General features: G+C 41.0%; 13 protein-coding genes and 2 long non-coding RNA genes across 16 annotated transcripts; 9 read left to right on the top strand and 6 right to left on the bottom strand.

Moving 5' to 3' along the window:
* The first annotated feature begins 59,105 nt into the window (after nucleotides 1–59,105).
* On the top strand, nucleotides 59,106–65,352 carry LOC119727271 (gamma-butyrobetaine dioxygenase-like). Its single transcript, XM_038199128.1, has 5 exons — nucleotides 59,106–59,988; nucleotides 61,130–61,235; nucleotides 63,191–63,393; nucleotides 63,817–63,983; nucleotides 64,308–65,352. The coding sequence occupies exons 1-5, from the start codon at nucleotides 59,252–59,254 to the stop codon at nucleotides 64,475–64,477; spliced, it is 1,383 nt and encodes a 460-aa protein (XP_038055056.1). The 5' UTR covers nucleotides 59,106–59,251; the 3' UTR covers nucleotides 64,478–65,352.
* A 9,522-nt stretch (nucleotides 65,353–74,874) lies between these two features.
* On the top strand, nucleotides 74,875–75,906 carry LOC119727931 (neuromedin-U receptor 2-like). The gene has a single exon (XM_038200010.1). The coding sequence runs from the start codon at nucleotides 74,875–74,877 to the stop codon at nucleotides 75,904–75,906; it is 1,032 nt and encodes a 343-aa protein (XP_038055938.1).
* Nucleotides 75,907–81,013: 5,107 nt separating this feature from the next.
* LOC119729339 lies at nucleotides 81,014–84,193 on the top strand. The gene is made up of 2 exons (XR_005271229.1): nucleotides 81,014–81,197; nucleotides 83,980–84,193. It is a non-coding gene; the product is annotated as an uncharacterized LOC119729339 (long non-coding RNA).
* Nucleotides 84,194–91,675: 7,482 nt separating this feature from the next.
* Nucleotides 91,676–92,362, top strand: LOC119727930. Its single transcript, XM_038200009.1, has one exon. It carries the CDS (start codon nucleotides 91,676–91,678, stop codon nucleotides 92,360–92,362), a length of 687 nt encoding a protein of 228 aa, XP_038055937.1.
* A 15,941-nt stretch (nucleotides 92,363–108,303) lies between these two features.
* LOC119727928 (F-box/WD repeat-containing protein 7-like) lies at nucleotides 108,304–109,806 on the top strand. Its single transcript, XM_038200008.1, has one exon. It carries the CDS (start codon nucleotides 108,304–108,306, stop codon nucleotides 109,804–109,806), a length of 1,503 nt encoding a protein of 500 aa, XP_038055936.1.
* A 20,176-nt stretch (nucleotides 109,807–129,982) lies between these two features.
* LOC119727927 (trace amine-associated receptor 7d-like) lies at nucleotides 129,983–131,014 on the top strand. The gene has a single exon (XM_038200007.1). It carries the CDS (start codon nucleotides 129,983–129,985, stop codon nucleotides 131,012–131,014), a length of 1,032 nt encoding a protein of 343 aa, XP_038055935.1.
* Nucleotides 131,015–132,420: 1,406 nt separating this feature from the next.
* Nucleotides 132,421–151,471, bottom strand: LOC119727926 (receptor-type tyrosine-protein phosphatase F-like). Its single transcript, XM_038200006.1, has 25 exons — nucleotides 151,381–151,471; nucleotides 150,710–150,778; nucleotides 149,507–149,821; nucleotides 148,390–148,686; nucleotides 147,694–148,008; nucleotides 147,001–147,291; nucleotides 146,088–146,408; nucleotides 145,525–145,640; nucleotides 144,947–145,154; nucleotides 144,458–144,557; nucleotides 143,260–143,491; nucleotides 142,835–142,874; nucleotides 142,124–142,220; nucleotides 141,846–141,898; nucleotides 141,516–141,751; nucleotides 140,906–140,984; nucleotides 139,113–139,360; nucleotides 138,928–139,015; nucleotides 138,510–138,586; nucleotides 137,453–137,489; nucleotides 136,504–136,601; nucleotides 135,881–136,006; nucleotides 135,396–135,541; nucleotides 134,916–135,051; nucleotides 132,421–134,147 (listed from the first exon to the last, which is right to left on the bottom strand). The coding sequence occupies exons 1-25, from the start codon at nucleotides 151,469–151,471 to the stop codon at nucleotides 134,082–134,084; spliced, it is 3,882 nt and encodes a 1,293-aa protein (XP_038055934.1). The 3' UTR covers nucleotides 132,421–134,081.
* A 2,069-nt stretch (nucleotides 151,472–153,540) lies between these two features.
* LOC119727925 (F-box/WD repeat-containing protein 7-like) lies at nucleotides 153,541–155,074 on the top strand. Its single transcript, XM_038200005.1, has 2 exons — nucleotides 153,541–153,593; nucleotides 154,456–155,074. Exons 1-2 carry the CDS (start codon nucleotides 153,541–153,543, stop codon nucleotides 155,072–155,074), a joined length of 672 nt encoding a protein of 223 aa, XP_038055933.1.
* Nucleotides 155,075–164,660: 9,586 nt separating this feature from the next.
* Nucleotides 164,661–168,191, top strand: LOC119728330 (F-box/WD repeat-containing protein 7-like). The gene is made up of 2 exons (XM_038200530.1): nucleotides 164,661–164,768; nucleotides 165,985–168,191. The coding sequence occupies exon 2, from the start codon at nucleotides 165,987–165,989 to the stop codon at nucleotides 167,508–167,510; it is 1,524 nt and encodes a 507-aa protein (XP_038056458.1). The 5' UTR covers nucleotides 164,661–164,768; nucleotides 165,985–165,986; the 3' UTR covers nucleotides 167,511–168,191.
* Nucleotides 168,192–175,808: 7,617 nt separating this feature from the next.
* On the bottom strand, nucleotides 175,809–176,982 carry LOC119727160. Its single transcript, XR_005270908.1, has 2 exons — nucleotides 176,883–176,982; nucleotides 175,809–176,634 (listed from the first exon to the last, which is right to left on the bottom strand). It is a non-coding gene; the product is annotated as an uncharacterized LOC119727160 (long non-coding RNA).
* A 428-nt stretch (nucleotides 176,983–177,410) lies between these two features.
* On the bottom strand, nucleotides 177,411–182,154 carry LOC119727924 (tyrosine-protein kinase receptor Tie-1-like). The gene is made up of 9 exons (XM_038200004.1): nucleotides 182,142–182,154; nucleotides 181,535–181,692; nucleotides 181,030–181,267; nucleotides 180,772–180,879; nucleotides 180,298–180,482; nucleotides 179,869–179,982; nucleotides 179,441–179,511; nucleotides 179,268–179,308; nucleotides 177,411–177,511 (listed from the first exon to the last, which is right to left on the bottom strand). The coding sequence occupies exons 1-9, from the start codon at nucleotides 182,152–182,154 to the stop codon at nucleotides 177,411–177,413; spliced, it is 1,029 nt and encodes a 342-aa protein (XP_038055932.1).
* Nucleotides 182,155–183,102: 948 nt separating this feature from the next.
* LOC119727923 lies at nucleotides 183,103–183,591 on the bottom strand. Its single transcript, XM_038200002.1, has 2 exons — nucleotides 183,520–183,591; nucleotides 183,103–183,377 (listed from the first exon to the last, which is right to left on the bottom strand). The coding sequence occupies exons 1-2, from the start codon at nucleotides 183,560–183,562 to the stop codon at nucleotides 183,103–183,105; spliced, it is 318 nt and encodes a 105-aa protein (XP_038055930.1). The 5' UTR covers nucleotides 183,563–183,591.
* A 16,213-nt stretch (nucleotides 183,592–199,804) lies between these two features.
* Nucleotides 199,805–235,514, bottom strand: LOC119728292 (receptor-type tyrosine-protein phosphatase T-like). The gene is made up of 36 exons (XM_038200477.1): nucleotides 235,407–235,514; nucleotides 235,134–235,272; nucleotides 233,387–233,689; nucleotides 232,861–233,115; nucleotides 232,248–232,379; nucleotides 231,786–231,932; nucleotides 231,133–231,270; nucleotides 230,845–230,895; nucleotides 229,748–230,083; nucleotides 228,220–228,507; nucleotides 227,152–227,463; nucleotides 225,077–225,364; nucleotides 224,217–224,528; nucleotides 223,535–223,650; nucleotides 222,952–223,168; nucleotides 221,961–222,060; nucleotides 221,385–221,640; nucleotides 220,871–220,910; nucleotides 220,128–220,245; nucleotides 219,585–219,643; nucleotides 219,049–219,290; nucleotides 218,770–218,857; nucleotides 218,384–218,460; nucleotides 217,891–217,927; nucleotides 217,579–217,676; nucleotides 216,935–217,054; nucleotides 215,923–216,071; nucleotides 215,191–215,326; nucleotides 214,330–214,476; nucleotides 213,622–213,721; nucleotides 205,120–205,196; nucleotides 203,593–203,727; nucleotides 202,967–203,098; nucleotides 202,564–202,709; nucleotides 201,204–201,339; nucleotides 199,805–200,847 (listed from the first exon to the last, which is right to left on the bottom strand). Exons 2-36 carry the CDS (start codon nucleotides 235,240–235,242, stop codon nucleotides 200,737–200,739), a joined length of 5,508 nt encoding a protein of 1,835 aa, XP_038056405.1. The 5' UTR covers nucleotides 235,243–235,272; nucleotides 235,407–235,514; the 3' UTR covers nucleotides 199,805–200,736.
* A 3,167-nt stretch (nucleotides 235,515–238,681) lies between these two features.
* Nucleotides 238,682–257,984, bottom strand: LOC119728291 (muscle, skeletal receptor tyrosine protein kinase-like). The gene is made up of 12 exons (XM_038200476.1): nucleotides 257,491–257,984; nucleotides 253,158–253,250; nucleotides 252,900–252,959; nucleotides 251,414–251,686; nucleotides 250,310–250,434; nucleotides 249,021–249,199; nucleotides 247,980–248,213; nucleotides 246,109–246,290; nucleotides 245,483–245,506; nucleotides 244,561–244,655; nucleotides 243,942–244,095; nucleotides 238,682–243,609 (listed from the first exon to the last, which is right to left on the bottom strand). Exons 1-12 carry the CDS (start codon nucleotides 257,714–257,716, stop codon nucleotides 242,411–242,413), a joined length of 2,844 nt encoding a protein of 947 aa, XP_038056404.1. The 5' UTR covers nucleotides 257,717–257,984; the 3' UTR covers nucleotides 238,682–242,410.
* An 8,552-nt stretch (nucleotides 257,985–266,536) lies between these two features.
* On the top strand, nucleotides 266,537–280,417 carry LOC119728822 (palmitoyltransferase ZDHHC21-like). 2 transcript variants are annotated; one of them, XM_038201218.1, is made up of 8 exons: nucleotides 266,537–266,644; nucleotides 268,943–269,241; nucleotides 271,380–271,478; nucleotides 272,402–272,513; nucleotides 274,122–274,260; nucleotides 276,059–276,175; nucleotides 277,555–277,607; nucleotides 280,187–280,417. In XM_038201218.1, exons 2-8 carry the CDS (start codon nucleotides 268,977–268,979, stop codon nucleotides 280,320–280,322), a joined length of 921 nt encoding a protein of 306 aa, XP_038057146.1. In that variant the 5' UTR covers nucleotides 266,537–266,644; nucleotides 268,943–268,976; the 3' UTR covers nucleotides 280,323–280,417. The 2 variants fall into 2 exon arrangements, with proteins under 2 accessions (XP_038057146.1, XP_038057147.1); XM_038201219.1 differs by lacking the exon at nucleotides 266,537–266,644 and adding an exon at nucleotides 266,683–266,762.
* The last annotated feature ends 7,941 nt before the right edge of the window (nucleotides 280,418–288,358 follow it).

Genomic DNA, 288,358 nt, shown 5'->3' with positions numbered 1-288,358 from the left:
TCTCTTAATAACGTAATCTATCATGTGTTCCTTTACTACATGAAACCTGGTTGTTGAGCCGCATTTTCACCGACAACCGAACGAGGTGTTTGCAAGTCGTATCGGGAATCCCCATAGATTGTGATAATATGTATTTGGCGGAAAGGTACAGCCTTTTCCTGTACAAATGTAAACAGTCTAGTTTAAAGTAGCATGGTGATTATTGACATAACTGTCAGTTCACTGGTGACTCGAAATATGGCAAATAAACTAGACCATCGGGATGAAAGGCTTATTAAAGATGCTATCACATCTTGTTTATTTATGCTACACAAGTACTACAAATAAATTATAAAGAACTTGTGATTACATTATAATTTCAATAGATAACAGTTCGGGTCCGGAATTTTGCTCAAGGAGTGGCTGGGATGTTGCAGTGATTGCATGGGGGGGGGGGGGGGGAGGGGGGGCTCAGTGGAAGAGCCGTTACAGTTATCACATAGAAAGGTCAAAGGCCTAAAATGAAGCAATGAATCAAGTTTTACAATGTTGAGTGGTGACGCTTAGTCGGGGAAAATAAGAAAAAATGGGGTTCTAAATTCTTTCCATATTGCCGTGAATATTGCTCAATCAACTTGCTCTATGATGTATTGCACCACCGCCCCCCCCCCCGATCTGCCTTTGGGTTGCTATTTCGAAGTGGTTCAACAGAAAAGTGTGCCACACCCTCACGCAACGTTTGCTCTGTAGTGGAGTAAGGGAAGGGAATTAGGCCACGCCCTTCTTATGGCCTCCCCATATGTGGAAGCGCCAAGAATTTGGGGAAGGACAAAAATGAACTTTGATTGTCTAAAACAGTTGAGTTACCAGGCATTGGGAAAATGAATTCCCCCTCCAACCCTCCACACCCCCTCCCACGTGCGGCCCTTCCTTGCGAATTGGAACCTTGTTGCGCAACTACAGCTGACAGACAAACAAACATCACAACAGACCAACCGATAATAAAATCAAGACCTGTTAAAAAAAGAAGGTAAAGAAACCAATGACAACACCCCAAACGTTCAATCGGGGGGGGGGGGGGTATCCAGTATCTTTTTCAGGAGGTTTTTAATTCCATTAGGCCTATGATGAGTCCATGTTCTGCTTGAAGGAGCATCAAATCCCCACAATTGGGGCCGACGTCCATTTTCGTTTAGGTTGGGGCATTAATATATAAAGCTTCTTAAAGATTCTTAAGTTAGAGATGATGACGAGCTGGAGACGCACCTGAAGTTTGAACAAGAAACAACCTCTTAAATAATCTATTAATCAAAGGCTAGAACCCCTGCGTCCAAAATAAATCGATCCATTGTGCCTTTAATCAAGAATTGTCAATATTATTTTGTCTGGCCACTTATGAACATTTCTGTTGCTGGGCATAGTGCAAGTGTCAACATTGTTTTGGGCTTGGCATTACTTTCTTTAAGCCATTTACCAATCAGCAATCTTTCGATTCTGTCGTTTTTATTTAGCCAGCCCATAGCGCTAGTGATTAATTGAACGCGGAATGTGATCAGTGCTAGTCGGCTCAACTCATTGCTTGAACGTTCTCGTCACTGCTCACAAAGACGATCGTAAGCGACCTCTTTCAGAAGGACGTTGTGCCAACTTTTCCACTTCGCATCGGTAAACACAACTTCAGTTTTTTTTCAATTTTACCTTTTTATATTTACCACAACGTGCTGGTTGGTGGATGCACTATTTGATGTCGTAAATGATTTCAAATAAACGAAAGGCTTTTAAACGGGACAAAATACATAATACACTTTTATAAGCAGGAAACTAAAAGGCATTGAAAAAAGCTCAGGCCTACTTTATCCCTGGAAAAAATATCCAGATGAATTTTAATAAAGCACCGAAATGATATCCTGTTCATACAACCTAATTCATGGCAAGAATTTCAAAGCCTTTATATCTTTGTTGCTAATTAGAAATTCGTATGAGGTTCAGAGAAAGATGAAAATTAATGCACCAATATATACAATAAAACAAGTAAGGAAGAACCCTTGAAGGTATTTTGTCATAAATAAAATATTTGCATTTTTGCTTCCATTATAGAGGTGGCAACACTGGTGAGGCGAGTCGGAATGCAATGGGTATCAATATCATTGCTGTTATGCTGTAAGCAGTCACTAATTTATATCGTTTTGCGGACTTATGATAAGGTCTGGATGTAATTGTAGAAATTTCAATCTTATCATCAAATGATAAGTAAAGTGGTTGGTAAAGTTTCAAATGTTTAGGGTGGGGCGGGAAATTATTACAGTGGTTAAATATTTACACCCCATTATCTTCACGAAATGCATTTTTTTTTGTTTTAACGATCTACGTTTCCTCCAATTTTTGGGCGTCCTCCGTACCCTCCACTCTGTAGAAGGGCGCTCCTTTTGGGAAAAATAACCCACAATGCGAGAGCCGAATTAATTCCTGGCAGTCAATAATTTAATTCGGCGAGGAAATAATTCAATAGCTAAACGTCTGTGAATTGTTTGTTTAATGTCTCACCCAAAAATTAATAACTTTTGTAACTTTATATTTCACAGCAGTCTATTTTTGAGGTAAAACTCGAGAAAAGCTCAGGAAATGCATCTTCAAATAAAATTGGCTACGGGATTACGGCAAGTACCGATCGGGAGATCCTAACTACATCTGGGGGAGAAATTGTTGAACCACGTTTTGTGAAATGCTGCAATGGTTTTCATCTAAAAATAATTTGTAACTGCATTCATACACAACCATGAGGGCAAATGGGGCGGTATCTTGGCTCACACTGAGAAACATTATGATTGGACTTTTGATTACATTATAAATTCAGTAAATACAACGATGTCAAAATGCATTTCCCTTTAACTCTAGGACTCTTTTTGTAGAGTTATACATTTTTAGACGATGAACAAAAAAAAATAGATATCACTCTTGATTAATATTTTGTTTCTAGGGGGATTCGTCCAAGCGAACACTGATGGAACTGTGTTCTTGGAACGAGGCCACAGTGGGATCGTTCCCTGTCCTATCGTCAAATCTCGCCAAATTCCGCCAGGCGACACTTTCCCTGATATCGTATCTCGGAAAGACGTCTTTTCCTGATATCGCATCTCGGGAAAAAAGACATCTTTCCCTGATATAACATCTCGGAAAGACGTCTTTCTCTTATATCATCTCGGAAAGACGTCTTTCCTTGATATCGTATCTCGGAAAGACGTCTTTCCCTGATATAACATCTCGGAAAGACGTCTTTCTCTCATATCATCTCGGAAAGACGTCTTTCCTTGATATTGCATCCTGGAAAGACGTTTTCCCCTGATATTGAATCTCGGAAAGACGTCTTTCATCTCGCCACAGGCCACAGTGGGATCGTTCCCTGTCCTATCGTCAAATCTCGCCAAATTCCGCCAGGCGACACTTTCCCTGACATCGTATCTCGGAAAGACGTCTTTTCCTGATATCGCATCTCGGGAAAAAAGACATCTTTCCTTGATATCGTATCTCGGAAAGACGTCTTTCCCTGATATAACATCTCGGAAAGACGTCTTTCATCTCGCCACAGGCCACAGTGGGATCGTTCCCTGTCCTATCCTCAAAAAACGTCTTTCCTTGATATCGTATCTCGGAAAGACGTTTTTTCCTGATATAACATCTTAAGACGTCTTTCTCTCATATATCATCTCGGAAAGACGTCTTTTCTTGATATCGTATCTCGGAAAGACGTCTTTCACTGATCATATCTCGGAAAGAAGTCTTTCTTTGATACGTGGCCTATTGGAAAGACGTACAGGCGGTTTTGACGTACGTGCGTATATAATGTGCACGTTTGTCTCGGTTTTTCTCCCGGTTTTCTCATAGTTTTCGTTCCCTGTTCTGTAGTTCAAGATGGAATCGGAAGATGACGTTGACACCCAATCCGTTAAAAAAGTGAAAATTCTGGTAGAAAATACGGCCGGTGAAAAAGAGGCTCTACTTGTCAATCCCACTGATGACTTGAGAAAGGTAAGCCGACATATACTGCGGCGTCATGGCATCTAGGCAAGTCTATGCGTGCACTAGTAATTGCCAATTTAAAACAGGCCAGGATCTTCCTGGATCCTTCATAATCTGCGCAGGCCAGTAGGCCTAGGTAACGCTTTGCAACGCAAATTTAAGGTGAGGGCGTACAAATAGGATCGCGTGGTCTGACGATTTATATGACGAGGTCCCATACATGGATTTGTCGGTAAAATGTCAAGGTGAGTATCTACTATTTTGTGTGATCATTTAAAAAAACTTCAAATTTGATTTGGGAATTAATTAAATGGATTTGCACATACCCTGTCAACATTCCAAAATCCATATTTTTTTAAAAATACATTATGTCATGTGTCCTTGACCCTCCATAATCTGCGCACATACCGCTTTGCACGCGCTCGTTGCCGGCCAAACGTAAATTAAAGGCGACGGTGCGTCATGTGCGTAGAAATAGGACGGCGATACTGTATCAGGGGAAAATGTCTCTCCGAGATACGATATCAGGGAAAGACGTCTTTCTGAGATACGCTATCGGGGAAAGACGTCTTTCCGAGATACGATATCAGGAAAAGATGTCTTTCCGAGATACCTTATGGGAAAGACGTCTTTCTGAGAAACAATATCAGGAAAAAACGTCTTTCTGAGATATGATATCAAGGAAAGACATTTTTCTGTGATACGATATCAGGGAAAGACGTCTTTCTGAGATACGATATCAAGGAAAGACGTCTTTCTGAGAAACGATATCAGGGAAAGACGTCTTTTCGAGATACTGCATCAGGAAAAGACGTCTTTCCGAGATACGACATCAGAGAAAGACGTCTTTCCAAAATACTATATCAGGGAAAGATGTCTTTCCAAGATACCATTATGAGAGAAAGATATCTTTCCCAGATACGACATCAGAGAAAGACGTCCCTTGGAGAAACACTATCAGGGAAAGATGTCTTTCCAAGATACCAATATGAGAGAAAGATATCTTTCCGAGATACGACATCAGAGAAAGACGTCTTTCGGAGATACACTATCAGGGAAAGACGTCTTTCGGAGATACCACAATGAGAGAAAGATGTCTTTCCAAGATACTACATCAGAGAAAGACGTCTTTTTGAGAAACACTATCAGGGAAAGACGTCTTTCTGAGATACAATATCAGGGAAAGACGTCTTTCTGAGATACCAATATGAGAGAAAGATATCTTTCCGAGATACGACATCGGAGAAAGACGTCTTTCCAAGAAACTACATCAGGGAAAGACGTCTTTCCGAGATACAATGTCAGAGAAAGATGTCTTTCCGAGATACAATATTAGAGAAAGACGTCTTTCTGAGATACGATATCAGGGAAAGACGTCTTTCAGAGAAACGACATCAGACAAAGACGTCCTTCTGAGATACGATATCAGGGAAAGACGTCTTTCCGAGATACCATAATGAGAGAAAGACGTCTTTCCGAGATACGATATCAGGGAAACACGTCACAAATATCTCAGTAGTCCATCGTTCCTAGATAAATTATCAAAACCACAGACATTTCCAATGTCCGTGTATCACTAGACAAACGGAGCAGGGCGTCTGGAGGGATCCGACGGCTCATTTCACGGCGGGGGGGGGGGGGGGGGTCTCAATTACGCCTCCTCCGGTATCCCGTAGTTAAAAAAATTATGGACATTCGCTCTATTACAAGACAAACTTAGCAGTGCGTCTTGTGGGAGTCGTCGACGCGATTTACAGCAGCCGGGGGGGGGGGGGGGGGCGGGGATCAGAATCATGCCTTTTTATGGACTTTAAATATGTGGACATTCGCTATACAAACCTATTGGGCTGTTTAATGTCCAATATCCATGTAAAACATGGACATTCGCCATACAAAGCCATAGGCATTAAAAAATATGCACATTTGCTGTTCATACATATGGGCATTTCAAATGTCCGTGTATTACCAGACAAACTTAGCAGTGCATCTTGTGGGAGTCGTCGACGCGATTTACAGTAGCAAGGGGGGAATCAGAATAACGCCTTTTTATGGACTTTAAAAATGTGGACATTCGCTATTCAAACCTATTGGGCTGTCCAATGTCAAATATCCATGTCAAAGATGGGCATTCGCCAAAGGCATTTCCAATATCCGTGTATCACCAGAAAAACGGAGCAGGGCGTCTGGTGGGATCCGACGGCATCTCAATTACGCCTCCTCCCGGAGTTTATAAAATATGGACATTCGTTGTACAATTAACCCTAAGTGAATGTCCAATGTCCAATTATCCAAATAAAATATGGACATTCACTATACAAACCAATGTGCATATCCAATGTCCAATATCCAAACAGCAACATGGACATTGCCTGTACAAACGAATGTGAATGTTTAATGTCCAATATCCAAATAAATTATGGACATTCACTGTACAAACTAATGTGCATATCCAATGTCCAATATCCAAACGGCAACATGGACATTCATTGTACAAACAAATGTGAATGTCCAACGTCCAATATCAAACTAACTTTGTCATAGACAATCAGGGACGATAAAAGAGCAAAGGAGCTAGTAGATAGGATGAGGAGACACGGAGTGGCCGTGTGTGAGATCCAGGAGCACGTACATGCTGATGGCATGAGAGATATCATGGTTACCAACTTGATTGAAGATTACTACCTTGTCATCACGGCATCGGCTTGGAGAAATGAAGCTCAGGCGGCAACTGGTTGGGTCGGGCTCATGCTGAGCAGAGCGGCACGGAGGTCGTTAATCAGTGTTAACCGGTCTTCTGATAGAGTCATCACGGCCTCTTTCCAAAGCAATTCAGTCCTCACCACCATAGTGGCCTACGCACCAACTCTCCTAGCACCCGATGAGGAGAAGAGTAAGTTCTATAATGGATCTAAGACGAGCGGTAGAGGCTACTCCACAGCATCACTTCCTTGCCATCATCAGGTAACAAATGACAATGGGGTGCGTCTGCTTGATCTAATTGAGGACTATTCTCTTCTAGTCAACAACACGCTGTTTCTGAGAAGCAAAAGGGAAGGCTGTGGACGTGGCTGTCACCAGCAGGGACGAAATCCCAGATCGACTTCATCCTGACCAGGAGGAAATGGCGTAACAGCCTTATTATTTCTTGCGCCAACAGTACCTTTTCTACAGTGGGATCAGATCATAGAGTGACGGATGAAGGTGCGTCTCAGCCTCCGAGCACCGGAAAGGCAGTCACAAGAAGGGTGAAGTACGAGTGGAAGAAGCTCAAGGGAAACCGCAATCTGCAGGAGAGGTCTGCCATAGAAGTTCACAATCGGTTCCAGGTACTGACTGAGGAGGGGGAATCTGCAACTGACCGATATGACAAGTTTGTGAAAGCAAACGAGGAGGCCGCGGAGGTCTGCATGGACAAGGTCCCCAAGGTGAAGAGGAGGGCGAAAACCTCATCGGATCCTCGTGTCGTCAGAGCCAGGGAGGAGATGGAAGTGGCCTACAGATCTCTTGTACCAGACTTCAGCCTCACCAATCGAGTTATTGCACTCCAACAAGAAGAAGGCCCTCGATGAAACCTATGATCTTATCGAAGAGGAGGTGCTTACCCAGAAAATCAGTGAGGTGGAAGTAGCTCAGGTCAACCAAATGCATGCGATGAGCTGGAAGCTGATCAACGAGATTACTGGGAGAAAGTCTTCCAAGCCCTCTCAGATGAAGAGAGATACCAATGAGCAACGGGTTGAGGCATGGCTCAACCACTTCAGAAACCTTCTTGGTGATGAACCACAGATGATTGATGAGCAGGCGGAGGTAGAACAAGTGTTCGAGGACCTGGACATCGAAGATGGTCCTTTCAGAAAAGAGGAGTATGTGAAAGCAAAGGGGGCGCTCAAGGCTGGAAAATGTTGTGAGGAGGACGGTGTCGTTCCAGAGGTCCTGCAGTATGTCCCCTTAGACGACCTTGTACTCGACTTTGTCAACAAGGCATATGAGAAGGGAGAAATACCAGTTCAGTGAAGCAGTATTAATATCATCCCGGTTCCAAAGTCTGGTAACCTCACATGTACGGACAACTACCAAGGGTTAAGTCTTACCTCTTTTGTCGCAAAAACCGTTAACCGGATGGTGCTCAACCGGATTCGGCCAGTGATGGACCCATTTCTTAGAACAGCACAGAATGGGTTCAGGCAAGAGAGGTCCTCAGTGGGGCACATGCATACGAGATCCCCAGTAAATTAGTGCAAATCATGGGGGCGACCTACGCTAACGCCTGGGCCCGGGTCACTTCAATGGGTAGTGTCACAGAGAGCTTTGACATCCTGACAGGGGTGCTTCAGGGTGACACGTACCTTGGCCCTTTTTCTCTTCATCGTTTACTCGACTGCGCACTGAGGAAGGCCATCAACGGTAGAGAAGAGGAGCTGGGTTTCACTATAGTGCCCCGCAAGAGCCGGAGATTGTCTCCTGTGATGATGACCGACATGGACTTTGCGGATGACACTGCACTGGTCTCAAATACAATGGAGCAGACTCGAGCTCTTTTGTTATCAGTTGAGGAGGAGTGTTTGAAGGTTGGCCCTACAGCTGAACACAAAGAAGACCAAGGTGCTCGATGCTCGCCTATAACATCAGTGGCACAGCTGTCTTCACGAGAGATGGTACAACTCTCAAGGTTGAATCTGACTACAAATACCTTGGAGCTTGAATCAGCTCCAGTGAGAAATACCTCAAGACTAGAAGAGGACAGGCGTGGTCAGTGCTTCACAGAATGAAAAAGGTGTGGTCATCACTGATCACCCTCACTACTAAGATGGAGAAGTCTCTGGATGGGTGTTACACCAGGATGATGCGCATGGCCCTGAACATCCCGTGGCAGGATCACATGAGGAATGTAGACCTCTACGCTGGCTTGCCGAAGGTAACGAGAAAGATCCGGAAACGCCGTCTCAAGATTGCAGGGCATTGCGTCCGTCACCTGGAGCTGGCCGCTAGCCCGATTATTCTCTGGGAGCCCACATGGGGCACTGCCTCTGGTGGGAGAAAAAAAAATCTCTCCTTCTTGGACATGCTGAAACGGGAAACCGGCTTGACCACTGCTGAGGAGCTGCGCTCCTGCATGCTGGACCGGGACACTGTGGACCAAGATCATTGGGAGGGCTCGAGCTGCCAAAGGGCCTCGACTTGATTGACACAAACGTGTATATGTTGATTTACATAGTTCAGCAGAAAGCATTGAAATAATGGATAGCTTTAACCCTAAAAGGGCAAGGCTTTTTGAGCAGCTCTCAGCCGGGGGGGAGGGGAGATCTCGGCCATCGAGTGACGGAAAATTATGAAACTTATGAAATTATTTTTATGACTATAGGTAAAGGGTATTGGAATTATGGCTAATTACTTATTCATATGCACAAATCTTAATTCTGCTCTGTGTACACTACGTACGTGGGGAAATTACGTTTCGAAAAAATTTTCGATGCGCGGCTACCTTTAGTCCGTTTTTTATGTTTTTGGTATCAAAAGATGCGAAAGGCTCGAGGCTAAAAAGTCATAACAGCTCGGGTCGCGAAAAATATTTTTAAGGCTATCGCGGAAAAAGTCGAGGGGCGGATTAAGGGTTAAGCCAGAGTACTGAAACATACCCCCCCCCCCGAAACAAAATGTATAGTAACAACCAACATGCACTACTGGCATAGGTTTCATTGTTCACCAACTGCCTGTCTGTATTTTATTGTCATATTCACTTGCGATAACAGCGTAATTATTATTATGCCAACCCATATGCTAAGGGATGTACATTACAATGCAATTATAATGTAACTTAATGGAAAAAAACACAAAACTAAGAAAAACTAGAGGTTCGCGTTTGTTGTTACAAATGCAGAGTGGTCGGGTAGACTTTTTTTCTTCAAAAAACACTGCCGTGTTAAGTTATGAATATTTTTATGCAAGAACAAAGGATCAAGAAATTGTTCCTGTCAGGTACAATCAATTATTTTGTGGTCAAGTTCAGTAAACATTCTATGTACATAAGTTATTTCTGGCTTGATGACGTCATTATTCAAAAACGGGAAGTGAATACTGATTTAGTTCGGAGTGGATAAATGTTCATTTGAAGTTTAATGACGTATGAAAGTATGGAAAATATACGTGTATTTCTTCATAACAACTAAATTCCGGTTTGATGACGTCACAGTATTTGGCAGCAAAAAGTGAACATTGTAATGGACATCGTAACTTGGGCTACGAAGATATACGACATGAATCGAATTTTAGAATAGGGTCGTTTTCAAATTCACACAGAAGTAACTTCCGGTCTGATGACGTCATGAATTTGAAACCTTGCCAAGTTATTTTTGGTTAATCAAAGAATATCAAGGAGCGATTTGGTAAAATTTGAATGGATGGTTTTCAAATTAAAAAGAGCAAACACTGTGTTATGTGGCGCTAGGGGGCGCCCTTTTGAAAGATGACGTCATCACACATTTTTTTGTCTGGCATTCCTCACTAAACACTATCATAATTTATATGTGTGTAGTAAAATGCTTCCGCTTTTGAATTACATTCGGTTTTCATTGCACTTCCGGTAATACCGGAAGTGAAGGTCAAGCAGTTTTTAGTCCGGGAACAAGAAATGTTTCTCACGGCATAGTCTACAACCTCACGAAAAAACGAACACGATACTCTATTTAGTTCAAAAGATATAGCGCAAACTATTGTGTCAAAATTTGCTCTGAAATCGCTTGTAATTTGATTCCTGATGACGTCATGATGACGTAACAAAATTTATAACATCTTCGTAGCATGGTACAAGTTCACATTAGGTTTCTGGGTCATACCGAAAAACCGTTTGGAAGAAATTCTGCTTTGTTTTGATTTCAGGCTAAAATCTTCATTTTAAATTCACCTAACTTTGACCTTCCGGTAGACCCGGAAGTAAAGGTCAAGCGAATTCACGTACACGACAAAAAATGTTTATCAATTCATGGTCTATCCGATAACGGAATACAAACATCATTGATTATTTTGTTCAAGAGTTATAGGTGAAAGTAATTGATCACTTTTTCAGCTGAAATCGCTTGTAATTTGATACCCGATGACGTCATCATGACGTCAGAGCAATATGCGCCGCTAGGGATGAGGGTCGATATATATTGAAAGTTACAAGTTCATAACATTTACCGTTTAGGAGCAAACCCGCGGAGAAGTATTGTCTGGAAAAAAAAAAAAGATTTATGAGAACGAATCCAGACCAAGACAGTGGTCGGGTTGTGCCCGACCACTCAATGACACAGAATTTAACAACTGTCAACAACTGTTGATAAAATGCTTCTTTTTTTAAAGACAGGCCTTCAAAAGGACTTTGTAGAATATTTTAACTTTTAAACTGATGTTTTATCGCTGGTGATGTTTGAAGACACTGTGACGACGATTCTAGAAATCGCATTTTTGGACGAGACAGGTTGTAGCGTCATTGTGTTTAAATGCTGATATTCTTTGAACGGATTGAGCAATTTCCGTAATTTTTCATCTAAAAGTAGCTAATGATTTTGGCTTTCCGGTCATTATTATTTTTGGTGCTACATATTTTTTAAATATGAAATATAATTTGGGGGGTTTGGGTTCCGCTTTTTGGTCTCACCCTGTATAATGAGTCCGTATAATCTTATGGGTAGTCACTAGTCAGTGGTATGGTCAAAATGTATCATCTATATGCAATTTTGGGTACATTCTTTGAAAATGTCAGGGATTATTAACGAAAAAAATAAAGTACCAAAATTTAGTTGAGGCATTTTTTTCCCAACCCGGCCCAGAAGATTGTTTTAGGGGCATTGTTTTTTATTCGAAATACAGGCGTGCAACGGAATTGTTCCGGGCCTTTTTGTGGGCGATGAGTCTGTTTTAAAAATAAAATGTTGAAAAAAGTACCTGTTGCAACCACATTACACTAGGGGGCGCTCTTCAGGATATAGATGTATATCAACATGTATACTCGCGCCTACATCAAAACAGCGCATTTTAAAAGCTTTTGTACTCAGTTGTTTCTCCACTTTTCAGTGTTTTTGAATACATTTGGGTTGTTGGGATGTTCGAAAAATACCTCAAAATCCGCATTTTGTTTTTCTCATCACGAACAAGTGGGGGATGATTCAATAGCCCCTCCCGGTCGAAAAGTGTGTGTGTGTGTGTGTGTGGGGGGGGGGGGGGGGGGTATATACCCCCTCCCCCCCGGATTTACGCCCCTGAGTCTATGTAATGGACCGTGGCGAAAGCCATGGTCTATAACATTTGAGCAGATTCGATGATTAATTATGCAAGACAACCGCATATTGACCTCTCGATTTTGACCAATCAGCAGGCGCTTTCTATATCGGGTCTTCGGTCATTCACCGTTGTCGCTCACATGGATCTAAAAAAAATTCCCGAGACACAGCAACAAAGGCTGTGGTCATGCGCTCTGTATCATGTTACGCGACATGCGGCCCGGCTGTTGTATTACAAAACACTGCATTCGAATTGACCAATCAAACATTTAGTCCTGATTTCGGAATGAAATGACGTCACGATTTAGTAAAGTCGATTCTGATTGGCTGAGGCACGATATCGCATAAATCTGCATGCTTTGAAATAGAGAGAGACTTTGCTCCGTGGATCATAACGGGTGATACCCAGACTATTGTTTCAGCATACTCACGTTTAATACTTCGACTTTGTTTTAAAACCTTAACTTCCATATTCAAAGTGACCCACATGAGGGATCGCTATTGCGGCATAGTAATCAAGTTATTGTTGCCAGGTTACGCGAGCTTGCGTGTGGTTTTGCGATGTAAATATGACATTTTCTTATCACACGAGCAGGATCATGAACTCCATGTCACTGGGGAGTTTTTTTTTCTATTTTCTTGCCAACATTTTGTATTTTTCCCCAAGTTGATAATAAACGTTTTCTTCACGAAGCAAACTGCTATGTACTACGAAATCATTGCCCCAGCCAAAGCGTACTTGTATATATTGTGTAGGATTGATTGTCACGTGCTGGTTAGATACGGATACAGTTTCCGGCTATTTATAAGTACACGGAATCCACCCCTATATTGGCCGTAAGCCATCCGAAAAGTGTACCACCCAATTCTTTTCCCAATGCAGTAAAAAGAGCATTCGTGGGGTATGGAACTGGACTGGAATGGACCTGTTGATTTATAACCTTGAGCTTTTAACCAAAACGTGCCCCATTATGTGATAATAATATTATGTGAAAATACAATTCAAACAAAAGAGTTTCCTCTGCCCCTATATGGTGCGAGTACACAATATTGAGCTTCGATATTGCGACGCCGATGGCATATATGGAACACCATACTTTTGGTAAATTTTTCGGGGACAGAAAAAGAGACGGGCAGACAGACGGAAACCGACCACCAAGTGACATGGCTGCCAAGATGGCTGTCTGAACATGTGCTCTTTTCAACCCCATGCATGCTCACATGTACATTTTAGTGGTCAGTGGATACACTTTTACTATTTCCCGCTCATGTTTTCACTTCACTCTCTGGTTTAAGCAAAATGAACTTTATCTTTAAGCAATGAACTATACTTCGAGGTGAAAACTTTCGGTAAATTCAGAGCTGCACGGCGGGCCGTGTAGGGTTCAATCCACGAGAAGCACAAGAGGGCGTCATTTATTGTGACCGTTTGGAGCAGTATTGTACACAACCAGAGGAGCAAAAAAACCTCCCGCGTGAGACATACAAAATATCGTCGCGTCAAAAAAACCAACTGGCATGACCGAATGTAATTACGATTAAGCGTCGCAAATTGAAAGCATACATCAAATACATCCGTGAGATATCGAGTGAAGTCATTGACGTCGTTGCTCTTAGACAGATTTATTTTACGCTTATTTCAACGGAGGATTACATGTGCAATATTCTGGGGAAAGTATGGCTTTTAAAGACCTTAAATTAAAACAACAACGAACAGCCCCTGAGATAACCCAAACGCAGAAGGTCTATTTCGGAGTTGCCATTACACATCTAACGGACAAAAACATGCGCCTGAATTATTGTCGGCACGCAAATAATTCCAAATTTGTAAAGTATTCCATAATTCCTTTCGTACTACGACGTACATCAAAGTAGCAAATGAAAAGAAAAGAAAAACACCGGAGTGATACAAAAAAAACCCCACAGTCAGTACATCTTTGATCAAATGTCTTTTCGTGAATATAGGTAACGTACGTGAATCTTGTTTAATATGACTTATATGAGATTATTAGTATTTAAGCATTTTTACGAAAACCCTTATAATTAAGAATATTTTGATATCAACGCCACTCTCATGATCCATCAAAAATGAGTTGCTCACATTTTGGCACAATATTATATACATTCGATGATGTCCTTGTCGGCCGTGCAGTAAATCTACCGGTTCTGCGTACCATCATTTTTGCATGGTCTAGCTACATCTTGCGGCAAGAGATCGGAGGATGGACAGGTCCAGACAGCCGAGTTGGCAAATCCAATCTTGATCTTGCCTTGGGTGCTTGAACAGGAAACCGAAACAAGATTTGTAATGTGCGCTAGATTGTTGAGAAGCTGTCAACATTAGCCTATTTGAGATATAGCAGACACAAGAGGATATTTGGGTAAAGTCTTTTGTATTAAATTTTATACAAACCAAATAGCGCCCTCCCGCGTGTCTGCCATATTTCAAATGGGCTAACTGAGGTACGCCTACATAGAATAAATAATTACGTACATGCAAATATAGTCCTCCGGACATCTTTGTGAAAGAGATTAGCGTGCCCAGCGCCGCCCGGCCTCGGGTGGGCACGAGTGTGCTCTTTCCGTATTCGAATGAACGCTATGCACCGAGTCTATCGCTGTAATTTTCAGAAATGGATGCATTAACACGAAAAAAAAACACTACTTGAAAAACAATTCCCAACGCTGGTCGGCCGACCAGCGTTGGAAATTGATACAAAAATATCACTTTTCTTGAAAATGTCAGCACATCATGCAGGTGCCGTGATTTTACACGATGCTTCAGACTGTCATTCACTAACAACATTCCAGTAAGATTTTCATAATTATTTGGTAGACTAAAGTTTTGTTTTCTGATGTTTGCAAATGCTGTAAAATGTAATAGCAATGTGGTACGCATTAGTTGAACGTATGCCCATAGAGTACGCCGCACCATAGTGCCTGCGCGATGTCCATGCAGTTGGATATGTTGCATGTCAAGATGAGCAAACTTTGCTAACTAAACTTCAGACAATTTCTTGACTTCTGACAATGTGACGGACTGTCTCAATATAACTCAGTTATCGCGTTGTAGGTGATCATCTTTAGCGATCTCCCAATTCGATTTTTATAGGGATGACAGCCGCACTCGACGTATATGGCTAACATTCATCCAGAAATAATGAATGCACACTATTGTGTCCCAAATCTCCAAGCCTCTCAAATCCGCCGTCCGTGTATTGTGTTTTCCACGCATCAACACTCGCGTGTGAAAATTATAAAAGGCGATGGTGAGCTCATTCATTATTGATAGAATTATTGACAAAATTAGATCAATTACCGCACGTGAAAAGCTGACTTATCCCTAGAAATAACAACGTCTGCTACACTAGGAGTGCTATTCATAACAACCATAAGCCGTGTAAATACGACTGTTCATGCGCTACACATATTCGGAATTTCTTTTCAACAATGTGGGGGTAGGTCTACGTGTATACATGAAATTGACGTAAAACTAATATGCATACACAGTGGTAAGTGTAATATAACTAAACCCTAGTGACAACTTCAAGAATGTGAGATGGCAAACTCAATAAATTTGAGGCGCTGAAAAAAATGAGGCGATGAAGTTAGGACCTGCATAGAGAAAAAGCGCAAATGATCGTTTCCTGCGATGTGATGTGGTGTCACAAATCTAACTTCCAAACAAATTTAACCTTTTTAAAGCTAAGTTGTACAAACAACCACATCATAAGCCTTTTTCAATGCTTCATATTCCCATTCATAAAAAGTCACCAAACACTGTTCTATTTGATGAACAACTCATAAGACCTCAGTAAGTGCTGTGTGCACGGACTGCAGCCCGGAAGAATGTCTAGTATTTTCCTCTCGATATATTTTATCACGTTGCAAGTGTAAGATCGCGCCAGTATTAATTCGATCAGTGTTTTGCTAGAGATTTCTCTTGTAACACCATAATTTGTGCTGGCATTCTTGACAGTCCTGTAAATGCCATGGAGTCCAAAGGGCGACCGATTGCCGTGTATTAGGCTTGGTGATGATACGCACTGACTCATAACAGTTAGGGCCTACTTGTAACAGCTTGGTTTTGAAGTCCCCACAACGTGACGGATTATGGTAATTGTTGGTGTTGTTTAATGCTGACAGAAATTGTCAATTGGATTTTTTCAGGTATTAAAAAAAGTCAAGAAAAATAGTAATTGGAGAAATTTGACAAATACACATAACTGTTGATCAGGCGAAACATCGGTTGATTACAAAATGCACCAACCGGTATCTATTCTCTCTTTTGATCCCGATGGGAAAAACTGACAGGACATTCAACACGCATATCAGCAAAACATCCATATGTTGTATATAACTTTCAGAATGTCTGCAATGAACAGCCACACTATATCGTGCTATAAGTGTCCCGCGCATTTGGACATATTTACACTTTGAGTTTTTGTGTGTGTAACAAGTTTTTCGAGAAGTTTTTTTTTTTGGGGGGGGGTTGGATATCCTTTTCACAATTGTCAGAAAGGGTAGCCTTATCGATTACATTAAAGTTAATCTAAAAATCCGTTACATCTTCAGTATTTCTCACGTGCAAACCTGACCGATATGGAATTGAATTAGCATTTTGATCGTGGCCATTGAAGGAAGCTACGCCACGCACGATGCTGGGTAATAGTCTCTCTGCGGGGGGAATCTGCAAGAGTCTTATACTGGCAGATAGAATGCGACATGACATTGTGTTGGCACATTTCATGATTCCATTCAGAGTTATATGTAGCTTTGACTTTAATAGCCAGCATGGCTGACAGTATAATATGGTAATCGGGAACAGGCCTCATTTCACGGCCATGATACGGTCTGGTTTTTTTTTTCTTAGATTATATTTCAGACGGGTAAAGTCGGAGTTGACTGTTCATAATGCACAGTCTTAATCGGTCATCAGGATTCAAGTCAGGATAACTCTTCGAATTCAGTTCATCGTAAATTGAAACGTGTCTGTTGCTGGTGATGCATAAGTTTGTCTCTTATTAGTTTGCGATTCTTTCGAATGACCCCTGTGACTTTGCGGTCTTCAAGGCCTTGAAATGTTATTACTACAATAGGTTGCTCGTGACATCATCCCATAGTGTCGTTAATAACACTCGCAGTTCTCTCGCATCAGCGGATCGATTTCAGTTGATTTGTCTGGGCAGCCCTTTCAATTGCCGTGCTTTATCCTTGTCAGCGATTCTTTCGGGTGAATCCTTCAACAAAAAGTCACTCACGGAGAAAGGATTTGAAATGTCCAGTTATAATGAGACCAGTAGGCAACCAATGACCCTTTAGTTTAAATGAATGTGCGCATGCTTATGATTCTGACATCATGAGTTTCTTGATGCCCGGGAGTGTTGTGTCTTCCGAGGAATACAGGATGATCATATGGATGATAAACACAAGACACGGACGCATAAACAAACCTGAAAAATCGCTGGAATTATTCAACAACAGATGTGAGTACCGTCATATTTACGAACAGTTCCATATACAAGCTTATAGTTAAAAAAAACTTATAGCCATAGAAGTTTGTGTGTTTGAAGATATTAAGCTAATATTGGATGGAACCCGACAGTGTTTTAGCGAAAGTGTACTCATTCAAGTCAACCACTGAGGTAATCAAGTGGCAACATGGTCCTTGACGGGCACCCAACGCCAAACTTAACAATCGGAGCTAATAATCGAATGGACAGATCCTGATAAAGACTGCTTTGCCTGGCTGTAGTCAGCAGGGGTGACCAGGGTATAGAATGACAGTTTTAGACTCCCATCGCTGAGAGGAGAAAGAGTGGCAATCCCTAAAGAATCTTCTTGCTTCGTGAGTGTCATAAGACATAAACAAAAGCAATTGTGTACACATCAGAGGAGATGGCTCAATCCGAATGGTCAATCGCGGAGATGGGTATTAAGAAAGATTTGGATTACATCATAGACGATCTCAAGAGTAGTTCTCAGGGGGAGGTGAAGGGTGACCAGCACCCCGGTGATAAGACACAATGTTTCTGCTAAAAGCCAGTCCGCAGCAACAAAGAGGAGAAATCAGCCCAGTCTTAGTGCCAAACAACTCAGCTCATTGGAAAGCAAAGCTACTACAGCTTTACATGTCATCAGACAAGCTTCAGTCGCTGCAAATCAGCTCCAGAAATCCTACATAGCACATTGCCCATCAAGATCATCGTCTTCCCATTTACAACGTCACATCTCCGGTGACATGTCCCAGTCCGCTATGAACACAGCATCGTCATCAACGACATCTCGAAAGAAGCACCGTGGGAAATTGACAAGTAAGAAGAAAAGAAATATCAGCAAAATCACGGAGATAGGCGTATTGTCAATGAAGATGAAGACTGGATACAAGGGATCAAAGTCCGACGACCAAGTCCGCAGCGTACCCTTATGTCCACTATTAGCGGGGCTGTCAGCCCAGACTGTGGACGACGAAGAAGCAGGCAACTTGATGACTTGAAGACCACTAACTCATCGCTGGAAATTCAGAAGATAGCCCAATCCAAAAATGAGAGATCTCAAGGATCCGGACCGGACAAATCAGAAACTCAATCAGAAAGGGACAGCTCGAACAAATTAAGCAGCAGTACCCCCTGAAAAATCCGCAAAAGATCTCCACCAACTCATTGCCATCAGACCAGGCGCCGTCACAGGCGTAGCCAGGAATTGGGAGCAGGGGGGGGGGGCCAAGTCCCCCATCTACAAGATGTATTCGGGGATGGAAAAAGTGGGTGGGACAAACGATACAATACTCCAACTTTTAGCAGAGGCGTGAATCGCTTCTCAAAAGTGGGGGGACATACCTGGATCAGAACTAATGCGAGCGCGAAATTGGTTTTTAGATGCTCTGTGGTGTGATCTGAAGCCATTTCTGACCAATTTAACCAATATTTTCTTAGCAAAAGAAAATAATTTAAACATCGTTTTCGATGTTGGAGTCATTGAATCAGCTATTCTGAGCTAGGCTTTGGGTCGCGTCCCCCCCAAAAGTTTGATTCTGTAGATGCTCTGTGCTGCGATCTGCGCCAATTTACTTTAACCAGTATTTTCTTAGCGAAAGATAATAATATTAATTAAACATTATTTTCGAGGTTGAAGTCATTGAATAAGCTAGGCCTATTATATTCTCAGCTAAAGGCATTGGGTTCGGGGCCCGCTGAAGGGCCCCGAACAAAAAAAAGATTCTAGATGCTCTGTGGTGCGATCTGAGGCAATTTCTGCCTACTTTAACCAATATTTTCTCTGCAAAAGATAATAATTTAAACACCATTTTCGAGGTTGAAGTCATTGAATAAGCTATTCTTAGCTAAATGTGTGGGGTTCGGGGCCCGCTTATTAAGGGCCCCCCAAAAATTTGGATTCTAAATGCTCTGTGGTGCCATCTTATGCATTTTCTGACCACTTTAACCATTATTTTCTTAGCAAAAGATACACTGCATATAATAATAGGGCCTTGTAAATGAGACACAAGTTCAAAAATCTGGGGGGGGGGGACATTTGATATTGTGTCCCCCACACTTCTTAAAGTGGGGGGGGGGGGACATGTCCCCCCCCCCCCCCGATTGACACCCATTCCAAAGGCTTGTCCGCCGTGCGTCCTGCATGCTATAGAGAGGTCTGGGTGCATTTTCCTGTGTAATGTACAACATATTAGCATAGGTTTCGTCGCCACGCGATGTCTTGTTGCAGTTCTTGATCCCGTCGCTTTTTTATTTTCTTAAAGATAAAAGTATGACAGACCCCTATAATAATGTCGTCTTGTGTGCAACTAACATGACTAATCCTAGCAGGCTACGGTTTGACGTGAACTGCCGTATTAATTGTGTCTCTACCTTCCCTTTCTTCTCTGTTTGGGTCTCTCTCCCTCTCTACATCTTGCTTTTATTTTTTGAAGGGAAAGAAAAGGTGCCCCACGCCCCACACCCCCCAGATCACCAGCGAACATCTTGCTGCCTGCTTTGGAAATGTGTAGTGGACTTTGTTAATTGGGAAAATACATATTTCTTTTGCCTTCGGCAAAGTAAAAAAACAAAAACATGTTTCTCGTCCCCACCCGCTTCCTTTTTGGTGGCCGTCTGGATTTTTTTTATTAATTTTTTACTTTTAAAAAAATTCAGTAAACAAACACCAAACACTAGTCCACCTACTCATCGGAAAATAAATACCAATACCAATACAACTCTAAATGACACTATAAATATGTTCAGTTCTCTTGTCCGACTTGTCTTTCTTTTTAAAAGTGTCGTTGAACATTGGAAACACCAACGGTTGCAGGAAATTTTAAAATGGCAGCCATCTTGAAAAAAATAAAAAATAAAAAATAAAAAGCCCCTTTTCCTCCTTTTTTTCAAAAACCCGGACGAGAAACATATTTTTTTTCTTATTCTACCTTATATGTTTTTGGTATTCCTTTGTTTTGCCTGAGTTTACATCGTATACAGTATTAAGAATTTTTCATAAATTGTATTCAACTTGGTCAAGAACGTGTTTAATACGGCATGGGGTCCGGGGCCCCGCTTAAGGGCCCCTGGAAATTTTTGATCCTACATGCTCTGTGGTGCAATCTGAGGCCATTTCTGGCCCCTTTTCCCCTGAATTATTTTGGTAAAATGTCATTTTTTTTTACAGCAGGGGGGGCCATGGCCCCCCTTGGCCCCCCCCCTTGGCTACGCCTATGGGCGCCGTCCAAGCAGCAGCAGAGTCGGTAAGGTACAACTCACGAGGCGTACAGACAACCATGGAGAATGATAACGATGACGGGGAAAGCAAGATCACTGCCCAGGAAATGAGAAACAGAATTGGAAAAGTTGAGGAAGGAAAATGAATGATCCCTGAGGAGACAGTTGGAAGAAGCTGCTGATTGAGCAGGTGATGAGAGCATACAAAACACTTGCTATGAAGCATCATTATAGCTGCAGACGTGAAGAGACATCAAAGAGTGACATCATAACAGGTAAGTTATCCAGACGCTTTGAGCTCTTTGCATCGTATTGAAACAAAAGCGAAAGCTGCACTTGAAAAAAATTATTTCGCATGACTGCTTGGCGTTGAGACTAGGTAGGTTGCTAGGCGCAATAAAGCTTGGCAGTGCATCACAGAACACTCTTTCATTCCAACTGTGCAAAGGGCCCATGGCACATAACCTTACTGACCCATTTATAATCGCTTTGCCTTAAAGTCGTCAAATGTTATAAAACAACATGAGTGTATTATTCAGATATGATCATTCAGTTAAACTCAACTCACTTTTTTATGTCTAGGCTTCAATATTCAGTGTATAAGCGCCGAGCCATTTAAATGTCTTGTTATCTCACTCAAGATCTTCGAAAAATATCAAATTAGTACTTGTATATTTTTGCATATCGCACGTGTAAAAAATAGTTTCTGTTCGTCGCCAAATTTGTAATTCATCACTTGAATAAGTGTTAACGACAGTAGGGAACTACTGGCGCATCCCATAATGTCTAACGGGGGCCATGCTCCCATTTTATTTTCGTGAATATTTAAAGAAAGCCAACAAATGGGGGAAAGAGCGCCCTAGGTCAAATGAGGTTCAGCCCCTCCCACTTTTGAATTTGGAATAAAAATCCATGGATCCGCCGGTGAGTATATCCGACAGTCAACAGGTTCAAAAACAAGTGATATATAGAGCTGTCTCTGGCTATAGATCAAGTGAAACATAGCCTTCAAAACAGAGGTTAATTCAGGTCATTGCTCGGTGAACCCCAGGATACTGTTTTTCCTCTTCTTTATGACAAAACACTGCATATAGGCCTACTAAGGCACTCAAAACCATGGTATTTCATGCACATAAATGAAGCTTTTATTTTAAGCAGAAATTATATAACTTTTCTAGGAGTAAAGATGTTCATATATAGCACAGCATAAGGCATGACATAAAACGTCAAACTATTACACCCATCTGAAGAAGTTACTCTTAAGTTGATTTTCCCTGCGTATTATATATTCGGCCTGCCCAAAATGCGAGGTTTTTACTGCATACCACCAAAAGGCACCGTGTTTTCCGAGTCTTCAAAGTCAGGCGTCTAAAAATAATGATAGGTTTTGATAGACTCGGGTTATCTTGATAATAATAAAAAGTGTATGTTAGATCATTATGAGGAACGTATCTTTATAACTAATACTGTATTTTCCGGTCCATTTCAATTTAATTTGAAAACAAATGTCCCCTCATAAATCAGCATTCAATCTTCATACAGCATCATTTCATCAGCTGAGAATTTAACAAACAAATCATTTCATTCAAGTTAAAGAAAAGATCGGTATTGTTCATTCAATTTCACCGATCGCAGTAAAAGGTTTGATGAAGTGTCACATAATATTGACACCCCTTTTTACATCTTTACATTCACATTGGTTTCGTATTTGACATTTTCGAAATCAAGGAGAAAAATGAAAAAGTCCTTTGTTCTGTGTAATCAATCACATGGCCAAACACCAAAGTGTTTTATTAATTTCATAGTTATGAGTATACTTAGATTGTTTAAGTATATATACGTCATCGTCTGCCAGTCAAGTAAGGCTTGAAACCGGCGGAACACGTTTGTAATGAGAAGAAAATACAAAGAAGGAAAATATTATAAGATGAAGATGACTTCAGTGTAAAACGTATAACGCACACAACAATTAAAAGGAAATTGACAAGGAACCCTGTTCATGCAATAAGCTGCTCCAAGAGCTCATATTGGTTTGAATTTCATAAGATAGGACTGGCAAAGAGAGAGGACTGCCAAAATTGCGACCACCAGAAAAAAATAAATTAAGGACCGCGTGCAATCAAGAGGGTGCGGTCAATCTAAATAATGATTTTGAATAGAAATGAGAGATGGGAGAACGGAAGAGGATTAGTATTATTCCACAAGTGAACAGACTAAAAGATAAATAAGACGATTTCTTGGCTTAAACAAAGCAACAAAAGGAAACTGGAATTATAAGCGATTATAAGTTATTTTAAAATTATTACGTTTTAACGATATGGCTGCTCTATCTGTAACTTATTACCGGTAGTTTTTTTTTAGCTAATTCTTTTTTTTTTTAAACTGTACTTTTATCATCGATGTTGGCGTTTTCATTGATCAGGCGTGTTGCAGTTCTTTAAGTTTCGATTTTCTTTCCGGATTGTTGATATAAGGGCTGTCTGTTGGTGAATCACTTTTGGTTGACGGAACCCTGTCTTTTGGCAAATCTCTTTGCATAGGGGTTGCCCTGTTGGTTGACGGAACCCTGTCTTTTGGCAAATCTCTTTGCGAAGTAGCCCCGTCGCCTTGCGTCAGGGGCGTCTTGGCTGGCATCTCTCTCATAGACTATAAATGAAAACAAACAATAGTGTAAGAATGGTCTTCCAACGGTACAATATTCCCCTGTGATTAAACAGAATGACTCTGTAGGATAAAAGGCAACTTTCGGAAAATACAAGCCTAATTTGGATAAAGCCTTGCAGAGAATGAGGCAGGATAATAATTATTTAATAAAAAAAACAACAGTTATTTAACTTATATAACATTTCTAATTGAAGGTGAGCTGTATGATGTCATGGTCAGGATGGGGGGGGGGGACCCATAATGAGGTCATTTTGCCCTGGATTAGGGTGAAATCACAATCGTTGAGTGGATATGTAGTTTTCTGCGGGGCGTAAATCCGGTGGGGGTATGGGGGTATATATCCCTTTTTATACAACACCTGAATAAATCCCCGTCATCTGATTGGTGAATTGTAAATCACGTGACATATTATTATTCGGTATAATGCACGGTGCGACCATGCGTTATACCCATGCGTTATACCGTTTCACTTTGCGCTTGTTCCATGACGCGGTATTTGCGTGCAAAATGCATGCTGGTGTGCGCGTTCAGCGTAGCGCGTATTGTTCCAAAGAGCCAGCGCTACAGCGTTGGGTTCAAACATTTTCGTGAAGGGGTAGTTCAACATCTTTAAAATAAATTGTAGTTTATAATTTACCAATCAAATGACGAGAATTTATTCAGATGTTGTATAAAACAAATAACGAATGTTTTACGTTCGTGCGATGGAAAGAATAATTTCATTCGGTGACAGATTGAATGTTCTATTCCACAAGGCGAAGCCGAGTGGAATAGAACATTCAATCTGTCACCGAATGAAATTATTCTTACCATTGCACTCACAAACATTCGTTATTTGTATAATAACACCTCACCCACTGATTCTGTGTCTTGATTGGCCGAGAGCGAGTCACATGTTACTTTCTAATTTTGCTATCTTTCTGTGCACGGCCAAAAGTACTATGCGCATAGCAACCAAAGTACTATACCATTAGCAACCAAAGTACTATTTCCACGGCGCGGTATTTGTGTGCAAATGCATGCTGGTGTGCACGTTGCGCGTTAATGTGCGTAGCGCGTATTATTCCAAAGAGAGCGCGCCGCAGACTTGGGTTCAAACATTTCGTGAAAGGTTAGTTTTTAAGAGAGAAATACATTTTCCACCAATTTTGTAGTGAAATTGAAGTTTATTTCAACTGTGTTCAGATTTAATTAATGTAAAATATCAAAAACAAGCAGAATCTGTGGGTGAAGTGTTATAAAACAAATATTTAATACTTTATCTCGTGGTGAAGTAAAACTAGGCTAGTTTTACTACACCACTCGAAGCATTCAATATTTGTAAACTATTTTTGAGATATTTTTCTGACTTCCTCATAACCAAATTTATTAAATAACAATGAAAACTGGAGAAAAAGTACAAAAGCTTAAAATGTGCCGTTTTGATATAAGCCCGAGTATACATAATGATGTACATCTGTATACTGAACGGGTGGAGACGCTGTCGATTTTGCGTACTGGTTATGGTAAGCCTAGTTTATGCAACTGTCATCCATGGGCAAAGCTGCAAACATTATGTTATAAACAAGTGGGCATGTAGAATCATGCCATGGAGGTTTGACAAATCAGGAATCGTGAAGCGCGTTCCTTTTATGAAACTCGTATATTAAAGATATTTGGTGAATATTTAAATTGCAGTTGATATAGTTACCACAATCGGTCTCGTCCTCCCCGTCCGTGCAATCGACAATTACATCGCAGTGCCACTCAGGAGGAATTGTCATACCGTCGTTACAAATGAAGAAATCGTCAGCTATGAATGATGGATATATTGCTGACTCCCCAGGAAAGGGGGTAGTCCCTGAAAAGAGTGATATACGACATTATTAAAACCCTACCTGGACCTTACACAGTGGTTTCCAAACACTAAGGGTATCTGTATTTAATTCATTCTTTTAACAACATGTTCAACTCCACTGGTTTATATTTTATATTTAGGCAGTTGGGTGTTTTCTTCTTCTATTTCTTCTTTTTCTTTTCTTTTTCTAGTTCAGAAATGCATTTTAAAAATTGGATGTAAGAAAGGGGGCACCATGATGAAGAGTGGGAGACGGACTCTCAATGTTTTCGTGTATCGGATTTTTTTTATTTCCAATTTTCCATGCATTCATTATTTGGGTATCCTGATAAGAACATTATTTAAATCAGTCATAGGCCCATATGATTTACCGGAAAATCTACCGTTTGTTGTCACTCTTTAACCATTCAATTGGACATTCCAATCATTCAATCGTGCACAATAATATATTATACAACGCCTGAATAAATCCCCGTCATCTGATTGGTGGATCGTTGATCACATGTCATTGAATTATTCGTACCAACGCACGGCGCGCGTGGCGTGCAGCGGACAGTGCAATGGAAGTTCTATTGCACGGTGAATAGAACTTCCATTGCACGGACTGGTGTCACTGCTGCCGGTGGTGGCGCTGGTTTAAATCGAGATAAATTGAATACGAATGTTCTCAACCTGTTGAACAGTTTGCAATATTAATATAGATATGATGAACTTGTCGAACTTTTAAACAGCATTAACCTGAATGAATTGGCTATTAAAAGTCAACCAATCAGATGACAAGGATTTATTCAGGTGTTATAATTATAAAACAAATAATGAATGTTTCACGTTCGTGCAATGGACAGAATAAATGTTCCATTCCACTCGGCTTCGCCTCGTGGAATGGAACATTTCATTTGTCACCTCATGAAATTATTCTTACCATTGCACTCACAAACATTCATTATTTGTATAATATCCGATTCAAATTTGCCTGTCGTGCAGGAAGACTGGTCCTGTATTTGGACTTTGAATGTAGGGACAGGTAGCGGGTAAAGAATCTTGAAACATTACAATGTAGGAGGCTTTCCTGCTAATGTATGCAAATTATATGCCGAAATAGGCTACATCTGATTCCCGCCCCTAAATACAAAATCACATCGATAGTGTTAGTGCCGGGCCAGCCTATTGCAAAATGGCAACAAGGCTACCACGAATGTGCAATTTTTCGTGATGATGAGCTTCGAATTTCGCTGAATTCGAAAGTGTCTCGGGCAACTATCAACAAAAAGAAAGGCACTGCTTTTCAGTATTGGAAACCTGTATTTGAAAGGCTGGACAGTTGCCTTCGTGGAGACGCTGTCGATTTTGCGTATTGGTTATGGTAAGCCTAGTTTATGCAACTGTCATCCATGGGCAAAGCTGCAAACATTATGTTATAAACAAGTGGGCATGTAGAATCATGCCATGGAGGTTTGACAAATCAGGAATCGTGAAGCGCGTTCCTTATATGAAACTCGTATAACAAAGATATTTGGTGAATATTTAAATTGCAGTTGATATAGTTACCACAATCGGTCTCGTCCTCCCCGTCCGTGCAATCGGGTACCGTATCGCAATGCCACTCAGGAGGAATTGTCACACCGTCGTTACAAATGAAGAAATCGTCAGCTATGAATGACTCCTCAGGGAAGGGGGGAAAGGTCCCTGAAGAGAGTGATATACGACATTATTAAAACCCTACCTGGACCTTACACAGTGGTTTCCAAACACTAAGGGTATCTGTATTTAATTCATTCTTTTAACAACATGTTCAACTCCACTGGTTTATATTTTATATTTAGGCAGTTGGGTGTTTTCTTCTTCTATTTCTTCTTTTTCTTTTCTATTTTTTAGTTCAGAAATGCATTTTAAAAATTGGATGTAAGAAAGGGGGCACCATGATGAAGAGTGGGAGACGGACTCTCAATGTTTTCGTGTATCGGATTTTTTTTATTTCCAATTTTCCATGCATTCATTATTTGGGTATCCTGATAAGAACATTATTTAAATCAGTCATAGGCCCATATGATTTACCGGAAAATCTACCGTTTGTTGTCACTCTTTAACCATTCAATTGGACATTCCAATCATTCAATCGTGCACAATAATATATTATACAACGCCTGAATAAATCCCCGTCATCTGATTGGTGGATCGTTGATCACATGTCATTGAATTATTCGTACCAACGCACGGCGCGCGTGGCGTGCAGCGGACAGTGCAATGGAAGTTCTATTGCACGGTGAATAGAACTTCCATTGCACGGACTGGTGTCACTGCTGCCGGTGGTGGCGCTGGTTTAAATCGAGATAAATTGAATACGAATGTTCTCAACCTGTTGTACAGTTTGCAATATTAATATAGATATGATGAACTTGTCGAACTTTTAAACAGCATTAACCTGAATGAATTGGCTATTAAAAGTCAACCAATCAGATGACAAGGATTTATTCAGGTGTTATAATTATAAAACAAATAATGAATGTTTCACGTTCGTGCAATGGACAGAATAAATGTTCCATTCCACTCGGCTTCGCCTCGTGGAATGGAACATTTCATTTGTCACCTCATGAAATTATTCTTACCATTGCACTCACAAACATTCATTATTTGTAAATATCCGATTCAAATTTGCCTGTCGTTCAGGAAGACTGGTCCTGTATTTGGACTTTGAATGTAGAGACAGGTAGCGGGTAAAGAATCTTGAAACATTACAATGTAGGAGGCTTTCCTGCTAATGTATGCAAATTATATGCCGAAATAGGCTAGATCTGATTCCCGCCCCTTAATACAAAATCACAACGATAGTGTTAGTGCCGGGCCAGCCTATTGCAAAATGGCAACAAGGCTACCACGAATGTGCAATTTTTCGTGGTGATGAGCTTCGATTTTCGCTGAATTCGAAAGTGTCTCGGGCAACTATCAACAAAAAGAAAGGCACTGCTTTTCAGTATTGGAAACCTGTATTTGAAAGGCTGGACAGTTGCCTTCGTGGAGACGCTGTCGATTTTGCGTATTGGTTATGGTAAGCCTAGTTTATGCAACTGTCATCCATGGGCAAAGCTGCAAACATTATGTTATAAACAAGTGGGCATGTAGAATCATGCCATGGAGGTTTGACAAATCAGGAATCGTGAAGCGCGTTCCTTATATGAAACTCGTATAACAAAGATATTTGGTGAATATTTAAATTTCAGTTGATATAGTTACCACAATCGGTCTCGTCCTCCCCGTCCGTGCAATCGGGTACCGTATCGCAATGCCACTCAGGAGGAATTGTCACACCGTCGTTACAAATGAAGAAATCGTCAGCTATGAATGACTCCTCAGGGAAGGGGGGGAAAGGTCCCTGAAGAGAGTGATATACGACATTATTAAAACCCTACCTGGACCTTACACAGTGGTTTCCAAACACTAAGGGTATCTGTATTTAATTCATAAGAGATGAAATTGAGGGCGCATGGCAAATACTGCTCTGTTAATATTTCCAAGCAAATGTTGCTATCTTTCAAATCGTGTTGACTGAAAAGGTAGGCAGCTTTTTCCCACCGGTCACCCGGACGCGAATTTTCTTTTCCGCAACATCCGCAAAACATGGTTGTTGAGCGCCCTCTACGATACTTTTATGATACGTACGCATGTATTATTATAACCATGAATTTCCAGGATTTGTCGCGCAGTTCGACAGCTCAATTGGATGGGATTGTGATTTTGTACCGCGAGGTACCCTCGCGGTACCCTCGCGGTATGGGTTCGAATCACCATTTTTTACCCGAATTACTTTCTGTTCTAATCTAAGGCTTTGTGAAGGATTTTTCTTAATGGCAAATAAAGACCTTCTAACTTTATATTTTTTCTCATGTTTTTAAGAGAAGTAAAGTCCAAAACGTCGTAGCGTACGCCCCATGCGGATGTCGTTTGGGGGGGGGGGGGGGACGCCACCCGGACACCATCTTCCTATGAGGGCGCTGTTCAAAGCAGACAACTATTGGCACCATTGGACAATAGGTGGCGCTTTTCATGGCGGCACAATAAGGGTGCAGACCCATGACTCCTATAGACTTAAGTGATAATTACGCGTATTTCCAAAACTTATTTGACAGTACTGACAGTAACAGTACTGTTTTGTGTAAATTTAAAAATAAAAATTGTTATAATTTACCCAGTCAGTTTTCCTTTGTAGTTCATTTCAAAAATTTGCAAAAAAAAAAAATGAAAAATTCAAATACCGTATCCTGTCTCTATTTCCCCAGGTCTGCATCGTGACTTTGGGCGTAATCCCTGGCTGCATGGCATACTGGTTTATGGCTTCTAACTAGCGCCCCTTGAACAATTATATTGACAAATCGGGGAACTGCTTACATAGGGCTGGATGGCTCAGTTGGTAGAGCACCGCACCGTTCAAACCCGCTCTCAATTTCTTTGCTCAACGTTTTACAAAAATTGTTTTTATTTTGCTGAATTGAAAGATGCGTATATACCCGTTCAACTTATATGAACCAAAAATAGCAATCGTAATGAACCTAGACACCAGCTATATTAAGTGCGTCTATTATGCTCACCTTCTAGGGCTTTCTTCTCTCTCGCCTCTGGTAGTGCAAAGCAACTTTCTGCAGGAGAAATCCAGTTCAAATGGATACTTGACAATCAATTGATGTGTTGTGGGCTCTGCCACATGTGAAAACACAATGTGTGAAAAAGACCGAGGAAAGGATTGCCTTTACGGGCTGGGCGCACTTGACTCCAAGAATTTGTCATTCAAACGGTTAAGAATTTCTTTAAAACTCAATGTCAAATTATGATCAACCGTTATTATCTTTACTAACATATCCAAGTCAGAAATAGACTTTTTCCTGTCCAGTTTCACAACTTGGTCTTCGGTTATGCAAAACTTCCGCTTAAATTCGCTTGAAACTGGGTAAGCGTTAACACACCCGTTTCAATTTCGCAACAGTTCAAGCATATATATAGGTATACTTCATTCACACGTAAAATGTAAGAAGCAGATAACGTGGGTCTTCTGTCTCCCAATGGGCATTTACGCTTTGGCCGATTTTAGCCAAATTTGGACAGGATCGTCCATGACCGGAGTCCTGTATTCAATTCAATTCAATTCAATTCAACATGGTTTATTTATAAATCACGAATAGCAGCCACAGCTGAATTGCACGTGATTTAAATTAAAAAAAAATACATTTAAAAAAAGTTAAAGGCCTACCGAGTTAAAAAACAAAATATGACATTAAATACTAATATTAGAAAGGGTTTAAACATTGTGCATACAGATCTGACTAAAGAAAATTGTCTATATAGAGAAATACATATTATTGTTACAGATTGTGTTGCAATCAATTTATCTTACTTTAAAAAGGGGGCATTCAAATTGCGCTAAAACTTATAAAAGACATTCAAAAAGGTTGCAGGTAAAAATTTTTAAAGTTTCATTTAGGATTAGAATTATAACAATGAGCCAGATGAGAAATGAGTTTAAAAATTGTGCAAGATGTGTGGCAGTCAAATTATCTTATTTAAATCAAAGGTAGTATTAAAATAACGTTAAAACTTGTAAAATACAATAAAAGCTTGCAGGTAAAAATCAATTCATTTCATTTGGGATTAGAGTTATACAGATGTACCAGATGAGGAATGGCACTATTCTGCATTCTATGTGTTGAATGGTCGGGCACAACCCGACCACTCTTTGGATCTGTTAACGATTAATCTTCTTTCTTTCTTTCTTTGAGTGGTCGGGTACAACCCGACCACTCTCTGTTATTGTTCTGGTAAATCTTTCTTTCTTTTTCCGGACGATAATTCTCCGCGGGTTTTCTCCTAAACGGTTCATGATATGAACTTGTAACTTTCAATATATATTGACCCTCATCCGAAGTGGTGCATATTACTCTGACGTCATGATGACGTCATCGGGTGTCAAATTACAAGCGATTTTAGCTGAAAAAGGGGTCCAATTACTTTCACTCATAACTCTTGAACAAAATAATCAGTGATGTTTATATTCTGTAATCAGATAGACCATGAATTGATTAACATTTCTTTTTGCGTACGTGTACTCAATTGACCCTTTCTTCCGGGTCAACCGGAAGGTTAAAGTTAGGTGAATTCAAAATGAGGACTTTAGCCTGAAATCAAAACAAAGCAAAACTTCTTCCATACGGTTTACGGTATGATCATAAAACAATGTTCACCTTTGGATCTTTAATGCTGTGACGTCATCAAACCGGAAGTAGGTGTTACCAATACGTCTCAAACCGGAAGTTAGGTGTTATTGATACAAACTATTATATTTCCCATATTTTCATACGTTATTTTAACTTTACAATGAAAAGTTATCGTCTCTGAACTCTATCAGTATTCACTAACCGTTTTTGACTGATGACGTCATCAAACCAGAAATAACTTTTTGGTGCACATAGAATGTTTACTGAAATTTATCACACCGTTTAAGATATCTTTTTGAAATATATGATTGTACTTGAAGGGATTTAATTTCGTGATCCTTTTTTTGTACATATATTCCTAACTTAACTGGGCACTGTATAATGAAAAGGCTCTCCGCCCGACCACTCTGCTTTTGTAACTCAACAAACGCGAAACTCTAGTTGAGTGGTCGGGCACAACCCGACCACTCTTTGGATCTGTTACGATTAATCTTTGAGTGGTCGGGCACAACCCGACCACTCTTTGGATCTGTTACAATTAATCTTTCTTTCTTTCTTTCTTTCTTTCTTTTTTTTTCCGGACAATACTTCTCCATGGGTTTTCTCTTAAACGGTATATGGTATGAACTTGTAACTTTCAATATATTTCGACCCTCATCCGAAGTGGTGCATATTACTCTGACGTCACGATTACGTCATCAGGTGTCAAATTACAAGTCATTTTATCTGAAAAAGTGACCAAATACTTTCGCCTATAACTCTTGAACTAAACAATCAATGATGTTTGTATTCTGTAATCAGATAGACCATTAATCGCTTAACAGTTTTTGTCGTGTACGTGAACTCGCTTGACCTTTACTTCCGGGTCTACCGGAAGGTCAAAGTTAGGTGAATTCAAAATGAAGACGTTAGCCTGACATCAAAACAAAGCAGCATTTCTTCCGAACGGTTCACGGCATGATCACAAAACCTTGTGTGAACTTGTACCATGTTACGAAGATGTTATAAATTTTGTTTCGTCATCATGACGTCATCAGGTATCAAATTACAAGCGATTTAAGGGCAAATTTTGACAAAATAGTTTGCGTTATATCTTTTTAACTAAATAGAGTATCGTGTTCGTTTTTTTTGTGAGGTTGTAGACTATGCCGTGGGAAACATTTCGTGTTCCCGGACGCAAAACCGCTTGACCTTTACTTCCGGTGTTACCGGAAGTGCAATAAAAACTGAATATAACTCAAAAGCGGAAGCATTTCACTACAGACATATATATTATGAAAGTGTATAGTGAGGAATGTAAGACGCAAAAAACAGTGTGATGACGTCATCATCCGAAAGGGCGCCCCCTATCGGCACATAAAATATAGTTTTCATTCTGTAATTGTAAAACTATCCGTCCAAATTTTACCAAATCGCCCCTTGACATTCTCTGATTAACCACAGATAACTTGGCAAGGTTTCAAATTCATGACGTCATCAGACCGGAAGTTACTTTAAGGAGAATTTGAAAAAGATCATAGTTTTAATTTATTTCTATCATTTGATCCCTGTCATATCTTCGAAGTCCAAATAATGATATCCATTACAATGTTCACCTTTGGATCTCTAATGCTGTGACGTCATCAAACCGGAAGTTAGGTGTTATCAATACATCATCAAACCGGAAGTTAGATGATATTAATACAAACAATTATATTTCCCATAGTTTCATACGTTATTTAATTTTAAAATGACAAATTATCCTCTCCGAACTTTATCAGTATTCACTAACCATTTTTGACTGATGACGTCATCAAACTAGAAATAACTTTTTGTGCACATAGAATGTTTACTGAAGTTTATCACACCGTTAAAGATACCTTTTTGAAACATTGATTGTACTTGAAGGGATTTAATTTTGTGATCCTTTTTTCTACATATATTCCTAACTAAACTGGGCAGTGTATAATGAGAAGGCTGTCTGCCCGACCACTCTGCGTTTGTAACTCAACAAACGCGAAACTCTAGTTCTTTTTTTTTTCCGGACAATACTTCTCCGCAGGTTTTCTCCTAAACCGTATATGGTATGAACTTGTAACTTTCAATATATATCGACCCTCATCCGATGTGGTGCATATTACTCTGACGTCATGATGACGTCATCTGGTGTCAAATTACAAGCGATTTTAGCTGAAAAAGGGTCCAATTACTTTCACTTATAACTTTTGAACAGCATAATCAGTGATGTTTATATTTTGTAATCAAATAGACCATGAATTGATTAACATTTCTTTTTGTGTACGTGAACTCACTTGACCCTTTCTTCCGGGTCAACCGGAAGGTTAAACTTAGGTGAATTCAAAATGAAGACTTTAGCCTAAAATCTAAACAAAGCAAAACTTCTTCCATACGGTTTACGGTATGATCATAAAACCCAGTGTAAACTTGTACCACGTTACGAAGATACTATATCTTTTGTTACGTCATCATTACGTCACCCGTGTGCTATTTTTTTGAACACGCGTAAAAACATGTTTTTAGAACTTGCAAAATTGTAATTTTTACCCTATTTTTGTCCCTCAAAAAGTAAACTTGCCAGGATTCTCAGAATATTTTCCTTCTGGATTTGATCAGAGCCAACATTGGTCTTTCAATATCTGGTGAGAGAAGTTTTTGGGAATCGTCCCTCGCTAGTTTTCCTCTCATATCTTAAATGCAGACAATTACTCTTTCGTGCCATTCTTTCGTTAGCTTGGAGCAGAATTTTATTAGCCCATGCAAAGACAAAGAAAAACATTAAAAATACATTTATTTTTAGATGTTAAGCGTATGTTGCATAAAACTCCAAACTCCATACTGAAGTCTTCCTATACGGTTTCTATTTTTGAGCTGCCATATTTTTTTAAGTGCAGCTCCAGACATGCGCTTCAAAATCTAGACCATGTCTTCCGTGTTTTATGTAGGCCTATGTCTGCCGAGTCAGCAACAAAGTTCATATAGTCTAAGAGTAAACAGCGATCAAACTCTTTTTTCATTGCTTTAAAAAAATTCCTTTAAGGCATTTTCAGCAAAGATGTGTTAAAGTTTCAGTCTGTCGTCCTGTGTAGAGAATATATAAATATATATATATATATATAAATGTATATTATTTAGTTGTATTCAATAGAAAGAGCCAACGAACTGAACCTTTTGTGATATGTGCTCAACAACTCATTCCTCAGATTTCAATTTTTGTTGCTGTTGAGTGATCGGGCCGATCTCGATCATCCTTTGTTTCTGTAAGATATATTTTTTGTTCAAGGTGTAATTGGGTGATCAAGCACAACCCGATCACCGTTTAGTAAACTAAATCACAGCGCTTACATTATTATTACCCCTGATAATTTGGCCTGTTAGGCGCAAGGAAGCTAATTCAAACACAATAACCACCCCTGCTCCGACAGGTAGCCATTTACTCCTCGGTGGACGGAAGCAATGAGTGACAAAGTGCCTTGCCCAAGGGCACACGCACCATAACCCCAGGCGGGACTCGAACCCACAACCTGCCGAATTACCCGCAGACCACGAATTCAATACTCCAAGCCACGAGGACGGCCACAGCATTCAACAGATATCAAACTAACCACCGGTTATGTGTTATTTTGCAGCGTGTTTTTATTACTATAATGCAGTTCTATTTGCCCTAAATAAATGTTCTTTCGTTCAGCCTTCGGCCGACATTGCATCTTTTGGACAAAAAAACCCAAAGAAAACAGCCCCCAAAACGGCATGCCACTCACAAATTGAACTATGAAGAAATTCAGACATGACGGTTTTTGCTCGCACGATACCACGATCAGTGGTGTATGGCTCCGCAAAGGAGTTGTCAATCCCCCTCCCCCCGTGTGCTTATCGCGGACAGATCAACTACAAGACAAGCTTCCATAGTGTTCTCAAACTTGACCTTGTGTCTTAACTGAGCTGTCTAGGAACAATAAAAAAGCATTAACTGGTAAACGCTTGCTGAACTCCTAACATTCCGTTAACGACGTAAATGGAAAGTTTACAATTTGTTTTCCTGAAAATCGAATCGTAGCGAGGATTGTACAACAATTTGTGATATCAACAATATTTGATGATCAAACAAAATATTACAAATTTTCATTCTAGTTCATTTTTTTTTCTTTTTGGGAATCGTCCCTCGCTAGTTTTCCTCTCATACCATAAATGCAGACAATTAATCTTTCGTGCCATTCTTTCGTTAGCTCGGAGCAGAATTTTATTAGCCCATGCAAAGACAAAGAAAAAACATTAAAAAATCCATTTATTTTTAGATGTTAAGCGTATGTTGCATAAAACTCCAAACTCCATACTGAAGTCTACCTATACGGTTTCTATTTTTGAGCTGCCATATTTTTTTTATGTGCAGCTCCAGTCATGCGCTTCAAAATCTAGACCATGTCTTCCGTGTTTTATGTAGGCCTATGTCTGCCGAGTCAGCAACAAAGTTCATATAGTCTAAGAGTAAACAGCGATCAAACTCTTTTTATATTGCTTTAAAAAAATTCCTTTAAGGCATTTTCAGCAGGCGGGACTCGAACCCACAACCTGCCGAATTACCCGCAGACCACGAATTCAATACTCCAAGCCACGAGAACGGCCACAGCATTCAACAGATATCAAACTAACCACCGGTTATGTGTTATTTTGCAGCGTGTTTTTATTACTATATTGTAGTTCTATTTGCCCTAAATAAATGTTCTTTTGTTCAGCCTTCGGCCGACATTGCATCTTTTGGACAAAAAACCCCAAAGAAAACAGCCCCCAAAACGGCATGCCATTCACATATTGAACTATGAAGAAATTCAGACATGACGGCTTTTGCTCGCACGATACCACGATCAGTGGTGTATGGCCCCGCAAAGGAGTTGTCAATCCACCTCCCCCTGTGTGCTTATCGCGGACAGATCAACTACAAGACAAGCTTCCATAGTGTTCTCAAACTTGACCTTGTGTCTTAACTGAGCTGTCTAGGAACAATAAAAAAAATTAACTGGTAAACGCTTGCTGAACTCCTAACATTCCGTTAACGACGTAAATGGAAAGTTTACAATTTGTTTTCCTGAAAATCGAATCGTAGCGAGGATTGTACAACAATTTGTGATATCAACAACATTTGTTGATCAAGCAAAATATTACAAATTTTCATTCTAGTTCATTTTTTTTCTTTTTGGGAATCGTCCCTCGCTAGTTTTCCTCTCATACCTTAAATGCAGACAATTACTCTTTCGTGCCATTCTTTCGTTAGCTCGGAGCAGAATTTTATTAGCCCATGCAAAGACAAAGAAAAACATTAAAAATCCATTTATTTTTAGATGTTAAGCGTATGTTGCATAAAACTCCAAACTCCACACTGAAGTCTACCTATACGGTTTCTATTTTTGAGCTGCCATATTTTTTTATGTGCAGCTCCAGACATGCGCTTCAAAAACTAGACCATGTCTTCCGTGTTTTATGTAGGCCTATATATCTGCCGAGTCAGGAACACACTTCATGTAGTTTAAGAGTAAACAGCGATCACTGTCCACTTTTTCATTGCTTTTCATAACTTGGTTGACTGTCTGGCTGTTGAAACCAATAATTGATCAAAGCAAATTATTATTCAAGAATACAAAGCAGGAAGACAATTCCATTTACGCATTTTCAGCAAAGATGTATTAAAATTTCAGTCTGTTTCAGTTTATGCAGTTGTGTTCAATAGCAAGAGCCAGCGAACGGAACCATTTGTGATATGTGCTTAACATCTCATTCCTCAGACTTCCATTTTTGTTTTCGTTGGGTGATAAAATGGTTAGCTTTGGGTGATCGGGCCGATCTCGATCACCCTTTATTTCCGTAAGATATATTTTGTGTTCATGTTGCATTGGGTGATCAAGCACAACCCGATCACCGTTTTGAGATTAATGTTCGACTTTTTGGCTGATGGGGTGGATTCTCCATCACATTTTCGTTTTGTGCAGGATCTTCTTTCTGTGTTTATGTTTCTGGACAATATTTTTCCGCAGCTTTCCTTTCAAACGGAACAACGCATAAAGTTCAAACTTGGTTTTAACATTAACCTTGATCCCAAGATGTACATACATGTGAGACGTCATGATGACATCCTCTTGTATCAAATTATTAGTGGTTTTAGTTAAAACAAAAGTGAGAGCCGATTGTTGAGTGGTCGGGCACAACCCGACCACTGTCTGGATTTGTTCTCATAAATCTTCTTTCTTTCCTTTTTTTTTCTGGACAATACTTCTCCGCGGGTTTTCTCTTAAACGGTATATGGTATGAACTTGTAACTTTCAATATATATCGACCCTCATCTGAAGTGGTGCATATTACTCTGACGTCATGATTACGTCATCAGGTGTAAAATTACAAGTGATTTTATCTGAAAAAGTTACCAATTACCTTCACCTATAACTTTTGAACTCAATAATCAATGATGGTGGTATTCTGTAATCAGATTAACTGCTAAACATTTTTTTGTCGTGTACGTGAACTCGCTTGACCTTTACTTCCGGGTCTACCGGAAGGTCAACGTTAGGTGAATTCAAAATGAAGACGTTAGCCTGAAATCAAAACAAAGCACAATTTCTTCCGAACGGTTTACGGTATGATCACAAAACCTTGTGTGAACCTGTACCATGTTTCGAAGATGTTGTACATTTTGTTACGTCATCATGACGTCATCAGATATAAAATTACAAGCGATTTAAAGGCAAATTTTGACAAAATAGTTTGCGTTATATCTTTTGAACTAAATAGAGTATCGTGTTCGTTTTTTCGTGAGGTTGTAGACTATGCCGTAACTAACAGTTCTTGTCCCCGGACACAAACCCGCTTGACCTTTACTTCCAGTGTTACCGGAAGTGCAATAAAAACCGAATATAACTCACATGTGGAAGCATTTTACTACAAACAAATATATTTTGCAAGTGTTTAGTGAGAAATGCTAGACACAAAAACAGTGTGATGACGTCATCATCCAAAAGGGCGCCCCCTAGTGGCACATAAAATAGTGTTTGTTTTCTTTATTTTGAAAACCATCCGTTCAAATTTTACCAAATCGCCCCTTGATATTTGTTGATTAACCACAGATAACTTGGCAAGATTTCAAATTCATGACGTCATCAGACAGTAAGTTACTTCTGTGAGAATTTGAAAACGATCATATTTTAAATTTAATTCTATCATTTGATCCATGTCGTATATCTTCGAAGCCCAAATAACGATATACATTACAATGTTCACCCTTTGCATCCAAATACTGTGACGTTATTTAACTTCACAATGAACATTTATCCACTCCGAACTAAATGAGTAGTCACTTCCCGTGAACATATACCATGGTACAAAAATGTTATTAATTTTGTTACGTCATCATGACGTCATCAAGTATCAAATAACCAGCAATTAACCAGGGTAAATTTTGACAAAATAGTTTGTGCTATATCTTTTGAACCAAATAGAGTATCGTGTTCGTTTTTCTGTGAGGTTGTAGACTATGCCGTGAGAAACAATTCTTGTTCCCGGATAAAAAAACCGCTTGACCTTCACTTCCGGTGTGACCGGAAGTGCAGTAAAAACGGCATATAACTCAAAAGCGGGAGCATTTTACTAAACACATATAAACTATGAAAGTGTTAAGTGAAGAATGTCAGACACAAAAAAACAGCAGTGTGATGACGTCATCATTCGAAAGGGCGCCCTCTAGCGGCACATAAAATAGTGGGTTTTTTTTTTAAATTTGAAAACGATCGGTTCAAATATTTCCAAATCGCCCGTTGATATTCTTTGATTAGCCGCAGATAATTTGGCAAGGTTCCAAATTCTTGACGTCATCGGACCGCAAGTTACTTATACGAGAATTTGAAAATATTAATATAATATTTTAGATTTAATTCTATCATTTGATTCATGTCGTATATCTTCGTAGCCCATATAACGATATCCCTTACAATGTTCACGTTTTGCTTCCAAATACTGTGACGTCATCAAACGGCAGTTAGTTGTTATGAATACATACAGTTATATTTTCCATATTTTCATTTGTTATTTAACTTCACAACGAACATTTATCCACTGCGAACTAAATCGGTATCCACTTCCCGTTTTTGAATTATGACGTCATCAAGCCGGAAATAACTTGTATGAGTACAGAAAATGTTTACTAAAATTTATCACATCGTTAAATATGCATTTTTTGAAAAAAAATAATTGATTGTGCTGGAAAGGATTTACTTCGTGATCCTTTGTTCTTACATAAACATATTCATACTCAATTCGGCAGTGTTTAATGAACAAATTGCCTGCCCGACCACTCTGCGTTTGTAACAACAAACGCGAACCTCTAGTTTTACACTTAAGTTGTGGGACTTTATTCGAATTTCTTAGTGTACGTTTCATTTTTGGAGGAGAAGGGATAAAATCCTTAAATTGTTCAGTTTTTTTTTCAATGTTCTTTCGATGAATGATGTACATAGAGATTCTCTTCTTTGTTCCAAGGAGGGAATCCCGAGCTCCCATAGCATCTCGGAATAACTGTTATAACCACCGCGTCCGGTGATTTATTGTATCGGATGATCAAAGGTCAATTTGTGGTCAAAATTAATCGTTTCTATTGAAAAGTACAAATTCGTTTCCCTAATTCTTCATCCGACTAAAGCCAAACTTGGTCAGTTGCATCATGGGAATTTTCATAATTATATGGTGGACACAAAATTGGGTCAAAAGTTTAATACCTTATGGTCAGTAAGGGTCATTTGCATGTAAACTGCCTCGAATAGGAAATATGAAAAATGCATAGACGAACCACACAGAAAAAATAGAGAGAAAAGCGTCAGCGTAATAGCAAGAAAGAAATGCTTGATAGTTGTCGACAAAACCCTGTATGCAAAAGACTGATTCATATACAGATCAAAGTGACTGGTTCATTAATTGTCGTTATCTCTTCGTTTAAAATGGAAAGACATATACATTTCCTGAATTCAATTGATTCTCTTATCGCCATATAGGGATTGGCGTTGATAGAAACGCATTTAATGACACATTAAGTTGTCCTGAACATTGGCGTAGCGAGGGGGAGGGGGCAAGGGGGGCACTTGCCTCCCCCAGGAAAAGCAAAAAACTTTAAAAAAAAAGGAGAAAAGGGAGGGAGGGGAAGGGAAGAAGAAAATGGGAAAAAAGGCGGAGGACGAATCATATTCTGTTATTTTAATGTACGACAACATGGACGGTTTTTAACAAAGCGTGGAGTGATGTCTATATAGCACCCCTTTCTTGATTTGTCCACGGCCGGTAATTTCTGCCTTCGCTTCTGATGTGTGCTTTGCCATGCCCCCTTCGAGAACAAAATTCTGGCGATGCTCATGGTCCTAAATACTCCCTTCGTCAAACTTGTTTACTTGGTACGAATCGAAAGCCAACAAACAAATTTTGATTTCCAAAACTGTTTGTCTGTATATACGCTTATTTGAGACCGTTGAAACGCAATCAAATGCGCTGGGGCTTATAAACTGTCAATAAGAAACCATATCAGTACATGTACTGCAACCTCTTTAAATAAAATGCACAATATTATTTGTCTAATTGAATGAACAGGTTGTGAAACTTAACTGCACGGGGAAAGCTGTATTTTCTTACTTGGGTGCATTTTAGGGATTCATCGAGAAATCGCATCTAAATAGCATAATTAAAATGTCTTTGAACGGGCACGAGGTTGGAACACATGAAAAGCGATAGAAGAGAAAAAATCGAAAAGAGCGCTCAGTAATATGTCCGAGACGAGAAAGTAAATATGAATTGTAAAAAAAAGGTGAGAATTCCTGGACTTCACATTTTGTTCAGAAAGTACACGTTTGAGGTGTTTAACTCAGGCCTATACCTTCGCCTGCAGTGTGCTTAGTCAAATCGAAGGGGAAAGTGCACACGGTTCAATAGAAAAACTAATGCCCCCTCTACAAACATTTGCTCTAACAGTGACGAATACCACAGTTTTGCTGTACGGGCCACGAAGTCACTTGGTGGTGCGCCTTTGTTACTGCTTTGTTACTTACTACGTTACTGCTTTGTGCAACCGTCAAATTATTGCATTATACAATTCAACGATTTGCTTTGTTAATGAGCCTTTGCTGTTCACAGTCAATACAGAAACTGACATTTTATTGCTGCCTGCATCAAAACTTTGAACCGGATAACGGAAATGGGTGTCTGAAAAAAACTAATTAACTAGCCACAAAAACAAGACACGACTTGCCTAGTCTAGCTTGACCTGAAAGTTTTAGATCTGATCATAATATCCTCAACCACTTAGTAATTGATGCAGTCACCTGAAGACAAAAGGCTTACCAATTCGGGTCCAGCAAAAAACAAAACCAAAACCAAGCGGTTATATCTGAGAAAATGTAATGGAGTGGATCGCCCCGTCGGCCCGTATCCGTTGGGTGAGGTGGTGATAGTACTGTGGACAAGCGTGACAAAGCCCTAAAATTATTTTTCATTATTTTTCAAATTAAGTTTTTTTTAACAATCTGCACAATCGTTGTTTAAAACTTTCAAAATAAATTTGTTTTTGTCGTTTTGTTTTGTTTTAACTGAACACGTACTCACACACTCAGATCACTGAACGTTAACTTTGACTTACCCAGTCCTACAAGGAAAACTGCCGAAAATGCGATGAAAATCATTGCTTTCATGATGCGTTGTGTATGGCTGTGTAAGATCAGGTGACTCGCAAACTATAGGCCTAGGTGGCTGCTCTACAAAATGAATTGAAAGGGTCCCTTTTATACATTTCAGGGATTCGCAAAAATATGGAGCAAAAACTGAATTGATAAAAAGAATACGCTATGACATTTTGAAGAAAAAAATGCAAAGAACCATATATCATTTCACCGGAACTACACTTTTGAACTATAAAAAAGCTTAAGCTCCGTGAAATTACTGATATGTATGCCATTACATGTACTTCTTAACAGCTGCAGGGTTAGGAATGAATAAGTGTATTAAACAAAATATGTATTTTAAATTTCAGGCTGTTTACAAGTGATCCGTAAAATTAAAATAATGCCTTTTTTCAAATCCATATCACCTGTTACATTGTCACGAATCATCTGCAACATTTACCACAATGACCTATTCAATCTCGCATGTCATTTCAAAAGAAGCATTGTGCTGACATTCAGGCCGTCTCTGTTGACTTGGTGCAAAACGTGCTTTTTTTCGGACGCTAAATGTTGCAATATCGTCAACTTTTTTCTATGACAGATTTTGGGTTCGCTTACCAGGCTTTACACTTGTAAATGTGGTGATTTTTCCATTGTGAGGTGGTATCTAAGGTTCCAAAAAAATATGAGTTTCAATCGTTCACGCGTCACTTTTTCGCTTAAGATTTCTAGACATTTGAAGTTTGCACAGGGCAATAAAATACTTAACATAACACCCCACGAGGCGATATTTTACATACAATAGATTTCTTTTCGCTAGATTTTGTTGTTTTGATAAAAATGAGCAATTTAAAAGCCGACTAAATAGTATTGTTTTTTATCGCTCGCGATACATGGTACCAGACCTCAAAAAAGTGACTAATTTTCTGAAATCGTAGTTACGTACTCATTATATTTTGAGAGCAGTTTTTGGACGATATTCAAACGCGGTCAATCAAGGGATAACAACAAATCTAGCGAAAATTTGTTCACAAATATGATTAGGCCCACTTGATGTGGGCCCCCACAAGCAATACTGGTTACAAGGTAAAAGACGAAATTCGTCCAATACCCACATCAACAGCTTTATCTCTATAAATGGCCAGAAATCACATGAAATGTTAATAATCCCAAGCGCAGCACTTAAAACTTCCTACTTCAAAAGCCAAATTCGACTCGCATGCTTTTGTTTTTCTATTACATGCATGAAGTCAGCGCACGGAAATTACGCACATTGATACCGGCGGTGAACTGTATACCGGTAACTGTATACCGGCGGTGAACTGTAAAGCGATTACATAAGCCGTCATCAGCACCCTTTGATATATTGCCTGGGTACGATCATAAATTTTCCGGGAAAATACATGGGCTACGTCATGTACCCTAGTTTGGCGCTAAGTTCGTTGTACATTAAAATAAAACCTTCCAAATTTTAGGACGACGTACGTAGGCGTTATTTTCTGCAATAGCGCCAACAAGTGTTGATACTTCCGCATTTTCAGAAACGTTCTCAAGCAAACTGACCGTCGTGCTTTAAAATGTCACCCATGATACGGTAGATGAGTGGATGTTGTTAATTCTACTGTGAAAACTCGTGCTGAAACCTCCAGAAATTTAGATGATACAGAAATAAGTAGGGATCGTTCAATGTAGTAACATTGATATAGCGTATTGTGAAATGTCTTCTTTCAAAAAAGTAGTTTAGAAAAACTGACTCACAGATAAAACACTGTGTCCAACCCCACAGAAGGCGCAGATGACTCATTGACGTCTAGACGTCTTGCTCCCAAGTTAATGATTTAGTGATCCCTTTGGTTATGTTTTGATATCTTTACACGAATATTCTGTATATTAAAATCCTTAATCGTTGGCTGGCTGGCTGGCTGGCCGGCTCCCCAACTCACATGTTGATTGATCCCTAACTACCAGGCTGGTTCCCAGACCACAATTTTCTGACTATTTTATTTCTGACGAATCTTAGGTCACGTAACCACAACCTCGGCTTCGTCTCCATTTCAGCTTTGCCTGATATTAAATTTTGGGTCCCTAACTTTGGAGATTCATGCTCAATAACAGTCAATGTTGTTTTCTTACAGAAATATCGAACTTTATGATATGAAGCAAGCGTTGTTTTTATTTGTTCGGTACATTAAAGGGTCTTAGCCTCTTAATGATAAAGCCGGAAACGAGGCCGTGCTTTGAAAAAGGGCCATCATGCCGTGGCGACTACCTGACGTAAGATTTTGTCAGAATAGTCAGAAACGTTGGTTTGGAAGCAAGACTACCTAACTACTGGTATAATTTGTGACTAAGGGAATAACAGTGTGAGGAGCCGGTCTTCACTGCGTGATAATGACCGGGTGTGGGGGTGACCGCTGTTAATGGACCGAGACGAAGTCGAGGTCCATTAACAGCGGTCACCCCTAGCCCAGGTGGACTCCCTTCCTCCCTACGTAACGGAGGGAATCCAGGGTAAAAAGTGCTCAAAACCGAACGAAATTATTTCTGACCAATAATTTCAATATTTTTACCTTGTTGGAGAAGCTAATTTTTACGTCGTAGTATTCTATGTGTCCTTATCTGTTGGGCAGATGGGTTCAGGAATTCCATATGCGATGCTGACTGACGTCAATCAGGAAAATAAACTCTAAAGCAACGTTAAACTTGTACGTGTTTGTAGACTCTTTTCATCAGTTTCTCACCGCCGAGTCTATTCTAGTCGGCGTACATGTACATGACGTACGTCTGTGCAGCGTGTAGTCTGGTTCCCTAGACCGGACAATTATTCTCGACGCTCATCACGTCTGGTCCGGGGGCCAGACTATGCAGCATGAATATGCAGTGCGCACGCGCGATTTACTTAGTAACCACTCTCATACGCACGCGCACTTACTTGAAGGCGCGGTCGCTAATCCAATTACCGAGCGTGTTTTCGCGCCAGTTACCAGAAACACGTTTCGGCTTTGGTCATTGGTTGAGCGTTTTCGTGACATCGGTTGGCTGGAGTGACGTCACGGTTCCAACCAAAACTAAACAAATGAGGGCGCCTAGCGTGCGTGCGCTTTCGTACGCACGTACATTGTAGTTTGTACATGACGTACGACTCTGGGAATAAACTGATGAAAAGAGACTACAAACACGTACAAGTTTAACGCTGCTTTAGAGTTTATTTTCCTGATTAATGTCAGTCAGCATCACATATGGAATTCCTGATCCCAGCAGCCCAATAGGTAAGGATACATAGGACATGTAGGCGTGAAATAAGCTTCTGTAACGAGGTAAAACATAACAAAACTCTGGTAAAAATGTTGGGTGGTTTCATGTAGAGAATTACTTGCCCTGGACGTTAGTCGTATTGCAATGAAGACTTCGTCCAACCTGGGCTACGGTCACCCCCACACCCGGTCATTATCACGCAGTGAAGACCGGATCCTCACACAGTTATCACCATTAATAAATACCTTTTTAACGAAATAAACAGTTCAAATGCTCCAATTTTGTGACTTTCTTTCGGCGATATTTCCAGACTTTTTTGTGTTCATGTTCATGGGCCATATTTTAGCTTAACAGCTATAACGACGTAAACTCAACAGAAACTGCTGCCGTAGCGAAACAAATTACAACAATGTTTTCATATCTTTACCTGATGGAGGAAGCTGAAATCTCGTTTACACATTCCTTGTGTCCGGAATTACAAAGATGTTTGGCTTAGGAAAGGTAAATATGTCGGTGGGTGAAGTGTTCAAAGAAAATAAATCGTAGATCGACGCTTTCGTCGTATACATCCTCAGTATATACTGCACTGCCGTACGATGTCGTTTCAAAACTTCCTTACGCGCGCGCACGCACGCATCCCTAGCAACTGTGTTGCGTACGCGCGCGTCAGTCTCACGCGATGGGGGTTGAGCGCATTTGCAATGCTCAATTGTTAAAAGCTACCGCAGGACTGTTACTACATTTTGACCAATCATTGGCTTGCATGGGGCTGAACGGGGCTGGATCAATGCTGGTTCAGGGGCCATTTATTCGCTTGATCTTTGAAGCCGGTCCATTATCACCGTTAATGCCCGGCCACGTGATCGAGTCTCGACCAATCAGAAACCATCAACTCTCCAAGGTATTTATTAATGACGTATGAAAGTATGGAAAATATACGTGTATTTATTCGTAACCACTAACTTCCGGTTTGATGACGTCACAGTATTTGGCAGCAAAAAGTGAACATTGTAATGAATATCGTAACTTGGGCTACGAAGATATACGACATGAATCGAATTTTAGAATATGGTCGTTTTCAAATTCTCACAGAAGTAACTTCCGGTCTGATGACGTCTTGAATTTGAAACCTTGCCAAGTTATTTTTGGTTAATCAAAGAATATCAAGGAGCGATTTGGTAAAATTTGAACGGATGGTTTTCAAATTAAAAGGAGCAAACACTGTGTTATGTGCCGCTAGGGGGCGCCCTTTCGAAAGATGACGTCATCACACTTTGTTTTTGTCTGGCATTCCTCACTAAACACTATCATAATTTATATATGTGTAGTAAAATGCTTCCGCTTTTGAATAACATTCGGTTTTATTGCACTTCCGGTAATACCGGAAGTGAAGGTCAAGAAATGTTTCTCACGGCATAGTCTACAACCTCACGAAAAAACGAACACGATACTCTATTTAGTTCAAAAGATATAGCGCAAACTATTGTCAAAATTTGCCCTGAAATCGCTTGTAATTTGATCCCTGATGACGTCATGATGACGTAACAAAATTTATAACATCTTCGTAGCATGGTACAAGTTCACATTAGGTTTCTGGGTCATACCGAAAAACCGTTTGGAAGAAATTCTGCTTTGTTTTGATTTCAGGCTAAAGTCTTCATTTTAAATTCACCTAACTTTGTCCTTCCGGTAGACCCGGAAGTAAAGGTCAAGCGAGTTCACGTACACGACAAAAATGTTTATCAATTCACGGTCTATCCGATTACGAAATACAAACATCATTGATTATTTTGTTCAAGAGTTATAGGTGAAAGTAATTGATCACTTTTTCAGCTGAAATCGCTTGTAATTTGATACCCGATGACGTCATCATGACGTCAGAGTAATATGCACCACTAGGGATGAGGGTCGATATATATTGAAAGTTACAAGTTCATAACATTTACCGTTTAGGAGAAAACCCACGGAGAAGTATTGTCCGGAAAAAAGAAAGAAGGAAAGAAAGATTTACTAGAGTTTGTTGAGATACAAACGCAGATTGGTCGGGCGGACAGCATTTTCATTATACACTGCCTAGTTAAGTTAGGAATATATGTTTATGTAGAAAAAAGGATCACGAAATTCAATCCCTTCAAGTACAATCAATGTTTCAAAAAGGTATCTTTAACGGTGTGATAAACTTCAGTAAATGTGCACAAAAAAGTTATTTCTGGTTTGATGACGTCATCAGTCAAAAACGGTTAGTGAATACTGATAGAGTTCGGAGAGGATAATTTTTCATTGTTAAGTTAAAATAACGTATGAAATTATGGGAAATATAATTGTTTGTATTAATAACACCTAACTTCCGGTTTGATGACGTATTAATAACGCATAACTTCCGGTTTGATGACGTCACAGCATTAGAGATCCAAAGGTGAACATTGTATTGGATATCATTATTTGGACTTCGAAGACATGGCAGGGATCAAATGATAGAATGAAATTGAAACTATGATCCTTTTCAAATTCTCCTTAAAGTAACTCCCGGTCTGATGACGTCATGAATTTGAAACCTTGCCTAGTTATCTGTGGTTAATCAGAGAATATCAAGGGGCGATTTGGTAAAATTTGGACTGATGGTTTGAAAATTAAAGAAAGCAAACAATATTGTATTTGCCGATAGGGGGCGCCCTTTCGGATGTTGACGTCATCACACTGTTTTTTTCGTCTTGCATTTCTCACTAAACACTTTCATAATATATATGTCTGTAGTAAAATGCTTCCGCTTTTGAGTTATACTCAGTTTTTATTGCACTTCCGGTAACACCGGAAGTAAAGGTCAAGCGGTTTTGCGTCCGGGAACACGAAATGTTTCTCACGGCATAGTCTACAACCTCACGAAAAAACGAACACGATACTCTATTTAGTTCAAAAGATATAACGCAAACTATTTTGTCAAAATTTGCCCTTAAATCGTTTGTAATTTGATACCTGATGACGTCATGATGACGTAACAAAATTTATAACATCTTCGTAACATGGTACAAGTTCACACTAGGTTTTATGATCATACCGTGAACCGTTCGGAAGAAATGTTGCTTTGTTTTGATGTCAGGCTAACGTCTTCATTTGGAATTCACCTAACTTTGACCTTCCGGTAGACCCGGAAGTAAAGGTCAAGCGAGTTCACGTACAAGACAAAAAATGTTTAACGATTAATGGTCTATCCGATTACGAAATACAAACATCATTGATTATTTTGTTCAAGAGTTATAGGTGAAAGTAATTGATCACTTTTTCAGCTGAAATCGCTTGTAATTTGATACCCGATGACGTCATCATGACGTCAGAGTAATATGCACCACTAGGGATGAGGGTCGATATATATTGAAAGTTACAAGTTCATAACATTTACCGTTTAGGAGAAAACCCACGGAGAAGTATTGTCCGGAAAAAAGAAAGAAGGAAAGAAAGATTTACTAGAGTTTGTTGAGATACAAACGCAGATTGGTCGGGCGGACAGCATTTTCATTATACACTGCCTAGTTAAGTTAGGAATATATGTTTATGTAGAAAAAAGGATCACGAAATTCAATCCCTTCAAGTACAATCAATGTTTCAAAAAGGTATCTTTAACGGTGTGATAAACTTCAGTAAATGTGCACAAAAAAGTTATTTCTGGTTTGATGACGTCATCAGTCAAAAACGGTTAGTGAATACTGATAGAGTTCGGAGAGGATAATTTTTCATTGTTAAGTTAAAATAACGTATGAAATTATGGGAAATATAATTGTTTGTATTAATAACACCTAACTTCCGGTTTGATGACGTATTAATAACGCATAACTTCCGGTTTGATGACGTCACAGCATTAGAGATCCAAAGGTGAACATTGTATTGGATATCATTATTTGGACTTCGAAGACATGGCAGGGATCAAATGATAGAATGAAATTGAAACTATGATCCTTTTCAAATTCTCCTTAAAGTAACTCCCGGTCTGATGACGTCATGAATTTGAAACCTTGCCTAGTTATCTGTGGTTAATCAGAGAATATCAAGGGGCGATTTGGTAAAATTTGGACTGATGGTTTGAAAATTAAAGAAAGCAAACAATATTGTATTTGCCGATAGGGGGCGCCCTTTCGGATGTTGACGTCATCACACTGTTTTTTTCGTCTTGCATTTCTCACTAAACACTTTCATAATATATATGTCTGTAGTAAAATGCTTCCGCTTTTGAGTTATACTCAGTTTTTATTGCACTTCCGGTAACACCGGAAGTAAAGGTCAAGCGGTTTTGCGTCCGGGAACACGAAATGTTTCTCACGGCATAGTCTACAACCTCACGAAAAAACGAACACGATACTCTATTTAGTTCAAAAGATATAACGCAAACTATTTTGTCAAAATTTGCCCTTAAATCGTTTGTAATTTGATACCTGATGACGTCATGATGACGTAACAAAATTTATAACATCTTCGTAACATGGTACAAGTTCACACTAGGTTTTATGATCATACCGTGAACCGTTCGGAAGAAATGTTGCTTTGTTTTGATGTCAGGCTAACGTCTTCATTTGGAATTCACCTAACTTTGACCTTCCGGTAGACCCGGAAGTAAAGGTCAAGCGAGTTCACGTACAAGACAAAAAATGTTTAACGATTAATGGTCTATCCGATTACGAAATACAAACATCATTGAAAGTTTAGTTCAAGAGTTATAGGTGAAAGTAATTGGTCACTTTTTCAGATAAAATCACTTGTAATTTGACACCCGATGACGTAATCATGACGTCAGAGTAATATGCACCACTTCGGATGAGGGTCGATATATATTGAAAGTTCCAAGTTCATACCATATACCGTTTAAGAGAAAACCCGCGGAAACGTGCCGTACGGAAAAAGAAAGAAAGAAAGAAAGAAAGAAAGATTAATCGGAACAATTCTAGACAGTGGTCGGGTTGTGCCCGACCACTCAATGAGAACGAATCCAGACAGTGGTCGGGTTGTGCCCGACCACTCAACAAAAACAGAGACTAAGCTACTCATTTTGAGATGCTATCACATGTTTCTGTACTTAGGTCCATCCTACAAAGCATTTGGCACCCTTAATGTTTTGCCACCTCGGGTGGAACCAATATCTGGTCTGGCCCATAGACTATTGGCGTGGGTCTCAGTATCGACCAATGGGGCCGGCAAAAACGGCGATATTTATCAATTAATAACTCGTGAAAGAGGCTTTTATGCAAATTTTTTACTGTACACCATAATGGGTGGGAACCTTATTATTATTTGTGAGGGTTGAAAAGATTAAAAGACATTGCTAACACCAGTGTTACAGCTTTCAAATATGCACGTAGCCAGGCCTATTTTTCCAATTTCAACGAAAAATAAAGAACATATCACAACGATTTTTAGCACATACTTGGACCATTATAAGGGAAATAAACCCTGAAAGTTGCATGCAGATCTAGATACGGTCTTCCAAACGGGAGAAATTGATTTTCAAATATTTCGCCCGCGAACGTCAACATGTCTGTGTGCATGTAGTTTCATTCAAAATAAAGTGTTACGCAACCTTTAGAAATCGCCATTCGCAACCACACGGCTGGTAAGTGGATACACACCCTCTCCGTGTTAAAAAGAATTGGCTGCGGTTTGGCATAATTACGTTTCGTCTTGGAGTGTATCATAGTGCGTCTACCTCCTCATCTGATGAAGCCTGTGAAGGTAAGTCAAGTTGTAGTTCAGGAGCATATCTAGGTTCGTTTGCATTTCATGCATTTTGTTCGTTTCCTATAAATAATACCACTCTAAAATCCAAACAATATTTAACTAGAAAGGCGAAGCCGCCATGGCTCGCTGTTGAAGGCAGGAAGGAGGCTGAAGGTAGGGTGGGATGGGCACGATGGGGATCAGTATTCTCGTTGATGTGCCAGGGTGAAGGGATCAGTTTTTAAATGTCAACATGAAAAGTCAACAGATGACCTAATAAATACATGTTAAAGGTTAGTTACGGGGAAGTTTTCCATCGTTAGGGTAATTAGGACCCAATTGTTGAGCCTTTTTGCAGCCCCCACAGTGTCTTCTGGTCCCCATACTTGTATTGCCATGGGAAACTCTTAATGTGTAGTCGCCAAAAATGCGGAACAAGAATGGGTATACATGTACATGTAGACACAGCACCATCACCACATGCCCCAAACCTTACCCCATCCCCGACCCACCCCCTCCCCCTACCCACACCCATCCCATCCTCCCCCACCCATCCCCACCCCATCACCTACACAACCCAACCCCATTCAAACTCCAATCCCTATCTCCTTTCCTTCCCCTGACCCCTACCCTCCCCTACACCCACCTACCCTATCTTCCCCCTATCCGTTCTTACCCACCACTACACATCCCCACCCTAACCCCTACTCGAATCCCAATATCCCACCCTATTACACTCTTCAAGATAACATGAACAATATTCATGCACAACCTTTTCACAACCAACGATTTCGTTAATGGCACTCTGTATTTCCAAAACTCAGTCATTTGACTGATTGTTGGGATTCAGCTATTAATTTCCTGATTTCTCCCGAATGACGAAAAGCTAGGCGGAACAATTTCACGTGGTGTTTAGAAGCAGTACGATCTTTATGATAATAATTTTATAGATACTTTTGGGATAACTATAGAGTTAAGCTACGGTAGGGGGCACCTGTGCAAATCAAGATTTCCGATCGATGTTAACTAGTTACATAATATTGAATAAACTTTTCTTAATGGTACATGGGATGCTTTTCTTATCGTTCTACGGGGGGGGGGGGGGGGGGCTGGGGGGGGGGGAGGGCTGTAGCCCCCCCAAAATTTTGTCTAGCCCCCCAAAATAAATTCCGTAAAAAAAAAAATTGCATTAGCAAAAAAAAAAAGTATTGTGATGTACATGCGAACGGTCTCCCCCCAAGAAGAAAATAGCCGTGACAAGGGTGCATTAATTAATATAGTGTGAATGATTTTAGGATTTTATTGGCGCTCCCCATTGAAAATATGGCATAAGCCCCCCCCCCCCCCACCTATTGATAAGTGTCTGGAAAAAATAACCGCTCTACATTTCAGCACGCCTCCCTGAAAAAATTCTGGATCCACCGTACTAGCCCCCCCCCCCCCCAAATATTGGTTCTAGAACCGCTCCTGGCATAGTGTAAAGTGACGTATCCAATTTGCATTATATCTGGGTGATTTACAAAATCCTATGTAAAACATAACTTTGTTGATGACCTTTGTGCTTCCCGCGAGAGGATCGACGGCTTACTTTCATCTTCGTCAACAGGAGAAGGTAGTCCTTAGGTCAATCCATCTCAATTTATTCGGGATAATTATTGTATAAGTTAATTCTTGTCCATGTTAATATTGTTTACATGTCACTGCGAGCTTATTACTTCAAAGTTCTTTGGCTGGATGAACATTTATATACATGTAGAGGTGTTAGCCATAGCGTATACATATTGAGACGAGTGATTCGTTTCTCTATGTAATACTTGTGTATTTTTATCGATGTACACTAACTTCTGTCAGCATTTTATCAATTTGTCTGGAATACCAACCACAACGGACAAACGTTGTGCATTATGTAGCGGGCACGCCGTTTAAATGATTAGATTTAATGACGCCAAGGGCAATCAAGACAAACAGAAAGAATCAGGAGTCAAATTATCTCATGAGCTTGCTACAGAACTTGTTTACAAAATGAATTCTGGATTACACAATCGTTCTGGATTTTAACATCTGAATCTCAATTTTAACACACAAAACAAGTGTTACAAAAACATAATAAGATTCCATTTCCAGGAGCTCTATAATTGTACCAAAGTTGTCAATAATAAATTATATTCACAAAGTTGGTTTTCCTAAAGTACCGTATATATACTTAGAAGTTGAAAGTGCCTTATATGAAAGTTGCAGTCATAGAGGTCATAGAGGTTATCAAGAATTCTATTTGTTATTCTGACCATGGGAAACTCATGGATTTCCACCAATTGAACACAATGGGTTAAACACCATGGGACACCATGAAAACACCATGGGAACACCATGGGACATTTTTGTGTAACGAGTGTTGTAATTGCAAATGTTTGAATTTTTCTGCTGATAAGTGAAGTCAAATGATGCATATACAGTATTTTTTATGTGGAAAATGTGTCATTCAAAGAACTTTGGATAATATTGATTCATTTGTTATTATGGTTGGAAACATGCATGCATTTATGAGAAAATAAATTGGCTACACTGTGATTATATGGTACCACTTGTCAAGTGGTATGGGAGCAATAATGTGAATATTGGTCATAAACTACATAAGCCATGACATCGGTGCTGGTGCCTAGGGCGGATTTTCGCCTACGGAACACTGGTGCTATAGAGCGCCCTACGGAACACTCAATCCGGTGTCACGGTCTCACTTCTCCGGCGTGCTTGATTCTACGGGTGAATGCGGCGGATAATTGAGCACGTTACATGAGCACGATACATGCTCATGTGTCCGCTGTGCTTACTTTTCCTCGGGCTGTGTTATAGCAAACTCACACCCCAAAGGCGGGAGGTGAGATTGTCGCACCGACGGTGGAAGGTACCCCGCCTGTGGCTGTGGGTCTACAAATTATTGGGATAACTTCTTCGGCTTCTGATGAAGACATGTTATATCCTCTACACTGTATTTAGAACTGTACCAAGAAAAACTATCAGGTGGTAGGGCTAGCAACTTTTCTCTACTCTGGTTCTAATTATCAAGAGAAAAACCTGTGCTCTAACCGTCGGCCAAGGAGTGGAAGACTATGATGCTGATAATCACAGCCAACGATGGCGAGTCCCGAATCCTGACAATCTGGTGTACAAAATGTACGGTGACTTTTACAAAATCTTGCCGGAATACAACATCATTTTTTTGTCCTTCTGCCATTTTCTACATGTGTCTGTTGCGTTCCCCGTTGATAGGGTGTCACATTGTGATTTTATCAATTATAGCCCATTTGGAGTCAAATGACTCCTACAACAGAGTAAATGGCCCCTTACTATTATAAAGAGTAAACTTGTAGACTATACTGTAGAGTCAATTTGACTCCCTTCCTCAGAGTCGTTGGTGGCAGGTTTCGCGATTTTTAAATTTCATTTTATTGATGGCGCGTAAAGCTCGTTTCTACCGTAGTCTAGGCACTGACTCTCATACAACCAGATCGATACGGCTGGTCTCCAGCCTACGTAGCTATGCTAGCTGCAATCTTGTTGCTAATGTTAAGCCTACTTGCTATGCTCGCTCAGTGGAGTCAAGTTCGTTAAAGTTTATAAGTTCAGTTTCACAATAACCATTACAAATCAGGAGTAATCAGAGAAAGTTTTTGGCATGCACGGCGCCTCCATTTTTCACAAAGTGATGTTTTGCTAGTGTACATAAGCCTATGTTTAGAAAAGAATTTTTTGCTGAAGAAACAAAAGTTTGGTTAGAAAATACGTTATAGGCCTTGGACAACTATTATAATAGCCTGTTGTTACTTTGAAACTGTTCATGACTTGATTCCCATAGACTTTGTACACAACCACATCAGGGGAGGCGCCAATATAATTCTTTGCTAATCAGAGTATGTCATTGTTTACGTCATGTCTACTACATGACGTTGTCAACATTTTTATTACAAATAATAATGTTTTGCAATAGTCCCCATAACTACACTAACATGAATATAATTAGGTCATTTTAAACATTGCCTTGGCTCCACTGAAAAAACACTATGACTCTTTGAACGAATTACCTTAGCCCCATGGGAGAGTCACCGTAGGCCCATGGGAGAGTCACCTTAGCCCCATGGGAGAGTCACCCTAGCCGCATGGGAGTTCACCTTCGCCCCGTAGCAGAGTCACCTTAGCCCCATAAGAGTCACATTAGCCCCATAGGACAGTCACAGCGACTGTTAAAAAAGGTTAAGAGAGGCATTGTGACTCTGGAAAGGAGGTAAATGTACTATAAACTCTTAAACAGAGCCTTGGTTAACTCCTAAAATGGAATAATTTCGACATAGATGCTGCATGGCTCCATTTTAAAAGTAAGCCTGGATCTGATTTGGCTAGGATTGTTCTCTTGAAAAACGTCTAAATGGAAAGATTTGAAAAACAAACCCATAAATAACAGGTGCTTTGCCAATAGGAAATGCGCCTGGATTTATGTTTTTTCCCCAAAATCTTTCCATTTAGATACTAAGCGCTCTTTCACGAATACATACATCTCAAAATACGCCTAATAGCAACTTAATTATTAACTTTCCCTGGTATAATTACACTTCAACTCGGAAACCTGTTGTTTATTAAGAAGAACACGCTCATTTCTAAAAGGGGAACGGAGGAAACCAACCATTCCAGCGAAAACCAATACATTTAGGTATGAATAGAAAACCTCTGGCAGGCTTTTGGCAGCCATGGATTTTGTTTTCACGAACAACGGTTCACAGAGTGAAGGGCGGGCTAGGAGAGTATCACTGCACCAACCCGACTCGCCTATAGATCGTTTGCACTGCACCTATGTTCGAGGTATGTATTTTTCTTCAGGTGTGCTTTTGTTGAGGTATGTGTGTTTGATGTTTCGTTGCAATATGTATTTCATGTTTCGGTCAAATTCGACATTTTGTTGCAATATGCATTTGATGTTTCACTGTACATTTTGATGTTTCACGATGCATTTGATGTTTCGTTCAGAGTCGTGGTCTTTTTATAATTTACTAGACCTAGGAAGTCTGGCTATTCTGCTTGAAGTCTTTTATGAAACGACATGGGATCGCGTCAGGTCAAAGAACCAGATATGGGGCTTTATTCATGAGTCGGCCATATTGAATTGAAAGTGAGGTAAAATCTTATTTTTTGGAACTTGCGAAGAGAAAGGAAAGCAAGTTAATTCCTAATTAATTCCAGTCTGCTTCAATGAATAATTTTAAATTTGTAATTACAAATTCCCTAATGTTTAAAGCCAGATTAAAAAAACCCAGTAAAAAAGGCTGCATTGTGCCTGCATAAATAGTGTGGTGCCATCCAATTGAACAATTAATGACATACGTTCTGGAAACTCGACAAAAATGGCCAACTCGTGAATAAGGCCCATACTGCAAAAGCGGCAAAGTGGGCAATTCTGTATTCGTAATACATGTACATGTACATGTAAATGCTGGTACGTCCATGGAGCTTCCTTAGCCAAGTTCCCACCTGTCCCGTCTAATGATATGGTTACCGTAACTATTCCAAAACCCGTGGATAATTTGTCTACGTATAAGCTAAACGGCGACAGTGTTGGGTACATGCATTTTCATACACCTTTTTCATACATACACATTTCCACACTGTCTACCGGGAGTGTCTACCGAGAGTAGTTAAAGGTATAGTCCATCATTTGTAATTTGTGCATTTTGTTCGTTTGAAGCAACAAAAGTGCTCAGGATCTAAAGAAGGGTACTAAACAACTAACCTGATGAAGTTTCAGCTCAGCTTTAGCTGTATATTTTGAGAAAAACAACATTCTAGGTTCTCGATTTCAAATCAAAAGTTGCTGAATTATGTTTTGAATTGGGCCTGAATCCAGCGTCCGAGACACGTTCTCACTGAGCCGATTGCAGCTATGCGATGTCACGCACTGATCCGACGAATTGTAGCAACCGAAGGCGCGTGTGCGTCGTGCCAATGCTTGCGCGCGCTTCGCCGAATAACAAAACGAACTACTAATTTGAATTTCATACGGTGCTTCTTAAGAAGCACCGTTGGAAAGGCCTTGTTTTGTTGATTTCTTCAAAATGACAGCTTGCCAGATAGAATAATTTCACAGGGAGTTCATTCCCCTTACTATCTTTCAACCAAGTATGTTTTTCAACAATAATTACGCCAGTTACTTTTTGGATAGCTGCAAATGATGGACTCTGGCTCTAAGATCATGATGTAATACCCTCGACAAAAGAAAAGCATTATTTCTGCAAAATAGTACCATAATGATTGCTTACATCGGCAAATTGGGTACGTTTTGGGCGATCACTTCGTTCCGGGTACAAGCCCGTACCGTTTGCTTTATTTTTACAATATTTTCCCATCCGAACCATAGAGCAATATGTGTTCCTTGCTTTTAAAAACAACAACATTATTTCTGCAAAATTCTACCATTGTGATTGCTTATACAAATTGAGAACGATTTGGACGAGCACTGCGTTAAAGGTACCCAAAAATACCGTTTGCATTCTTACATTATACTCAAACTTGAAGCTTGCGGACAGACAACAAGGTCGTGTGCGTGTTTATGCTGTAAATCGAGGACATACATTTCACAACATCATCGATGAATAGAGGACAGGAACCGAATAGAGGACGACTTCGATTAAAGACGAGTACAAAGCCAATGAGAGCTGTTGCAAAAAGGTTGACTATGAACAAAGGAAGAGGAAAGACGAACAACAGAAAATCCTTGATTTACACCATAAACAAACGTGGGTGTCTGTGAGTAGGCATTATATTCACTGTATGGACTTCCAAACAAAAGAGGTCCACATAAACCAGGTAGAGGCGACGTCGTGTGGACTTGGGCAAGTCCACACAGTGTTTCCCCATTTCTGGAAAACAGGCTTAGAGGCATTTTTAGGTTAGGCTTATCTGTGGCAAAATGAAGAGAAACACTAAAGGAAATCATAGAAAAAAAATTGGGTTGAAAGTGTTTTCACAGTGAGAGTAAAATGAGTTTATTTCAGAGCTTTTTCTTAACTACACGAAAGCAAGGGAATGTCCACACTAGGTATGTAACGTAAACATGCGTGTATGTGCTCGATCGGACCTCGGAAGCTGCGGGCTAACGAATTCGTGTTCACACTGATATTGTTGGTGAGGTGACTGTTACATTTCTCTTAAGAATTACCAAATTTTATATATATGATATACTTATTTAGACCTTGTGGGCATGGAAATTTTTAATGTATGACTAAGGCCATTATGTTGACAACGCTACTTTTATTTTGAGCTTATTTGAAATTGGACCTATTTTGACCATTGACCCCTTAACTGTAGGTCAGACAAGGAGATCAACATGGACATGTTTTATTGTATGACCAAAGCCCACATGTTGACAGCACTACGTTTGTCTTTTGAGCCTGCTTTGAAATTTGAGGTTATTTTTACCTCGACCATATGATGACCTTTGACCCCAGTTTGGTCATGTGACACTTAGGGTTGGGCTACTGATACCTTTGATAAATTTGGTTGAAATCGGTCAAAATATGTAGGAGCAATAGACAATGTCACCGTTTGTTAGTAACGGAGAGAAATGATGATTTTTTTGAGCTGCTATCCTGCAGCTAAAAACATCACACACATATTGAACATATTGTAAAACACTTAATTTTGCAACGTTTGACACGCCATAGTCGCATAGCCTACTCTGCCCCTATGCAAGTACTACTAGCTAGCTTTACACTGGCACTGGCAAGTGGCAAGCCTCTATGAAACTATACGTATTGTACATGCAAATATGACAACTGGCACGTATCGTGCAACTGATAAGATCATAATTACGCCACAACCTTTGTACTAAAGGAACCAAGACATGCAAGATGGCCTCTAGATTTGTCGGGTGCGCTGTGGCTCAGGTTTTCTGGCCAGGGCTGGTCCGTAGATGTTCCCAACACGCGACTGGTCTGGCCAAGTCAACGAGCAGGCTACGCCACTACGCACAGCCATTGTGGCGCTGGGTCAGTACACACCAGCAGCTTTAGGGAAGCCATTGTTAAGATCATACTGTAGCACACAGTTACCCAATGCAGTGTACACTGCCCCACCGCAACCACTGGCTAGGGAAGCACCATCCCTTGGCCATGGCTTCAACACTCTAGCCAATGTAAAGGTCGACTTGGAGAGAAAAGTACTCAATGTTTCCTGGGAAGGTAGCGGTGCCAAGAGTCAAGCTTATCCTTTCGTCTGGCTGCGAGATAACTGTCACTGTCCGCAGTGCTTGCACCCTACGGCACTTGGACGTCAACCAAGCGCGCAGAAGCATCTAAAAGTCGACATTTTGGCGGACGTCGTCGAAATCTCCAACGAAGGGATGAGTGTTATCGTCCAATGGGACGACGGCCACAAGAGTGAATTCCTATCTCATTGGCTGAACTACTTCCGCTTTGACCAATCACCGAATGACAAGTTGCTGAATCCGAAGCCGACTCTTTGGGGCTCTGACGTCAACATCGAATGCTTTGAGTTTGATGACTTGCTAGCGGAAGACCACGCCCTCTACGGCTGGCTGGCTGAGCTGGTTACTCAAGGTTTCGCTGTCGTAAAAAACGCCCCACTAGAAGCTGGTCAGCTGTACAAGCTGGGAGAACGGGTGTCCTACCTTCGACCAACATTATACGGGTTCGTTTCAAACAAACCAATCTAATATTACAATGTATGCAAACACACGAGGCTAACTTAAAAAAATAACGATACATTCGACCGGTTTATTTGATAAGTGTAAAAGTCAACTCATGAAACCGACAGTGTTTCAAATTAAATGTGCCCTAACCCAATATTCCTTTGTCCTTTTCCCACGAATTTCGGTATGTTTACAAATTAGACCACGAGCAACGAATATTATCTAATTGCGTCGGTACAATTTTGCCTCTAAAGGGGGGGGGGGCGGCTGTGACCGATGTCTCCCATCGTGCGAAGATATTACGATAACGTGTCTCCTTAATGGTACCATTACACAAAATAATAATAATAATATACTCTTTTCGCCCCAATAGGGTGACTTTCCCATAGACTTGTGCACAAACCTAAACTGTCACCTAACCCAAGTTTACCTTATGTTTTTTCCACGAAATTTAGTATTTATACTAATTGGACCATGAGGAATCGATCTAGATGGTTAGCGACAGCAAAATTCCTTGTCCTAAGGGTCGTTTTCATAAAAGGGCGACAGTTATTTTGTCGCCTCAATAAGGTGTATCGCCCTATTGTGGACGGAGTTCGCAAAACCTGTCGCCCTATTACAGTAATAGTAGTAATACTTATAATAATGATAATAATAATAATGGTACCTTATATAGGGAGACATAAAACTCCCCGATAACCCCAATTGAAAATTCTCCCCTTCCCAGAAAGTTTAAATTATATTGTCGACGGACGGATTCGTTAAGCATTTGTCGACACTAAAATTTGTTATAGAAATTGAAGATATATAGGAAGACATTAAAATGTCTCCTGAATGACCAGTGTCATCGTAATGTGAAATAATCCACTACAAAGCAAGTCTCCAAGGCAAAATACCATGATGGTATGCACAAATCTATATCACTTTATCTATATATTCAACCATCTATGGGACCACTAATACAAATTCTTGCTAAAATAGGATAGTATCAAAGCACATAAATGTACACTTTTAAATACCCGAACGAAAAAAACACTGCAATATGAGACTAAGGGTGACGTCTTTTCTTTCACGAGTGTCATATGAAACTTGAGAGGGTTAAGACGGACAATGGCGTTTTTTTTACATATTTTTCTGCAGGGTAACTTGGCACGTGAAGAGCAAGCACGATCCGGGCAGTATTGCCAACACGTCTGGTGCCTTAGTAAGGCACACTGACTATACGTACATATCGCGAATGCCAGGGGTAAGATAATAAATCTTTATCATGCTGCCACCATTTTAGTTATGTTCCCTGTATCCAATATCAGTACTCAATGATAAAGTTGTTTGTGCAAAAAGGAACCAGACTGTTTTTTTTTTCAGTCTTGCTCTGGTTATGTTGATTTGAATGGAAAGAAATACGATGGCCGCAACATGATGATGGTCTATTGTTTGGTCATCCACACCATTTCACACAATTCTCACGTATACCATTTGAGCAAATGTCCCAGCCCAGTATCCTCTTATTTGTATCTGACTGACTACTGACTGCCGTGTGAGTTGGGCAGTGCTACCGTTTTGGACTCCCCCTTAACGCCAATGAATGAGCTAAATCCGGCTCACGGTGCATTAGATGCATGTAGGCCTAATCTCTTCCAGTAAATAACAATTCTAAAGAACTGGATCAGAATGTTTACGATCTGGGACACATTTTAATTGCCTGGTCTTGTTTGTATTTTCTTTCCTTTTTGTTTTGTTTTTAATTTGTATGTTCTTTTACTCAAGACGGGAACTAAGGAAGTACAAGGTACTTTGAGTTTTCCAATTTTCAGATGGTAAACATTTTTATCAACTATATTGGTGAGCGAGCCATTTTCTCACTGATGGCAAAAGTACCCTGTTAATTGAAATAAAAATGGTGGGCAGCCTTGTTAGTCAGGCAAATCAAATATAAAGTAAGGCTTTACTTTAAATGACTAACTGGAAGGAAAGTTTGCATAATCTTTGATAGCAACAACTACTTAGTCAGACGCAATGAAGAGGGGCATATCATACAGGGGCAGCATCATCGAGGTTTATTTAGGGGTACATGTAGAGTAAAAACAGAAGGTAGTGATCAATCAATTATCAATGGCGTAGTGTGACAAAAACCACGATCTCTATTACGGCATAGTTGAATACAGTCTAGTCTATGAATAATCGTTTGTTCTGCGCTTTTCTTGTCCACCCTTGATTTGAATCTCATCTGTTGCAGTTCGCTACTCTTAACTGGCTTAATGTGTGCCCTGGTGTTCATTGCAGCGATTCAGTAATTTTTTCCACAATATGGAATTTTAATATTGTAATAATGTAAATGTTGAAGTAAGGCAACAAAATAACTTTCAAGGACCTCGGGTTCCCGTTTGTTCGTGCCCCCAGAATGGCGACAAAACAGCGCACTCATAAGGACGCTACTATTGCTTTTGCGAAAGCGTCCCCTTAAAGGTTTACCAATCGATGGTTGACAGAAACTATAACCTTCATGAAGCTTAAACAAAAAGGTCATGCCATTCATATGGTACTGTTTGTCTCATATAGGGCGCCCTCAGGCGGCCCAAAATATATAACCCAATACAAAATTCGGCGTTGCTTTGCTTTCTCGCTTCATTTCACCGTTTTGGTTGAGCCTGCACAGATTGTTCACTCTGGTTTGCAAACGTTATTGTCTTAAGATAATTTTGATTACAAAAGAACAGCAATTATTTACAATTTTATGTAAGTACATACACCAATGAAGTAAAGCACAACGATGGAGAATACACAATTTTACACGCTGAGCAATGGGAACACATCAACCCCCACTCACTGCGCGTTATGAAGCAGTACTCTAAGCCCATGGCGCGCCACGCATATAAGTTGCACTGTAAGTTTGTTCACCCTGTTTACGATAGTTCATCTCATGAATATTCAAAATAGGTAATACCAAATATGGACAAAGAGTTTTTTATGTAAGTACATGACCGCTCGAAAAAAAATCAGTCACTGCGACCACTCGCGCCACTGAATAGTTAGATTTGAACTATTATTATTATTAATAATAATAGTTAAAATCTAACTATTCAGTTTTCAGGTAGCGACCACCAAAATGCTGCTTTTGAAATTGTAGCTGCACACATCTTGTCAACCGCCGATTTAAAAAATATACAACCGAAATGATCTGTATACCATTATGTTTTCTAGGTGCTCCTCCTCCATTGCATAGAGCAGGCAGCTGGGGAAGGCGGTGAGAGTCTCTTAGTTGATGGCTTCAAAGTCGCCCTGGATTTGAAGGAAATTGACCCGGAAGCATTTCGGCTCTTGACGACCTACCAGTTTGAGTATACGCACAGGGACACCGACTGCTTTGGTCGCTTTTATATGCATAGTAGGCACCCTGTTATCAAGTAAGTTAGCGCATTTGGAAATACCGCTTTATTGACACTACACCAAATCTGGTATGCAGTAGATGGTACACGCTTTTATGGCATTTCCCTGGCAAGCGACGGAGTCACTCGAACTTTAAAGAGAGTCATAGTTACTAGTTAATGGAACCCAGCGACTCTGTCCAAAAGGACTCCATTTTCAGTGTTCACCTACACCCACGTACGGTCTTCAGCTACTCCTATTCCAGAGTCTTATGATTCCCCTTTTTGGTGCAATTTCAGCTCAGAAAACGTCGTTGATAGAAATGTACGACCGTTCCCGACAGGAACTCAAGTCTACAAGTGAACAGTTGGGGTTTGTGGAAGCTAGCACTAGAAATCTAGCTGTCTCGTTTGAGAATCATGGTGTCTCTGATAACACCCGGTTGTATACCCTTTTTACAGATTGAATGAACTTGGTGACGTTGAGCAAATTGCCATCAGCAACCATAGCCGGGACCCTATGCTGAGAGCCCCCGTTGACCAGATCCAGCCGATTTACCGCGCCTTTGACAAATACTTCAATATGCTTCAGCTGCCAGAAAATCTGCTACAGTACAAACTACAGAGAGGTACAATGATATGCCTGAATTTCACTCATGATTATTTTGAAGACTTGGAGGGGTTGGCTTGGAACTCGGGCCTCTTAAAGATATGTCTTGTTTAAAGGGAAGGCACGGCAACAAATAGCAGCACGTCGCCATAACCGTCTAAGCATTTTTCTTTTGTTTAAATATTACTTAACAAAGGTTTTATTCCCTCCCCCTAAGTATAAATTGTGGGAAATGAAATCGAGACAGCGTCCTTATGCTGCCTTCGGTCGCTAGAGCGGGGTTCAGAGCATTTCAATGTTTACAGGTTACTTACGATTACTTGTTGTTCATCCTTGTTTGCAGGAGACATACTTACAAACGACAACCGTAGAGTCTTGCATGGCCGTAATTCCTTCCAGGTGACGGAGACGAACGCCCGGCATCTTGAGGGAGGCTACGTGGAGTGGGATGAAGTCAACTCGCGACTGCGTGCATTGGCAGAGCAGTTACAGAAGAATTATACTGACGAGTGAAACACACATCCTAGAAATATGCCATTTTGTTTTAGCTGTGTAATTACACCATTTAGCTGTGAATCTATATAATAAATAACAATAAAATTATAATGATTAACACAATTTTTAATATAACCGATAATCATACCCTTTGAGAGATATTCCCATAGGCTTGTGCACAAATAATAATCCAACTTTTGGAAATGTTGGTATTTTTAGTAATTGGACCACGAGCAATTGATCTAGTCTATTTGCGACTGTAACATTTTTCCTCTAAATAAGAACTGAGGTAATAGGAGACATTGAAATGTCCCCTTAAAGTTCCACACGTCTCCCAAACGTATAACCTCTGAGCAAAAGTGTCTCCCTAATGGTTCTTTTTAAGGTAGTAAAGCTACATAAACAAATCGCTCATGACGCAGTACAATATCAAGTTAGAAACTATCCAAGATTCAAACACTTAAAGCTACACAGAAATTGAAAAGAGTCAGGGAGTTCAATTGCGCAAGTCCCTTGGTAACTGCAGAAAGCTCTTTCTCCAGCTGATTTCAGTTTGACTGCTGGGATATTGTGAAGAGTTGTGTCAGGTGATGACCTTTGGTGTATGGTATCAGCAGATCAATTAGGTATGAGGGGGGGGCAATGTTCTGGCATTGGGCCTTTTAGGTGATCATAATTAGGTTGTACTGAATCCTGCGAGTAACAGGCAGCCAGTGTAAAGATTTGAGAACCGGACTGATCGTATAACCTGGCAAGAGAGAAAAAAATAGGGTGGTCCAAAATGTAGGCCGAGTGATAAGTTTCGTGCAAAATGACATAATTGTACTTGAAATATCAACTTTAAAAAAAAGTATGCCGTCAGTACACTGAACAATTATCAGACAAAATTACAAGGTCCATTTAATAAGGGAATAAATGTGTGCTCCGGAGGTTTTTATCACTCGTTTAATACCGCTTAGAGTCTGGGTGCTGATAATTACCCGAGCCGGAGGCGAGGGTAATTATCAGCACCCAGACTCTAAGCGGTATTAAACAGAGTGATAAATACCGACCGAGCACATATTTATTCCCATTCATAAATACCTTATCCGTAAAAAAATATCAAATAATTCGTTCAAAAAATCCCGATTTTGTTCAACAAGTTCACTTCATGCTTTTTGAAACATCCCCTCTAGCAAAATAATGGAGTGTTCAGCTGGCGAGTAAGATGTAAACAACCCTTTTATGGAGATTGACGCGCGCGTAACATGTTCTGCGCGATGTCACGCAGAACGCACCTGGGGCGTTGCGTTTTGAATTTAGAACTATAAAATTCTGACTCGCTTGTAGTGTTCGGCGCATGCCTACGTGAGGATTATGAACGTTCAACCAATGAAACGGTAAGAGGCACTGGATTTTTAGGAGTCCACATTTTATTGTGACACTGGAAAAGTGTTTAAGACCAGCTAGCCATGTCTTTATCATCCGTTTAAGACCGGCCACGTGACGGGCTCTCGACCAATAGGAATAGCTAAACTGTCTGAGGTATTTATGAATATGAGATAAAGTCAAAGGTAAAGAAATTATTTTAAAAAAAATCAGTTTACAACCTGTTATAGAGGGTCGGTTGTGGAATGTGAAACATCTTAACAATTTCACTCATGGATGTAAGATTTGTTTGGAGATATTTTGGGATTTGTTCTTCTTGTCTCAACTTTGATCGTCTTTTTCCTGGTACCACCTCAGCCGAAATGGGCCTGGAGGGGTGGGGGGGGGGGGGTGGACCAAACTGAGGCATATCACCCAACTTGCTCCCCAACTCTGAAACCCAAATGATTGTGAGCAATGAACCTAAAGGAACAAACATGCCACATGCACTTGTTATCGGTTCGCGATAACCAGGATTAATTCCATTCCAATGCATTAATACAATATTAACCCCTGATTATTATTTTATTGATCCGCAGCTTGCGGGGGCTATTATTTCACAGTCAAAATGTATTCCAAGAATAAAACTGAAGATGAATAAACAGTAAAAACTGAACATTTGCCTCTCGTTTATATTTTTTTGTCATCTTGTTGGTTGCGATATTAATGAAGACACGAGCCCTATTTACAATGTACTCCGCAGAGGGGTACGCATTTCCACAAAGTTTTTTAGGGTAAAATCTGAAGCTTTTGGTGGGCGTCGAGTGCGCGATGATTTGATGGCATCCGTGCATGAACATAATACCTTGACAATCACCTTGAAGGCCACCTCCATCTTAACGTCCTGTAGAAGAGCAGTTAAGGAGGCTTCATGTGCCCATTAAAAACCCAAGTTACTTAAATTCGGCTTGAAGCAGAGAAGTGTGGGCACTTGGATGCCACTCTCGGACAATTGGTTCTAGCTATCCACTGCCCTCCAGCTGTAGAAGTGCTTATTGAGTCTGGATTGATCCTGTCGAAACAGTTTCCTCTCGAACTCTGCCGCCAGATCATGACTGTGATTTGATAGAGTCCGAGTACTTGGACTATATAGTTTCAATCTACCCTTTCCAGGATAATGATTCTTAAAAGGCCTGCAATTAGCCTAAATGACTTTCAAATTGTACGGAGCTCCGGATGACCGGGCGGATAAATGGCGAAAGTTTTATTGTTTTCTCTCGAGTTGAAAAGAGGGTAGCATGTATACCCCGTGCTCTTCATAAAAAATGATATTATTTCTCCGAACGATTTTTTTATTTGTATGTTTTCAGCGGCGTCAATCTGTGTCGGCGAAGTGGGGTGGGGGGGGGGGGGCTAGAGGCCAACACTGAAGTGCCTGGATTAATTTTACCCAAGAAAGGATGAAAACTGCAACACAATTTGTGGCCTTTCAAGACCAAATTTAATTTGGTCTTATATGACCAAATTCTTTGGTTGAATTTAACAGAAATTATAGACCAAACAATTAGGTAAAGAATAACCCAATTTTGGGTAGTTGCAGTTTTCATCCTTTCTTGGGTAAAATTAACCCAGGCAATTTTTCAGTGTATTGCAAGGTCAACTGTTAATGTACAGTCCATGTGTGTATAATATTACTATTAGGTAAGTATCAAAAGATCAATTCTAGAAAAGAATCTGTATTCGTGTTGGTCTATCATGCAGTGAATCCTGCACGACCACGTGCTCGAATGTACTCACTGTGTAGTAGCACCGTCAAAGACGCTCCTACAATTACGACACAAAAACGATCTATTTTGTGAAAACCTTTTTTTTTTTACATTTCATTTGTATTTTTTAAAAAGATCATTGAAGGTATAGTTGTTTAAAGGAAATCCCTCAGTTGAACATGGCGTTTTCTGGCCAAATTTTTGAACATGACGAAAGTGATGAAATTGATAAAGGTTCACCTCAAACGGCATTTTTGCTGTGTCACAGTCGGGTGCGTGGGTCAACGAGTAGCCCATCCAGTTCGTTAGTTTGACGTCATCTCAATTCAACCAATGGGCGCTGGTAATCAGTGGTGCGCGCGCGTGTATGACGTTTTTTTCTAACGAACCGGATAGCGTTGCTCGTAACTATAGGAACTTGACTGGCTCAGGTTTGGCGTGATGACCAACCTCGTACCCAGGATGTAGAGCTGTACGCGCCCACCACAACCCTGGTATTGGATCTTTTGCATGTGCAAGACTTTTGAATATGCATGTGCAATACATTAGCATTTGTTTTGCGTGCGGTGTCGTCGTCAACTCGCGCGCCGTGAGTTATACAAAGCAAGAATTTGTTTCGAAGTAAAAATGTTACAGTGTTATCCCACCAAAATGCAGTATCACGCTCAAGTACACGACGTTTGAAATTCAAGCACAAAACGTTTGTAAGCTGAAGCACACGACGTTTGAAAGCTGAAGCACACGACGTTTGTCTGTCCCTTTTAGAACACCATAACATAGTGATCCAGATGCCCCTACCAGCATGGGCGTCGCAAGGGGGGGGGGGGGGGGCCAAGGGGGCGCTTGCCGCCCCCCCCCCCGAAAAGCAAAAAAAAAAAGAGAAAAAAGAAAAGAAAAACAGGCGCGAAGTCATAGTGGTGTAAATTTAATGAGTTGGGAGGGGGGCAAACTGAGAAATCGATAATTTGTTCAGAAATACAAGAATTTTGTGGGAAAAATATCCCCCTCTAGAACAAATCCTGGCGACGCCCATGACTCATATAGACACCTAATGAGAGGCGTCCTCTCTGGGAATCCACTGGTTGTTATACAGTATACTTCGCGTAAATCGATATTAATTTTCAATCACTTCCAATATCACAGAGCCTGATTTCCTGAATTTATTTTCCCCATTTGTTACATTACGGTGAATAGTGTTCTAGAGGTTCTAGGGGTGATATCTTGTAGGGTCTGTTAGAAATGAGAATCAAAGAAATGCAGCGGTTCCTATTTTTAATCCTAACATGATACACAGGCTTTTAACAAGAGCTGTTTTGGCGATCTCCGTTACCAAAACAGCAAATTACGCGAGAACTACTTTTCGTACCTTTAACTACCGAAACAAAGTGCGCGTAGGCTGGACCGTTAAACTTGAATAGCGCCCTCAATCAACTATAAATAACCACCCAACTACTGATCGTCATTGACACTGTACAAATTATGCAATCTATACAATTCTTTCGAATCACAACAGCAACGAACCCTCTTTTTCTATAATCATCCAAATATGAACACACGTAATAAACAGGAGCTCTTTCGGCGAACTACGTTGCCGAAACGGCTAATTATGGGCGAACTACTTTTTGTACGTTTAGCCCACAAACCAAACCTGCGCAGACTCGACCGTTAAACTTAATTAGTACCATCAATTGAGAGTACGTATCATCACAAATAATATTCATTGAACAATGCACTTGGGGTAATAGAATTTGTTTCCAATCACTAGGGGCCTACAGTAGCAAGGAATTCGAACATGCCTCATTGGGCGATACACTTTTGACAGCGAACATTGTTCATGCATTTGGGGTTTGATCCTTCGGAAACAACGCTTCGCGTCGCTCGCGTGAAACCGAAACCTCTCCGTGCAGACTTACACCAAACCAAAGATTGGGGACGACCGCCGCCCACCGCCCGCCGCCCGCCGTCCGCCGCCCGCCGCCCGCCGCCCGCCGCCCGCCGCCCGCCGTCCGCCGCCCGCCGCCCACCGCCCGCCGCCCGCCGTCCGCCGCCCGCCGCCCGCCGTCCGCCGCCCGCCGCCCGCCGCCCGCCGCCCGCCGCCAGCCGCCAGCCGCCAGCCGCCAGCCGCCCGCCGCCAGCCGCCCGCCGGTGCGGTTTCGAAATTTCTTTGGACAGACACTTTGAAGACCTTTTCGTAAAGATGTCACCCCGTGCTGTTTACATACTTTTTTTCTAGGCTTACTAGTTTTTGATTTGCATCTTTTGTTTTAAAGAGAAAATGTACTTTTATTCCAATTTACGGCGTCTGTAACCCTCTGAAAAGGCGTTTCATTTTGCACATGTTTTTAAATCTGGGCAAATTTTTATCATGATTTTACCACCATGAGTTTATAGTTTAGTGGCATCCATGACACACATTAAATGTATAACATGCCGGCCAAATCACAATTTGTATGCCTAAATTCTTTGCTATTTGAGCGTTTTTACTGTACCTTATAAATTCTCGACAATAAGGGACAAAATAAGGGGCAAAAGAAAAACAAAAAGTTATGTGGTGTTGACCAAGCATTCAGGGGTCGCGATTGGTTACCGACTCCCATATAGTACTCTTCCTGGGTCTCGGATTCCCCGGCCCACCACACCTCCTTCCCTGTCCATCCATGTAACCCCGGAGGGCCAAGCACCGTTAAGGGAGGAAACGAAGCGACACCCTATGCCTTGCTGCCGAGACAGCAAAAGAGCCCCGTACCTATGAGTAGATGCATAACCTGGACTTTGCAGACAGTCCCAGCCGGTGACTTAACTGATTGAGCTAAGGCCGGTTGGTATTTGACGACGGGAAATTAAGACTCTTAAAGTAAATGACTGAGCGCGTGTATTGAAAACCAAAAATTACACCAACAGGACTCGAACCCCGGACCCCTGGGTCTGTGGACGACGAGCCTAACCACAAGGCAATTTGCTTGATTGTCATTGGTGTCGGAACATTATCGTTTTAAATAAAGAGCCCATGCCTATAACACAAGCTGTGTTTTCTTATGGATTCCTCGACCGTGTTCACCTGTCTGTTGTACAATGCACACGTGTATACGTAATCGTATATACATCATACAATTTTATCATGAGTTTGGTTTAGTGGCAAATTTGCATGAAATTGGGCCCTAATATTGCTCTTTGCAATAAAGCGCAGGCATCATTTTTCAAAATGGCGATGGGCCATTGGACTGCTTATCGGGCTGACATTCTTTGATGGAATTTTCTCCCATTAGTCATTGGATAATTGAACAAAAATTTAACAGAAAATAAAAGATAATAAAATAAGCTTTGATTTAAATGGTGTCTCAAACACCTCTGAGAGTTGTGAGTACTTTATTTAAAAAGAATTTACGGACAAACTCGTAATTATCATCGAGGTCTACGGGAGTCGATTTGTAGGTCTTCACTCATATAGACACATAATGAGAGGCGTCCTCTCTGGAATTCCACTGGTTGTTATACCGTATACTTCGCGTAAATCGATATATTAATTTTCAATCACTTCCAATATCACAGAGCCATTAATGCTTGATTCTAATATTTATATTACACAATCCCCATTTGTTACCATTTGGTTATTGAGGTTCTGGGTTTTTAACTGTCCTATATGAAACACACGTATTTTTAACACGAGCTGTTTTGGCGAACTACGTTACCAAAACAGCAAATTATGCGCGAACTACTTTTGGCACGTTTAACTCCCAAAATAAACTGCGCGTAGGCTTAACCGATAAACTTGGATAGCGCCCTAAAAGTAATCACACAACCTTTTTCTGTAATAGTATTATGAACACACGTAATTAACAGCAGCTACGTCGCCGAAACGATAATTAAGCTCGAACTACTTTTCGTACGTTTAACCCCCAAACTAAACCTGCGTAGGCTTGACCGTTAAACTTAAATAGTGCCCTCAATGGTCCTGAGACGTAATGACGTCACGCTTTGTTTACCAGTGCGCTTTCCTATGAGAGCCAGCTCTCATAGGAAAGCGCACTTTAAAAACAAAGCGTTACGTCATTACGTCTTAGGTCTATTGACTGAGAGTATCACCACAAATGATCGTCATTGAACAATGTACTCGGTAACAGAATTCTTTCCATTCAATACGGTTCCAAGAAACACGCCTTACTTTCTCTTTCAACGTCGGGCGTTACACCATTGACAGTGCACTCTGTTACGTAATTATTAACGCATTCATTGTTACGCCGAATTGCAGTACTCAGCTTCACTCTCGATGGAGGAAGACCCCTAACTATTCCTCTTTTGTTTCCCTACTTGCAATCAACGATTCGTTTTAGGTCGCGCGACCCTTCAGTCCGGTACTAGTCTCGCGCCCACGTATACAAGGCTAAATAAAGAATATAATGGGTTTTTTAAGAGTGGTCCGTGTTTTATTACAGTGTGTCAAACTTTTTTGTTCCCCGAAAAAGTGAGTCAAAAATATTACGCCCCAAATTTGATATAAAAAGCAAGAGGGGAGGCTCTTTATGGCATTGGTGCATGGAAGCGCAATTTTAATGATGTACGCATTGGCTGCGTAAAGGGTTTGGAGTTTGAAGCAATGGCCCCTATTGCCCCCCCCCCCCCCCTCCCCAATGCGTCGTTGCGTATATGTGTCCCAATTAACCTGTGGCATCTTGACAGAGCCAAGGTTTTAACCGATCTTTTTTCTTAGTGAGTAAAATTTCAGCAACATCCAAAATTAATGCATGTATTCTTGAGTTCATCAGCTCGCTATATGCGGTCCAAGTCATTGATTTGTGTTTTACACAAAGCTGCGATAAACGGGGAAAAATTATTGCAGGAAAAAAAAAGAGGTCATGATATCCGTTTTGGGTTTTTTTAAAGTCAGTAATAGTAAGCATGGCGAAGATATGAACCTATAACATACCTGCCCAGTTTATGAACATGACAGTAGATTTTAGAAGGGGCTTGGAAAAAGTGTTCTTGCTGGGGCGTTTCTATTTTGTTTCAATACCGTGCCTCGCTTCCAATGCAACAGACCCGAATACCGTCCAAATAATGTACAGGTTGATCGGGTAAAGCGGTTTGTGCCCGGCCATGGGCGTTGCAAGGGGGGAGGGGCAAGAGGGGCGCTTGCCCCCCACCTGGAAAGGGGGGGGGGAAGGAACAAAAAGAAAAGAGAAAAAAGAAAAGAAAAAGAGGCGCGAAGTCATAGTGGTGTAAATTTAATGAGTTGCTCATGCATCGTTATGCGAAGTAACATGGACGTCAATGATCCGGTAAGTATACGTATCAGCCCAATCAGTACAGTTTATCAATTACTTTGATGTGTTGTAACTAATATAGGGTGTTTTCTGACGATAGTTTTAACTATATCATTTTTTTTAAATTTAGCATTCTCTTGTATTGTTTTTCTCTTACATTTTATCACTACCTTTTCCTCGTAGACCTTCGGCAAGTATTGGACCGACGCGGGTTCCTTGGCATGCCCTCCGCTATCAGCCACCGATCAATGGACAAAATGCAGAGCGATACTACGGTGCGCTGCCTGACTCTTACCAATGCTAAAACATAGTCAGACGGAAAGTCCTGGTTGTTTGGGGTTAGTGTGAAATGTATCTTTTTGAAGAAAACAATGCCTTTCGCAAAGAATTGTGTGCTATTTTATCTGTTCCTTATTACCTTCAAAAAGCCATTTCTTTTTTCAGTAAGAATCAGACTTAAATTAAGAAATACGTTTTCGTATTAAACTATGATACATTTTAGTCGAATTGGTATGTATTTATCACAGGTATCTCGCGTGATATGCCACCATTACCTGCCTGAGCGGCCTAATAGCTGCAGTTACCAGCGTCTCCAGCGACCGTCTTGCAGTTGATTGTAGCGGTACGGGAATGGCAGTGTGACCACACAGAAGAAAGAGTTGTCATCCACTGCATGCAAGCAGGGAGTATTCTTGTTTGTAGCAACAATGTAAGCAGATGTCTATTCTGCCTGAATAAAATGAAAACATTAGTTTAGGCCTACACAATAGACCAACAGTGTCAAAGTTAAGTCTCTTCGGTACTGTACTATCCTCTGTGTCAATTCAATTTATTCTTGAGCTATAGGCCTTATGGTATGAGGGCCTGTCTACATATTATTCCTAGCTCGCTATTACTGTACATTCAGAGAGACCCCTTTAATGGCGAGCATTGCGTCAGCTATTGTATATAAACAACATGCACTATGTTATCGCCACTGATCCGTGCACAAAATTATGAGCGTACACGCCATGGCCCATTTTGTTTCCATTTTACATTCAACAACGATGTAGCAGCACAATGCGTGCGTCTTAGACACATTTCCGAATTAATATCAATTAGGTCTCTGTCTTGCAGTTCCTAAAATTAAATTAAAATTATCAATGCATGTAGTTCAATACACTTGGACAGATGGAGTCACAGGGCACAAACAAATTCCATCCATTTCCTCTTCCCCTCTGCATTAAAAGCAAGGTATCAGACAAAGAAATAGGTGAAGTTTACTCTTCCATATTAATAATTCGAGCATCTTTAAAAGCTTCGTTTTATCATCGTGCCGCCTCCATTAGGCAAGGGGTAATTATTAACTACTGCATCTTCCAATTAAGATATGGAATAGTGCGTATGGTACTTGTGGTTGCACTTAGGTGAAACGGCTGGACAACATGCTTAAACACGGCTGGACAACGGCTTAAACACCGCGAAAAAACCTGCTTATATAACTGTTATAAGAAAAAACCTCGGGAGACAAAATTATTCAACGAAATATCTTCTCAAAACGTACATTGATAAACTGGAAAGTGATTTCTTCGACAGCAGCTGGCAACGTGTGACTGATGTAACATGACGGATATAATTATCTGCCATCTGTTGAGGACTGCGGACACCATTTTCTAACATTTCTTTGAGACGCCATATTTGGATTTGAGGTACGAATTAACGCATCTGCTAACCACCGGTGTCAGTCCAAGGGGCAAGGGGCCCGGTAATAACCGGAGCGCGAACCGGTCGTGGCATGATCCTTCTATCGCGCATACAACCATCGCAACGACAAACGGCGAGAAATGACAGAGAGTGAGTGAACGTTGTGATTCTATAAGCCGATGGTCAGGCTTTTGTCATATTGAAACAACATGTCTAACCAGATTTCTTGCAAAGGAGGACTTCGGCATCTAACTGTTGATTGACTGGATCACAAGACCATTGCGTTAGTTCTTTACCTGCTGACAACTGCTTTTGAGCTGATGTTATATATCACACGCATAGAAAACAACAACACACAATGTCAATGAAAAATGCGACTTCATTGATTAGTCTCGGAGAAGCGCAAACAGATGTTTGGGTTTGCCAGATCATCGCAGCAGAAGGTGTCTTGGGTTTCCTAGGAAACCTCTTGGTTTGCTTCGTCGTTCTGCGCGTCAGGTTTCTCCACACCATGACGAACTATCTCCTGGTGAATTTAGCTGTGGCCGATATGCTGCTATGTCTCTGCACCTTTTTCCATTACCTTTTTGCGTCTAGCAGGTGTACTCTCATCAACATGGTTCCATCAAGCTCTCTTGGGAGGGAACTGTACTGCCGGCTTGTGGCGTCCCAGTCACTGATCTGGGTGTTTTTCAACGCGTCCGCTTACAACCTGTGCGTGGTGACGCTGGAAAGATACATAGCTATTGTACATCCACTCAAATATGCCAGGAAAGTCACAGCTACAAGGATGAAGACACTCGTGACTCTGCTCTGGATGCTTTCTGTCCTGTTGGCTCTGCCTTTTCTATTCACAATCGAAGCCAGCGATGATCTCGACAAAGCCTGTTCTGACATCGAGTACCCCAATCAAGCATTCCCCATTTTGCTTAGTGTGGTATTGGTTTCATTCACCTACATTCTGCCCGTCATAATGATGAGTTGGGCGTACTACAAAATGCAGGTTACTCTCAAAAGACAAGCACAAGCTCTGAACCTACAATGCGCGAGGGCAGCAGCGGTTGATCTCGTGATTGCTAGACAGCATGTCATCAGCATGCTTACGATAGTCCTGGGTGCTCTCATTATTCTCTGGACACCGGATAATGTCTGCGTTATTTTATGCTTGTATCCAACAAGCGACAGCACACTTAATTTCTGTGGTTCAGAGAGTTTCAAGTACATCAGTGGCATAACCAGTTTTCTGATATACCTTAACTCGGTGGTTAACCCCATCATCTACGAGCTGAAGTACAAGAAATTCCGGAAGGGTTTGAGGGCGGTTTTCTGCACTTGTTTGGACGAGCACGGATGCAGTAACAGCGTGGATGCCGAGATTGCTCGACGCTGAAGAGTTGTCACTGAGTGGTGTTTTCATTTAGGACCTGCTATAGAGTGGAAGTCACGATATTTGCAATTTATACACCCCTAGTGTATTCAGACCTCTGCTTCAGAAACAACTCGTTGACGTTTCTCACGGTATGCTCCGTCGCTGTTCAGGTGACTGTCGGACTATGGGGAAGAAGGGTTTACGGAGAAGGCATGTGTGATGCTTACTGATTTTCAACAAAGAACATCAAGAAACATTAAGACACAATTTGGGCAACAGTTCGGACAAAATGTCGTCGCATTGAAATGTTAAAAATTGCTTTCGTCCTGGGTTCACGAGAGCGAAGAAAATCAGCAGAGCTACTTTCCGCACGAGTGGAAAAAAATACCGTGTGATTCGAGGTACCCGTCCACCAAAGTTTTTATTCTGTACCAAAAAGCCCACTTAGGCCGGCAAGTAATGCCAACGATGATTTTAAGGCCTTTTTTTTAATTAAAGAGCGATTAATCCTGGAGAAAAATTGAGAGAAAATGACCCGAATATTTGGACCCCTGTACATTTTAATGGACCACTTTTGCTTCTTCATTGATGGGAATGCGTGCAAAATTATGAATTTATTAGCAAGAAGGTCGATGGCGTGGTCGCATAATGATATTGTCAGTTTGAACTCCACCTAGCTCCCAAACTATTTATAGGCTATCAGCTTCGGTCCAAACATTGGGCCACCGGTATCAGATGTTCAAAATGAGCAACGCTCATAGCAATTTTTCGTAAGGTATGCCCATCTAGAGTTGGAAAGTATGTGATAGCTTTGCAGTGTGAGCGGTGTCAGTTTTTTGGGTGCTATCACTTTCAAAATGTTTTTTTTTTCAAAATGGCCGTCAATATGCTAGTCTGATATCACCCGTTATCACCCGTTATCCGCGGAGCCAAGTCTCCTGTATAGGCCTAACATCTGGGGCCAATTTCATAGAGCTGCTTAAGCATAAAATTTGCTTAAGCACAAAAAACCTTTGCTTAATATAATCAGGTTACTGGCCAAAACTCCATGCGATGTACAGTGCTTGTGACTGGTATTTGGCTGTTGTTTACTTAACATAATAATCGCATGGAGTTTTGGTGGGTAACCTGATTATAATTATTAAGCAAAGGTTTTTTGTGCTTAAGCAAATTTTATGCTTAAGCAACTCTATGAAATTGGCCCCTGATATAATGTAAAACATGCAAATTTATGCCATCTCGCGCCTCAGCTAATAGGAGTCGACTTTACTGAATCCCGATGTCATTCATTCCCAAATCAGGACTAAAACTGTGATTAGTCAATTCTAATCAAGTGTTACAACAGCCGCGCGCATACATGTTGCGTAACACAATAGCGCGTGACCAACGCTTTTTTGCTGTGTTTAGCGGGTTTTTTTTCATTAGGAATTGTAGTCTAGTATGTCTAGACGCGAAAAAGGTGAATAACCGAAGGCCCGACATTAACATGCGTCTGCTAATTGGTCAAAATCTAGAGTTCAAGATCTTGCGTTATTAATCAGCAAATCTGTTCCAAGTATAGACCGTGGCTTTTGCCACTGTTTATTACATAAACTATACTAATATGCGCGTCACCGAGTTATTATATATGATAACAAGCATGTTTCCCCGTTTAAAAAAAAATATAGCACACAAAATTAAAAAAGCTGCCACCGCTACAATGCTATTTTCTAACTACAAACCTTGCAAAAAAATCACAATGAGCATTATTCTCCTCATTTGATACCCACCAAACCCCCAGGCTAATTGCCTGTATTTAATCCAGTTATACAGAGAGCCCATGAAAAGGTGTATTCCTGTTAAGAAATAAACAACAGAAGGGGTATAAGAAGCAGCACCGTTTTCACTCATTGTGTTTTCAAAACCAATTCATTCATGTTGCATAATTTGGCCCTGAATCGTGTAATTGAGGATATTTTCGGAAACCCAGCCTAAACCAGCGCCTTAAATTAGCATTTGCACCGCTAGCTGTTTTTGCAAAGTTAGCCTACACATTGACTCAGAAGTGTCAACGTTATTTGGATATAACTCTTGTTTATCCATTATATTCCTACTCAGACACAAACAATGTTTTCAACTGAACATTAACGGTTTGTTTGATCCCTCTGGCTGTAAGCCGGAGGGGGATATTGCGAAAGCGTATTCCTAGGTGTGTCTGCGCGTGTTTATGGTGTAAATCGAGGACACACACGTGCAACATAATCGATGAATTGATGGGGATGTGAAGGAAGTGATTGAGTACGACAATTTGTACTAGTTTTTTGCAATGTTGAAACTTGACAAAAATAAAAAGTTAAAGAAGGATGTTTCATCTGTAATAGGAACTCGGACCCTAAACTCCACAACCACCCCTTGGTTTCAGCAATGACTACTAACGGATATTTCAATGCAACTTTAATTTTACACTGGACCTCCTTGTAAACCTGATTCCAAAAAAAATGGGAGCAAGAAAATATTGATTTATTTTTTAAAATTTCAGTCATGGAATATAGATTTGTACATGTAGACCAAAAATTGAGAGATGGTAGCCAGATATGGATTGGTCTCCTCCCCCCCCCCTTCCCTCTTTGTGATTCTCCTTCCAACCCTGCATGTTTGTGTGTCCCCTACATGTTTGTTTCTTGTTCCTCTGTCTTTACCTCTAAAGAAGGCCAGGCAAAGGCTGAAATGTAATGCCACTTTATTTTTGTTTAAGGTCAATACCATTACATATACTATAGAAGATCGATGAACCATATTTGCCTGATCTATCTTCTGTTAATCTGCCCGCCGTCATCATCGTCATTAGCCTATTTGAGAATATGGCCGACACAATAGAAGGGCGCTGTCACAAACTGAATGTGGTGGGTGAGATGCACTTTTAGGATTCATGGCTCAGTGCGCACGCCTCTCTGTGTTTTGTACCGTGCCAGCATCGGCTGTGTTTTGTATCGCCCGCATCGGCTACTTTGCCGGGTGATTTACTTGAATATTTTAGTGATCTACAAGTACGACATATTGCCAATATTTTAATCGTTTATTGTGATGGCCGTAAACAGCATATAGCGATTAATGGAACAAAAGTCTTCTCGACTCATGCAAACGCAATTGACATTTAGGAAGGAGACGAGGCAGGCAATTAGACTCTATTTTTGTGTGACTATGGCAGTAGCTCAATTTGTGTTTATCACAGATGAAAAGGTGAATACATGGCGAGTCAAAAAGAAAGTGACCGAATGATAAAAACAAGAAACGGCACGCTCCATTTTGTAAAAAAAATATAATAGGGATAAAGAAAGTTATTGAGTAGTAACTGTGAACATTTCCCGTAATTTGCATACTCTATTCCCAAGTCGTGTCTATTTTAATAAAGAGATCACAAAATTCAGCTGTCCACCACTAAACCAATTTAACGGTCTACGAATTGATAAATACCATTAACAAAATTAATGAAGAGAAAAAAAAGTTTTCCCGCCTCCACGAATAAGGAAAAAATTGAAAAGGAAAATAGAAAAAAACTCACCAATACTTCTGGGGAAAAAAGAGTTGAATTGTTCCCCACATTCAAAACAGAAAATCTGAGAGTAAAAATAATGTTTCAGTCTTGATTCGTAAGATTTAAATCTCAGTTGTATTTGGAATCAATGAGGATGGCTATAAAGTGCTTGTTTCAACAGACCATCGCTCAATAAAAACGAGAAATAAGAAGACGAACAATGGTTGTTGGATCATGCCTCACTCACTAGAAAGTGAAGAGAGACATGTCTATTAGCATCACACTGTAGTCACATTTGCCCTCAACTGATTCTTTACTTAATCCTAAAAGGGCCGGGGGCGGAACCCGCCCCCTCACTTTTTGGCTGGTCTTAACTCCAGCCGCCATCTTGGATATTTCCTTGGCATCGGATTTTTTTTTACTGTTAACATCTAAACAAAAAATGGTGTATGTTAGTTTGGGGGGGGGGGGTGCACGGGGGTCCCCCATACACCCTGACAGTGATGATGAAAGCGACATCGTCACCCCTTTCCAAGATACACCATCCCAGCTATTAAAACCAGCCAAACCAGCCCCAACGTCGCAATCCTGCAATCGTCAGTCACCCCCACACCTGAGTGACTTTGTGTCATGAATCAAGACAAAACTTTTTTTCTTTGGTCAAGTTATAGTCAAACTGTATTGTCACCTACTACCTATACATTTTGGCTTTATTGGTTTCATTTTATTTTCAAAAATGTTAAATTTATGCAAACGTAGCAGTTCAGTTCACAATTTTCTCGAAAACAGTGTTTTTCTTTCGTTAAATTGCTTGTTTATACTCATTAAGTTGATTTCAGTGCTAAATTTAAAATAGTTGATCTACATTGAGAAGAAAACAATTTCCCTCAATATGTTATTAATAGGTTTGTTTCGAACAGTTGTCTTAAAAACAAGAAAGAAGAAATGCGCTGACCTAGGTTTAAGTATTGCATGTGACAAAACCCATAGTTTCTCATTAATTTTTAATGCTTCTATATAAACACACATGTTTAAATATGCCCCAAATACACCCTTGTACAACTTTAATCGCATTTTGGACTTTTAACAAGTAATGTGGAAAGGGTTCTAATATTGTATTATATGTACACTATACATATGTACCTGATGACATGTTACAGATTGTCCTCTATTCAGTTGTTCAACACACTTAACAGTCACCCGCTGCCGAACCGTGCGTGTCTCCCATTGATTCCAAGCATTCGATACTACACCCAACCCATTCCTTGTAGGCCCGGCCACATTGTCCATCCCTTATTCTAGTCCGACGTCCCATTGGTCTGACGCCCCATATAGGCATGATTATAGAGTTAAGGTTAGGGTTTATAACCTATTTAATTCGGAGGGAAACCGCGTGCAATTTTGTAAATTTATGTTAATATTTAATATGTTTGCAAAGCAACGTCATGCAGGTTAAGAATGTTTTGAATCACATTGGTACATCGCTCTACCGCAAGGTGTAGTACCCTTGCAGTCTCAACTGTCCCATTGCCATTAGCAAATTTCGTACATGCCCGATCGATAACAACTTACTTATTTTCTCTGTGGAATGTTCTAAACATTATATAACCATGCATTCCTCCATGATAATACACAGCCGTAACCATATTATACGAAAACGTTCTGCAGAGGCCTCCGTATAGTAGAATCTGACCTTCAAACAACGCCACATTGCCTTGAACCTGTATTGCAGCATAGCGTTGGCTGTTTTACAGGTGGAAGTCTGTACTCAAGGAATAACTGTATGCAAGGTGTGACGGTAAGTGGCATACAATATGGGATGACGGGAACTTTGCCTGTTGTACTAGATGCACATTGACATGTATCTGTAGATGTACATGTACGTAGACATACATTATTTTGCGTATAACTTTAGGCTAGAGGGCAATGGTAATAGCATAGCCTGGATAACAAAGACCGAACAATAATAACAAAGAACAACCTGCAACGCATAAGTCTATTGCACTGCAGTCAGACTTTGTTGACATTTACATGTGTATAGCCCCACATACAGTGCATAACGACAATGCACGTCCTTCGTGTATACAGGCAGTGTACGTGCCTTTGCGAATGATCATACAAAATATATGGGCGTATCAAGGTAGTGTCAAGGAGTCAGCGATACTTTAAGGCATAGAAAAATCCTTATTTTTCTCGTTTAGGGCCCGAAGAATGTTAGCTTAACAAATCATACCAATAAGGTAGTGAACAATTATTGACACTTAAATTTATATGAATTTCTTGTGTTCACTTAAAGCATAAACCTCTAGCTGTGCGGGCCCGTTTTCGGGCGAGAATCCCCGTAAAATGGTCTTTTTTTCCCGATCGACGTACGTTTCGATCGAGTCATAGTTTGATAACCATGCGGTCTTTTTCAATGGGGTTAAACGGTTCTATACAATTTAACTCTTTCTCTTCCTCATGATATATGGTTTTTTTTATCTTCAACATGATCTACGTCATGTCGGCTTTGAAAATGTGAAGTTTTCATCATTTTCCCCGTGTAAACGCACCGATTGAGCGCCCTCGCGTCGGCTCTTTTGACTGTTACTCCTGACTGGAGTATCAAACTGTACGGGGTTAAACGGAATCGAATAACTTAGCAACTCTTCTTTCCTAACATGTAAAACTTGTTTTGATTGGTTGAAAAAAAAACCCGGCGTCCTTTCCACAAAGAATTAACAAAGTGGCCGATGACAACTTTCGATCGATAAGGCACTGTACGAGACGACCGTAACATGAAAAATGGTCAAATGTGACCACTGTCCGCACTTGCACTTTCGAAACGGGAAATTTTACCAAGACTGCGTGGTAGAAGCATGGAAGAATAAAAACACCATGGTAGAAGTGACCGAGATGTCACAGTCACGCGCACACTGAGGAAATAAAATGCCGATCGCATTTTTTTCAGCCCCCGAGACGCACAGTATCACACGCTAATAAAATGCACAATAGAATAGTTACATACGATATTATTTCATCTTGACACTATAAATCTGGACGAAAATGCTTAAATTTCTGACGCATTTGTAATGAACTACATCGAAGCCATGCCGCTGTACGATGTTCCGTGCGGCAGCAGTTCCATTGGTAATCGCTGGTTCCCACCGCATGCTAACAGAATTGAAGCTATGATGTAGGACCGGAACCAGTGACTACGGCCTACGTACGGTGCCATGTGCAGACTACACGGCGTAACAGGACAAATTTGGATCGTATAAAACAACAACCAAACATCGGTGGAGAAAAAGAATAACTGCAAAGTAATTCCCAGAACGTGATGTTGATCTTTTCTGTGTTTTTTGGCCGTTAAAATATATTTATAACGAGATTTTACCGCTCGGACTTGACACACGTAGCGTACGTGTTTCCACAAAATGTTCGGCCACATCACGTGTGGGATCGTGCGGTCTCTGTATGCATTCCTCCATGATGATACTCGCATTTGTGCTGGATGTATGCTTTCCCAAGCCGCTTTTACCGACTCGCACTGTCAGCACTGGATTATCGTCTCGGCAAAAGTGACCTGGTCATACAGTTTTCCTGGGCGCCTGGTCAGTTTTCCTGGGCAGCAGTTGGCCGGTAAAAATAACCGCTGGACTCAGGAAGAGTAACTGAGAGGATAAAACGTCCCAGGCTGTCCGCACTGGACTTAAAATGGGAAAAGTATATAGTCTCGGTAAGTTTTACCCAAAAAGTCCAGTGCGGACAGGGCTTAAAGTGCTGATCACGCGTTTCATGATCTTGGACTCTGCTCATCACCTGTTTACAGGACATGTTTTCTCCAATTCTACTTTAATTAAGACATTTAAAAACTATCCATTTGTAAATTTGGATTATAACTGTGGTCTTTATAGGAGTTAATTTCATTTCTAAATAATGTAAATTTGGATCTGAATACTGTTCACTTCAAGGAAGTTATAGAAATTTGTGATGGAAAGAACGTGCATTTGTTAATTGGGCAGTACCATTGTGTTTGTAAGGAGGATATCCATGCATGTACATGGAAGTGTACGTCGGATTTCTTGAAGGAAACAAAAATGTGAAAGGATGTTTATGTCAAGCTTGACAAAATCGGACAAGATTGTACTATTAGACATACCTTTGCATTGATATGTGCACAAATCCTATATGTACATTATCATGTATAGGTTTGTTTAATCCATTTTATGAATGGAGGAGCCGGGCCACATTTTAGGGTCGAACGCACAGCCACACAGTTCCAGCTTTAATCCGATTATGTAGCCCTGGACCTCTGTTTAATACTATGCGCGCCAGATTTAAACTGTGAAATTTAGTGAACAAAATTGGGGGTAACGAATGAAAAATACGGAGCGTATATTCGCACTATGGCCCGTTCAATTCATGTGCATGTACTATGAATAAGTCATGTACGTTGAATAAAAAAAACTGGGTGCACAAAGAATGTGTTTGCATATCCCCCCAAAACTTTTATTCTATCTGGCTTTAAAATTGTAATTTTCTAGTTTGTCGTGTAGGCCTAAACCAGATAACATTGTTTTTTCCTTTGTATTTCACAGCAAAATGGCGTTGTCAGTTCCGACAAGAGATCCTTTTTCTAACCTGCCTTATGAGTTGAAGGTTCTCATACTTCAACATCTTTCAGCTGAGGACCTGTGTCACGTGGCATTATGTAATCGATCCTGGAGAGAAGCCACCAATGACGATGCTCTATGGCGCCCTCTTTGCCGAGAGAAGCGATGGGAGAAGTTTGATGCAGTCGTTGATCTTTGTGTTGAACCCCCGTTCATACCTTCGTCACCTCAACCTGGCGGGGATGGAAGCGTTGGTGACAGTGTCACCTTTGCCTCTGATTCGGTTGTCACTGGTTCAAACTGGCCAGGGTTGGTAAATACATGTAGATGGAAGGAGATATACATGAAGGCACGACATCTTGAAGGAAATTGGAAGAACAATCGGTATCATGTTGTGTCGTTCGAGTTTGGTTCGGGTGGCTACAAGGATCACATACATGGCAGCTCTGAACCTGAGTTGATAGTATGCAGCCTAGCTGGTGAAGGGAATAGTCTTGCCGGTGCTCTATCAAATGATACTCTGCATATCTGGGATATCTCCAACGGTACACGTCGACATTTCATCAAAGTGGGCATCAGTAAAGGAAAAAAAGCACTGCAAATGAAAAATGGGATCATAGCTGCAGGATGCATTGATGGTAAGATTCGTACCTACTCCGCCCAGACCGGAGAGCAGCTGCAGGTCATGTCGGGGCATCGTCTGGATGTGTTTCGTCTCTTCTTGGATGGTGACACTATCGTAAGTATTGCCGGGAAGTCAGACAGGGATATGGAGGTATGTGGTGACAGTGATATGCGGGTCTGGAATGCTATAGACGGTACATCTATAGACGGTTTCGTCTTTGAGAGCACCTCCGATGACGTCCGACTGGTTTACGTGGACTATCTTGACAAGACAGTTGCAGGTGCTTACAGCGACCGTAAGATTCGATTATGGGACGCACAGAGTGGTGTCTGTAAGCAGACAATTTTCAGTGATGCAAATAACATGATTTCCTGTCACCTTGGGGACGGCATCGTGATTAGTGCCAATTCTGGAAACGCAATAAAGATATGGAACGTTGAATCGGGGGAATGCATTAGACACTTTGACGTACCTGGTGTGGACTTTGAGTATTGGGACTCACACGATGAATCAACGCACTTTGAGTTCAACGGCGAATTCCTCCTCGCCACATCGGATTACTCGAACATTAGATTGTTCAATCTCGACGGCAGATTCATTGGAGACACCAAGTCGCACGAGGAGCGCATGCTTGAAATCCGTTGTATCCTTGGCAATAAGGTCATTGCGTCTGAAGAGTGTAGCTATGGTGCAGGCTCGATGTACCTGTGGAGCATTGACCACCCTGAGCATGGTTTCGAGTTGATCAAACCGTTGAGAGGTTTGATGAATGACGATGAGGTCAGTGCACTCTATTCAGCAGCGTGGATGAGCGAGACCAAACTTACATTCGTTCGGTACGTTGAGTACGAAAAGGAGGGGTTTGAGAACAAAATCCAAATACCAGAGATCGTTGTTCACCATTATTGGTGAAGAAGTGCATGGCAAGGATCGTCAACTTAAGGACTATGGAGCCACGAGACGTACACAGTATGATTTTGTTCACTGACGTTATTCTTTTAAACATCCCAGGGAAAAAAAGACGCTGACCGGTCGTCCTTTTTCTTAATCACCTTCCTGTAAGACAGGAATGTCATCAATATATGATGAATTTCATTAGAGCTGCGAATCGAGTTAAAAACATCATTAAGCCATATCTCACAAACACAAAATGCAAAATTCAAAACTATTTTGTAAAATGTATTTGGTTTGTAAGGCACAACATTTTGAACAGTGTGTGACGTCATCTGACGTCATCAAAAATGCGATTTACGTTTGTAACAAGACTTTGGATTTTTTTTAATATTCCTCTACCATTTCAGTTTTGTAAATGTCTAAACGTTTATTTCATGTATTTGAGAACGAAATTCATTTAAAAATAATTTGTGCACTCAGTCTCTTTTTTTTATTGAATTTGTATACTTTGCTTTCAGCCTGAGATGAACAGTTTCTACATCCATGTGCATATATAACGAAAGATGGTTCTTAGTATCCAAAAATTCCCTCTCCCCTTTTTCAAGGGAATCGTAAAATATTATTCAGACCGTCGATTAAGCTTCTTTCTTCGCTTGGATTGAGAATTTGCTGCAGATATGAAATAGTTTCAGGAATTCTGAATGTGTAATTAGGGATTAAGAATGTTTAATCCTGTCGACTGTTGCAGGAGGATACAAAATGTGATACATACCTAGTAGGTAGATAATGCCAGATATAATTCTTCAGCTATGAGTTGTCATGGTTACAGTGGAAACCGATTCTAAAACACAATAACAATATACAGTAACAATATAATTTTGTCATTTTTGTAGAATAGAAGTAAAAATATGCAATAATGAGTAAAAACGTTTCATGTTTTCTTTGCCCGACCCCATCATGTATAAACTTCAGACTACAATTTATGGTCACGTGACCAATAACACTGCATGCTGAAAATACATAGTGGCTGCCTTTGGCCGAACTATCTGTTTGCTTTGTTTCGGGGTTCTTTTGTGACATTCGAATGAAAAATATTTCTTCACCATGTGTAGTCCTTTGATGCAGATTTGGGTTGAGAAAAAAAGGACAAAACTCAATTTTTTTAAATTGGTCCTCAAATTTAGTATAGCGCCCTCTGATGGTGATATTGGATGCCAAAGTTTGTTCAGTTGGACAAACGTTTTTAATGAAAAACGTTTTAATGAAAAAGTTAAAAATTATGCCTTACTTCGATTTGTGTCGGCGCGGTTTTCAAAATTTTGCACAGTGACTACATGAGGGCACCTGACCGTTTTGTTGAATCTGGCCTGTTGAATCTGAAATTCGTTGTGTTAGGTCAGATAGATTCTGTGCCATATACCATTGGCACGCTGTTATAGCAACATTACAAACTTGTATCAAGTATGATCCTCAAGGGATTTTGACGGATTTTACATTTTTGATATTTGTCTGTCCATCCGTGATAGGCTTGAGGATATTTTGTTGAGCCAGGGTTTGCATCGTCCAGAACTTACAAGGCCATTAGGTATGCATACATCCACATCCAGCAGAATGCAGTATCGAAATGCTTCCCAGCATTCATCAATTCCCGTAATAGCAAAAAAGAACCGCCGAGTCTTCAGCAAGGAAATTACGCAGGGAATCAGAGTTGGTTATCACAGTACCTCCAGACACGCCTGCTTGGCAGAGATCTGTATTTCTCTGGATACGTTAGAAATGATGAAATCACAGTAGTCAGATTTGCCACGTGGGCTGTTTATACTAGAGATTTTTAAGTAATAAAAGACTTGCTCGAGTCTGCCGGACTTACCAAATTAATAGAAGACTTGCTGGCAACTGCCAAGGCTTACCAAATTGATAGAAGAATTGATCTTACCTACCGAGGCTTACCAAAATGATAAAAGACTTGCTCGCCACTACCAAGGCTTTACACCAAAATGATAAAAGATTTGCTCAAACCTGCCGAGGCTTACCAAAGTAATAAAAGACTTGCTCGCACCTGCTGAGGCTTACCAAATTAATAGAAGACTTGCTCGCAACTGCCGACGCTTACCGAATTAATCAAAGACTTGATCGCCACTACCGAGGCTTACCAAATTAATAGAAGACTTGATCGGTACTTCCGAGGCTTACCAAATTAATAAAAGAGATCGCTACTTCGGAGGCTTACCAAATTAATAAATTACTCGCTCGAACCTGCCCAGGCTTACCAAATTAATAGAAGACTTGATTGCCACAACCGAGGCTTACCAAAGTAATAAAAGACTTGCTCGAGTCTACGGAGGCTATACCCTATTAATAGAAGACTTGCTGGCAACTGCCGAGGCTTAATTACCAAATTAATAAAAGTTTCGCTCGCTACTGCCGAGGTACCAAATTAATAGAAGGCTTGCTTGCACTTGCCGAGGCTTACCAAATTAATAGAAGACTTGATCGCAACTGCCAAGGCTTATTCAATTAATAGAAGACTTGATCGCGACTACCGAGGTTTACCAAAGTAAAAGAAGACTTGCTTGCAACTGCCGACGCTTACCGAATCAATAGTACACTTGATCGCACTTACTGAGGCTTACCAAATTAATAGAAGGATTGATCGCAACTGCCGACGCCTACTGAATTAATAGGAGACTTGATCGCACCTGCCCAGGCTTACCAAATTAATAAAAGACTTGATCGCACCTGCCAAGGCTTACCAAATAAATAGCAGACTTGCTCGCACCTGCTGAGGCTTACCAAATCAATAAAAGACTTGCTCGCAAATACCGAGGCTTACCAAATTAATAGAAGTCTTGATCGCTACTTCGGAGGCTAACCAAATAAATCAAATATTTCGCTACTTCGGAGGCTTACCAAATTAATAAATTACTTGCTTGCACCCGCTGAGGCTTACCAAATTTATATAAGACTTGCTCGCACCTGCCGAGGTTTATCATAAAACACTTGATCGCCACTACCAAGGCTTACCAAATTAATAGAAGTCTTGATCGCTACTTCGGAGGCTAACCAAATAAATCAAATATTTCGCTACTTCGGAGGCTTACCAAATTAATAAATTACTTGCTGGAACCTGCCCAGGCTTACCAAATTAATAGAAGACTTGATCGCACCTGCCGAGGCCTAACAAATTAAAAGAAGACTTGGTCGCATCTGTCGCGGCTTACGTAATTCATAGAAGACTTGATCGCCACTACCGAGCCTTACCAAAGTAACAAAAGACTTCCTCAAGTCTACGGAGGATATACCTTATTAATAGAAGACTTGCAGGCAACTGCCGAGGCTTACCAAATTAATAAAATTTCAGTCTCTTGACCTTCACTAACCACATCAATTCCTTCCACAGAACCATCAAATTCACATCGGAGTTCTCGGCTCACTAAACCCACTTTCTGGATGTCACCGTCCGCAAGCAAGGCAACTCACTAACCACTGACCTGTATTCCAAACCCTTAGACACCCACCAGTACCTCCACTCCTCCAGCTGTCATCCCAGGCACTGCAAAACTGGCATAGCGTTTAGCCAGGCACTCAGACTCAGAAGAATTTGTTCTAATGATTCCGATTTCTCCCGCCATACACAGATACTGAGGAACAACTTGGTGGCCAGGGGTCAAAGCTCTCGCCAAGTTCATCGTGCCATTGCCAGAGCTAAAGCTATCCCCAGAAATCTAGCTCTCACGGGAAAGGCCCCTGATGCCATGGCCAAACCCATGATTCCCTTGGTTACCACAGTTCACCCCAATCTCCCTCCCCTTCGCAAAATCACTAATGACAATCATCATATCCTCCATACTTCAGATCGCTTTGCCAGCGCCATCCCCAACGGCCCCACATTGGCTTACAGGCGTCCTCGAAATCTACGGGACTTGATTGTTCGAGCTGAAGTCCCTTCCTTAGATGCATCCCCTCCCACCCAGCATGGTACTTTCAAGTGCAGTTCCAGATGTGTTGTCTGCCAGATTCATATCCAGGAGTCTGACTCCTTTTCTGGCCACTCTTCTGTCACTACCCACAGAACCATTGGTAACATCACTTGTAACACCTCTAATGTCATATATCTCATTTCTTGCAGGGTCTGTGGAGTGCAGTATGTAGGTGAGACTAAGAATACGCTCAAGAAGCGTTTCTATGCCCACCGGTCAACGGTCAACACCAAGAAACTAGACACCCCTGTTGGTCATCACTTTAACCTGCCTAACCACTCCATTTCTGATATGATTTTGCAGGGCATTGTATCTCTTGGCCATCGCAAGGACTCAGTTCGCCTCAGCAGAGAGAAAGTGTGGATGAATCGTCTTCGAACTATTCAACCACATGGTCTCAACATCCAACTTGGAAATGACTAATCCTTTTCTTCCTCCATTGTCTTCTGTTACAGATAATCCATCTGGTCTTCCTTGTTTGTGTTTACCCATCTTCCCCCATCTTTCATCCCTTTCCACCTCAATACTGTTCCCCCCACATCATCCCTTCACTCTCACACTCTTTTGTCCGTTCCCACTCCCTGTGACCTTTGATCCTTCCCCTTTCTGGTCCCTCCCCTGTTTACACAAGACCCCTTGTGGTTTGCCATCTCCCTTTGTTTCTTTGTTCTCTCATCCACCCTCCCCTGTATCTTTCCACACCTTTCACACCTAATCCTCCTTTTGTGTTTCTTCTTTCAGCCCCATGCACCCCCATGTTAATGTATGTACCTCTGTCATTTCTGTTTTAGCCTCTAAAGAAGAACCTGCTAAGTTCGCAACGTCAGGCCACATTAATTTTAAGATTCAAATTAATAAAAGACTCGCTCGCTACTGCAGAGGTTTACCGAATTAATAGAAGGCTTGCTTGCACCTGCCGAGGCTTACCAAATTAATAAAGGACTTGATCGCAACTGCCAAGGCTTATTGAATTAATAGAAGACTTGATCGCCACTATACCGAGGTTTACCAAAGTAATAGAAGACTTGCTTGCAACTGCCGACGCTTACCGAATCAATAGTAGACTTGATCGCACTTGCTGAGGCTTACCAAATTAATAGAAGACTTGATCGCCACTACCGAGGTTTAACAAGTAAATGGTTTTGACCGCACCCCCCTCCGGAAGAAGCGTAATAACATTCTGCGCCTCATATCCAAAAGACAGAAGGAAGTTGCAGTGGAAGAGGCAGATGCCCTGGCAGACCAAATCACTTCAACCGATGACTGTCGCAAAATGTTTCGTGCCGTGAAGCAGCTTCACTCAACGAAACCCACCCCGCCTATCATTGTCCAAGACACCGAAAGCAACCTCATGGGAACGGACTAAGGCAAAGCAAGAGCCATTAAAGACTGGTTCCAGCAGCAGTTTACCGACCAACAGGACGAACCGCTGCAACCATTTGAGGGCACCCCACCGCCACTCCAGACTCCCATTACAGAGGAGGAAGTCAAGACCGCCATCACCGGTCCAGACGGCATCAACAGCGAGCTCTTCAAGCACTCCAAAAACCTTGTCTCCCGCCCACTGGCCAAAACCATCAACTCATCGTGTGAGCATCACGTGATCATAGAGACACTAGGAGAAGGCACACTAATCACTCTTCCCAAGCCAAAGAAGCCCCCTGGCCCACCAGCCAACCTCCGGCCGATAGCCCTGCTGAACAGCATAAGAAAGATTTTGTCCATCATCACTCTACGCCGCATCAGAGACAAAATCGACTGCTTCACCGGACCATATCAAAGTGGTTTCAAAAGAGGCAGGAGCTGCGCAGACATTGTATGGCACAACGTACGCTGATCTCAGTTGTTATGACAAGGAAATGAGACTTCCACAAGATGGGCATTGACATGTCGCGAGCTTTCGATACTATCAAGCGGAAACGCATCCTAGATGTCCTACTACAAGCAGGCTGCAACGAAGATGAAGTAAGACTAGCAAGATCACTGTTAGCAGGGACGAAGCTCAGGGTCCGTGTAAAAAACGAGCTGTCAGACTTATTTGAGACCTCAATAGGACCCCCCAGGGTGATAGCCTATCACCAGTCCTTTTCACCTGCTACCTTGCTGCTGCACTCTCATCCGTCTGAGAAAGCTCCAACAGGCCCAACCCACCGGTCTCCACTGCCTAGGTCTGCCACTAGAAATGGAGTACGCAGACGATGTTGACTTCCTGGACAAAGCAAAGAAACCCCTGGACCATCTCCAGCCAGTAGCAGCGGAGAAACTAAAAGTCGACAACTTGTTCATGAACGAGACGAAGACAGAGTTTACTCACGTATACCTTGCAGAAGCCACGGAGACAGACTTGCACGGTAAGGATGTCCGCGGCAATGAGAGTTGGCGCAAGAACAAGACCCTAGGCTCCTTACTGTGCAGCACTTCAGACATCACAGCTCACTGCATTCAAGGCAATGTAACATTCCACACGTTACGGAAACTCTGGAGCCGGCGAACCAAGATCCCGCTGAAGGCAAGACTCCGTCTCTACAACGCATACTGCGTATCAATCATGCTCTACAACTGCAACAGCTGGACAGCACCCAAAGTCATGTTTGACAAGCTGGATGCGTGCCACCGCAGACACCTCCGTGTCATCACAGGTCACTGCTGGCCAAAGAGCCTTATCAGCAACCAGGCACTATACGAACTGTGCAATGAAGAACCCTTCTCATCAAAGGTCACAAAGCAAAGATGGTCAATGTTAGGCCATGTCCTACGTATGAACCCTGACACACCCGCTCAGAGGGCCTTAGACTTTGCCGTTACTGGCTCTCAAGCCTACAAACCCAGACGAGGACGGCATTGGCCGAAGACCAATGTGCAGGACTGATTGCGGCTGCGGGATATCAAACCGTCTACCGCAGCTGCAGTACACAGTATATATATGTACATTGCCAGTGTAAACTGTCATATTGTCATCATTACATTCAAATTATTCATCCACACAAATGGAGTACCCTTTACCACGGTATGAATTTTTAAAGCACCATGTACAGCCGTGTGGTTGCGAACACGCAGGCGTGCAGGTTGTTAAGCAAAGCTAATCCGATTAAGTAATTAGACGCTGTAACAGAGCATTGAAATTCGTGAACTACACGAAAAACGTGGCGCTTTTAATGTTGTGTTTCTCAGAAAATATGCTCACTCTGATTGAAATGTTAGATTATAACGGAAGGCGTAATACTAAACTTCATGTCAGTGAAAAAATAAATCGCCGTCATCGATGAAAAAAGTCAATACTGGTAAAGCTGACCTTAGAGTCGGGAACAATTCGTTCGAAAACATCCCCAAATCTATATATCTATATTGATTTGCAGGAATTCCCCAAGTTGATATTTCACGCGTAGTTGGACATATCATGTAAGTGTACTCCGAATTTGAGTTTAATCTGTTGTTGCAAACGCAAGTGTTACACCTTGAACTATCTTCAAGGAAAATTTTGACGAGGAATTTGTGCCAACCAAACCCACGGGCATGCTTTTACAGCCATGTGGTTGCGAAGGGCGGTTTCTTTAAAGGTTACGTAACACTTTATTTTGAATGAAACAACATGTACACAGACACGTTCACGTAGGCGGGCGAAACCTCTGAAACTTAATTTCTCCTGTTTAAGAGACCGTATCTTCATGCAACTTTCAAGGATTATTTCCCTTATAATGGTCCAATTATGAGCTAAAAATCGTTGTGATGTGTCTATTATACTTTTCGTTGAAATTGGAAAAATAGGCCTGGGCTACGTGCATTTTTGAAAGTTGTAACACTGGCGTCTGCAATATCTTTAAATCTTTTCAAGACACGCGAATATTAGTAAGGATCCTATCCATTATGGTGTGTAGTAAAAATGTGTTTAAAAGCCTCCTTCGCAAGTTATTAATTAAAAAGTATCACCCTTTTTGCCGACTTCCAATTGGTCAATGCCAAGAATTGGACCCACGCCAAGTCACGCCAGGTGACCCTAATGAATATGTTAATATGCCCGTTGTTATTGTGCTGCCGGTGAAGCATGAATTTAGGTTTTATGAAATACGGACTCATTGGTGGTATTGCGCATGCTCATGCATAGATAATTAGGAGACGGACCGGTCACGTGAGAGGGTTTAACCATTTAAAGGGGAAAAGAGTCCGATTTTCATACGAGTCCGATTTTCATATGACACCAGGCGAAATTGGCCAACGGCGCTATGAAAACCATGCACGTGGGTTGGGTAGTCAAAAAACTACTCGTCGAGATTTTCCTTGCAGATAGTTCAAGGTGTAACACTAGCGTTTGCAACAACAGATTAAACTGAAATTCAAAATGGTTTGAGTGTTCAACTACTCGTGAAATAACAGCTTGATTAGATTCCTAGAAATTGTGATAAATATATTATTTGGGGAAGTTTTCGAAATATTTCTTCCCGACTTGAAGGTCATCTTTACCAGTAACCAGTATTGACGTTTCGGCATCAATGGCGGCGATTTTTTTTCACTGGCATGAAGTTTAGAATTTCTTCTTCCGTTATAATTTAACATTTTATTCATACTGAGCATACTTTTTGAGAAACACAGCGTTCAAAATGCCATGTTTGGGGGGGGGGTTACGAATTTCGCTGCTCTGTTACAGCGCTTATAAGTACGTCATCGGATTAGCTTTTCCTGACAACCACAGACGCTTCGCCTTCTTAAGCAAAACTCATTTAGCGACGTAGGCGCTTTGGGTGACCTATTTTGGCCCGGCAATACTTACATTGTAATATTTATTAGCGCCATCGGAGTGACTTGGTGTGGGTCTCGGTATTGACGAATTGGAATCAATAACTCGTGAAGGAGACTTTTTACTTCACATCTTAATTTATAGGAACCTAATTTATATATTATTAGGGAGGCTTAAAAAGATTGACAGATATTGTAAACGCCACATATTATAACTTTCAAAAATGCACGTAGCCAGTCCTACATTTCCAATTTCAACGAAACTGAAGTAATGAACCTATCACAACGATTTTTAATACACAGTTGGATCATCATAATGTAAATGAACCCTGGAAGTTGAATGAAGATACGATCTTCTAAACGGTAGAAATCAGTTTTCAAAGATTTCGCCCGCGAACGTCAACATATCTGTGTGCATGTAGTTTTCATTTAAAATACAGTGTTACTTTACCTTTAGAAATCGCCCTTCGCAACCACACGGCTGGGTATTATCGTTCCACACAGGCCTCCGTATAGTAGAATTCGACCTTTGAACAAGGTGCAGCATTGGCCATGTTCATATCATACACACACACTGGTTGAACTTGTATTGCATGGCGTTGGCTGTTACAGACAAACGGAACTATCTGTACGTATCGTACGCATAAAACTGCAAGGCAAGACGGTAAGTGGCGTTATAGGTTAATGGAACAGTCCTGTTGTACGACTGTTCAGACACCAATCCAAGCTGACTTGAATACCATTCTTATCAACGTTCATTTGTTTGTACATGAGAACTCGTTTTTTTGTTTTCAAGTATTTTGAACAAAAAGTGCATTTGTCAAAAGTGATTGTATTCTCATGTTTAAGTTTCAGTTTTTATCAATTACCGCCACAAAATTATTTCATAAATGTTCATCTCTGTACGAGTACACCGAGTTCCACTAGTCCACATGTTTATTTGAGATTTTAGAAGTGAGAGGTCAGTTTCTAGCACGATATTTCTCATTCACGTCATGCTATTTTTCAGTTTCCGTAAATCAAGATGTTAGTATATAGCATTATAAAGGCCTTTCCGAGGGTGATTTTCTGAAGAAAGCAATGAACTAAATGTAATAAAAAAAAAATCCGATTATTAGACGCTATTTTTCATATTCAAGGGGTCAGGACGCTCCAGGCGCGGTTCTACGGGGGGGCTGGGGGGGGGGGCTGTAGCCCCCCCCCCAAATTTTGTCTAGCCCCAAACAAATTCCGTAAAAAAAAAGAAATGCATTAGCAAAAAAAAAGGATTGTGATGTACATGCGAACGGTCTCCCCCTAAAGAAGAAATAGCCGTGACAAGGGTACATTAGTTAACATATTGCAAGGGCGGATCCAGGAGGGGGGGGGGGACCAAAGGGGGCCATGCCCCCCTCCCCCCAAAAAAAACGAAACCATTTTTTTTTATGTGACATCGCAATAAAGGCAGGCAATGAGTACACCACCATCTTTTCCTCAAAAACAATGGGTTAAAGTGGTCAGAAATTGCCTCAGATCGTACCACAGAGCATCTAGAATCCAAAAATTATTAAGCGGGCCCCGAACCACACGCCGTAATTTTTTGGACCCACTTTCTTGGAGGACCAAATTTCTTTTTGGCCCCCCCCCAAAAAAAATTGTGTTCTGGATCCGCCCTTGCTATAGTGTGAATGATTTTAGGATTTTATTGGCGCTGCCCATTGAAAATATGGCACGAGCCCCCCCCCCCCACCCCACCCCCCACCCACCACCCCACCCCACCTATTGATTTTCGGAGGCCTAAGTGTCTGGAAAAAATAACTTGTCAACATTTCAGCACGCCTCCCTGAAAAAAATTCTGGATCCACCGTGCTAGCCCCCCCCCCCCAAAAAAAAAATATTGGTTCTAGAACCGCGCCTGGGACGCTCTAAATATCGCTTGGTATTTCACACAATGCACTGATCCTTTTTAATACTAAACGTGTCCAAAGCTATACAAAAAGCACATCTGATTCGTGAAATGAAATGAAACGAAATGAAAGCCTCCTTATAATATTTACCACCACGGTCACCATAATTTCAAAACAGAATGAGTATTTACATTTCAGCTGTTTTGTGAAAGGCATTTTCTTATGCGTACCTTAAAGGGAGGGGGTATATTATACAAATATTGAGTGGCTGAGAGTAGAATGGGAGAAACATTATCGCAAGGTGAAATCTGGACTTCTCCATTTCATGAGGAGAAGCCAAGTGAACTGGAAATGTCCAGATTTTACAGAGCGATAATATCCCTCCCATTTCACAATTTGAAGCCACTAAATATTTGTTATATATAACTGACATTTAGATCATTGTCATTCCATTTTTGAACCTTATTTCAAATTTTCAATACGAAATTGGGGGAAAATTAATTTATTTCTTCCAAACCATACACCCCTTCACGAAAATGCAGTGGCTCTTTGGAACAATACGCTCTACGCGCAACGCTGAACGCGCACACCAGCAGCATTTTGCACACCAAATATTGCATCATGGAACAGAATGATCCTAGACTAGGCCAAGTCTGGGTTGCGCTCGGTCTGTGCCTATAAAGTAAATCTACTCACAGCGCATCGCATACGTCCTTACAATACGTAACGCGCGCCCTCAAAATAACCCGGCCCCTTTAGGGTTAAAATGTTGAAAGTTGTGTTTTTGAAAAATCAATGCTTTCAAACAAATATTCCTACGTGACGAGACGTGCAAAGCACGCAAGCGCATTACTTGCGCGCCCGGCGTGCAATCTACGAAATGCCCACGCAGTACGCTCTGAATAGCCAGTCAGCGTCACTTACGTCATCATCACGGCCAGGGGTTAGTGTAAGGAACGAAGGAACGCGCACGCGCCCCTGGAGTCGAGGCTGACCATTGATTTCCATATACACAAAGACAGCAACCCAGACTTGGTCAACCTCGTGCCCCGTGAGTACGATCTTGCTGCGCCATGTTGTTTCCCATCATGCCTTGCGCGATCGTAACCCCTGGAATTGTGTGATTTAAATGTGCCAAAATACGGTACATTATAATTAGGGCTGCAGTTTATCCGATTTACGCGCCGATGCCATCTTTAAAATGTTGAAAGTTGTGTTATTGAAGAATCAATGCTTTCAAACATAAGGTTTGGACATTGTGCATTTTAGCAAAAGTTTGTATTACAGATGCGTACCGCTTTCGTCCCAGTACAACCGCAGATACAGGTGTTTTTTTTAGCAAAAAAAAACAGGCTGCCATAATCCATAACGTACAGGCATCGCGCAGTTTTGAATATTTGTACGTGACGTTACGTGCAAAGCACGCGAGCGCATTACTTGCGCGCCCGGCGTGCAATCTTCGAAATGCGCGCGCAGTACGCTGTGAATAGCCATTCAGCGTCATTTACGTCATCATCACAGCCAGGGGTTAGTGTAAGGAACGAGCACGCGCCCCCGGAGTCGAGGCTGAGACTTGGTCAATCTGCCAAGCGTACGCGCTGGTTTGTTCCACGTTTGTACACAGTCTATAGAAATTAATTCTCGATGTGATTGGCTTCTACCGATTTCGGTAGAAGCCAATCATATCACAATATTTCAGGTAATGAGCGTTTTTATTCTTAAAACCGCGCGCAGGTTGTTTTGATATTATTCCTAACACGCAATTAGCCTTGTCTGTGTGTATTCGCGCAGCCAAAGTTTCGCGGAGAACGCACACGCATCCCATGGTGAGGAGTAGAAACAGATACACGCACGCGTACGTTCGAATGCTTTGAAACGGCTCTGGGTACGCACAATACGAAGCGGTATCAATGGATCTCAATATTTTTACAGGTTAAACCCACTGATCTCTATATAAAGACTGGATAGCGGATATGCATACAACATTCACACAGTAGACTTTGCATATTGACCAATTCGCCCCCGGTCTCACGAAGATGGCCGCGTATATACGAACGTTCTACGCGTAAATACGCGCGCGTTGTATCAACAGTTGACGCGCATTTTGGTCACGTACACATATTATGATGTTCTAAAAAGGACACATTTCCGTAGTGATTATTATTTCAAAAACGCCGAAATAAGTGATTTGCGGCATTATAAAAGTAACCACGACGTTAGAAAAATTGTAGTAAACCTTAGTCAGTTGGTCAGTGGTGGTGGCCAAAATATAAGTGAAGTGAACCGCGACATTACAAAAGAAATCACGCTGTCTATAAAGACGGCAACTTGTCCTTTGTAGATCACCAGCCGGTCTCACCAATATGGCGTCAAATTCGTACATTGTGCGGCTCTTTATTAGCTATCCAGTCTTTATATAGAGATCAGTGGTTAAACCCAATAAAAATTCCCTTTTGTTTCGAATAACATTTGAATGTCGTGTTCTTTATAAATTCAATCCAAGAGCAGCTGATCTTAGCATTATCATCCAAATATAATGTGTTTGAAATCTACAGATTAAGTTTACGTTTTTAAAACGTTTGCAGTTGTTATCCAGCCTTCCATACCTACTGAAAATAATAAACGAGTCTTCAAAAATTGGTTACTTTGATTGGTCAAGCGAGGTTGCTGCATATGCATAGAGATGGTGTTGCATATGCATCGATGAATACAGGCGCGTGCACGCGAGGGGGGGGGGGGTGCTGATGGCAGATTGATTAAGTCGGAATTGCAAACTTTTGCACCACATGTATGCACATGCTCTGCAATACATGCACACACATGTACGTTTAATACGCGTGCTGTACAATGTATAAGTATGATAAAGCAGATCAACACTTAGTCAAGAAGAAACTGGCAGATGCATCAAGGGAATACTTCTCTGGAGTCCCAGACGACTCACCAATAGAGGACAACTGGAAATTCTTCATTCAAGCCATCACCGATGCCATGACGCTTATTCCCCATTTTACGGACAAAGGGAAACCTAGCCACCCCTACATCACCCAGAAAATCATCAAAAAGATGAATAAACGAGACAGGTTGTACAAGAAAACAAGAAAAAACATGAACCCAGAAACATGGGTCAGGTACAAATCCAAGCGAAATGAAGTTCAGAGGATGCAGAAAAATGCACATAACATCTATATGAACAGCGTCATAGGAAGCAGCCTCAAAACAGATGGAAAGAAGTTCTGGTCTTTCATAAGGTCACAGAAGAGGGAATCACTTGGAATCCCCACTCTCAGGGTGGCTGATAAAACCTATGCTACAGATATGGAGAAGGCTACAGGCCTTAACGATCAGTTCTCCTCTGTCTTCACCCATGAGAGTGACTCTGATGATCTCCCAGACAAAGGTCCGTCATCCTATATCCCAATAGAGGATCTAACAGTTAGGCAAAGTGGAGTGCTGAAACAGCTGAAACAGCTAAAAACCAACAAGGCTAGTGGTCCTGATAAGATCCCGGCTCGTATGCTCCATGAATACGCAGATGAAATTGCACCCATTCTAACTCACATCTTCCAGCAGTCTTACTCTACTGGTGAGCTACCATCTGATTGGCGTAATGCTCGTGTTGTAGGTATCTACAAGAAGGGCAGCAAGAGTGATCCAGCAAATTATCGCCCTGTTTCCTTGACATGCATATGTTGTAAAATCATGGAGCACATAGTCCTGAGCCACATGGCTAAGTACCTTGCTGCAAATGACATCATCATCGACAACCAACATGGTTTCCGTGAGAAATTGTCGTGCGAAACACAACTCATACAAGCCGTTGATGACTGGGCCTTTAATATCAACAACAAACATCAGACGGACGTCTTGTTTCTAGACTTTAGCAAGGCCTTTGACAGAGTGGCTCATCGCAAGTTGTTGCACAAGCTTGAATACTACGGCATCATAGGCAGAACCAAAGCATAGATCCAAGGTTTCTTGAGTGGTAGGACCCAGCAAGTTGCAGTCAATGGTACCCTGTCTGCACCTGCAGATGTCATATCTGGAGTCCCCCAAGGCTCTGTACTTGGCCCTGTTTCTTTTGTACATCAATGACATCAGTGAAGGTGTTCTGTCAACAATGAGGCTTTTTGCTGATGATAGTGCAATCTACAGGTGCATCAAGTCTCGTAGAGATCTTGAGACTCTCCAAGCGGATCTCCAGGCGGTCTTTGAATGGGCTCAGAGATGGAACATGAGTTTCAACATCACAAAATGCTGCCACCTCTGCATCACCCTGAAGAAGAAAAAGCTTGAACACACCTTTACAATCTCTGGCCAGGCCATCCCGCATGAGAAGAAATGCAAATACCTTGGAGTCACCATCGCTGATAACCTAAGCTGGAACACTCAGGCAGAAGCAGTCAGAGCCAAGGCTTCAAGATCGCTGGGGCTGATCAGACGCACCCTTGGAAAATGCAGCAGGGAGGTCAAGGAGACAGTATGTAACACTCTAGTAAGACCACAACTTGAATTTGCCACAAGTGCATGGAACCCATACACAATCCGCAACATCAGAATAGTTGAGAGTGTCCGCAACATCAGAATAGTTGAGAGTGTCCAACGCCAAGCGGCACGTTTTGTCATGAAGGACTACCACCAGGAATCGAGTGTGTCTGACATGCTGACATCACTGGGATGGGACACCCTACATGACAGACGTCTCCTCCATCAGGTTGAACTCCTCTACAAAATTCAACATGGCCAAGTAAATATAACTACTCCGCCGAACATCGTCCATAGCACACGATCAAGCCGACACAGCCAGACCAATTAACATAACCTCATCTACAGGCAACCACTCACCAGAGTTGACTGCTACCTTCCATGAGCGAATGGAACTTTTTGAGCCCAGGCGTGAATGGATGCAATGACGAATGTCACGTGATGTGAGTTCCACCCATCAAATGACAAGGATCTGTATGTCCGTTATATAAAAGGAAATGAAAGTATCATTTGCATGGCCGTGATCGAACAGTGTGTGCATCAAATATCTGTTGTTAATAAATGAGAGGTCTGCGGTAGTATGTGTGGTTTCTGAGGAGAACCTGTTGGATTAACTCGTCGTTTCGAACAGTATGCTCTGTTCGTCATCAGGAGAATGTACAAAAACAAATACCTGTTGTTGTTAAATAAATGTAACAACTGTAGCGCTGTACACTAAAAAAACAATAATTAAAAAAAAAAGCAAAGATAAAGTCATTAATAATTTAAATAACTATCAGTGCCGGGGATGGCCTGGCGACATGTACAAAGTGCGCTCAACCTATGAGTGTGAGTTTAACCTGTGAAAACAACACAATTGAATCGTGTGCGTTGTTTGCATGATATGAGCATCTTAAAAATGCCCCTAACGAACAGGTGCATTTTTTTGATGGGCCCTGCAAAAATGACGGGCACATTGTAGGGCGATAGCACTGCACACCATGTCTTCGTACGTACATATACGTGAATGGCATGCACGGGCACATGCATTTTGTACTCAACTGAGCAACCATCACTGCACTGTATGTGCCGGGGGGGGGGGGGGTTGACGACATTTTGTGAGTTTAACTTGCGAGTGTGCGTTCACACCGTTGAATAATGTGCGTTGTTTGCACGAGCTGCAGTTCTCAACTGCCCCTTCCGAACACGCACATTTTCGACTGGCCCTGCACTAGTATAGTCTATCTATACTACAATTCAAGGAATCTCTGTCTGTCTGTCCGTCTGTCCGTCTGTCCGTCTGTCTGTCCGCCGATTATCTCCAGAACCGGGCACCGTATGAAGTTGAAAATCGGCGGGTGTATTGCTCGGGGCAACAGAATGTGCAGTGTCGAGTTTGAAGTGGTTTGGACCAGCGGTTGTCGAAAAAGCTGCAAAAAAACCCAGTATTTTCTGAGGCAAACGTGGCAGCTTAGAACATAACACCACGCACTGCGGTTCTTTTCAATTGTTAACGTCATGTATAAGCTAAAGCGCGCGTGCTCAATATGACGCAAACAATGCAAAAAGGACGGACACGCGCACGTGCAGTGGTGTAAGGCGACACATTGTCCAGTACGGGTGAATAGCACTGCATGCCATGTTTTCGTATATACACGGGCACATTATTTTTGCAGTCGACTGAGCGACCATTGTAGGTGGTCGAACTTCAAACTTGGCACAAACTTTGACCTAAGTGTGCGTTCAACCTGTGAAAACAACACCATTGAATCGCGTGCGTTGTTTGCACGAGCAGTTCTCCAAACCTCTGCAAGTATGCAACCTTTACCAGCGGCAAAGCAATTTGCGCTTCCCGAACATGCACATTTTAGACGGGCACTGCACTTGTCCTTACTATAATTCCAGGAATCTCTGTCTGTCCGTCGATTATCTCCAGAACCAGGCACCGTATGAAGTTGAAAATCGGTAGGTGTATTGCTCGGGACACCAGAATGTGCAGTGCCCAGTTTAAAGTTGTTTGGACCAGCGGTTCTCGAAAAAGCTGCAAAAATCAGTATTTTCTGAGGCAAACGTGGCAGTATATAGCTTAGAACATAACACCCGCACGCACTGCCGTTCTTTTCAATTGTTTACGTCATGTTTAAGCTAAAGCGCGCGTGCCCAATATGACGCAAACAATGCAAAAAGGACGGGCACGCGCACGTGCATTGCAGGGCGATACATTGTCCAGTATGGGTGAATACTAATGGATCAATGGGTGAATAGCACTGCACACCATGTTTTCGTCTGTACACGGGCACATTATTTTTGCAGTCGACTGAGCGACCATTGTAGGTGGTCGAACTTCAAACTTGGCAAACATTTTGACGTAAGTGTGCGTTCAACCTGTGAAAACAACACCATTGAATAGCGTGCGTTGTTTGCACGAGCAGTTCTCCAAAACTCTGCAAATATGCAACCTATACCAGCAGGCAAAGCAATTTGCGTTTCCCGAACATGCACATTTTAGACGGGCACTGCACTAGTCTAATTATAATTCCAGGAATCTCTGTCTGTCTGTCTGTCCGTCGATTATCTCCAGAAATGGGCACCATATGAAGTTGAAAATCGGCGGATGTATTTTTCGGGACAACAGAATGTGCAGTGCAAAGTTTAAAGTGGTTTGGACCAGCGGTTCTCGAAAAAGCTGCAAAAAAGCAGTATTTTCGGAGGCAAACGTGGCAGTATATAGCTTAGAACATAACACCCGCACGCGCTGAAGTTCTTTTCAATTGTTTACGTCATGTTTAAGCTAAAGCGCGCGTGCTCAATATGACGCAAACAATGCAAAAAGGACGGGCACGCGCACGTGCATTGCAGGGCGATACATTGTCCAGTATGGATGAATACAATGGGTCAATGGGTGAAAAGCACTGCATACCATGTTTTCGTATGTACACGGGCACATCATTTTTGCAGTCGACTGAGCGACCATTGTAGGTGGTCGAACTTCAAACTTGGCACAAATTTTGACCTAAGTGTGCGTTAAACCTGTGATAACAACACCATTGAATCGCGTGCGTTGTTTGCACGAGCATTTCTCCAAAACTCTGCAAGTATGCAACCTATACCAGCGGCAAAGCAATTTGCGTTTCCCGAACATGCACATTTTAGACGGGCACTGCACTAGTCTTACTATAATTCCAGGAATCTCTGTCTGTCTGTCTGTCCGTCGATTATCTCCAGAACCGGGCACCGTATGAAGTTGAAAATCGGCGGGTATATTTTTCGGGACAACAGAATGTGCAGTGCAAAGTTTGAAGTTGTTTGGACCAGCGGTTCTCGAAAAAGCTGCAAAAAACAGTATTTTCTGAGGTAAACGTGGCAGTATATAGCTTAGAACATAACACCCGCACGCACTGCCGTTCTTTTCAATTGTTTACGTCATGTTTAAGCTAAAGCGCGCGTGCTCAATATGACGCAAACAATGCAAAATGGACGGGCACGCGCACGTGCATTGCAGGGCGATACATTGTCCAGTATGGGTGAATACTAATGGATCAATGGGTGAATAGCACTGCATACCATGTTTCCGAATCTACACGGGCACATTATTTTTGAAGTCGACTGAGCGACCATTGTAGGTGGTCGAACTTCAAACTTGGCACAAACTTTGACGTAAGTGTGCCTTCAACCTGTGAAAACAACACCATTGAATAGCGTGCGTTGTTTGCACGAGCAGTTCTCAAAAACTCTGCAAGAGTATGCAACCTATACCAGCGGCAAAGCAATTTGCGTTTCCCGAACATGCACATTTTAGACGGGCACTGCACTAGTCTATACTACAATTCAAGGAATCTCTGTCTGTCTGTCTGTCTGTCTGTCTGTCGGGCTGTCTGTCTGTCTGTCCGCCGATTATCTCCAGAACCGGGCACCGTATGAAGTTGAAAATCGGCGGGTGTGTTGCTCGGGACAACCGAATGTGCAGTGCCAAGTTTGATGTGGTTTGGACGAGCGGTTCTCGAAAAAGCTGCAAAAAAAGCAGCATTTTCTGAGGCCTAGCGCGCCAGAATATAGCCTAGAACACCACGCACTGCTGTTCTTTTCAATTGTTTACGTCATGTTTGAGCAAGAGCGCGCCTGCTTAATATGACGCAAACAATGCAAAAAAGACACGGGCACATTGTAGGGCGATAGCACTGCACACCATGTCTTCGTACGTGAGTGGCATACACGGGCACATGCATTTTGTAGTCAACTGAGCAACCATCACTGTACTGTATGTAGGCGGTCGACTGAGCAACTCTAATACAATATAATGGTGTCGCCCTACAACTACGCCCTACAGTTGTAGGGCGATACCATATTGTCCAGTAGGGGTAAATATCAGTGCCGGGGGGTGACGACATTTTGTGCGTTTAACTTGCGAGTGTGCGTTCACACCATTGAATAATGTGCGTTATTTGCACGAGCTGCAGTTCTCAACTGCCCCTTCCGCACATTTTCGACTGGCCCTGCACTAGTATCTATACTACAATTCAAGGAATCTCTGTCTGTCTGTCCGTCCGTCTGTCTGTCTGTCTGTCCGCCGATTATCTCCTGAACCGGGCACCGTATGGAGTTGAAAATCGGCTGCATTGCTCGGGACAACAGAATGTGCAGTGTCGAGTTTGAAGTGATTTGGACCAGCGGTTGTCGAAAAAGCTGCAAAAAAGCAGTATTTTCTGAGGCCTAGCGCGCCAGAATATAGCCTAGAACCCGGCGCGCACTGATGTATTTTTCAATTGTTTACGTCATGTTTGAACAAGAGCGCGCGTGCTTAATATACGACGCAACAATGGAAACGGGACGGGCACATCATGAGGTTCTTTTCAATTGTTAACGTCATGTTCGAGCTAAAGCGCGCGTGCTCAATATGACGCAAACAGTGCAAAAAGGACGGGCACATTGTAGGGCGATAGCGCTGCACACCATGTCTTCGTACGTACATGTACATATACGTGAGTGGCATGCACGGGCACATGCATTTTGTAGTCAACTGAGCAACCATCACTACACGGTATGTAGGCGACCGGTCGACTGAGCAACTCTAATACAATATGGTATCGCCCTACAACTACGCCCTACAGTTGTAGGGCGATACCATATTGTCCAGTAGGGGTAAATATCAGTGCCAGGGGGGTGACGACATTTTGTGCGTTTAACTTGCGAGTGTGCGTTCACACCATTGAATAATGTGCGTTGTTTGCACAAGCTGCAGTTCTCAACTGCCCCTTCCGAACACGCACATTTTCGACAGGCCCCGCACTAGTATACTATAATTCAAGGAATCTCTGTCTGTCTGTCTGTCCGTCTGTCTGTCTGTCCGCCGATTATCTCCAGAACCGGGCACCGTATGAAGTTGAAAATCGGCGGGTGCGTTGCTCGGGACAGCAGAATGTGCAGTGCCGAGTTTGAAGTGGTTTGGACGAGCGGTTCTCGAAAAAGCTGCAAAAAAGCAGTATTTTCTGAAGCCTAGCGTGGCAGTACAGCTTAGAACATAACACCACGCACTGTCGTTCTTTTCAATTGTTTACGTCATGTTAAGCTAAAGCGCGCGTGCTCAATATGACGCCAACAATGCAAAAAAGACTCGGGCACCGTGACGCGCCGTAACTTTATTGCACACGCACGGGCATTGTAGGGCGATACTATTGTCCAGTATGGGTGAATGTATAGCATTGCGTACCATGTTACCGTTTGTACACCTACGTGGTGGCTGCACGGGCACATTATTTTTGCAGTCGACTGAGCGACTTTACTGCAGGACGAGTGTGCGTTCAACCTGTGAAAACAACACCAATGAATCGCGTCCGTTGTTTGCACGAGCAGTTCTCAAAAACTGCAAGCATGCAACCAATACCTGCGGCAGGCAATTTGCGCTTCCCAAACAAGCACATTTTAGACAGCAAAAAAGCGGTATTTTCGGAGGCAAACGTGGCAGCTTAGAACATAGCACCACGCACTGCCGTTCTTTTTAAATGTTTACGTCATGTTTAAGCTAAAGCGCGCGTGCTTAATATGACGCAACAATGCAAAAAGGACAGGCACGCGCACGTGCATTCTAGGGCGATACCATCAACCTTAACAATCAACCTTAAGGCAATCAACCTTAACCAGTACCAGCGGTCAAGCAAGTTGCCCCTCCCGAATAGGCACATTTTCAACTTGCCCCTCCCGAACAGGCAAATTTTCAACTGGCCCTGCACTAGTCTATGCTACAATTCAAGGAATCTCTGTCTGTCCGTCTGTCTGTCTGTCCGTCGATTATCTCCTGAACCGGGCACCGTATGGAGTTGAAAATCGGCGGGTGCATTGCTCCGGATAGCAGAATGTGCAGTGCCAAGTTTGAAGTAGTTTGGACCAGCGGTTGTCGAAACAGCTGCAAAAAAGCAGTATTTTCTGAGGCAAACGTGGCAGAATATAGCCTAGAACATAACACCACGCACTGCCGTTCTTTTCAATTGTTTACGTCATGTTTGAGCTAAAGCGCGCGGGCTTAATATGACGCAACAATGGAAAAAAAGGACGGGCACATCATGGGGTTCTTTTCAATTGTTTACGTCATGTTCGAGCTAAAGCGCGCGTGCTTCATATGACGCAAGCAGTGCAAAAAGGACGGGCACATTGTAGGGCGATAGCACGTACATTTACGTGAGTGGCATGCACAGGCACATGCATTTTGTAGTCAACTGAGCAACCATCACTGCACTGTATGTAGGCGGTCGACTGAGTAACTCTAATACAATATGGTATCGCCCTACAACTACGCCCTACAGTTGTTGGGCGGTACCATATTGTCCAGTAGGGTTAAATATCAGTGCCAGGGGGTGACGACTTTTTGTGCGTTTTAACTTGTGAGTGTGCGTTCACACCATTGAATAATGTGCGTTGTTACACGAGCTGCAGTTCTGAACTGCCCCTGCCGAACACGCACATTTTCGACTGGCCCTGCACTAGTTTAAACAATTTAGTAAAAAATAGGTTGCTTAAAAATAAAAGTCTTGTTGAGAATGAGTCATAAACAGTAATACACATGATACCCAGTGGAAAGAATAGGGGAAATTGTTCAGGCCATCTCTGAACCTACACATGTTCCTGCACAGTAAGCTCATAAGCATAATATTGTAAACTGTCAAAAATGTTTCAGCCACTTTTACGTTTTTCCCTGTGAAGCACATGAGTGGTGCTAGTAATCAGAGAATAAACTGCTTTAAACTGTTAGATATCTGTATGATTTTGCCAAAAAAAGAGAATAAAATAGTTCAGCGACTGTGCACAACGAAGTAATCACGATGGGTGCATGGAGCAAATCTTCTTTTTACCTACCTACCATGCGAGGCGCCCTTCCCCATCATGATCTCTAGGCATGTAATTCCTGTTCTACTTTTTTTTGTTTAACAATCTTTGGTTTTACAGAGGTATAGACAGGAGAATGATACAATATGACGTGGGCATAAAAGGAGATGTACATTTACATAGACGGTATTTATGTCTATTCAAAGGAATCTATTTTTAAATAGCTAGGAGAATGTTGGCTCAAGAAACAACCAGTGCAGCAGCGACAGAACAGTTTTAAAAATGGGCCAAAGGACCGGCGACCAAAAGCGGCTGGCCGTTGCAAATTCGAAAAGAGGGGTGGGGAAGGAGAGATGTGGACCCCAAATCAATGCTAGTCCAACCCTTGAAATGTTTTTTCTTGTATTTTTCAGCGATGGCGCTGTCAGTTTCGACAAAAGACCCTTTTTCTAACCTGCCGAATGAGTTGAAGGTTCTCGTACTTCAACATCTTTCAGCTGAGGACCTGTGTCGCGTGGCATTATGTAATCGATCATGGAGAGAGGCCGCCAATCACGATGCTCTATGGCGCCCTCTTTGTCGAGAGAAGCGATGGGAGAAGTTTGATGCAGTCGTAGATCTTTGTGTTGAACCCCCGTTCATACCTTCGTCACCTCAACATGGCGGGGATGGAGGCGTTGGTGACGGTGTCACCTTTGCCTTTGATTCGGTTGTCACTGGTTTAAACTGGCCAGGGTTGGTAAATACATGTAGATGGAAGGAGATATACATGAAGGCACGACATCTTGAAGGAAATTGGAAGAACAATCGGTATCGCGTTGTCTCGTTTCATTTTGGCTCAGCTGGCTACGAGGGAAACAAAGAATATGTCGGCTCTGAACCCGAGTTGACATTACGCAGCCTAGCTTGTGACGGGAATAGTCTTGCCGGTGCTCTCTCGAATGATACTTTGCATATCTGGGATATCACCAGCGGAAAACGTCGACATTTCATCAAAGTGGACGTCAGTAAAGGACAAAAGGCCCTGAAAATGAAGAATGGCATCATAGCTGCAGGATGCATTGATGGTAAGATTCGTATGTACTGTGCCGTGACTGGGGAGCAGCTGCAAGCGATGTCGGGGCATCGTTTGGAGGTGTTTTGTCTCTTCTTTGATGGTGACACTATCGTGAGTATTGCGGGGAAGTCAGACAGGGATAGGGAGGTACGTGCTGACAGTGATATACGGGTCTGGAATGCTAAAGACGGTACATCTCGTTTCGTCTTTGAGAGCACCTCCGATGACGTCCGACTGGTTTACGTGGACTATCTTGACAAGACAGTTGCAGGTGCTTACAGCGACCGTAAGATTCGCTTATGGGATGCACAGAGTGGTGTCTGTAAGCAGACGATTGTCAGTGATGCCAATGACATGATTTCCTGTCACCTTGGGGATGGCATCGTGATGAGTGCCAATCGTGGAAACGTCATCAAGGTATGGAACGTTGAATCGGGGGAGTGCATCAGACACTTTGACGTGCCTGGTGTAGACTTTGAAGATTTGGACCCATATGATGAATCGTTCTCCTTTGAGTTTAACGGCGAATTTCTCTTTGCCACATCGGAGGACTCAAATGTGAGATTGTTCAATCTCGATGGCAAATTCATTGGAGACACCAAGTCGTATGATTTTGCTGAAGAGTACAACCTTTGCATCCGTTGTGTCCTTGGCAATAAATTTATTGCGTCTGCGGAGGTAGGTGGAGGCCCGATGTACCTGTGGAGCATTAACGACCCTGATGCTGGTTTCCGGTTGATCAACCCGTTGAGAGGTTTGATGTGTGACGATGAGGTTAATGATGTCTATTCAGCAGCGTGGATGAGCGAGACCAAACTTGCATTTGTTCAGTACTTTGACATGGATAAGGAGGGGTTTTGAAGCATCCAAATACCAGAGATCATTGTTCACCATTATTGGTGAAGAGGAGCATGGCAAGGATCGTCACTTTGAGTCACCAAACTGACAACGCTTGCCAGGCAACTCTTCAGAGGACCACATGCACAATAGATGGACACACTGTCAATTAGTTTGGTGACGTCATTGCCCAACGCTTCCTTGTATCCGTCGCATAACAATCCTAGGCGAAATTGACTATAATTATATGCGTTCTGCCTGAAAATAATATTGTCTACATCCATGCGCACATGTAAGTGGGATTATGCGATCTTAACTACAATAACAATGGTTTGTTTCTCCCCCCCCCCCCCCCCCCCACTCCCGCACGGGGTTTAAGGAATATTCAACTCGCTCATATTATTTACGTTGTCCGCATTTCTAGATATTAAGCGAAATTACTGCATTGTAGCTTTGGAGAATAATGCAGTATCGGTTTACTTTTTTACTTTTTTAAATTTTATTGTAATAAATTGTCCTTGTGTCTAGCAAATTTCAGCTGTTCGGAAAATTTCACTCAGTTGTTTTGAAAGACAAAAATGAAAAGAATGTGGTCTGGACCTTTGATTATTTTCCCATGCCTCTATGCAGTAAGCCATTTTCATAATGTAACCAGGTCGGGTTTCAGTATTTACTTTTACCCGACAGGTTCCTTACTCCATGTACTCCAGCATTCATTTCATAACTTTTGTAACTTCGTGTTTATGTCATTTTACATGTGAGCAGCCATTGCAATCATGCTTTTTGCCTAGCGCCCTCTCGCGGCCAACTAAACTTTTTTTAGCAGCGCGCGCCGCCTAGAATTTGGCTCAACTATGCGATGGGCGTAGCGAGCGTGCAAGTTTTGCATTCCAACGCGCTTTGTTTAAGCGGAATAGTTGACATTCCGGGCGTTTCGGTATAGTTTTCTTGTAGGGCCTGCTGCGGAATATTGTTGATTTCGATCCAACATTTTGTTGCGAGCAGACCATCTATTACGAGCGCTTACACTCTTCACTTGTATTATAATTTTGAGAGAGGCTCCCGATAGCAGTAAAATATTTACATCTACATTGTATTTTCACTGCTGATCGTCGATTTTCACATCGGAGTAGGCATGAACGTAGATCCTCCCAAGTGATAATATCCTTGGAGCTACTTCATTAGCCATTTCCCTTTTGACTGTCGTTTTTTATACACCCAACAAAGTTCGTTTTTATATACCCAACCAAGTTTCTAATATAATTCTTGTGTAAATATCTAATAATTTGTATATATTGTCTCTATTTGTATTATAAATAAAACCATTTCATATTTGTGAGACTACAGAAAGTTCGCTCTTCCCAAATCATTTTTTAGTGGAACCACTCGGACATAAGGAGAGTGCCCCATTTTAACAAACTAAATTCCACTCTCCCCGGTTACAATAACTCATCTGTTTATGTTCATGGCGTGGTTATTGGAACAAAATCGTATATAAAGAATATGTTATTCGGAAAAGGTGCAATTAGATGACATAGTACTGTAAATATATTCAACACCTACCAGTAAATTGCAAGCTATATTCCTTTGTTTTCTCTTCAATGTTTCCACTGTAGTTTTTAAGAGTGTTATTTTTAGGCCAAAAAAAAGTCTCCGGTTTCTGGTATGGAGCTTGCCCCAAAAGTGGTGCGGCGACGCGGCTTTTTTTTTTTTTACCATATATATATTTTTTTTTGGCTTCAAATGTCGGCTGATGACTGCAAATGGTGCTCGACTAAACTTTGTGCAAATATATGGGAGTCCAGAGAGGCCACATAAAGCTTACTCTCGATCATAACCCCATCTGAAAACACGTTGAAATTGCGCAGCAGCAGAATTACAGTCAAACCAGTGAGTTTGGCGGTTTTGAGACACAACTTGTATTGAAAAAAAACCGTTTTCATTTTGCCGACGAGCATGGCTACGGCGACGCGCGCGCATACCAGAAACCGGAGACTTTTTTTTTTTGCCTTATGCAATAAACATTGGAATTTTACTGCTTTAAACTGAGGCAGTTTATTAGTCTATTAGTCATACTTTAGATGTAATGCATGCTAACTGAAACTTACTGTTTAGCTGGTAGTTTTTGTGATTATAAATGAGCCTTAAGCTTCGTGCCATTTTATGAAATTTGAGTCGAATGTGAGTCGAAATGACCACAAGACATCAGCCGAACAACCAAGAAAGGCTTTAAACGCGTTTTTTTAAAAGGGCGTTGAACATCGAAAAAATTGTAAAAGGGGAGGGGGTCCGCCCCTGCCCTCTGATTGGTGAAATAATTGTTGCACAGTTTTTCTTCATTCACATGCCTTCCGATAAATTGGCTAGTAACAAGAAGGATGATTGTCTGATGAAACACATTCGATTTGGAAGATCGTTGTTTTCATTTCACATTGCATTCACTTCACTGATTGGGACAATTTAGACAATAACATCCTAAAATTAGAAGTATTATGCATTCCTTACGTGTATGCCCTTGTAATGAAACGTTACTCGCCTATTTTGTACCTACTGAAATTCAGCTATATTGTCAGTGGTTACTGGTTAACACTAAACCTTATCAATGCTTATTTCGCGGAGTGCATGACCAATTTGTGATCCTCAATTATTCTACCTAGCAAAATCTCTGTGGAGGCTTTATTTTTTATTAAGTTTTATTTAAGCCAGACACATTAGGTCGCATGTATAAAAACTAGCAAATGCTGCGAAGTTTAAGCAAAAAGTAAAAGCATTTACTTTGGAGTACAAGCATTAAGGAAAAGCATATGCTTGATTCCGTATGAATAAAAAAATTCCTTTGCTGTTCAGCATTTACTGGACAACAGGTAGCAAATGCTTCTTACTGTTGGATTGTTTTCATGGACGAATGATTGTCAACAATAGGGTCTCTTTTGTGTGTACGAACTGCCACACACCGAATTGTAAAAAGCACTCCAGTCGGTGGAAGCCAAGTCACATGCAAAAGTATTTAAAGAAGTTTTATTTATGTTCCTGGATGTGTAGGTAGACATGAGAGACGGTTCAGGCTGGAAGAGAGAGGGAGTGATTTGAAAAAGGGGCAAGTGATCTGAAATATCACCATAGAGGATACCAGTGAAGATATTAGTATTGTGCTATAATGAGAATGTTGTCAATAAGAAAAGCGCTATGAAGACTGATATGCGAGTGGGTTTGTCAATCAGCGGGCGAAAGCCATTAGCATAATCAGTGTTAACAAAATCCTCTGTTGGCTGATGATTTGAACAGTTGAGCAACTTTAAGTTGAAATGTACCATTATGTAACATAGTGTGTTTTTTTTTAAAGAAATTAATATATACTCCGAAACAGCAAAAAAAATGCAAAAAATAACGAAAACGAGCTGTTTCGGAGTAGGCCTATGCTCTCCACAACAGCTTATTATTGTGTAATATTGAATTTGAAACTGTATAGATGTTCAAATAATGGACGTATGCAAGATGCGACAGCAGAGATTTGGTGCGAAGTTCGGCCCGCTTGTTAGACGTTTAAATCGTCTCTTTTAGCGTTAATGCATGGAGGGTTAATGACATCACGTTAAACGTTTCGTGTATAAGATTTATTTGTGCATCCAGTATTTGGAACTATATTTAGTTTAATAATTTCCAGAGTATGTAATAAAGCTGTTGGAACTTTTTGTATCCCCAAGAGGCAGGATCGAGGACATTAGAAAATGAACATACAACGGAGTATTGTGTATGTGACTGGATCCTACAAAATGAGTCTTACGTATTTTTCCCTTATGGGCTTTCGTATGATTTGAAAATGGTAAATATATCTTGTGATTTTGTTGCACGAACTGCAGAACCGCCCTGGTAGTCTAATAAAATACAGCCATGATTGTGACCAAAGGGATGTCCGTCTGTATCAATATTTACTATGCGAGATTTGTTAACAAACTTGAAACGCTCAATATATATTAGCTAGTTGTACGCTATAGTTGCCACCTGCTGGTGGCGCTGCTCATGTGGCGACACGGCCTTTTTCTTGTCTCCGTATTTGTCAGTTTTTAAATCCAGTTTTTATGCCTTGTTTTAGTGAAGTTTGTGACTTTTCTCAAGTAAGATGATGTGTCAAGTACCCTGTTTCCCTGTGTTGGTGTTTCTTGTTGCATTTTTAACTTTATCATGGAGTGCTAGACGAATTCTGGGTGCAGCCTATACCAACAGTGAAGGTGAGCCTCCGCCATTGATATCGTACAGTCGTGAATTCCTGTTGAGTCGCCGTGCTTTCTCGACACAGCCTGATTACGTAATACCCGAGGTATGCATGGACACACCCAAAGTGCGTAAACGTGGGAGTAAAGGTGGTGTGAGGAACAGACTTAAAAAATCGAGATTTAGAACTCCACTTCCAACAATTATCCACGGCAATGTTCAGAGCATACGAAACAAAACTGATGAACTCAGAGCCTGCCAACAGTTCCTCTCAGAATACCGTGATTCCAGTTTGATATGTTTGACTGAAACGTGGCTAACTGAGAATGACCCAGACACCTTGGTTGACTTGGATGGATACACGCTGTTGAGGATGGACAGAAACAAGGATTCAGGAAAAACTAAAGGTGGAGGGGTTTGTGCATTTATTAACGAAAAATATTGCTCGTCAGCACACATCACCGTCAAGCAAAGTATTTGTACGAAGGATATTGAACTCCTTAGTATTTATCTCCGGCCATTTTATCTGCCACGGGAAATAAATCAAGTTATGCTGTTCGTGGTGTACATTCCCCCCTCGGCAGACGCCAAGATAGCAGCCAATACAATTCAAGACCTTGTCTCTGAAGCTGAGACGGTCTCACCTGATGCTGCCAAAATTATTATTGGCGACTTCAATTCATGCAGTTTAGCGGACTGTATGCCCACATACCACCAGCATGTTAACTGTCCCACCCGTAATGACGCCTGTTTGGACCTATGCTACAGCAACATTCCCGGGGCATACCGAGCAAGATCATTACCCGGTCTGGGCAACTCTGACCACAACATGATCCAGCTAATTCCTGTGTATCGACCCCGAGTACAGAGGGAACCTGTGAAGAAAGTCCAAGTCAAGTCCTGGACAAGTCAAGCTGTGGAGACGCTGCGAGGGTGTTTTGCCTGTACAGACTGGAACGTGTTCATTGATGTTTCAGAGGATCTAGATGAAGCTGTCGATGTCATATCTGAATACGTACGTTTCTGTGAAGACTTGCTGATTCCCAAAAAGACAGTGAAAATTTTCTCAAACAATAAACCATGGGTCACGAAGGAGCTTAAAGGATTGTTAAATGAAAAAAAGATCGTGTTTCATTCTGGAACCAGAGAGGAACGGAAAGAGGTTCAGAAAAGACTAAAACAAGAAATCAAAAACTGTAAACTGGCTTATAAGAACAAAATTGAAGGTTATTTTCAAACAAATGACACCAGGAAGACTTGGCAGGGTTTGCAAACCATTACAGGGTATAAACCAAAGAAAAACAGAATCACTGTAGATGATGAAGTTGATTATGCCCACAATCTGAATTGTTTTTACAGTAGGTTTGATAAACATGATTTCAGTGTTCAAAAGGATGAAGTTATTGATCAAGTGCAAAGCTCCTCCAATGAAAATATCCATATTGGAGTTGATGAAGTAAAATCTCTTTTTGCGAAACTGAACTCACGTAAAGCAAATGGGCCTGATTTAGTCACATGTAAGGTGCTGAAGGTATGTGCTGAACAGTTAGCAATCCCATATCAAACATTGTTTCAAAAATCGTTAAGTCATGTGTCAGTTCCGACTTTGTGGAAGAGGTCAGTTATTGTGCCCGTTCCAAAAAAATCTCACCCAAAAGAAATGAATGATCTGCGTCCCGTGGCCCTTACCTCGGCACCTATGAAGTGTCTTGAAAAAATAATAATGAAGAGATTATTGCCACAGGTTATTGAGTCCATGGATGACCACCAGTTTGCCTACCGATCTCATAGAGGTGTAGAGGATGGAGTGCTTACATTGTTGAATGGTATTTATGAGCACTTGGAGAAAGCAGGAGCCTATGTACGAATACTTTTTGTAGATTTTTCGAGTGCCTTTAATACCATTCAACCGCATCTTCTGGCCCAGAAATTAACTAGTCTCAATGTCAACCCTAGACTTATCTTATGGATTTATGATTTTTTGTCAAACAGAGGACAACAGGTTAAACTGAACTCCACTACTTCATCTCTCCAGTACACTAATACTGGTGCTCCACAGGGGTGTGTTCTCTCACCCATGTTGTACACCTTGTACACAAATGAGTGTAAATCACACCACCCATCGCATGAGCTGATTAAGTATGCCGATGATACTGCTTTAGTTGGATACTTAGATGGAAGTCGTGAATCAGTAGATGGTTACATGGAGGAAGTTTCACGGTTCACTCAGTGGTGTGACGAAAACTACTTGAAAGTTAATGCCAAAAAAACCAAAGAAATGGTGATCGATTTTAGAAAAAAGAAAACGCACACCCCATCACTCTTCATCAAAGGTGAACGAATTGAAACAGTATCTGCTTACAAATACCTGGGGATTGAAATCGACAATCAGCTTAAATTTGACACCTGTGCTAAGGCAAAATTCTGTAAATTACGACAACGCCTGTTTTTCCTTCGGAAGCTTAACTCTTTTGATGTTGATCGCACAATTCTGCAAATGTTTTACAAATCAGTATTACAGAGTATTCTTACTTTTTGCCTTATTTGTGTGTTTGGAAATATGAGGACCCAGGATCACATTATGTTGGATAAAATAGTTAAACAAGCTAGCAGGATTATTGGCCATCAACAGGAACCACTGATTGACTTATTCAAGTCTAACATGTGCAATAAATTACAATTAATTATGTCTGACAGGTGCCATCCGCTGCATACAAAGTTTGTCCATAACTTCCGAAGTAACCGTCTTCTACAACGGAGGATAAGAACTACGCGATATGGCAGCTCATTTGTTCCATCAGCTATCAGGTGGTACAATGAGCAGTTGGAACGCTGAGCTGCTGTATTGCAACCCTTATCCTCCGTTGACGAAGTTCGTTTTCTTTTGTTAAACAAATAGGATTAGCACAGTACAGGTACTGGGACGGGATGGGTTTGCGGTGGCACCGTGTGGATGGGTCTCTTTTGTGAGTGTGTGTGGTTCTGGGGGACCGGGGGCTCAGCGTTTCGAGCGGTGTGCTCTGCCTGTCGTCGGGAGAATGAACATTTTCCTGACGACGGGCGGAGCATGCTGTTCGGGGCGTTGGGTCCCTCCGGTTCTTTTTCGGAGCCACACGTGCTCGCGGGGGAGATTTGTTCACGTGGTGCTACCGCGGACTTAACTTGTCTTAGTATCTTTCCACCATGCAAACCTTCTAATCTCACAGTACAGGTACACAGTAAATTGACATATCTTACTTGCCTACGGACAGATGTTATAAGTTAATATAAGTTATAAGTTTTAATGTTTGTATTTTTTGTATTTGTAAAGTTTTTACATTCGTGTTTTTTATGTGTTTTAAACCAAATAACGTGTAAAAAGGCCATGGAATTTCCCGCACTGGGATAATAAAGTTTTATTGTATTGTATTGTATTGTAATTGTTGGCTCAAACCACTACTCTATTTAATTGGGAGGGAAACCGCGTGGAATTGTGTAAATGTATGCAAATAAATAAGAGGTTTACAAGGCAACGTTAATTATGACCAAGTTAAGAATGTGTTGAAGCACATTAATTGGTTTATCACTCTACCTCAAGGTATAACCCTTGCAGTGTAAACTGTCCTATTGTCATGAGCAAATTTCGTACGTGCCCGATGGAAATCGACACAAAACAAATTACTTATTTTCTGTATGAAGTTTTCTATACATTATGTACGTTGCCGCGACCATGAAATATTATACGAAAAGGTTCTACAGAGGCCTCCGTATAGAACCTGACCTTTGAACAACGCCACCTTGCCTTGAACCTGTAGCGCATAGCGTTGGCTGTTTTACAGGTGAAAATCTCTTATCCAAGGCGTGACGGTAAGTGGCATAACATGGGATGACGGGAGCCTTGCCTGTTGTGTCACTATTTGCACTATATCTTTACATGTATACATGTACATAGACCTACGTACATTTGCGTAAAACTTCAGGCTCGAAACTTTAGGCTATAGTATTATAGAGGGCAATAGTAATAGTATATAGCCTGGATAACCATGAATGAACCGTTTACCTTTGTATTCGTCGTACCAAATTAGAATAACAAAGAACAACAACCTACAACGCATAAGTCTATTGCACTGCAGTCGGACTTTGTCTTGTTGACAAATACACATGCACTTCTTTCGTGTATGTACATGTACATTTTATATAAATACTCTTTACCTCTGGGATTGACTAGAATGCATTGGGCATGGTGGTTAACAGAGATTAATTACTTTTACAAGATAGATTTAGAGCAATCCATCCTGGATAAAAATATACTCTGGAAAAAAACACATTTCTTATTTTTAAATACATTTTCCAAAGCAAATTTTATTCTTAATAAAACCATGGACTTTAACAAAGAGAGTATTTCTTTTTATAATGGATTTTTAAAGAAATGTCTTTGTGAACATGTCAAATAAGGTGTTCATGAAGTATTTAAAAAAGAATTTTATTTAGACAAGTATAGAAATGTTCAATGTGTCAATCTTAACTGTTTTCTCTGTCCGTATGAGGAACAAGGCAGTATTTGTAATCAGTTTGTATGTATTAAACCTAGAAATGAACAACATCTCAATTTAGGTTATGCAACGGAAATTGATTGTATAATTAGGTGTTGGGCTAAAGCCCAAAACCTACTGTTTTTCTATGAATTCAATATTCTTGTATTTTTTTTCTTCTACTTCTAGACACTTTTCGTTTCCGGAACTGTTTGTCAAAATGGAAACATCTATGAACTTAATTTGTCAATACCCGAATGCACAACCCACCGTAGATGTAGTTCTTTTGCAGTTACGTCATCATGACGTCATCGCAGGTGACGTGACGTCACTTCAACATATAATAAATTTAATCTTTGAAATTCAATATAAAATCAACCGTGCAAGACCGGAACTTGAATTTTGCGGGAATCGACCGTGATAATACATGCTCTTCCTTTTCTCCTGTGCGCGTAAAATCACGTGACCCTTCCTTCCGGTAGAAACCGGAAGTGCTTAATAATTTGAAAGTGAAAGAAGATATGAATTCGCTTTTAACGATGTAAGTGTATGCCTTGATTGACCTTTAAAAAAAAAAAGATGGGTGACGCCATGAAGAGTTGGAGCGCCCTCTAGCGGCAGGTAAAAAAAACGCGAAAAACGCATTTTCACTTGATGTCTGTGGCGAAGTTTGCGGTATTCGCTTCAAAATTAATGTACATGATGACCTTAATGCAGACAAGACCTGTGCGCGAAAAAAAATGATTACGTCATCGGATCGGGAGTTACAATAAAAAGACCTTTAAACCTTTAAAAATTGCTAAAAAATCAACCGTGATAGATATAATCAAGATTTGGCTATATATAGCACAGTTACAATAGCAGTTGAACGTTCTGGTAATAACGTCACATTGACGTCATCAAGTATCATATTACAAGCAATCAAAGATTTCTAGATTTAATCTTTGAAAATCAATATAAAATCAACTGCTACAGATTTGATTTTTTTTTTTTTATGGCAATCGATACAATATTGCAAGGTCTTCATTTTGGTATTAAGTGTAAAATCACGTGACCCTTCCTTCCGGTCGAAACCGGAAGTGCCTTATTATTGTACTACAGCAATATATTACGGGTGACGTCATAAAATGTCAGAGCGCCCTCTAGCGGCAGATTAAAAAACGTCAAAATGCATTATCACTCGTTCTGTAATTGGTTCCTAAAAGGAGCAAAGGTTACTCTGCCTGAGAAATTTCAAGCATAATATTTGATTGCTAAATTTAATCTGTCGGCCAACAAAAGTATGATCATAATGACGTACCTGAAATTTAACTTGTTTTATATGTTGAAATGTGAAAATCCGTGAATAAATGGCTGAGAACGATCTGTTACTGTTATGCTAGCATAAAACCGCAATTCGCCAGAAAGTATAGTTCCAGAAAGCAGTGTGGCTAACAGGTGGTATTTCATTTAACCACAAGTCATTAGGCCCCCCAAAAAAGTCTCCGGTTTCTGGTATGCGCGCGCGTCGCCGTAGCCATGCGCGTCGGCAAAATGAAAACGTTTTTTTTTTCAATGAAAGATGATGTCTCAAAACCACCAAACTCACTGGTTTGACTGGAATCCTGCTGCTGCACAATTTTAACGTGTTTTTAGATGGGATTATGATCGAGAATAAGCTTTATGTGGCCTCTCTGGACTCCCATATATTTGCACTAAGTTTAGTCGGGCACGATTTGCAATCATCAGCCGACATTTGAAGCAAAAAAGTCAGGTAAAAAAAAAAAAAGAAGCCGCGTCGCCACACCACTTTTTTTGGATAAGCTCCATACCAGAAACCGGAGACTTTTTTGGCCTGATCTCGCTGGGACTGTGGAGCAGGGAGGGGAGTTTGGTTTACTTGCTTACCAGGGGCTTTCAACAGTGTGAAACTAGCCACTTTCTTAAGAGGGCCGGTTTCGGCATGCAAAGTTTGCGGTAATCCATGGCCCAACACCGTGTGGTTGTTCCTACAACCTCTAGTTATATATTTTTTTGTAATTCGACAGCAGTCTAGGATGCTCCTCTACAGAAGGCTTTGACCTTCTCTCGGATGTCGGCCCCATTCATATCATTATTTTGCTCTTGATACAATATTTGAATGATAATATTGTTATTCCGTCATTTTGTGTAACTGTTTGTATGTGCGAAATTAAAACAAACAAACAAACGAACACATATGCCTATTCGTATGATGATTGGCAACATATGAGTCACAGAATTTTGAAGGAGACAGCGATTTCATTTAAGGAGAGTACAGAATAATCCTTATTTTATGTTGGCTTAAACCATACCAGTAATGCAGTTAACAATCACTTAAATCATCAACGAAAAATACGGAACACATAACGCACTGTGGCCCATTCAAATCATACTATCGTTGAACCAAAAAACTGGGTGCACGAAGAATGTGTTTGAATTGACGCCCAAAACAATAATCCTATCTGGCTTAAAATATTGTATTTTTGTTACTTTGATGATATTTGTCGACTTCTGCAATAAAGAAATGGTTTAATCCTCGACATTGTTTTTCCCTTGTATTTCACAACAATGGCGTTGTTAGTTCCGACAAAAGACCATTTTTCTGACTTGCCGAATGAGTTGAAGGTTCTCGTACTTCAACATCTTTCAGCTGAGGACCTGTGTCACGTGGCATTATGTAATCGATCCTGGAGAGAGGCCGCCAATGACGATGCTCTATGGCGCCCTCTTTGCCGAGAGAAGCGATGGGAGAAGTTTGATGCAGTCATTGATCTTTGTGTTGAACCCCCGTTCATACCTTCGTCACCTCAACATGGCGGGGATGGGGGCGTTGGCGACAGTGTCACCTTTGCCCTTGATTCGGTTGTCACTGGTTCAAACTGGCCAGGGTTGGTGAAAACATGCAGATGGAAGGAGATATACATGAAGGTACGACATCTTGAAGGAAATTGGAAGAACAATCGGTATCACGAGGTCTCGTTCGAGTTTGGCTCAGCTGGCTACGGTGGGTCCATGTATGAGAGCTCTGAACCTGAGTTGACATTATGCAGCCTTGCTGTTGAAGGGAATAGTCTTGCCGGTGCTCTCTCGAATGATACTTTGCATATCTGGGATACCACCTGCGGAACACGTCGACATATCATCAAAGTGGGCATCAGTAAAGGGAAAAAAAGCACTGAAAATGAAGAATGGCATCATAGCTGCAGGATGCACTGATGGTAAGATTCGTACCTACTGCGCCCAGACTGGAGAGCAGCTGCGAGTCATGTTGGGGCATCGTCTGGAGGTGTTTCGTCTCTTCTTCGATGGTGACACTATCGTGAGTATTGCAGGGGAGTCAAACATGGATAGGGAGGTATGTGTTGACAGTGTTATACGGGTCTGGAATGCCATAGAAGGTTCATCTCGTGTCGTCTTTGAGAGCACCTCCGATGATGTCCAACTTGTTTACGTGGACTATCTTGACAAGACAGTTGCAGGTGCTTACCCAGCGACCGTAAGATTCGCTTATGGGATGCACAGAGTGGTGTCTGTAAGCAGACAATTGTCAGTGATGCCAATGACATGATTTCCTGTCACCTTTGGGACGGCATCGTGATTAGTGCCAATTGGGGACACGTCATGGAAGTATGGAATGTTGAATCCGGGGAGTGCATCAGACACTTTGACGTGCCTGGTGTGGACTTTGAGGATTACGACCGAGATAATAGATCTTGCTCCATTGAGTTCAACGGCGAATTCCTCCTCGTCACATCGGATTCCTCAAACGTCAGATTGTTCAGGCTCGACGGCAAATTCATTGGCGACATCAAAAAGGCGTACCCTCGTGAATATTACTATCTCTGCATCCGTTGTGTTCTTGGCAATAAGTTTATTGCGTCTGATGAGGTTGCTGGAGGCTTGATGTACCTGTGGAGCATCGACCACCTTGATGGTTTACAGATGATCAAACGATTGAGAGAGTGCATGTATGACGATCAGGCTCCTGTCAAATATTCAGCAGCGTGGATGAACGACACTAAACTTGCATTCGTTTATTATTTTGAAGAGTATGATAACAAAGTACCAAAGATCGTTGTTTACCATTATTGGTGAAGCGTTACATGTGAAGGATAGTCACTTTAGGTACTATTGGGCCACGTGCACAATAGACAACACACTATCAATCAGTTTAGAAACCTCAACGCTTCCTCTTGTCATTCCCTTAATCATCATATAATAAAATGTCGCTGGCCGGATAAGTTCATGCCTTTCTATGAATGAACAGCTCCACCGAGAGTAATTTTGAGAAAGTCAATCCAAATGTTTGTATTCCACGCTTTATACTGTGTGCCTTCGATGGTCCCGTCTGCGCATGCGCACGCCTTATTATCGGTTTCATGTTGAAGTGGTATGTTCGGAAAATGTACAGCTACGCTAATATACAAGTTTAGGAAGCGTGTATTGTTAAAGTGTGTTTTGTTAATTGCCTAATAAAATGTGTAAACTCCACGGTTTTAAGGAACATTCAATTCACCCATATTATTGTAATTTGTCATTTCCTGATATATTTATATGAAGCATGCATATGATGTCATCAGTCCTAAAGAGAGATGTACATTATGACCTTACTGAGGTCAAATCAAGAATATACGTTTACTGTGGGAAAACGACTGTGCATACCCTCCATGCGAAACGTTTGTCCGTTTGTGGTTGTAATAGGCCTATTCCAGACAAACTGATAAAATATACCGAGTCAAAAGCAAGCATTGTATAGAGAAACGATAAGTTCACTTTAATTATAATTTCTACTCCCGAGTGTCACTGTGAGGAAAATTACTAGAGCAATAAACGTTAATTTTCAATTATTAGCCTAGTATACTTGTTGTAACTCAAGCTTCTTTCTTCGATTGGATTTATAACTTGTATTTAAGTAGCCTACTGCAGATTTGTGAAATATATTTGGTGGCTGGAATTGTGCCTTTGGTGATGGAAGCATGATTTGTTTGTTATCGGTTGCAATTGAAATAAAGGAAACAGATCTAAGAACAATAACGAATTTGATCGTATAGTATAAAGATTTGTGTGTGTGTGTGTCAAAACCATGTTTTCTTTGTCCAGGTCTAAAATAATGGCCATGAGACCAACTACCATGCATGCTGTGAATGCATTATGGTTCCCATTGGTACAAAAAAAAAGCCGCTTAAAATTTTTAACATCAATTTTTTTTGCACAATATTCTTTGTTCTGGGGTACTTTGTTTTTTGGTTTTTGGTTTTTACATTTCTTGCGAAACGCATACTTACCATAAGTACTTAATAAGTGCAGACGTGGGTTGAAAAACAATGTCCAAAAATCAAATTTTTCCTTCAACTTTAATTTAGCATAGCGCCCTCCGGTAGGGATTTTAGATGTCAAAGGTTGTATGGATGGACATTTGCCAAAGTTTGAAAGCATTATAATGAAAATGTAGAAATTGTGCCTAAGTAAATCGTGTTTTGAAAAATAAAACCACAAAGTGCCCTCTTCCATGCAAGGATCGCATTGTGCCCCAACCTAATTTCAATATGAGTTGGCAGGTTTTCAAAGAAAAGAAGATATCTCTTTTCGGAAGAAGTGTTTTTTTGAAAAGAACTAGTTGGTTGAGTGTGTAACGAAACAGGGGTACAGGTATATGCAGACCTGTTTAGGAGTCCAAGTCCTAGGAATTATTTATGAGCGTGATCTAGGACATTTGGTGCGTGCTAATAATGCCGAAGTGCGCGTGGACCAATCAGCAAAGAATTGTGCTGCGTGATCAGGAGATTAATAATTCATTGTGTGCATTGACCAATCGGCATCGCGTATTGCAAAGGCGGCACGCGAATTAGCATTTTATAGTGTGGGGTCCTGATGAGATCATCTAGCAAGTTAGGAAGATGGCGTCAACGCAGAAGAACGCGTTCTGGTGCTGTTGCCACTTTGCAGGAAGCCAAGCTTCGGGGTAGGGACGAGTCAAGTTGCGGTGCCGTTGCCGGAGGTCTTCCGTTGCTGTTGCGTACTCCCCGGTCGGGGAGAAGGAGCTCTCTTGCCCAGTTAACTTATATGGCAGCTCCTTGGGTGTTTGAATCCCTTTGTCTCCTGACGAAGAGCAGAACAAACTGTCCCGACCTGGAATTTCCCCTGGTTTCTTTCACACCCTAACAAACTGTTACGTGTGGACACACCAAACTAAATGCTCGGTACGTCACACACCCATGTCCCGGTCGGCATTGACCGAAATGTTCTAATATAAGGCAACTGTTGAGAGCCCTTTAGCCCCCCCCCCCCCCCCCCCCGTCACAGTCTCAGCCCCCCACACCGCGCCGGCAGTTACCATTCTGTATCCGCACTTGTTAATAGTTACATGTGTTATGTTGACTAGTATACTTGTGTAACAGCTTCAATCGTCCCCATTGTCATTCTTTTGTTTGTGTTGCTCTGAGCTCCCTTGCAATAAGATCGCGACCCTGGTCTTTATTTGCCTTTATCTCGTGGGTTCCAAGTTGTAAATGAAACGTAGGCAAAAACCGTTAAGCCTCGATCAGCAGTCTTCCCAGCTTGAAAAGTTCTGGCATTCAATCGGAAAGGTGGTGTTCACATTTGATACCGACGAGACTGGCTTTGATTTCTTTCCCTTTGGGCCCTCCAGATGATCCCTTGAAGAGCTTTCGTATGCACCGTCACATGCAAGATGTCCGAAATCAGGATAACTTGAAGTCACCCCTAACTTACTTCCACAAGAACTCACTAAGGACCAAGGTTTGCAAATCTGTACATACACACACGCACACTGCATTGCGACTATGAGGACTGCTGACTGCACTCTATGGAAGGAAGGGAAGGAAGGTAACTGATTTCACTCACTCACGAATTTGCGCCGCAACACATTTCCATTTTAGGATCATGTGATCTGGTAAACGCTTGATTAATTAGCGCAAATTATCAGAGGGATCACATCTCCAAGGAAATCGATAAGGTTAAGAGTGGCATGACAATTGACATTGGCAACTGAAAAATCCGTCATGCCCTACGATCAAAGTTTATGTTATCAATCTTTGGCCCACTAAAAAGCTTGTCAATGCACTTTCTAGCAACAATTCACCTGCAACCAAAGTGCTCCTTCAACATCTTTTAAGCAGTGTGGCAGAATACCACTAGAACCCACACCCGGCTCTTTTCACCTTCACCAATGAGATGCATTCTGAGTTACATCATTCCAGAATTATCGTGAGGTGGCGCTTGTCATTGATATTGACTGTTTACTTTGATTTTGTGGAACATCCGTGCTAGCCAATAATCTGCACAAGGAATCCTCTACAGTTACTTCCAAATTGGTCTTCGGCAGTGGCGTAGCCAGGAACTTTTCAGTGGGGGGGGGGGGGGGCGCTCGGGGGGGAACATTTCATGGGGGGCGTCATGTAGGGGCGTCAATCGCTTCTCAAAAGTGGGGGGGGGGACATACCTTGATCAGAACTGATGAGAGCGCGAAGCGCGAAGCCCTTACGGCGTGGGGGTTCGGGGCCCGCTTAGAGGCCCCGAAAAAAATGGATTCTAGATGTTCTGTGGTGTGATCTGAAGCAATTTCTTACCACTTTAACCAATAATTATCTTAGCACAAAAGATAATAATTTAAACATAATTTTCGAGGTTTTCTCAGCTAAAGGCATAAGAAAATTTTTTGAACATTGTTTTCGAGGTTGGAGCCATTGAACCAGCTACCAGAATTTTGAGCTATAGGCGTGCGGTTCGGGGCCCGCTTAAAGGGAAAATACAACATTTGCAAACTTCAAAAAATAAAACTACCAAATCATTTTGAAATACCTTGCTGGACTGTTAGTGAATGACAGTGTAAAGCATCCTGTAATATAATGGCACCTGGTATACTGTCATTTTCAAGAAAAGTGGTATTTTTGTATCAATTTCCAACGCTGATCGGCCGACCAAAAACTGGCTTTTTTTCAAATACTGGCCCCAGTTGACCATCACACTTGTTTGCAATCGATTACACACCTATGAACGGGTACAAGCCAGCTAGACTGGTTCCCAGACCTTACCATTCCCCAATGTATGTAAACTGCTCTGTTTCTTCTTAAATGGAGTCAGGGAACCAGACTACAGGAAAATGATTGTTTTTCTTGGTTTTTATAGCATTTTCGAACCCAAAACCTCAAAAAAGTCAGTGTAACTATATTTGCTATATATTTTCAACCCCCCAATTTCATCCATTTCTGAAAATTACAGCAAAAGCAAATGATGTAAATTCCCTTTAAGGGCCCCGAAAAATTTTGGATTCTAAATGCTCTGTGGTGCTATCTGAGGCAATTTCTGACCACTTTAACCAATATTTTCTAAGCAAAAAGATACATTGTAGTACATAACAGGGCCCTGTAAATGAGACACGAGTTCAAAAATCGGGGGGGGGGGGACATTTGATATTGTGTCCCCCACCCTTCAAAAAGTTGGGGGGGGACCAGTGCTCGAATGTATTACCGTGTAGTAGTACCTTCAATGACGCCACTATAATTCCGGCACAAAAACGATATATTTTGTGAAAACGCTTTTTTTGAACATTTCATTTTTATTTCCTAAAAAGATCATCGAAGGTCTAATCTTTACTTTGTAGTCGTTGAAAGGATATCCCTCAGTTCAACATGACCTTTTTATGGCAAATTTAAGAACATGACGAAAGTGAAAATGGTTTACCTCAAACGGTATTTTCGCTGTGTCACAGTCGGTGCCTGGCTCAACGAGTAGGCCATAGTGTTGTTCGTAACTAGGAACTTCACTGGCGAAGTGTGGCGTGATAACCAACCTCAACCCCATAGCGTAGAGTAGTACGCGCCCACCACAACCTAGCTCCCTTACCTTGGTATTGGATCATTTATTTTTTTACATGTGCAAGACTTTTGAACACATACGCAAATGAGTAATAGTCTGGTGCCTGACTGTGCGTTACATTAGCGTTTGTTTTTGTATGTGGTGACTGGGGTAAAAACAATCAATTCGCGCGCCGTGAGTTATACGAAAAAACGATTGTTTTCGAAATTTAACTGTTACAATCTTATCCCACCAATATGCAGTATCACGCTCAAGCAAACGACGTTTGAAAGCTGAAGCACACGACGTTTGTAAGCTCAAGCACACGACGTTTGAAAGCTCAAGCACACGACGTTTGAAAGCTCAAGCACACGACGTTTGTAAGCTCAAGCACATGACGTTTGAAAGCTCAAGCACACGACGTTTGCCTGTCCCTTTTAGAACACCATAACATAGTGACCCAGATGCCCCTACCAGTGACCGTCGGTGATATATGGCGGATGGTTTATGATTACAACTGCTCATGCATCGTTATGCTAAATAACATGGTCGACAATGATCCGGTAAGTACACGTATCAGCCCAATCATGACAGTTTATCAATTACATGTACTTAGATGTGTTTGTAACTATATAGGGTGTTTTACTTATACTCTTTAAAATCGAGGCTAAACGATATCTAAGACCTATTTGAGTTTTTTTAAATTAAACATTCTCTTGCATTGTTTTTCTTTTACATTTTATCACTACTCTTTTCCTCGTAGACCTTCGGCAAGTATTGGACCGACGCGGGTTCTTTGACATGCTCTCCTATGGCTATGATCAGCCTCCAATCGACGGACCAAATGCAGACCAATACTACCGTGCGCTACCTGACTCTCACCAATGGTTATAAAACATAGTCAGACGGAAAGTGCGGGTTGTTTGGTTAGTGTGAAATTGTCTTTTAGAAGAAAACATTGCCTTTCGCAAAGAATTGTGTACTATTGTGTCTTTTCCTAAGGCTTCATTGAGCCATATCTTTTTCGGTAAGAATCAGGCTAAAATTTAGAAACACGTACGTTTTAAACTATAGTACATGTAGTCAAATTGGTATGTATTCATCACAGGTATCACGCATGATGTGTCATCTTTAACTGCCTGACTGGCCAAATGGCCGGCTACCAGCGTCTCCAGCGACCGTCTTGCAGTGGGTTTTAGCGGTACGGGAATGGCAGTGCGACCACACAGAAGGAACTATTGTCACCCACTGCATGTAAGCAGGGAATATTCTTGTTTGTAGCAACAAAGTCAACAGTTGTTAATTTTGCTTCCATTCAAAAAAATGAAAAGATTAGTTAAGGCCTACACACTGGACCAACAGTTTCAAAGTAAAGTCTCTTCGGTACTGTACCATCCCCTGTAATATGAATTCAAATTCAATTTATTCTTGAGCTATAATGGTATAAGGGCCTGACTACAGATCATTCCTAGCACGCTATTACTGATAGGCCCCCTTTAATGGCGAACCCATTGTGTCAACTATTGTACATTAAGCAACACGCACAATGCTTTCGCCACTGATTCGTGCACCGAATTAATGAGCGTGCACGCCATGGCCAATTTTGTTCCCGTTTCACATTCAACGCCGATGTAGCAGCACAATGCGTGCGTCTTAGACACATTTCCGAATTAATATCAATTAGGTCTCTCTCTTTCGGATCCTTAATTTTAATTGACGTTATCAATGCATGTAGTTCAATACACTTGGTTTGATGGATTCTGCAGGGCAGGAGCATATTTCATCCGTTTCCTCTTCCCCTCTGCATTAAAAGCAAGGTATCAGACATAAGAAATGGGTGAGGTTTACTCTTCCATATTAAACACAGCACACTGATGGCAAATCTTCGCTGCCAGGAGCAGATCTCGAGCATCTTTAAAAGCTTCGTTTTATCATCGCGTCAACTCTATTGAGGAAAGGGGTAATTATTAACTATTGCATCTTCTAATTAAAATATTGAATAGTGCGTATGGTACTTGTGGTTGCACTGAGGTACAACGACTGGACAACGGTGCAGGGCTTAAACACCGGGAATAACCTTCTTATCTAATTGTTATAAGAAAGAACTATCGGGAGACAAAATAAGTCAACGAACTATCTGCTTTTAGGCGCACACTTCTCAAAACATACATTGATAAACTGGAAAGTGATTTCTTCGACAGCAGCTGGCAACGTCTGACTGATGTAACATGACGGATATTTCTGCCATCTGTTGAGGACTGCGGACACCATTTTCCAACATTTCTTTGAGACGCCATATTTGGAATTGAGTTACGAATTAACGCATCTGCAACTATGGTATGAATCCAAGGGCAAGGCGCCCGGTATAACCATAGAGCGAACAGTCATAATGGCATGATCCACCCAGCGCGCATACGCCCATCGCACCGACAAACAGCGAACGAAATGACAGATAGTAAGTGGACATTGTGATTTTGTAAGCAGATGGTCAAGGTTTTGTCGTTTTTAAAAAACACGTCTAGCCATATTTCTTGCACAGGAGGACCCCAGCATCTAACTGTTGATTTACTGGATCACAAGAACATTGCGTTAGTTCTATCCGCTGACAACCTTGCTTTTGAACTGATGTTATAAATCACACGCACAAACAACAACACACAATGTCAATGAAAAATGCCACTTCGTTGATAAGTCTCGAAGAAGCGCAAACAGATGTTTGGGTTTGCCAGATCATTGCAGCAGAAGGAGTCTTTGGTTTCCTAGGAAACCTCTTGGTTTGCTTCGTCATTCTGCGCGTCAGGTTTCTCCACACCATGACTAACTATCTCCTGGTGAATTTAGCTGTGGCCGATATGCTGCTATGTCTCTGCACCTTTTTCCATTACCTTTTTGCGTCTAGCAGGTGTACTCTCATCAACATGGTTCCATCAAGCTCTCTTGGGAGGGAACTGTACTGCCGGCTTGTGGCGTCCCAGTCACTGATCTGGGTGTTTTTCAACGCGTCCGCTTACAACCTGTGCGTGGTGACGCTGGAAAGATACATAGCCATCGTACATCCACTCAAATATGCCAGGAAAGTCACAGCTACAAGGATGAAGACACTCGTGACTCTGCTCTGGATGCTTTCTGTTCTGTTGGCTCTGCCTTTTCTATTCACAATCAAAGCCAGCGATGATCTCGACAAAGCCTGTTCTGACATCGAGTACCTCAATCAAGCATTCCCCATTTTGCTTAGTGTGGTATTGGTTTCATTCACCTACATTATGCCCGTCATAATGATGAGTTGGGCGTACTACAAAATGCAGGTTACTCTCAAAAGACAAGCACAAGCTCTGAACCTACAACGCGCGAGGGCAGCAGCGGTTGATCTCGTGATTGCTAGACAGCGTGTCATCAGCATGCTTACGATAGTCCTGGGGGCTCTCATAATTCTCTGGACACCGGATAATGTCTGCGTTATTTTATGCTTGTATCCGACAAGCGACAGCACACTTAATTTCTGTGGTTCAGAGAGTTTCAAGTACATCAGTGGCATAACCAGTTTCCTGCTATACCTTAACTCGGTGGTTAACCCCATCATCTACGAGCTGAAGTACAAGAAATTCCGGAAGGGTTTGAGGGCGGTTTTCTGCACTTGTTTGGACGAGCACGGCGGAAGTAACAGCGTGGATGCCGAGATGGCTCGACGTTGATGAGTTGTCACTGAGTGGTGTTTTCATTTAGGACCTGCTATAGAGTGAAAGTCACGAAATTTGCAGTTAATACACACGAAATATGTTCAGATATCTCGTGTGCTTCTGAAACAGCTATTCGAATGGTATGCTCCATCCATCTGCAGGAGACTGTCGCACTATGGCGATGCAGGGCGAAGGGAGGAGTGCACTGCCTGATTTTCAACAGAGAATATCACACGTTAGTGTAAATGGATTTGAAGAAACAATTGGAAACACCGTTTGAACAAAATGTCGTAGCATTAAGACGTTAAACATTGCTTTCGTCCCGTGGCCGTGCGCACGAGAGCAAAGGAAATCAGCAGGGCTCCTTTCCGCACGACTGAAAAAAAATAACCTTGTGCTTCAGTACGGAAGCTTGAATTGCCTTCCGCGATACCGCGTTACCGCGATAATTTATCGCAGAAATCCGGAATTCAAAGATAATTCCTTCCGCGATACTGGATTTCTGTGATGATTATCGCGGTAACGCGGTATCAAGGAAGGAATTATCTTTGAATTCCGGATTTCTGTGATAAATTATCGCGGTAACGCGGTATCGCGGAAGGAATTATCTTTGATTTCCGGATTTCTGCGATAAATTATCGCGGTAACGCGGTATCTCGGAAGGCAATTCAAGCTTCCGTACTTCAGTGTACCCGTCCACCAAAGTTTTTATTCTGTGCCCCAACATACCCACTTACCCAAGAAAGTAATGCCTATGAAAATTGTAGGGACTTTTCTTAATAATAAGCGATAAATCCTAGAGAACTTGAGAGAAATGACCCGAATATTTGGACCCCTGTACATTTTCAATGGACCACTTTCGTTTCTTGCCGGCAGGCCCATTGATGCGCATTAATGCAAAATGTGTGAATTATTTAGTAAAAAGGTCAATGGCGTGTTGCCATCAAACCCTTTGTGCTCAAATTCAACTCCACTTAGCTCACAAATTATATTTTAGGCTAATCCAGTTATGCAGACAACCCAGAAGAAGGTGTATTGCTTGTAAAAATAAAAACCAGAGGTGGAATAAGAAGCAGCATAGTTTTTACTCATTGTGGCTTCAAAACCAGTTCATCTCTTTTAGTGGGCACTTAATCGTTTTATTGATTATACTTTCAGAAAACCCATTCAAGTGCTAAAATCACCATTGCCAAAAGTGTCGCTTTGCATTATCGTTTGCATCGCTAGCTGTTGAACAATATTGCACAGGTTGTACCGGGAAGTGTCAACGTTGTTTTGAACATAATCTTGTTTAATCCATTATTACTCAGACATAAACGTTGTCTTCAATTAAACAGTACAATTTGTTTGCTATTATGAACCTGTTTCATTATGCAACTATTTTCTTTAAGCAAAATACGTGGAAATTATGACAATATAAGACAATTTTCAACAAAGTTGAGACTTTATTACCAAATGATCTTCGACAACCGATATATCTTTGCCGTAACTTAATAAGAAAAATCACACCAATATCTGCAAGACAACAGGCTCAAGTTTCTAGCACACGATATATGTCGCGACCATTTCTAGTATTTCTTTTATAAGAACAAATTGTCTCATTTATAAACCCTGCTTACAACTCGTGACTATCACAGCAACACCGTGCACTGCACACTAAGCAATTCCGAAAAGCTCTTGGTTATAATACTATATATGACTTTAAGGTTTAGACAAATTTTCAAAATATCATACCAAAGCATGCTAGACCTTGTAAATCCTAAAAATGTCCTTATATCTTGCATATTTGAATTGAACAAGTGAACATTATAATGTCTTATTGAGTGCAATATAATTTGGAGAATATTCCGAAAAAACAACAAATATCGTTGGATAAATGTATACTTATTCGTTATCGGCACAGAAAAATTAATTTACAGCAATACATGTTAAACTAAACAAGATATGGCCTATTAAACTGTGTACTTCAATGTAACATTTTCAATGCGGTTCAGACGTTGAGCGTCTGACGAAATGTTGTGTGAAATGAGCAAATTTGTGATGTCAGAAATTGACTCGAGCAAAAGTTGTATCTACCATTCGAGCTCCGGAATACCGTCTGGGCGGCGAGTTATTTTTTCCCAATTTCTTTTTATGATTTGTTCGCAGGTATATATTACCATGAATTTTCTGGATTTGCAGTTCGATTGATCAGTTGGAAAGGATCGTTATTTTGTACCGCGAGGGATGGGTTCAAATCATAATTTTTACCCGAATATTTTTTTCTTTTCTAATTTCAGGCTTTCGAGGATTTTTTTAAACAGGGAAATAAAATCCAAATTTTATTAAGTTCGAATTCATGTTTGCTTTTATTTTCTTCTCACACTTAATAAGTAAATACCAAGCGTCATAGCGTACACCCCATACGGATGTCGTTTGGGAAAAATGCGTCCCGGCGCTCTACCAATTGAGCTATCCAGCCCTAGTAAGAAGCCATAAACCCGCAATGTGCCCCAAGGCAGAATGCTGGCAACGTAAGCTCTTCTGGAAATCCAGCAATCAGGTCTCACTCAAAGAAGATGCGATTATTTATAACAAATTAACCACGAAGCGAAACTGTTAAGAATGTTTCGTGTTTGTTTCGGGGTAAATATTTCAACCATGAAGCTCTACTTAAATTTACAAACTTGTTTTTTTTAACCTACACTTTCAAACCATTCCGAGTAAATGTCAAGGTACCATTTTACTTTAATTCTGAGTTGCATGCTAGCTTTAGGCTGCTTGTTTAGTTAAAAAGCAATGATGGGCACTCTCGCGCAACTAAAGATTTATCGCAGTGCAATAAAAGATTTCTTAAACTTGTTTTCGTTTTCTTTCAAAACTGAAAAATTTTACTTTAGTATTTTTTCTACATACGAATTTGTTGAAACCATGCTTTTATTTTCCCTTTTTCACACTAAGTCAGTAGAGTCTAAACGGTAACCGCTAGGTGGCGATTGAAGCTATGCACGTATATTCACGTACTTAGAATCAGGGATCAAAATCCACGAGGGTCTAAGGAGCAGGGAGTTGCCCTCCGCTTACATTGCTTATGGTGAGTCGACTAGATGGTTGTTTCATCACGCTTGAATGCCTCCAACAGGGTATCAAAGATGAATTCATAGTGGGTCTGCAGGAATGAAAGTATGTAAATGTAAATAAAAACGTAATCCCAATTACGTTATTTACATTCCCGTGCAACATATGAATACAAATTTAAATTTTCAAAACATATGTATTCATGCCTTGAAATGGTATTTCTTTACTAACATTATTTGGTGGCCAATTTGTCTGGCACGTGACGGCACTTCTGGGCGTATTGTCATAATTAGAACGTGGGTTTCTGTATATATCTTTAACTTGTCCTTTTATTTTAAACTTTAAAATTCTCATTTTGAAAAAGGAATCCGGGAACGATTTTAAATTTTAGGAGAGTGGGGTCATCATCCGACTTTAGGGGGCGTTTTTCATGATACAAAGCCAGTGGCGTAGCAAGGTCATTTTGATTGGAGGTAGACGTGCACAAGGGCATTTACCTCATCCGCGCGGAAAGGTAGACAGGTTTTTTTCCACCGGTCACCCGGCGTCCGTAAAACCAAAAAGGGGGTGGGGATTAGAGGTTGTACACCATCTGTCTATGGGGGCGCTGTTCAAAGCGGACGATCTTGAGCATCATCGGAAAATAAATGGCGCTTTGCACGGCGGCACAATTGCCGATGTTCACGCCTCATCAAAAAAAAAGCCGCTCGTGCAAAAAAGGCACTCGTGACTGTCTATTTCTTCACGGGTGCCGTTATTCACGAGTGCTCTATTTTTCACGGTTGCCATTTTTTCACGAGTGGCCTTATTTTGCCCCTAATTATATATTTTGTTTCCCCTATTGAACATGTATACTTACAGCAGATTGTATCATTCCCATCCTCATGCCTATCATATTGCGTGTAAAGTTCCCGATACACATTCTGCCTTCTGTCTTAGCCTGGTGTAGCATGGCGTCCAGAGTAATGAACAATCCTGTTCGACTGGTTCCAGTACTGTCAAGACAGAATATCATTCGATATCAAATCAAAACTCTTTCAAAACAGGGGTGATTACAGCTAGAAGAGGCTACAGACATCCATAGCTCATCCCCCTCCCCCACAAAGCTGTATAGCCCCACACCACCCCACCCCAAATAAGAATTTCTTAAGTATTTCTTTTTCGCGTACTTCATAATACTCGTCTTGCCTACGTTTTGTCTGAATTCTAATGGATTCCAATATAAAAATAAAATAAAATAACCGGGTCGTCAGTTTTTTTCAACCGACAATTAGCTTGACACATGCTTTTGCCATTAAACGGGGGCATCCATAGAGTGAGTTTGAATCAGAAGAAGTACCTGCAATGGACCACCATTGGTCCATTCATCTCAGACTTGAACTGCTTGACGGTTTTGATGAAGTTGATCACTTTGCTAGTGTCTTCTGGCAAACCTTCAGCGGGCCATGCTGTCAAGTGGAACTGTACAACCTTCTTGAGTTGTTTCTGAGAACAGTATATCCAAACAAAGTGAATCATTGACACGTGATGGCCACATAGCCATATCAAATTTGACAGATTTTTTTTTCTTTTTTAAGTTTTGACTTACTGCGCTTGTCAAGTGAGTGACCGGCTACTAATATCTATTATATAACCCCTCAAATAGTTCATTTCTGAAAATTACAGCAATAGTCAATAATGTACATTCCCTTTAACTCGGGCTCAGACTTGGTCTTCGATTACGTGGTCTCGCCCACACTGATTAAAGACTCACCTCGTGTGAGTGCTGTACAATACAATTATGACAAAATCCTGACACCGCCTTAGAGAATGGTCTTTGATTACCTTCGACTCAATTGCGAGTGTGAAATCTCTTATAACGTAATCAGCATGTGTCGTCTCGCTCATCAGTCTGACTGTGATGTTACCATAAGTAGTTATATCATCAGGCCAATATTTCTCACATTTGTCCTGGTAACAAAAGCCACAACGCAATGAGAGAAAACTGTTTTTATGTTACAAAAGTTTCTTTATCATAAAACAGTGAGCTTCTCTTTTCTCTCCTTCCTTCTCTGTGGCCCGGGTTCGAACCTGCCTAATCTTAAGTGGGGACTGGTTTTCAGTCCCTACCTGAGTCTAAAGAGATTCTCAAGAATATCTTTCTGAAGGTTTCTTGCTTTTAAACACGCATGCTTTAAAACACTGCATTGTGTTTTCTCCACACAGATTTCGTCAGACTTACGGACTAAAGCGCAAATGGCGGGATTTTTTTTTTTGATTGCGTCCCATTATCAATCAAAACACAATACATAAATAAGTATGCAGCATGATCACAGTTTCAACTTCAATTTAAAAAAAAAGGACATAATAGTACTCTTAACAAAAGTACCACAAACTGAGTCCTCATATACAAGAAGGAATAGGCATAGGAGAAAAACATCAGTTACAAGTAGCAAGTGTGACGTTACCTTGACGCCCTCCCGTAGGTTGGTCAACATGACGATCTTGGATGCGTTCTCTTGCCAAACCAAGCGCCACATGTCAGCTACGGATGCCTTGGTAGGACCTTAAACGTGACACAAAGACATTTTACTTTTCTGAAACCTTTAATGTAGGCTTAATGACAGACTTAAAAGGTCACCAAAAATGAATGTGTCGGTATACACTTTATACCAGTGCCAACTAATTTGATGGGATATGTTTTCAGTCCCCTGAAAATCTACGCTGGGTTGAGGAAAATGATTGTGTAACGTTTATATGAGATGCTACAACTGCCAGTGCATCAATGCATAACACAATAGTGGTAACTATTTTTTTGGATAGCTAATGCTACCGTCGTTTCCTTTCCCATGCAAAATGCTAGGGAATTCTATAAGTTCGGTACACAAGACGGTTTTTATTCTGGTTCCCAGACCAAAAGATTCTAACTATTCCTGATGTATCTTAGGCCAGGTAGCCGCTAGTATCTATACAAAATAAATCTACGGCATGTGACTAAAACAGGAGGAATGCCTCCCATTTCCAGAAATGCCGAAGTTTGCCGAATGTATTTCGTCGACAATCTCGGATAGAGCCCACGTATTTCCAAGTACATTGTACATGGGTTTTATTTACCCACCTTGCTTATACAAATCTAAAAACTGAGTTCGTAAAAAAATATCAATTACTTGCGTTTAGAAAACTTGAAATTCAATGACGATGTTGTGCATCAAGTACGAGGGGCGAGTTTTGCTGCGTCATGTATTCTTTTGAATCTGACGACGGTTACCAGAATTTTCCAAAACCCGGCGTGGTCTCCATTTGGCTTCACCGGCTAAGTGCTAAGTGGCAAACCCGGGTCACAAATTTGGAAAAACAGTATGAAAGAGATGATATACACCATAACCCCTCAGGTTTGAAGTCCACGATTGTACGCACCTTGACTTGCAATGTATTTCCTTGGCTCATTGACACCCTAGAAAGACAAATGGAAATAAAATCAAGACAAGATAAGTTTGCGGTAGCACCATGTGAATACATCTCTTTTGTGAGTATGTGTTGTTCTGAAAAGAACCACACATACTCACAAAAGGAAATAAAATCACTCGAATTTATGGTCGACATGATTACCTCATACTTAATAGTCTCATTACAGAGATAATGTTTAACAATCTTCCAGTTGTTTTAATATCACTCTAAACAGCTCTTTTTTTAGACTTGGTGAACACAACAGCAGGCAGTCTTTGGAGTCTATAGATTTGGGTTCCTTGAAAAGAGATTATGATAGCGTCCTCATATTGTGTCAACTGTATCTCCAAAAGGCTAACTGAGAGGGACCCATGGATAGGACGAGAGGTACGAACGAAGGATGTGATACGAACCAGTTACATAACAATTTGAAACAAAATCGCCAATTTCCTTTATTTGTTATTTCTACACCACATTCTGTCTTGTCATTTGGACCCAGTAAAGTGTCAGGTCAACCTGACCTAGCTTGCAGGTGGAATCTGATCTGGGACCTTTACGAGTATATGTAGCACATGGGATGAACATCATTGACTAAGTATACTGTCAAGTCAAATCTGACCTGGATTGCAGGTGAAATCTGACCCGGGACCTTTACGAGTACATGCATGGCACATGGAATGAACGTCATTGACCAAGCGTATATAGTCAGGTCAATCTGACCCGAATTTCAGGTGAAATCTGATCTGGGACCCTCACGAATGCATGTATGTCTCATTGGATGAACGTCATTAACCAAGAATAGTGTCAGCTCAATCTGACCCGAAGTGCAGGTGGAACCTGAACCGGTCACATGGTATGAATAAGTCTTCCTTTATTCACCGTAAATGCAGATGGAGATGAGGTCTAGGAAATCTGCCTGACCTTGACAATTCAATATTGGTTCCTACAGATGGAATAAAGGCCCAAATTGAAACTTAACTTGTGATAAAAATAAGGCATCTTTTGGGGTATCGTACGGGCCACTTACGTTAATGTAACTAGCATTCACGTAGTCTGAGTTGGGGTCATCAGCTACTGTTTCCAGCACAACTCGAGTCTCGTCATCTACAATTAAGCAATGAAAAAAGAGGAAATGACAGATTCATATTCATCCTAAATTAATTCTCTAGATTATTAGTACACAATGAGTTCCTGTGACCTGTCTGTAGTTGCCGTGTATTTATTGTCTAAAAAATAGTGTTTTGAATTCTTTATCCCATAAGGCCTATGTACTATTGTGAAAAACTCAGTTTGCAGGTGACTCTAAAAATTTGAATACGGTGTAAATATTGGGTAAATGTTGTTGGTTATTTGGGCTTCTTTTCAGTTTCTAAAGTACAGTTAGGTGCATTACATGACCATCTACGGTTATCTCAATGTAATATAGGGCCTATAATTCCACTTACATGGGAGTATGTTTGCATAGCGATTTTTCTCTCTGTTTGCATGTTTCTTCGCCACAGACCACGGATGCTTGACTGGAGTAGGCATTTTCTGAAAAACCAGAGGTTCAGACAAAGTAATTCAAATTCACGAAATTAACACATTTTTAGAGATATTTTCCGCATAATTTAACCCAGCATTAACTCACCTCATAATCCTCTAGGAAGCCATTACCATTCTTAAAAGACGTTGATTTCTTCGCGCGGACGTAGTCCTCAAACCTGTCCACAGGTATAGCATCAGAGGCTCCACGTGTGATCGCAGACTGGATGGATTTTGTAATAACTGGCTTCGTGGTTCTTGGTGGGGGCTTGGGCTTGGAACGTGCAGCGAACCTAGGTGTGTCGTAGATAATCGCTCCCTTTTTGGGGCGGTTACTTTTCAACTCGGCTCCGTCTGCATTGTTGGAAAAAAAATAACAAAATGATCACACTGCGCTGTCACTCTCCAGAAGTATATCATTGGTTACACTGGGTGGGTAATCTTCGCAAGCCAATGTTACAAATATCGTCAAATTAATACAACGATGAGGTGAATTTCCCTTGGGCCCTACCAGGCTTTCGATGTCTGAGTGAGCCCAGTGTTACATTATCAGGTTAATCCCTTAAGGCAATCATTTACACCAGGCGCGGTTCTAAGGGGGGCTAAGGGCGGGGGGGGGGGGGCTTTAGCCCCCCCCCAAACAATTTTTGTCTAGCCCCCCAAAATAAATTCCGTAAAAAGTAATTGCATTAGAAAAAGAAGGATTGCGATGTTCATGCGAACGGTCTCCCCCTAAAGAAATAGTCGTGACAAGGGTGCATTTGTAGTTAATACAGTGTTAATGATTTTAGGATTTTATTGGCGCTCCCCATTGAAAATATGGCATGAGCCCCCCCCCCCTCCCCCTCCCCCCTCCCCCTCCCCCCCCCCTCCCCCTCCCCCCTCCCCCTCCCCCCTCCCCCCTCCCCCTCCCCCTCCCCCCTCCCCCCCACCTATTCATTTTCGGAGGCCTAAGTGTCTGGAGAAAATAACCGGTCTACATTAGTACGCCTCCCTGAAAAAAATTCCGGATCCACCCTGCTAACCCCCCAAAAATATTGGTTCTAGAACCGCGCCTGAGTTACACCACATGAGGCCAGTCCACAAACAGTACAGTTTACTTCTCGCTGGGTCTACCTTTTGGAAACCCCTCACATGTTTATACATACATGCACAGGCGAAAAATGCCATTATTTTGGTTGTTTGTGCATCAATTTCAATGATCAAAGAAAGAAAACATGGTTTCATTACCCGAAAAAAATTAAGTGATTCAGGTATGCCAAACAAGTCATTAAGTCAAGCAATACTAATTGTTCCCTCCTGGTGGAAGGCATTCATCTGGTGCTTAGGAGATACAAATTTTGAGATAAGAGAGATCCCAAGCCCTGGTACAGTCTTGATGAAACACTCGAATATAAGGCCCCTCGTCGGGTTTTCTTTTAAAAGAGGATTCACGGCATGATGTGCCCACGGGCACACTTTAGAAACACCTTCAATGACCGTTTTGTTTCGTACGATACCATTTCAGGCGAAATAGTTTTACAGGGAAGTTGGTTTCAGTCTATTCTTCACTTTAGGCAAGGTTTTTCTCATTGAATCGGCAATTTCTTTTTTCTGGTTATTACCATGAGTCCTATACGCGCCTGTAACGAATTTGTGTTTGTACTCAATCAATGATGATTTACTATACATCGAATACATAGAATCTTTAATCTTAAAAATATATATCGAGTTTTGAAGTCTCAAAACTCCTGTAATGAAAGGTCACGGTATCAAAAAGGTATAAATATATATGGTATACTACCAAATCACATGGTGCAATCGGAGATTATTTTATTTCTACAATTCCTGCTTTCACGCCGTACGTTAAGTGCTGGAAATCTTAATAGAAAACAACAAAAAAAGGAAAAAACATCTTACAACAGGTGATATTTTTGTCAGCAATCTTCTTCTCCTTGGAGTCTACTGTAACTTCGTCAAGAAAAACAGCTGGCATGTTCTAAGAATGAAAAAAGAATAAGACTGAATTGATATTGATTTAATATGACAGCTATTCATGATTATATAGGTAGGCCTGATTTACATCCTCTGTCGCGAGAGACTTTCATTAACTTGTTTTCTGCTCGAAAAACATATTTAATAGTTTTTATGTTTGTTGCCAAAACGTGACGGGGTCTTTTGTGATTCGATTTCATATCAAATATCATATTATGAAAAAAAGCACTGTAGTTTGATAGTTCTTAATGTTATAATTAAATGTTCTCATCTCAATTCTAGCGCCATTTCTATAGAAATGCTGGCCTGCATTACCTCTTTTAATTAACATTATACCTCCTTGTTCATTTAGCTGGTATGGATATCATGTGTTGAATGTACCGTTAAAGTCTAACATGACCCCAAACTTGCTAGTAAATTACTATGAACTTGCCCAACATATTGAATTCAGTTGAAACTAAACCACGGATCTTCGTTCATTCCTCATCCCCATTTCTCTGCATTAATTGCCCCTTTTAATATTCCAATAACCCACCTCATATGGATATTCGCAGCGACCGTCTCTTGTAGGTGCCACCATCTTCGCCTTGGTAGGCGTCGGTGTCTTCTCCTGTCCTAGGAGCTTTCCCGCCCGATCATCAGCAGACAGATTCTGAGACTGAGAACCAAAGCGGTTTCCCACGGGTTCGTACGCGGGTTCTTCTCTGATGTCCCTGTAGTAGGGATTCGAGTTGGTTTGTCGTGTTGGGAAATCTTGAAGCTGGATGTCATCTTAAAAACAAAACAAACAGATGTTTCAGCAGATGAATATTCTTTAATTTAATATTAATACTATGGAATCTAGGGAAAAGAAAACGTTTCTCACCACTGACTGCAACAAATCGAGCATCGTCCTCTGGTGTCTTCTTAAGCCTCTTTCTGGCATCATGACATAAATATAAAACAGAGACGCATAACATAGATGAAATTAGACGTTTTGCTGTAGATTGACATGAAAATGGCACCAACAGAAGCAGAAACAGAACTGGAAAAACGGCAATGACACAGCAATGACACCAATAATACGAATGACTATAACTGCAACAACATCTTGAAATGTATTGACTCCATCTTGAAATGGGCTTATATCTTTGTAAATCTAACCTCATGAAGATAGCTCCAGGGACTGCGACTCCCAGGAGAATGACAATCAGCACGGGAACCAGCACGGCAACGACTGGGAAAACATAGTCATCCCTCACTGACAAAATGAAATAGAAAGCCCTCATTACCAGGTGTCGATTGAAAGAGCTTAATGCATCTGCTGCCATCAAAATAATCTTAGTCCAAGACGGGAGATGATATTATTCCTCTAATGCAGCCGGTCGTGACTCCTTGCAAGCGCCGTCAATTTATGCAAATGTGAGTATGTGAGGTTTGCTTTGCATTTCCAAGGTAGCGTTGCCAAAGTTGCCAAGAGTGGATTCTAATCATCTTGTTACTGTAGCGACATCAACTGCCACAAAGGCGCGCGCTTGTCCGGGCCCGTTTGATTGATGGAATGCAATCCAAGTCCAGTCTTAGACCGAGACTACTATCAAAATAGAAAGGCCGTTTCAGGGCGAAAATGTGTGGTTTTTCTGCATTGCTCAGTTTTATTATTGACAACAATTAGGTTAACCTATGGTTGAATCAATATGCTTGTGATCTGTATTCCAATTTTCTTTCTTTGGTATGCATGCATTGTGTACGATTAAGGCGGAGTGTTGACAAACTCGCCAATAGATACCAATCTTGCAATAACCGGCAAAAACGTATGTCATTTGGTTGAACGGTTCAATTTATACCATAATATTAATATGTCAACGTATTTACCTTTCACCCTCACTGGATCTCCCCACGTAACTGCAAACTCCTGTGAAAGTTCAAACAATAGACACGAAAGAAGATGTTGATTTCTTGAATACCCTTAATGTAATTTTTTTTAATCCTGTGTAAAGTCAATTTAACTTAATCATGCGATGTCTATCTCCTGTTTCCTTGACATGGAACGACTGATGATATTATATTCCCAGATGGATGGGATGCCGGTCTATCGCAGGTGCAACTCCCCAACTGATACCGTATACTTCTGGTAAGAGAAAAGCAGGTGGGTGTAAAGTGGCTTCCCCAAGGACACAACACGTGGTCATCAGCTCGATTTGAACTCCTTGCCCACTGATCATGAGTCACAATCTTGAACCCTGAGGCCACATAACCCCCTCCCACTACGTATTACATGTTAATTTCATTCTCCTCACCATATCTGAAATCCTGCTGACTGACCCCAGATAAATGTCATACTTGGTGTTGGGCTGTAAGGGCCGGTTGTAGAATGTACCGTACGTGTTCCCGTCACCCACGGTGAACGTTTCAGTAAGGTTCTCTTTCATCAATTCCCCTGCTACATAGTCCGGCACGAAGTCGTTCTTAGATGGTGTGGTGTCTGCCTCGATATTTGAATGCACTTGTTTCACGCCAATTTGGATGCCTCTACACAAAACCGAAACGCAAAGGTAATAAAGGGTTTATAATGATACGGCGATTTGTGAATCGGAGTCTAGTAGATTATAATAAGATCGATCAGCAAAAAAAAACAGCCTCCAAGATGGCCGATTTGCATATTTCAGGTGAATGATTTTTTAAAGGCACCTCACTAATACAACATCACCATAAAGGCACCTCACTAATACAACATCACCATAAAGGCACCTTACTAATACAACATCACCATAAAGGCACCTTACTCATACAACATCACCATTGTTGCCCCCCTTTTTTGTATTATAGAAATGCAATGAACAAAATGTCGTTTTGTAGGAGACATGCAAATTTTTCGCAAGATAGTGAGAGCTCAAACTTCAAGTAGGTGTAACATCGTCATCGACGGCGTTTTGGGTAAAGGCTGCGAAAGAATTCAAAATTCCACTTGAAACCGATGTTCTGCCCATGTCAACTGCTTGCAACAGTGGTTGGTGGCTCATACTGGTATATGTTTGATTCAACCGGTATAAATGTGTAAATTCAAGTAGTTTTAAACTATTAAAAGCCAGTTGAACAAACCATTTCTGAACTATTCATTGTAATTTGAGTCAACATGAACCAGTTGAAACCAGTTACCATGGCAGGTAAGTCAGTGGCGGTTTTACGCCCCCCCCCCCCTCCATAAAAAAAATATTAGTCTAGCCCCCCCCCCAAAAAAAAAGAATGAAAAAATCCATTAAAAAAGAATGCACTAGCAAAGTGTAAGAATCTGACGTACATGCAAACGGTCTCCCCCTAAATAAATAGTCGTGAGAAGGTTGCATTTGTACACTTTCCGTTAATATAGTGTGCCTGATTGTAGGATTTTATCAGCGCTCCCCATTGAAAATATGGCACAAATTGATGAAAGCCACAAAAATGTCTCAGGAATTATACCAATAATTATAAAGTGTACTCTTTCCAGGGTATACTTACGTTACGTACTGAGATGTGCGTGGTAGATCCACATTAATTGTAACTGTAGAATTGGTTGACTTTGAGGGATCAGTATTTGGCGGGGGAGGGGTGTCCATTTCTGTACATAGCCACGACACAATACAAATACTTATTATCGGTAAAACAACAAGTGGAGTAAATTGTACATTCTCATGGTATACTTTTTATATTATAATGTGGCTTTTGAGGAAAATGTTAACAGCGCACAATTAATCTTTGTTGATTTCATTTGAGAATGATTCGGTAAATACGAAAACAAATTGTATATAGGTAACTATTTGTATGATGAACTTTTCGGACTTTAACCGACGTAGTTTACTAAACACTGCTGTCTGCACTAGTAAGCAGGAGTATGGATGGGTTCGAGTCCCTCCCAAGTAAGCTTGTGTTTGTTTTTACTCATGACCCTTAAGGCAGCATAGGGTATGCAGTTGGTATGAAATCACGTCAGGGAAGGGCGTGACACACCTGTTTCAACCGATGTGAAAGCTTCGATCTTTGCCATCGTCCCAACTCCATGATTGTTCACACCAGCTACCAGAAATTCGTATTTTGTTGATGGTTCTAGAACACTTGTGCTGTACAGCTTGGAGGATGCTAGTACGGTGACTTGCTTGTAAGTGGTATCGGGTGTGAAACCGAGTTTGTATGGCCTTTGCAGTACCCTGAGCCTTATCTAAAATTGAATTTGAAATACAATAATGAAAAATCGATGTATTTAATGCATTCTTAAGCTTTAAATACAGAAAACTGTGTTGGAATATAAATCCTTGCACACCACATACAGCAAATTTGGCTTTTGTTGCATCTTGAGTTTGTTCGTGGTTCAAGAGGAGTTTCTTTTTACACATTGTGCAGTGAGTAAAAACTATATGGACGTTTACGCATAGTTCGAAAGGATAAAACCTGATTTCGAAATCAAACAGTTTCACAGTGCTTTCAGGATTTGTCATTTCGAAAAATCGATTGATTGAAGTAAAATAGAAAGTTAACATTTCCATGCAACAACGGTGAGGAGTGCTGTAATGACGTATTGAATACATCACCTGGTATGTTATAATTTGCCCGTGTCTGTAGCCGCAAGGTATATCTTCCCACGTGAATGCGATCTTGTGCCGCATCCTCAACGTAACTTTGATAGTTGTCGGACCTTCTGATGGTGCTAAAGAAATGAAATAAGTCAACAGGAATTATTTTTAGTGTTATAATTCATAACATTTATTTGACAATAAAACTGTTCTGCAATTTTATTTGTTTGTTTGTGTGTGTATGACGTGTTTGACGAGAGGGTACTTGTGGGGGTACTTAAACAAAGAGGAACAACGATGCCCCACAAGTCGGGTTTTCGTGTAAGACGTGCCCACTAAGGGTAATTCTAAAAAAGAAAGAGGTAAAAAGAGAACAATGCAAGTACCCCATATACACCATCCGTGTGTGTGTTATGTTGTTATCCTTTATATTCGAGGACTTGGAACAATGGGTTCCCTGTGATAATAATAACCAGAGGATCTGAGCCAAGTCCTCAAGTATTCGTGTACAAACCCTTATGGCACACGTCGAGAAAAACTTGCTGTTCTTTGTATCGTATTTTTAGTTTTTTGTGTGTTACCTTTATCAGAGTTTGTGTTCGTGACAACGTGTCTCGTCTCACCGTCATCACCCGCTACGTTCCATGTCCTTACGTACACTTTATAGGTAGAGTAGGCCTGGAGACCAGCGATGGTTGTCGATGTTGATGTCTGGTTAGCGGCAAATATGCGTCTGGGATGCGCAATGGGATCGCAGAGGTCACTGGAGATTAACTCGTACTCGAGGATGAAGTACAAAGCGCAGTTATTGTTTTGACTGGTATCCGGCAGGGACCACGCTACATGGATAGATGGGGAGCTAGCGAGAGCAGTTGCACCAAGAGCATTAACAGGTCCGTGAGCTGGATAATTCGACAAAAAATAGACTCTTTACAAATCCATTTGGTAAAAACATTTTGCGGTAATGATTGTTAACGAGAGAGTACACGCAGTCGTATTTTACCATTACGTTTGAGGACAGGGCATTGTCTTTCCCTTTGTTCCTTTAATATAACGCTCTCCCATAGACTAAGCTTAAGCACACTGACTTTCGTTCAAGGGCCGTTTTTAACAAAAGGTGTTACGTTCGAGGACAACAAAGAATATGCTGTTCTCTCTTTGTGTATCTGTCATCGGGACGTATGCAACGCAAGGCCACGTGAATCCAGCGAGATGAATACATTTTACATTTTTCTAAGTCTTCCATTTTCGAAGTAAAATCTTTGTTTCCATTGTCAGGCTTCACAGCGCGCGCCCTCTGTAGTTCGCGCATGAAGGATTAATTAACTACATTGTGTGACTACCATTGAAGCAACGATCGTAAAGCAACAAGCATTTTTGATGACTAACACTACAATTTTACAAGACTAATGAAATAAAACAACAGTAAACTGATAGTGTTTGGCTGATATGATATATCATGAATTCGTAGACAATGATCATTGAGTGAATCACCTTTTGCTGCGGTAGTAACACTAATCACATTGCTGTATGGCCCCTCGCCGTTCGTTCCTACGGCTTGAACTTGAAAATTAAACTCTGTGCAGGAGGAGATTTCGTTAATAACTACAGATCTGGAAGTTATTGTCTGGGTAAGTGAGCTACCACCCGACGCAGGTACCAATCTGTAATTGTATTCTAGTATCTGGCCGCCTCTGTTACCACATGGTACCTCATCCCAGGCGAAGTCCAGGCTATTTGTGAAGATCCCGGTGCATGTTGCATGCGATGGAGGAGCTGTAGGGGCTAAAACAATACAAAAAAGTGACAGGAAAACGAAATCGTATTTATGGACAAAACCTAAAATTGGCCAACATTGGTAAAATATCAACCTGTTGATCAAAAAGCGCAGTTCTTTGAGTTTAAGGCGATGTGAGCCTAATGTAGGCATACACTGAGAAATCACCTTTTCTGGGGTTGGATGCTTTGATGACTACCTGCTGGTTATTTAATTTATTCAGTATAGTGGTGCCTCCAACAATTATATAACCATGTGTTTATACAAAAATGTTACACTCTTTCGTTTGTTACGTTATTATTGATTCTGAGCATGCGTGCACTTTTATCGCAAGGGCAGGCAAAAAAAATGTGATCACTGTTTTACTTTATCGCAGCTAGCTTCCGCGATGCCTCTCTAACCACATGTACCTGGAGAAGAGCGTGTAGTTGTAGTATCACATCGCTCCACACTGTATTCTTCTTTGTTCCACGTCTTGACACACACTTCGTAGGTGGAGTATCCGTCTAAACCAGTGATCGTTGTGGAAACGGTCGTCTGGTTTGCGGCGACTAATGGTTGGGATTGGTCGATGGATTGGCACTGGTCTCTGACGGTTAATCTGTACTCGACGATGTAGCGGAGGGGGCAGCGGTTCCCGATGGTATCCGGTGGGGACCACGTGACTCGAATAGAAGGGGAGTCCGTCAAGGCTATTGCATCAACATTACTGACTGGCCCATGAGCTTAGGAGAGTAAAGACAAGAAAAGTATCGTGCATGGGAATTTCAGGATGTTCAAGTTGTTTGGTGTAATTTAGGCAGCACAACAGCAACAGCATCCGCAGAGCGTAAGCAAATCACATCAGTATAAGAAACATCTTACACTTGCCTCGAGTGACGAACATACACAAGAGTAAGAGCCTGTTCCCTTGATCGACTGATGATTACCCCCCCCCCCCATAAGGCTGAACTCCACCTTTCCATGGTACGCATTTATTCGCCAAATACCAAAATATAACCCTTCTCGCTCGCAGTCGTACCACCGCTGTATCTAATAAGGATGCGGTAAAACGAATGTAAAGTTCACATTACATGAAAAGCTGCAAATTCTAAGTTCCTATTCACCTTCTGCTGTGGTTGTAACTTGTATCCAACTACTGTACGGTCCGGGTACAGTGGAGGCGCTGCCACGCGCGGCAACTTTAAATTGATACTCGGTACACGATGGTAACCCTGTGAAGGATACGGATCTGGCTGACAGGGTTTGGATTTCCGTATCCCCATCTGACATGCGTCTCAGTTCGTATTTATATTGAGGAATATCACCTCGTCTGCTTCCACATGACACTTCATCCCACGACAAGCTCACACGATTGGAGTAGATTCCGGTGGGTCTAATATTCGCAGGTGGAGCATTAGGGGCTAAAACAATCAATTAAAACAAGACAAGGTAAGTCTAGTAAAGCTGGTCCCAGAGCACACACGTTTTATTAAACTGATTCACTGAAAGTCTTTGCATGCATCTAATAGAAATTTCGCCCATAGACCACTCCGGGCACGTTATCAATTCTATAACGAAGACCCCCTTCAGCGACGAAAGCATTGTGCAAGCTATTGCTCAGATAATCATCCACGGTTCCTGCTATACGATAGCACTGCCCGGCTCTCTTCAACATCCAACAAGCAGACTATTTCAAAAGTAACAGCTACAGTCAGTGTGAGTCAGTACAGAGAGGACTATGCGTGTAGCTAGACGAGCCCCCTTCTATGGCGAGCATTGTGTCAGCTTCTGTGAAAAGCTACAGCCCCATGACGGATTGTCTGAAAAATAGCTAACTCAGTGCTATCGACAGTGAATGGGGCCTCCGTGATAGAAGTGAAAGCGTGCCCGAATTGGCCCCCTTTATGGACCAGCAAAGTTGTATACGTTCTATAATGTGCTCAATACATAACGAATACCAATTTCACATGGGTATGCTATGCAGGCGGGATTGGGCCTTTAGCGGGATGGTAAGCAGAGGTAGTTGCAACTCTGGGTGGTTTTTTTGGTAATCCTTACAAGCCTACTGCTTGGTTAAAATAATGGTGGTCCTTGAAGGCTACAGACGTCTGTAGTTAATATTTTGCAAAACATTATTTTTTATTTTGTCAAAACAACTATTTCTAAATTGTGTATTGGCCTATTCGACAAATTCAGACATATTCTAACAGCTACAAATGCCATTCTTTGTTGGTCTGATACCTGCTTTGGGAGTTATGATTTGAACTTGGTTGCTAGAGGTTCCTAGACCGGCTGAGTTCCTCGCCCTCACGCGTATATTATAGGTGGAGTAGAAGTGCAGTGACGATACGGCTACTGACAGCAGATAACTGGTACCCGCCGTCGTAGCTACAGTTGCGAAGTTTTCGTTACTTCGATAATCGCACTGATCACGGTTGATCAGTCGAAACTGCAGGGAGTAATCAATGACTGCACACGAGGAACTGGCTGGATTCCAATTGATTCGTCCTGATGATCCTGAACCATCAATTCTGAGAGAAGTCACTGCAGACGGAACTGAAAAGGGGTGTGCCAAGTATTCGAAAGAAATGGTAGGCAATGTATGTATGCATGAACACTAAACAAGGTAACAAAAAAGGTAAGCTTAAAGAACAATCCTAATAACAACAGTAAAACAACAACCGGGAATACAAACAGCAAAACAATTCAATGCAGTAATAACAATACTGTGGCAAAACACAAATAAGCATTAAATCCAAAAAGGTAACAAATAATTATTCCCTTGCCAATGGCAAGATGAAAATGTCAATAGAAATATGTTTGATGGGACATAAAGGCGCAGTTAAATTGGACACAGATGAGCGTTTCTACATTTACCGAGCCCTCTAAAAAGGAAACGCATGTTCAAAAGCTTTTTGGCAAATTATTTTACAGAGTTCTCACCTAATTCGTCTGTCAATGTTGATTTGGACGGTAATGGACACCATTTGCCAAAACAAAAACCGAGTATTGTTCCTGATTCCAGGAATAACAATACAATAAATGTGACGCAAATTATGAAAACAAAATAACCTGTCGAAATTTCAGCTCAGTAATAAACTTTTTGAGAAAACTGTGAAAATGCATTTTCATTTTTCTTGACACCAGGTTTCTGTTAGATGCTCTACCTTCCAAAATGTGCAATAATACGTTTCGAATCGGATCCTCTTATGATACGATCCCGGTTTATCGTATTGGAAAATATGAAATGGTTTGGTCCTAACCATCGCAAGGACATTATGGTAATTCCTTATTCCTCAAATTGGCAGCACACCAAGCGCAATACTGTCACAGGACGCCTAATCCTTGTATTTGTTTACAATTGAGTAAGGCAATTCTATATTATTTTTTTATTTTTGTTTTTGAATGTTTGCAAATGTACACATAATCTTTACTGCATCATACCTGAACAATCACTACCATTAAACTTTTTTGTCCTGATCGTTACAGAGTTGTCTTTTTTATGGCGCAGACCTGTGCACAAAATTATATAAAAAAAAAGCTTATGTTGAATTGTGCAAATACATAAAAGCCGTTATTTTTACCTTACCGACTTTTTGGGGGCATAAATCAATAATCTGCTATGTCACAGCCGTAGTATTTGAACTAAAAGAAACTGCTGAACGAAACGAAAATTCGTGGGTTTTTTTTGTAAGTACAGAATGCGTTAATATGCCATTTAAGTCAAACACCATGGGCTTCCCGCGCGAATAAGAGACGGACGTGTTTTTGTACCACTTTCGAGAGCCCTGTGTTCAAATATCTCCCCCTGTGGTCTCCCCTAACTCTCTCTTTCTTTCCGTTAAGGGGGTTCTTGTGAACGGTGCCCATTTCATTTCTACTGGACTCTTTAGCTTACGCAGTAATCACAATGTTTTTTTCCTCCTCACACCAATAGAATGTTCAATTCCGCTCGAGTACAAATCTTACTTTGATAAAGGGGATATTTATTTCTCGATTGTAGTTGGTTACTTATGACCTCAGCGTAGAGTAAACCCAATCAAAAGTTACTTTAAGATTAAAGAAAACCTCAATTTCAAATCTTGAGCCTGCAGGCTCATATACATGTAACTTACATGAGAACGAGAAGATCATGATGAGGATGACACCAAAGCCCACCAGCCTCGCTTTGAATCCACAGAATCTCTCCAGATGACGACTACCCATTATGGCCGTCGCTCTATTCATCAAATTAATTAAAAAAAGAATCGGACTAGGAAAGTGGAATTGGAGAATGCAAGTCAAATAAAGCTTGTCCTAGAGCGCACACCATTCTATTCAATTGATTTAAAACGCCAATTCACTGAAAAGTCTCTCATGCATGTGGTATTCAGAAAGGGCCGGTTTAGTCCATTCATTTTGTGTTAGCACACGCACGCTTACATAGGCATAGAAGTGGGGTACTTCCTTTTTTCTCGTGTACTAAAATTTTGCAACGTCGCACACTAATGTCAAAATGCTCTTATTTTACCCAGAGTTAATGTCCTGGGCTGAAATTCGGACTTAATATCCCTTTTCTAAAACTCTTCCATTTGCGACATATCAACCCACCTTGGAAATTCCACAAGTCAGTGGGCATTCCTTGTGGGGTACCTCCTATTGTTCCGGTACTGCGTACACCACCATCATTTCCTCAAAAACAAATTGGTTAAAGTGGTCAGAAATTGCCTCAGATCGCACCAGTACCACAGCGCATCTAGAATCCAAAAAAAATTCGGGGCCCTTGAGCGGACCCCAAACCCCAAGCCGTAATTTTGGACCTACTTTTTTTGGGACCAAATTTTTTTTAGGGGGGGGGGCAATAAAAGTGTTTTTCTGGATCCGCCTATATACATGCAGGTAGGCATTCAGGCATGGAAGCATCCCAGTAATGGCCACCACAACCGTCACCATAATTTCAAACTGGGATTGGTTTGAACTTGTTCGCCTATTTTAATGCATAGAATGCAAGGGTTTGTATCACAGCCACGTATGATCGAACCGTTTGTGCATTCTTTGTTGTAACTTAACTTAAACAAAGAACACCCTCGGAGATACGTAGCGTGCGTTTTATGTAGTTGCATATAGCATAAGGCCCCCCCCCCCCCAAAAAAGGCTGTCTCTGGTCAGCGCACGCGTCGATTTTAATCATGCGCGTCAATCTTTTTTTTCCAAAATGTTCCGCGGTAACTCCAACAGCGCCCTCTATTGCCGCACCTCCTCAATTATTTTTTTACCAAACAGCACCAAGGAATGGGAAATCGCACCAAGGCAAATGATCGAGGGCACCAAGGCAAATTATGAAGGACACCAATGTACATGAGGACACCAAAAAAAGCAAAATAGTACCCCACCTTGTCTGATCTGTACAATCCAAGCTTGAAAAAAAAAGCCGCGTCGCCGCATCAATTCCGGAACTTTGGTCTGACAAGAGACCGAGTATTTTTTTTTTTGGCCTAATCGGACTTCGTTCTGTTGACAATATTCGTATACGATCGGTGCACTGTGTTTTATAAAGGTAAACACTTATGACAATGATAATGATAGACGACATGGGCATAAAGGGGACATAGCGGTATTTGGGTCTACTTTAAAACAAGTATTTGTCCACCCTTAGCACTCGGAGAATGTTGGCAAACAACCAATGATACCATTATACTGATCACTAATATTCATATAATAAATGTACACATAACCCATGATGACCCATTGTGTCCATGCCCGTATTAAACGTCTGAGGCAAACATTAAGTCTATCTGGAATTTAAAACAGTGAGCGTTTTGTTCTATAAACTGGTAAAAAGAATCTTCAAGAAATAACATTCGTCCAACCCTCGAATTGTTTTTCTTGTATTTCACAGCAATATTGCGTTGTCAGTTCCGACAAAAGATCCTTTTTCTAACCTGCCGAATGAGATGAAGGTTCTCGTACTTCAACATCTTTCAGCTGAGGACCTGTGTCACGTGGCATTTGTTATGGCATTAGTCGGATCACATGACAACAGTGCACCGTAGTTTTAGCCCAGCCATCCCTGTGTTCCATGCGTTCTGGAGTATTTAATAAAGCAGCACTGCTCGTTACTGTTACATGCTTGTGTCAATCCACATATTAAACAGCATTATGTAATCGATCATGGAGAGAAGCCACAAATGACGATGCTCTATGGCGCTCTCTTTGCCGAGAGAAGCGATGGGAGAAGTTTGATGCAGTCGTTGGTCTTTGTAAAGAACCCCCGTTCATACCTTCATCACCTCAACATGGCGGGGATGGGGGCGTTGGTGACGGTGTCACCTTTGCCTTTGATTCGGCTGTAGTGTCACTGATTCAAACTGGCCAGGGTTGGTGAATACATGCGGATGGAAGGAGATATACATGAAGGCACGACATCTTGAAGGAAATTGGAAAAACAATCGTTACCACGTTGTCTCGTTCCAGTTTGAGTTAGCTGGCTACAAGAGGCACTTTTCGTATACCAGCTCGGAACCTGATGATTTTAGAGTACATATAGCCTAGCTGGTGAAGGGAATAGTCTTGCCGGTGCTCTCTCAAATGATACTTTGCATATCTGGGATACCAGCGGAAAACGTAGTCATCTCATCGAAGTGGGAATAAGTGAAGGAAATAAGGCGTTGAAAATGAAGAATGGCATTATAGCTGCAGGATGTCTTGATGGTACAATTCGTACCTACTGCGCCCAGACTGGAGAGCAGCTGCAAGTCATGTCGGGGCCAGGCGCGGTTCTAGAACCAATATTTTGGGGGGGGCTAGCAGGGTGGATCCAGAATTTTTTTCAGGGAGGCGTGCTGAAATGTAGACCGGTTATTTTCTCCAGACACTTAGGCCTCCGAAAATCAATATGCCATATTTTCAATGAGGACCGCCAATAAAATCCTAAAATCATTCACACTATATCAACTAATGCAACCTTGTCACGACTATTTCTTTAGGGGGAGACCGTTCGCATGTACATCACAATCCTTCTTTTGGCTAATGCAATTTCTTTTTACGGAATTTATTTTTTGGGGGGGGCTAGACAAAATTTGGGGGGGGGGGGCTAAAGCCCCCCCCCCCCCTAGCCCCCCCCCCCCCCCCCCCCCCCCGTAGAACCGCGCCTGGTCGGGGCATCGTCTGGCCGTGTCTTGTCTCTACTTCGATGGTGACACCATTGTTAGTATTGCAGGGGACTGGCACTTTAATAGGGAGGTACGCGCTGACAATGATATACGGGTCTGGAATGCTGTAGACGGTACATCTCGTTTCGTCTTTGAGAGCACCTCTGATGACACCCGACTGGTTTACGTGGACTATCTTGACAAGACAGTTGCAGGTGCTTACAGCGACCGTAAGATTCGATTATGGGATGCACGGAGTGGTGTCTGTAAGCAGACAATTGTCAGTGATGCCAATGACATGATTTCCTGTCACCTTGGGGACGGCATCGTGATTAGTGCCCATCGTGGAAACGTCATGAAGATATGGACTGTTGAATCGGGGGAATGCATCAGACACTTTGACGTGCCTGGTGTACACTTTGAAGATTGGGACCCAAGCGATTCATCATCGATCTTTGATTACATCGGCGAATTGCTCCTTGCCACATCGGAGTTCTCAAATATTAGATTATTCAATCTCGACGGCAAATTCATCAGAGGCACAAAGTCGTACGATGCCCGAGAGCCCACCCTTGGGATCCGTTGCCTTGGCAATAAGTTCATTGCGTCTGAAGAGTGTAGTGTTGGAGGCCCGATGTACCTGTGGAACATTGACAACCCTGATGTGGTTTCCAGTTGATCAAACAGTTAAAATGCGGCATGTATGACGATGAGGTCAATGTTGCCTACTCAGCAGCGTGGATGAGCGAGACCAAACTTGCATTCGTCCGGTATGTTGAGATGGATAAGGAGGGGTATGAGAACAAAATCTAAATACCTCCTCGCCACAACGCAGGAGTAAAATGTGAGATTGTTCAATCTCGACGGCAGATTCATTGGAAACACTAACTCGTACGATGATGAGGAGTACGCTCTTGAGATCCGTTGTGTCCTTGGAAATAAGTTTATTGCGGCTGATACGGTTTCTGAATGTCCGATGTACGTGTGGAGCATTGACGACCCTGAGGATGGTGTAGTATTCATAGCCATTCATTTTGTATCCAAGGCATTCCATTACATGCAAGATCACAATGTGTCATTCTGTGCTACTAGGCGCTCCATAGATAAGGTCACTGGAAAGGTCAAATAAAGCTTGCTTGCGTTGCACCACAATCAGTCTACCTCGATCAGTCCAACAAAACTTCCAAGTTATACACTTGAAATATCACAGATGGTTTAGGTTCTTCTCCACTGTTGAGTTGAAATGTGGCTTGTATGGCAATAACGTCCATGCTCTCTATAACCCAGTGTGGATAAACAAGACCAAACTTGCGTACATTCGGTGGGATGAGTTCGATAAGGAGGAGTACGTGAACCTATTCCGAATGCCAAAGATCGTAGTTTACCATTATTGGTGAAGAGGTACATGGCAAGGATCGTCACTTTAGGGACTATTGGGCCACGAGACGTACACAGTATTTATCAATGCGTTTAGCGACGTCATCCTCTTTATCATCCTAGAGAAAAAGACGCTGACGGGTCGTCCTTTTGCTTGTTCGACCTTTCTGTAAGTCAGGAATGTTATACATATACGATGAATTTGATTCTCATCAGGGCTTCAATTCGAGTTGAAGAAATCATTCAAACTTGCATGCAGTGGAGGTTCGTTCAATTTAAACTTGGAAGAGATAAAACCATGAAAATCTTAGAACCAAAACTAGTGGATTTTTGGCTAATATTTTGCTTGTACAATGTATGTGTTTCTTTGCAATATTCCTTTAATATCGTTTCTCAGGTTTTGTCAAATTTGTAAATTTGTATTTCCTTCATTTGAAAACTGTAATCATTTAATATAATTTGTGTACTCAGCCTTTTTTTGCTTCTCCTCCCTCCCCCCCCCCCCCCCGTGAGTTTACTGAATTTTCAACTCGCCCATAATGAAGTTGTCATTTCTGTTGAGATAGTCAATGGAGGTGAAATAAAGGAGGCTTGTAAGACGGCGAGTGTGTGGACAGCACGGCAAGCATGGAACCTTTATTCTAGAACTTATCTGGGGTCAACTCCCCGGCGCGCATGCGCATACCTAGATACATGATATGCATATCACTACATCCCCCCCTTTTTGAAATATATAAACAAAAATAAGGTAGTTTAATACTCAAGTTGTATTATCGTTCAGTCCTTTCACAGTCGACTATCTCCTGGTAAGGTAGATATGAGAAAGGTAGATAAAGAATGCGGAGATGTATAATAATGTTCAAACGTGGTTTCCTCATTTCTAGTAGTCAAAACATATCTATTTTACATTGTATTGTGACTGTCCACTTAGACAACAAGAAAACTATAAACTTCTTTTTTTTTTTTTTTTTTTTTTTTTGGTAAACAACAAAACACTTGAAACACTTGTTTTAAACACTAACTCTATGAAACCCTTGTTCGAGTCTGTTAACTTTCAACACTGGAGTAACTAAGAACTTGGTTTTAGAGGTATCTGGCTGGCATTTTGGTTACACGACCAGATCTTGTAGTCTGTGGGGTTTGGAGAAAGGTACCGGTAGCCTTAGGTTTAGCTTTGGTTTGGCGAGATTTTTCCCCGTCAGTGGGTTTTCCATCCCGCTGTGCTTCTCTGTTTTGCTTGTTCTGGTCAGAACCTTGTCTCGGTGGGAATAGAACTCGCGGGGATTGTTCATCAAAATGAACGCGCTTAGCTTGCTTTGTTTGCCTGTGCGCCTCGCGCGGCTGAGGTTGCATTTCACGCAAATGTGATCGATTGCGCCTGAGAGTAGATCCATTTGGTGTTCTGACCTCATACGACCTAGGCTCTTTGCAAACTTTGGTTACTTCACCCGGAGTCCAAGACTTGTTCGGCTGGTCAAGAATACGGACTTTCTGTCCCACGTAGAGTGAAGGTAAGTCTGGGCCAGCATGTTTGTCATGATTGGCCTTCATTTCATCTCTGCGTGATGCCAGTCGGTCATTGACTTCCAGAGGTTTCTGGTAAGTCCCTGTAGGGTCCCTGCTGGGCAGTGTGGTGTGGGGCGGCCTTCCAAACAGTATTTCTGATGGAGAAGGTAAGTGAGCGTCGATTGGTGTTGCTCGGAGAAGAAGCATTGCCTTGTTGATGTCCTGTCCTGTTTCATGACACTTCTTCATCACGGACTTGACTGTCCTGACCGTTCGCTCTGCCATCCCATTCGATTGGGGGTACCTCGGTGATGAGGTAACATGGGTGACCGACCATTCCTCACACATATCTTGGTAAGCCTGCCCAACAAATTGTGGTCCGTTGTCGGAGACTATCTCCTTTGGTACACCGAAAAGGCTGAAGGTTGCTGCTGTTCGTTGAGCCACCGACGCACTGGATGTGTTGGACAGTTTGTGGATAACAGGGTATTTAGAGTGATAGTCCACAATGAGGAGATAGTTGTCTTTTCCCAACTCGAAGAGGTCTGTGCCCAGTTTCGTCCAAGGTGTGTTGGGTATCTCGTGAGGTTGGAGTGGTTCATTTCTTTGACGAGTCTGGTGTTCCTGGCATGCTTGACATGACTTGACGAGTTGAGTGATATTGTCATTGATGTTCGGCCAGTACACAGAATTACGGGCTAATCGTCTCGTCTTTTCGATGCCAAGATGACCAACGTGGAGTTGGGTGAGTATGTCCTGTCGCATAACCTCAGGAATCAGAACTTGACGGCCCTTGAATATCACGCCGCAGGACAGTCCCAGCTCATCTCTGAATGACCAGTATGGACGTAAGTCACGAGGCAAATCCTTGATTGAGTCAGGCCAACCGGTGTAGATGACCTTCTGTAGCTCTCTTAGAACAGGGTCTCGAGTTGTCTCGTGCTGAAGAGCATCTTGCTTAGCCTTCCCAAAGTGAACCAAATCAAGTTGTTGAGTGGTTGTGTGTTGCCTCGCACTAAGGGAATCAACTGCAATGTCGAGGGGTATGTCATCATGATCAGACGGATTGGGGAGCCTGCTCAAGGCATCAGCAATTATCATGGTGCTGCCTGGTTTGTACTCCAAACTGAATTGATAGCCTTGAATCTTGATCAACAGCCTCTGTAGACGGGGTGGAGCACTGGTGAGGGGCTTCTTCCATATGGTCACTAGTGGTTTGTGGTCTGTGAGTACATGGAATCTGGAACCGAAAAGGTAAGTGTGGAACTTGGTCACACCAAACACCAGGGCAAGAGTTTCCCGTTCAATGTTGGAGTAGTTTGACTGGGATGACGACAGACTTTTCGATGCATACGCAACAGGTTTGCCGTCTTGGATGAGGCACGCACCAAGGCCTTTTTGTGAAGCGTCAACCTCGAGGGTGGTTTCCATCTTGGGATCATAATACCGCAGACATGACTCGGCAGTGATGGAGTGCTGGAGTGCACGAAACGATGCCTGATGATCGTCCTGCCAGAGGAATGGAACATCTTTCCGGAGGAGGTCCCGCAAGGGGGCAGCCGTGTCTGCGCAGTTTGGAATGTGTGGAGACACAAAGTTGACGATACCGAGGAATCTCTGAAGATCCTCTTTGTCTTGGGGAGTCGGCATGGCATGTATGTCTGCAACTCTGTCCGGATCAGGGCGAACTCCACTGTCCGAGTAGATGGAACCGAAGAATTTTATCTGGTTCGACTTGATACGACACTTGGCACTGTTGAAGACAAGCCCTTCTCGCTTGGCAGTCTCCATGAGGTTGAAGAGGTTGGCATCATGCTCACTCTCTGTACGCCCAAATACTGCAATGTCATCTGCAATACATACGCAGCCTGGTACCTGGCTGACAATGTCGTCCATACATTGTTGAAAGATGTCCTGGCTCACTGACAAACCAAACGGGAGTCGGCGAAAACAATATCGGCCAAATGGTGTCCGAAACGTTGTCAATTCCTGGGATGCATCATCTAAGTGGATCGACCAGTAACCCGCCTTCGCATCAAGTTTGGAAAAGAACTTCGCTTGCGAAAACGCAGGATTTAACTCCTCAAGCGTTGGAACCTTGTGAGGACATCGCTTCAAGTTGTCGTTAAGTCGTTTTGGATCTAGGCAAAGTCGGAGCGAACCGTCTTTCTTGACACTTGTCGTGAGGGAGCTACACCAATCAGTGTGGTGAGTGACTCTGCGGATGACACCATCGTGCTCCATCTTGTCTATTTCCACCTGGAGTTTTGGCTTGAGATGCACGCTGCATTTCCTAGGTGGATCGATACTGGGTTGAGCATCTTTCTTGAGATGAAGATGGGCACGTGTCTTGAAGTTGCCTAGGCTGTCAAATTGCGTAGGGTACGCCTGCTTCAGATCTTGTACTCCTTTTACAGGGGTGACAAATCCGACAGGTGGTATGGCTGGTGGGGCTGGTCGAGGTCGTGATGTTGGGAGTCCGCTGGGTGAAGAAGATACGGTGTGTATCGTCACCAGCTGGAGCTTCTGGCTCATGGGTAGGCCAGCCACAGCAGGACCTGGTACATCTACGACGTAGAATTTTTCGCGAGACCACTCACTCTCCTTGTATCTGCACATAAGATGCAGATAGCCATAGCATGTGATGTTTGACCCGTTGTATGCAGTCAGTCTTGTGCCAGTGGGGGAGGCGAGCGATTTCCAACGGTCTCCGTATATCTGCTTCATGGTGCGGACTGGTAGGGTGTTAGCGCTCGCACCGGTGTCCACTTTGACCTTCAAGTGGTGCTTGCCAAGTCGATCTGGGCAGACAACATCAAGCGTTGTGAAGACTTCGGTATGTCCGTACTGATGTAGCGGAGTGACGCACATATCAGACACGGTGATAGAGTTGAATGTGTCCCCAGCTTGGCTTGAGACGTCATCGTCGTCGGTGAAGAAGTCATGTTGCCCCTGTTGGTCATTCTTGAGGTCGTTCACCTTGGAAGTACCCCGGCTCGGCGATCTATTGCGAGAGCTGCGCGGTTTTGAGTTGCTACGCGATTTTGAGTTGCTACGCGATTGTTGGCGGCGCCAGTTTGGCGATTTGCTGCGCTGTTGGCCTTGCCCAGTTCGCTTCGATTTTCTGCAAAGCTTGGCCCAGTGACCTTTGCTACCGCAGGCTTTGCACGTGTCATGGTACGCAGGACAGCTGCGGGGTTTGTGCGAAGGACCACAATTTTTGCAAGAGCGGCGTCCGCGTGCAGAATAGACAGTGTCTACAGATGCTGGTTCGTTCGCGGCTCTGCGTGCTGCAGTATCTGTAAGCGTTTCTAAATGTTGCTTGCCCGCTGCAACGGCTTCGTGCCTGCGTCCCTCTTCAAGCATCGCTGCAATTGGGTAGCCACGTGCTTTCTCGAGAAGGCTATTGCGTAACGCGTCTAAGGGAGTCGAGGCTATGACCAGTTCTACTACGCGTTCGTCTAGTTCTGCTTGCGCAAAATCACAATTCATCGCTTTTTCTCTACACCTGTTAACAAAATCGTCTAAGGTTTCATCGACTTTTTGTTTGTATCTCATTAACTCAAGCCTATGGATGCGGAAATTTACACTGATTTGCAACTGCTTCTCAAATAAAGCCCATAGCTTTTCTGGTTCTTCTTGATCTGCTTCGGACAAGCCAGATGCATTGAGGCGCTTAAGGCCCTCAGTGCCTACAGCTATTTTGATTTTCACCGCCTGTTTGTCGGCTTGATTTACTTCATGATCCTTCAGGCATAACGTAAATCTCTGTTTGAATAGCTTGAACTCCTCGGCAACATTCTTAACTGACCAATTCATTTCTGGATATTTAGCCATGGTTGAGTGCACAATGACAATGTAATATAATAATATGATAAACAACAATTGTGCGAAACCTTCTGTGCTAAAACTTGGGCTAAACACCACTGAGATGGCTAAACATGTAAGAACAATATTACATGGGAGCAACAATACACTGATTTGACTTGTCAATAACCAAACTCATACATGTAAACAATAGCAATGAACACTGGTCAATTAGGCTTTAAAAGTCTCAGTTCTGATGAGATGAAGTGGCTGAACAGTTCTTGTACGTCTTGCCTGGTACACTGTCCGTGATCGTCAGGGTAGTAGTCAGGTAGTAGGGCAGATGAAGTCGTCTGGCAAGATGCTGGAGGTCCCAGATTGGAGATGCACTGGGATTGTGAACAGGTCGGGCAGGTACAGTTACTGGAAAACGACGAGCTGAATTTCTCACGAATTGGATGCAGCGCAACTGGATGGGCGCTGATCGTGATCGTGTCGGTCGGCAAACTGGACGCACGGCAGAATTTGCAAAATTAGCCGATGATGAGGTCCAGGTTTCTGCTGCTTTTCATCCCGTCTTGTCCCTTGAAACAGTCGGGACCGTCGCCGCTGGATGCTGTAATGCCGGTCGGTAGATGACCAGTCTCCGGTAGAGCTCGATGGAGCCGTGGGGAATACAGCGATTATGGCGAACTCCTGAGTGCAGTGACGGGGCGAGCACGGTATAGGCGCTCACACTGTACGGTGAAACGTGTTGAATGTGCAGTGGGTATAGCACACGCACGTGAAATGTCGCGGCATGACCTCAGACAAATCTGGGTCGGTTGCACGTTTTCACACCACAATAAGCGGGAATCGGGAGGTCCAGATGCCCGAAAGTTGCCTCACTCGATGGTCAGATCATCACAGATGTCTATCTGGTTCTTTTTCACCGCTGCCACCATGTTGAGATAGTCAATGGAGGTGAAATAAAGGAGGCTTGTAAGACGGCGAGTGTGTGGACAGCACGGCAAGCATGGAACCTTTATTCTAGAACTTATCTGGGGTCAACTCCCCGGCGCGCATGCGCATACCTAGATACATGATATGCATATCACTACAATTTCCTGATGTAATACGAAACGTTTGTCGGCTTAGAATTCCTTGTGATTGTAATTGACTTATTCCAAAAGATATTGTCCATAGACAAAGCAAAATGAACGTCAATAAAAAAAAACATGAGCGGTGCAGATTTAGGTTGAAAAAATGACAAATCTCAAAAATTATAATTTGCCCTTAAATCTGAGTCTTCAGCAAGGAAATTACACAGGGAATCAGAGTTGGTCATTATAGTACCTCCAGACACGCCTGCTTGGCAGAGATATAATTCTACCTCCGTGGTCGCATCATGGGTCCGTTTTTCCCATTGTGGACATGACAATATTATTACATTATTCAATTAATATTAGAAAGACTTCCAGTTATTGGCAAAACTGGCTTTTAAATCATGGGCCACGTGACGTCCTGGTACACATAGTACCAATGTATACTCCCACAGGAATGTAAGCTGACTGCACACAGTGAAGGCTAGAAGGCTAGAATAGCAGTGCCAGCCCTTGGGAATGCACATGGCATCTATTACTCAACCAAATCATTAATTTGCATATTGCTATTTACATAAAGAAAGATTTAACTCTGCTATACACTCTATGGGTAGCCTCATTTCTGGATGGGGGAGAAATAAATTAATGCGCTGACAATGCAAATTAAACTTCAACCACCCCCCCCCCCCCATGTGACACTCTGTCGTCGGGGAACGGATCATACCATGAATATGAATGGCAGAAGGACAAGTGTGTGCCAAGTCTGAAATTGATCGGATTTACAAAAGTGCCAAAGTGTATGGTTAGAAACAAAGGAGTCTGAAAAAGAACAATAAATGGGGGAAAACGGGCAAAAAGGAAAAACAAAATTTTCACGAAAACCAGAGCTTTTTCGGAGTATAATCTCCGAAACAGCTAATTATGGTGTCAATTTGATTTTGAAACTGTGTGGATGTACTAATAATGGATTTTCCTACATGTGTGTCAAACAGTGGAATATGCGACAGCAGAGATTTTGGGCTAAATTCGGCCTGGTTGTGACTCGTGAAGTGTTGAAACGTCTCTTTTAGAGGTAATTCATAGTGGGTTAATTACATCACTAAACACGTTTCATGTAGGATTCATTTGTGCTTTTATTTGGATCTATATTTTGTTTAAACATTTCAGAGTGTCTAATAAAGCTGTTAGAACTTTTTTATCACCGTAAATGCAGGAAGACATTAGAAAGTTCTGGAGTTTAACAAAACAAAATTCAACTGCAGCTTGGAATCCGATAATGATGGTATCTAGGTGTCTCACTGTCGTCGTGCTGGCTGCAGACTTTAATCAATTCCAATTTCTATTATTCCGCTTGTCAGTCTCCCACTTTAAATTAACACTTGTCAGTTCTAGTATAGCTTACCGCCCTCTCCCCTTTGTTTAATTCTTCCCTTTTCTTTTCCTTGTTTTCCCCTTTGGCTTTTTTCTACCTATCATACGCCCCGCCCCCTATTTTTTTCTGAAAAAAAAAATTGATCTGGTTTTCCTGTGGTAAGATGGCTCTGTAGAGCTGCTCGCCACCTGTTCCATCTTGCCACTCACTGGCTTAATCCATATTCTGGCATAAACTCTTTTTCAACTATTTATTGAAATTGTGAATTCTCTGTATTTTTTAATCTTTGATTCTGTATGTCTTGTAATATTTTTGTATCAGCCAGTGGAGAAGTGTAATACAAAAAATAAATAAAATGAAAAAAAAATACAACGGACATATTGTGTATGTGACTGGATCCTAGTGGGCTTTCGTATGATTTGAAAATGGTAAATATTATCCTTGTGATTTTGTTGCATGAACCGGCCTGGTACTCTAATAAAATACGGTCATGATTGTAAGGGATGCCAATCTGTATTAATATTTACTGTTCGAGATTATGTTAACAGACTCGTAACGCGCAATAGCAGCTCTGACGGCATGCCTGATTTCGTCGGGTTGAGTCGCAATTAATTTTCCACATGTGCGGTCATTTTGAACATGATGCCCTATGGGGTGATTCCAGGTTATTTTGTTATATCTTAACTAGTCAGGGTCCGGCCCTACTTTCAAAAAATACCTATAACTGGTTGTAGGCTATATAGTTGCCACCTCACCCAAAATTGTTGGCTCAAATCAATAGTCTGTTTAAGTGGGAGGGAAACCGCGTGGAAATATGTAAATGTATGCAAATAAATGCTTACAAGGCAACGTCATGACCAAGCTCCAAAGTTAAAAAAAAAAAATCTAAGCACGTTGGTTTATCGCTCTAGTACCTCAAGTTACATACCCTTGCAGTGTAAACTGTCCCATTGTCATTAGCAAATTTCGTTTGTGCCCTAATAAAAACTTACCCTTAACAAATTGCTTATTTTCTGTATGGATTTTTATATACATCATACGTAGCCGTAACCATGAAATATTATACGCTAACGTTCTGCAGAGGCCTCCGTATAGAAGAGTTAAATTTGACCTTCGAACAACGCTACTTTGAACCTGTATTGTAGTGTTGGCTGTTTAACAAGCAAAAATCTCTGCACGTATCGTTTTTATTAAGCTTGTGCATGGAAAACTGTGTGCAGGACGTGGCGGTAAGTGGCATTATATAACATGGGATGACGGAAGCCTGCCTGTTGTATCACTAATCGCACTATCTTTACATGTCCATGTACATGTGCATGTCCATGTCCATGTACATGTGCATGTACGTAGACCTACTATTGCTATAACTTTAGGCTCTGCTACACTGTAGTACATGTATTATAGAAGGCAATGGTAATAGTATCGCTTGGATAACCATGGACGAACCGCGTAATTGTTATTCCCTAGGAGGGTTATAGGGGCAATGTCATGAATAATTCAGTAGTTTCGATGGGAAAATTATGTTTATCCATGAGAACGGACAATGACATCAACAGCATTCATGTTACTCAACTAGTTACATTAAAGCATTTTAAAGAACGGTTGTCGTCGAGCTACCACACAGTAGCTTAGTGGATAGCGAGATATGAGCTTATGGATACAAAGATCCCTGGTTCGAATCCACGTCGTCGCTGCTCATTTTCATCAGCTATTTTTCTTCTCCAAATTTTTCACTGAGATAATTTTAAATTAAGGGGAAAATAGAACGAGAACCTAAGTCTTGCAATGTTCAAAGGAAAAACTGAATTATTCATGACATTGCCCCTAACCCTCCTAGGGAAAAAAATACGCGGACGAACCGTTTGCCTTTTTATTCATCATTACTACATTAGAATATCAAAGAACAACAACCTGCAACGCATAAGTCTATTGCACTGCAGTCTCGGACTTTGCTTTGTTGACAGTATAGCCCCGAACAGTGCATAACGACCGTGCACTCCTTCCTTCGTGGTTTTATACAGGCATATGCCTATGCGAATGATGATGATGGACAACATAATGGGCCTATCAGAATTATTAAGGATACAGCGATAAAGATTTAGGCATATATCAAATTTTTTTTCTCGTTTAGCGCTCGAAGAACGTTGGCTTAACAAACCATACCACTAAATGCAGTTCACAATTAATTGATCACTTCTATCATCAACGAAAAATATAGAGAACATATAACGCACTGTTGCCCATTCAAATCATGTACTATCGTTGAACCAAAAAAACTGGGTGCACGAAGATTGGTTTGAATTTACGCCCCAAACATAAATTTTATCTGGCTTTAAAAATTGTAATTTTCTAGTTTGTCATATCAACCAGAATATATTGGTCAACTTCTGCAAATAACAAAAATGGTTTAATTCTCAACATTGTTTTTCCCTTTGTACTTCACAGCAATGGCGTTGTCAGTTCCGACAAAAGACCCTTTTTCTAACCTGCCGAATGAGTTGAAGGTTCTCGTACTTCAACATCTTTCAGCCAAAGACCTGTGTCACGTGGCATTATGTAATCGATCATGGAGAGAAGCCACCAATGACGATGCTCTATGGCGCCCTCTTTGCCGAGAGAAGCGATGGGAGAAGTTTGATGCAGTCGTTGATCTTTGTAAAGAACCCCCGTTCATACCTTCATCAACTCAACATGGCGGGGATGGGGGCGTTGGGGACAGTGTCACCTTTGCCTTTGATTCGGTTGTCACTGGTTCAAACTGGCCAGGGTTGGTGAATACATGCAGATGGAAGGAGATATACATGAAGGCACGACATCTTGAAGGTAATTGGAAGAACAATCGGTATCACGTTGTTTCGTTCGAGTTTGGCTCAGCTGGCTACAGTGGGTCCATGTATGAGAGCTCTGAACCTGAGTTGACAGTATGCAGCCTTGCTGGTGAAGGGAATAGTCTTGTCGGTGGTTTCTCGAATGATACTTTGCATATCTGGGATACCACCTGCGGAACACGTCGACATATCATCAAAGTGGGCATCAGTAAAGGCAAACAAGCACTGAAAATGAAGAATGGCATCATAGCTGCAGGATGCATGGATGGAGAGATTCGTACCTACTGCGCCCAGACTGGAGAGCAGCTGCAAGTCATGTCGGGGCATCGTTTGGAGGTGTTTCGTCTCTTCTTCGATGGTGACACTATCGTGAGTATTGCAGGGGAGTCAAACATGGATAGGGAGGTATGTGTTGACAGTGATATACGGGTCTGGAATGCCATAGAAGGTTCATCTCGTTTCGTCTTTGAGAGCACCTCCGATGATGTCCAACTTGTTTACGTGGACTATCTTGACAAGACAGTTGCAGGTGCTTACAGCGACCGTAAGATTCGCTTATGGGATGCACAGAGTGGTGTCTGTAAGCAGACAATTGTCAGTGATGCCAATGACATGATTTCCTGTCACCTTGGGGACGGCATCGTGATTAGTGCCAATTGGGGACACGTCATGGAAATATGGAATGTTGAATCCGGGGAGTGCATCAGACACTTTGACGTGCCTGGTGTGGACTTTGAGGATTACGACCGAGATGATAAATCTTGCTCAATTGAGTTCAACGGCGAATTCCTCCTCGCCACATCGGATTCCTCAAACGTCAGATTGTTCAGGCTCGACGGCAAATTCATTGGCGACATCAAAACGGCGTACCCTCGTGAATATTACTATCTCTGCATCCGTTGTGTCCTTTGCAATAAGTTTATTGCGTCTGATGAGGTTTCCGGAGGCTTGATGTACCTGTGGAGCATCGACAACCTTGATGGTTTACAGATGATCAAACGATTGAGAGAGTGCATGTATGACGATCAGGCTCCTGTTGACTATTCAGCAGCGTGGATGAACGAGACAAAACTTGCATTCGTTTATTATTTTGGATTGTATGATAACAAAGTACCAAAGATCGTTGTTCACCATTATTGGTGAAGCGTTACACGTGAAGGATAGTCACTTTAGGGACTATAGGGCCATGTACACAATAGACAAAGACACTACAAAGACACTATCCACCAGTTTAGTGACGTAATAGCCGAACGCTTCCTCTTGTCATTCCCTTGATCATCATAGAAGACAATGTCGCTGGCCGGATTGGTTCATGCATTCTAGAAATGAACAGCGCCCACAAAGCGTAATTTTGAGAAAGTCAATCCAAATGTATGTGTTCCACGCATTGTGCTGCCTCCCTTCAATGCTCCCGTCTGCGCATGCGCGCGCGCCTAATTGTCGGATTTAAGTTGAAGTGGTATATGTTCGGAAAATGTACTGGCTACGCTAATATATAAGTTAAGTTAGCGGGTTTCGTAAAATGTGTGTGTTAATAGTTACAAATTTGTAAACTCCATGGTTTTAAGGAACATTCAATTCACCCAATATTATTTTAATTTGTTATTTCCTGATAGAATATGGAGCAGGCGTATGATGTCATCAGACCTAGAGAGATGCACAGCATGACCTCACTGAGATCAAATCTTGCATTTACGTTTATTGTGGGAAAAACGGCTGTGCATACCCTCTATGCGAAACGTTTGTTCGTCTGTGGTTATAATAAGCCTTTTCGGAGTTCCAACTGCGCGCATTCGTAACCTGTGACAACGCACATTGTTTGTCTCAAATGCCCTTTGACAGTACCCTCAATGCACAAACAGCCTTTTTGTAAAGTCAGTGGCGCGATGATGTCAAAGGCCATTTGAGACAAATAATGCGCGTTGTCACGGGTTACGAATGCGCAGTTGGAACTCCGAAAAGGCTTATAGGCCTAGGCCTATTCCATACAAACTGACAAAATACTGTCAGAGAAGTCGGAGTGCGCATCGATAAAAATACAGAAGTATTGCATAGAGAAAAGAAGTTCACTTTAATTATAATTTCTATTCCCAGTGTGAGGAATAATACTAAAGGAATAAATGTAAATGCTCAATTATTAGTCTAGTATTCAGGCTGTCACTTAAGCTTCTTTCTCCGATTGGATTTGTAACTTGTAAGTAGCCGACTGCAGATTTGTAGAATAAAAAAAAATGGTTTGAAAAATAAACAGCAAAAACTGCTCTCTTTCAAGGATTGTATTGTGCCCAAACCTAATTTCAATATGAGTTGGCAGATTTTCAAAGAGTTGGTTTGCTGGTACAATATTTGTACAATATGACGTCGTTTGTTGCACTATGCTAACCACAGGAGAGCACCTGATTTTTTTGTTTAACTGGAGGATTGCAAAAATTACCCATCTACTGGGAACTCACACACTAACCGAATGAATAAGCGAGAATCATGTCCCGGGTGCTGACTTAGGAATTGTACCATAATTGAAAATATAAAACGGCGACTATATTTTCGGAAGCACTATAGCCTAAAAAAAATGTGCACATCTTTTCTCTGTTTTTTAATGTATGGTATTCCACTGGGCTAAAACTGTAACAAATTAGTTGGTAAGATTTTGTGGAATTTTCTTGCCTAAAAAAAATCACCCCTTCCTAATAAGCATATAGGATCATTTGCGTTACCCCCAAAATAAACCTATCGAATTATTTTTTTTTTAATTACTTGAATTAAAGATCGCACTGGTACCCATCTGCCTTGCTGTCATTTAGAAAAAATCAAGAAATGTAGGTGATTTCCAACGATCAGTCGATTGGCTCATCTTAGAAAAACGGAGTGCGATGGACGAAATCGTGTTTAGTGATTAAAAGATTGCGCATGATTTGTGGCTGTTTTATCGAAGCTGAAAGTTCAACTGGTTTGTTTTTAAACATTACTCTTTCGATTTTGAGTGGTTTTATTATAGGAAACGAACAAAATGCATGAAATGCAAATGATCCTTTTCATATACTTAAATATCTCCATGCTCTTCAAGGACAACTTGACTTACCTTCACAGGCTGCAGCAGATGAGCAGACTGACTCCCTATGTTGCACTCTCGGAAACGTATGCAAAACTGCAGTGGATTATTTAAACACGGAGCGAGTATGTATCCACTTACTCTATGTTGTCCGGGGACTTAAAAAGGAAGTAATAACACAAAAATTTGCGGAAGTCTATGAAAAATAAAGGAAAAACATTGAAATTCCCCCGGGACTGCCAACATAAATATTTGCACGTATAACTGAGTTTGTTCAAGTTTATAATATTAAAGGGAATGTATTACATCATTTGCTTTTGCTGCAATTTTCAGAAATAAAATGGATTTGGAGGATTAGTATGTTATAGCAAATATTGTTGCACTGACTTGTTTCACGTTTTGGGCTTGAAAATGCTGGAAAAACCAAGAAAACCAATCATGTTCTTGTAGTCTGGTTCCCTTACTCCATAAGATGAAACAGAGCAATTTATAAACTTTGGCGAATTGTAAGGTCAGAGGATCAGTCTAGCAGGCTTGTACTCCTTCAAAGGTGTGTAATCAATTGCAAAGAAAATACAAAATAACTAAAATTGGAAAATTAGGAGCAGTTTGGAAGAAAGCCAGTTTTCTCCAACACTGGTCGGCCGACCAGCGTTGGAAATATACAATTTGTTTTTTCAATGTCAGCACACTAGGAGCCACGATTTTACAGGATGCTTCAGATTGTCATTCCTGCCCCTGCCCTAGATATTTCGTGATAATGTGATCTTTTCGTTTTTTGATGTTTGCAAGTGTTGTATCTTCCCTTTAAAAAGTAACTTGTCACGCACATAGTTGGAATTGGACATACATTTTCACCGTCCTTCAGAGATGTTTGAATTAATTATGTACCAATGAAAATCTTTTTTCCAATAGAAAATATCGTTTGAACGAGGCCTCGAACGGAAAAAAAAAAATCTGCTCCCTTTTGTTATCCCCTTTAAAACTTGATGCCCCAGAAGTTTTACCCTATTTAATAGGGTAAAACTAGTATCATCAAAAACAAAACTGTCACCAAGACACCTTTGGACCAACGGCGTCCTCTTATTACGAAAAACAAAACAGAAACGTAATTCTTAACGATGGATAAGTTTGAAATCGGCGAATGAAGCTTCAAACGTTCTTCCCCGAACACAGCGCATAAGTGTTGCTCTGTGAGACTGTTACCCAAGCATATATGTATACAATTTAAAGAGGCTTATACAGTTTCAATTCGACACACATCATTTTTTATCTGTGGCATGTAAAATAAGTTCTGAATGTCGCATTTCTTCGCAAAGGATGTCAATGTCAGGCTACATATAACTGGTTTGTTTTGTATATGAATCACAGAGATTTGTGAGCAGAGCTTCGATTTTAAAAAGGGATGGGCTAGGATGTAGTCTGAGGTTCAGACAGTCTTGTGCAGAGCCACGGTCCAACGTCTGATAACATGCCCAATTTGGGGACCTCGCACGCCAGGCAATAAACCTTTATCATGCATGTCTTCATTTCAGTCATGATCCCTGTATCCAATAACAGTACTGATTGATAATATTTTGAGGGGGGGGGGGGGGGCAAAAGGAATCACACTATTTTTCCTTTCAGCCTCGCTTTGGTTACGTTGATTGGAATGGGAAAATATCGGAGTTGGTCGGAAGAGGGAGGGGAGCCACTCCAACCACCCCCTTGGATCCGCAGAGGACAATACAATGTATCAACTTAATAACTATTGCAGAGTGAATAAAGACACTAACTTCCTATTGCAGAGTGAATAAAGACACTTACTTCCGCGTAAATACGCGATGGTATTTCATCACGAGGCCTCGAGAATGCGTACAACGATCAAAACTAATCCGTCGATAATACTTAAGTAGAAAGAACCGGAAAAGCTGATATCGACTTTATACAAACTAAATTTGTTTTTATAGCGCTCAACTTCCCAATTAATTTTGTGAATGACTATCAGTCATTTGGAATAATGGAAGAAGGAAAATGCTTATGGTCATAGTTTGCGTGCAGTCGAAAAGAACATTGAGCTTCATACTTAAAGCTTCTTTTCGAGTTCTGTTTTGGCCAAAGGGTGCACATTAGAGACAAAGCGGGCTGGGACTTGTCCCCCCCCCCCCCCCCCCGCCCGCGAATATTTTATTTACACAATGGTACAGGGTACCAATTTTTCAGGTGACTTGAATCAAGGTTATAGGATTCGCTCGTACCCCCCGCCCTGCAAACAGGACGATGGGATACTCTGAGGTAGCACACCAGGAAATAAACTTCCATAGACCCCAATGGTAAATGCTCCCACTTAAGAAATTCGGGAAAAATACTCACAACTCTCCAATTGTGTTCGAGACACACATCAAATTAAAGCTGAAAATAGTCCTGAAGCCCATCGCCATTTTGAAAAACGATGCCTACACTCCATTGCAAAATAGAGCGCTTTTATAGGGTTAAAATTACATCCAAATTGCACAGAACAGCAAGCTCCCAGTCCTGTCCACGGCTTCCACCCATATTTTTTACAAACCCTCAAGTTCATGGCCCACAGCATGCTCAAATACTGAAGATTTTGAGGGCATGCAAATCGTGATTTGGCCGGCGTAGGCAATTTCGGACCGATTTACTGGTCTGCACCCCTGATGAGCTTCACAGAATCTTGTAAAGGAAGTGGCCTATGACCTATGTATAAAGCATCTGGCTGCAGCTGTTCAAGACCGCAGTTAGAAAATGTGCGCAAACGCTATCCGAAAACTTCCTATAGAAATGCACACGTTCCATACCGGATGTGATTTCTGTTTCATGCGGACACAATTTCGAGCGTCGCCGTAATGCAATCCGACCGTTCGTGATTCGAAATGGAGCCTGAGCAAGTGACGGGAATTGTAAATTTACAACACACAGGTAAGTTTTAAAGAATTTCCTACATTATTACGTTTTTCAACGAAAAAAACCTCTCTGAACTGGAATAAAACAGTAATGAATCATTCTTAACGGCCGTTTCAAACCTTGCAGAGTCATGACCGTGATGACGCGCAGGTCAGAGGTCACGCAAAATCCAACCAATCAGAGCGTGAATTCATAAGAGTATCCCAGCGTCCTGTTTGCAGGGCGGGGGGGGGGAGGTACGAGCGAAGGTTATAGGATTGTAGTAGCGGCGCTCTACAATCCTGTAAATGTTTACCTACGCGCGCGCGTATACTCTCTCCACATGTGTGAAAGTATATAATTTATGAATTGCAGGATTTGGTCGAGCACCGCCGTTGCCTAGTGTTTTAAGCCCGGTTCATACTTCACGCGAAAGCGAAAGCGAAGCGAAATTCGTGACGTCAACAATATATTTGAAGCGCGTCCACCATTGTTGACGACATGAAATTCGCTTCGCACATGCTTTCGAGTGAAGTATGAACCGGATGCTGGCCATTGATCAGAGGTCCCGAGTTCGATTCCTTGCCCTGCCCCTTCAGACTTTGCTTTTTTTTCTCAACAATTTAAAGTTTTATCTTAGAAACGTTATTTTTCAGTCGGATACTACTTGTATAGCAGCAATTTGCTCAGGCTTTGGAGGATTTTTTTTAAAAGGGAAATAAAGTCCGAAAGCCGTAGCAAGTTGAAAAATAGTAGCCTCCACTCAAGCCTGGTTATAAAAACCATGCTCCATAGGAAAGCGCACAAAGTACCACAGATAGTTGTGTAAAAAAAAATATATCGCCCCCGCCCTCCCCTCCTCCAGACGAGGAATCTGAATGTAAAACTCAGAAGGTTGTCTGGTTACATAAATTACCAGGCAGGATGCACAGGAGAAACTTTGTGTCACTTCCTATACCCGAACTATTTACACAAATGTGGGCTTCTGATGCAAAAAAGCAGTTTTTTTCCGCCCCCTTCTTGAGGATAAATTTAAATGTGTGCACTGCCAAAATGACAGACTTGTTGGAGTAGCTTTAGATTGTGAGCTTTCTCGTGATGGATTTGAAGCAAAAAAGACCCTCAGAATAAAGCTTGTTGTTCATTTCCCCCAAAGATTGCTTTTTGGGGGTTAATATTTTCAACTTGTTAAATTAAACTGTTTGCAGAGTTATCCCATTCAGTTTGTTGAGGCCTGCATTGTTTTCCTTCTCGACAAAAGTTACTGACCAAAGAGCGCCCTCTATGCCCTCGCTTGCAGGAGTTTGTTGCTGGTGTACGTAAACATGTTGGGGACAGTTTGGCTTTAAATACTTGAACCTATTAAGACGACTTTACCGAGGCAAAATGATGCGATGGTCAAGCATGATAAAACATTGCGGTCGACAGAGGAGCTTATGGTATTAAAGGTATAGTCCATCATTTTGTTCGTTTGAAGCAACAAAAGTGCTCAAAAATTAAAGAAGTGTACTGAACAACTAACCTGATGAAGTTTCAGCTCAGCTTCAGCTGTATATTCCGAGAAAAACAGCATTCTATGATCTCGATTTCAAATCAAAAGTTGCTGAATTATGTTTTGAATTGGCCTAACTTCAGCGTCCGATACACGTTCTCACTGAGCCGATTGCAGCTACGCCATGTCGCGCACCGATCCGACGAATTATAGCAACCGCGCGCGCTTCGCCGAATAACAAAACGAACTTCTAATTTAAATTTCCTACGGTGCGCCTTAAGAAGCACCGTTGGAAAGGCCTTTTTTCGTTGAATTCTTCAAAATGGCGGCTTGCCAGAAAGAATAATTTCACAGGGAGTTTAGTCCCCTTACTATCTTTCAACCAAGTATGTTTTTCAACAATAATTACGGCAGTCACTTTTTGGATAGCTGCAAATGATGGACTCTGGCTTTTACATTCTTGTGTAATCTCTGACAAATCTGACTATTAGGCAAACGGTTGCGGTAGCGGTGTAACGGTCTCACAATATCCGGTGTACTAACTTTTCCGATGGGGAAATTTTGCTTCAACACGCATGCGCGAAATTGCGCAGTAGTGTAAATTATCGGCAACTTTCAGGTGTTTATTTTTTTTGAGTTCTTTGCTAGGTCATTTTCTAGGTCTTTTACTGATACCAGTTCTCTGACTTTTGTCCCGAAATCATCAGCAAACAGCCAAACCGGACGATCATGGGCACTTTAATAGACAGTAGGTAGCGCTTTCAGAGCTGCACAACTGCCGACGTTTGCGCGAAATTCCAAAAAGGGCAGTCGTCCAAAGAGAGCACTCTTTACAAAATAGGGGGTAACCGCTGGTGAAGAAAATGGCACTTGAGAACGAAAGGGCACTCTTTAAACCTGCTGGCTATGCCATTGCTATAAAGGAAATGGGTCCTACCTTATGATTTTTTTATCTAATGGCTTCAGATGATCATACAATTTTAAATTAATAAATGGACACATTGCTTCCATCAATTGTTGAGTATCTGCTTAAACAAGCTAACAAATCTAAACTACACATTTGCAAACATCAGAATTAGTAAGCTCAGTATTAACTGTGTAAATAATAGTCGAGCCCGAGTCCGAGTCACTTGAGTCGAGTCCGAGTCCGAGTCTCGAGTTATTTGGTTCGAGTCCGAGTCACACGAAATTTTTCGCAAGTCCAAGTCCGAGTCCGGTTTACATTAACGAAATAGATGTGCATGTACATGGACACAATTACAAGTGACCGATACGTAAGTGATGTGCTGTCGCGGGAAATAGGGAAGGACTCAGTAATTGTCATAATTTGCAACAACAAATTGAAAGTACAGTTACATTTAAATATGTTTAAGGTTCTTTGGCATACTTAAACGTTTTTCACTTGAAACAAAAATTTAACCCAAAACACACGAATTATTTTTTAAATAGGCATTTTTTTCGGAAATAAAGTCAAGTCGAGTCAAGGAACTAGCGACTCAAGTCCTATAAAACTGCTACGACTTCTAATAAATGCACAATATTTTACGTAATTTAAAAATCCCTACAGTGGCGTATCCAGCAGGGGGGGGGGGGGGCAGGGGCGGGGGGCAGGGGGGCACTTTGCTTACCCCCCCCTCCCCCCCGGCGGATTTTTTTTGACATTTGTTTTTGTCAGCAATGATTTGAAGTGCATGTTTATAGAGTTCTTCTGACATCAATCCCACCAAAGAAAACCCACTCAACAACCATTACAATGCGCCGTGAAATTGTCCATATAATATAACATATAGTATGCATAGCAATGGTCAGTTTTGAAGAGCGCCCCCATTTGGAAGATGGGTACCAGCCCAGCCCCCCCCCCCCCCATACCCCCCCCCTGAATTCATAATACTTCATTAAAAGGATAACGAACATGTAGAACAGTTATCGTGATTATAAAGCTGTAACTGCGTATATAACTTCTAATGACTGCCTAATTTTTCACATAAATGTAACATAAAATTATTCACAATAGTTCAACACTGATTAATATTTTTAATCTAAATTCATGATCGATACGTGAGATATGTTTATCCGAGTATACATACACGTTTATCGTAAGCAGAAAAGATTCCTTTGATAGGATCCGATCCATGATAAGATTCAACACTCAAGAATAATAAACGGATCATAGCTAACAAGTTATATCAGATGTATCTAAATATCATGGCCTATCTATCTAAATCAAATCCTAAATCGTACCAATTTAAAGTAATAGAACATTTACAAAAAAATACGTGTACAAAATATACACGTATATTATTAATTAAACGTGTAAGCACAATTGTCTCATGGCAATAAAGTAGCATTATACAGAATTCGTATCATGGTTACATTTCATAAATCGTTTACTGCGTCCAACAGCGGTGCCATCTATAAGCAATGCATGTTTATACAGCTTAAACATTGCATAAAATCTCCAAGCAACGTGCTTTAATTTTATAGACATTAATGTAATATGTGAGCTATCTGGGCTACTGTTTTTATCAAACGACAGTAAAAAAAAGAAGATAATAAATGCACTAAATGTTGTTTTCAGGTATTTCAGCACATACTTTAATATTCGAAACATTGAATGTATGTAGTGTGCAACAGTTGTGTCAATTACACATAGCTTTTAAACTAGGTCAAACGCAAGGCCCCCCCCAAAAAAAAAAATATATTAATCGCACCTCCAAGGTATATCGAAAGGCATTATTCTCTTTAAGACGTTTCGCCTTCAGTATTGTACCGTCTTTCTAGTTATCGTCAAACTCTGGTTTGATCACGTGATTCACGTCGACATAAGGTATCAAGTACATCTGGAAAATTAACCAAATGTGGATTTCTATGTTTAATTCAAACTACAAATAATGACAAAAACCTCTTAGAATGGATTTCAAATTTGATATTTGAATAATATATTTCTTGAGACAATTTAAACACACTTTTGTGAATGACCTGAATAACCTCGTAAAATTGTTATGAAAAAGGTTTCCATTTAAATGAAAGTTTGTGATAAACAAAAATGAGCGGAAACTTGAAAATGAAAAACACGGTTCGCACTTACGGTCTCATCTGATGGGTCGTTCATTTTCTCTAGCGCCGCAGTGATTTCTGCAAAACTAGGGCGTTGGCTTGGGTGTGCTTGCCAACACTTCATCATGAGATCGTAACTGAAAAAAAGTAAAAACGCAATCAAGCCAATGCACTGAAGGTTTTGTGGAGATGCTGTGGCAAGAGTGTAATATTTCTTGCCACTTTGAAGCACACTTCTTTTTACTTTAATTATTTTAAAGATTACTCCTTGTAAAGCCAGCACAGTTTTTTTTCAAAACTTCGATTACCGACACGTCCAGTTTGCACAGCATTGATGTCAGTAAAGCTAAAACTAATACATTCTTTGTCCACGCCAAAACTTGCCTTGGTGTTATTTTTGTTCCGCTGCAGTGTGAGATTTACGTGATCTGAAATTGTGATTTTAAACACATGAACCCCTCCTGTAGTCCTGCTTTGAAAAAGTTATTTGGACTAATTGCTTACCAAACACTCTGTTTTAAATAGGGGGCAGTATATTTGAAGAAAAAAATGCTTATAGTTACATTTCATCGGCGCAGTTTTCCGGCTTGGGCATTCGGTAGCCTTCCTGCAATCGTTTGGCCAACAACTTGCTCTGAATTCCTGGATAGGGCGTCGCTCCTGCAATAACCAATTAAAATAACAATTCATCCTTCAAATAATAACATCTTTAATTGTCCATACAACATACCAGTATTAGAACCTCAAAGTTGCCGTGAATTCGAATGAGACTGTGGTGAGTATAGACATATTTTATAGAATTGAAAATGTGACTTAATTGGAAATATATGGTCACATTAAAAATGAAGATTTCCACACTGTACCACGTTTTTTATACCAACTACTTCCAAATAATAACCTATCGCAAAATTATCACACAGCCAAGTTATATATATTGCTTCCAAAACACATTCCCTCCTGCTGGAATATAACGATCTGAAATACAGGGTGGAGAAAAAAAAACCCAAATGCTGCCCTTATTTTTTTTTTTTTTTTTTGCATGTAGCGTTTTCCCGGTCTAGGATATGAAAGTCCAATTAATAAGCTTTAAATCGCTCAATGGTTCTATTTTATTTTTTTCACTAGTCAGTCGGGCTACTGACACAGACTCTTAACTAGCCCGCGAGGAACTCGATCATCGTTTAAGCATGAAACTTTATGAAATAATTCTGTGACGGTCACTGGGTAAAAACTTAAACTAAAACAGGCGAATCAAATGTCTTTTGAGACGGATAATTGTTTTGAATAAACTGAAGGATTTTTTTACCCATTAAAAGGTGATCCAAACGAGCCTTAATAAATCAAGAATCCATCGGATGTACGTAGGTTAACCTCCGCGTCGTTATCATTTTCGTTCTCACGCAAGTACGCGATGTGAAAACGGACATGATCCAACAAGGCAAGCTTGGAACGAAAATATAGGTCGTAAGTAAAATTCTTTTTTACCCATTTCCAACTGATTTCTCATCTATTTTTTTTTTGGCAATTTTTTCAGTCTTTTTAATAAACAGATCTTATAATTTAACCCTAAAACAGTTGATAAAATAATACACAAATCGATACAGGTTACCACTCGAGTGTCGAGTGGTAAGACATCTGCTCTAGAAAGCAGGAGGTCGTGGGTTCAAGTCCCACCCGAATAATTTTTCCATCTTTCACTCGGGAGGTAACACACTGAGTATACAGTATTTAAATGAAGGGCAAAACCTAATTTGAATTATTGACCTTTGTTAATAATCAAATGTCATTTGTTTACTTTCATCTCGATATAGTTAGAAAATATCAGATGACAATTTCATTTGGTTAAAGACCTGTTGACTTTTTGCCTTGTCAACTACCCAAACGGTATAATTCAAGTAATTATTGTCGTGAGCTTTATTCATAATATTTTAGTCAATCTGTCATCTCCTTTTATCTTCTTTTCATCGCATACTCATGGCAACTTAATTCATTAACTTTAATCTTTCTTATCTTTCACCTCTGTTCTTGGCTACTTGTTACAAATGTAAACCTTAAGAACTCCTATGCCCCCGGGTGATGCTGATAATAATAGCTTTTTTGAGTGGAAGGTGGGGCGGCAGCGGTGAAAATTTGAATTTGCCAAGCAGAAAATGGCTTCAGTGATTTTCCATTGCACTTATGATTTGCATTTTCACTAAATGGGATTCAGCTTTCTGCTTTATTCCCTGTGGTTCTTTTGTAAGTGACATGTACAGCTCACAATTCCTAAATAGAATGAACATAGAGTGATCCATACATTTCATTAAGTGTTATTTAGTTTATTTTTATTGGGCTTTCGTATCCTAGATCTGGAGAGCGGTACATGCAGAATTTCATAAAAAGGTCACCATCACCTGATAAAAAGTGAGTTACTTACCGAATGTTGCTATCTCCCACAGCACGATCCCAAATGACCACCTGGCAAAAAATCGACACAACAAATCAGGCATGAAAAACGACTCATAATTCTAACTTGGAAGGGAAATTAACAAAACGCCCTGGGATTTCTAATGATCTTAAAGTGGTAATTGCTTTGATGATTGTACTTACACATCACTCTTAGACTTGTACATCCGACGGGTCAAAGACTCGATGGCCAACCAGCGGAAAGGAACGCGGTTCTTAGGCAGCATAGTTACAAATAAAATTTGGGGGGGGAAAAGAAGGTGGTCAATTAACACGATGCACTTATTCGAAAAATGTATAAATTCATAGAAATAAACAGACACTGAGACTCAGATGTCGTCACAAATTATACATAAAGTGTTTCCATGATAAGGTAATACTATCTACTCCACTTGTGCAGTATTTATTGTTACGTTTGGTGCTTTTCGAGCGCTATTGGAAACTGTGTTTAAAGAATGAATTTCACAACAAGTTCAATGTACACATTACCACTGTTTCAATTCTGCACCTGTGCACTTCATTAATATTCTACTGACAGCATTATAAGTACTGGGAAAAAGCGACAACTTTACCTTCGATTTCTGAAAGTAGATGTCTTCTCCCCGTGATAGTCCGAAATCAGAAATCTTGGCAGTCAAGTCCTCCCCGAGAAGTATGTTCCTCGCAGCCAAGTCACGGTGAATTATCTATGTTAGAAAAAAATTATCTTGAAGATAATAATCAGTCATTCGCCATTTACAATATGAACCCTCACATGGCTGGGTCCCACTTATACTTCTTGGTGGAAAAGGGAAGATAAAGTAATGTATCCTGCTCAAGAACACTATACGTTGGGATTTCCATTCATGTAACACCAAACATTTGTGTGGGACACGTAGCCACTCGGTTCATAAAGCCTATGACATTTTCAACCTGCAAGAATATACTAAAAGAATTTGGTATGAACCCCCAAACAAATAATCTAAATAGTGGCATATTTAGATTCAGTTGCAAGTCCATACCCCAGTGTCAGAGAGGTGATCCATTCCTCTGGCTATATCTATGCCGAATGTCAGTAAGTTGGAGGAAGTCAGAGGTGATACACCATCATCCGACTTCATTGCCACCTGCTGCTGGGGGCGAGTACTCCTCAGGTAGTCACGCAGGTTGCCGTTGGGGAGATATTCAAGAGCAATGTACAACACGGCTGGAATAAAAAATGAAATCACTGGCCAGACTTTAAACATTTGAGGACGCGTACATTTCCCTGCGTGCAAGAAATGTGCGGTGAGTTAGGCCTGGATTACTAAATATCGTTCTTAATAAGTGGTTTGCCAATAGGCTCCAATTATTCCTATGATAGGAGTATAGTCCAAAAACTTCCTTTATCCTTTGGAAAAGAAGGCCCGAAGGATTTCCCCTCCTGAACTTCAATAATTTATTATGAAATGTACTCACAGTTTTATCATCCAGAGAATGATTGATTATAATGGTACCTTTGTGTATACACGCGCCAATCAGACCAACTACGTTCGGGTGTGGCTTGATTTGAGACATTGTCTTGAACTCGACCAGGAAGTCTTCGGAAGCAGTCGTTGTCGCACCTGTAAGGAGAAAACGAATAGAAATTTGCATTTCAATGAAACATGTTCCACAAATCAAAAATGACGAGATCAAGATAATTAACGATTTCAACCAAAAAGGTTGAAGGTGTTGTCGGCCTGAGATCAAAAGCGAGTATATTTTTGTTTTACCTTTGACAGTTTTGATGGCTACTTTGGACATTTCTCTGATTTCGAGACTGCCTGCTCTCACTTCCCCAAATATTCCCTTGCCAAGGACCTTATCCTCAATAGTGAGATTCTGCCATTGGATTTCCAGTCCCTTAGCCCATGCTGGTAAGCCAATGTCTTCGTTGATGTCCCTTTCAATGTCTTCTATGATTGGTGACTCAATACCATGCGTGCTCGGATCTCTGACATTAGAAATCTCCTGTTATGCCCAGGATAAACAGAAAACAATTAAATACCACATAACAAGTGAAGCGAGACATTCGTGTTAACATTCCACACCAAAGAATATGAGTTAATTCGACTGCCTATCTTTCGAAAGTTAGTTTTCTTTTAGTTTTTTATAAGAGCTCTCTTTATCTTTTCCCTTTTCCAAAATAACTACATTTGCCCTTTTTCAGAGTGTTGATGGCTACTTTGGAGATTTCTCTAATTTGTTTTGGTTTTTTTTTAATAAAACAACACTTACGATTAGTTGATCGTCAAGCTTCGGAGCACTGTCGCTGTTTCGTTTCCTCCACACCACGCAGCCGATGATGATGACAATTACAGCAATAGCTAACAGTACCCCGAGAATGATGGCTGCTACGTTTACATGTCCATTGTTCGGTGCATCGGTTGCACCGGCTTGGAACAGATTAACAAATTTGTGGTTATTATAAGTTGCGCCACTAAGTAGATAATCATCGGAGACGCCACACAATTGAATCACGGGCAAACATAAGACTGATCGAACGAGAGGAACGACTTTAATGAGACAGTAACACAAGAGGTGAAAGATGGCCGGCTTGGCCCATGGGATAAAGTAACAGGACGTATGAGGGCGCTATCCAACTGGCGTTGCATAAACACTATGCAGGATTCTCCAGATACAAGCTTTGAACACGTACTGTAATGTATACATTAAACGTATCCAAGAATCTCACATTGGCCCCTGTTATTCCAAGAGTAATAAAACAGGAGCGGATTTGAGGATTTTAAGTTTGCAATGTACATATCTTTCTTTAAATGCATATCTTTCTTTAAATACATATCTTTTTTTTAATGCATTTAGTTCATTTTGTTGCATGTGGTACCGTACTTGAACATTGACAGTTTATTCCGAGGTACGACGAGGCGCAAACACCATTGTTACATTCTCCAGTATCCTTACTGCAGGTGTCCCCTGGTGCACAGTGGCACGTCTGCTTACAGTCAGCTCCAAACGTCCCCTCAGGACAATCTGACAAAGAAAAAAAGTTGGAGCAAAAGTACTGCACATTTTGTGTCTTCTTGTGTTGATTTTAAGACCGAACACATTAGAGTGTGTTGGGTCTTAACGAGACAAACATTATGTATGCATATACACAACGCCGTGTAATGATTTGGATTATATATAAATATTTCTATTTAGGCCCAATCCACATTTAGCACCATAAATAAAAAGAACTCTATTTTGTTCACCTTGCGTGCAGTCTGGTCCTGTGAATCCTGCAGCACACGAGCATCCGTAAGGATCACGAAGACAAAACAAACGACCCCGGCAAGCATTGTCGTACGGATCGCTGGTATCGGAGCAATTGTGACCAGCATTTTGACCGAAAACATTTCGGCCGAAAACTGACAAAAAAATAACGTCACAGTAGTAGTTGGTTGTTCATCATTTCACTGCATTTTATAAAGCATGTTAATACCGTGAAACATGCGTATGTTAAAAGCTTTGCTCCTTTGTTTCTGGCACATTAAATTATATTCATAGATTAGCCAGGATACAAAATATAAGTCTCTGATATTAATGAAAGGAATTATTTTAATAGTACTTGTTTATGAACAATACCTTTTTGGCAATATTCTCCACTGAATCCTGGAGCGCAGATACACGTTCCCGTCTTGTCATCACATATACCTCCATTGTAGCATCGAGGACAGGTGTTAAGGCATGACGGTGGACGCCACATACCCTCAGAACAACCTTGGTAAATTCAAATAAAACTTCCAAAGGTTAAACTTGTACAAAATCATTTCAAAAAGCTTCTGATCATTGCACAGGCTTACTTGTTATGTTTTACCTCGAACAATAAGTCTCATAATGCCATGCAGTTGTCGATTCTCCTGGTCAGACGCAAAGCAGCTGTAGACTCCTCCATCACTCACAGCAACATCATCAATAGACACACTGAGCTGGTCATTCCAAGAGGTGAGGATGTCTCTTCCATTATGCCGCCATCTATAGTTTTTGTTTGGTGCATTCACATGTTGCATCTCCAGTCGAACTGAGTCTCCGACATTTGCTATCTGAGTTCGCTTAACTGGACGTATATGGACTACACTTCCTGTAAAGGCAAGGGCGAAAAATCGACAGTGGATTGTAAATCTCAGTCTCGGAATGAGAAGCAACGATAATTTCCTAGGAATCTGTTGCATTTAAGATGTCTGCTTAAAGGCTTTTTTTTTTATACGAGCAACCAGACTTACCATCTTTAGGCAGAATGATGGTCTGTATCCTCGTGTTTGTCATGTCAGCTCTACTCGCCTCGCAGTAGAAGACACCCGTTCTGCTGATCCCACCCTCTTCGGGTAGGTTTAGCTGTCTGACCTGACATCCTAGGAGTGGATCTTGGAGCTGATTGGACCCTGACGGAAGGTCATTACTCCCTCCTGTTGTCACTTGTCGACCGAATGAGACATCAGCGGAGATATCGTTGGGACCTTTGTAAGCTGCAATGGTTGCATGGTCGTCTCCAGTTTGGCCGAGTAGAGCAGGATTAGTAACGAGAGTAAAATCCACCTCCCCGTCTATTTGAAACACAAAGTATTTGCAATATTTTGCCCTGTCATACCGTTAAGGGTCTTCTACAGTTCCGATAGTGGATAATATGTATACGGATTATTTGATACCTTCAAAATGTACTTTGTTCCAATTTCTTTATCGAAATCACATTTTCTTTTATGTTAACTTTTGAAACGATCGCGCGGTCTATGATATCACGTAAACCGAGACAAATATCAGGTCCTCATCAACTTTGGATGCTGTAGACTGAATATTTCAAATGATGTGAATACGTGAATGGCGTATGGCGAAAGAAAACTAAAAGGTAGCCGATAATCAACAGATGCTATTCAATGTCTACACTCACCTCCTCCTTCAGTATACAAGTACTCTCCAACCATGACTTCACGCATGTGAAGGATTTTATCGGTACCACGGAGATCCACGCTGACGTAACGGGCGGTGACCACTGGGTCCGCTATTATCTCAATGGGTCTCGTTGTATCGATGGCTTGCTCTTCAGTGATTGTGCCTATCACTCTGTTTGATACATGATCTGGATTCAACCCTGCTCTTACTATAGCACCTATTATACGGTAACCTGCAAGTTTGGAAGCAAATTAATTTAACATTGTTCAATTAGAGATACAAAAAAATGTCTCAACAAGCTCTTCCTTTTTTATATTCAACATGAGGCAAATATCTTATAGTGGGCCTATACCCAAATTTGAAGGGAAAAAATATGTATGCACAATCGTTTAAGCTTAAATAGTGGCCTTCAACTTAATGTGATCCACATGATATGAACACGGGCGGGAGATGACTGACGTACTGTTCAAAAATGAAACTGTTTTCTAGAGAAAAAACAGATTTGGAGTTGGGGTGGTTAAGGCAATAACACGGACTGAATAATCGTCGGGGGACTTTATTGGAGGAAGCATTTTTTTTTGTTTCAGCGTTGAACACATCGAACCCCTACTTCCATACGAATTTATGTCATCGGTGGGGTATTCAAAGGAATATTATAATAATGAAATACTATGACTGTTTGCTTTTGTTAATGTTTCTGTTGAAAAGCCCGATCACATACACACGAAGGCATACATGTTTACGTTACATCCATAGTGTGGACATTCGTTCTTTTTTTTTTCGTGTAGTTAGGAAAAAACTGTCAAAAACTTATTGTACTCACAATGTGAAACTCTTTCAACCCAATTTTTTTCTAGAATTCCCTTGGGTGTTTCTCTTCATTTTGCAACGAATAAACCTGACCCAAATGCCTCTAAATCTTTTTTCCAGGGAGGGAAACCCAGTGTGGACGTGGGCAAGTCCTCACAACGTATCTGCAAACAGGTTTATGTGGACATCTTTAATTCGGAAGTCCACACAGGGAATGTAATGCTTGTAAAACATTACCACAGTTTCTTCGTTCAGGAATGTAACAGAAATTGTCTTGTCTGTTTAAGATGGTGATACTTCTCAAGCAGTAGACAGTTTCCAAGTCCAATCTCCACCACGGATCTGTCATTTCTTCCGCTGTGCTAAAAGCTGTGGATGTATCAGATAAGACCCAAATGTTAAATGTGTTCATAATTTGCATGTCGCACTGGTGTAGTGTCGCCCTATCGATTTTTCAAGTCACGTCATGTCATAGTTTTTATTCTTCTCAACTATAGGCTAGTTGAACACAATTTGTGATTCGTTAGAGCGTTGAAGCACATGTAACTAATCGAAGCTCCATTCTGATTCAACTTGCTAACAAAAATTTATAGAACACTGTAATCAATAAATCTGAAATTTAACCCAAAAAATTCACATATCTGCCCTGTAATTCATTTTTACAGCAGTTTTGATGTTGAAATTTCAGTTTTCAAACTGCTTTTTCTGAAAGAATCTGTTAATATAGAACATTTTGTTGTAACTAGCACTGCAGATTAACGGGTTCTGTAAATGTTCATGTTTATTTCATTTTGAACAGATCATTTTGATGTAGACCATTGTAGTCTGCTAATACAATGTAATTGTGGTCGCAGGAGCGGCGGAACGCTTTTCAAACGGGGGGGGGGGCATAATATAACTATAGTTATGTAGAGAGACCATTATTTATTTTTTCGCGAGAGGGGGCCACTGTTGTTTTTGATGGCCAATCTTCCATCTCGACAGAGGCACAATTTCATGAGAGGGGTATTTATACTTTCGTGGGGTATATTTCCATGTCGAGAAGGTGCACAATCCTGTAATTGCGAGAGGGGAACTTGTACTTCTGAGCGGCAGTTTTGCATTATCAGAGAGGAGACACTTTTTTGTAGCGCGATGCTTTCATACGAGGGCGTGTGAGGGGCAGTTTTGTTTTCATCTCGAGGGGGCACATTATAGCTGCGAGAGGTGCACTTTTGCTGGTCAGCCCCCCCCCCCTTCCCCCCGTTCTGCCGCCTCTGTGCTGTCGTGATGCATTTTGGGACTCATTATGCGTAAATAAGAAGCTATAAAATGGTCTTTAAAATAATCCTAACATTGGTTAGGGCGTAGCCAATTCCCAACCCTCACTTTTGGCCCCACCCCACAACCTTTAGCTGTGATTTATGTGCACGTCGAATTCATGCATGCGAAGCTAGTATCGAATATAACAAAAGTTGTATCATAATCTGATTAATGTGCTGTCACAATCGCAGTGCCTGTATATCAGTCGAGGTGTTAACCATAGGTCAATCTGTTGAATACCCCTTCCCCGTCACTCTTTGTCTCAACTCCACTGCCATCAGACAGAATGTATCGATTCCTCCTCATCCTACCCTTGTCTTCCATCGGATCCTTTGATCCGTCCTTTGTAAATCCCCTGTTTTACATTATATTCTCAGAACATGCATCATCTGTTTCATTGCGTTATCTGTTGCAATACTGTTAAAACTACAGGAAATCTGAGCAAGGATAGCAGTAACCGTTAATGATCGAGCCTGAAAGCCTGACGGTATATTTACATTAGCTGGTTGGAAAGCCAATTAACAGAGTTGAAAATGCAAGTGATGTTTCCTGTTGAAATACCAACTTACAGATGAAACTGAACAGATTTAATGTAAGATAATTTTCTGTTTTTTCCCCCAACTATTCTCTAAAATCAGTTTACAACACTTTGAGTAAATCTAAAAGTGTAGGGCGACGCTTCTGCCATAACTTTTGATGTAAAGTTACAGAATTATTTTGTACAGTGTTGCTTTGGTTACTTAGTGCTCCATACCTACAACAATCATCAATTACATGTATCGACATACTTTTCTTCCTTCTTTTAAATTTAAATGTGCTCTTAAATTACTTACCAGTTTGCATGTATGTGTTGAGATCGCCATCCACAGCTAACCCTGCCACTTCAGAGTCGGCGGTTGAGCTCTGTGTAGCCGGTTTTCCCACAACGTTTAGTGATATCACTGTGATTTCAGATACAGCATTATTGTTTAGCAAGTTATTGTGACCAGTTTTCAAGGGGCACTCCGTCCTTGAAACCACCCAATTGGGCTACAAAACGAATTTAAAACGAAATGATCATAATTAAAAAGAGCATTTACAAGTAGAATATAAACGCCCACGCAACCATCCTTCAAAAAAATGACCGGTTTTTGTGTTGCGAGAGAATTTAGGGTTTAATAGTAGCCGTTTAGGATTGTCACTATGTCCTAATTATTCAGTCACTTGTATGCTTAAGAAAATCTTATTGAAGTAGGGGTGTGTAAGAAGAATCACCAAAATACATTTTTCAAAAAAAATAGAATATAAAAAAAATATACTAAAATATAGGAACAAATATATTACACGATAGGTATTAAAGATTTATGCAAATTAAGCATATTTCCACTAAAAATTCAGCTTGGTAACCATCATTTTATTTTCGGATTCAGCAACCCACAATTAAGTAAATAACTATATTACCAACTTCTACTCAAAATGCCTCTTCTTGTGACTTTTTGAAATATCGCCTAGTCTAGAAGTAGTGTAAAATCATTTTAAAACACTTTTGTAAAATCATTTTACACCCCCTGATGCAAAACTAAAAAACAGCAAAGTGTCGATGCTACTGCCTCAACTTTTGATGGAAAATTCCAGAATTATTTTAACAATGTATATTAAATGGTCTGACAGATTACTGGGGGCAACGTCAAAGAAGCAGACTTATATTTACGGCTGAAAATACGTATGCATTAGGTTGGTTTCCTTTTAACCAAACAGGGAACAATCTTTAACATACAAATTTCGGCGAATTCAGGACGATTTACTCCTTTTATTTCTTTCTGTAATGTAATAACTGAAGGTACCCCTAATATATAAATAAAAAATAAGAAACGTAACATTTTAAAACAAAAAACGGTTACTGTTATGTAATAACAGGTAGGACCGTCATGTAATATGAAAGTATGCATTTACTTGATCATATTGTTTAAACCTGCGACCCTGCTACCCAGCAACCTTGCGACCGGGTTGGTCCCCGATATGCAATCACCGTTTATGAATGTGACCTCTTTTTTTGGTGTTTGGACTTCGAGACTTTCCTCAATGACCACACACAGCATGAAACATAGATCAAACGTCACCCTTGATCCACCGGCAATATAACTTACGTTTTAAGTTTGCCTCCCTTGCAAATTGTGCATTTTTTTTTCAAAGAAAGAGAGAGAAAGATAAAGGGAGTGTGTGGACGTGGGAGAAACGAAAACAACAAAGTAAACAGAAAACTTCAGCAACAATAGGCAAGCTTTAATAAGTTAAGAAAAAGTACCGATTTTGTTCCCAGACCCCAAGCCAGGATCTTATGCTGATACGCATGCTTAACTGTTGAGATGGAATCTAAAACAAACTTCTGTCCTAAAAACAAAGGATTTATTTCCCCCTTTTCAATAAGAAAAAAAATCTAGAAATCACATAAAGCATTTAATTTAATTGACTTTGTGAATCGTTGATTCTACGAGAAAAATACGCACTGCCTTTCTGTGTCCTTTGAAGTTGGAAATCCTGCATCGGAACAACTCGCGATATGTGCGTGAATAATGGGTAGAAAACATGTATTACAACTACTGATGCAATGGAAGTACATCATTTGTTTTCATCAATCTCATTTCAAGTGAGGTTCAAATGCAACATTCTACTTTTTCGGACTTTTTTTTTAGAAAACCGCTACATTACGCACTTTACCTTTGCTAAGAGACACAGCAATCAGAAACAGCAACACACTGGCACGGTACGGGCGAGTTAGATAGGCCGCCATTGTCGTAATCACTGCACGAGGAAGTATAAAGTGGACAAAATCAATAAAGACATACTGTGGCGTGTACAAATAATTATGCACTTATCAGTTTCGTGTTGTTGAACCGATTTTTCCCCAATAAAGCAACGTTGTGTGTCATAGGTTCAACCTTCTGTGGACGTCACATATGTTTCACATGGGTCATTCCATGTCAGACCAACGCACTTTTTTACCTCATGTCTTCCGATTTTGATAAAAAATTGCTTTGCTTGTAGGTCCTGATGAGCAATGATTGCACACCAATTTTTAGCCCGATCCGACCTACCATATGGTCAGGGCAGAAACCACAAAAAACTGACATTTTAAGAGTCAAATACCACCCTTTTGGTGGAAATATGTCAAAACCATGTCAATTTTCATCGAAAATATGCGAATTCGGTATCAAAATAATAAGAATTGCAAGCTCAAATCAACTCTTTTGTCAAAATTAAATTTTTTGAAAGTAGGTCACGTGACCTTTAATATGTTATCGTGACCTTTGACCCAATTTATGTACAAATGTATCATTCCAAAAATCAACGAAATTCAAATGACTTGATACAGCATGTCTTCCTCTATCAGAATCCACTAAAATCAATTGGGGTCTTCAAAGTTTACAACTTTATGACTATTTTTGTACAGTTGGTAGGTTACAAATTGGTCAATTTATAGACTTTATATTAGAAATCTATCCACACAACTTACTGTTCTGTTTCTAAAGGTACTTAAATAAATCTTGGTTTGGGAATTTCTCATGTTTAGGGCTGATGAGGTCAAACCAGACTCATAATATAAATTATCAGCAGTGGCGCACCGAGGATTTGGCTTTTTGGTGTGTGTGGGGGGGGCCTCATAGTTTGTTTGTTTTCAAATTTCTGTAGAAGATTGAGCAAAAAAAAATTTCCCAAAAATCAAACAAACAAATTGACAACCTTGGAGGGGGTGGTTACAACCCCTCGAGCCCCCCCCCCCCGCCCCCGTTGCCACTGATAATTAGTTATCCCACGAGTGCGCTTTGAATTGAGCCCCCCCCCCCCCACCCCACCCCGGGGTGCCACTGATAATTAGTTATGCCACGAGCGCGCTTGGAATATGAAACAATGCAATGCTGCTGTGACCCATTTGCGACCCGACGCACTACATTATTCCGTGTTCCACGAGCACTAGTGGGCTAACGAATTTATCTTCAAGCAAACTTGACGTCGAATGCTTGAGAGTCGATTGTCATCAGCAGTTACTGTTTAGGGTACGCAACAGCTCTATGCTTTCTACCCGGACCCAGTACAGCGGACACACATCCAGGTGAAATTTATCTTGAAGGAAAAAATTGCCAAGTCTGTGAGACTCATTAAATTTTAAGAAGGGCAGTGATGAATGAGTAGAAAGGTAACTTTGATTTCGATATTGAGTATTATCTTCAAGCAACCTTGAATTCTAGACCCTGATTAGTCCATCTATAGCAATCACAGTGTGATTTGATATAATACTGCACAAGCTACATTGCACCCCATATATCGAATGTACACGTACATGTATGTATCGTGTTCTTTTTATTTGCTGCTGAACGGTCCGATACATCCCTCACCACATACAATGTACGCATTCGACGTCAAGTTTGCTTGAAGATAAATTCGTTATGGCTCGTGGAACACGAAATAATGTAGTGCGTCGGGTGGCATATGGGTCACAGCAGCATTGCATTATTTCATATTCTAAGCGCGCTAGTGGGATAACTAATTATCAGTGGCACCGGAGGGGGCTCGAGGGGCTGGAACCCACCCCCTCCAAGGTTATCAATTTGATTGTTTGATTTTTTTCATTCTTCTACAGAAATTTGACAACAAAAAGCTATGAGGCCCCCCCCCCCCAAAAAAAGCAAAATCCTGGGTGCACCACAACTGATAATTTATATTATGAGTCTGGTTAGACCTCATCAGCCCTAAACATTAGAAATTCCCAACCCAATATTAATTTAAATACCTTTAGAAACAGAATAGTAAGTTGTGTGGGTGAATTTCTAATGTAAAGTCTATAAATTGACTTTACATTATCTTTTATAATGTAAAGTCCGAGACTTTACATTATAAACTTTATGAATGACGTCACCCTAAGGTTGCTGAACTTTTTGTTTTGACGCTGTGGTAAAAAACACTTGGACATGCGTGCTAAAAAAACTAGTTTACGCTTCGTGATGTGCACTATTGAATAGGAGCACAAAGCGTGGATGTGTTTTTCAAACTAAAATGGTCGTTTTTGGCCGAGCACTGTCAATGACAAATTTCATCCCTGTAGAAAGCAGAAGATGTCTTCTTTCATGTTCTGATCACCCCAGATTTGTACGTTGCCCAGTTTTAAAGATATGCCTGTTTTGGTCTCTCAACAACGCACGCGCATATATACTGAGCGTTTACACGCAGTGTTGCGATGAGCAAATGTCCAAAACTTTTCCTTATGCATACCACGAATCCTTTTTAAAAAAAGGATTCATTTCCCACTTTGCAATAAGAAAAAAGATCTGGAAATCACATGAAGCATTTCATCTAATTGACTTTGTGAATCGTTGATTCTACGAGAAAAATACTGTGGCGAAACGAGCTATACACCCTTTGTGGCGGGAATAACTAGGTGACCCGACAGTCTGACCTGATCGAAGGATGGAATTGGACCTGGCCTTAACCCACAAAAATATTTATAAACCTCGCGCAAGGATGAGCTGTTACCCTGACGCAAGGGGGGGGGATATAGTTAACGAACGGCGGACTAAGCCTCGGGGCAGTTCGTTTGGCGGAAATATACCACCGATCTGCGATTAAGTACTTGACTTTATTGACAAAAGAGGGAACTAACTTATTCAGATATATCCAACAGAGAGCGGGACTACATAAGCTTCACAGTGACCAGTTAGTCCAAGACGTTAATCAGTTAGTTTATTCCTTTAGCACACTTCAAATATAATGTCAACGCGTCACCATTCAATAATTTATACAACGATGAATCTCACAGTTCTGATGAATCCAGGTAAACCTCGGTGTTCGAATTAACACTGATAAACCTCGTTCTTAAAAAAGCACTAGTAAACCTCGCTCTTAGAATAAGCACTAGTAAACCTCACTGTGATAATCTAGTAAACCTCGCTGTGATAATAAGCACTAGTAAACCTCGCCGTGATAATGAACACTAGTAAACCTTGCTGTGATAATGAACACTAGTAAACCTCGCTGTTAGCTGAGGGGTCAACTGCACCCCTTGTCATTAGCTTATACAATTATAATCTTCGTTCGGCTCTTGGGTCAACTGCACCCTTTAGCTTATACAATTATAATCGTCTGGTTCAACAGGGGTCAACTGCACTCCCTTATGATTAACTTGCACAATTATAACTCACAGCTTAGCGGGGTAATTCACTTAAGGTAAACCTCACTTGGGTATACCTCACCTATACTTCTCGGGGTTCCTAGTTTATAAAGTGGTCGTCTGCACCACCGACTTAAATACGGGCTAGTGTTCTTTCACTTAGCACAAAATAACCCTAATGAGGTCTACAATAACAGAATAGATTTATACAATACAACACGGTCCTTGCTACTTGCTTGCCCAGCGAATTACACATACGGGGTACTTAGTAACGTTTCTATGACCCACCGGACGATAACAGTAGCCCTCTGAACGTTAACCCAGTAAATTTACCTTCGGGAAACTCAGGATTCACAGACTTTACAGGGCCGCAATCAACCGTATCTACGCCAAAATTGCACAGGACCACGGCATGCACTTCCCTCCACAAAGTCACAATTAAGCGGGTTCCCAGGCAGGAAAAGCGAGCTCTCAGTTATCCAAGTCTGCATCAACCGCAGCCACGCCAATTGGCATAGATCAACGGCAGACAGACCTTCCGAACAATCTTAGCTAGACTATTTCCTCAATGGGCAAACAAGCCTACGGACTCACAGGGCAGCTATACCGCAGCCACGCCAAATGGCACAAACAACGGAAGACAATCCTTAAGTCTGAACTAAGCCTAACTGTTCCCCAACCTTCAGATTTACCCAGGGTCCGACTATTATCCTAACTCAGGCCCTATATTAAATAATCCCGACTTCTTAACAACAACCACCCAAATCTTATTAGATAAGGCCTGAAAATGCACAGGGGGATGTAAACAACGAAGTCCAGGTTTACTGACCGATCACACCAGGCGCGCTGGGGCTTTCTCCCGCTCCGGTACGGTCCAACCACGGGAACTCAGTAAAACGCTGACAGCTCACGAGATTGCTCGATAATCGCTTGTTGCACAACGCGGTCTCTCCCAGGAGTTTACTCATTGAAGTCTCTCAGAGCAGTTTTCTCATTGAAGTCTCTACCCCGAGTGCCGAACCCACGCCAGGCCACGAGGCAATCACCCCATCCCAGACCATGCCGGACGCACGCTGCTGATTGGTCGCTGCGCGATATCACGCGCTTGTTCACGCGGTACATGCCTGCATAATTCATAGCCAGACATGCCCATCAGCCTAGTGTACATGCAGGACGCGCATGCTGATTGGTTGCCCCACAGTATCACGCGCTCTAACGCGCGGGCTGACGTGATGCTTTTGAGGCTACACTTGATATCAGTCTACACATACCCCTGTTTCGTTACAATACCGCACTGCCCTTCCGTGTCCTTTACAGTTTGAAATCCTGCATCGGAACAACTTGCGATATGTGCGTGAATAATGGGTAGAAAAACTTGTATTTCAACTAATGATTCAATGGAAGTACATCATTTGTTTTAATCAATCTCATTTCAAATGAGGTTCCAATGCAATATTCTACTTTTTCGGACTTTTTTTTTAGAAAACCGCTACATTACGCACTTTACCTTTGCTAAGAGACACAGCAATCAGAAACAGCAACACACTGGCACGGTACGGGCGAGTTAGATAGGCCGCCATTGTCGTAATCACTGCACGAGGAAGTATAAAGTGAACAAAATCAATAAATGCATACTGTGGCGTGTACAAATAATTATGCACTTATCAGTTTCGTGTTGTTGAACCGATTTTTTCACAGTAAAGAAGCGTAGTGTGTCATAAGTTCAACTTTCTGTGGACGTCACATATGGGTCATTGCATGTCAGACCAACGCAATTATTTACCTCATGTCTTCCGATTTTGATAAAAAAATGCTTTGCTTGTAGGTCCTGATGAGCAATGAATGCACACCAATTTTTAGCCCGATCCGACCTACCATATGGTCAGGGCAGAAACCACAAAAAACTGACATTTTTAGAGTCAAATACCACCCTTTTGGTAGAAATATGTCAAAACCATGTTAATTTTCATCGAAAATATGCGAATTCGGTATCAAATTTATGTACAAATGTATCATTCCGAAAATCAACGAAATTCAAATGACTTGATACAGCATGTCTTCCTCTATCAGAATCCACTAAAATCAATTGGGGTCTTCAAAGTTTACAACTTTATGACTATGTTTGTACAGTTGGTAGGTTACAAATTAGTCAATTTATAGACTTTACATTAGAAATCCACCCACACAACTTACTGTTCTGTTTCTAAAGGTACTTAAATAAATCTTGGTTTGGGAATTTTTCATGTTTAGGGCTGATGAGGTCTAACCAGACTCATAATATAAATATCAGCAGTGGCGCACCGAGGATTTGGCTTTTTGGTGTGTGTGGGGGGGGGCCTCATAGTTTGTTTGTTTTCAAATTTCTGTAGAAGATTGAGCAAAAAAAAATTTCCCAAAAATCAAACAAACAAATTGACAACCTTGGAGGGGGGTGGTTACAGCCCCTCGAGCCCCCCCCCCCCCGGTGCCACTGATAATTAGTTATCCCACGAGTGCGCTTTGAATTGAGGCCCCCCCCCCCCACCCACCCATCCCGGGGTGCCACTGATAATTAGTTATCCCACGAGCGCGCTTGGAATATGAAACAATGCAATGCTGCTGTGACCCATATGCCACCCGACGTACTACATTATTCCGTGTTCCACGAGCATAAGTGGGCTAACGAGTTTATCTTTAAGCAAACTTGACGTCGAATGCTTGAGAGTCGATTGTCATCAGCAGTTACTGTTTAGGGTACGCAACAGCTCTATGCTTTCTACCCGGACCCAGTACAGTGGACACATCCAGGTGAAATTTATCTCAAAGGAAAAAATTGCCAAGTCTTTGAGACTCATTAAATTTCAAGAAGCGCAGTGATGAATGAGTAGAAAGGTAACTTGGATTGCGATATTGAGTATTATCTTCAAGCAACCTTGAATCCTAGACCCTGATTAGTCCATCTGTAGCAACAACAGTGTGATTTGATATAATATTGCACAGCTATACTGCACCCCATATATCGAATGTACATGTACATGTATGTATTGTGTTCTTTTTATTTGCTGCTGAACGGTCCGATACATCCCTCACCACATACAATGTACGCATTCGACGTCAAGTTTGCTTGAAGATAAATTCGTTATGGCTCGTGGAACACGAAATAATGTAGTGCGTCGGGTGGCATATGGGTCACAGCAGCATTGCATTGTTTCATATTCCATTGTTTCATATTCGTAGGATAACTAATTATCAGTGGCACGGGGGGGGGGGGGGGGTTCGAGGGGCTGGAGCCCACGTCCCTCCAAGGTTGTCAATTTGTTTGTTTGATTTTTTACAATATTCTACAAAAATTTGAAAACAAAAAAGCTATGAGGGCCCCCCCCCCAAAAAAAGGAAAATCCTGGGTGCGCCACTACTGATAATTTATATTATGAGTCTGGTTAGACCTCATCAGTCCTAAACATGAGAAATTCCCAACCCAAGATTAATTTCAGTATCTTTAGAAACAGAATAGTAAGTTGTGTGGGTGGATTTCTAATTTAAAGTCTATAAATTGACTCATTTGTAACCCACCAACTGTACAAAAATAGTCATAAAGTTGTAAATTGTGAAGACCCCAATTGATTTTTAGTAGATTCTGATAGAGGAAGACATGCTGTATCAAGTCATTTTCATTTCGTTGATTTTCGGAATGATACATCATTAGGCCAAAAAAAATACACGGTCTCTGGTCAGTGCACGCGTCGATTTTAATCATGCGTGGCAACCTGTGTTTTTTTCTCCAAATTAACACGGAAGCTACAACAGCGCCCTCTGTTGCCGCGCCTCCTCAAATGTTTGTTCCAAGGAGCACCAAGGAATGGGGAAATTGCACCAAGGCAAATGATAAAGAGCACCAAGGCAAATTATGGAGGACAACAATGTATAATGAGACACAAAAAAAGCAAAATAGTACCCACCTTGTCTGTACAATACAAGCTTGAAAAAAAAGCCACAAAAAAACCCCCAAAACCGCCTCGCCGCATCAATTCCGGAACTTCGGTCTGACCAGAGACCGACTATTTTTTTTTTTGGCCTTCCATAAATTGGGTCAAAGGTCACGATAACATATTAAGGTCACGTGACCTCCTTTTTACACACAAAAATGAATTTTGACAAAAGAGTTGATTTGAGCATGCAATTCTTATTATTTTAATACCAAATTCGCATATATTCGATGAAAATTAACATGGTTTTGACATATTTCTACCAAAAGGGTGGTATTTACTCTAAAAATGCCCGGTTTTTTGTGGTTTCTACCCTGACCACATGGTAGGTCGGATCGGGCTAAAAATTGGTGTGCATTCATCGCTCGTCAGGACCGACAAGCACAGCAATTTTTATCAAAATCGGAAGACATGAGGTAAAAAAGAGCGTTGGTCTGACTGGAATGACCCACATGCAGAAACATGCAGAAAAACGCTGCATGCCAGCTTATGTACTTTTGGTTTGCTTCAACTGAAAATCCTTTCTGTACCGCAGATCTTAACCTAATCCTTTTTGTTAAGGGAAGTTGTGCATGGCCTATAGGTTCACGACAAATGATCAGAGGATCAGGGGTTCGAATTTAGCCCCGGCCATTACGTGGTGTCCTTGCCTCTCTACACCTAGGACCATCAGGGGGACCGGCATTACTGGCGATGGACGGACTTCCCATGCAGGGGAATATGAGTGGTTTCGGGCCAAGGAAACTTAAGCTAAACGCTGGCCTAATGGGCCATATTAGCTCCTGATATACTTTACTACTACTTAGGCCCTACTATTCAGGAACTGGGTTGTGCCTTATCGTTGTCATCTAATGGCTATGGATTAACTTAATATTTTAAATCAATAAATGGACACTGACATGTTTCATTCTTTCTATGCATTGTAGCGTATCTGCTGGAACAAGCTAACAAATCTAAAATACATTGATCACAAACCTCAGCAATTAGAAAGCTCACCAACTGTGTTTATAATTTGTAATAATTACCTAATATTTCACATCATTGAAGTTGATATATATTTAAATTAATCTCTTTACAGTTCATAATGTTGATAAATATTTCTAATTTATGATTCGTATACGTCTCCTAAGCCACATTTTTTCGTTGACGTCCCTTTCAATGTCCTTTACGCTCGACGCCTTGGCCCAGGCTGGTATAAGCCAACGTCTTCGTGGATGAACTGCAAATAAACTGAACAATTTCTATTGTCGATTTGATGTTCATGATTTCACTCAGGAAAAAGATCTCTTGCAAGACTCTTTCAAAATAATGCCGATCATGATACTATTTAATAATAGATGAGATTGATGTAAGAAATAACGCTTCAGGACCAAACGGTTTAGGTACCAGAATTCTGGAAAATATCATTCTTCTCTGGTATAACACAGGGAGTGTGCTATGACTATGAACGTATGCGGCACGAACGGTGTGAAACGCTTGTATCGTTGGTACCCACGCTATTTTTACCATGTTTTAACACATGAGTGGGATCAGCGAACTAGTAGACGATCAGCTGTTTCGAGCACGCGACATGCATGTGAGTCGACGTTCAATTGTCATGATTGTTGTGTTTACTGCTGTTTGTCTTCGTGATTTTTTACATAAAAATCCAAAGAATCAAAGACAGAGGTATAACAAATCAATTGTTGTCTACTGTGATTTGAGATATGGCGTTTTGAACACCCTCGGGGAGCATAGCACCCGGTCCCTCGGCTTCGCCTCGGGTGCTATGCGCCCCAGGCTTCGGGTGTTCAAAACGTCATATCCCACATCACAGCAGTCAACAATAATATTGTTAAATGTGTTGCATGGCTTTTTCTGAAATTTCTTCTCAAAGATGCAGGCTCTTATTTAGACAATTTTCAATTTGCATACCGCAGCAATACAGGGGGTCGATGATGGGGTACTAGTTTATCTTCATAAACTGTACAGTCACCGTTGGACAAATCAAAATTCTATAGATCTATTAAAGATTTTTCTAGTGCCTTTAAAACGATTCAACCTCACATTCTAATAAAAAAAAACGCAAGCAAATAAATGTGTTTCCAAAAACTGTACAGTTGATTCATAATTGTTTGCTGAATAAGCCACAGTGAGTAAAAATGGAGACTTTAATTCTAAGGTCAGGATGATAAACACAGGTCCCCCTCAAGGATGTGTTATCTCACCGCTGTTATTTTATACAAGTGACTGTCTCTGTTCCAGCCCAAAGTGTAGTTTAATGAAATACGCAGATGACACAGGCATTACATGCTACTTAAAAGATGACCCACGCAATTATATATCGGAGATTTGTTGGAGATAGCACAGTTTGTGGATTGGTGTGACCGTCATGTTCTTTACTATTAATGTGACGAAAACTAAGGAGATGATCGTAGATTTCCGGCGCAACACTGGACCTCACAAACCTGTTTATACTAACGACAACGAAATAGAAAGGGTTAAAGCGTACAACAACCTTGGTGCTATTTATTGACGACAAACTTAACTGGAACAAAACACCCAGGTAGTTATGGTAAGGCCATGCAACAGATGTTTTTCCTTCGTAAGTTCAAACAGTTCAATGTCGATTTTACGTCTATTTTATCAATCTATGATGAGCATTGCTGCTTGTGACATATTCGGCATGTATGGTTCACTTTTAGACAAAAACAGGGACAGGTAGGTTTGATTGCGTCCGTAAAACTGCCCTGCGCTCCGTAGGTCTCACCTTGTCAACGTATGACAAAATCTTCTCGGAACGTGCAAGTACATTACATTTATTCAATCAAACCCACCCACTTTTTGATTGTTTTGTTTGTAGGGGGCCAAAGGGGGCCATGCCCCCCCCCAAAAAAAAAAAACCGAACCCAATGTTGTTGTTTTTGTTAGTGACCTCGCAATAAAGGCAGGCAATGAGTACACCACCACGCACCACCTTTTCCTCAAAAAACATTGGTTAAAGTAGTCAGAATTGCCCAAATCGCACCACTGAGCATGTAGAATCAAAAAAAAAAAAACGGGGGCCTTAAGCGGGCCCCGAACCCCACGCCGTAATTTTTTTAGACCTAGACCAAACTTTTTTGGCCCCCCCCCCAAAAAAAATTGTGTTCTGGATCTGCCCTTGTGTTGGTCCAGTGTGTTTATAATTTTGGAATCAAAATAATCATCTGTTGACACTGTTGCTACAAACAAGAATACTCCCTGCTTACATGCAGTGGATCACGGATGATAATTCTTTCTTCTGTGTGGTCACACTGCCATTTCCGTAGCACTGAAAACAACTGCAAGACTGTCGCTGGAGACGCTGGTTACCGGCCATTAGGCCAGTCAGGAGGTTAAAGATGGCATATCTCAGCGATACCAGTGATAAATAAATACAACTTTGAATACAATCATGTACTTTTATTTAATACGAAAACTTATTTCTCAATTTTAGCCTGATTCCTAAAAAGATACCTGGCTCTCTTAAGGATATAAGCAGAAAATCTGCAAAAGTACGCAAGTACACAATCCGTCGTGAAAGGGGAGAGTTTAAATTAATATAAATTAGATATTCCCAAATCTCGGGTTGGGCATTCTGTTGATAAATCCGACATAGACACAAAGCACTATGTTCTTTATAACGCAAGCAGCCGGAAGCCAAATCCAATGATTTCATCAAATATAGGCTATAAATTTCACACTTAATTTAGGTATCTATTATTTCATTTGATTAATTTTCATATCGTATTTTCCAGGAGCCACACTTCTGGACTCTGACGAAATTGGCACAGATATGTGTATGGTTATGCTGAATAAATGCAGCATTTTTTGCGCAGAAGTATTTGCTCAAATGTCATTCAAGTTATTTCACTTGTTTTTTTTTAAGTCATTACAATGAGATAATATTCTATAACGGACTGCACTAATTGTTAAATTTAAGGCAATGTATTTTTGAGTAGGAAGAAAAGTATAACATGGAAGAAACAAGATAATGTTTAAAATTCTGAAACTCCTGAGTGAGTACCGATGCAATTGTTTCAATACAATTGATATACGTTTCATTATATTTACAGCTAGCGATGCAACTGGTATTGGAAGGCGATGGTTTTGGTAACGGTAGTATGGTACACGAGGCTAGGTTTCTGAAAGTAATATCAATCATATGGCACAGTATGTGCAGAGACGACCTGGTTTAAAAGCCAGACTGAATAAAACAAGGTGCCAGTTTTGTGGATTCTCTTCAGGGGTTTAATTCATATAAAAAAAAAACAGATTTAAAACAACCGGTTGTGGATCGGCGTTGGAATAGCCAGATTTGCCAACACGGGGCACTATACTTGACTTGTGCAGCTTACATGGATGGAAGCAGCCTGGACATTTTCATAGACAATGTCGCTCTCCATATGCGTCCTCACTGCATCATACAGGAATGTATACTCCTCCTGAAAGAAAACAAACTCAGCATATTTGTAACATGTCTCTAAATATCCGCTGATCCTGTAGCCCAGAGTCTTTTGTTTCCAAGTTTGAGCCAAATACTGAGTAAAAATAAGGAATTCTTAAAAAGAAGACCGAAGACCCAATTATCAGTAAAATGTTTCTGCAATGATTAATTAACATAAATAAAATCTGAAGCTAGCAGAATCAAAACTCGGAGGTAATTTGTTAAAGAAAAATCATTAAATAGACAAAAAACTAATAACAACCATTATTTACGCCCAAGAGTGACAAAGATAGATCGAGAAACAAACCAAAAATGGAGAATTAAACGAATACTCGGACAGAAATAAAAACATACCAGTGACTGAACCATGCCGGGCCGAGCTTCTCTGAGCTTCCTCACGGCATGAAAGACGTCTACAACGTTCTCGTCTTTCAGTTTCTCCAAGATGTTAAGAAGCGCACAGAATGTGCCACTAGCGCCCTCACCGTCACTGAAAGAAAAGGAAGGGTAGTTTGCCAATACACCAATTGGGCTGTTCAATAGGGCATAATCGATCACTGTTCAACAGGGCATAATCGATCATTGTTCAATCCTGGCACCCTCAGTATATTGTGGTTATGTACAAACGGGCCACCTTATGGGCCTTTTTGAAGCGCCCTCCCCGTCACTGAAAGAATTGGAAGGGTAGTTTGCCAACTGACCAATAGGGCAAATCGTCACTGTTCACTCATGGCACCCTCAGTTTTGTGGATGCACTTTACAAACGGGTCACCCTATTGGCCCTTTTGAGATATGGGGACACAACTGGGGGCTGTTTGGTTTGTCTAGACTTTGATGATTGCGAAAGGGTTTTCCCAAACCATATATCACGAAATAACTGGCGCTATAGGCCTATGCCTTTGTCTTTACCAAGAGGTGAGGGGGTTCCATGAATGCATGGTTCTGTTTTAGGATTAGACTTTAGACTAATATGGGTACTTTTTCACAGTACACTCACAGAGAAACCCCCCCCCCCCCCCTGTCAGTGGCGAAAATATTTTACATTTCCGCTTTATGCAATAGCTGGCACAATAGGCTATATCAGCTTCGGTCCAAAAATTGGGCCACTGGTATCAAAATGATCGAAAGGAGCTATGCTCATAGCGATTTTTGCCAAGGGATGCAAATCTTAGTTGACAAACGTGTGAATGCTTTGCAGTGTGAGCGGTGGCAGTTTGGGATGTTATCACTTTTAGTTGGTTCTTTTTTTCAAAATGGCCGCCAATATGCTTGTTACCGGATTAATTATATGTACAAAAGAGCATGTTTTGGCCGCCATGTTTTTTAAAGTTTTTTTAGCATCCAAAAGCTGCCACCGGTACAATGCTATCACATATTTTCCAACTACAAGGGTGGATATCTTGACAAAAATCAAAATGGGCATTTCCCCCCTCATTTGGTACCGACCAAACACCCGGCTGATGGCCTACAATGGTTTCGTCATGGACGGGGGGCTTTGTGAATGTACAGTGATAGCTGTGCTCAGAATGGTCTGTAGTCAGGCCCAACAGATAAAGTACAAAGTTAGTTTTAACTCAAAATGCAGAGGATAGTTAGGTAAAAGAGACTTCAGTTTGAAACTATTGGTCCATTGTTTAGGCCTTCTTTTTGTTTCAATATTCAGTTGATACAATAGAAATGAGCGCGGTTAAACGAATACTCCATCCATCCTTACATGCAGTGGATGACAATTCTTGCTTCTGTGTGGTCGCACTGCCATTCCCGTAGCGCTGCAACCAACTGCAAGACGGTCACTGGAGACGCTGGTACCCTGCCACTAGGCCAGTCAGGCAGTTGAAGATGGCATAACATTCGGGATACCTGCGATAAATATTTTCAAAAACATATATTTTAGGCTATATTGAGACAAAATTAACAATGTATGCGAAAGGCGAAATAAAAATACCATAAAACTTGGTGTGGACGTTCTTTTAATGAGTGTGTCAAATCATTGGCGCATTTGCGTAAAAAATGGGGGTTTTTAAGGCAAGCAGCTTAATTTTGAGTCCAAAGGTTTCTTCAAAGAGATACATTTCACACTTAGCAGAAAAAAATCACTTTCCGTCCAACTACTATACCTTGGTTTTAGCATTGGTGAGGGTCAGGTAGCGCACCGTAATGTTGTTTGGCATTTTCTCGGTCGACTCCAGGCTTACATCTAGCGGAGGACATGTCAGGGATCCCGCATCGGTCCAATACTTGCCGAAGGTCTATGGAAAGAAAAATTAATAAAAACGTTGATGACAAAATAAGACAAGATACTTCGTAATAAAACAAGACATGACGAGGTACATGTATTGAGTTCGACTACAAAACAGTCAAATATGATTAAGGTTTTCAGGGTTAGCTAGGTGAATGGAAAATCAATCAAATAACCGTCTATCCAGTATGGAATATCGTCTAGACATTTTGTGTGAATAAGCATGTATAAGAAAGCTAAAACAACCATACTGGAGCCTTTTTGAGATATGGAGGACAAAACAGGAGGGCGAAATTTGGTGTGGGTAAACTCTTTATCAGCAAGAGTCTGAAATTATGACTTGAACAGTTTTTTAAAAAGAGCTGGGTTAAGAATCTCTCGGGTCCAGGGAGACAATTCAGTCTTCGCTTCCAATCTCAACCCCAAGGAAGAAATACCCTATTATAACCAACAACACACCGAAGTCTTTGATAACTTATCCCCGGAGTGATCCCTTGTACTTACCGGATCCTTGTCGTCCAAGTTGTTTAGCATAACGATGCATGAGCAGTTGTAATCATAGACCATTCGCCACAAGTCACCGACGGTCCCTGGTAGGGGCATCTGGGTCGCTATGTACGCACCCTTAGCGCTGTGACTCTGCAGATAACAATACGTGTATCTGTTTATAATATTGCTAAATGCCTCTGGTTGTGTCAGGCACATCACCGACGGAATTAGGGGCCAGGGGCGGCCCCTTGGGTCTGACGTCTGGGTTCGAGTTCCAAGGGAGTAATTTTTTCCCACTTTTACTGGAGAATTCCGAGTATACAGTGTTTACACGTCGGTGAAGGGCAAAACCAAACATTGAATCAACATCAACCCGATGCAAATTCCATTTTATAAATACGATTCCAACACGTTTTGTCCTGGGAGTTTTAGCCAGATGGAAAAATATTTAATTCCCATTATTCCGAGCAATGTCAAAATTCCAACTCCACACAGATTCGCTTCAATCGTAATATAATTTTGTGCCGCTAAAAGAACTATGGATCCCCTCTTTTCTCAAAGATACAAACAACTTCCTGCTTGGTTGTGATACCCACTCGGCACACACAGCCACTCTGCAGCAATACCCATGTCCTGTCTCAAAGAGGACCGCTTAGAAAACAATTACGCAATTAAACTTACGCCAATAATCCATGAGGTGGACTTTGTGTGGGGCTTAAAGAATCTTTTTTAGTAAGTGGTTGGGGCTTAATGCATTTGTCTGTTAGTATAAGTGGTTTGGGATTAATGGATCGGTCTATATTAGTAAGTGGGTGGGGCTTAATGGAGTGGTCTAATATATAAGTAAATGGGTGGGGCTTAATGGATTGGTCTAATATATAAGTAAGTGGTTGAGGCCTGATGGATTGGTCTAATATATTATTAAGTGGGTGGGGCTTAATGAATCGGTCTATAAGTAGGTTGGGATAAATGGATCGGTCTGTTAGTAAGTGGGTTGGGATAAATGGATTGGTCTATATTAGTAAGTGGTTGAGGCCTAATGGATTGGTCGAATATATTAGTAAGTGGGTGGGGCTTAATGAATCGGTCTATAAGTAGGTTGGATATGGATCGGTCTGTTAGTAAGTGGGTTGGGATTAATGGATCGGTCTATATTAGTTAGTGGTTGAGGCTTAATGGATGGGTCTATTACATTAGTAAGTGGGCTGGGATCAATAGATCGGTCTTTATATTAGTAAGTGGGTGGGGATTTATGGATCGGTCTTTAGTAAGTGGGGTGGGGTTAATGGATTCGTCTTTTATATCAGTAAGTGGTCGGAGCTTAATGGATCGGTCTATTATATTATTAAGTGGGTGTGGCTTAATGGATCAGTCTATAAGTTAGAGTGCTTAAAAACGTCGGAATGAATCTACCATTGCTGACAACATGAATTTCACTGCTCTTTCGCGCAGAGACTGATTCCATCTTAATTTATCATTTAATTAACATCTAGCTACCGTCAAGATCTTTGTTTTAGCGAGTAAACATAGAACATGACTTACACTCAGAAAACATGCATTGATGTAGTCAGTGCTTCCATCTCCTCCTTCGGTCATCAGACGAGGTCTAAAACGGTCCACTGCATTAGAACCATATCAATATAATCACAAATATAACCCGCATCCGTTGTGATGAAAAACATGTGTACACTGTGATATGACATTCGTCTTTTTGTGTTTCCACACAACGATCTCTTGTTTCATCGTGTTATTATACACATCTTATTAAATGTCCAAGATGCAAATCTTTTTGACACCCGAATTCATCAAGGCCGCCAGCTTGGAGGGGATGGTGTATGTCTTCAAAAACGTCCAGCGAAGCAACGAAGAGGGGAGCCTCAAACAGAATCAAGTTCTGGTGGACGTCCTCATTAGAGAAGAGGTAAACATGGTCCTGCACCAGAATCGGTTTAAACGAGCTCCGTTGTCGATGATGCTGGGACTTCTCAACACACTTGCCGCTAAGGAGGTGTTGGAAGGCAGGAACGAAGGAGAAGTCCGGCAGAGTGTATAGGGCAAGAACCGTAGACAAGTAGTGCTTCAGCCGCAGCACCTTCCCCGAGCTCCAGTTCTGTCACTTGGAAATCTGGCCCAAGTTCCGCGTTCATCGTGGACTCTCCACCATCAGCTGCCGAGCTGTCGGCCCTGGTAGATAACATTTACGTTGACGGGGTGGAAGACGTCCATACCACTCTTCCCCACTCTCGAAGACATGGTCCTTGGAAGTGATGACGTCCTCTCGGGAGGCAACGATGTTTTGCAGGGTGACGGCCTTTCAGATGGCGAGGAGATGGACATCGAGCAATCACAAAGGGAGTTGAAGCGTCATTATCAGGAGGATTCTGCAGAAAATTCAGGAAAGCGGTGGCGTGGAAGAGCTTCGGAAGAGGAAGTGGATGAAAAGATAGAACCTAGAAGATACTATTGTCTTACGAGACTCGGTAACAAACATATTAAAAAATACCAGGCAGTTCGTACGATTTTAAATTTAGACACCTTGATCAAAATAATTTCGAAGAAGCCGTCCAACGTTTAGGTGTAATATTCGGTAACATTCTTGAAAGGCAGGGACAGGGGGTTAAATCCCAGTATCCTTACCGTTTATGCCTCTTGACTTCATTAACCATGAGATTCGTATTCACTTTGTGCATATTACTGCAATGCTATTGGGGGAAATCAAACAACGATTGTAAAGTCAAGATGTAGAAAGTGCGGAGGATTTTGTAAGACGAAAAAGATCAATCGTTATTAAGACGATAAGGGCACCAATCTGTGTTGTGCTAAGGCAGTTGTAACAGGCATTGCCTTGCTCACATCGAAGCGCCCGTTAGAAGTATACAATATGAAGCGCGGCAGTGCAATTCAGCGTATCAAGGCTTTCAAACTACCTCGGGACGCGGGGTTGTCAGAAGGTCCATGTGGTATTCCAGAATCACAAACATCCGATGCTTCGCCTGAATTCAGAATCATTGTCATTTCGCGCGACCACATGAATAGAATGATTTTTCAAGGGCCTTCTGGAAGAAGCAATTTAATTGCTTCTTCCAGATCTTTTGATCATCAGTGCTATATGCAATCCATTATTGATCAACCTATAACATTTTCAACTGATGGAAAAGTTGAAAAACGTACTAAAATATATATTCCTTTTTATTTTGAGGGCACTCAAGACAGTGGCGTGCACAAGGCGAACCTTTGCGTTGCCCAAATGATTTGTGAAGTGTGTGCCGGGCAGCCAGATGGGTATGATTGCCATATGGGTATGATTGTAGACATATCAAAAGAAGCAAATGATTTTTAGGGAGGATGTGACAAGGAATTTTGTAACTGGCTGTTCCAGTCACCAAACACCCGAAACTCTGTTGAAATTGCTCATAACAAATAGTCATACGATGGGATGTCCCTTCTTCGTTTTCTGTACGAACAAGCTTGTGTATCTGATGTTGCGTATTCCGGGGCAAATATAATATCCAAAGACCCCGTTATAAACGAAAAGCAATTGACTCCCTCAATTTTCTCCCCATGGCCCTAAGTAAGTTACCAAGAACCTTTGGACTGGCCGAAATCAAGAAAGGTTTTTCCCACATCTTTTTAATACCGTACATAATCAGACTTATGTTGGTTTTCTCCTGAGAAAAAGTACTATGCTCCAGATGGTATGAATGAGGAGAGACGAACTGAATTTCACCAATTGTTAAATACAAATTTGAAATGGGAAATACACATTTGACGGATTTGTCCTGACACCCAGACCTTTTATTATTTCAGGGATGCTTTTGGCATGGTTGTCCATATACTGATAGAACCACCGTGATAAAAGATGCAAACAGAAAAACAAATAAGTAGGAATAACGTTGACGGGTTGCGTCTTGGAAATCTTAAATTTAGACTGTCCAGGATACAGCTGTCGAGCTAAGTTCATAATCTGAGATCGATCTTTCGGGTTTTTTTAAGAGCACGAGATAGTGACAATTCAAGGTGATGGTTCTACTATCTCTGGACTGATGATATAAGTTCTACACGATGTAAATAACCGACAGGTTTCGATGGTGTGAGCCTTTGGTAAAAAGTTTGGTCACTTCTGATTTTCATAAGATCGTCCAGAATAATTAAACTTCTGTCTCGCGGGTCAATGAGATCTGACCAATCCCCTGGCAGACTCTCCACAAACTGAACAGCAGGTATATCGCGAGACAGTTCCTCGTAAGCCGGCTGATATTGACCATAACGTCAATACATCTTTGTAGGGCACTGAACAAATACATCTTCTCTATGCTTAATCAAATTACACACCCAATTAGTTTTACCCGACCCGGTTGGACCCGCCTCACAGAATATCGAGGGATGATGCAACCTCTTTGGCATTTGAAAGACTAATACGCTTAAATGTAATAGGGCATTACTCTTATAATGGGACATAATTGACCATGCTTTTGTCAACATTTAAAAAAAAAAGGATTCATGCAATTTTGCAATTATATCATTTCTATTTTTACGCACGAAAGAATTTTCTTATGACATCATTTCTATATTTACACAAGAAAGGATTTATTTTAATACATACAGTAATCTTAGTTCACAGTACCAAATCAACTTATTTCACGTACAAATGTATCACGCTTTATTTCGTGGATGTAATAATCGACCAGACCTCGGATTCGTTCAATGCCTGCTATTGCTTTATAGTTAGGTGTATACACTTTGCTAATGGATACATTTTTCCACCTGCATTCAGAAATGTTGTTATGTCTACAAGTACAGTTTTAACACACAAAAAACACTTACAAATTCGTTCTGATCGAGTGATAAAATATGGTCATCTTTACAATAAAAGTCTTGAGACATATTCGGTCTGTACACAGTAATAACAGCTAGGTTGGATTGTACCTTCCAGTAGATAAGTTGTTGTAACAACAGACGTGTCGTCACTTTGTGACTGATAATCCTCAACAAAACATACATTTGGTATCAAAACAAATATCAACAGTGCAAAATTCAATAAGATACTGATAAAAAAAGACATATGTAAACGAATTTAGGAAATGCATTTCGAATGCAATCTTTACAATTACCCATAATGACATGATCTGTTCACGACTTTCCTCTTTAATGTTTAATTATGAAACGAACAACATTCGAAAAGGTTGACATTAAAAAGGGGGCAATTTAATAATTCAAATAATTTTAGGGTAATGCAATACAAAATTATAAATATACATTTATACAATTATAACTTTTTGGAGCTGTAAGAAGGTGTGAGAAACATGTGTTGTGTATTCTGAAGTTTCAATTGAGAAACCGATACGGACTAAGAAAAACGAACAATACGATCCTGACGTACTCGACGGGCGTAACCATAGGGGGACTGTGACAAAAATTTTTTAAAACAACTCGTTTGTGGTTAACCAATCGGAAGTCTCTTTTCATATAACAGACTTGGTTATATTTGCTTGGTTAAAGTGTCACGCGTTATTTTGTACGGATCCGTTATGCTGATTTTGGCATCTTTATCAACTCTGACGATCTTTGAAACTGTGTCAAAATGTAACTCTTAAGCATTTCTATAATTCCATGTATATCCCCTAACTTTGCAACATGTTTTCCCTGTTTCTAACCGATATGCATAATTTTTGGTCCCCCGACTAAAAACATTCAATGAAATTTCCGTCCTTAGGGTTTGTTTTATCTGTCAGTTCTCCCAATAAGTCGCCCAGAGGAGGTTTATACTCGCCCGGTCTTTCTTCAAATGCTGTCTGTGTCAAAGTACAGTACGGATTCGGGGTATATCTGTTCCATTATGCTTTACAGTTTCAGGCGAGCATGAGCTGTGGTGAAAGCGGCTATAACCACATTGGTTCGAGGATTCGGGTCTACAAACGCTTTTTCTTGCCAACGCTCGTACTTGACCTCAGCTACTTTATCATCGATAACGTTTACGTGAGTCACAACATCTTCATCAGAAACCAACAAGTTAAATATCTCAGAAGCTATTTTAGCATTAATTTGGTCAATGCTCTTAGTCCAGGGTTTTGCTGAATCTTGTTTTGGTCGAGTATGACACGCTCCTGGCTATTATTACTCGTCAAGATACCGTTGTATATCTTCCCTCATTTTTGCACCAATGCGGTAGGCCAGAACTTTCTTGTTTGATTTTTGAGAAAGTGTTCACATAAGAACTGAATAAATCCCCTTCCGTTCAGGATCGCATTATTTTCTATTATCGAAATTCCACACGGTGTCGATACTAAGAACTTTATACCCTAACTCAATGGCCTTCTCGATTTCGAGCGAAACCCAAGTACCGCACAATGCTCTTTCCTCGTCATTGAGATGACATGGTGTCTGCTTGGTCTGCTCGGCACTTGTACGGCACAGGGGGAACATTCAATTATTATTAGCTCCGTATGGCAGGAGCTGATGGTACAAGTTTGACGGCGGTAAGACTTTACATTTGATTAATCCAAAATATTCAGATACATCGCCAAAGTTTTCAGATATTATCCTGTTCGTTAGTACAAACGTCAAACACGCGCACGCACTAGTGCCCATTGGATAAACACTCAAGTTGCGTTAGCTTCCGGTTCCAATGGTTCCGATGCTAGTTAATGGCCAGTGGGCGTGGTATAGACTGAACTGGCGTCACACTAACGAAACGTATACGGGGATGCCCTATATTTATTAATATATGGATATAATGCTGTGGAATCTGCATATCTTTCTTTTTCATCCCCTAATTGTGTCTCTTAAAATAGACGAGTTGCATTGGTGCGTCCACTGTAGAATGCGTCTCGCGGATTTAGTGATGGACAATTTGTCAGGCCATCCGACAATAACGTCTGGTCTTTTAAATGTCATGTTTTTCCAAACGCTATTCCACTCACATTCCCACATCTCGACATAATTGCATTCGGGCACTTGTGTTTGGATAAATCTTTTTTTCTCTCTAGTGTGCACATGTACACCTCATTCATTGTCTGTTTGCATCTTTTATTCACGGTGGTTCAATCAGTATAACACTTTGGACAACATGCCAAAAGCACCCCTGAAATTCATTTTAAAAAAATCTTGGTGTCAAGACAAAATCCGTCAAATTTGTATTTTTTGACCTGCTTTTCTCCTCCATTTTGCGCGTGCTGAATGTGAATCCCTTCAATTTTATTAACATAACGCATCCACTTAAGTGCTGTTTTGGGATAGATTGTCTTTATTTTCCTAACCATTCGGAGGTAAAACCGCTATGGTTTCCGGGGACAAAAAAAAAAAGTCTAAAAGTCAAATTACAAGCTGACGCGATAGTTATATGCAATTCTTGAAAGGATCCACACCATCGTCATCGGGCCCCAAGGAAGTTACTTGTTTGAACAACAACCGAAATTGTTGACAGCAGCGACTTAGAATATCTATGTCGCTTATACAGTATGCTAGGAGCTCATCTTTGAGCACGAAGGGTCGTCCCGACTCCTCATCATACCATTGGTTAAATTCAGTTCGTCCCTCCTCATTCATACCATCTGGATCATCGTATTTTTCTTAGGGAGAGAACAAACATAAGTCTGATTATGCAAGGTATAAAACAGGTGTGGGAAAAAGCCTTTCGACATTTCGGCCAGTCCAAAAGTTCTTGGTAACTTACTTAGGGCCTGCATGGGGAGAAAATTGAGGGAGTCAATTACTTTTCGTTTGCACGGGGTAGATTGATGGACATTATTTTTGCCCAAGAATACACAACATCAGGTACAAAAGCATTTTCGTACAAAAAAGAAAGAAGAAATGATTCTGAATTCTGGCAATGCATCGGAAAAGTTTTGTAATTCTGGAATACCACATGGACTTTCTGACACCCCTGCGTTCCTATGTAATTTGGTGTTCTGAGTACCCTAGCTGAATTGCCCTGCCGCGCTTCATATTGTATACTTCTGACGGGCGCTTCGAGGTAAACGAGCCAACGCCTGTTACAATTGCCCTAGCAAAACACGTATTGGTAACCTTGTCGTCTATCTTAACGATGGACCTTTCTACATCTTTACTACAATCGTTGTTTGATTTTCCCCGAATAGGCATTGCAATATGCACAAAGTGAACCTGTATGACTGTAAAACCTCACTAAGTCTTGTCATTAGTCGGACCACCGTTAGCTCGTCAAGAGGCATAAACGGCAAGGATACCGGGTACTCCAAATCCAGTACATCAATAATGAATTGAATTTTATCGTGGGATTGAACCCAGCCTTTCAAGAATGTTGCCGAATGTTACACCTAAACGTGGTACGGCCTCTTCGAAAGTCTTTTGATCAAGGTGTTTGAATCTTACTTGATAATTGTACGAACATGCCTGGTATTTTTTAATATGTTTCTCACCCAGTCTTGTAAGACGATAGTATCTTTTTGGACGTTCCACTTCATACTCCTCTTCGCCCGAGGCTTTTCCACGCCACCGCTTTCCCAAACTTTCTTCAGAATCCTCCTGATGATGACGCTTCAACTCCCTTTGTGATTGGTCGAAGTCCATCTCCTCGCCATCTAAAAGGCCGTCACCCTGCATAACATTGTTGCCTCCCGAGAGGACGTCATCACCCCCGAGGACCATGTCTTCGAGAGTGGGCAGAGTGGGATCGACGTATTCCACCCCGTCAACGTCGATGTTGTCTACCAGTACCGACAGCCCGGAAGCTGATGGTGGAGAGTCCACGATGAACGCGGAACTTGCGCCAGATTTCCGAGTGACAGAACCGGAGCTTGGGGAAGGTGCTGCGGCTATGAAGCACCACTTGTCCCCGGTTCTCACCGCCTCTGCCGACCATCTCCTTCGTTCCTGCCTTCAGACGCATCCTTCGCGGCAAGCGTGTGGAGACGTCCCAGTATTATCGACAACGGAGTTCCTTTAAACCGAATCTGGTCCAGGACCATGTTTACATTTTCTCTACTGAGGACGTTCACCAGATCTTGATTCAGTTCGAGGTAAGGTATAGGCTCCCCTCTTCTTCGCTTCGCTGGGATTTTTGAAGACATACATCATCACCTCTCAGCTGGCGGCCTTGATGAATTCGGGTGTCAAAAAGATGTGCATCTTGGACGTTTAATAATATGTATAAAGTAACACGTTGAAACAAGAGATCGTTGAGTAGAAACACAAGAAGACGAATGTCAAATCACAGTGTAAAGATACACGAAAAGTGTGTGGTAAATTTAGGTTTGTTGCTAGTACAGTTTTTATAGTCCCTGGCTTACGCAATTGTTTTATATTCTCTTAACTAAAATGATAATTAGTAGGGATCGTGTACATTTTTTTTTCAACCTGATAACTTATGTCCAATCACGATCCTTATAGATCACCTCCCTATTGTCTTCACCAATCACATTGTAGGATTTTGACGGCAAAACAACCAAATTGTATTCTTTAACTTTCACCCAATCTACGCTCCAGTGCCCAATTTTACGGCGCTGCTAAGCAAACAAATTTGCTTAGCACACAAAAAACCTGGCTTATAAAAGCAGTTTACCAGCCAAAGCTCCACTTGATTTTCATGCTATAGCAAACAACAGCTGAATACTAATCACGAGCAATATACATCACGTGGAGTTTTAGCTGGTAAATTGCTTTTATAAGCCAGGGTTTTTTTTGGCTAAGCAAGTGTTTGTGCTAAGCAGCACCGTGAAATTGGCCCCAGAACTCTACGTTATATTCTAATCCTCCCACCAATCACATTGCAAGATTTTGACGGCAACACAACACCCTTATCTCCAACCGCAAGTTTACCTAATTCTCTCGTTACACAACTCTCTCATCTACTCCTTATCTACTCCACCCTCACAAGCACACCCTAATCCTCCTAATCCCTTCTATTTTTACGCCTTATCAGCTTCTTATTCATCACCCTGTATCTTATCTATTACGTAATGTTTGTTTTCTACTAGGGTGTTAATTAAAGATGTTGTGACTTACCTTTTCTTTTAAATGAACGTTCTTGTCACCTGAATACGTCAGGTTGTAATTTTTAATTCATACCTGGTATCTTGTCTGGGAATCTATTCTTTCCAACGTTCTTCGGATCCCGACCTCCTAGACATTGGTCTGAACTCACAATACTGGACAGACGAGTGAGTTTCTAAGCAACAAACGAGAGAAATGTCCAAGAAAGGTTATATCTGACACAGAAACACTGAAAATATCACAAACTGAAAGTTATACTGTAAATTATTATAAAAGCAGTGGCTTATCCAGCTAGTAAGGCATTTTATACGGTTTTTAAAAGGGTTCAGACGTCAATACAGAAAAGTCTTATTTTGCCTCGCCCAGCATACAGGAAGTGGCGTATACTCCACTTCACTGATCTGGTCATTATTTCGCAAAACTGGCTTATTAAAATAGTTATTATTTAGCAATAAACTAATAAACCGTTTAGTCATATGGGTTTATACATATACCTCTATCCTTAAGGCCGGTTCATACTTCACACGTACATTTCAGGACGAAGAGAATTCGTTTGGGTAACGGCGAACATCAGAGTGAAACTTCAAATCGTCCGCCGTATTACGAAGTGACTTATCATCCATAAACGATCCGTCAAGTCTCGGTGGTGCGGCAAAACTATCATATTCGTCAAGTTGTGGTGCACATCAAAATTTGTAGACGCTATGCAATATATTTTTTAATTGCGTTCCCATGAAGTATGAACCGGCCTTTAGAGAGAATTTTATATGACAGATTTCTCACCTCAAACTGTTCTTGAAGCCCAGTCGTCCGATTTGAATTGGTCTTCTTTAGGCCAGCTAGTTCGCTGCGAAAGGCATCTGCTTGTATGGACGTGCCGCCATATTTGAATTCTTCTAACAAAGCATCAAATACGAACTCATACTGTGCCTGAATATGTACAAAATGTATAGCAGGGAATGCGATTAGAACGAATGCCAGGTTTGTGAATCAGTTACTTTCCCTCGCTTTCAAGTTCTTTAACCTGCCTTCAAAATGTGTGCATCAGCTGGCTTTGGTTTTTCAAGCATGATTATCATGAACTCCCTCTGTTGACTTAAGTCGGTTTTTTTCTCCTACCTCTAAATATGACACTATCTTTCATTTCTTCAGGCTTCTATTTAAACGTAACAACATAAACATTACTCCAGATTTGATTTAACATCATATTATGAAATTATATATTGAAGAGCAGTTTTACTACATAAGTGATATGTCGGGCTGATATTTCACAATAGAAGACTTTTGAGACACTTGGTGTCAGAGAACAGTCCTTTTCAATTGCTTACGTCATGATAAATCTAATGTGCGCATGTCCAACAATTGAATAGGACCGTGAGTGTTTTCTGCCACCAAACGGCTCAAAACTTTCCAATTAAGTATTTATAGCCGTGTGCTTTGTAGAAGTAGTTGAGTGCATGCAAAACAATACCAATTCCTTTTTAACTAATTCCAAATTATTTGCAAAAAGAAACATTTTCATTTTTATTTTGAAAATGCTGATGAAACATTCCCAGGAGGAGATCTGAAAATAGGGAATTATGTGCAAATGTACAGTGTGATTTATTGAACATGAATTTTCTTTCGATTTTTTTTTTTACGTACGGCTGTTTGAATCATTTTCATTCTTCTGTCTCTCATTCTACGAGCGAAGTTCCAGATGTCAACTTTGCCCTCTATCCTGGCTTGATCCAGCATGGCGTCGAGTACGATGTAGGCTCCAGTACGGCCAACTCCAGCACTACAGGGTTAAGCACACGAAAAGAAACTACAGTCCCAAAATTACCAAATAATATTATTTGGTATCAATATTCATAATAAACACTATGCATGCAAAAGTGAGCCTTGTACCAATGTAGAAGACAAACAATATTCTTAAATAAAAAGTAATCGTTATTTTTATCATGACAGCAGAACATCGACTTGTCTTTTCGAGGGAACAATGTTTTATAATCAAGACTACAGCTGAAACGTCCCACTCAGGCGTTTTCAAAACCCTTTGAATCGTGTCAATGTGACGAGATTTATAGATTATTCATGGCTTTTCAGTGCACCTGGCCACTGGAAATGTTTAGATGTTCGATCTAAACAAATGTTTATTTGTTAAGTACCATGCACTTGCACTCTTTCGAACTGTTTTGTACACAGTTGTATATAGTCAACAAAACTAGTCATACACTGCCTATAGCGTGTGTTCAGTGTACCTTACTCCAACAACGGTAAGCCATTCTTCTCAACAAACTTGTTTCAAATATTTTCATGCACCAAGAATGTCTCAAAATGATTAGTGAGCAGGACACTTGAATCAGTTGTTGTTCTATTCCACTGGCCACCAACCTGCAATGTACAACCATTGGTCCGGTGTCTTTGGAGCTGTACGCCTTGACCATTTTGACGAAGCTGATGACCTTACTTGGGTCGTAAGGTACACCCATATCCGGCCACGACGTGAAGTGGTACTGACGCACATTTCTGGTAGACTGACCCTAAGTTCGTTTAGATAAATATAAACTCATCAGCACTGCATTCACACTGTAAGAGCTTTCCCTAATGGGTGGTGACGGAGTATTTAAAAATACACGGAAAGTCTTGAAATGTGAACCGCTTACTAATACGATATACCTAGCTAAAGTCGATAGAAAGGAGTTGTATAGGTATCAGATAGAAACATAGCAATAATAGCACACAAGCTGCACAGCTCTGTTTGTCTGTAACAATAAAGCATCAAACATTAAAATCCTGTATTAGATCAGTTTGAGGTAAAAGAAAATCACACCCTCAATAATGATACACCTCAATAATGGTGGGTTGAAAGTGGAAATGATTTAGTTCTTAATTCGGGAACAAAAACAATGATTTCCTACGAAACATTCATATTTCTATATTATGGCCTTATGTTTAGTTTAATAATAATAGGCCCAGTTTGCCACTTTGGCCAAATTCCTTAGTCGATCATTTACAAACCACAAATGTCAAAGAGTCAGCTGTTTTACATTACATACGAATCTAAAATATTCGCACCCACATTGTCCAGCCTGAATAAAGCTTTTGTCTAAAACAGAACGGGCAACATAATTATGTCCCCGCCAAATGGTTTTATACGGAATCACTGTTAAAATACGTAAACCTTCTACCGAATTCATTGTTAGGTCGAAGTCTGATTCTAAATTTTAGAGGAAATACCTGTTATTTTTTTGGGTGATTCAGTTGTCCTTACCTCAAGGACCTGTAAAACCTTCTTCAAACCCTTTGTCTTATCCCACATAAGCCAAGGTAATAACAGATACGTTTATAGTTTCCCCAGATAGGTATAAATGGACGAGATACGATCTGTAATGCTTCTTGATACCTCTTTTTGTAGTTTGAAATCACGTATGGTGTAGTCTACATGTCTCTCCTCTGCCTGTTGTCTAACCGTCAGTTGCCCGTAGGTTGCTGTGTCGTCTGGCCAGTACTGAGCACACTTAATCTGAAGAAAATACGGATTTGGGAAATTAATTTCATCGATCTTCATATTGTGTGTGGTGCCAAGGCATTATTTGTTTTTCAGTTTTGTTAGATTGTATTGTTGCCTTTTCAGGCAACCCTAGAATAGCTAGTTCAGGTTTTATATATGTAGATTTTACTGCCAAAAAAAAGATAAGTTCGGTATTTGAGGCATATCGAAGCTTCTTGGCATACATTGAAATAGCTTCCAGGATTTCCAAACTTAACTTATTTGCGTAATCTACATATAGGGTTCAAGACGAAAAACCCATGTTACTGAAAGTAGGTAGCGAATGATCAAAATCAGTCTAGTGATCAAAATCAGTCTCGTTAGAACACGCTATACGAGCAGCTATAGGCGCACACGATTTAGTGATCCGTAAAGGGTCGCTGAAGTTTTGAACGAATATACCAAATAGGAGGGTTCCTTTGCTTATACATATGTTAAATAATACTAAAAGCGACCCAAACTAGCTCTGACGAGGCTTAGAAGTGTAATCACATTACCTTGTCACCTTCCAGTACGTTGGTCAACATAACGACCTTAGGCGTGTTTTCCTGCCAAACCATGCGCCACATATCAGTCACAGAGGCCTTGTTTGGACCTTAAGAAAAATATTTATCAACAAATCTCAAGGATAACATAATTAAGGTACTTCCGAAACAAGCAAAAACTAAACAAACGTAGAACGAATCTTCTTTGACGGTTATAGTTAGCGCATATTATTTGCAATACATGCATTTTATTTTTAAACTTTGAAATGTTTTAAATGCAATGGCACTTTCAGTACATGTTGAAGGAGAAAAAAATGATCGTACCTTGACTTGCAATGTACCTCATTGCTTCATTGAAACCCTAAAAAATTCAAAGAAAATAATATTAATCTCACTGACACAGAAAAGATCACCCATAACGCCAACTGCATAAATTCATACACCGGCGTGGTTAATAGTCAAGTCGGTGTCAGGTATTAAAGTACAATGAAAATGCAAACACAAATTATGTACAAGAAATTCTGCAAAAACATCCATCCGAACAAAAGGGTGCATATTTTTTCTACTGGCATTTATATTGAAAACAAATTATAATAAACCAGACTTGGCCTCAAATACAATACATCAGTTTAAGTAATACAAGCTATTACAGGCAGCTGCATGGTACCCACACTCACATTTTGAGGGAAAAATTATCTCCACTCTTCCTCGCAACATGCCCGCAAATGTGTTAGCGGGTAGTTAAAATTGAACAATTCAGCTATTTTCCTTGCTTTAGGAAAGTGCCTCATTGGTCATTGGCTCTCAGTTAACTTACGTCAATGTAACTTGCGTTCACGTAATCCGAGTGCGGGTCACCTGGTAGTTCTTCAAGTACGACACGAGAATCGTCATCTAAAAAGTGAGTGATAAAAACGTTACACATATGCAATCATAATACCAACGTCTTGCTTACTTTGACTAGGAAACAGCTTGCAAATTCATTTAGTTAAAATTTTCACGATGATTGGCAATTTCAAGGAGACCGTTTCTCAAAATAGGTCGAAATTGAAAATTTTCTTTTAATCAATAACGTGGTAATTTGCATGTTATGATATATATATTTACGATACAACGATAATACTGCTGACGTTAATGCTAAATTGAAGTAAAATTAATTGTTTATTTACATAAATTTATATCGCTGAAGTAGTATTTACTCACAAGGAATAATGTTGGCGTAGCGGTTCTTTGCTCTGTTCTGCTCGTGTCTTGCTACGGAACTGGGGTTGAGAGTCCCATCCGGCAAAATCTACAAGAACAAGGCAAACTGAAACATGACTGATCAACATACTCACAAGGAGGAATGTTACACCCTCATTACTAAATGTGATTCACTGAGTAAGCATGTATTTAAACACCATATTTTATAGACCATCTTTAAGAATTGCTAATTAATTTGTTTCATTTCAATGACACGGTTTAGCTGTACTTGCTAATTACCTTATAATCTCTGAGAAATCCATTTGCGTCCCCATGCGAGTCATGCTTCTTCTTCCAAACATAGTCCTCAAAGTCAGCCAGGGCCACGGGCTGGTGAGACGCTTGCCTCTTCCGCTGGGTAGGCTTAGGTTTGGTCGCGACGACAAGCGACTGTGAGGGAACGCTAGGTATAGATGCGGCCTCTTCCGAATTACAGATCTCCTCTGCCGCATTAAACGTGCCGAGATTGATGTCTTTTAGATCTTCAAAATGAGTGAATCAATCGGTAAAGCGGTTTTTGCAGTGTTTTGTGAAAGAGACGTGCTACAGAAATGACATTATATATCTTTTAAAATGCGAAATATTAGGTGGAGAAACATTCAGAAAAAAAAATCCGAAGTATACACATAGGTTTGACAAGTCTTCTTAAGTCAAACGAAACGCGAATAATGTGTATTATTATGCTCAGAAAGCTTCTAAAATCCTGCTTTTCAAAGAAAATTCCTAACGGTCCTTGGACGTCTTATAAAATACTAATAACACACGAAAATGCCTACCATTACTCGAATCCAAGTTGATACCATCCGAGCTCAATGTCTGTTTTCTTGCTCGTCGTCTATATACATTTTTTTAAAAACAGTTGCAAAATAATCGTTTCACATATCAACATTAAAAATGTATTTGCCGTCATGAATGGAACTACTTTCCATTTTCTTGAGTGGGAGGTTGCATCAGCGGCTGAAGACACTGTTCTTTTGTTATCCTCGTTTTTTCCTTTAAAATATTGTTTCACATGTCTCAATGTAAAACGAAGTTTGCAGAGGCCTACATGCGGGGTATTCTTTCAGGGAAATGAAAACGACATCAGTTCAAAACGAGTAACAGCAAAACGCCCCTTCCATTTAATATTCTCTTTTTGAAGATGACAAATTTCGTAGAAAATCGTTTTTAGAGACATTCCCCATTTTGACCATGAACCAAAAAGCTATACATACGCAACTTAGAACTTATACTATCATATTTCTTCCTCGGTGTCAAAAGACAAGATTTTTTTGACAGATTACGAAGTATAGTTTTATGACTAAACTTCAGGCTCCTACCTTATAAAGATTACTCCAACGGCTAATCCCACTAAGATGATGAGCAGGAAGGGAACTACCAACGCAGCCACAGGGAAACCGCCTTGACTATCGTTGTTTCCGGAATTACTTCCAGCCACTGTAAAGGAATGATACATTTTGACGATTTAAAAGTACAGAATTGGTAACAGATATTTTGCCTTTGCTCTCCAACAAATTTGATTCCTCACGACAATTTCTATTTGTATGTTTATTTCTACGAAAATAACCCTTCTCATTTTTCTATATTGGGCGTCCACAGCCCTCTGAAAAAAGTGCTTATATTTTTGGTTAATTTTGGGTACAAACAGATCCGCCTAAAGAGTAGACTGGTTCCTAGTCCCAATATTATCGATATGGACGGGGCGGAAACCAGTCTAACCTGCGAGAACTGAAATATTTGCGGGCCTCTCAAATAACGTATTTGTAAAGTAATTATTACGTAATTTAACATATCCGGTTATTTTTTCGTCTTGGGTCTCATTCGAAAGTGAATAGCTTGTATTGCTATAGAAACATAGTAATTCCAGAAAAATGAATTCCAGTTGAGTGACTCCCAAATAGTACCAACAGTACATCTGTAATTCAAAAACGAATACAGCAGAAGGAAATATTTATAATTTGCGATATAATACCCATGTACAATGTATGCTATTTCAATCATCAAAAAAATGCCTCTTTGACCGACGAAGGGAAACAGAAAATGCGATCAAACAATGTGCTACCTTTGACTCTTAGCGGTTCTTCCCGGAAAACAACAGTCTCCTGTGTTTATGAAAAGAAAGAATTAATAATTATATCGAAATCATATCAAAATACATTTTGCATTGCTCGTCTGTTGTAAAGTACAGACTTGATATAAACAGACATTAAGCGCTGGCATGGAATGTTTCAGGCACGGTCTGACACAAAATGTTTGAAGTTATTTCAGATATAATTATGGACTCATTCAAATCATAATTTCTTAATTTCAAATCGAATGTTTTTACTAAATTTGTTCACCCCTTTACGAAATGAATGAAACTAACTGTTTTAATCAAAACTATTTCAAAATACACCTATTTTGTAGATACTAATACAAATGTATGTTAATTCAAAAATAACGAGAATTAGTTTCCCCTCTCTTTATGGACGCGTGTTCGTGACTTTAACTTTAAATCCGTGTAGATCCGTATACGCATTATTCGTAAACGTCGCTTAAGAAAACAAATTCGATATCGTCATAAAGCGCAGACTTACCGTTTCAGAAGTGCTACTGACTGACCCAAGGTATATATCATACTCGGTCTCGGCTTGCAAGGGTAGATTGCGATATCCACCGTACGTCCCGTTATCTCCCACGGTGAAGGTATCCGGTAAGTCCTCTTTGCTGAATTCTGCAGTCACGTACCTGTTGACTAGTGACACTGCACTACTCGGTCCGTAATGGCGAAGACCTGCTCGCACTGGTACGGCACTTGCTTGCCCGACCGGCTGAACGCTGATCTGAAAATCACTGCATAATACCATCCATAAGATTTCTTTAGAATTGTTTAAATGATACATGTATGACTGTGGAAAAAAAATTTAAAAACCAAGATATTGTTGCAAAATCAGAACAGTTGTCGAACATCGAATGAGAGTGACGCAAAAACAATACGTTCTCTGGGTCAGGTTTCCATAACATATTACTTAGTCATTTTTGACGTTCATTAAAAAAAATTTGAGGTTCGATGTGAAGAGGAAGACATTTTTATTTCTCGCTCCATTATCTTAACAAAGATGGCGGTAGCGCCACCAAGTGGCAGAATACCCCTTTGAGAAATCAATGCTTACGTGATGTACGTCGACACAGCGGGCGGTGATAACGTAATGGTGACCGTGGTTGAAGTCGTTAACGATGATTCCACGGAGGGTTCTGCTGGTGGCTTAATATCTGGTATCACACAAGAACAATGAATTATACTTAAAATTCTAAGCACTCTAATTCTCAACTATATTCTTTCTATAATGCGGCAATATATTGAAATCATATTTTTTCAATACTTGCCAATACTGCGATCCACTCAAGAGTCAGCAGACAGCTCCATCATTTCATTCACTCAAACATTTTAGTAAATAAAGTAAGAAATCAAATGCCCCAAAGAATAGGAAAGATTTTAAAACGTTTTTAAGAGGAAGGTAAGTTTCCCTTGCTTAAATAACGGCGTAAGCAGAAATCGTATCCTCACGGCAGCCGTAGGCTATAAGCTCTTAACTTGATTAAGTTTCCGCACGTTAAAGAGGTTGTGGAATGCTCGAAGACATTTCCGTCATTTTTCGGGTATATGTAGCCTAAGGTGTGATGAAATAAAAACGACTATTGTTTCTGTCATAAAATGAGTACAAAAGGTACTTTTGAGAGCTGTTTTTCAAGTCCTGTCATGCCTGTTTCGACCCGAACGTGCAATTTGTGTAAAAGTCGTCGTTGCGGGCAGCAAACAAAAAACAGTAAATCGTGACGTAATAAACAGGACTCCCGATGCAGAGTAGCATAAACGAGTCCTGTTTATTACGTCACGATTTACTGTGTTTTGTTTGCTGCCCGCAACGACGACTTTTACACAAATTGCACGTTCGGGTCGAAACAGGACCTGAAAAATAGCTCTCAAAAGTACCCTTTGTACTCATTTCATGACGGAAAGAATAGTCGTTTTTATTTCATCACACCTTAGGCTACATATACCCAAAAAATGACGGAAATGTCTTCGAGCATTCCACAACCTCTTTAAAAGGAACAAGGTAATATTTGTGTTATGTGTCACTATCAATAGTTGCTGCATTTAACCTGTTTCTACTGCTGTGTTTATATCTAGGACTCCATAAGGACCAGGTGTATCCACGTCCAGTCTTGCCACTCCAGCAAGTCGGAATTCGTATTTTGTCGACGGCTCCAAACCGGTCACAGTATGAAGCATTGCAGATTCCGAGATGTCGACTGGAGTGAATGATGCACTTGGCTGAAATGTCTTATTGTATGGTTTCTCCAACACCCGGTAGTCCAACTGCTCAAACCAATGAACAAAAAGAAACGATGGATCGTCATGAAGTACGATATGTATGGAACAACGAATCACTTTGTGGCATAACACCATCAGTGTGGTTAAATAGGAATCTTGGGCGTGAAAAGTGTTATGATAAAAAGGATGGAAGTAAAGTTCAATACATGGTATACTGGTATTTCACATTTTGCATTACTTGCCAATGATCCACTTTAGGAATATGATCAATGATAGCTCTCGAAAGCTAAGGCAAATAAAAAGATTCAAAAAGAAACCAAGCACTGCCATTTTTGCAATAGTGATTTTTTGGGGGATACATTTCAAAAGACTATGTTGTCAATCAAGAATAAATTATTTGCCATGACTTACCGAATATCCTACAATGTCTGCATTTCTCTCACCGCACGGTATCTCACCCCATGCGAGTCGAATGCTGGTTTTCGTCTGATTCGTGGATGTAAAATCAGCAGGGGCTTTGGTTGGTTCTAAATTAGAAAAAAAATGGGCAAATATTAGCATATATGGTTCCATTTCTTTTTCTTTAACTTAAGTATACACTGTATAGCTAAATCGGAGGAACATTTATATTGGAACAACAATACAAAAAGGAGTAGAAAATGTCGAGCATAGGGGAAGGTTGAATAGCCTGAACACAAACTTGTTATATAAATGATATGCATTAATTTTATCGTACTGTTAGTAAAGTTGAATATTCCTTCCCGATCAACTTATCAAGTATAAAATGATATGCAGAGCTATCACAAGTCTTTTAGAAACGCACCAGCTAATGTAGTTAAAATGTGGAAAAGACACAGTTCATCCTGTTTTTCTTGACTTCACATGTGCTATTACTTGTGATTTGCCTAGATTACAACTCGGATATGTTTGCCTATTTATACCGGTTTTTAGAGATTAACCAATTTGGTCAGGCGACAATTCGGCAAACATTACAGACAAATGATGCGGTTGAATGGCTCATTAAGGCCCGAGAATGTTTGGTAAGTATCTGTTGTGTCAAAAATATCACAAAGGTCATACAGGAAGCACTTGCCTTTAGAAGATGAAATGCTTTGGATTGATTTCTCGTCGCTTTCACCTGCCTCGTTGCTAGTTCTCACATACACCTCGTACGTCGAGTGTGCTTCCAGTCCACCGATGATGAGGCCTGTGTCTCCGCCTAAGCCATAGGGTACACGCCTCGGTGAGCTAAGCGTCTCGCACTGGTCTCTCGTTATCAACTCATATTCTACAATGAACTCAATACTGCAGGGGTTGCGGCTGGTATCTGGCGCGTCCCAACTAACTTGCAATTCGTCTGGTGCTGGTCCGGCACTGGTGTTAAGATTCGCTACTGGACCGTGCGCTGTAGAGAAGCAATACGGGTACACCGTGTTAAACCACTGAGTTATCCACAATATAGATGGCACGTGTGATTGAATTAATTTTGGACGGCATGAATGTGCATTGTGGATGCGCTAGGTCATGCAACATATTGTTCACATGGTCCAGTAACGTCATCGAGTATTAATCTAGGCCTAAATGTAATCATTTTGTAGAACCAAACAAAATGCTTTCAACACTCCGGCAAAAAAGGAAGGATTGTATTGGATACAAAGATTTCAGACTTAATTGATGTGGGTTAGACGTACGATCCTTTTTTTGTCAAGTTTAGTGAGAAAATAAGTTAAGCTCAGTTTAGACTGGGGTTACCTTAACTAGAATTGAGTAGGAATATTAGAAAAATACTTTTGGTACACGAGAGTCTGTGTTAGGAAATGCCTCCCGTTAATATTGCTTTTCCCTCATAAGAAGGTCACTCCTAAGTATTGTTACTGAGAGAACGTCTGGAAAGCAATACTAAACTTAATAAAAGTAATTAGCAAATATCAGGATGTGAGTCCCATACGTTACCTCGTGTGGATGTGGTCACTGATGTACGGTTACTGTACGGTCCAGGACCATACGTTGTTAGAGCTGCGACCTGCAAAGTGTAGTCAGTGCAGGGCAGAATGGCGTCATCAATACGCACAGACATTTCATAAGACGAGCCACTCATGAAATCAAATGCAGTGGATAAGTTGAACATGTATAAACTAACAACCCCACCTCTGCTGCCACAGGATACTTCATCCCATTGGAAACTCACACTTTCATCGGTTGAATTGAAGAATTCGACATTACTTGGAGGGGCTTGTGGTGCTGTATATAATAATAGGGGAAAACAATAATAACTAGAGGTTCGCGTTTGTTGTTACAAACGCAGAGTGGTCGGGTAGACAACCATTTCATTAGACATTGTCCAATTAAGTTATAAATATATTTATGTCAGAAAAAAAGGACCAAGAACTTCAACATTCCCAATACCAATTATTTTGTACAAAAAGAATGCGTCTTTTAAGGTGTGATAAATTTTTAGTATACAGTTGGGTACGCGTACAAGTTATTTCCGGTTTGATGGCGTCGACAGTCAAACAGGGAAGGGAGGACACTTGTTTATCATTAAGTAAAAATAACGCATGGAAATATGGAAATTAAGTGCATGTAATAATAACAGCTAACTTCCAGTTTGATGTTGTCACAGTATTTGGAAGCAAAAGGTCAATATTAAGTGTAACAGATGTCATTTTTGGGGGGCAAAAAACATAGTCATGAGACAGGGATCAAATGATGGATTTAAATTAAAAATAATAATAATAGTTATTGTTGAATTCTCCCTACAGTAACTTCCGGTCTGATGACGTCATGATTATGAAACCTTGCAAATTCATTTGCGGTTGCTCACGGGATATATAGGGGCAATATATCATAAAAATTTGATTGAGGGTTTTAATATTTTAAAAGATTAAACTGTTTTCTATGTGCCGCTGGAGGGCGCCCTTTCGTGGATGACGTCAAAATAATGTTTTTGTGATTGGCATTCCTCACTTAACACTTCCATAATGTATTGTCTGTAGTGAAATGCTTCCGTTTTAGAGTTAGATTCAGTTTCTATTGCACTTCCGGTAACACCGGAAGTAAAGGTCAAGCAGTTTTGTGCCCGGGAATAAGAAATGGTGCTCAAGGCCCCGTCTACAACCTCACGAAAAAACGAACACGATACTCTATTTAGTTCAAGAGATAAAGGTCAAAGTATTTTGTCAAATCGTGCAATCAAATCGCTTGCAATTTGATACCTGATGACGTCATGATGACGTAACAGCAGTGATAACATCTCCGTAACATGGTACAAGTTCACACAAGGTTTTATGATCATACCGTAAACCGTTTGGAAGAAATTGTGCTTTGTTTTGATTTCAGGCTAATGTCTTCATTTTGAATTCACCTAACTTTGACCTTCCGGTAGACCCGGAAGTAAAGGTCAAGTGAGTTCACGTACACGACAAAAAATGTTTATCAATTTATGGTCTATCTGTTTACAAGATTGGAGCAAAATTGATAATTTTGTTGAAGAGTTATAGATGAAAGAAGATCGTCATTTTTTCAACGAAAATCGCTTGTAATTTGACACCCGATGACGTCATTATGACGTCAGTGTAATATGCACCACTCCGAGTGAGGGTCCTTATATGTTTAAAGTTACAAGTTCATATCATATACCGTTTAGGAGAAAACCTGCGGAAACGTGCTATGCAGAAAAAAAAGAAAGAAAGAAAGAAAGAAAGAAAGAAAGATTAATCGCAACAAATCCAAAGAGTGGTCGGGTTGTGCCCGACCACTCAATAAAGTATGGTTTTATACTAGGCTCATCCTGTTTTTTTCGTGACTTGACATTTGCCCTGACTTGTGATTTGCCTAGATTACAACTCGAATATGTTTGCCTATTTATACTGGTTTTTAGAGATTAACAAAATTGGTCAGGCGACAATTCAGCAAGCATTGCAGACAAAATTGATGCGGCTGAATGGCTCATTAATGGCCGAGTATGTGTTTGGTAAGTCTTCTTTTGTGTCAAAGATATCAGAAGGGTCGTACAGGAAATCACTTGCCTTTAGAAGATGTAATGCTTTGGATTGATTTCTCGTCGCTTTCACCTGCCTCATTGCTAGTTCTCACATACACCTTGTACGTCGAGTGTGCTTCCAGTCCACCGATGATGAGGCCTGTGTCTCCGCCTAAGCCATAGGGTACACGCCTCGGTGAGCTAAGCGTCTCGCACTGGTCTCTCGTTATCAACTCATATTCTACAATGAACTCAATACTGCAGGGGTTGCGGCTGGTATCGGGCGCGTCCCAACTAACTTGCAATTCGTCTGGTGCTGGTCCGGCACTGGTATTAAGATTCGCTACTGCGCCATGCACTGTAGAGAAGCAATACGGGTACACCGTGTTAAACCACTGAGTTATCCACAATATAGATGGCACGTGTGATTGAATTAATTTTGGACGACAAGCATGCGCACTCTACATAATGCGTTATGTCGCCCAACATATTGTTCACGTGGTCGACTGACGTCATCGGCAAAAAAATTGTGGCATGCATGTCAGTTCATATTTATTTAGAGACTATTTCAAATTACTCATGAAGGCCTAAATGCAATCAATCGAGAAGGGTTTTTCGTTTAGCATCAAACTGGACAAAACACCTACAACAACGTTTAGAAACATAACATTAGGCCTTCTCCAAAAAGAGATAACATCAGTAACTGACATATATCACCAGAAAAACATCATAACGGGTACGGGTATGCTTAATCTTTAAGACCAGAAACCTGATTGAGGTACATTAAACGTTAACAGTGGTATTTTTTTTCCATTCAGTAAGCAAGTAATCGGCTGAGTTTCAAACGGTCATGTTTAAGGCTGAAGTTGCCTGATGAGCTAGCTGGATTTTAAGCGGAAAATTAAGCTGTAGGCTATTTCTTTCCCATACTTGTGGTTTGGTGCACGGGAGTCTGTGTGAAGAAGCTCCTCTAGAGTTTGCTTCTTAAAGAGGACAGAGGCCTGGGTATTGTAAATCAAGATAAAAGTCTGTTAAGCAATAGGGGCCTACACTTAGTTAAATAAAAACATACATGTACATGGTACATGTATATTACCGTTTGGGCCAAAGTTACCTCGCGAGGACGTGGTCACTGATGTGCGGTTACTGTACGGCCCAGGACCATACGTCGTTAGAGCTGCGACCTGCAAAGTGTAGTCAGTACAGGGCAGAATGGCGTCATCAATACGCACCGACATTTCATAAGACGAGCGACGCTGGACATCATATGTAGTGGATAAGTTGAATATGTAAAGAGTGACAAGGCCACCTCTGCTGCCGCACGGCACTTCATCCCACTGGAAGCTGACACTGTCATCGGTTGAATTGAAGAATTCGACATTATCTGGAGGGGCTTGTGGTCCTGTAATGGTAAAAGTTCAAAATCAATAGCGTGTTTGTCTTCATTTATTGAGGCATAAATTCATGACTGGAATACTTAATCGTTACTATTAAACGCAAACTGTTTGCCTTTGGAAGATCTTTCAAAACGATTCCCTTGATGGACAATTTACGTTGATGTGAGGCCCGTGTACTTAGAAATGGAGGAGATAAGATATTTAACAATTGTTGACTGGTGTGATGTGGGATATGACGTTTTGAACACCCGAGGCGAAGCCGAGGGTGCTATGCGCCCTGAGGGTGTTCAAAACGTCATATCCCATATCACACCAGTCAACAATTGTTTTGTTATACCTATGTCTTGGATTGTTTGGATTTTAATGTAAAAAAATCTCGAAAACAAACAGCAGTAAACACAACAATCATGACAATCTAACGGCAACTCACATGCATGCGTGCTCGAAACAGCTGATAGTCTGCAAGTTCGCTGCATTTTACGTGTGAAACCCGTACGTACCGTACGCACAAAGTCATAGCACACTCCCTGTGGGATATCACGTCAATGTGCTATGACTTTGTATGAACTAAACACGTGATCGTTATAGGCCAATAAAAATACAGTATTCAAGACAGAGGTATAACAATCAGGCTTATCGTCCACGTCCGAAGTACCTGGCTACGCCCAACAATGAAGCACTTGTTTTAGGATATTCGGGCCGCTTGAATATAGGCGCATAGCCAAGTCATTCTGACGGGCCTGAACAGCCAACGCTGCTGCCCACTTAATTCACCAGCTATCTACATGTGAAATATTGTTGACTAGTCAAACCTCAAGGAAACAGGTTCAAAATTTGACTGAAGCAGAGATTTGGGTTAAGCAGGGTCATCATTGTTATACTACTGAGAGCAATGGATTCTATGTTTAACTTATATAGTTGTTTTGAGTTATATCATAGTTCGACTTATCGAGATTTCACTGTACAATTAGGTTTTGACTGGTCCTAGAAGGTCAGCCTAGTGTCCTCTCTGTCGCTATTGACGGTCACTTGCGAGTTAGACTTGCTTCAGCCTCACCTTGTCCAAAAATATCGGTGACTCAGATGAAAGAGGGCCAGCTTAGAGTGTATCCTCCTGACTGAGCTGTCACTTGTGAATCTTAGACATCACCTTACTTGGCCCAAAAGGAGTGGAACAGCTTTAGTACTAGGATTGCTTTTTCGATTGATGAAATGATATGAAATGTTCCAGTAAATGGCACTTACGTCCTTCAGCCGTGGTGAACTCGTCAAAGGTGACGCCTTCAAACTGACCAAGGCCAGCCTCGTTCTTGGCCCGCACACGGATCTTGTACGTGGAGTACGGCAGATACTGGGGATCATCATCGTTTCGTACTTGCCATGTGTAGGAAGAGGACTGTGTATCGACAGTCGCTACGTCAATGTAGTTACCAGAGGCCGGTTGGCATTGATCCTGATTCACCAGCTCATGTTGAATGCTATAGTTACTCACAGGGCACATATTGGACGCGGCAGACCATGCCAGCTGCCTTGTGGTGGTACTTGACACTGTAATGTTAAAGTTCTTCACCGCAATGGGAACTGATGGATAAGAAAAGAGGAAACACATTGTAGTATCCTATTATAAAAAGTCAATGTGTTGTAAAGATCCATGATCTCTTCAATTGATTACAAAACTTGTAGCTATGCCAAGATCGGATAAGAATGTGTATCACTGATCGAGACTCTAGATTGTATAGTTGGTTTTACAAGTCTTCAATACAATGCGTATATATAGGCCTGTGGTAGCCGAAAGGGATTGATGTGCAAGTAGTTCCATTTCATGTATTATGAATGCACGGTAAAGATTACCTAAATGTGACTGCTTCCCACATCTCTAGGCCTATTACATATCCAAAATCCAAGTGTTAACACCAACTGCAAGCACGAAATTGATTAACGAAATCCCTTAACTATACTTCGTGTGTAATCTTCATTCTCATTTTTAGAATATTGCCAATTGTTAAAGTTTTTCAAGGTGTTTGCTATCCAGTTTCATGTAAATGCGATTTACCTATGAACATGTTCATAGGTTAATAAACAGGTTTATGCATGCAAACTGTATGCAGAAGCTTGTTACGAGTAGCTTAACTTTAAGGGTTCATGGATACCACAGCAACCGTGCGTCCGCCTCAGGAAAAGGGCGCATTAACAATATTGATAGAGAAAGGGTATCCACGTATTCTCTTGCAGTTCGTTGGAATGGTCTTTTTCTGAAGAAAATGATTTATAAATCCATTTTATTGGCCCAACAAATAATAAAGCAATTAATCGATTCGGTTAAGAACTACCCATTGGCTTACCTGGACACGTGACACAAGCATCGACTCCAATTTCACCCAGCTGACAAGAATCTGAAGAGAATGAAAAAAGTGCCACCTTCATCAGCTATCTCGAATGGAATATCATCGCCACACCAAGGGAGGGAGCTGCCAAAACACTGCGCTACAGCAATTCCATTTTTCATTTTTCTTTTTTATAGGGGAAATTTTGATTTGGTTTTTTTTTTTAAGAAACAACGTCGATCACGGACATTGTCAGAGTTGGGATTAATTCTCAGATTCCTTCCAAAGAAATAACCAATTACTTACTTTGGCAGTTTTCTCCTCTGTAGCCCTCGTCACACGGCACACCAGACGGGCATGTCCCAGTACCTTTGTCACACACTGCGGCACCATCACAGTGACACTGGTGGCTACAATCAGCACCAAAGTACTCGTCCACACAAGCTACCATTAAAAAAAACCCAAAAATTAGAGGGCCTAGCTTTACAATCGTTTAGAAAGATATTTGCGGGGGAAAAATAATTAAATATAGGAAATGAAAATAACCAAGCTGCAAATAGCAGATGCATATGCAAAGACATGAGTCTTCACTTCCGCCCTTCCCGCTCTAAAGTAAGTTGCTTATTGTTTCTTGGAACTTTTTTCGAAGTTTATGAGAATGTATTACAAATATTTGAATTGCACCACAAATAAACAGAGGTCGCCAAAAGTCAATCACAAAATCAGTTCGCCAAGTATAACAAGCTATTCAAATTAACTTTGACATTCCTTTGCTGTTTATCGCCTTTATCTCGTTGTGTTGTGATTGACTCGATTTATACAACACTACAATTTATTGGAAACACTTTTGAAATTTTGTCCAAAGTAGCCCCAAAAAGGTGGGTTTTTTCAGTAACCAATTTAGACGTCAAATTTGTATGCTGTGTAAAGTATGGGAGAAAAACATTTGATGTACATACGTGATCGACAGTCCAAGCCTGTGAAACCAGCAGCACATGTACATCCGAAGGGATCTTGGAGACACATCAGGTTTCCTCGACAACCATCTATGTTACGCTGAGAGCACGTGATACCGCAATCATGCCCGAACCGGTTCTTTCCAAACACTAATACATGTAGTATCACAGTAACACAATGAGTTGCATTATTTTGTTAAGAGCAATTCTTATGTGAACCTAATTGGGAATGAAGGGGAAAACTAAGACCCGTCAATGGGTTTCGGCTTCTGCATTTCGTAGAGCGAACATGTTATACTGTTTTCTTTTAGCTACGGACTATATATTGTTCCATGCTGCCTCCATTACACCACATGTTCTAAAACACACACGCAAAACATAAATTTTGTCTGAAGATTGCGATTCACACGAGAAAGCTTTAACTGATGGAAATCCTATTAAGAAAGAAAGAAATCGTCAACTTACATATTTCACAGAAGTCGCCAGTAAACCCAGGCGCACAAAGGCATTTGCCACTTCTATCGTCACACATACCACCATTGTGACACACTGGACAGTTGCCATCGCATGACGACCCCCATTTATTGACAGGACATTCTACATGAAGAAAAAAATAGTGAGATTGAAAATTATAGAACAATAAAAATATAGTATGTACAAAAATCGATACTACTCTTAAAATTTATATATCGGAACCACGGTTGCATCTTCGTTTGCCAAAGCATCTTCATACATTTTGTCGTCTTTAAAAAATAGCCATTCCGCCGAACTGTATGAAAGTATGAGAAATATCTTTTTGGTTAAAATTTTGTAAAATGCACTTTGTTCACATGTTGTTTCTGTTGAACAAAGAAATTGACCGGAGTGAGGTTTGAACCTGCGACCTCCGGATCTACCAACTGAGCTATCCAGTCCTATTTTGATGGTTCCCTATTTGTCAATGTCTTTGCTCAAGGGGCGCTAGTCGCAAGCCATAAACCCAGGGATCACATCCAAAGTCACGATAGTGCATTATCAAGGGTTGCATTTTTTTTAAAACCTATATAACATGGACCATTTAAAGCGCTCATTAGAATACCTCTAACAATTAGTTTCATCAAGGCGTGCTTCTGAGCAGCCCAATTTCCATCTTGGTAGCATTCATAGATACCAGCATTGATAGCATCGGCATCATTGATGGTGACCGCTGATTGGCCATTCCACTCAGTGACGTCATGACCATTGTGCTTCCATCGTAGATCACTCACTGCCACGCTAGCACTGAAGGTCACTGTCAGTGTCACATTTTCACCAACACTGGTTGTCACAGTCGGTGATTGTGGTTGAATGTCACCTGAATTGACAAAAAAAACACCGCATGTTCCAATTTAGTACCATTAACAAAATAAATAGCTACTTATTTTCATTTATCCTGGCAAGATTCTTCTCTGCTCGATCCATCTACTACACTGACACGTCTCGCTGGTCACCAAGCATCATGCTCCTAGCTCAGTCTCCAGAGTTGCAGCCGTTTCTCACCACCAAGCTTCACTGCTTTCAAAGTTTCACAAAATAAAATCACAATATTAAAAAGAGTAGGCCCCTCCCCCCTATTGGCCCCTTACCATTAGCAGGCAATATGATTGTAGTAATATTGGTGCTCGGTTGGTCGAATATACAATTGTAGACACCAATCCTGGTGTCTCCAGCAGCCGATGGCATGGTGTACTTGCCAGCGTACAGATTGATTTCAGGTCTCTCATCAGTTGAGTAACTTCCGGTAGGTAGGGTCTCTCCACCGCCCGTGTCTAGTACTCGCTCAAAGGAGACTCCGGCATTGATGTCACTTCCACTCTTGTATCCACCGATGATGTGATTACTCGCCAGAACAGGGCTGACGTTGTAACAAGTGAAATCGGGTAGAGCACCTGTAGTTAAAAGCCACAAAATGTGGGGGTTTTTAAAGCCACTTCAGGCTCGACCTAAACTTGCCGCTTGGTGGTAGCAGATATGTCACAAAACATGCCGGTCGGCGGTGGCGAATGCAATCAAGTACAGTGAATGAACATAATGCACATGCGTGAAACATATCACGTGAACAACTAAATATGTCACCTGATTCGGAATAAGTTGTCCGCATAACTTATATTCCACGAAAGTCAGCGTGATAGTTGCCCCGGCGTGTGCGTCGAGTCGCTGATCTTAATGATGAATCCGGTTCATTTCCTGGAGGGAATTTTACATTTTTATTTTCCCCAAAAGTACATTTTGTTCCCTAAATTGTGTTTAATCAACTAACGAAATTCTGCCTTTTTCTTCTCATTGGCCTCGAAGAACTTATTTTTTAAAGGGAGTTTAGCCTAAGTCCAAGAAGATTTTCCCAAGCCATCGTAAGTGCATGCCCCTCTCGCTGTTGTAAATGTGCCCCCTCGAAATGAAAACAAAAGTGCCCCTCAAACGCAAACATGAAAGCATTATGATCGTGCTTTATGTCTCCTCTCGAAGTGCCCCTCCAAACACAATATACCTATCTCGCAAAAATAAAATTATACCCCTCTCGAGATGGGAAACAATAGTGCTCCTCGCTCGCAATTACTTATCGAGATGGAAAACTGCCCCTCGAAAGCACAATTTATAGTGCTCCGCTAGCGCTCGCACCATTAAAACTGTACCCCTCGCAAGAGTTAATCTGGTTTATAAAAATATAATATTGCTAGGCTCCTCACACGAATAAAATGGTCACTGATCTGGCCATCAAAAGAATGAGTGCCCCTTTAACGATAAAAAATGGTCCTTTTGCATAGGCCTATAACTAGTCAATTTCAAGGGCGGACCCAGAAAGATTGTACTGCCGTGGGTGTGCCGGTGGCAGAAGGGCTCTCTCGACTAAAAAAATACCTTATTTGGGAAAAATACAGCTATATGGAGACTATTTCAGAAACGTTTTTGGCCTATGCACTGTAACTTTTTTTAAGTAAGGAATTTAAGATTTTTTAAAATTTTCACGCAAACATGAAAGAAAATAGTTTCGCAATTTTCTCCTCTTTCTCACAGACGGAAGGTGCCTTTTTTTCTGAGCAAGTGCCCCTTTTTGGTGATGCCCTCCCAGTTTGAAAAGCGTTCCGCCGAACTGGTGTCGGAGACCAATCTTCCTGCAGCATTGATCTTATTTCTGCGTTTTCACCGAATCTTCGCAACCTTTGACCAAGACACTTTTAAAAGGCTTCATATCAATTGGACAATCGGCGATTTGAAAAATAATTGGCAGGCCTACTTGACAGATGACAGCAAAGAGTAGGCCTAGATAATTGTATCCGCGTATACGTTCATTGCACAGTAGTCCTAAAGTTTACATGCGAACGGGACTCTTACCAAAGGTGAATGAAACACTGAGGAAGACGCCAAGTGATATCAACTGTGCATATGCGGGACGTCCATGGAGTCCAGTCCGCGTTAAGTGGTCGTAGCACGGCATCGCCATCTCAGTGGGGATTCCAAAGACTGCCGTTGTCTGAATCCAAGAACAAATGTAAAGCAATTAAGCCAGCATTGTTTTACATTATATAGCCACCCCATCCATGATACGTAAATGTGCCTAATGTAAGATATTCGCCTGCACACATTACAGCTGAAAGCAGTACCCACCTACTCCAAGCCTGCAAGTTGTTTTCGTCTCTTCGTCTCTTGCTCCACAAAGGAACAACAGCTTGTGAAAACCAAAACCATAATACTCAGTACAGCTAGCAGTAAACTGAAACTTCCCTAATAAGATAAGCAATCGGATTAATCCCTCCATGAAATCAGCTTCTAAAGGGCAAAGTACAGCACAATGCACTTGTTTGCTCCTGAGCATTATCACATTTCTCGGTGGTTTCCCTTTATGGTAAACTATTGTATTAACACACATCCCTTTGCAAATGTGAATTATACTTTTTTGTTTTCAAATGTTGCTGTTATCAAAACATATGTTATCGTTTTTCTTTAATGTAGGCCTATATTTTATTTATTCCTGGTTTTGTATTTTCTTCCTTGAATTTTCCCAACCTTCATGAACATCATTGTTTCATTTGAACGAAGGCTGTTGTGGCTTGTTAATCCTTCAAGTCTGACGATTCTTTGATTTTCCGTCGGCAGATACCACTAGTGACGTTTTGTAATCTTGTGCTCACACAGATAATTAACCTCTGCCGGTAGGTTCCGCAAGAAATATGGTGGCTTTTGCAAATAGACTTATATACATGTATTGGAGTATCGTTTTAAAGCCAACACGAAGCTATCGTTTTGGAGCCAACACGAAGCTATACATATATACAGGGTGAGTTAAAAAAAAAAAAAAAAAAGCGGAACCCAAACCTCAAAAAATATATTTCATATTTTAACAAATATGTCGCACCAACAAATAATAATGACTGGAAAAGCCAGGTTCATATTCTTTGAACGGATTGAGCAATTTCAATCTAAAAGTAGTTTATGAAATTGCCTTTCCAATCATTGTTATTTTGGGTGCTACATATTCTTTTTTATAATGAAATATATTTGTTGAGGTTTGGGTTCCGCTTTTTTTACTCACCCTGTACTTGTAGTGACGGTCATATTTGATGTGCTCTATTGGCGGTAAATAGGCCAACTTGAGGGGGGTTAAAATACATGAACATGTACCAGGCCGAACAAAATTGGCATTTCGTACTAAATTAATGAGAATGCCCCTTTTAGAAAAAAAAAACAGAAACCACAACTTACCAGAAACCATACAATGTTTACTGATTCTTAATACATGTACCTACCTGTTTGTACATCATTTCCAATCAATCGGGGTATCAACAAACATCACAACGAAATGTTATGTCATATCTTGCTGACGTCATGTTTGCTATGGCTGTACACACAGCGGCTCATGTAATGCCAAGCTAGCTAAGGTGATATGATATGAGACCTCCATGTTTTACAGCGTCATAAATTCCTATTATCACAATGTGCATACATTGCGCAGCGATATTCTTCCCACCGTATAGGCGTCGCCAGGATTTCTTCTAAAGGGGGGCAAAGTTTTCACCAGAAAGCAGCGAAGGGAGAAATCACCGGCTGTAGACAGCGGCGAACCCAGGGTTCTCATCCTAGAGGGGCGTGTTGGGGGGCCCGGGGGGAGCTTGAGACTACTAGGGGGGGGGGAGTCCAAAAATGTCATCCGTGGTGAAAGGTAGACATGTTTTTTTTCACCGGACACCCGCCCTCCGTAAAATCAAATAGGGGGGGGGGGGGGGGGGGGGACTGGACATCATCTTTTCATGGGGGCGCTCAAAACGTACTACATGTATATATTAGACAATAACTACCGCTATTAGCTTTCCAAGGTACTTTACTCGAGGAAAAAAAGGGTTTGGGTGCAAAAATACGCACACAATCGCGGAAAATAGGGACGTTATGTTCTTTCAGGCATAGGTAATCATGGTAACTCGGGTGCCTGTTCTTTTCTCAGGATTCCAAATCTTCAGTGGGGCGAGGGGGGGCGCGATTTCCCCCCCCCCCCCCCCGTAGCTACGCCGCTGGCTGAGGAAAAATCTAAAGGGAGGGGGTGATGGACATCACTCGATGCTTTGTTCAAGACCGTGATACCTAGGCCTATAGCCGCATTATATGCCCTTAAATCATTTATACAACATTGACTCCGGATCTCGTTTTTTCCTCTGTTTTTTGGGGGGGAAGAAGAATCCTTAATAAAATCCTGCATCCAGATCATGATCCGCATCACTTTCAAAATCTAATCGATTTGTACTTGTACCAAGGACCACCCCTAAATACAAAACTCATGTCCGTCACCTTTATCTTGTTAACAGACAAACCAACCAACCAACCGACCAACAACCAACCAACAAACAAAACAACGACGATGAAAACATGACCTCCTTTAGTCCAGGCAAAATAAGGTTTGACCTCACATAAATTGCAACGGATTTTTTCACAACAATGCATTTCGATAAGGTCCCCAGAATGACGTTCTAAAAGTCAAGGAAAAATAAAATTGTGAAGTACAATCCCCAAAATGTACTTCTCAAAAATAACAAAATAAATTTTAAAATATAGCCAAATATGGGCACAAATATATTACACGGCAGTTATTAACGATTTATGCAAATTGGGTATAATTATTTCCACCACTTGGATTTTTAAAGACTTTTTGTATGTCATTCTAGGGACCTATATAGAAATGCATTGTGGTGAAAAAAAAACTATGTTGCAACTTGTGTGAGGTTCACTTTAAAAAATTGTGTATTTTGCCTTGACTACTTGGCGGAGGTAATAAAGGGCAAATACGTGTTCTTGGGCCTTAAAGTAGCTCCGGCGACTTGTGCCGCATTTTGCTGGATTGTTTTGCTCGTATGCATTTGGAATTAGCGGGCTATGGTTTTGATATTGCTTCGATAGACTCGAAAACTAATGTTTGTGTATTCGTTGTTACTAAATTAAAATAATCACAAAGAACACCCTCTGAGATACCTGGAAAGCCTGAGGTCTATTCGCGCACAATGGATTGTCAAGGGGAGGGGACTACGTGTATACAGCACTAGACTACTCCTCCAACTATACTTGGATACATGTACATGTACTGTACGTTCAAATTGAACTTATGTACACAACTTTCGTTAGGGAAAATATTTGCAAGTACATTTGTAATTGTGATTACTTGTAAATATCAATGTTCCTTATCTGCACCACTAATGTGCATAACTTTATCTAGGCCTAATACACATGTGCATTGTACATGTAATGTAGGCAGGGACCAATGAAAACCAGTTTTACCGTTTGTGCATATCCCAAGTACAGAAAAGTAATAAATAAACAAATGTCTTCCAGATCCCAGTAAACTCCAATGAATGTGATAAAGGAAGCAAACGAGAACAAATGCAGTCAACGAATAAAGATTCATTAATATGGAAAGCCTGATACAGCTTTATTTATAGGCGTATCTTTGTATACATTACAAAATGTAGAAAAATCACATTAAATACAAATAATATTCAGTGGGAAATCTAGGTAGACAGATTATAAACAAATAAAAATGTTTAAGATTTAATAACATGGACACAAAATAGGTACATGTACATTGGTTATAAGAGTTTTATATTATAACTCGGTATGTGCATATACATTGTACATATGTTGCATAATAAAATGAGTACGCTGTGCCACTTATTGTTCTCACAGAAATAAAGATAAGATATGTATTGTATTGCTATATGCACTTTCATTATCTCTCAAGTTGGGAACCGTATGAATCAAGTTTCACTATTCAAAAAAATGAATGTGCAACTGAACTTTTTAACTCTCACATTATGTTTTGGTTTTCTTGCAAACGTGTTGCCCTTTGCATTGTATGAAGACAAGTTTGGATACGAGACATTACCTTTTATAAAAATTATTGTGTAATGAATAAAAACACAATGACTCAACTCAAAACTTTGTTATCAAAATGTACATAATCTGCATAATTTCATCTTAAAAATGGCCATAATATGTACGGCCTCTTGCTACAGTTTACATACAGAAAACTATTTGTGGATATTTTCTTTGCTAATGCAAACAAATGCTTTATCGTAATTTACAGTTCAACAGTTCGATACTGCTGGTGATCAATATTTACAAAGTATGTACAGCGATTCATGTACAAGGGAACTCCAGATTGCACCAACTTTGAATACATTGTCTGGGAACAAAAATGAGAAATCAATAACTCCTTCATGTTTGGCTTAAACTGGGCCATGGTTTATAGCTCTGTACTACTGTTCCATGGCCATTCCATCTCGACCATCAATATGTCGGCCAGGAACTTGTGTACATGTATTCTCTCTTTTTTTATTTTTAGATTTCCAGGCAATCTAATTATCAAATACGACTACATTTCGTACTAGTGAATTTTCAACCAAAGATGTTAACGAATCAAGCCAAAATACAGGACAGTTGATGCATGTACATTTGGAAACAACTCATGGGGTTCTGTACAGAAAATTGAAACTAACAATCCATTATATCTCAACGACAAATTGTTCCCCTGCTTTTCCGTAAATGTGGAAATTCTTTTCAGCCATATGTTTCCCTACTTTTGGGTGACAGTGGCTAGACTCGATCCCGACTGCTGAAAATACTGCATAACAAATACATTACTGAATAGGCCACACCAGCAACCAACTGCATGGATTTATTTTCTGATAAATAGACTCAAAAGGTGTATGTACATAGGAAGCTACAAGCTGGGAATGAAAACACCAGATTGTTGCCATTCCATCAGAAATTGTTTATGTGGAGCCAAGTACCCTGGAGGGGTACAGTAGGCGGGGCCACAATACTTAGGACTGTGTGCACTTTAGATCAACCGCCAAGTCAAGTATTTTGGAGTGGTTTGTTGATATTTGTGGATAGTTTTTAAGCCCCTAAATCTCTAGAGGAAGTATGCCTTGAAAAGTAACTTAACTTTTTTGTTATCTTTTGCAGTGTTTTTCTCCAATTGTAGTAGAACTAACCCACCTGTTGTTTTCAAAAAACAAAGATCAATGGAACCCCATTTCAGACTAACACCGTAGCAATTTGTCAGAAGATGGTTTCCTTTTCTTACGCTGGGCGTTCACTGCATACCAGGTAATGGAATGGAAATACCAGGCAATGGACATATTTGAACAGATGTGTTTATAAGCCCTTAAAGGTCACAACTAAGCCTAAAAAATGTTACCACTGGTACAGTGGCACTGCATGACAGACTACATGTACATGTACTAATCTTCAAAGTGAATTATACTGTCCTGCAAGACACTTTTACCTCTAGTGAGAGTTTGTATTTTTACGACTATATGTAGTCCAAAATAAAGGAACTCCATCCCTGAATTCCATCCCATTAAACTATTTTTGTGACTTCACCCTTTTGTTTAAAGTGTAGATTATTTTCAAGAGTCTACAGTTTACTGGAGATTCATAACGAGTGTACAGTTTACTGTAGATTCGAAACAAACCACAGATACCACGCATTCCTTATTTTTGTAAATTTACAACATGAAGGTATTTTGTGTAATTCTATCAGACATGACTTACTAAGTTGACATGCTTTTGGCAGTGAGGCGCCTTCCATTCGTTGTACATTGACTAATATGTATGCCGAGTAAATTTACGAATCTACACAAACAATATCAAAAAACATGGTGAGTGGGGTGATGCATGGGGTTCTTGAATAAACCTTTTTGAAAAAAAAAATAAGTCAGAGAATAGACTCGGAACTGTAGATTCGTGCCACAATGGACTACGAATCTACAGTTCCTTGTCTATTCTCTATAACAGAACATAAAACAACTAGGACAACATTTCAAAAAGTTAAAAAACAATCAGTGTATACCATGTTTAACCATAGTGCTAGTAACCTTTTTCAAACATGGCGGACACAATAGGAGGGCGCTATTTGAAGTGGGTAAATTTGAGTAAATACAAGAGTATACTCACTCTCAATGGCGCCCTCCTTTTGTGTCCACCATACATGTGCTTCTAATTGTCAATTGATTTGATAACTCCGTCAATTGGTTTCAGACCCCAAAGACATGACACAAATTGCAACTTCATCATTGCAAGTACATTTTATGTACATGTGAAAGATTGGTGAAAATGGAAAAGTACACGAATATTTGGGGTCAACGGAGAGACATAATATCATGTAAATGTACAACAGTACTATCAATTCGCATCCACTATGACTGAGCACAAAATATCATGTACATGAACACGTGTGCTTTACCTAAAGCATGTACATGCACACATGAGTTAAGCTCTAGTTTTAACTATTTGTGTGATCAATTCTTGTCTACACAAACTTTTCAAACAAACTAAAAATAATTTCCCCCAAAATAAGGGAACAGGAAGACATATATCACAGAGAAATTAATATCCTGCATTCATAAGTTTACAAAATATACAAAAGATTAAAAAACAGCATTTTGGCAAATATAAATCAATTGATCACCTCCTATAAGTACATTGTCTCGATGCTTTCAAACAAGGAAGGAAATACTGAAACTAAACAAAATGGATAAACCATTTCATTGTTTGTTTCACTTTTGGAAGATTAAACTCGAGTCCTGATAAAGGATAAATGGCTGTATTAGGGAAAGCCTCAAAACAGCAGCAAATTGAATAAGGTCAATTAAAAAAAGAATAATTTAAGAATAGAATACGCTTGCCTCCGTACTTTTAAATGTATGGTATAAATACATAACCATATAAACGTTTTAACTTTTGGAAGATTTTTCATCAATACAATGATCAATAGTTTTCATAACTCTAGAGGCACCCAAACACACACATTGTGTATGTTTGAACCTAGAACATACAGTCCAGATATCAAACTGTGTATGAACCACTGTGCGATGGATCAAACAGCTAGTTCACCATTACAAAGTCATCAGAAGTTAACTAAATGTATGTTGATGATATAGAAATGTCATGGAAAATTAAGAGCAGCTTAATCAAACTCATGCGTTGATTTTGATGCTTGTGCGCCTTACATCACTATTTAAATACCTGTGCATTTTTGCTGCCTTTGATTTTGTTAAAGGTCGACTTAAAAGTACTGGGTCCTTTGAGAATTGACAGATGCACCCAGCCTGCTAGCAAACAGATCAACAGACCAACTCACTGTCCTGCATGGAGTTCAGCGTGTCTCGCAAAGTATAGAAAGACGGCCTGGCATTCAGATCCTGACTGCAGCACATCTGAATCAGTTCATAGACACAGTGGGGTGTGTTGTCAGGGCACTCCAACGTGTGCCCTTTGTAGGTCTGCAGGAAGACTTCCTCATGAGTCATGCTCTCGTATGGCTGCCGAGCAAAGCTGAATATCTCCCATAACAGCACCCCAAAGGACCAGACATCGGAGTAGGTTGTGAACTTGTAGTGCCACAGGGCCTCAGGTGAGGTCCAGCGTATGGGTATGGTCTCATCCTTGTGACCCAGGAAGTGGTCGCTGGAGCCAAGGTAGCGAGCGAGGCCAAAGTCGGAAATCTTGACCTCATTGTTGTTGCCAACCAGGCAGTTTCTAGTTGCAATGTCCCTGTGCACAAACCGCTTCTCGGTCAGGTAGACCATACCACAGGCCACCTGGTATGCTAAATTGAGTTGGGTGCGGCTATTAATCCGCAAGGCACCCCCTGGCCCACCCTGTGGGGATTGGTCAGGGTTGTGGTAATGTAGGAATTCCTGAAGGTCCCCTTGGCCCATGTACTCAAGTAGTATGCACAGTGGTTTGCCAACAAAGCACACCCCCAACAGTTTGATCACGTTAGGGTTATCAAATCTGGCGATAATTTCTGCCTCACGATTGAAGTACTCCTGGACATCTCTATCAGCATTTGTTTTCAACATTTTGACTGCGACGGTGGTGGAAGCTTCCTCCGGGCGCAATTTTGGTGCAATCGCCTTAAACACCCGTCCAAATGCCCCCTCGCCAATATCTACAATATATATGATGTTGTTGCGAGGATATTCCAAGTGCCTCAAGTGTGGGTTGAAGCTTTTGTTGAAGTCTTTCCCATACATGGGGTTCTCGGGCAATTTGCTGACATCCAAATCGCCTGGGAACTTATAGCGGGAGTAGCGGTTAAACTTGTAACGACAGAACAGGACGGCGCCGACTATGATGCAAACAAAACATACACCAACAAAAGCGCCACCACATATCAAATATATGTCTCTGTTGCTGTTTGGTTCCATTGGTACGGGATGCACATAGGGTGTGTCAGTTATGGCATGCTTCTCCTCCGCAGTGGCGGTTGTGGATGACTGTTGTGGTGGTGTAGTTGGACTCGCTTCTGTCGTTACATCTGGAAAATTGAGCAGAATAACAGACATTAGTTGGAGTAGGAAATAAGCAATATTTAAATTTTAAAAGACTTACGTCTTCAAAGTTTTTTTTCGCAACCTTGCCAAGTTGTATAATGAGATATGAGAAATAATATGAATGTATTTCTACCGTTGCAGCCAAATATTTAGTTAGGTTATAACTGCTTTCAAGATGCAGAATAAAACAACAAACCAACAATGCGTGACTTCCTGGAACGTTTGGGACCAACAAACATGACAGCATCTTTCTGATGCACAATTGCACTGGGCAAGATTTCCCTGACATGATTTTACGAACATTTTCTCAACTCACCACAGCTTGGAATTTTGCAGGATTGCCACTCTGTTTCACCGCCAGTGGGAAAGCAGCCTGGTTCACTGTACCGCCCGCCTGGGTTACGGCAGTAGTTGCTGCTGTTCACCAGCTGGGGATATACTGATGCAAACATGCGCCGGCTCTGTGGGTACTAAACATACAATCAGGGGAAAAAATGATTAAGGTGTTTGTATGCCAAAGGTTGACCCAAACCATCAGGGGCAGATTTTGTGGATTTGTGCCACCAACACAAGTTGTACTGACAAACTGACAATATGGCAGGGAACTGTTCAGCCTTGGCAGACGTTTGAACTCTCTGAGTGCTTTCTAGTTACCGGTACAGTACGAAACAAACTTCAAACTTCAAACTCGAAACAAGTCATGCAGTCTCAATTCAAGTCACAGGTTATTCAAATGATCAGTGACACACACATATTAGTTGCGACCTTACTTGTGACTGACTTGCAATTTGACTAATGATGGACTGGTCTGCAACTCCAATTAATTAATTGAAAACCCTTGATGAACGTGATGCATGTATATGAATTCCTGAAAAGCTTAGTCATGTACAGTTAGATAGGCCTTTAGAGAAACAATTCTTAACAATGTAACTTACACTTGTTGCCCATTGCTGACAAGTCAATCCCGTTTTGGTCACACTGATGTTACCCTGGTAGTACATGCCATCGTTACTATTGTCAACACAATCCCCTGAAAGATAAAGTGAAAAAGTTTTTATTAACCCTCCTAGTCTTCTGAACTTTACACCCCTTTAACTTTTGCCAAACCACTATTTCCAATTGAGATAGCACAACACTTCAAATTCCTTTGAGGTAATTTTCTGTGGAGTATGGATAACACTTCAAATCCCTACATACTTCTTTTGTGTTGTTGAGCTCAGGGTAAAGCCCGGTTCATACTCGGCACAAAAGCGAGATCAAATGCGAATTTGTGACACCATGGCAAGTATTCGCGCTGCGAATTCGTAAAAAAACAAGATAAGTTTGCGGTAGCACCATGTGAATAAATCTCTTTTGTGAGTATGTGTGGTTGTGTGGACTCAACGTTTCAACAGTATGCTCTGTCCGTCGTCAGGAGAATGAGGGATTCCAACAATGATGAAATGTTCGTAAAAGTTGAACACATTTCAACTCTGGCGAATTTCGCAGCGAATGTTTCATGACGTCAAATTCGCTTCGAATTCGCATGGAGTATGAACCACGCTTAAGCAGGCAGATGGTCATTTTTCAATGCTCTCCAAAAAGCTGTTTTTCGTCCAGTGACTATTTGTGTGACACCCTTACTTTAACACTTCATATCCCTTCACTTGAAACTGACCTGCAGTGTTTGACAGGGTTTACATATTGCTCTGAATATTGGTTGCCCATTACGAGGGCTCCTCATTCATTAACTACGATCTGGCAACACTTTAGAATTGGGAACTGAAGAAGTATATATAGAGGTGGAAACATAATACACGTCATTATTATTTCTATGGGAAAGAGAAAGCTTGAATTGACAATGGCTAAGGTACTCACATGTTTTCTTATCGTCTCGCATCTCTGTGAATAAAGGAACAAAATTGAAATATTTTAGATTGTTTGAACATCTTACGTTCATCCCTAAAAGGTTCATCAAATATGAAGAGAATTCATCATAACTGGGAGACAAGGGTACACACTGGTAACTCTTTAGAAGGGAGCCAAGTTTTATTTTGAAAGAACCACCTACATTCTGTGGACATGAACCAAATTGAAATCTCTAGCAGGCCCATCGCCAAGGGGGGGGGGGGGGCCTAGAGGGGCCAGGCCTTCCCCTGGCAAGCAACTGCCCTTCCCCCTCCCCCTTGGCAAAAGCCATAAGCATAAAAATTATCTACAATTGTGTTTTTTTCTTGTGGTGCCCCCTAGCTGGTACTGCCCCCCCCCCCCCCCCCAATTGGCCAGAGCTGGCGACTGGGCTGATCTCTTGTGTCGTTCTGATACAAACAACATAATGACATGTTTATCATTCTTTAAAAAACAATGGTATTAAACTTAGCTTTATATTGAAACAATGTGAATTCGAGTCACACAGACATTAGAACGACCACAAGTAATCCATTCCCACAAAGACGGCAATCAATGTATGTCAGTGCAGTCAGTGTATGCACTGTGGGACTTACCAAACAGGCCAGCATCACTACAGCTCCCTGGGGCTGCTTCTTTGCTGGGGAGATCCTGGCATTGTGATAAGCCCGCTAGTGGCCCCAGCTTCTGCTTAATCCTCTCATCGCTGCTCAAGCGAAGCTTCAAGTTCCTCCAGTCCTGATAGCAGAGATCACTGCGCACTGTCAGACAGTCCTCCCTGACAAAAGAGTAATAACAATTCAGGTAGATATTAACTCTCTGATTTGTCTTTCCCTCACATAAACCTTTCAATGTCATCTACATTATATACATAGCAAGTTGTAGTCAAGTAGGTTTTGCCTTTCACCACTGTATACTCAGTGTGTTACCTCCCGAGTGAAAGTTGAAAAAAACAAGTCAGGTGTGTTTACAAACACAAATGCCCCGCAACCGTGACTGTTTCCATGACATAACACCACTCTAACATCAACTTACATGTACCTTGGTCAAATGGAACGTTCATTGACAGCATTAGTGTCTTCTGTAGGTTTTATATGAATTAATCCCTAATCCCTATGATCTCAGAATAAATACAAGATTTCTATTGTTTTAGCCACTGTGACCTTGACCCTTGACCTTTTGACCCCCAATGCGATAGGCTTCTTAGGATTGCCAAGGACAATCCACAAACCAAATTTGAAATTCATATGTAAAGTATTTCTCAAGTTATCGCGCTGACAAAATTTCTATTGTTTCAGCCACTGTGACCTTGACCCTTGACCTTTTGGCCCCAAATGCAAAAGGCTTCTTAGAATTGCCAAGGACAATCCACAAACCAAATTTGAAGTTCATATGTAAAGTATTTCTCAAGTTATCGCGCTGACAAAATTTCTATTGTTTCAGCCACTGTGACCTTGACCCTTGACCTTTCGGCCCCAAATGCAAAAGGCTTCTTAGGATTACCAAGGACAATCCACAAACCAAATTTGAAGTTCATATGTAAAGTATTTCTCAAGTTATCGCGCTGACAAAATTTCTATTGTTTCAGCCACTGTGACCTTGACCCAAGGCGGAAACAGTATGCCCCTTCGGCTTCGCCGCGGGGCATAAAAATCACTCTGGTGGGACTCGAACCCACGACCTCCCGCTTTCTAGTGCAGATGTCTTATCGACCACTGAGCTAACGTGATCAGTTGGCTGGTTTGAATCTTATGTACATAGCAGCGGGTACCGCAATCATATGATGAAATTTTGCGTTGGGGTAATGTAAATCACCCCGATGATTTACATCACCCCAACGCATAATTCCATCTTATGAATTGTAGTCAAGTACTCACTTTCCAGAAGTATGAATATGAGTGCATGTACTTTGCTATGAATAGAGTAGAAATAGGAGTAACTTGCCACGAGTATAAAAACAAGTGCAAGCATTTTTTCCATGAGCATGATGAGTACGAGTACGAGTACATTCCACGAGTATGATTACGAGAGCTTTCCATGAGTACGCACACATTTCAATGGGTAACACATGTTCTAAAGGACTTTTTGCTGTCAAACTAGGCATTAGACAAACATGCAAAAGCCTCCAGAACAGTTAAATATTAGTTCTGTCCCCGCATGTAACTCTTACAGAAATACAAAATTTCAGTGGCTGAACATTTCCATGAGTACGAGTACGAGTGTATGAGTACAAGTAATTTTGTTTTTGCGAGGATGAGTATAAATACGAGTACATTCTCATGAGTTCGAGTGCGAGTACAAAAAAATGTGTACGGGTATGCGTACTACAACACTGATACAAATGGAGATGCAATACTTAAGACTACACATGTAATCAGCTTAGGTTCCAAACTGACCACACTGACGGGTGATTAACAAAAAAAAAAGGTAACTGATAGCAGAAAGCTGTCATCAGATCATAATTTACCTGCAGAGTGGTTGAAGCCTGGAGTTTTTGCAGTCAGGCAGCATGCTGTGACAGACCAGTGACTTGAAAGCCTCCCTGCAGGTGCTATCCTGGACGATGCTGTCCACGTGGTCAGTCAGTCTCTTTAACACTGGCTCCATGCGATTGTGCGGGTCGTAGAAATTGGCATCCACAAAGACACTGCGACCCGACAAGTAATTCTTGCAGATGTTGCCTCTGTAGCTGGCACAGTAACTGCAAATGTTTACAGACAGTGACTTATTGGCGTTGATGTAACACCTTCATTGATTAGCAAAGCCCTTCACAATGCTGTTACCCCTGTCCAATGGTCTACATTGGATAGGCTATTTACTGGTGAACCGTTTAAGCGCATTTTCAGTCCACTTTGTGTCTGTTCCATAATTAGGCTTATCGTGCTTGTTGTAATATTAACCCTGACGTACCTGAATCCATCTAAGTCCACACCCCTGTTTTGGCAGATTTCGGCAGATTCAGGATACCTCCATATTGAAAAACTTGGGGATTTTGATGGATTCATGACAGTAATCCTAGCGGAACTGCAGGATTTTGATGGATTCAGGGTACTTCCATATTGAGCAGTTGAGGGACTTTGATGGATTCAGGATCTCAACACTTTAACTTCTTGGCTATATGTTTGGTGTGTACGAGGTATATGTACTACACTGGTGGATTTTGATGGACTCACTGGTGGATTCTGATGGACTCAGGACACCAAAGTTTTCTTGCATGACCAAATTGGTGGATTTTGACAGATTCATGATACTTTCTAGTAAAAGAGCTCAAGGGGTTAGGGTTAAGCGACTAAAAAAACTCCTACAAGCAGCTTTATCATCATCATCATCATATTGGTAATCCTTCCTTCTGCCCAAGCACAACTCAGTGGGAAAATGCCTCGTATTCAAAACTGACAGATATACCATAAACTTGCATGCAATACATGGATAATATTATGCTGAATTAAAGCTATACAAGGGAAATAATACACTGAATTAAAGCTGGAATTGATAACATGTTACTCACCTTGGAATTCCATGGACTCTGACATTATAATGCATTGTGGACACATAATCCTTCTCCCTGCCATCCTGCTGTAAGACTTTGTTTCTTGCTAAGCAGGTATAATTGAGAGACTTTGATGCGTTGAAGGTCAGATACTGCTTGACCCAGTAAGTGGGAGGGTGAGTCTCTTCATTTTTCACCTATACAGGACAACGGAAATAACACAATTTAGGACATATTACAAGCTGTCATTTTGAATCAGCCCAATATCATTGCCAACTATGGAACAGCCTTTGGCAATTCTGGATTGCTGCATGTGTACAAATACAAGCTTGAATGTCAAACCTCCGAGCAATTCCTGCGTTACGTCAAGTCTGGAACAGAGCTTTTAGGAGCTCAGTGAGTAATAAGGTTTGAAACATTTCTTTAAATCATTAGCTCTAACCTTCCAAAATCCTCTTTGCATAATGGAAGATTTCGAAGGATTGAGGCAGTATGGCAAGCATGTGTGGTTTTTTTTGGAGGATGCATTGTGTCAAGATCTCAGGCCAAACCTTGTGTTGTTTATGCTTAGCCATGCATAAATTTAGGCCTAGATTGTACTTGAAATCATCAGCACTGCTTCAGGACAACACTGGCACTGCCTCAATGTATTAACAGTGACTGTTGGAGAATTTTGAAGGATTGAGGCAGTGGTTACCCCTCAAAAGGAGCAAATTCAAGAAAGAACAGATGATGTTGGCAGATTAAGTCCGTATCCAATTATTACATGGAGGCATGCACTTGGGGAATTTTGCAAGACTGGGGATACATCTTAGCAAAAAGGCTTGGGTTGGGTTAATTGGATATCCATGTATTGGTTAATTGGCTGTCACAGACAAAAACACTTCCTTTTATAATGCTGGAATTGCCCCTCTTAAATAAATGTGATGCGGTCAAGCTAAATGAGTCATTTGTCGGGAACTTTCATTTCAAGATTCAGGCCAAAATAGGGTCACTTCATCACATCAATTCATCACATCTCTTGGTGTTCCGACTTCCATAAGTTCTGAACTAAAGATGGTACCAGCATGCGGTTTTCACAGCAGTAATGCTGAGATTGTGCTCTTTTCGAAACTGTTCAAAAAAATTTGTTGACCAAGGTCGACAAATGACTCATTAGATTGATCGCATCACAAATACTCAATGGCTAGTTAGTATCCAATTCTGCACAAGCGACATAAAAAAACAGTGATCCTCTTGGGCTAAAACTATGTAACCAATATAAAAAAAATGGATGCACAGACCAGTCAGGTGGGAATGATACTCACAAAATCTGTGTTCTTGGTCCAGCTAAATGTTGGCTTAGGATTTCCAGTTGCTGCACATGTAAGGTTGACTGCGGCGCCATAAGACACATCAATGGTCTGCTGCTCACCAGGGATCTGTGCTGGAACTGGGAACCAATGGAAAAGATTTACAGGGTGAGTTTGATTGATGATATGATATGATCATGTTCAATTTACTTCCTCTTAAAGGGCATGTACATCATTGGCTTTTGCTATAATTTTCGGAAACGAACTATTTGAGGGGTTAGTATAATAGATCAACTATTGTTACACTGACATTTTGTACTCGAAAATGCTGGAAAAACCAAGAAAAACACAAATGTTCAAGTAGTCTGGTTCCCTGACTCCACAAAAGATAAAAATGTATCAGTTTATAGATGCCGGAAAATTGTAAGGTAAGGGAACCAGTCTAGCTGGCCTGCACCCGTTCATGAACATGTAACCAATAGCAAACAACATTTGGACTGAAAAAATGGTAAACTTGGAGCAGAAGTTCAAAAACAGTTAGGTTTTTCCATCGGTGGTCGGCCAACCACCGTTGGAAATGTATACAAAAATACAATTTTCTTGAAAATGACTACACACCAGGTGCCATAATTTTACAGGATGCTTTAGACTGTCATTTACCAACATCCTAGTAAGGTATTTCATAAAAACTTGGTAGTTTTATTTTTCGATGTTTGCAATTGTTGTATATACCCTTTAATCCTACCGGTAACTCCCTAGCGTCTTTTACTAGGAACTGGACCAATTCAATCAAAATCCATCTATCACTGTGCGTCTAATACAAAACTGTACATGATAAAATGGAATCAACCACTGACGCACTGGTTGACATTCGTGTCACATGGCTTTTATCACAATAGCAGTACAGGAAGCTAGGCAAAATCATTCGGATACCCCTAGCACTGTTTCAGGCCATTAGGCCCAAGTCCATCATACTCCATCAATATTTAATCACGCCAGGCCTTCTGGACCAAGTCCCCCAAAATCCACCGATTTGGGGGATGGATTTTGATGGAGTTGGGGTGGTTAGGGTTTCATAGCTTTAACCCTTTTGTAGTAATTTAAAACACTAACTCTTACTTTGGACATCAAGGAAAGCTGGCGTTGAATACACCTCCCCGCCAGCATTCAATGCTCGGCACTGATAAACACCACCATCAGAAGTACTGATACTGGGGATCCTGAGGTTGAAATTACTCTTAATAATATACTGGGAACTGTTGCGCGGAATGTCGTGTCCATCCTTGACCCAGGTGACCTCTAACCCCTGACCCACAGGCTGGCAGCGGAATGTGACTCGACCACCGACGGCAACGGTCTTGTTCTCTGGGCCTCGCTGGATTGACGGGGGCTCTAGAGACATAGATGAGAAAAGAAAGAGAACTTATGAAATTAGCAGTACATGTATAACCTCAGATATTCTGCCACCATGTAGCTGACACTATGGCAATAGGCTACAGAAAGAGAAAGCAGGGCACGTTTTCAGTAGATAATTTAAGAGTAATCAGCTCATCATAGTTTGCTTCCATTCTTTTTACTGTAGAATTGTTATTATAGTTCAATACACTGTATAAGCTTTTGATTTTGTTCTGAAAAGACCCACATACATGTAATGGTACTTTCCAAGTGCAAATCCAACAGTCACTTCTAGTATAAAACAAGTCAGGTGTGTTTACAAACACAAATGCCCCGCAACCGTGACTGTTTCCATGACATAACACCACTCTAACATCAACTTACATGTACCTTGGTCACATGGAACGTTCATTGACAGCATTAGTGTCTTCTGTAGGTTTTATATGAATTAATCCCTAATCCCTATGATCTCAAAATAAATACAAGATTTCTATTGTTTTAGCCACTGTGAACTTGACCCTTGACCTTTTGGCCCCAAATGCAATAGGCTTCTTAGGATTACCAAGAACAATCCACAAACCAAATTTGAAGTTCACATGTTAAGTATTTCTCAAGTTATCGCGCTGACAAGATTTCTATTGTTTTAGCCACTGTGAACTTGACCCTTGACCTTTTGGCCCCAAATGCAATAGGCTTCTTAGGATTGCCAAGAACAATCCACAAACCAAATTTGAAGTTCACATGTAAAGTATTTCTCAAGTTATCGCGCTGACAAGATTTCTATTGTTTTAGCCACTGTGAACTTGACCCTTGACCTTTTGGCCCCAAATGCAATAGGCTTCTTAGGATTGCCAAGAACAATCCACAAACCAAATTTGAAGTTCACATGTAAAGTATTTCTCAAGTTATCGCGCTGACAAGATTTCTATTGTTTTAGCCACTGTGAACTTGACCCTTGACCTTTTGGCCCCAAATGCAATAGGCTTCTTAGGATTACCAAGAACAATCCACAAACCAAATTTGAAGTTCATATGTTAAGTATTTCTCAAGTTATCGCGCTGACAATATTTATCCGGACACATACACCCACCCACCCACCCACACACACACCCACCCACCCACCCACCCACCCATACACCCACGGAAGGACAAGGCGGAAACAGTATGCCCCTTCGGCTTCGCCGCGGGGCATAAAAACTGACATATTTACCTATTGGTTGTCGAGTTATTTCAAGTGGTATTTGAACATTCCCTGGTTGCCTTGGGTTTTCTGTACAAGAAACATACATGTAAATGGGACAATAAAAAAAACCGATAATAAAACTTTACAATATTAAAAATGATTCTCAATTCAATGTCTTACTAATTCAATCAAGCTCATACTTGCTTCTGTCCATTTCCAAATTTGCAACAATTAAACAGGACAACATTTTTCACACAATTTTTAAGGTTTTTTTTTAATTCCTACCTGAAATTGGCTTGACTTCTGATGTGTGCTGCTGAGTTAGATCTGTTATTGCTGGGGTTGTTAGGTTATCAGGGGCAGCAGATGAAGAAGGCACTGCAAGGGAAAATTGAAAACTTGTTTAAAAAATCTAAAAACAAGTTGGATCACTGCTTTGTGCCAGGGGTGTAACAAGTCATCAGTGTTTTGTTCATCACAATACATTGTACATGTACGAGAATACAATCCGGCATCATAATAACATATTTAATATACTACCCAGACAGAACCTTGTCATTTGATTGGTGGAATTTAGTCACATGACAATAAATCAATTGCCCCATTTCATTGACAAATATTCAATTGTAAAATTTACATCATACATCAAACGATTTGCATGGTTCCATTTACCATGCATTTTGGTTCCATTCGTTTCGCTCCATTGCATGCACGTTATGCATTGACCATACATGACCGACCGTACTGACACTGCATCAATCGCAACCTTTGACACGAACCCTGACAATGTTTGGAAATCATTTAAACCATTGGACCAGTTATAGACTGTTTTTGAACACTTTTGGACTTGAACTTCGAGCTTGTTGTGTTTACTACTGTTTGGATTGGAACTTTTACTACCTGTTGGATATATTGTATGTTGTGGATGGCCATGGAAATGAAGTAAAATTGAAGGTAAGGCCAAAAAAAAAATATTCGGTCTCTGGTCAGACCAAAGTTCCGGAACTGACGCGGCCACTTCAAGCTTAGACAAGGTGGGGTACAATTTTGCTTTTTTGGTGTCCTCATGTACATTGGTGTCCTCCATAATTTGCCTTGGTGCTTTCGATCATTTGCCTTGGTGCAATTTCCCATTCCTTGGTGCTCTTTGGTAAAAAAAAATTGAGGTGCGGAAATAGAGGGCGCTGTTGGAGCTACCGCAGAACATTTTGGAAAAAAAAGATCGACGCGCATGATTAAAATCGACGCGCGCGCTGACCAGAGACCGACTTACTTTTTTTGGCCTAAGCCTAAGTATTTTTTTTCATAAAATATCAAATGACAAGGATCTATTTAGGTGTTATTTAATTTGTGCAATGGATGGAATATTTTCATTCGGTGAAAGGTTGAATGGAAAAGTCAATCTTGCACCTCATGAAAATACATTGTATTCCTCCCAGTCCTTCTGATTTGAAAATTGCAGGCGTGTGGAAAAACGCACACCTGGATTTTTCTAGGCGTGTGATTTTTCTAGGCGTGTGATTTTTCTAGGCGTGTGATTATCTAGTGTGTGATTCTGTGGTCCAGGAAATTCAGGCGTGCAATCATTCACACTTCTCGGGAAGCTTTTAGGTGTGCGATGGCGTGGGGGTGCGATTGCACGCCTCAAATCAGAAGGACTGTCCTCCCATTGCACTCATAAACATTCATCACGATATTGGTTATGAATAAAGTCAATATAGGCCCATCTACTCAAAAACGGAAGGTAACAGCATTCTTAATTTGTGGACGGCACATCTTGTAACTATGAACAAAAAATGAACATTTTTATATCAAAGGTGACAAGAAATAGGCAGTTGTCATATAGAGTTGCATACTTTAGAAAACTAAAACCCGTCCAACATGCACCATAGCATGTGAACACTTAATAAATTAATACACAAATGGAAACGTTCGATCACTTTACTGCATGATAGGTATCATGATATACATACATGTACACGATGTAACTTCTGAAGTTAGAGTATCACAGGCTGCACCTTAACCCTAACCCACCTCACTCCTCCAAAATCCTCCTGGCGGTTTTGGAGGATTCTAGAGGATTGAGGATGAATGGTGATTGAATCAAATGAGGATTCTGGAGGATTGAGGATGAATGGTGATTGAAGCACATGAGGATTTTGGAGGATTGAGGATGAATGGTGAATGAAGCACATGAGGATTTTGGAGGATTGAGGATGAATGGTGAATGAAGCACAAGAGGATTTTGGAGGATTGAGGATGAATGCATTTTGAGGCAGGACTGTCTGATGATTTTGAAGGATTTGGCGTTGGTTATCCTTCATTTAAACACGAGTGCAAAGTTTAGGGATGAGGAGGATTTTGGAGGATTGAGGATGAATGCATTTTGAGGCAGGACTGTCTGACAATTTTGAAAAATTTAGGCGGAGTTGAAAAATTTTGGAGGATTTTGGAGGATTGAGGATGGTTGTAAGCAACAAGGGCCTAGGGGGTTAGGGTTAACCCTTACTCCCTACTGTTTTTGGAAAGAGTTCCATACCTGGACATCACTTGTCACTCTGTGCACAAACCCTGTGAGACTGGTCTGAAAAAGTCTAAGTGTTTTCTCAGTAAATGCTTCAATATTTTTTTCCTGCTAAATTTGACTTTTTTAGGGCATGTTATCACTTTCTGATGGCTGATAGGTCACTGCAGGAAAAAAAAATTAGTGATGTCCATGTATGGCATTCTTCCCCTGTTTTTTACTAAGTACTAGACCAAGTCCGCCAAAATCCATTACCTAATCACACTTTTTCCAATGCATGCTTTGCTTTAGGCCTCCAGGCCCAAGTCCATCTTACTCCATCAATATTTAGTCAAACCAGGCCTGCAGGACCAATTCCCCCAAAATCCACCAAAATGTGGGGATGGATTTTGATGGAATTGGGGAGGTTATGGTTAATTAATGTGGGAAAAGGTAGGCCTATTGATCTCTTTTTAAAATTATACATTTTTTTAAAGTGTACAGTTTATTGGTTTCATGAAAATTTTTAACATATTTTCCAACTTTCAAATGACTGCCCATAACTGGGGTTATCATGGTAGGTGAGAATGTTCAACCTACACACACTCCTTCAATATTTACATTGGGCTAAAAACATTTGCTTCTATCTGCTTGCAATTTCAAAATAGGGAACTCCAACCTTCCAAAATCCTCTTTGCAAAATGGAGGGTTTTTCAGGATTGAGGCTTTGTATGGCAAACATGTGTAGCTGATTTTGGAAGATGCACTGTGCCAAGGTCATTGGGCCGGGCCTTGTGTTGTTTATGCTCAGCTGTGCATAATTCAGGCCCACATGTACATTTGTAGATTATACTTGAAATCCTTCGCATTGCTCATAGATGTCACTGGCTCTGCCTCAACATAGGCAGTGATAGCTGGAGGATTTTGCAGGATTGGGGGGCTGTGGCCACCCCTCCAAGGACCACATTCAAGAAATAACGGAGCATTTTGCAGGATTGAGGCTGTATGCATTTTTTACATGGAGGCAGTTGGAGGATTTTGCAGGATTGAGGTTGCATCTTAAGTGCATAGGGAGTTAGGGTTAAAGAAGGAAATATTTAACGCTGTTAACGCTGACAATACCCAAGAAAAATGGAGAATGTACATCGTGCAAGCCACTAAATGCATAAAATTAGCCTTGAAGAGAAAATGGTCAACAGTCTATATCGTGTGGTATCAGCTTTTGTTGACTGCCATGTGTACCAGCATCAATATGAATGTACTGGCAGCGGAAAATTTAGAAAACATGTAGTGCTGTAACTTATGTAAAAAGGCCCAATAATGCGGCTCAGATACTGAACTTCCTCCGTATTGTGAGCCACACAGCGGTCATACACTATTGTGGGAAAAAAGTTGATTTTGAGGAAATTGGGACTTTTTTTCACTTGATATTCACCATGGAAGATACTTTGGTTAATAACCAGGAAAAATCGAATGGTCAAGTGCACATGACTTTTGTTTTGACCTAGAGAAAATAACTGCAATCTTTTTTAGACAAACTCACTGAACATTTTGTCTGAAAATTACAGGGTAACTAAACACAGGTCTATAGAAACAGAACTCAATTTTCCTGACTATGCCTTTCTTCCATGGTGAATATAAATTGAAAAAAAATAGCCCCGAAATTGATTTCCTCAAGCTACGCTGTACATGTGGCAAGCACGTGTATGCACCAACGGCAGAAAATTCAGAAACATGCAAAGCTGTATTGCTACCAATACAAGTACGAGTGTTAAAACCTTGTAATAAATACATGAAAATTATGAATACACGCACAAAAATATCAAGTTGTGTAAATTAACTCGCAGAAATTGTCTTTCCATCGATGTTTCAATGTTTGTCATGTTTGTGTGACATTTTGACAATGTTAAAATTTGAGTGGCGTAAGGATACTGTATTCTTCTCTTTTTTTAAATTACAGAAAATTTTACTTTACTTCTACTAAACTTTACATAAACAAGCAAATGTAACACTAACAATAACATGCATTGTTAGGCATTTTTGTATATTTAACATGTTTAATGAACAGTCAGTAATGTAAAAACATAATTTAGTTTGCAAATTTATTTTGCTCACCAATTGTTGCAGTCGGTGCGGAAGAGGCAGGAGACAACAGGCAAAAAATCACCACTACTTGCAAGCCACCAACAGCACTTCTGTATCTCCAGGCCCAACGATGGTCAGCTCTTGCGCCGTTCATGGCGACATTTCGCCGTTTCGACTCGGGCGTTGCCATACTGCTCCGCCAAGCCCAAGGTGTCCCGCCAGACCTCCGAGCGACAGAAAACCATCCAGACTTCATTCCAAGTCGCGGGTTTGAATCATCCCCCGGTCAAAGAAAAATCACTTTCGTTGGTAGACACGTATACTCATCTTCGGACAACTTAAAGTTTCCATTTCTGGAGTTATATTTCGAGGTTTTTGCTGAAATTGCAGGCTTTTTCTTGCCTCCTCTTCAGACATTCGGTTTGGGCCTTTTCAATATGGCGACTATATTGTATGTAATTGTATTGTGGCTCGCTCTATTATGCACGGCGTAAACAGGTGGGGCTAGTCGATTAAACAAAAAGGGGTGTTAGCATTCCTTGAACCGAAAAAAGGGAAAATATACGCTCATCGTCGATTAACTATGAAGTAATAAACACATGTAAATCTTTTTTTTTTAATGTCAAAGTTAACAAATTGAAAGGAAAATGCTACATTGCTCTAATTTTACTATTTTATTAAGGTGTAGTCATATTTACGCCCCTTTCAAACTTTTGTGGCGTGACCCTCAGAAGCGGCAAAAGGCAAACAACTATTCATAAACAAATATGCGCAAATTGGACTGGAATTTTTGTGCAATACGCAGTAAACAAGTCCTTTGATATACATTGTTGAACAATTCGGTGTCAATATCGGTACCCAGAAACAACAACCGGAACAGTTATGCGGAACCGTAACTTGTCTGGCGAGAAATTCAATCCACAAAACATTCATTTAAAAGGCAAAGAGAGGCATAGTTGTACCAGAGATGTAATTTCATTTCAGAGATCGTACTGTTCCTACCTCCATGGTATAATGTAAGGACTAGCATTGTGTGCGAGGTTCGAGTCAATGCCCTGATATGCAAAATAGACGTTCACGGTTTACCTCGATCAAACAGAATGACTCACGAAAATAGCAGCGCCATGGTTCATGAATTTTAATGGCTTTAGCAAAAGTGGGTTTGTGGAATGCATGGTACCTCGTTCACAACATATCTGCACCGTGCAGTTCTGCGTATTAAGCCACTTATTTCAATGTGTGGGGTCCTTTTAGTGCCGAGAAAGTCATTTCTATGATGAAAGAAGTAGATACATCATACTGGTGAAAGACAAATATTGAAGAATATTGCACGCAATTTATAAGTGGAGGCTAAAGAAAAAAATCCCAGTCTGAGAAAAAGTAAATTCAACCCATCGTGCATGCATGCTTTGAAAATCCATAGGCAGAGTTAAATGACTTGAGTCAATGACTCGCAATCGACACGCAATCAGACTCGAGTCGCAATTTTTGGCGACTCGACTCGGCTCGAGTCCCTGTACATAGGGGTAAATGACTCGACTCGAGTCAAGTCACTGCGAGCAAAGGACTCGATTTGACTCGAGTCCCAAACATGGGCGTTGCGAGGGGGACAAGGGGGCGCTTGCCCCCCCCCCCCCCCCGAACAGCAAAAAAAAAAAAAGAGGCGCGAAGTCATAGCGGTGTAAATTTAATGAGTTGGAGGGGGGGGCAAAATGTCCCTGCCCCTTCTAAAACTGAGAAATCGAGAAAATGTTGAGAAATACAGGAATATTTTGGGATTTTTTTGGGGGGGGAAATATGTTTTGCCCCCCTCTAGAAAAATCCTGGCGACGCCCATGGTCCCAAAACTGTGTAAAAAAATATTTTGCGGTGGCTTCGCGCTGCCGTCAAGTTGTGGCCGCTCATGTAGAACACAACGGCACACTATCCCGGAACCATACTTTAAACGCATTTGTTTCATCATCGGTTCGGGCGACTAAGCCTTTCATGGAACTCCGGCTAAATTTATGTCCTGCTTTCAAAAACTTATGCGGGCATAAGTGACATTTATTCATATTTAAAGCAGTAGCCTTTGATTATTTCAAGATATCTCAATTATTTATCTCAAGTTATTTCAAAATATCTCTAATTATTACAAGATAAAACAAACTTTAAGACACTTCCAAAGCACTTGATTTCAAGATATCTCTAAATGATATTGAGATATCTCTTAATGATTAGTCGATATATATCTGTAAATGATTTCATTCTACACGTATCTCTAAATGACTTCAAGATATCTCTTAAATCAGGTCAAGATATCTCCAAATTTATTTCAAGATATCTCGAAATCCATTTCAAGGTATCTCAAAATCCATTTCTATCTCGATTTCATTTTAAGATATCTGGAAATCAAATTCAAGACACCTCGAAATCCATTTCATCCTTAAATCCTTTTCAATTTATTTCGAAATCTTTTAAAGATATCTCGAAATCGTTTCCGCTTCCGTGTCACACTAGCGTTTTTACCCTTGTCCCGACATAATTATAAATGTACATTATGATCCCGGCGGAAGCAGAAACAATTTCAAGATATTTCGAGATATCTTAAATTGATGATTTCAAAATATCTCTATTTTCATCAGCAAAAAAACTGAAAAGTAGACAAAGTCATGGGGGTTTTTTTTGACACTTGGCCTCCGAAAATCAATAGGGGGCTCGTACCATACTTTCAATGGGGCGCCGTTCAAATCCGACGATTATTAACACTATATTACAGAATAGTGTAAAAATACCCCCAACCAACCTGGCTCTGTACTTATTTTGTGCACAGTACAGGCGGACATTATTACCAGCATTATTTTTAATGAATTTCGATTCAAAAAAAAAAAAATTGGACAGAGCTGGGGGTTGAACCCCCCCCCCCCCCCCCGGATCCGCGCCTGTATTCTACACAAAATACCTAATTTCTGAAGATGGCTTCATTCTGGTCCACAGTGTCACCCAATAATTGTCTTTTACAATTGGTCCAAAGAAGTAGAAACGTATTCGCTGTTAATGAGAGGATCGACGGAACAGTCTCCGTATATAGGCGATCTACAGCTCCAGCAGGGTTTGTTTTGATGAGCTTATTTCACACACAGTGAGGCTTCTTAATTACTAGCAAGATTTTACTTGACCTCAATTTACATGTTGACCCTCAAGTGGGCGTGGTAAGCCTTGGTGAAGCAATAATTATTTTGCCACATGTTTCATCATCAACTGGCGTTATATTTTGCGTAATAGCGATACGTTTTGGAGGACTTTCATGGAAATATGTTGTAATAATTATTTACCTTTTTAAAGGCTGGGGAAAAAATTGGCGTAAAAGAGCAAACAACAAATAAACCTCACGGTGCCAACCGTGACTCAGAAATCGGAGCATATAATACCATTTAAGGACCTGCATAGTATAATAGCCAAGTCTCTCCATATTGCATTTTGTGCACACTCGTTAGGCCTTTTACACACACACACAAAACATGACTGACAGACAGACAGCCAGCCATCCAGCCAAACAGCCAGCCAGCCTACATCAGACAGACAGACAGACAAACAGCGTAGGATCTTTTAATAGGATAATTGATGATGGATTCTTGCATTGGATGTGGTTGCTCTTGCTCCACAGTCTGAGCAGTTATGCAGTTATGAGCACGTGACTGCAAGAAATGGAATGGAACTCAGTGGAAGATGCGCTCTCCACAAGAAGGACCGCACAAAATGTGAGATGGGCCCCTTGGACCTGTCAGTATGGCAGATAAACCTACAACGTCAGGATTTCAGTGGCAGAGTACACACGAGCATTAAGTCTTATTATATCAAGGTGTGAAAGCAGGAACCATCATTGTAGTGGGTTCCCTGAAGCAAAGGCAGTGGCCTGTGCCCCCTCCCAATGGCCACTCAGAATTTCGGGAAAGTGGGATTGTCATTAATATAAAACCCGTTGAGTATCCCTTAGGCCTATACAGAAATTGCGCCACTGCTTTTGATTACGAAACACGATTTCGTCAATAAATTAAGTCTTTTTTCCAATGATCGTGACTGATGATTGGTAAACTTTACCTATATTTCTTGATTTCTTCTAAATGACAGGAAGCCATGGAATAATTTCACGTTGTGTCTAGTTTCAGTACAATCTTTGATCCAGATAAGCCTTTTGATAATAATTCGCTATAAGGGTTACTTTTGGGGCGTGTGTATCATAAAATGATCCTCATGATCCTATTCATGACATGGCGCGGCCCCTATAATGACTCACTTTGATTTTTCACCTGCAGTATACGTACCTTGCTATAATCATCAAAGGTTTTTCCTCATGTTTTACCACAAGTAGCCAAAATTTCATCAGACTCTCAACATTCCCGTTTGTAAATCTTAAGTTTACATACCCGTCCCAAAGTGAAGAGAAAGATTTACTTTGGCACGCAAGTTATATTTTTTTAAATGCGCCCTTTTAAAATGCGCCATAAATACGAAAATAATTTTCCGGAAAACGTGTAGTTTGTTTAATTTGCGAGTGGAGAATGGAGATAATAATAGGTAATCAAAAATTCTTGAATGGTTACATGGAAATATCCGAGATTTGTTCAAGTGCCAAACGCCACGTTACGGTGGGCAGGGACATCCGGGATTTTTGTTTGCATTGGCTTATAGGCCCTATAATGGGGAGGGATTTCGTGAAAAGGGCACTCGCACATCCGTGCTGAAATGTAGACAGTTTTTTTTCTCCTAAATCTCAGTTGGCCTCGGTAAAATCAAAGGGGGAGGGGCTGGGGTGCTGGTGCCATCATCCAATGGGGGCGCTGTTCAAACCGGGCGATCATGCACACAGCGTACTATCGGACTAAAAGGTGGCGTGTTACACCAAACATTATATATGAAAGTAATAGTGCCAGTATTTAGCTGAATAAATTTGAAGCTTGCTAACAGGGGCGGCGGAACCGGGGGGGGGGCGTTTGATTGTCCCAAGTTTGATTTTCCCAAGTGCCCCTTTTGCGGCCATAAATGTGCCCCCTCGAGCATTTAAGTGTCCCTCGTGATAAATAAAAAATGCCCTTAAAAGTATCTTACTATTTCGTAGAAGTAACCATTTCCCAATAATGGTAGAGATATTTTTGATATAAAACGAGGAATATGAAAACCAAGTCCCAAAACCCATACAAGACGCCCTGAAAATGGGCACATAATGTATGTTTAGCATATAATCATTGGTTTTGAAGAGCGCCCCCTATGTTGGAAGATGGTACCAGCCCTCCCCCTCCCCCCCCCCCCACCCACCCACCCACCCACCCACCCACCACCCACCCACCCATTCTATTACTTGTCAATTGGCAATTGCCCAGGGTGAAAAACCAGAGGAGGAGTAGTAGACACCCTGCCCAATATCTATCCGACCTTGATTATGCAGATGACATTAGTCTGCTTGCTGACACCCTCCTTGATGCCGAATCTCTCCTCCATAAAGTAGAAGCTTGCTGCAAGTCCGTTGGTCTCTCTGTTAATGTAAAGAAGACTAAGTACATGGTCATAAACCCATCTACCTCTGACGACGTCACTGCACTAAATGGCAGTAAGCTCGATAAAGTTGATGACTTCAAGTACACCAACACAGCTCATGACATCGAGTGTAGGAAAGCTCAAGCTTGGTCTGCTCTGTTCTCACTGACAAAAGTATGGAGATCCTCGATCCCCAAGAATATTAAAGTTAAGATCTTCAAGACCTCAGTAGAATCCATCCTTCTCTACGGTTGCGAGTCCTGGAACCTGATCAAACAGATCTCTGCATCCATTGATGGCACCTTTGATGGCACACGGATGTTGCGGGCTGTTTAGCACGCTTCTTGGCGACAACACTGATCTCCCTAACTCTGTTCTGTATGGTGCCCTTCCCCCTATCTCCACCACCATCAGACAGCGTCGCCTTCGGCTAGCCGGTCACGTTTATCGACATAATGAGCCAGCTAGTAGTCAAGTTCTTCTCTGGAATCCTGAAGCCCCACGACGAAAAGGTCGTCCAAACATGACCCTGAAAACATCCATCGAGCTAGAAACTGGTCTGAGTGGTCCATCTCTTTCCAACACTATGCTCGACAGGGGCAGTTGGGCCCAACTCATCAAGTCATCATGAAAATGAATGAATGAAGGAGAAGAAAACTCTATGAGGTAAAAACTCTGGAAAACCTTGTGGCCGATTCCTTATACATTAACTTACTTGTTAATAACATACTCCGAGTGTCTCCTCCTCTTTTAAATTAAATATACGATGTATTATGGTCGTTATGAAAATTACCGACCTAGCGACGTGGTGGACACAGGCTAGAATGGCCATACTAGATACTACGGCCACACAGTACACGCCCTTTTACTCAATTACGTCAATGACATTCTATTCAATTAACCCTATTCTTTATCATGATCACTTAAGTAGCAAGCTTGTGAGATAACATACAGACATATTTTTCGTGCTATACTTCGTAAACGCAGGGGAAAAAATCCACTGCACTGTAATTCGATTTCGCTCGTACCCCCCCCCCCCCCTCCCCCGCCCCAGGTGCAGGGCAGGGGTACCGGGTACGAGCGAACCATGCCCACCGTCCGGTGTGGCAGGTAATTCTGTCCCCCGGTAAAAGTGTCCGGGGGGACAGAATTACCTAGGCCGTTAATTCTGTCCCCCTCCAGGTAATTCTGTCCCCCCCCCCCCCAGGTAATTCTGTCCCCCTCTTTTAAAACCCGGAAGGTTATTGTTTTTATGAATTCACTCTACACGGTATACATTTTGGACTTTTAGTCTGCCCTTCATGAATATAAAAATATTTAATTTAGTCTATTAGATACGGAGCTTTTAAAGGGACATAGATGAGAAAAAAATTGAAAACATCTTCGTTAGAAAGAAAAAAATCTGCGTTCGAACGAAAAAAATCTGCGTTCGAACGAAAAAAATCTGCGTTCGAACGAAAAAATCTGCGTTCGAACGAAAAAGCTGTTTGCTGTTTGCTGTAAGCTGTTTGCCCTCCCAGTGCTGCCCCACCACTTATGTGGGTGATTTGGTCATGTTTTTTTCAGGCCCAACATGTATGACATATGTGCCCAATGTAGGTCCGTGGCCCAAGTACAGGAATTTCAATAACTGGTCTTAAAGCAGTCTATGAGCTTTCAAACGGTCTTACTAGGGCTTGCTGTTAGTTGGTCATGAAGTTTGACCATTGCAATGAAGATCTAGCTAATTGTCCTTCTTTTTTTAAGAGTCCCTATCCTGTTACAATACTAGCTACAACACAACCACCCCCCCCCATCAGTCCCACCCATTATGCTATGCTGAGGCAACACACTTATGAGACATTTTTAAAAGTAATTTGCCTTTTTGGTTTCTTTTTATAAAGTGAGGCAAGTTTTAAAAAAATAATTAAAAAAGGCTATATAATTATCTTTCAAATTTTTCAGGTAAAAAAATATAACTGGTCGTCATTGTGCTTTTCAGAAATTTGTCTATCCACAAATCCTTTACAGTATAAATTTTCATTCCTAATCCTTGTAATAGTTCCAAACTTTAGAAGCGACTGACATGTATATATTGTTTGATCATTTCTGGCTTTCAATAAGCCTATTTTACTAGTGTAGCACTTGTACATGTACATGTACTTTCTGCTTCCTCACTTTCAGATACGGGATTCACTAATTAGCTGATTCCTACTCATACTCATAGCAATTGACAAACATGTCGGGCTATTCTGATAGCCATGGCTAGCCCGACATATTTTTTGGTGGCCCATGGATAACCAGTTAAATGTGGAGAAACTGTTGCACTTATAAAAGCATGATATGAGTCACATCATGATTGATACGTTTTACATGTTTGGTACAACAGTTTTCAGGGCAAAGAATGTTTTGACCCACAAAAATCACCCACATAAGTGGTGGGGCAGCACAGGGAGGGCAAACAGCTTACAGCAAACAGCAAACAGCTTTTTCGTTCGAACGCAGATTTTTTTTCGTTCGAACGAAGATTTTTTTCGTTCGAACGAAGATTTTTTTTCGTTCGAACGCAGATTTTTTTCGTTCGAACGCAGGTTTTTTTCGTTCGAACGCAGATTTTTTTCGTTCGAACGCAGATTTTTTTCGTTCGAACGCAGATTGTTTTCGTTCGAACGCAGATTGTTTTCGTTCGAACGCAGATTTTTTTCGTTCGAACGCAGATTGTTTTCGTTCGAACGCAGATTTTTTTTCGTTCGAACGAAGATTTTTTTCGTTCGAACGAAGATTTTTTTCGTTCGAACGCAGATTTTTTTCGTTCGAACGCAGATTTTTTTCGTTCGAACGCAGATTTTTTTTCGTTCGAACGAAGATTTTTTTCGTTCGAACGAAGATTTTTTTCGTTCGAACGAAGATTTTTTCTTTCGAACGCAGATTTTTTTCGTTCGAACGCAGATTTTTTTCTTTCTAACGAAGATGTTTTCAATTTTTTTTTTCATCTATGTCCCTTTAAAAGCTCCGTAATTAGATGATACGTGAACACAATGTTTCGATTCGGAATACGGTGATTGAGAGTCTATCGCGATTCTACCGCGATAGTTCAACACAGCGGCGATGCATGGCGATGGCCCTCGTCTCATTGATAGTATGATACAACGTCTACTTGGATTGGTCTGTGTTCCCATCATAGCGCGTAACGAAATTTCCTATTGGACGAATTTCCAGTGTAGAGGGAGACGCATATGTACACATGTGATAATCACTGCCTCAAATCTTGCAGCATATGTACTGGCGCGTGCGACACGCTGCTGCTCTCTTACATACTGTATGGGGACACATTTACCAGGGGGACACTTTCACCGTTGGGGAGGGGGACATTTTTACCTGGAGGGGGACAAATTTACCTAGGTAAAAGTGTCCCCCCGGACACATTTACCGGGCCACGATCCGGTAAATGTGTCCGGGGGGACACATTTACCAGGGGGGACAGAATTACCTGTCACACCGGCAAAAAGCTCGACGATCGACCCGATGCAATTCGATGAGCGCGCCACCACGCGACATCTTTAAACGTTCACCTAGCCCTCTAGAGGGCAGTGTTTAAATTTTATGGAGCGAACTTGACCGAAGTTGAATGAAGGGTGGACCAACGAGGAATGATTTGCCTGATTTACATGTATGAAAACAATAGTTGAAAGTGAGTACTATACCTACTACGGTTCTAGGCTACTACTGAGCAGCGTTTTAGTCCAGTGACTGGTCATAGACGAGCTGGGTGCCGTCTAAAACTTTTTTTTTCGGACATATGCGAACTTGTGAGTCTTGTCATCTGTATCGTACCATGGAGGAATAAAAACACATCGTACAAAATTCGTGCTGCCTAGCTAGCTGGAGTTACCCAGCCCTAAATTTTATCATTGGGTTGTCATTTAGGGCTGGAGGACATTTTTCACGTGAACCAGCAGAGTTGGCAGGTCCCCCCCAAAAATTCGAACATGTGCAATTATGTCCCTGTTACACACTAATTTCAACTGGAACTCACCCAAACCTAGACCCGTGAACGTGGCGTTGTAGTTTACGGGAAAAGTTCCATACTCGGACGTCAATTTATCTGCTGCTAAACATATTAATTGTCACCTCACCTTGTCATTTGAACCAAGAGAAATCCAGGAAGCTGTGTTAAGGTGAAAAAAATTTACTCAATATGTGTTTTTAGAGCACATTTTGGATGCATACGTCGTGCAGAACTAACTTGAAGCAGTCGGTCAAAACTGATTGTAGTGGCTGAAAGACAGCGGTACGTTATACACGTGACATCAACAACCATGACGTCGCATGAGCCTGCCAATGATAGTGCAATACGTCATTATGAATATTTATTTTCTCATGAATATTTAGTTTATTTCAATGGATACTTCAAATACGTCCAAAGATTGATTATTGCAACAGCGATCGTGCACGGCCTAGCGGTTAAGACTAAGTCTCGTGTATCAAGCAAGCGTCAGAGGTTCGAATCCCGATGAAGTAACTGACTGATGAATAAATAGAAATTAAGGAAAGGAGAGGGTGAGAGTAGAGGAGGGAAAGTGGGGGAATAACCATAAAAGATGTAACTTTTGGCGCTAGAAAATTAATTGAAAAAAGTGACGTCTGAGTACGGAATTTTTTCCGTCCTTGAAGTAAAAAAACGATCCACGATGAAGATTCAGCCTACAAAGTACAATTGCAGTAAAAAAAGTGAGGCATAAACCGACAACCGTGCGGTCATGGCGAGGCCCGCAATTGGATTTGTGCACAGCGCGTTTACCAGTTCGTTCTTGCCGGCTGCGCTGGCTGATGGCGCATGACGTCACGCGGAAGCGGATTACTCGACGACTATTTCATGCACGATAACCGGCAAACTTAAGCTTTGGTTGCCGTCCAGTATCGCAGCTATGATGCGAGTGGTAAACCTCAACAGTCGTCGGGTATTCTGCTTCCGCATTAGTGACGTCATGCGCCATCAGCCGCGCCAGCGCAGCCGGCAAGAACAAACTGGTAAACGCGCTGAGTAGGACATCCAACAGCCGTCGGGTTGTGGCCTGCACTGTGTACATGCAGAATGTACTACTCACGTTATTATTTTACGATATGTTTTGTCGAGATGCAGATTTCAGTACCGAGTTGTTTGTTGCAATGAAGTAGCCCCATAAATGTGGCCAATATACTGGACTACCTCCGTAAATAAAGGCCACACTTGGAACATGTACCTGAATATGTAGAATTTTGTCAAGTTTTTATTTTTACATTTAGACTTTGTATTTTATTTATGCTTTAGAAGCATACTCACCCTCTTTAAAGCGAAAGAAAATTATTCCCCCCCCCCCACCCCTTTTCAGACGTCTATATTTCATGTAATTTCCAGGTTCATTGTTGCATTGACTCATGTACATAGCATCTTCGCCTTGGCTGTGCTATGGCCGTATCATAATGCAGGGACAAAATCGCATCCAAGGATAAGAACTGCCAATCACAGGACACCTCGATTATTTATGCTGTAGGACATGTTTCTGCCGCCGGGTCAGTATTACATTCGACATACACAGTACAGTCTGTAGACCAAGGGCTGTTGGATGTCCTACTCAGCATTAATAATCGAGGCGCCCTGTGATTGGCTGTTCTGAATGATCCTCGGATGCGATTTTGTCCCCGCATATGATAACGGCCCTAGCGCAGGCGCGGCACGTGTGTACATCAATTAAACGGGGATTCTTTTGTACACACTCGGAGTTGCACCGAAAATATCTCTTTTTTCTTGTTCCACTTGATCCTTTTCTCATTTTGCATGGATCCTCTGCTACATAAATGATATATCTACTGTCATAGGTGAGTTTTTGCTTGTAATTTGAACGGAAATTGAAAAACTAGGGGGCCTTGAAGAGCCCCTTTTTCCTTCCCCAAGGTATATGGTAAACTGAATCGTAACAAACAAGCCCATTTTTCCCTTTGTGCACAGATATGTATTTATAAGATGCCCTGGACGTCTCAGCATGGCTAACTTTACTTTCCAAGACTTCCAGAGACTGAGTGCAGACCCTGACGCCTACTCAGCGTTGCGGGCGGAGTCCAAGTACATCCAGTCATCCCCCAAAATAATCTCCTTGCCTTGCCGACTTCAATTTGTCCGCAATGTCAAGGGGTACTTCTATTTAGGGTTCATCGTCTTCACCTGGGCCTACAATACCTACATCGTACCTGAAATAATACTGCTACCACAGTATTCTGAGGGCAATATAGGTCTGGTTCCTGTTTTATGTAAGTGAATGTAAACTGTTTTATCAGATTGAGAATTTATTGGTAAAAAACAAATCCAGGCCAATGGCTTTGCTTACTCTAAAAGCCAACACAATACCCACAAGGCAAACTGGATGCTCCGAGTGTTTTCCATGTGAAGTTTGAAATCTCAATTCAAATTTTAACATCATTTGATTTTTCTACACACGAGTTTCAAGTGATTTAAATATGAAGCCTAGCATACATATCGTCAGTGTTTTCACGAAAGGACGAATTAGGCCAAAAACCACATTTTTTGAAAATTCTTTTTCTGGCCGAAATCGGTTAAGTGAACAGCAATAAACGTTTTGGCAAAGCTTTTTTGGTCAAAATCAGTTTAAATCAATGAAATCATGACAATCAGTGTATGGCAAATTTCACCTGAATTGTATTTTGAGTTTTGACGAAGAGACAAGTTCCAATTGTGTCGCGTAGTTCTATGGGGCAGAAACAACGCACGTGTGGAATTTAAGTTTTCACAAAGAGACAAACTGAGCATGCGCGAAGGGCAGAACAACGCGCGTGTGGAATTTTAAGTTTTCATAAAAAGAGAAATTCGTGCAAAGGCTATGGGCAATGGGTATTGGCAATTTGCCAAAATAATAGGCATGTTGGATTTTGAGTTTTCATGACAGACAAATCTTCAACAAGTTTTCAACAGACAAATCTCTATGGAGATTAATTACTTCACAATTAATTGTTCTACTGTACTGTAATTAACATATCTTTTAAGTTTAAGATCTCAACTTTCTATCTGTATCAAAAGTTAGTCGGCATGTGCTCCAAAAATAGGCGAAATCTTTATTTCAATAAGTGACTAACTTAAAACCCTGTTTTTCTCAAAACCAAAGTTCAACACCCCGTGGCCCAATTCGTCCCTTCGTGAAAACACTGACGAAATATTGAATGTTTGTGAGCGCAGTGGTAAGAATAGTTTCATGAGGTGACACATGGCATGTTCCATGCCGAGTGGAATGGAAATATTGAGTGGCTCAGAGTGAAATGGGAGGAATATTATCGCAAGGTAAAATCTGGACTTTTCCATTCCACGAGGCGAAGCCGAGTGAAGTGGAGCGATAACGTTCCTCCCATTTCACAATTTAAAGCCACTCAATATTTATTTTATATAACTGACATATAGATCCTTGTTATTTGATATATTTGAACTTTGATTTCAATACAAAATTGGTGAAAAAATGTATTTCTCTCCTCCAAACCACCCCTTCACGAAAATGTTGGAACCAAACTCCGTAGCGCTGGCTCTTCGGAACAATACACGGTACGTTGAACGCGCACACCAGCATGCATTTGCACACAAATACTGCGTCATGGAACAAGGATGATCTTAACTGTTGAATAGTAAATCCCATTCCCCATGGGCGAATGGGACTTTTTGAGCCCCGGCGTGAATGGGAGCAATAACGAATGTCACGTGATGTGAGTTCCACCAATCAAGTGACAAGGATTTGTATGTCAGTTATATAAAACATTACATCTGTCACCGACTGAAATTATTCTCTCCATTACACGGATGTGAAACATTCATTTTTTTTTTTTAATTTTCAACACCTGAATAAATCCTTGTCATCTGATTGGTCAGAGCCACCAAAAGTGTGACTGTGCAATGGAACTTCCATTTACCCCTGGAATGGAACTTCTGTTTTTGCAGTGCGGCCACACTGTGTGTTGGGACGAATAATTCATTGACACGTAATCATCGACCCACCGGTCAGATGACGGGGATTTATTCAGCCGTTGTATAAATTGGTATATGACCAAGTTTTCATTTGAAATGGACAATAATTCCAGTGCAGATGATTTGTTAATTGAACTTATACAGATTAAGACTTGGCACCAGAAGTTTCTTCTGATGCACTGTGTGCAGTATTGAAGTAGTGTTGCCCAAGCCTACACCGCGTTATGGAGAAGTTTCCTATTAGGGAAATAAGTTATGGGAACCTTCTGCTGTTCGTATAGTTTCTTCGGTCCCCATAATAACTATCGCTCAACACGTTTGAGGTCCCAAAAATTAAGGAATAAGATTGTATGAACTGGTCCTGCATGCAGCATTTGTCATGGATGATCAGTATGCTTTCATTTTTTTCTTTGCTGTCTTGCAGGTTACTATGCAGTTTCGTTGCTCACTGTTGTAGCCTTGTTCAGGTCAGTCACAGGTGACCCAGGACGTTTGCCCTTTGACCTGAAGCCAACATCCCATGGTAGGTCTTCAATCTGTGTAGGGTTAAGGGTCACATTCTCACCACCCAAGGCTCTGTTAGTATGTGTTTCCCCATACTCATCAGGTTTTACCTCATTCTTGAGATGTTTCAAACAGCTGAACTGCAGCCACTTTTAATCATTGGTTTTGTCAAAACATCCATCCAAGTATCGAAACCATCCATCCATGTAGACAGCAGGGCCCAGTTTGATGGCTCTGCTAACCACAGAATTCTGCTCTTACAATCGACCTTCTGTGTTTACAGCTCTAGGCAAGATGCTCTATACTAATTCCCCCTCTCCTCTGTCCCCCTCCCCTTATCTGCACGTGAGAGGCCAATGGAGAGAAAATAATGTCTCTCAAGTCGCAATTTTGGTGACTCGGACTTGACTCAAGTCTTACGACAGAAGACTCCGACTTGGACTCTGCCATCATGACTTGACTCTAATGACTTTGGAGTTACATGTACTTACTGTTTTTACCAAAGAAATACCTTTTAAAAACATAATTGTAACAATTCATTTCTTACAGTAATGTTAAAGACATGCCAAAGACTGTTAAGCTCACGAACCGTACAGCACCTATCTCCAAGTGGTGTTGTAAAGAATGGTCGTTGTTAAATGTGCCCCTCCCTATTTCCTGTGACACTGCATACCCTACACATCGACTATATGTATGTGTGTCCATGTCCTTGCACTCCGACTCGGACTCAACCCAAGTGACTTGAATCTCAGACGGAAACTCAACTCAATTGTCTCAACTACAACACTGGTGGATTGCAAGGACTAATCAGAGTGACTTTTAGCAGCAACAGTTTTGCAGAAAATTTCCTGAGGTATACAAAACAGAGACAGAGAAATAGAGTTGTTCGATCATTGAATCAAATGTTGGTACATGTAGTTTGTTTGATTCTCTGGCTTACAGATCAGCTGAACTGGACCCATTGCCAACGATGCCTGATCCAGCGCCCACTCAAGTCACACCACTGTAGCAAGTGTCAACGATGCGTCCGCAAGATGGATCACCATTGTCACTGGTAACGATAGAGTTGCAGGGATATACTTACCATGTTTGCTGTACATGGTCTCAGGCCCAGTGTCGGATCCAGAATTACTGGAAGGGGGAGCCAAAATATGGAGGCCAAACCTGAACATACAAGTGGGGCATATATTTGCTCATGTGGGTGAAAATGTCTGTCTTTGAAATGATTAAATAACCAGTTGACAGCAGAAGAAACGGAAAAAAGACCAGACATACCACGCCAGCTGCCCCCCACCCTCCCTCTGAATCTTTTACTGAGGCGGGAGGCAGTAACCTTAATTATCTTCAAGCAAGCTTGAAGAGGTCGATCCGTTGCAACAACAGTGTGATGTCACATTGTATCATGATGCATTGCAGTCTGCATATTACATCACTATTCTAAAAAGTGTGGTATTCGTGCTGCACCCAATTGTAATGCATGTAGGATAAACGCAGAACATTTCTTACAGTGGGCATATTCCATCTTTACTGTGCTTTAAAGTTGCTTGAAGTTAAATTTGTTGACCCACTTGCACTCATGGAACATTGAAAATGTAGTGCACCTGCGTCCCATAAATATGCCATGCGACCTTTGGCTTCGTGGCATGTGGGACAGCATTACATTATTTCATACTACTTGGACTCGTGGGATATAGTCCACTGTAATACTTTCATTGTACATCGTAAGTCATGTAGTGGATAATGTGTAGCTTGTGCTGTGTGGCCAGGCCCAATGAGTGTGATATTGAATGTAGCCACAGCAGTTGTGTTCTTGAGCAAGATAGTTTGTAGCAATCATTTCCAGCTGCAGGAACGAATTAATTGTAATGGCTACCCTTTAAGACAGTTTAGCTTGCCCTCTCTGATCAAATCAATGTGTTGATCATTGTATGGGTGATTGTTCCCTTGAATGGTTTCTATGAAAGTCTGCTACTACATTGCTTAAAGGTATGGGATCATTTGCATATTGTGTCCTTTTCTTTTGTTCATTTGAGGAAACAAAATTGCTTAAACTGTTAAGTACATGTATGGTGCATAACAACTAACTTGTTGAAATTATAGATTAGTGGCTACTGTGCACTTTGAGAAAACAGACAAGGTATGCATACATTTCGGTTTCGGTTTTCGAAATGGGATTCCGTTGTTAAAGTACGTTAAATAGTGTGCCAGCTTCAATGTTAAATTTCTTCCAAATGATGCCATTTCAAGCAGAAAAGTGTCACAGGGTATTTGATACCAGTCCTATCTTCACTTTGAGCAAGAGCTCTTTCATTAAATCGGTGGATACTGTTTCTGTGTACAGTAAAACGCCTCTATAATGAACACTGCTATAACGAATGCTGCTGTAATGAAAATTATCTTCTGTTATAAGACCAAAAAAAGTCTCTGGTTTCTGGTATGGAGCTTGCCTTAAAAGTGGTGCGGCGACGCAGGATTTTTTTTTCCTCCTCTTTTTTTATCTTCAAATGTCAGTTGATGTTGCAGATGACGCTTCGATCCCCTTAAAACTCTCAAAAATATCCTTCAGGGTGGAGCTTGAGGTGACCTCAGTAAGGCCATCAGGCACCCACTAATTGGTTCATTTGTGATGTTTGATTTGTTGTTCTGGTTCTTTTCATTCCAGGATAAATAATTGTGTAGCTGAGGACAATCAGTGGTTATTCATCTTGCTTGTCCTGTATGCTGCCATACTGAGCGTCTACACATTGGTGCTAGATACGCTTCATTTTTACTACCTCCCTGCATGCCAGACTTGTGATAGTGTGAGTTGATTGCTGATGGACCCAGCTATTGTAGTGTTGTGCATCGGTTGGGTTGACCAGGCCAAATGACCTGAAACATTTTAATGTAGATCTAAACCTAATCCGAACCGAAACCTATCTGAACTCCCTAAAACCAACCAAACCCGACCCAGAACTGACCCAGAACTGAACTGACCCGAAAAAACCTACTTGTAATATCTGGCTTGGGCATGTGTGTCTGTTTTTATGTGCCTGAACTTACCTGCGTAGTGTGAAAATCATTGTCTCTCAGTAACAGAATCATACCGTACGGCACTCGCAGGGTGGCCTACTGGTTGGCCTACAAGTTCTAGACCGTGTGGCAGACCACAAACCATTTTGGTCGTACCAGGCACAGTAACTCTGCAATAAATATTGCACCGTGTGAATTTCCAAACTGTTTCAGTTAATGTTTGGCTTAGTTGTGGTGTATTTCAGGTTTTTCCAAAGTGGCTTAAAGGGAATGTACGTCATTGGCTTTTGCTGTAATTTTCAGAAATGAACTATTTGAGGGGTTAGTATAATAGATCAAATATTGTTACACTGACATGTTTGAAGTTTTGTGTTCGAAAATGCTGGAAAAACCAAGAAAAACAAAAATGTTCAAGTAGTCTGGTTCCTTGACTCCACTTAAGATAAAATGGATCAATTTATAGATGCCGGAAAATTGTAAGGTAAGGGAACCAGTCTAGCTGGCCTGCACCCGTTCATGAACATGTAACCAATAGCAAACAAAATTTGGACTGAAAAAAGTGTAGAGTTGGAGCAGTAGTTGAAAAATAGTTAGGTTTTTCCAACGGTGGTCGGCCGACCACCGTTGGAAATGTATAAAAAAATACAATTTTCTTGAAAATGACTTCACACCAGGTGCCATAATTTTACAGGATGCTTTTGACTGTCATTTACCAACACCCTAGTAAGGTATTTCGTAAAAACTTGGTAGTTTTATTTTTCGATGTTTGCAAATGTTGTATATTCCCTTTAACCAACCGGACCCGAAAATCGAAAACACCGTACCGAAACCGACCCGACCCAACTGACATGGTGGACAAACCGACCCGACCCGGTTTCGAGTCGAGTCGGTTTCGATTTCAGGTCGGGTCGGTTTCGATTTCGGGTCGGGTTTGCACAACTCTAATCCATTGAGCCCAGCCCCATGGTGTTTGACAAATCACAGCTGTATTGTATGTCGACATGTGCGCATGACCTGAATGGCTTGAACATGCAGTGTGGCATTGGAGAGGCCCATGTATTGTTGCCCATGAGCGCATGTAGTGGGCGGGGCCTAATGGATGGGTCTATTGCCTCTGTTCCATGCTGTCCTCTACAGTTGTTTCACAGTATAATACATCTCACAAATGAGAAGATACATTAATCATTCAAAATGATACAGTGAAAAATGAAACTTATCATGATTCTTGTGGAACTTGTCATTTTCAAATTTACCAAGGTTGACCCAAGAAACACACAGCTTCATTTTCGAAGTAATTCAATTGCTATGTTACCTGTGACAATACTTAAAGATTGCCACGCGATTCCAAAGAAAAATTGGACAAATTTATTTCCAAAGTGGGGGGGGGGGGCAGAGGTGAAACAATGCCTGTTTTGTGATCGAATAGAAATCATACACAAACAGAGAACGTAAAATTTAGTGACATTTTAATACTGGAAAACAATATCTGACTTTGCTGGTATAAGCCACACTGTATGTTGAAGAGTTGCACATTTTACACTAATTAAATCTCTTTCATTGCTTTCCTCATTCCAATCCTTTTTGCAGACCTCCTTTATAGTGAAACACCAAAGATATTTCATGTACGTTTCCTTTGTACTTGGTATCATCCTTACATCGCTGGCTGGGACTCAGGTCTTGCAACAGACAATAAATATCATCACAGTAAGTGTGTACACATTAGAGCCTACTCCATCATTGTTAAAAGGTACACTTTCATCGGGAGTCTGCCAACATTTTTTGGCCTCGTATTGCTTACAAGCCGTATTTTGATGGTCTTGGTCACACACAAAATCCACATAATGTCTGACATTTATGGAAATACTGTTGGCAATGCCCTGTTTGTTTATGTCTGATGTGGATTTATTCCGTGTTGGTATGTATTTCTAGCAATGAAAGAAATCATTGAATTTTTAGCCAACATAAGACTGGCGCTGTGAGAATGCATATGACATTTCACTGTGGGATGTCAGGTCCCACTCTAGTTTCAGAATTTTACACATGGCAAGCCTAGCATACAAGCATCCCATTGCACCATCTAATAATAATACATGTAGTATATATGTAGTGCTATTAACTAAAGCACGGTGCACACCTTTCCGATTTTGCCAGTTTACCAGATCACCCCATCACCGATCCTTTTTTTTTCACTGTTGCGGTTAGACCGCAACGTTACCCACACACATGCCCGATTCCATCCTATCACATGATGATCAGTGACATGATGACCAGTCACATGATGACCAGTCACATGATGACCAGTCACATGATGACAAACTGGCAGCTGTCAATTTTGAATCATTCGACTTCGAGAATCTGATTGGTTAACATAAATATCGTGTCTGGTGAAACAGAAGTGCTGCCCGTACACCTTTCTGGTGACACCGTACGCGGAAAAAATCAACCATGTTTGATTTCATCCTGTCGCCCGGTGTATGGTCAGATAGGTCTGAATTTTCAGCGCACACCTCTGCATGGTTGCCGGATGGTCCGGTGAACCGGTAAAATCAGAAAGGTGTGCGGCAGGCTTTAGATCCAAGCGCTTTACATTATTATTACCCCTGATCATCAGGCCAATCTCAGCAACACAGGTCGATGCTGCCATTTCGGTGCAAAGCAGCTAAAATCAACCACAATGGCCACCTCTGCCCTCACAGGTACCCATTTACTCCTGGGTGGAGAGAAGCAATGAGTGACAAAGTGCCTTGCCCAAGGACACACGCACCACAACCCCAGGCTGGACTCGAACCCACAACCTGCAGAATTACCTGCAGACTGTGAGTTTGATGCTCAAGACCACGAGGCCACGGTGCTCCATACACTACTGTTTGTGCACGGAGTCAATAGGCCACCCTGATTCATCTACTGCTTATGCTCAACCTCCATATAAGCAGCTCCGCTCAGTAAACATGTTCTAGAATTTTATACAACAAAATCATTAGTCTAGCCTAAGGTGGGCCAGAAATAGCCTTCAGCCTGTGGCAGGGATATCACCAGATCTGTCTGTCCTAAAGTAACACACATTTTTGTTATATCTGTTCTAGAACCTGTCAACAATTGAATCTATAATTCATGCACGCAAGCCCATCCATGAAAGGTGAGTCATAAGAAACCAAATCCAGTATAATTCAACCAGTGATCTCTTCTTTTTTTTACTCTACTGGTTACACAGAATGATGCATAATCTAATACAGTATTTGATAGTACAGGGTGAGTATGAAAATGTCCCACTGGATAAGACCTTGTCTCCCACAAAAATAGGAAAGGTTACCAGTTTGTTCTCTTCAGCCAACATTTGGTCTGGGTATCAACCACAGTCAGTAAAAGTTTCCCTGATATTCAGCCATGCATGCAAAGGATACAGGCCTTTCTTTGTGACTACCCAAAAACACTACCAACACAATGTTTCCTAATATTTTTAAGAGGATATTAAACGTTATTTAATGGCCAGCACACTGCAAGACAGATTATTTCAAAGTAGCTATGGCAAGGCCACAGTTTACTGCTGTCCAAAGGGCCTTGATGGTCAGAACGTTTTATGAAACGGGTAGCGTACAAGACACGATAGGTCAAACACCTTCCGGAGGTATGGCAGCAGAATGCTCGGACAGTGCAGAAACATTGTAAAATATGGACAAAATTGCAAAGAACCTAAACAAGGGGCGACAAGATCTCCAGATCTTACCCCTTTATTATTGTGACTTGCACTCTCTTGTGGTATTTGAATCCCATTTTGTCACTTGGGAAAATGATTCTTATTCATGGAAATAATCCGATTGCAAACTAAACTAAATTTTGTCCTTTTGGGGCAATGGTGATAGCCACTTTTTTTCTTGTGATGGTCTGGTCCGGTCCTAACCACGGCAAGGAAGTGATGGCAGTTCCTCTTAACCTGTTCGTGCTGGGATTATTTTTGCCGAACAATTTGATTTTCGAAAAAAGGCAAATTTTAACAGCCAACTTCTGATATACAGCCAAACGCCACAAATACTGATTCACAAGAGTCATTTCAACAGTAATTGTACGATATTTCTTACTGCAACCTCATATTTGTCAACACTATGGGCAGTGCCCACGGAGCATCAATTGTACCCCAATAGACCGTGCGGCCTTGTCAAGTTCAACCCACAGTCCGCCTTGGACTTTGTGTGTGTGTGTGTACAAAACAAATGGGGGATTAGCGTGGTTAGAGGTCATCTGGAGACGTGCTTTTTGTTTTAACCTGTCAGCCGTGCCTGTGTATAAAAACAGCCAGATCTGTTAAAGCTATAGTCCATCATTTGCAGCCATCCGAAAAGTAACTAGCGTAATTATTGTTGAAAAATATACTTGGTTGAAAGATAGTAAGGGGACTAAACTCCCTGTTAAATTATTCTTTCTGGCAAGCAGTCATTTTGAAGTAATAAACGAAAGAAGGCCTTTCCAACAGTGCGTCTTAAGACGCACCGTAGGAAAATTTAAATTAGTAGTTCGTTTTGTTATTCGGCAAAGCGCGCGCAAGCATTGGCACGACGCACACACGTGCGCGGTTGCTATAATTCGTCGGATCGGTGCGCGACATCGCGTATAGCTGCAATCGGCTCAGTGAGAACGCGTCTCGGACGCAATTCAGGCCCATTTCAAAACATGATTCAGCAACTTTTGATTTGAAATTGAGATCCTAGAATGCTGTTTTTTCTGGGAATATACAGCTGAAGCTGAGCTGAAACTTCATCAGGTTAGTTGTCCAGTATCCTTCATTAGATTTTGAACACTTTTGTTGCTTCAAACGAACAAAATGCACAAATTACAAATGATGGACTATATCTTTAACACGTCATCCAACGCAAACTGGTTAACAGCAAACTAGGCACATTCTCAACTAGGGCTGTCCCGAATATACTGCATATTCAATCATCAACCGAATATTGGAATAGCTTTTTGCCAATTTGAATACCTGAAAACCAAACAAAACTAAGCACATACACACACGGTGGCACTTTTTCTGTCAAACGTATCCTTTTTGTTGGCGGCGGTTCATTATTCCCGTCCTTTTAGCAGATTAAAGCCCTTGACCATGTTGACAGTTATAAAACATTTACTGCAAAACACTCCAGCAGACCACGGAGCCATGAGCAGACCGTATCGATCGCCACACACAAATATTAACTGCCATGCATTATATGTGCAACTTTTGACCCACGCGGAATGCAGTTTCAGTTGGCTGTTCCGAATATCCAAATATTCAGTCAAACGCAGTTTCGAGCAATCAAATACTACATTATTGGAAGGAAAATGGACAGCCCTAAAATTGACAGGATGCTTTATCCCATTCACTTATAATCAAGTTGGATATTTCATAATATTTTGGCTGTTTCAGTTTTGAATGTTCGTGTATGGTGTCCATTACCTTTTTAGCGCCAAATATTTGTCTTCATCAGAAACGTAGGAAGTTAACAAAGCAAAGAGAATGCCTATAATTCCAAAGAAGTGTTTGATTCAAATAATGGCACAAAAGAAATTGCTTTGCTTTGCTTGTCTAGCTGTGAACTAAAATAAGCATGATTGTCTGCTTTTGCTGTTCAACATGACATTGGCCACCAGTTCTCGAGTTTAGACGTTTGGATAGTGTCTTCTGCTCATCTTGTCCTATCTTGTTTGAAGGGTCATGATTGTTATTGATATCCCACTTCCTAGGCCAGCAGTGATTCCTCGGTCAGCGTATGACAGCTTCCGTGAAGTCTGTGGACCTGGGCCGATACTGTGGTGGTTCAATCCGTTCCGTCGTCATTCAGCAAAACCTGAGATCTATTACTACCAACACACGGTGTGAAGAGTCAGTAGAAATATCTGCAGCAAAGTCTTGCCTACAAAGAATTGATACAAATTTCTCCACACTTCCTTCCTAACCCCATATGACCCCTCACCCCCCCCCCACCCCCATTCCACCCACCCCCATCCTAGGGACTGGGTTAATGAGGAGAGGATCAATGGTGCCACTATTATAATAACAATAATAATAACCGTATTTAAATAGCGCCTTTGCCAAAGGATACAAAGCACTGGGGGAGAATGCAACCAAAGACAGGTAAATGAAGTATATGAACATATGAGACCCATTAGAGCACCTTTTTGCTAGGTGCTGCGGCGCATATTGCTGCCACTGCCAGAAACACTGGGGAAAACCCCTTTCTTAGTGATAGGTGTTACTGGGTTCTTTAAAGAGGTTGTGGAATGCTGAAAATCGTTTTGTTTTTTATATTTTTTTTTATTGTAGAGTATACCTATATATATCATAATGACAAACATAATGTGCGTTTATATGTTTATAAAACTGAAATTCATCGAGTAATTTGTTGGTGGGCAAGCGCATAATTGAAATCAACAGTCGTCAGGTTCTTCGTAAAATCAGAAAAATCGTGACGTAATAAACAGGACTTGTTTATACTACGCTGCATAGGGAGTCCTGTTTATTACATCACGATTTACTATGTTTTGTTTGCTGCCCCCAACGACGACTTTTACACAAATTGCACATTCGGGTCGAAACAGGACCTGAAAAACAGCTCTCAAAAGTACCTTTTGTACTCATTTCATGACAGACACAATAGTCGTTTTTATTTCATCACACCTTAGGCTACATATACCCGAAAAATGATGGAAATGTCTTCAAGCATTCCACAACCTCTTTAACATGCATTACACAACACACAGGACCTACGGCTTTACGTCCCATCCGAAGACAAAGCAATAATGGTAAAGTGCCATGCTCAAGAGCACAAGCACCATGTTCCCACGGTCAGGATTCGAACCCATGTACTACGGCACACGAGTCCAACACCGTAACCATTGGACCACAGTGCCCCACAACTTTTATACATGGTCTATGGACAGATGGATGGTACATGCCCATAGACTGGAAAACAACTCTTGTTTACATTGGGATTATAGATTTACATTCCCCTCTAGTCATTTCTTTACTGAACCTTGTAATTAATTGTATAACAGTGGGTACATATAGAGGGCCAGGAGCCTGTTTGCAACCGAGACTGGAATTGAGTCTACTGGTTTACTGACCCAGCCCCCCCCCCCCCCCCCCCCCCCCCCCCCCCAACACCCTCACTCACACACTGTGTTTATCACTTTGAAGCAGATGTGGAAGTCGGAAGGTATTAAAGCGGTATAGTGGTCACATTTGACAACCCATTGCCTTGATAATAATACAGGGAACTGTGGAAACAATCCTCCATCTGTTATCCTAGATTTGCAGCTGTACAGAAATTTGCAAATGCTATATCAACAAGATCGTAACTGCCCGGCGCGGAAATCCGGGTATTTCTGCATTTAGGGGAAATCCCCATGAAGAAGTCAAGGATGTATCCAGATGTTTAGGCCACCCCAGAAAGACCGTTAATGATCGGGAAGTTTCCCCTCGAGGCATTTGGTGGAATTTCCTGAGCAGATTCTTCTGGTTCATTCAGGATTTCATAAATTGAATGTTTCTGAGGGGCGGTGTTGGGTAAATGCTATGGTTTCATTGAGTAGATGAAAGATGGGCAGATGTTATTTGACATGTTGTAATACATGGCTGGCTGAAAAGTTTTTGATATGTGTTTGGTATTTGAAAAAAATATCTTAAAATAAACTTATTGAGTTATTCACAATGTCATGACTTTTGAAATGTAGCTGTCAGTATTACTATACGTATCAAAGGCATAGTATTTTTAAAGAGATCCTTTTGTTGTATGTTCTGTTTGTTTTTTAAAGGGAATGTACATATTGGCTTTTGCTGCAATTTTCAGAAATGAACTATTTGAGGGGTTAGTATAATAGATCAAATATTGTTTAACTGACATGTTTGAAGTTTTGTGTTCGAAAATGCTTGAAAAACCAAGAAAAACAAAAATGTTTAAGTAGTCTGGTTCCCTGACTCCACTAAAGAAAAAATGGATCAATTTATAGATGTCAGAAAATTGTAAGGTAACGGGGACCAGTCTAGCTGGCCTGCACCCGTTCATGAACATGTAACCAATAGCAAACAAAATTTGGACTGAAAAAAATTGTAAATTGGAGCAGTAGTTGAAAAATAGTAAGGTTTTTCCAACGGTGGTCGGCCGACCACCGTTGGAAATGTATACAAAAATACAATTTTCTTGAAAATGACTTGACACCTTGTGCCATAATTTTACAGAATGCTTTAGGCTGGCATTTACCAACATCCTAGTAAGGTATTTCGTAAAAACTTGGTAGTTTTATTTTTCGATGTTTGCAAATGTTGTATATTCCCTTTAAGGTACATGTAAGCAGGCGGATTCGGGGGGGGGGGGGGGGGGGTAACCCCCCCCAGTCTGAGTATCACCCGTTCTCCACACAGCCCATCTCCAGTAGAACGTCTGATATATCTAAGCATGCGTGACGTCATTCGATTCCGAAATCAGGACCAAGATTGTGGTTGGTCAATTTCGATGCCATGTTTTTGTAATACAACAACCTGTACAAATCAGCGTGGGCGTGATGTTTATGCATGCGGGGAGCTTGCATTACGCGCGTATAGAAGGCGCCTGCTGATTGGTCAGTTTCCAGAGGTCATACGCAGTCTAGTTGCATAATTAATCGCCTAATCAGTTTACGTATTATAGACCATGGTCAGCTTCGCCAGGGCGGGGTCTATTACGTAGACCCCCCCCCCCCCCAGCTTTGACTCAAAATTTTTTTTACATAGAAATACATTAAAAATATTATGCTGTGACACCACACAAAAATTATGACAATAATATTGGTAATAATATCCGCCATTTTCAGAGATAAGTGGACACAAGGAACTTTTTCAGGAAATATCAGAAATCGAAGCACTACTTTATATTTTTCTGGTTTTTTTTTTTTTTTTAAGTTTATTCCTGTTCAAAAAGCCTTAATGTATTTCCGTGTTCTCATTCTTAATGGCCTTGGAAAAGGATGAGTTTAAGGAAGTTGAGCACGTATCGCATTTAAGTGTAGGGATTGTCTTGGTCGGGTGTGTATTGTAATCTTTTAATAAATTGAATAGTCTGTGGAATATCTCATTGCAAAGCAAGGGTCTATGACATGCGAGGAGATTCAGCGATGAATTATGCAAAACAAGACTCCATCTTAATCTCCACATTCTGACGTTCAGCAGGCATCTTCCGTAATCCGTTGTTGCTTTACAAAAATATGGTGGCCAAATTGACTGCCTAATCAACAGCTTCACGTGTGTTACGAGCCCCCCCCCCCCCCCCTTTCCCCGGAAAAGCACACAAACAAACAAAAGCAAACAAAAAGGAGAGGGGGAAAAAAGAAAAAAGAAGATGAGATGCGAAGTCATATTCACATTTAACAACATGGGCGTCCGCTGGGGTGTCAATGGGGTGGGATGGGCAAATGTCCCCGCCCACCCTCAGAAATATGATAAATTGAGAATTTGCTAGAGAAAGTACAAGGATTTTGAGAGCTTTGCCCCCCTCTACAAAAAAAATCCTGGTGACGCCCATGAACAGCTCAGTCCAACTTTCTGATCGAAATGACGTACTATCTCTAAAGTTGACTCCGATGGGCTGGCGAGTGGGGTTGCATGAAATGCATGCTAGGATATCCATGTATATCACACGTTCCTCGTGTGGCTCTGCACATCTGAATGTCTGATACTCGGACTAGAAATGAAATGAAAAATTCCTTGAGATTTTAGCCTCTTCATGCGATGGTTTTTGTATCGCCCCCTCGTTAAAAAGAGGGAGAGAAATGTTTAAGGGAAAAAAGGAGGAATTTAGTAGGTCTAGTATGGCATCATCATGAAAACTAAAGTTGAATTCAAATTAGCGATCTTCTGCCTCGTGTGAGGGGTCCGGCAGGTCTTTTTGTGCTAAAACAAATTTGGATCTTGTGCTGGTGTTCTAGAGAAACTCTAATTACATTACCATGTAATATACATCGTTGAAGGGCAAAACTAACATTTAATTAAGTAAGATTTTAGGCTTTGCATGGTGGAGACACTAAATAATGAAAGGTTTGCGGAACACCATGTGCGAATAATTTCTCAACTTAGAGAATGAAAAGAACCAGAGGTACTCGACGTTCCGGTCAGTAGGGCCTATGCTGTGACCGTCTTCAGGAGAGTGCCTAAACTCTAAGAAAGTAAACACTTAAGTAGCAAAAGCGAAATCGGTAAAGTGTGAAGTTGCATCCTGTGTGGATGCCAAGTAGCTAGGATCGTAGGGCAAGCTTGGTATTGAGAAATTATTTGCACATGACATTTAATTACCAATTGACTTATTTCAAAATTAAAGTTGCGTTCCCGGTGCTCTTAAACAAATTCGATTTTTGTTTCTGTTAATACATTTTCAAAATATGTTGTATTCCAACCAAAACAAATTCCCCCCCCCCCTTTTTTTTGACGTCTGCATGTCAACCTTCTGATGAAAAAAAGGATTTTGTTTTTGGTATACGAACAGATCCGCTTTGTGAGCAGACTGGCTCCCGGTCCGTACATTATCGATACTCATTGTGGGGCCATAATCGATACTGATTGTGAGGCTGGAACCAGCCTATACCACGCGAGAACGGAATTATTGTCTGGCAGCCATTATTCGAGATCGGTTGTAATTAAAGTAATATTTCAATAACTAAACATGGGCCGAATCGTCTGGGTCAGTGCTCCATTTAAAAGTGATTAACGTTTTGTATTGCTTGGAAAAGGGCAATTTAGGAAAAAAGTATGTTTTTTCGGCCGGATGAATTAGCACATGGGTCGCAACTTTAAACCATATTTACATTTGACTTGATCACTTGTAATTATTGATTTACCTATCAACGGAAACAAAACGTAATGCGCTTGGATGACCCTTAATTGATTTCACTGCTTTAATTACAAATAGATAGTAGAAATTTAATCTTTAAGATGAATAACATTATAATTGTAGTTTTAATGCCATTAAACAAAATAGAATGACTAGCACGGATTATATGTCCATGAAAACGTATATGGCTGAATTAAATAAAACCGAAAAACATGTGAAAAGACCAATATGCTTCCCACTCAAGGGCCTACTTATTACACAACAACCAAACTCGATCTAAAGATGCAAATCAATCGTTTCCGTAGGACGACAGGAGCGGAACGGAACTTCCGGACGAATAGCTTTGACTCATTTCTCAAGCGATATAAGCAAAGCCCGGGAATTAGCTCTGAACATTCATTAATCGTCACAAAGAGCCGATGATTATGAAAAAAGTTTGTAAAACTTAAACCATCCATTAGAGTTTGTCGGTGTGACACGTGACTAAGCGTTCCCCAACCGGATGTTGCGGTTGCCTGGTGTCCCATAAGGCATTGCGGGCCGTTTCATCATGTGATGATAATCTCTCGTTCAAGGGCACGAAGTGATGGATGCTGAAATGGGTCAAAAGTGCAGTGGTCCCCACCCGTTTCTTTTCAAATCCCAATCCACCATGACATTGTCAAACCATAAAATAACATCAGTTTATTATTATGGGTCCATTGCCCGAACTCCGGCCTTTCCATTCTTCTGACTCCCTCTTCTGTCGACCTGATCCGCCCAAAAAACTCGGATATTTTGACCCAGATTTAGTTTTGTTTTCGATAACTGTTTCCTCAATCGCAGACCAGAAAGTATGATAATTGACCATTAAGCTGCTTTTATTTGCTTTCGCCGTACTCCACTTGTTTTCTCACTGCACCCAAACTTGCCACCGAAACACGGTCTCAAAAAAAATTGAAAACAAGCGAAGAGTTGTTGCAAAACATTTGCTGTTAACCATTCACTCATCTGGAGGCGCGGCAATTTTGGGAGCCCTTTCGTGGGATTATTTCTTGGAATTCGAGCAGCGTAATAGAAAATATCTTTTAAAAAAATCTAGGGTCGTCGATAAATTTCGCAGGGGTATAAGAACCGCAGAAAAGCCGAACCGTAAAAAGTAATGGTTGTGGTTAACCGAACATTGTTATCCCTGTGAGTCCCGTTACCACAAAAGAACTTGCTGAAAAATTCTGAGAAAACCAACAAAACGGTCTCATTCTTACAAAGACTTGTATACAGCCTTTCATTGTCACATTGTGCTCACTTCACATCTGATCCAGATAACACCACTGCGGCCCGCTAATTGCCATCGAAAGTTTCATCAAATATGGAAAACCTGTGATATGACGGCGCGGCTGATCAATGTTTGCTTCTTTGAGAACTATCTTAGAGAACCCGTGTTCAGTGGTTTCGATGGGAAAGTTTATGTTTATTCATAAGAAAAGAACATTGACGTCCCACTCTGTTGTTATTACTTGCTTATTAATTTGTCACATTAAAGAATTTTAAAGCACGCTCAGTGTCGAACGCTATCACATTAGCCTACAGGGTAGTGAGATGATCATGAATCGAAAGATCCCGGCTTCGAATCCACCAATTCCCATTTTTCATCTACAGTGAAAGTATAAAACTTTGATAAGTCAACATCAAGGGAACAGGTTCAACATTTGAATTAAGCAGAGTTTTGAGTTAAGCAGGGTTGTATATCATAGAGCAATAGATTCCTTGTTTGACTTAACAGTTGTTTTGAGTTATCAGAGTTTACCGAGATTTCACTGTACAATTTTTCTTCTCTAAATTTATCGTTGGGATAGTTTTAATTCAAGGAAAAAGGAGAATCCGATGACCCAAGCGTCTTGCATTGAATCCGTCAAAACTACGGAACACTGTTCCCTGAGAGATGTTATCAAAGAAGGAGATCTGCCGTGGAGGGGATTATCCAGGTGCAGACGGTGGCGGGACTGGGGGAGGGGGAGGGGTACGCCCCCTCCTCCGAGGTCGGGTATTATGCCCCTATTCGGAAAAAACGAGCCCCAAATATCCCCCCCTAAAAAAAAAAAAGGATTCTTCTTTATTACACTTCTGTCGAGATGCCATGTCGATCCCAAATTGTGTAAGAAAACTCACTCCCTTCGCACCCTTCCCTCGAAATTGTGAACTTCCGCACAAGATTAATTTATATGATCAACTGTTTTTGTTTACGTTGATGGCTCATTAATTTCCTGCCTGCATTTGCAAACGGAAAAGAAAAATCCCAATCACTATACAAATGGTAAAGTAGAAACCAAGATGCTAAGGTAGGCCTACATCAAAACCTCTTAATGATAATTTACAGAAGTTCCTTGACGTTAGTTCCTTCCTCGCTGCTCTATCTAGTACAAACACATCGTATATACATATAATTGTACATCAGCTTGTTTTTGGTGCTACTAGTACTATGTTTGAGAATATACGGCGCGCGCAACGGGCGTACTTACGTAGGCGTGGCTAGAGCCCTTCAACGACCGGCAGTCGTGGGCGGATGCGAAATGATCACTTCCGATTAATTGAAAGTTTCTTTCCCCAAACTGTGATGCGGTTCCACCGTCAATCCTCCAAGGAAAACAGTCATAAGCATTGATATGCGTATAAAATAAGGTAACTTCAAACATGAAGTAACCTATTCACCCACCACGTGGCACGACACCCCCTCCTTCATTGTGAAATGCTCCTATTGGGTCGGATGCAACTGTCGGAGGAGGTACATGTAACTTGAAGTGAATAATGACTCCTTCCTGCAGGTAGTGTGGGGGTTGGAAAGGGGGGCATTATGAACTCGATTCCAAGTCGTCAACGATAACATTTGTTTAGGGCCACGTTGAAAATATACTATAGGTTTAGGGAAAAGATTCGTTACGACTCCCCGAACTGTTCTTTATAATATACGATCATCTTGCATGCATTAGTTAAGGTTGAGGTCGATGCCCTGGAATTGACTAAGCAAGCTACATGCACCAACTAACTAGTCTTGATTCGAGACTGTATAACGGTTTGTCAC

This window comes from Patiria miniata, unplaced genomic scaffold (genome assembly GCF_015706575.1).
Source record: "Patiria miniata isolate m_02_andy unplaced genomic scaffold, ASM1570657v1 HiC_scaffold_20, whole genome shotgun sequence".
In the NCBI taxonomy this organism is placed as follows: domain Eukaryota; kingdom Metazoa; phylum Echinodermata; class Asteroidea; order Valvatida; family Asterinidae; genus Patiria; species Patiria miniata.
This window is presented reverse-complemented; position numbering and strand designations above follow the sequence as displayed.

Coding starts and splice junctions, on each gene's coding strand:
- LOC119727271 (XM_038199128.1), top strand. CDS start 59,252: ATGTTCCCAACACGCGACTGGTCTGGCCAAGTCAACGAGCAGGCTACG. Junction 61,236..63,190: donor ACATATCGCGAATGCCAGGG/GTAAGATAATAA, acceptor TATGTTTTCTAG/GTGCTCCTCCTCCATTGCAT. Junction 63,394..63,816: donor AGTAGGCACCCTGTTATCAA/GTAAGTTAGCGC, acceptor CCCTTTTTACAG/ATTGAATGAACTTGGTGACG.
- LOC119727931 (XM_038200010.1), top strand. CDS start 74,875: ATGTCAATGAAAAATGCGACTTCATTGATTAGTCTCGGAGAAGCGCAA.
- LOC119727930 (XM_038200009.1), top strand. CDS start 91,676: ATGGAGTACGCAGACGATGTTGACTTCCTGGACAAAGCAAAGAAACCC.
- LOC119727928 (XM_038200008.1), top strand. CDS start 108,304: ATGGCGCTGTCAGTTTCGACAAAAGACCCTTTTTCTAACCTGCCGAAT.
- LOC119727927 (XM_038200007.1), top strand. CDS start 129,983: ATGTCAATGAAAAATGCCACTTCGTTGATAAGTCTCGAAGAAGCGCAA.
- LOC119727926 (XM_038200006.1), bottom strand. CDS start 151,471: ATGGGTAGTCGTCATCTGGAGAGATTCTGTGGATTCAAAGCGAGGCTG. Junction 145,641..146,087: donor GAACACAAACTCTGATAAAG/GTAACACACAAA, acceptor TCATTTCTTTAG/CACCATCAGAAGGTCCGACA. Junction 134,148..134,915: donor TGGGAATGATACAATCTGCT/GTAAGTATACAT, acceptor TCATTCCTGCAG/ACCCACTATGAATTCATCTT.
- LOC119727925 (XM_038200005.1), top strand. CDS start 153,541: ATGGCGGGGATGGGGGCGTTGGTGACGGTGTCACCTTTGCCTTTGATT. Junction 153,594..154,455: donor CCTTTGCCTTTGATTCGGCT/GTAGTGTCACTG, acceptor CACCATTGTTAG/TATTGCAGGGGACTGGCACT.
- LOC119728330 (XM_038200530.1), top strand. CDS start 165,987: ATGGCGTTGTCAGTTCCGACAAAAGACCCTTTTTCTAACCTGCCGAAT.
- LOC119727924 (XM_038200004.1), bottom strand. Junction 181,268..181,534: donor AGCTTGACGATCAACTAATC/GTAAGTGTTGTT, acceptor TGGGCATAACAG/GAGATTTCTAATGTCAGAGA. Junction 177,512..179,267: donor GTGGGAGATAGCAACATTCG/GTAAGTAACTCA, acceptor TGGTTATTGCAG/GAGCGACGCCCTATCCAGGA.
- LOC119727923 (XM_038200002.1), bottom strand. CDS start 183,562: ATGACAAACACGAGGATACAGACCATCATTCTGCCTAAAGATG. Junction 183,378..183,519: donor CATCATTCTGCCTAAAGATG/GTAAGTCTGGTT, acceptor TTGCCTTTACAG/GAAGTGTAGTCCATATACGT.
- LOC119728292 (XM_038200477.1), bottom strand. CDS start 235,242: ATGGCGATGCCGTGCTACGACCACTTAACGCGGACTGGACTCCATGGA. Junction 227,464..228,219: donor AGTGACCACGTCCTCGCGAG/GTAACTTTGGCC, acceptor GCTTCTCTACAG/TGCATGGCGCAGTAGCGAAT. Junction 218,858..219,048: donor GATTTCTCAGAGATTATAAG/GTAATTAGCAAG, acceptor TTGTTCTTGTAG/ATTTTGCCGGATGGGACTCT.
- LOC119728291 (XM_038200476.1), bottom strand. CDS start 257,716: ATGAAGTCTGGATGGTTTTCTGTCGCTCGGAGGTCTGGCGGGACACCT. Junction 250,435..251,413: donor AGCTTTCCTTGATGTCCAAA/GTAAGAGTTAGT, acceptor ATTGGTTCCCAG/TTCCAGCACAGATCCCTGGT. Junction 244,096..244,560: donor GTCAGCAATGGGCAACAAGT/GTAAGTTACATT, acceptor TTGTATGTTTAG/TACCCACAGAGCCGGCGCAT.
- LOC119728822 (XM_038201218.1), top strand. CDS start 268,977: ATGGCTAACTTTACTTTCCAAGACTTCCAGAGACTGAGTGCAGACCCT. Junction 272,514..274,121: donor ATGGATCACCATTGTCACTG/GTAACGATAGAG, acceptor TTTTCATTCCAG/GATAAATAATTGTGTAGCTG. Junction 274,261..276,058: donor CATGCCAGACTTGTGATAGT/GTGAGTTGATTG, acceptor TCCTTTTTGCAG/ACCTCCTTTATAGTGAAACA.